General features: G+C 40.2%; 1 protein-coding gene across 3 annotated transcripts; it reads right to left on the reverse strand.

Moving 5' to 3' along the window:
* Positions 1–55,017: 55,017 nt before the first annotated feature.
* Positions 55,018–175,307, reverse strand: cpeb2 (cytoplasmic polyadenylation element binding protein 2). Of its 3 annotated transcripts, XM_060825396.1 has the most exons (12): positions 175,211–175,307; positions 173,756–174,712; positions 171,328–171,606; positions 137,792–137,882; positions 115,556–115,606; positions 98,673–98,696; positions 91,212–91,388; positions 91,025–91,114; positions 79,536–79,654; positions 74,103–74,217; positions 71,637–71,818; positions 55,018–56,187 (listed from the first exon to the last, which is right to left on the reverse strand). In XM_060825396.1, the coding sequence occupies exons 2-12, from the start codon at positions 174,695–174,697 to the stop codon at positions 55,960–55,962; spliced, it is 2,298 nt and encodes a 765-aa protein (XP_060681379.1). In that variant the 5' UTR covers positions 174,698–174,712; positions 175,211–175,307; the 3' UTR covers positions 55,018–55,959. The 3 variants fall into 3 exon arrangements, with proteins under 3 accessions (XP_060681379.1, XP_060681370.1, XP_060681387.1); XM_060825387.1 differs by having other exon boundaries at positions 173,756–175,307; XM_060825404.1 differs by lacking the exon at positions 98,673–98,696 and having other exon boundaries at positions 173,756–175,307.
* Positions 175,308–288,358: the final 113,051 nt, after the last annotated feature.

Raw genomic sequence — 288,358 nt, forward strand, 5'->3', positions numbered from 1 at the left:
AAAGTCCTGAAAAAAACATGATCCTAGACCCCTCGTAAATTAGGGCCTTTGTATCCTTCCCGTGGATTCTGGAAACCTCCATGACTCTCTCCTTATCCCGGTAATGATGGAACCGCACCAGGAAAGGACGAGGTTGTTGACCCAGACCCGACCTCCGTGCTGCGACCCGGTGAGCCCTCTCTATCTTCAATCCTCTCATGCCAGTCTCCAAGTCAAGGAGTTTCGGAAACCAATCTTCAACAAATTTCGCAGGCCGCTCACCTTCCTTACCCTCGGGCAGACCGATGATCCGAATGTTTTTTCTCCTGCCCCTGTTTTCAAGATCATCCACTTGGTCACGCAAATAATAAACCTGCGTCTTCAGGGCTGGGTCTCTTTCTTGAATGAACTGGCATCAGCTTCCACCACTGTGACCCTGTGCTCCACCTCATCCGTCCTCTTCTCCAGGTCTCCCAGCTGCTGCTCATGCTTCTACAGCATGAGAGAGACTGGAGCCAGCTTCTCTTCAATCTGTTTCCCCAACATCTCACGAGATTTCAAGAGCTGGTTCACCAGGTCCTGGAGAGTAATCGGCTCCGAGGCTGCTGCAGGCCGAGCTGCAGGCCCGGCCTCAGATGCTCCTCCTTCCTTTTTAGGCATTTCTGGACAGCTGAAAATACAGGTAAGTCAATTTTTAAATGTTTCTTGGGACTCCACAATCTTTCCAATGCTCCAAGAAATCCTGATGACCTGGGTTGGGCGGGTTAAAGGACCGTCCTGCTCCTGCTGTGATGCAAAGCTCTGCAGTGTGATCTTCTCAGATCGCCGCCATCTTAGATCCCCCTTGTTGACACCTTTCATCACTTTACAGATGATCATAAGTAGATTGATGGGGCGATAGTTGTCCAGGTTGGATTTGTGCTGTTTTTCATGTTTTTCACTTGATAGGGCAATGCTCTACATTTTTGGGTAGGTGCCAGTGTTGTCACTGTACTGGGACAGCTTGGCTAGGGGAGTGGCAGGTTCTGGAGCACAAGTCTTCAATTCTGTTGCCGGAATATTGTCAGGGCTCATATCCTTTTCAGGTATCCAGTGCCTCCAATCATTTCCTGATATTACATGGAATGATATGAATTGGCTGAAGACTGGTATCTGTAATGCTGGGAACCACTGGAGCAGGCTGAGATGAATCATCTACATGGCATTTCTGGCTGAAGATTATTGCAAATGCTTCAGTTTTATTCATTTGCATTGATATGTTGGGCTCTTCCATCATTGAGAATGGAGATATTTGTGAGTTGATTAATTGTCCACCACAATTCACTACTGGATGTGGCAGGACTGTAGAATTTAGACCTGATATATTGTTTGTGAGATCACTTAGCTCTGTCTATCACTTGCTACCCATGCTGTTTGGCATGCAAATAGTCCTGTTTGGTGGCTTCCGCAGGCTAACACTTTGTCTTCAGGTATGCCTGGTGCTGCTCCTGGCATGCCTTCCTGCACTCACCATTGAACCAGAGTTGATCCTCTCGCTTGACAGTAATGATTGAGTGGGGGATATGCCAGGCCATGAGGTTACAGATTGTGCTGGAGTACAGTTCTGTTGTTGTTATCCCACAGCGCCACGTGGATGCCCAATCTTGAGCTGCTAGATCTGTTTGTCCTATTTTGCATGGTGTTGCTGTTAAAACATTTTCTTTTGCACTTATCTGGACATATTCACAAGAATACCAAATTTCAGATGGAATAACAATTACAATTTCATGAGAAGACGGTGCTGATTATTAGTATGTGAACATGGAAAACATCGAGACACTGCTGCCGAGAATGCTTCAGGGAATAGTAACTCTGCACTTAACATCCATCGCAGTTTTTGTTTAAAACGTACGAATTATTTCACTACCAAGTGGCTGTTTGATTTCAGATTCACAATCTGCCACACTAGAATTTTTATACATGGGAAAGATTTTTACCTGTCAAGAGATGGGTTCAGGTGTGATCCAGAGCTAAAGCCCTGAAAGGTTGGAAACTCCACTTGACCCCACCCATTTCTGCGTTTAACCTGGGTGTATTTAGAGGTGAGTGGAAAGTCTGAATAAGCAATTTCAATATTTATATTGTGAATTGGTGTAAATTTATCCCAGGATTCTGTCTTCAGCAGGAACAGATTTTCTGAGGTTTATGAATTGTTCAGGATTAACAAGCCAAGAACACCATGAGGACCAAATTTTCATGAAATTGTTCAGCTGGAAAACAGCAAACCTGTTCACCTGCTGCCCTGCCCATGGGAAAGGTCTTTGCTAATGTTCCAGGAAAAAGATTTCCAACTCCTTTAAGTTATAGATTCATAGAGTCATACAGCACGGAAACAGACCCTTCAGTCCTATCAGTTCATGCCAACCATAATCCCAAATTAAACTAGTCCCACCTGCCTGTGCTATTACTCCAAACATTTCTTATTCATTAAATAAAACATCCTTTAAACATTGTATCTATAGTCATATCCACCAATTCCTCTGAAAGTGAATTCTGCACATGAGCCAAGCTCTGAGTAAAAAAAATTGTCTCATGTCTTTTTTAAATCTTCCTCCTCTCACCTTAAAAATATGCTCCCTCATCTTGAAAAAGAAGTGTGGAATTTGTGCATTCTTCTCATGTCTGTGTGGGTTTCCACTGGCTGCTCAACTCCCTCCCATTGTCCAAAGATGTGAAGGTTAGGTCGATTAGCTCTGATAGGTATGGTGTTATGAGGATAGGGTTGGGTATGGAGCGGGATAGGGCTGGCTCTGGGTAAGATGTTCTTTGGAGGTTGAGTGGACAGCTTGGAACTTATTTTACCTTGCACTTTACTCAGCTTGACCTGAGTTTCTCTGCTATCAACTTTCATTACAGTTTGGGAGCAGGTCCTGCTGCTCCATCTTAAACCGCTGAAGAGGAACAAGGGCACCACCAGCAGCAGCTGCCTTCTCCGCAGCCACGTAATATCACATAGGACAATGAGAATAGACATCACGGACCAGTTCAAAGATGGCAAAAAAAAACAGCTCAGGGTCTGAAGGTGGAGAATGAGCCCTCTCAATGTCTGTGAGTACCAATATCTCAGAAGTCAGAAGCTTTCCTGGCAGATAGTTGCTTAAGTCAGCGGCTTCCTGGAAAAAGACCACTTCTTAGCAGGAGGAACAGTTGAACACATACTGTCTGTCAAGGTATATGTCACATAGAGTCACTACAGTGTGGAAGCAGGCCGTTCAGCTCATCAAATCCATACCAAACTTCCAAAGAGCATCCCACCCAGATTCACCATCTACCCTGTAACCCTGCATTTCCCATCGCTAATCCCATCTTTGGACTCTGGGAGGAAACCAGAGCACCCGAAGGAAAGCCATGCAAACATGAGGAGAATGTGCAAACTCCACACAGTCACCCGAGGGTGGAATTGAACCCATGTCCCTGGTGCTGTGAGGCAGCAGTGCTAACCACTGAGCCACCGTGCCACCACTGTTGACCTGTAGGGCACTCAATCTCTCTTCCCAGCTCCAGGTTCCAGCTTCTTCCTGGAGATCTGAGTTCCCTTCTGTTGCCAGGAGAGAGTGAATGATTGAAGGAATTATGCTTGTGAAAAATGGAATGTGTGGAAAGTTTGTGAGGGACTGTGAGTCATGGGTGTCCAGATGATGTTAAGGATATGTTTGAGAATTTGCTGTTTAGATGTATATTAAAGGATGTGCTTAATCAGAAAGGAACAAGTCAAGCCACAAGTTAATCTGACCAGTGCTGTGCGTGAGAGTGTTGAAGAAGCCAGAGGTTTTGGAAAGGGCCGTGCCACTCACTTTTTGTCCTTACCGTATGTCATTGAACCTCTTGGAAAGTTGACTCTAGACTAGAGTGTGCACAATTCATTACTTACAACATTGGTCTCTTTTATCCATTTCTGCATTGCTTGAGATGTCAGCCCGAACGTCACATCCACAAGAACAGCAATTTATTTCAGACTCTCTCATCCTGCTGTGGCATTCAGGGGATAATCAGAGATTTAAGGGCCAGCTTTTTGACATCTACTCTATTATCCACAGACGCAGGTAGGATAATTTAATTCAGCCACTGTATTCCCTTCTTGGGTCTCTTCCAATGACAGTTCTAGTTGTTATCCCATCCACATTCTGTAAATGGTTGTGAAAACTGGAATAGAACAGCTGGATGAAAGGGCAATGACTAAGCAATGTACAAAAACAAACAGGTTCCTAGCATGTGACCAGACCAGCAGCAATGTAGCTAACTCTAAACAGCTCTCTGAAATAGTCTAGTAACCACTGAGTTGTATCAAACCTCTATGAAAGACATAAGAATCAAACCAGGCAAGCTGCCCACCATTGACTATTATCACTTTTGGGCATAGCAAAGGTAAGGCCAGTCCACACTGTGAAATTTTCCGACAAAAGTTCTGGAACATGGGACAAAATTGAGGTCATTATTCCACAGATTAGTCAAATAACAGCCAGGAATGAACTCAGTCACAGAATTGTATCTTATAGCCATCATCTCATTTTCCTCCAATATAATTCTGACAGATCCAGCAGAAGTGGTGGAAATTTGGGATGATGAATTAGACAGCAAGTTGAATATTAGAGTATGTTGGCTTTTGAGTATTTTGTTTTCCAATGGCGCGTTAATAAATAGGCCTGATGTTAACAGTGCTCTAGTCTCCCTGACCCCTTACTGACTTGTGTCACTGCATAACCATTTAAAAATTGAGTCAAATGTAATGGGGGGGGGGGGGGGGGGGCTGTGTTCCAATTATGTTATTTTTGTATTTGTGGATAATGATGACTACTCAAAACACTTTACATTTGACATCCCTGCACAGCTGACAGATGATTTTGTCAACATTCATGCAAGCTGTAGAAAGTAGAAGTATTTTTTATTGAACACAACTACCCATCAGAGCAACAAATTATAGGTTTGTGGAGGAAGGAAATTAATTCCAATTTAAGTGCCTCTTTCTCTAGTTGTTAATTAATACACAGTGAGCCAAAGAACTATAAATAGACCAATTACTGCATCCATTTCTGTAATTCCAGCAAATACTTAGTGTTTGTGATAAGAATTCCCAAAGCACAAAAAATGTCATGATGTGTTGTAGAATATCAAAATATTCGATAAGACTCGGGAGCCAGAAGGTATCACAAAAATTGATGTTTTCTTCCTTTAAATAATTGAACAATACTTTGATAAGTTATTAATTTACATCTTTTTACATGAATATGTTAAAAACACCAAGTGCCAACAGCTTCCTCATTTCCCCTCCCCCGACATTATTACAGTCCCAAGCTTCCAAATCAGCACTGCCCTTCTGACCTCTCCATCACTCCCCCCTCTGACCTATCACCTTCTCCCTCACCTTCCTCCACCTATTGCTTCCCCCCAACCCCACCCCTCCTTTTATCTCTCAGTCCCCAGCCCACAGCCTCATTCCTGATGAAGGGTTTATGCCTGAAGCATCGATTCTCCTGCTCCTCGGATGCTGCCTGACCTGCTGTGCTTTCTCAGCAACATACTCTTGGCACTGTAAAACGTAATGGATGAATTGCTTTATTTTAATCTAAGACATTTATCTATAGCAGGCCTTGTTCTAGCCCAACTTTACTGTCCCTTAACTTCAGTGCAGTTGAAAACTGGACAGTGGCATGGGGCCTGAATAGGTCCTGTTCTCTTCAGGTGCATGAACATAAAATTGCTCTTTCTTGATCAAAACGTACTTCTAAAATCTTTAGCTTCTGTTCCAATCCTTTTACTTTGAATATTTTGTTTGCGAGATACGGATAATGTTGGGAAAGGTAGGTTTGTCACCTATCCCTAGTTTCTCAAAGATGGTGCTGTCGGAGTTTGCTGATGACCCTTCCCAAAAATGATATTATGAAGGGAATCTAGATTCTTGGCCTGGTGGGAGTGAAAGAATATGTCCTATATACAGTATATGTGGTGCAGTGGCAGTGTCATTACACTGGTAGTCCAAGGGTACAGCCTAATAAGAAAGCAGTTGAATTATTCCAACTGGAATTAAAAGCTGGTCTTAGCAATGACACTCGTGAACCTATCATTAATTCTTGTTAAAAAAAACATCTGGTTTACTAACGTTTTGTCACAGAAATGTGCCAACCATACATGATCTGGTTACAAGTGAGTCAGACTCGCAGCATTGTGATTGTCTCGTAACTAACCTCTAAAATACAAAAGAAAGCCATTCAATTCAAGGGCAATTAATAGTGGGCAACAAGTCCAGCATCAGCTTAGTCAGCAATACCCACAATTAAATGAATAAAGAAAGATAGACAGTGAGGATCTCAAAAAAGAGGCTCAGTGGGGGTGTTACATCTCACTCAGGGAGGCCAAGTTGTTGTGAAAACATGCACACTCACATATACGTTGTAATCAGGGGCTGTGGAGAGTGATGATAGAGACTGCAATGTTCTTTCTGTTACACAGCTGACAAGGAACCTCTCCTGCTCACCAGTGGAGTGCATCAGAAGGATCTGCAAATTGATCACATTATGAACATGCCTTCCTTAGCCATCTAAGTTAGTCAGATAAATAAGATGCTGTACTAAAACATCAGGCTGCAATCACAATCCAAGAAAGTAGAACTAAGACAGCAACCTTACAGATACAAAACAAAGGCCTCCTGTCTGAACTACAAAATATTACTAAACTGGTTTCTACTGTTATGCCATTAGAATTGCACCTGGCCCTCTCTTATGGCCACTCATGAGTGTGTCATACCAAAGATACTCAGATATGTGTAACACAGTCGCCTGTGGGTATCTTGAACTCAGGTACAAGTGGCTATCTACAACTAAGTCTACATTTACTATAGCCTGTCTCTATGGTTAGATTTATGTCTGTATGCCTGCAAAGCAAGTACATATTCTGATTGATACTAAGTATAAGTAAGGTTAGAGGCCAGATCCTATGATACAGCATAAAAGTTGCAGACGCCATGCTCTCGTACTAATTCATTGTACAAGATATAAAGAGAATGCCAAGTCAGTCTTCTGGGGGTGGATAATAACATTGATAAGTGGCCTTGGAACATGGCATCAGTCCCACCAATGCAGTTAGTAGAGCTGCGTATGCAGATTATCAGGGGAATAGATAAAAATTAATTGGTAAACTTTCAAATAAAAGAATAAATATTAAAAATGAATAAGTCCAATAAGGAATCCAGCAAGATCTTCTTCACCCAGTGAATGTGGAGTTTACAGCCACATGGAGTCATTGGGATAAAAACTATAGAAGCGTTAAAGGAGAAGTTATTTAAGCTCATGATGGAGAATGGAATAGAAGGATGTGTTGCTGGGATTAGATGTGGAAGCCACAGAATGATAGATTTTTTTTACAGCACCGAAAAAGACAATTTGACTCTGTGTCCATACAGTCAACAAAATCCATCTTTTCTGTCACTGTTATCCAGCACTTGGTCCTTAGCCTTGTATGTTAGTGTATTTCCAGTGGTCATCTAAATTGTTTTAAATGTCTTTGAAGGATCTTACCTACCACATATTTAGGCAGTGAGTTTCAGATTCCTGCACCCTCTGGGTGAAAAAGAATTTTCCTCAAGTCCTCTCTAAATCTGTTGTGGTTCTGTTCGCCGAGCTGGGAATTTGTGTTGCAGACATTTCGTCCCCCGTCTAGGTGACATCATCAGTGTTTGGGAGGCTCCTGTGAAGCTTGCTTGTCATGAGTTCGACTGGGACAACGCTACTATTATAGGTCAAGCCAAACAGAGAACAGCCAGGGAATTCCTAGAGGCATGGCATTCATCCACAGATTCAATCAATAAGCACATCGATCTGGACCCAATATATCGGCCACTGCAGCGGACAGCTGGAACTGACAACCGGAAGTGGCAGATACAAATCACTATAAATGCCGGAGGAAACATCACAGAAGCGCTTCACAGGAGGCTCCCAAGCACTGATGATGTGACCTAGACAGGGGACGAAACGTCTGCAACACAAATTCCCAGCTCGGCGAACAGAACCACAGCAATGAGCACCCGAACTACAAATCTTCTCCCAAACTTTGAACCTCTCTAAATCTCTTGCTTATTATATGAAAACTACAAACTAATTAATTGACCCTTCTACTAAGAGGAATATTTTCTCCCTATTTGCCCTAATTATACTTCTCAGAACTTGGTATACCTAGCCAGATCTCCCATTAGCCTTCTCTGCTCTCAGGAAAACAGCCCCAGCCTATAGTGCATCACAGTGACTCAGTGGCTAATACTGCTGCCTCACAGCACAAGGACGTAGGTTCACTTCCACTCTCGACTGACTGTGTGGAGATTGCATGTTGTCTGTGTGGATTTCTGCAGGATGGTCTGGCTTCCTCCCACAGCCCAAAGTTGTTCAGAATAGGTGGATTGGCCATGTTAAATTTCCATGTAGTGTCCAGGGACGTTCAGGCTAAGTGGGTTAGACATGCTAAATTCAGGGTTATGGGGAGAGAGTGGAGGGCTAGGTCTGGAAAGGATGCTCTTTGGAGGTTCAGTGCAGACTGAATGGCCTTCTGCACTGTAGAGATTCTATGTAGTCTCTCTTCATCCTGGTGAACCTTCTCTAGATACATCCTTCCTGTATCAGAACTGCACTCTAGTGTGACCGAACTAACATTATATACAGCTCCATCATAACCTCTTTGGTCTTCTATTTAATGCCTTGACATAGAAAGGCAAGTATCCAATTTGCCCTGTTACCCACCTTATCTACCTGTCCTGATGCCTTCATGGTTCTATGGATTACACAGCACTGATCCTCTGGACTTCCTAGAGTTGTAATCAACTAGGTAAAAACAACGACTGCAGATGCTTGAAACCAGATTCTGGATCAGTGGTGCTGGAAGAGCACAGCAGTTCAGGCAGCATCCAACGAGCAGCGAAATCGACGTTTCGGGCAAAAGCCCTTAATTCCTGGGTTGTGCCTTTTCTCAGCATGTACCCCCTTGCTTTGTTATTCCTCCCGAAGTGCAACACCTCACCCTTTTCAGGATTAAATTTCATTTGCCATGATCTGCCACAGACCTCCTGTCTGTATCATCCCATAATCTAAAGTTTTCCTCTTCACTACTTACATCACCATCAATTTCCATGTCATCTGTGATGCAAGAGGTATGTGAGCAGGCCCATGATAATATAAACACCAGTATGGGGTGGTCAGGTTTGTTTCTGCACTGTAAACATTCAATAATTCTTTATAATAATACTTCTGTAACGTGATGGTTGTGTCCTTGTGAAACCCCACACGATAGTAAAATCACGGTTTAGAAACAGCATGGAAAGTATTGGTGATGTAATCGCGTTACAGCCAACATATGTTTAAAAGTTCACACTTTAGAAACAATATCCCAAATTTGTCAATCACGTTATAGTGAATTCACGTTGGCGGGATGTGTTTTATAGCAGAACAACCTGTAAACTCATTCCCACTGTCAAACCTCACCATGATAACCTCCCTCGGTGTAATTGTGCCAGATTTGAAATCAAGAAAAGACTTCTGGTTTAAAATCCAAATGAAATACAGAGGACCAGCAACAAGAATTCTTGTTTGCCAACATTAGGCAATCTGATTCATATTTCTTTTTGAAAAAGTAATTAGTAGTATTTCAAATTGATAGAATGGGGAAGGGAGAGGAGATTATGCAAACCAGAAGTGGTCCTTTTTCCACATGGCTCCAATACAAAATCATGAAATTTAGAACCAATAAAAACCCCCAAATAGGTTTCGCTTCAGAAAATTCCACAATATTATCATGAACGCTGAGCCATGTTAACATAAGTTGTAAGTTTATGTCATCGAAAGCCATTTGACCCAATTTTAAAAACATTACTTGCAAAATCTTAAATATGTCAATACATAATCCTGGCGGCCTTGTAATAATTAAGTTTTTTAAAAATGTCCTGTGGACATTATTAGGTAAAATATACAGTGCAAGTTGCTCTTCCAGTCACCTTGAACAGACACCTGTCTCACAGCCAGGTTTTTCTCAACCAACAGATTTGCAATTAAGAGAATACAGCCAGCTTGTTGGCAGTCAAAGCAAGTCACCATAGCAACAATGTCCTGACATCTGTGGAAAATGCTGGGTGCCACTATCAGAGGAAATCAGCCAGAGAATCCTCCCTCTGCTGTAGCTGGTTGGCTCGCCCTCTTTCTTTGACCTGTAATTCCATTGCCCTGATCATCCTTTCCCCCCCACCCCCCTTGGGGATGAGGGATGTGAATCATTGAAAAGGTATTACATATCACTGCATTCTTAGCCATCAACTCTTTATCCAGGCAAAGGTGAGGTGCTCATCATAGGACAATAGAGGCTTCAGGAATATATTGATGGGAAAATTGGTGAAGTGCAACATGCCATGATGTACCCTGCTCATCAGATTTCTTGGTGCACACTTAGGTTTTAATAAATGTTTGCCCACAAAGTTGCTGAAAGTAAAATTGGTAACAATAAAGGCAATTGCCATGGTGAATCAAGTTGTCTTTCCTGAATTAAAGAGATGAAAGGATTGAAAAATACACAGAGGGTAGACTCGTGAAAATACAAACAAGGAAGAAGAGTAGGCCACTTGGCCCTTCAAGCCTGCTCCGCCATTCGATAAGATTATGGCTGATCTGATTTTAACATTAAATCCAAAGATTCACACCCTCTGAGAGTCATAGAGATGTATAGCACAGAAACAGACCCTTCAGTCCAACTCATCCATGCCCACCAGATATTCCAACCTAATCTAGTCCCATTTGCCAGCACTTGGCCCATTTCCCTCTAAACCCTTCCTAATCATATACCCATCCACATGCCTTTTAAATGTTGTAATTGTACCAGCTTCCACCACTTCCTCTGGTAGCTCATACCATACATGCAGCACCTTCTGTGTGAAAAAGTTGCCTCTTAGGTCCCTTTTAAATTTTTCCCCTCTCACCCTAAACCTATGCCTTCTACATCTGGACTCCCCCACCCCAGGGAAATGACCATGTCTATTTACCTTATCCATGCCCCTCATGATTTTATAAACCTCTATAACCCCTCAACCTGCAATCCTCCAGGGAAAACAGCCCCAGCCTACTCAGCCTCTCCCTGAAGCTCAAAACCCTCCAACCTTGGCAACATCCTTGTAAATCTTTTCTGAACCCTTTCAAGTTTCACAACATCCTTCCTATAGGAGGGAGATCAGAACTGCACACAATATTGCGAAAGTGGTCTAACCAATGTCCTATACATCCACAACATGACCTCCCAACTCCCAGGCTCAATGCTCTAACAAATAAAGGAAAGCATACCAAATGCCTTCTTCAGTATCCTATCTACCTCTGACTCCACTTTCAAGGAAGATGGAAAATAATTGTGGCTGTATGAGCTGCTGCTTATTTGAGGCATTTTAGGTGTTGGGGAGCTGACTTCCTCAAATTCCAGGAGCAGTAATTACTATTTTATAAGCTGTTGCACTGTTTTGGAACTCTGAGCAAAAAAAGAACAGCACTATATAAAGGAGGAAGAAAGACAGAGGTGAAGGCCATATGGTCAGTGAATCGAATGAGAAGGAGAGAGAAAGTGTTTCCTCATCTCTAATTTAAATGGTTGCCCCTTTAATTTTAAGCAATGACCTATAATTCTAGAAGGAGGGTGAATTAAAAGGGGTGATGTAAAGTTATATATGATTCCGAAAGAGGAGAAGAGAGATTGGGCCAAGAGAGAGCAACAAGGACAACAGTGAGAAGAAAAATCTTAATATTTGATAATTTTAAACATTCCTAAACAGTATGGGGGAATGACACTTCAGGCAAGAGAGGTTTTTTGTCATTACCATATATCCCATTATGAAAAGGGATTTTTGCAATTAATTACATGACTTAATTTTCCATATTGAGTTAATTAATGTAAAAATGCAGTAATGTTCTTAATATCACAAAGCAATTAACTGTGAGTTGCCATTCACTTCGAAACTAATGGTGGTGCAGGACCTGTCAGCCAGCAACATTTGGCGAAGTCCAAATTATTGGATTCTGTTTCCTTGCTGCGCACAGCATTATTGAATAGAAAAGTCAAGCCCTTCATTCATGCCTTAATAGAGTCTGTTCACAGAAACAGGATCTTCAGGTTTGTACATTGTAACCAAGCAGCTGGCATAATGCATGTAACCCACAACAGTTTATAACGGTTGCCTTGCTATCAATACTGACAAAGAATACTTCAAGGTGTATAGCACTCTGGATTTCACCGTTGTGAAAGATCAATGACGAATCAGCTGACGATAGCCTGGCCCATCTGTTTTTGTGTCAGGTCTGACTGTAACGATATGAAGGTTTAACGTTTGACCTTCATTGACCTTGATGGCACAATCAGTCAAGTTCTGCTTTGGTGCTAAGGACAACGACTGTCGATCATTTGCAATTGGGTTCTCGCATTCACGTTTAGTGCCATAATCAGGTCTGAAGCCAAGTGCTTCTGATGTGACATCAAGTAGGTTATTGATGAGTGACTATCATTGGCACACCGTTGTAAGTTATTCTATCATTTTGCTGATGATCGGGAGTAAGTTAATTCAGGTTAGATTTGTCTTTTCAGCCAATAAGGTAAAATAGGCTAATGTCCCAACTTATTTAATAATGATCTAATTGTACTGGAGCAGCTGAGATAGTCACAAAGCTATCTCTCTTTTCAGCAACTAAGCTGGATGTTAATGGAACGCAGATCCTTTGTTATGTCCAATGTACTCAACCTCCTCATACCGTCACAAAGCATGAAGTGATATTTCTGGACATCGACTTCACTGCAAATGGGGAGCTCTAGATTAGGATCATTTAGATAATTTATTAGTTATTCTTAGCTGAAGTTATTTTGATAACACTCTAGTCTTGATTTTGGACCTGTCCCACTTTGCACCATGCTGCTGTATAGTTCATATTATATCATCAAAGCTCTCTCCATTGATAAAATTATACTGCATCTTCAATCCCATCAATGTTGTAAACACAACTATCTGGAATGAAAAGTTAGAAAGTGGACAGGGACTAAGTAAATTATTCTCTTGTGTTGATTCCCTTACCACTTGATATCTGGCAGCTATACATTTCAGGAATTAACCAATTACACCAACGTTTGGTATGGTATCATTGCAGTGAGATTGAACTTATGATTTCTGGGTTATTAATACGATAGTTGCTAGTTTATCAATGACTTGAGTTCCAAAGTTTAGGACAAAACATTCAGCCTACAAAATGTACATGGAAAAGTTTGTTTTGAAAACAATATTTGTGTAATAGTCAAATTCACTACGGGAGAAAGTACAGAAGGATTCAGGGTCATATAGGAGCATGCCAGGGAGGCAAAGGCTATGAAGTATTAGGAACCTCTACCTTCCGATGTAACCAGAGGAATAGGGATCTGACATTGAGTTAAGTTGTAGTACAGAACTTGAGTAATGTTTAAAAAAAACTTTTTCTCAAAGCTTTTCACCTTGCATCAGGATAGTTCACATCAATACCGAATTTAGGCAAAATATGATATTCATACTGTATGAAAAGGAAGTGCTCATTGGTTGACAAGTAAATTCTGACTGGAGGAGGCATTGCCTTTGAGAATGCACCTGATAATGATAATTGCTAATTAACTGCCAAGCATTGTTCACATTTTAAATCAGGTAAATTGACACTGAGTAGTTAAGGTATTGTCCTGAGAAATTCACCAGGGAAAGGTTATCACCGATTTTGTTAAGTGAAAACATGCACAATACATGGACATGTTCTTTTTCCTGCAAAGAACTTTCACTACATGCAGCTGTAATAATTTGCCCATCCAAGCAAAACTCTTAATTTGGTTGTCTGCATAGTTCTTTGAACACTCAAGAATATCCAAAAAGTGGTATCCAATTGTAAGATCATATCTAATGTTGGACACTGCATTATGGGTTTTGCAAGCTTGGGCTGCTTGTATATAGTCATTGTCTTGCTCATTATAAACAGCTAAAGGCATATGATTTTTAATACAACTATGTTTGTATCATTAGTAATCACAGGTGAGGTACAGGAAGATTGGAGGTTGACTAACATGGCTCTACTGTTTAAGAAAGGTGGTAAGGAAAAGTCAAGAAACTATAGACCAGTGAGCCTGACATTGGGCAAGTTCCAAGGGACAGGATTCACATGTGTTTGGAAAGGCAAGCACTGATTAGGGATAGTCAACATGGCTTTGGCCATGGGAACTCACGTCTCATGAACTTGGTTGAGTTTTTTGAAGAAATAACAAAAAAGATTGATGAGGACAGAGTGTTGGACATGATCTATATGGACTTCAGTAAGGCATTCGACAAGATTCCTCATGGTGGACTGGTTGGCAAGGATAGATCTCATGGAATACAAGGGGTACTGGCCATTTTGATACAGAAGTGGCGCAAAGGTAGAAGGCAGAGGGTGCTGCTGGAGGGATGTCTTTCAGGCTGGAGGTCTGTGACCAGTGGTGTGCCACAAGTATTGGTGCTCGGTCCATGTCATTTGTAAAAATGATTTGGATGTTGAACATAAGAGTTAAGTTTAGTAAGTTTGCAGATGACACCAAAATTGGAAGTGCAGTGGACAGCAAAGACACTTACCTCTGAGTACAACAGGATCTTGATCAGATGGGCCGATGGACTGAGGAGTGACAGATGGAGGTTAATTTCGATAAATGTGAGGTGCTGCATTTTGGAAAGGCAAATCAGAGCATGATTTAAGCACTTAATAATAAGGTTGTAGGAGAATGTTACTCAACAAAGAGACCTTGGAGCGCAGGTTCATAGCTCCTTGAAAGTGGAGTCGCAGGTAGACAGGATAGTGAAGAAGGCACTTGATATGCTTTCCTTTATTGGACAGAGCATTGAGAAGAGGAGTTAGGAGGTAATGCTGCAGCAATACAGAACATTGATTAGGCCACTTTTGGAATATTGTGTACAATTCTGGTCTCCCTCCTATAGAACGAATATTGTGAAACCTGAAAGAGTTTAGAAAAGATTTACAAGAATGTTGCCAGGAGTTGAAGGATTTGACCTTGAGGGAGAGGCTGAACAGGCTGAAACTGTTTCCCCGGAGCACTGAAGGCTGAGGACTGATCTAATAAAGGTTTATAAAATCATGTGTGGTACTGATAGGATAAATAGACAAGGCCTTTTCCCTTGGATGGGGGAATCCAAAAATGGAGGTCATAGGTTTAGAGTGAAAGGGGAAATATTTAAAAGGGAGCCAAGAGGCAACTTTTTCATGCAAAGGGTGGTGTGTGTATGGAATGAGCTGCCAGTGGAATTTGGTACAATTACAACATTTAAAAGGCATCTGGATGGGTATATGAATAAGAACAGTTTAGAGGTATATGGGCAAAGTGCTGGTAAATGGGACTAGATTAGGTTAGGATAGCTGGTCGGCATGAATGAGTTGGAGCAAAGGGTCTGTTTCCATGCTATATATCTCTATGACTAGTCATTTTTGTAACTAGCTGTTTTACACAGTTACCTTAAAGTAACAACTCAAGTGATATTTTCCACTGACAAGATGCTGTTGTCAAGTCAACAAAAAAATGAATAATATAGAATGTGAATGTTAGTGCTGATGTGATTCCAGGTATGAAGGCCTTAATTCTAAAAGACTGTAGTATTATGGGAAATTAATGTGTTAATGATCGTGATGTGCAGAATGTTACTCAGACATCAGCAAAGCCATGATTCAAATTTCAATAAAATAGCAAGCTATATTCAGTATAATGGATATAAAGTGTAAATAAAGAGTTTAGAAGACTTACTGAAAGTGAAGGAGAGTTGCTCTTAGGAAAAAATATAAGATAACAAGGCAGCAGCAGTTTAGTTCAACAGTGAAACCTGAAGTGTACAGCACAGACTGGTATCCACTCTTAGAGCCTGATCTGCAGCAAGAAGCAATATTCAATTGCCATAAGCAAGTAATGACTAAAGAAGTCATTCAGACCAGAAACTAACAGTTAACACCATGTCAAAAATTACAACAACTCTCTTTTGTGACATCAGGTTATACAGCAGCAGTGGCAGACAATTCAGTTCCATATGGTATTTTTCCATGTCGGTATTTCTATTTCTTACATCATTTGTAAGTGTGTACAAGAACCTTTTTTTTATTCAATATGTGGATGTACTTGTTAGAGAAGGGACAATACTTGACCTTCTCTTGGGAAATGAGACAGGGCAAGTGACTGAGGTATCGGTGGGGGAGTACTTTTGGACAAGTGATCATAATTATATTAGATTTCACAGATATGAAAAGGATAGAACTGATCAAAAAGTTAAAGTTCTAAATTGAATTAAGACCAATTTTGATGGTATTAGATAGGAACTTTCAAAAGTTGATTGGGCGAGGCTATTCACAGGTAAAGGGATAGTTGGGAAGACAGATGCTTTTAAAAATGAGACAACGAGAGTTCAGAGACAATATATTTCTGTTAGTGTGAAGGGCAAAGCTGGTAGGTGTAGGGAATGCTGGATGACAAGAGGAATTGAGGCTCTGGTCAAGAAAAAGGAGGCAGACTCAGATAAAGATGGCTGGGTTCAAGTGTATCCCTATTGGCATAAGGCAATAGGAGTATACTTATGAGGAACATCAGGAGGGCAGAAGGGGGATATGAGATAGCTTTGGCAAATAGAACATAGAACATAGAACATAGAAAAATACAGCGCAGTACAGGCCCTTTGGCCCTCGATGTTGCGCCGACCCAAGCCCACCTAACCTACACTAGCCCACTATCCTCCATATGTCTATCCAATGCCCATTTAAATGCCCATAAAGAGGGAGAATCCACCACTGCTACTGGCAGGACATTCCATGAACTCACGACTCGCTGAGTAAAGAATCTACCCCTAACATCTGTCCTATACCTACCTCCCCTTAATTTAAAGCTATGCCCCCTCATAATAGCTGACTCCATACGTGGAAAAAGGTTCTCATGGTCAACCCTATCTAAACCCCAAATCATCTTGTACACCTCTATCAAGTCACCCCTAAACCACCTTTTCTCCAGTTAAAAGTGCTCCAAGTGCCTCAGCCTTTCCTCATACGATCTTCCTACCATACCAGGCAACATCCTGGTAAACCTCCTCTGCACCCGTTCCAGTGCCTCCACATCCTTCCTATAGTATGGCAACCAAAACTGCACACAATACTCCAGATACGGCCGCACCAGAGTCATATACAACTGCAACATGACCTCAGGACTCCGGAATTCAATTCCTCTACCAATAAAAGCCAGTATGCCATATGCCTTCTTCACAGCACTATTTACCTGGGTGGCAACTTTCAGAGATCTGTGTACATGGACACCAAGATCCCTCTGCTCATCCACACTACCAAGCATCCGACCATTAGCCCGTACTCCATCTTCTTGTTACTCTTACCAAAGTGAATCACTTCACTCTTACCTACATTGAACTCCATTTGCCACCTTTCTGCCCAGCTCTGTGGCTTATCTATATCCCACTGTAACCTGCCACATCCTTCCTCACTGTCAACAACTCCACCGACTTTCGTACCATCCGTAAACTTGCTCACCCAACCTTCTAACCCTTCCTCTAGGTCATTTATAAAAATGACAAACAGCAATGGTCCCAAAACAGATCCTTGTGGAACACGGCTAGTAACTGCACTCCAAGATGAACCTTTTACCATCAACTACTACCCTCTGTCTTCTTCCAGCCAGCCAATTCCTAATCCAAACGTCTAACGCACCCTCAATGCCATACCTCCGTATTTTGTGCAGTAGCCTACCAAAAGAGAGTTAAAGAGAACGAAAAGAGATTCTATAAGTACATTAACAGCAAAAGAGTAACTAGAGAGAGAATTGTGTCCCTTAAATATCAGTGTGACCATCTATGTGTGGAATCACACGAGATGGCTGAGATAATAAATGTTTTATGTCAGTATTTACTGTGGAGAAGAATATGGAAGCTAGGATACTAGGGGAAATAAATAGTGAAGGCTTGAACAGAGTTCATATTACAAAAGAGAAGGTGCTGGATGAAATAAAGGTAGACAAATCCCTGGGATCAGATCAGGTGTTTCCCAGAACTGTGTGCGAAGCGAGGGAAGTGATTGCTGGGCCCCTTGCTGAGGTATTTGTATCGTAGATAGTCACAGGTGAGGTGCCAGAAGACTGGCCGTTGGCTAATAAGGTGCCATTATTTAAGAAAGGTTGTAAGGTAAAGCCAGTCAACTATAGGCTGGTGAGTTTTACGTCAATGGTAGGTCAGTTGTTGGAGGGGATTCTGAGGGACAGGATTAACATTTTGAAAGGCAAGGACTGATTGGAATAGAATAGCCTTTATTGTCACGTGCATTCCAATGAGTGCAGTGAAAAGTTTGTAATGTCGCCTCTCAGTGCCATCTTCGATACAGGGTACCTAGGTACAGATACTTTGAGTGTTGTCAGAGAAATGAAATAGTTAAAAAAGAGACTAGCATGGGCATACAGAGTTTAAAAGTCCATATTGAGAATGTGAACTGCCTACAAAGTACTCGAGGTCTAGTCCATTTCCAACGTGCATGCGTGTCCACCAGGCTTCGGAACATACACTTCAGATCATACACTTTGTTTAATATTAAATACAGTGAATCTTTGGCCTCTTTATATGAATCAGATGTTTGTATTGCTCTAATGTTGCCTCACAGTATGAGGCCTACTGAATCAACAGGGTGAATGTGCTTGCTATACTAATGTCACCTGATGAAGGAGCGGCGCTCCGAAAGCTGGTGTGCTTCCAATTGAAACCTGTTGGATTATAGCCTGGTGTTGTGTGATTTATAACTTTGTACACCCCAGTCCAACACCGGCATCTCCAAATAATGTTAGCTGAAGTGAACTCGAATTGTTAAAGGTCAGAGATGGAGGAGAAGGGACACAAATTTCCTGCAGTAGCCATTGTCTAATATTTTAGTGATGAGATAGCCAATGATCAAAGACTTTTGCCCTTTGTGAGCTGCATAAAGCTCTTTTAAGGTACAATTTAACCAAATTGCTCTGCCATCAAGGAGTTTCACCCACTGGGCTGTATATAGCATCAATATTTTCCCATAACATATTGCAGACCACCATCTCATTTTAGTCCTCCCTCATTTGAAACATATGTAACCAGTATTCCATTAATTTGTTCATAACTCATTATATGAACAACTATGAATTTATATCTTATTGCAATACTTGTAATAGAGCATGAGTAGACTACAAACACAAACATATTACCCAGCATCCTCAAAATATTGACCTTTCATTCAACTTTAATACAGTCATTGGAATGTGGATTTCCACAGTTCCTTTCTCCTGTTTCAGATTTTCAGTTTTTCTTCATTTGGCCTAATTATCTCAGTCAGATTGCCACTGAAAATGCTGCATTGTTGCAAATTAGGGAGAAATACAGATTGCAGAACTTACAATAGGTGGCAAGATAAAAGAGCAAAAGTGACAATGGCCATTTGAGAGAAAGTCGAAAGTTAAATGATTTCCAACAAAATTATGTAACAATGTTTTCATTTCTTTCTTAAATATCTTTGATGCTGGCAAGCCAGAAGGAAAGAGCAAATGAAAAAAAATGTTTAACTTCTCAAATTTTTGACATTGGCTGGCTAAAGGCCAATTCATTCATGCTCCAGAGTATGCAATTCTAGCTTTGATGTCACTAGGCTAGAGACCCAAAAGTCTAACTTAACACTTGTATCTCTGGTGTAAATTAAACTCAATTCATACATTTGGACTACAAAGCTACATTCAATAATGGGTGAGATCCTAAATCAGTACTTTGCATTGGTATTCACCCAGGGGAAGGATATGAAAGATAGTGAGATTAGTGTGGAACATGCTAATATGCTAGTGCATTTTGAGATCAAGAAAGAAGTTGTGTTGGACCTCTTGAAGAGTGTTAAAGTGGATAAGACCCCAGGTCCCAATGGTATCTACCTCCGGTTATTGAGAGAGGCAAGAGAAAAAATTGTTGGGGTCTCAACTAACACCTTTGTATCCTCGCTAGCCACTGGAGAGGTCCCAGTGCTGTTCTTCTGTTCAAGAACTAAAATAGGGTTAATTCAGGAGACTTTAGACTGACGAGTGGTGGTTGGGAAGCTATTGGAGAGAATCCTTAGGGATAAGACTAAAGGGCATTTGGAAAAGCATCAGCATTAGAGATAGTCAGCATGGCTTTGTGCAGAGCAGGCCTTGTCTTATTAACTTGACTGAATTCTTTGAGGAGATGACAAAGGTGATCGATGAGGGTCGTGCAGTGGATGTTGTTTACATGGATTTTAGTAAGGCTTTTGACATGGTCCCTTATGGCAGGCTCATCCAGACGATTAAGAGGCATGGCTACTTGGATTCAGAATTAGCTTGCCCATAGAAGGCAGAGGGTAGTGGTAAAATGTTGTTTTTCAGTCTGGAGGTCAATGACGAGTAGTGCTCTGCAGGATCCATACTGGGACCTCAACTGTTTGTGAAATATATAAATGACTTAGATGAAAATGTAGATGGATGGGTTATTAAGTTTGCAATTGACACAAAGATTGGTAGAGTTGTGGATAGTGTAAAGGGTTGTCAGAGGATACAGGGGAGAAAGATCTTTTGCAGATATATGTGAAGAAATGGCAGATGGAATTTAATTGGTGTAAGGGTGAGGTGCCATACTTTGGGAAATCTAATGTTAAGGAAAAGTATGCGGTTCATGGCAGGAGCTTGAACAGCACTAATGTACAGAGGGATCTTGAGGATCAATTCCATAGCTCCATGAAAGTGGCCACACAAGTAGATGGGTAGTAAAGAAGGTGTATGGCATACTTGCCTTCTTTGGTCAGGGAACTGAGTACAAGAGTCAGGATGTCATGTTGACGTTTTGTAAGATTTTGGTTAGGCTACCCTGAGAGGGTTGCATTCAATTCTGATTGTGAAATGATGTGGAGGCTTTGGAGAGGGTGCAGACGCGGTTTACCAGGGTGCTGCCTGGATTAGAGGGTATGGGCTATAAGGAGAGGCTAGAAAAACTTAGGTTGTTATCTATGAAGCAGCGAAGGCTGAGGGGAGACTTGATAGAAGTCTCTAAAGTTATGAGATGCATAGATAGGGTTGACGGTCAGAATCTTTCTCCCAGAATTGAAATGTCTAATACTGGGGGGTAAGTATTTAAGGTGAGAGGGGAAAGTTCAAAGGATACATGAGGAGCAAGTGTTTTACGCAAAGTGATAGGAGTCTGGAACATGCTGCCAGAAGTAGTGACGGAGGCAGATACGATAGGGGCATTTAAGGGACTGCTGGGACGCATAGGAATATGCAAAGAATGGAGTATATGGACCAAAGGCAGGCAAAAGGGACTAGTTTAATTTGGTGTCATGTTTGGCACAACATAGTGGGCTGAATGGCCCTTTCCTTTGCTGCATTGTTCTATGTTCTACTGGTGAATATGACAATCATTGGTTGTCATGAAAGCAGTTCAGTAAAATATTTGGAAGTTTTGAGACTTAGAATTTGTGAACGTATTCTGCTGTTGCCTACTGCTTAGTGGGAAGGAAATGCAATTTTATTGGGACGGACAAGACAAGACAAAGGAAAATGTAAATGAAAATCTTACATTTATTTACATGTTGATGATTAAAATTTCTACTTTGCATTTGGAAAAAGTTATTTTTAGTGACAGAGAATTTGCTTAATAATTATTAAGACTTAGCACGTCTTTAAAAATCTTGTTACTTTTAAATGGAGAGCAGGAACATTTTCTGATAAGTGTAATAGTTAATAATGCAACTCCACACCATTCTGTGGATTTTAGCACCAAATTGTGAGATGAGTTACTTGTAAAGTCTCCAGAGGAGTAGAACAACTTGCACAGAAACTTCATGAATTTCATAGTTTGTTGCTCATGTGCAGTTAGTGGAAGTGGTTTTCAGATTTCCATGCAACAATGAGGAGAGCATTAGTTTTATCATTAATTATGCCACAAAATCCAGTAAATATTTTTAATTCTTATTGCAAATCCATAATCATATACATGTAACTTTTGAAGGTTTTGTGAGAGGAGAAGTTGGATTGTCAATTGCTGTCTTGACATTTAACTATTTCTCACAATTTAGTGACATTGATACTTGTGCAGGGTTGGGGATGAAACTTATAATTGATTCTTGTTAATTAACTTGTAATCAAGATATAACATTCAGTCCCTACATACTATGGTTTGGGATAGGTGTTAGCACCACCATGAAATCATGCTGAACAATGTAAGGTGTTTGCAGGACTGCTTTATATTGCTGGCCTGAGATGAGCAGAATAAAATTGGGTTTTGCATAAGCTATTCACATACTAGTGTACTCTAAATGAGCATCACAATAAGTATGTAACCCTGGCATTCTGGCAAGAATATGGCTGCATTGTCTGCATTATTTTCAACCTCCTTTTTAGAGTCACAGAGTCATAGTGTTGTACAGCATAGAAACAGATTCTTTGGTCCAACTCATCCATGACAACCAGATATCCTAACCTCATCTACTCCCATTTGTCAGCACCCGACCCATATCCCTTTAAAACCTTCCTATTCATATACCCATCCAGATGCCTTTTAAATATTGTAATTGTACCAGCCTCCACCACTTCCTCTGTTAGCTCATTCCATACACGCACCACCCTCTGTGTGAAAAAGTTGCCCCTTCGGTCACTTTTATATATTCACCCTCTCAGCTTAAACCTATGCCCTCTACGTCTGGACTCCCCCAGCACAAGGAAAAGACTTTGTGTATTTATCCTATCCATGCCCGTCATGATTTTAGAAACCTCTATAAGGTCACACCTCAGTCTCTGGCGCTCCAGGGAAAACAGCCCAACCCTATTAAACCTCTCCTTATATCTCAAATCCTCCAACCCTGACAACATCCTTGTAAATCTTTTCTGAACCCTTTCAAGTTTCACAACATCCTTCCGATAGGAAGGAGACCAGAATCACAAACAATATTCCAAAAGTGGCCTAACTAATGTCCTGTATAGCTGCAACATGACTTCCCAACTCCTAAACTCAATGTTCTGTGCAATAATGGGAAGCATACCAAACACCTTCTTCACTGTCCTATCTACCTGCGACTCCACTTTCAAGGAGCTATGAATCTGCATTCCAAGGTCTCTTTGTTCAGCAACATTGCCATTAAGTGTTTAAGTCCAGCCCTGTTTTGCCTTTCCAAAATGTAGCACCTCATATTTATCTAAATTAACCTTCAACTGCGACTCGTCATCCCAGTGGCCCATTTGATCAAGATCCCATTGTACTCTGAGGTAACCTTCTTCACTGTCCACTACACCTCCAATTTTGGTGTTGTCTGCAAACGTAATAACTATACCTCCTATGTTCACATTCAAGTAATTTATATAAATGACAAAAAGCAATTGACCCAGCATCGATCCTTGTGGCACTCCACTAGTCACAGGCCTCCAGTCTGAAAGGCAACACTCCACCACCACCCTCTGTCTTCTACCTTTGAGCCAGTTCTGTATCCAAATGGCTAGTAGCCTTGCTAACCAGTCTCCCATGAGGAACCTTGTTGAATGCCTTACTGAAGTCCAAATAGATCGCATCTACTGCTCTTCCTTCATCAATCCTCTTTGTTACTTCTTCAAAAAACTCCTTCTTTTTCCTCCTCTTTAATCCTCCTTCTTTGTTTTATTTTCCCCCTACTTTTAGGGAATAGGCCAAAGAAACTCTGCTTTGTAGCTTTTCCCCCTCATGGTCCAAATCTCACTATTCAATGTTAGAGTGCAGTATATCATAATCATTCTGGAGTCCATTGTTGGAATGCAGTGAAGACATCGCCACACTTGTCCATGCATCTCATGGACATCTTCAGGCCAACAAATATTTACTTGAGAACTTATCTGTTGTTCATGTGTATTTTTGTCTCTATTTGGCCACAAATCTGAGAGGTGTCATCAACCACATTTTAATGGGTATGTTGTCTTCTTTTCAAGCAATAAGCCAGTAATTCTGCTCTAAGGTATGAAGGGATCAGTATGAGAAGATAGAGTTGGAAATGCATGTATTCATTGTTTAGGAAAACTGGATCTTTAGCATTTAGATGTTAATGGATTGTAAACCATTTATCATTTAATTATATGGAACCAGAAAATCAAAAAGGTGAAAGAAAACTATGAAATATTTATTGTTTGCAAAACATTAAATGACTTTGCAAAGCTGTGCATAGCAAAGTTTTTATTAAGATAGGTCAATGGAGTTTTATTGCTTTATTCATTGAACAAATAGATCTGGAGAATCTTGATGGATACCGCCTAGTAACAGCCGCTGGTAATCATAGAATCACATCGTAGAGAAGAGGTCCTTCCACCCATTGCCAAAAACAACTAAATTTATCGTAGTTCCACATTTCAGCATTTGGCTCATAGCCTTGAGTGTTATAGCACTTCAAATGCTCATCCAAGTATTTTTCAAAGGTTGTGAGGTTTCCCATCTTAACTACCTTCCCATACAACGCATTCCAGATTCCCAACAAACTCCACATGGAAATATTTTTCCTCAGATTCCATCTAAATTCCTGCTTTTCTCATTAAAATTATGTCCCCTTGTTAGCGACCCTTCAACTAACAGGGGCAGCCGCTTCCTATCCGCCCTGTCCATGCTCCTTATAATCTCATACCCCACAGTCAGATCCCCCTTTAACCTAAAGTTGTCATAGCTAAAACAATCCATCCCAGACAACACCCTGGTGAATTACCTCTGTTCCCCTTCCGGTGCAATTCCATCCTTCCTATAGTGCAGTGACTAGACTGCACACTGTACTCTAGCTGTTGCCTGACCAAAGTTTTGCACATCCCCGACATAACATAACGGGTATTATATTTTCAGTACAGACCTGGAAGCAGTGAGCAGTTTCTAGTAAGGTTTGCAAGGCCGAGCAGCACTATCTCTCTTACAGTCAGTAAAAGTCAGAGCTTGGAGCTGAAAGCAGCACCCTTAGATATCTCTCAGTGAAGTGGCTTGGGTAGCAACCTGACAAAGTCTCAAATACCAGGGTTTCCAACCTTCTTAGTTTAATCTGAAATCTAGTTTGAGAATTTTTCGTTATTCTGCAACCATCAGCAACTGATCTCATTGACAGAAATTCAAAAGAGCTGTGAGAAATCGACTTATTTTTGTCACCTGAATATGCCTAAAGAGATACCCAAGAGGGGTATGCTTCACTTCTTCCCCAACCAGAAAAGCTCTGCAGAGTTGTATATGTCTTTACCCTGTCTATGTACGAACATGTGTGTGTTTGTCTGTGACCACAACAACAGACCTTTACAGACTGAAAGCATCAAGTCGCTGTCTGTGCACTTTGCACTCACCTGCATAAAGACCTTTTTGTGATCATAACCCTGTCACAAATGGATTGGCTGACATTGACGTTACAGCAAGAGAAGCTCAGTGAGAAATTAAATTCACTGAGCTTCATGACTTAGTTCCTAGGCCTCAGCAAAATTGCTCTCTAACCTGAAAGAGACCTTCAGAAACAATAAAACAAGTGCACATTATTGGCTTTGGTCTTGAAATTTGTGATGAAAATTCAGAACATTCCAGACTTTAGAGGGTTTGAAAATCAAATGGATTGGATGACCTATGGATACCTTAATTGTGTGGTTAATCAAATCTGGGAAGTCAAAACTCAATGGCTTACTCATTGTGACTAGCATCATCACAGGCAAAGGCATATAATTGCCCATTCTGATAAATTATCGCCAGCAATGTATTTTTGAGCTATATTTCTGAGACCTTATGCATACCTTCAGTGAAAACTATCCAGGGACAAAGAAGTTGAAAGATGTGTTGACTTGCCATGCCACTGGTAAAGCACGACTGTCAGCTTAAGTTGGCAGCAGTTCCACTTCCAGCAAACTGCAGATGTCAGTCTCCAGAAACATTGGAGTGCAGGCACATGAGGAAGCTTTTCCTCTGCCTTAGACCCTGTGAACTGTGCTTGGCTTCCTGTAAGTTGTATCTTTCTGCTAATCCCATCTATCCTGCTGAGCCACATATAGCAGCTGATACTGCAGCTCCTGCTACAACTGGTCCTGCTACTGTAGGTTCCACTGTGAGCTGAGGTCCAAAATAACAGATTACAAATGGCACTCAGAGCTCCTCAAAGCAGGTTGGACTTCCAAGTATCTAAAGTGTAGGCGATTGGTTTAATATAGCGAACAGAAGACTTAGAGGAGATGTGAGGAAAGATTTTTCATGCAGTGAGTGGCAGGAATCTGGAACTCAGTGCTTGTAAGGGCGGTAGAAGCAGAAACCTTAAGTACATTTAAGAAGTATTTAGATGTGCACTTCTAATGGCAAAGCATATAAGGTGATGGATCACATTGGAAAACGGGATTAGAAAAGTTAGGTGATTGTTTTTGAATGGCACGGATGTAATGCATGACACCATTAAAATATATAAAGTTACATTCTGGCACAAGTACAGGAAACAAACCTTTTCTCTCAAGTCAATAAGAAAGTATTGTGAATACTGAATATTTATTGGTACATTTCCCTGTTGTGGCTGCAATGTCTTCAATTATTGAGTTCCCATCTTTCGCTGGTGAATTCTAGGGAATTGAGGAAACTTGTGGGGAGATAGATAATGTGAAGGATAATATGTCAAGATTGCTTTAATTGTGCAAATAATACTTTGACATTGGCAACCTGCCTCTTCCAAAGGGGCTTAAGAGGCTGGAGTTGAAATGCAGAAGACGTTAGAGCTCATTATACAGTGGAATACTTCCCTTACAGGTTTGTTAGAAAAACATCAAAGTGGAATACCATTAGAAACTATCTTGGGTGCTACAGTTTTAACGTAAGTTTTCAGATTTGCATTTAGAAGACTTGATTTTCAAACCCTCTAAAGTCTGGAATGTTCTGAATTTTCATCACAAATTTCAAGACAAAAGCCAATAATGTGCACTTGTTTTATTGTTTCTGAAGGTCTCTTTCAGGTTAGAGTGCAATTTTGCTGAGGCCTAGGAACTAAGTCATGAAGCTCAGTGAATTTAATTTCTCACTGAGCTTCTCTTGCTGTAACGTCAATGTTCGTGTCAAGTTTCTGTGGGCACAATTTTAACAAAGTCATTAAACTTCAGATTTTCTGTTTGTAGGCTTTCCAATTTTCTCTCTTCCTCTCCTGAAGGTGCCAATATTTGCTGTTATCGAGCTCCAGGGAACTCAGCTACACTCAGCTACTCACACAAATGGCTGCAGTTCATGTGTGAACCCAAAGGATACATGTTAGCATCTGTGTTATCAATAAGGCTCCCAGAAATCTGACTCCAATTCTCTAACTAATATGCTAAGAACATGGTACAGAGGAATTTCTACTACCAGGAAGTCTCCCACCTTCTTGTCTATGGCAAGACCTAACTGCTGGCTGTAACATATCCCAGTTTAGATCCTGAGATTAATTCCAGTCGACAATTCCTTGTGCATGTGAATATGAAATATTAGTGATTATTTGTTTATGCTCTTACATTCTGAAGTGAAAACAAAACACAAAGCAGTAAATTTTCTTGTTAAAACATAAAATCCACAGTTTTAAAGCAAGGCTTGCTATTCTGGGGATTCACAAGTCCTACACTGTACCATCTGTATTATTTTGGCTTGCTTCAAGGCTGTGAGAGTCCATTTTAATGACTTAATGAAAATCCCCAAGAAGGATATCGTGAAACTTCTAAAGGAACATAAAGGTACTGGAGCCAATCAAGATGTTATTTTAGTCAGAAGATTATTCTTGATCAACCTGCAATAATATATTCTTTGATATATTCTAAGACTGAGACCGGTCCATGTGTTGGACAACAACGGTAATGACCTGCGTTCTTAATATATTAAACTTGGAAAATATTCCAAGACATCTTACAGAGTAGTAAGGTATTTGGAAATCTTGAAATAAGCTATAGAGTTTAGGAGGGGCAGGTTAGAGATATGAGATAAAGAGATGTAATTTGAAGGTGATTTTGAAGCAAGGAGTGAGAGTGGGGAATTGTAAGAAGGGATTGCCACACAGTTAACCTGGCATGTTATTCTGCAGGAAAATGAGAAAAATAGAGCAAGAGCATGGTTGAGTATTCCAATTTTTAACAACACAATCTTCAGCAGGGGAGCTGCGAAGTTAAATCCCAGGCTCATACTCCTAATTGCAACTCCACAAATAATGATCTGTCTCATCTTCTGCATTCTCATATACATTTCTGGATTCATAAAGGCATTCAAAAGGGAAAGGAACAATATACCTGTTAATGCAGAGAAGACAGGACAGTGATTTTACATGGAATGTTCATTTGTAGAGCCATGATGGCTAAATGGCTTCCTTCTGTACTGTAACAATTCTGTGATTCTGTGACACATTGGATTTTGATGCACGCTAGCGACCCTGCAGTATTTCATTCGGGTGACGATTCCCTAGATATAAATCTAGGCAGTCAAAAGTATGTATTACCAGCATCACTTTTTCCAGAAGGAGCAAGAGCCAAGTACAAATCTTATCCCAGCCACTGTCCATATGCAGCTGCACCAGCTAGAAATTAGGAAATGGAGGCTGAGCTGATTTCTGCCTTCTGTAATTTGGTGCTAGGGGTTACCACAGCTGGTTTTCACACTGCTAACTGCAGTCAAACACAAGTAGCCTTTTTTCATGTCATTCTATATGGCTGCATTCCAGACAACAGATAGAGAAGCTATGGGATTTATGAGCAGAGAGGGCTATTGTGCTTGGACCCATTAAGTGTATTCAAGGCTGAGCTGGACAGATTTTTAATTCAGGAAGTGAATCGCAGATTATGGGTGAAGGGCAGGAGACTAGAGTTGAGGATTATCAGATCAACCATGACCTCATTGAATGGCAGAGTAAACTTTATGAGCTAAATTGTCTACTTGTGCTGCAATGTCTTATGGTTTTATGGCATCATCTGCCAGCATCAGTGATAGACTTACTCTATTGTCTCTCAATACCTTTAATGGTTACCATCTTGATTTGTAGCGTAAGAAAATATTTTCCTTTTTATGATAAAATACTCAGATCCTCATGTACTTTCTTCTTTTCAACATTGGAACAAGCATTCTCATGAATACCTTGAGCCATCTTTCCCATCTTAATACAATCTAAGAATACATGCACTTTCTGCATTACCACTGTTGCTTTAATACCTATTTCCTCTCCGGATGTCACTTTTATGAAGCTTCCTCGGACACTCCTAATACTGCAATGAGTTTCCCATTTAATTTCCAGCAATTGGAAGGGGAGAGGATGGCCTCCTCTGGTATTAAAACTAGAGCAGAGACCTAAGTAATATACTGGAGACTTGGATTTAAATTCTCCTGCAGATGGTGGAATTTGAATTCAATAAAAATCTCGAATTAAGAGTCTAATGTTGATTGTGAATCCATTGTTGATTTTTTTTTCCAGAAAAATCCATCTGGTTCACTAATGTTCTTTAGGGAAGGAAACTGCTATCCTTACCTGGTCTGGCCTACATGTGACTCCAGACCTGCAGCAATGTTGTTGTCTCTTAACTGCACACCGGGCAATTAGGGATTGGCAATAAATGCTAGTCTAGCCAGTGACGCTCTCATCCTGTGACTGAACAAAGAAGATTGGTTATGGTATGACCAGTCTTATTATGATGGAAGCATGTTAGATCATAGAACATAGAAACGTAGAGAACACAACAGGCCCTTTGGCCCACAATTTAGTGCTGAGGTTTAATCCCAATATAAAATATAGTAACTTAACCTAAGCATCCCTCAACTCACTGCTATCCATGTGCATGTCTTGCAGTCACTTAAATGTCCTCAATGACTCTGCTTCCACCACCACCGCTGGCAACGCATTCCATGCATTCACAACTCTCTGCGTAAAGAACCTACCTCTAATGTCCCCTTTATACCTTCCTCCTAATATCTTCCAACTAAGACTCTTTGTACCAGTCAATCCTGCCCTTCCACTCATTATTTTGTAAACATTGATCAGGTCTCCTCTCTTCCTCCTTCTCTCCAGAGAGAAAAATCTGAGCTTATTCAACCTTTCATCAAAAGGCAAGCCCTCCAGTCCAGGCAACATCCTGGTAAACCTTCTTTGCACCCACTCCAAAGCCTCTGTATCTTTCCTATAGTGGAGTGACCAGAACTGGACACAATATTCTAAGTGTGGTCTCACCATGGTTTTGTAGAGCTGCAGCAAAACCTTGCGGGTCTTAAATATGATCCCCCTGTTAATGAAAGCCAAAACACCATATGCTTTCTTAACAACCCTATCCACTTGGGTGGCAACTTTGAGGGATCTATGTACTTTCACACCCAGATCCTTTTGTTCCTCCACACTGCCAAGAATCCTGTCTTTAATCCTATATTCAGCATTCGAGTTCGACCTTCCAAAATGCATCACCTCGCATTTATCCAGGTTGAACTCCATCTACCAATTCTCAGTTCAACTCTGAATCCTGTCTATGTCACACTGCAGCCTGCAATAGCCCTAATTCTATCGATGACACCTCCAACGTTTGTGTCATCTGCAAATTTACTAACTCACCCCTCAACCTCCTCATCCAAGTCATTTATAAAAAACTACAAAGAGCAGAGGCCCAAGAACAGAACCCTGCAGGACCCCACTCAACACTGACCTCCAGGCAGAATACTTTCCATCTACAACCACTCTCTGCCTTCTGTCAGCCAGCCAATTCTGAATCCAGACAGCCAAATCCCCCTGTATCCCATAATTCCTGACTTTATGAATAAGCCTACCATGCAGAACCTTATCAAATGCCTTGCTGATGTCCATATACACAAACATTCACTGCTCGACCATCGTCGACCTATCTTGACACCTCCTCAAATAACTCAATAAGATTTGTGAGGCATGACCTGCCCCTCACAAAGCCATGCTGATTGCCTTTAATCACACTATGCTTTGCCAAATAGTCGTAAATCCTATCCCTCAGAATTCTTTCCAAAACTTTGCTGACCACAGACATGAGACTGACTGGTCTGTAATTGGCAGGGATTTCCCAATTCCCCTTCTTGAAAAGAGGAACAACATTCACCTCCTTCCAATCCTCCGGTACGACTCCAGTGGAGAGGGAGGAGGCACATATTCTCGCCAGCGGCTTAGTAAGCTCCTTTCTTGCTTCCTGGAGCAACCCAGGGTAAATCTGGTCTGGCCCAGGGGACTTATCAATCTTAATGTTTTCCAAATTTTCTAGCACATCAACTTCATCAATCTTGATTTAGTCAAGACTGTATCCTAGCTCCTCTAAGTTTTCATTTACAACAAGTTCCATTTCCTCAGTGAAAACCGAAGCAAAAAACTCATTTAGGGCTTCCCTTATCTGCTCAGACTCCACGCACAAGTTCCCTCCGTTATCCCTGATTGGCCCTACCTTCTCCCTGATCATTCTCTTATTCCTCATGTAAATGTCTTTGGGTTCTTCCTAATCCTTCTTGCTAAGCCTTTTTCATGCCCCCTCCTGGCTCTCCTCAGTCCATTTCTGAGCTGTTTTCTAGCAAGCCTGTAATCCTCTAAAGCTGTGCTAGATCCTTGCTTTCTCCACCTTACGTAAGCTGCCTTCTTCCTTTTGACGAGAAGTTCCTCTGCTCTTGTCATCCAAGGTTCCTTAATCTGACCCCTTCTTACCTGTCTCAGAGGAACAAATTCGTGCATCACTCGCAATAACTCCTTAAATAGTCTCCACATGTCTGCTGCGCCCTTTCTGTGGAACAATTGCTCTCAGTCTGTACTTCCCAACTCCCGTCTGATAGCTTCATAATTTTCTTTTCCCCAATTAAATATCTTCCCTTGGTAACTGCTCCTTTCCCACTCCAAGGCTATGCTAAATGTGAGGCAGTTGAGGTCATTGTCACCAAAATGCTCTCCCACCGTGAGATCTGACACCTATCCTGGCTCATTGCCGAGCACCAAATCCAAAATGGCCTCCCCCCTCGTTGGTCTGTCTACATATTGAGTAAGGAACCCCTCCCGAACACACCTGACAAAAATGGCTCCATCCAAACCACCTGTACTTCAGAGGTTCCAGTCGATATTGGGAAAGTTGAAATCACCCATAACAACAACAACTTCTGCACTTTTCCAGAATCTGCCTGCCTATGAGATCTTCAATCTCTCTACTGCTATTTGGTGGTCTATAGAAAGCCCCCAATGCGGTGGCTGTTCCCTTCCTGTTCCTAACTTCCACCTGTAGCTATGATGCTCTCTCTGATTAGCAAGCTGTGCCCTCTCATCTTTTTCCACCCTCCCCATTCTTTTTAAATATTCTAAACCCTGGAACATCAACCAACCATTCCTGCCCCTGTGGAACTCACGTCTCCATTATGGCCACAACATTGTAGCCCCAAGTACTGATCCATGCTCTAAGTTCATCACTCTTATTTCGGACATTCCTTGCATTAAAGCAGATACACTTTAACCGATCCCTTTGTTTCATCGCATGAGAAACCTTCCTGATAGATTCAATATATCCTGTCACTGCCCCGTCTGCAACTGACCCCTCCCCCCCTCAGACATGTGGCTCGGATTCCCATTCCCCTGCCAAACTAGTTTAAACCCTCCCGAATCAAACAAGCAAATCCCCCATCCAGGACATTTGTGGCCTTCCAGTTCAGGTGCAACCGGTCCTTCATGTACAGGTCCCACCTTCCTCTGAAGGTATGCCAATGGTCTAGGTATTTGAAGCCCTCCCTAACTGCACTAACCTCGCAGCCACGTGTTAAGCTGCATTCACTGACTGTTCATCATCTCACTATCTCATGGCACCAGTAGCAAACCTGAGAACACTACTCTACTCGTCCTGCTCTTCAGCTTCCAACCTAACTCTCTGTAGTCACTTTTCAGATTCTCAATCCCTTTCCTGGCTATATCATTGGTGCCAATATGTACCATGATTTCTGGCTGCTCACCTTCCCCCTTCAGAATCTTGTTTACCCGATCGGTGACATCCCAGACCCTGGCACCGGGGAGGCAACAAACCTTCCTGGAGTCCTGTTCTTGACCACAAAATCTCCTGTCAATCCGTCTAACTACTGAGTCCCCTACCACTAGCGCTTTTCTATTCCCCCCCCCCCACCCTTTCCTTCTGAGCTACAGTGCCAGGCTCAGTGCCAGAGACCTGACAACTATGGCTTTCCCCTGGTAGGTTGTCCCCATCAGCAGTATCCAAAATGGCATACTTATTGCTGAGGGGAACGGCCACAAGGGATCCCTTCTCTGACCATCGGTTCCCTTTCCTCCCCCTAACAGTAACCCAGCTGTCCTTATCCTGTGTCTGGGGAGTGACCACCTCCCTGTAAATCCTCTCAATTTCCCGGATGATTTGTAGTACATCCAGCTCAAGCTCCAGTTCCCTAACTCGGCTATCAAGGAGCTGGAGTTGGGTGCACTTCCTGCAGATGTAGTCGGCAGAGACATGTAAAGTGTCTCTCACCTGCCACCCATTTAAAACCTTCCCAGAAGTCCTTTGCTCCACCCTCGCACCTCTCGGCAAATGGAGGCCCCGACGCCTGAAGTAAGTGTTTTAAACGGTTAGACTCACCTTTCCTGATGTCCTTTGCTCCTCCCTTGCATCTCTTGGCAAATGTTAACTTCTTTATATCCCTTTTTGGTTCCAGATTTTCTCTTTTATTACTTTGACCCTCTTTTGTATGTCCTCTATAACTAGCACCTCTTCAATCTGAAGAATGCTCCAATTCCCCATTTGTAATTGCTTGTGCAAGGTACCTTCCAAACTTGCTTCTGTCTGATCTTTATTATCTGACACTGATCTAAACAAGCTTATTAGCTTGAGGGATCTAAACCTTTGATCCCATCACATTAATTTTTCAGTTGTAAATTCTACAAATGCCTGTTTAGGTTTCTTTCTTTGTCCAAAATTTTAAGAGATAATTTCCAGGGACAAATTCATAAAAATTGAATATTGGGATCCAAGATGGCGGCGACTCAGCAAGTCTGAGTTTACAGAGCTCTTCCCAAAACCTGGGTAAAGTGAGTTACTCACCCCCACCACACTTACCAAACCACCCAAAAAATTTTTCTAACCTTAATTAGCTGCTTACTATTATATTTAAGCAGTTTAATATCAAGTGGATAATGAGTAAACCAAAGGGATCCCGCAGCTCTCAGAAAACAAAGACCCCTCCCCCACCCTCCTCTCCTCCTCCGGCTGCAGCTGATGTAAAAACAGGCCTTGAAGAGATGATTGCCAGGCTGGAAACGACACTCGTCAATTTCATCGCAGAATCCAGACAGAGATGGAATGCATTCGAAGAAAAGCTACAAAAGCACAGCGAGGCTCTCGAGGAATTACAGGGCCGAGTGGAGGGGGCGGAGCTAAAGGCCACGACCTCCGAGGCTGCAGCACAAACAGCTGCAGAACAGGTGCGAGCTCTGGAGCAGAGTCCGGGCCTTTGAAATCTACATGGATGACCTGGATAATAGAAATCGGAGAAAGAATATCCGTCTTCTGGGCCTCCCTGAACAAGAAGGGAAAGGACAGTTAGCAGTATTTCTGGAGCGATGGCTGCCCCAGCTTTTAAACCTGGGGGCTGAAACTGACCGGGTAAGGGTGGAGTGGGCCTACCGGGTCGCAGTACGCGGATCTGGCCCAAACCAGCGCCCACGCCCGGTCCTGTTCCGGATGCAGAGTTATAGGGAGAGGCAGATACTCCTGGATGCCTCCAGAAATCTTGGAAAGGATCCTAAAGCCATGATCCATGAAGGATCCAAGATTATGTTATTTCAGGACTTCTCCCCGGCTTTGGCACGAAGGAGGAAGGCGTTTGATGAGGTGAAGAAATGTCTAAGGAACTTAAATATTCAATACACCTTACGCTACCCAGCGACGTTATGCTTTACCCACGAAGGATCCGAGTATAATTTTAGATCACCAGAAGAGGCTAAGGAACTTTTAGACTCGTTTAAATAAATCGTAAGAGACAATTTATGTTGGCTTGCCTCTTCCACACTCCGTGGGGAGAAATGGATACTTTACTCTACTTTACTTTTGCTTCTGGGAGCAGGGTTGTCTTCTCTTGCTATTTTATGTTATTATACTTAACTGTAATTTGTTGGAGTTGTAATTTTATAGTTATGTGTGTTTGTACGTGGCATTGATGCTATCAGATATACTCAGGTATGGGTGGGGAGGGGTGGGGGTGGGGCGCTCACTGTCAACTCTAGCTCGGTATTATATCTAAATCCTATTAAGGAGCGCCCGGGTTAAGGGTGGGACACTGTTTGGGAGAGGATATGGTGGACCTTTAGAAAGGAAGTAAGGCCCCCTGAGAACAAGGGGGAGGATCTCCATTCAAACATGTTTTATTTTTTTTGTTCTTATTGTTTGGAAATAGTTTTCTTTTTATTATACTGTTACGAGTGTATTAGAGAACATTTTCTCTTGTTTGAAGGATGTAAGTGACTCAACTATACACTCTGGATAATTGTGGATTAGATTAGTAGTTAACTGAGTTTCATTGTTTTTCTTTCTTCTTTAGTATCATTCCTTTGAATTTTGATGATTATATATTTAAGATCTATTTTTATATTAATGTTTGTGCTTGAAAGTTCTGTTTATTTTTGTAAATCTGTCAAAATATTAAATTTCTAATAAAAATATCTTTAAAAAAAAATTGAATATTGCCTTTTTGACAGCTTCACATTTTGCAGATTGTTTTTCTGATGAACCTTCGTACCTTGTCATAACTTACCTGTTAAATTACACTGTAGCTTTAACATCCAGAATTCATTTGGCCAATTCATCTGTCCAATTACCTTCTCAAATTAAAAATAAAAACCTTCTCTCTGAGTTTGATTCATCTTTATCTTTTAGTTTCTCAGCTTTGTAGCTCTTCTTTGTATCTGCAACTCTATTTTTATCCAAACAAAAATCCCCAAAGAAATGCAGACGCTGCAAATCTGAAACACAGGCAGAAATTTCTGGAAAAAAGTCAGCAGATCTGGCGGCATCTGTGGAGACAAAGCAGAGTCAATGTTTTGGATTCAGTGACCCTTCTCTGGAATGGTTCTTACTTCTGGTAAGATGGTGCTGGAATCAGGCTTCTGGGCCTAGTGCTCATCCACTGTGTCCGCCATTCTTTTTGTTTCTCTGACTTCTTTCCCATTTTATCATTTTCTTATTCTGCCTTTTGAAATTCACCTCTTGTTGAAGAGCTCAGTTGCGTTGATGGCAAGTAGGCCCAGTAGTGCCAACTCATGGCGGAGGTGAGTTCGGGCCCAGTATGAAAGCTGGTGACATCGGCAGCTGCATTGGTGATGTGAACCCAAAGCAGACTCATGGCAGCAGCAGAGTAATGAGTAATGTTTACTTTGGCAAGGCCCACCTTAACTCATAATAGTGAGGGCGTCGGTGACGCTGAAGAGTGGAGACTTCCATTGCAGCTGTGGCGGCATGACAATGGGGACTCGTGCCTGGCTTCCAGGCCCATGGCCCATGATGGAGCACTTAACAAGAAGGATTGTAATAGTTAGACACTTTTCCTTTATTTGGAAAATATTGGAATATTGAATGCAATTCTGTTCTCCATCCTAACAAAAAGATGTTGTGAAACTTAATGTCATAGTCATAGAGTAATTGAGATGTATAGCACGGAAACAGACCCTTCGGTCCAACAAGTCCCTGCCGACCAGATATCCCAGCCCAATCTAGTCCCACCTGCCAGCACCCAGCCCATATCCCTCCGAACTCTTCCTATTCATATACCCATCCAGATGCCTTTTTAATGTTGCAATTGTACCAGTCTCTACCACTTCCTCTGGCAGCTCATTCCATACACATACCATATAGGGAGCTATAGGGAGAGGCTGAACAGGCTGGGGCTGTTTTCCCTGGAGTGTCGGAGGCTGAGGAGTGACCTTATTGAGGTTTATAAAATCATGAGGGGCATGGATAGGATAAATAACTAAAATCTTTTCCCTAGGGTGGGGGAGTCCAGAACTAGAGGGCATAGGTTTAGGGTGAGAGGGAAAAGATATAAAAGAGATCCAAGGGGCAATTTTTTCACACAGAGGGTGGTACATGTATGGAATAAGCAGTCAGAGGAAGTGGTAGAGACTGGTACAATTGCAACATTTAAAAGGCAGTTGGATGGGTACAGGAATAGGAAGGGTTTGGAGGGATATGAGCCGGGTGCTGGGACTAGATTGGGTTGGGGTATCTGTTCGGCATGGACGGGTTGGACCGAAGAGCCTGTTTCTATGCTGTACATCTCTATGACTCTCTGACTCTATGATATTCTATGCTCTGGTTTATTTTTCTGTGCTTTCAGCTGGCACCAGAGAGTGACAACACCATGCTACACTTATCACTGTGTTTTTTAACAAGATACATGTGACAATAAATAAATCACATTAAATCAAATGTTTCTGTTCCCAAGAATGGTCAGTGGACCTGACTCATTAACTCAGCTTTCTCTCCATGGATGCTGTCAGGCCTGCTGAGTTTTTCCAGCAATTTCTGTTTTTGTTTCTATTTCTCATCTGCCAGATAAATGGCCTCTTCCTTCCTGTCAGCGTGATTTCCAGGTCAATGCTCCCAGCTCACATGGCCCAGTAAAGTATTATCTTTAAAGAAAATTATAAGTGATTACTTTATGATGAATATAAACTCATAAACATCCTTTCCAGAGTTCTTTAAAAAAATTAATAGATTTCATAGCCATTTTAAAGAAATTACAATTTCTTCTCAATATACTGTCCCTGTTTCAAGGGTCATTAACCAATGAACACTGAATGATGAGTAGGATTGATTGCTTTAAGTGTATATAACAAAAAAGTCAGTTCTTGTCACATGGTCACGGATTCATAGAGGGAGCTGTAAAACAAAATTTAATTTGAATTGTGATAGCTGCAGAGTACAATCGGGTAATTGAAGTTTCGGTTGGTGACAGTTTTTGTGCAAGGGAAGGAGAAAAGAAGGTCATCTTTGATGACTGATATCTTTGGCACCACTTTAATCATTACTAGTCATCAAGCATAAATGATTCATGACTCCATCCTCATTATCACTTATATTTTAGAGTGGTAGGACTTTAACTTGCCACATCAGTGTAAATCTGGCAATGCTTCACAGCCACTTATTACAGAAACCACCCAAATTTCATTTCAGCTGAATTACTCCTGAACAGCAAATTCAGTTTCCAGGCAGTGCTCCTTTTCCTTTTGTGAAAGGGTGCAGTCATATCAAAAACAAAAAAGGTCGCGTTTGCATTGCATTATATAAAACATACATGGCACAGAACCTGCCATTGTGTCCAACCCATATATGCCAGTGCTTAAGCTCAATGCAGGTTACTCTCCATCTTTCCTCACTTAATTCATTATTAATACCAAACAACCATAAACGATAATCACCACGTGATAACTGGTATTATAAAAGCCAAGTGTTTCTTTGTAGATTTGAAAAAGGAAAAGAGCTAACAAACTGAGGGCTGTCCTGCAGAAAGTGAGCATGGCCATTAATATTTGAAAATAAGGAGAGGAGAGATGAAAAGAAGAGGTATTCTGCATTGGACTCTATATTAGAGGATAAAGGCAATATTCTAGAAAGAGCTGTAAATCTAGAAAGGGAAGGGAGGAGGGAATTATAATCACCAGGAAATTGATACAGAGCAAAATGTTGGAACTAAAACAGAAGTTGCTGGAAAAGCTTGGTAGGTCTGACAGCATCTGTGGAGAGAAATCAGAGTTACCGTTTCTGGTCGAGTGACCCTTCCTCAGCACTGTTGGCTGACAAGTCCTTAGATCCTGGTAAACTTCATCCAGGGTCTGAAAGGAAGTGACTAATGAGATAGTTAAGATATTGGTTTTAATTTTTCCAAAATTCCCAGGCTTTGGGACAAGTTCCATTAGATTGGAAAATAGTGAACATAATATCTTTATTTAAAAAGAGACAGAAATAGAAACCAATAAACTACACACCAGTTAGATTATTGTTTGCCATAGGGAAAATGTTAGAAACTGTTTGCAAAGATTTTATAACAGGTTATTTATAACAGATCAATGGAGCAGCATGGTGGCTCAGTGGTTAGTATTACTGCCTCACAATGCCAAAAACCTGGTTCAGTTCCAGTCTCGGGCAACTGTTGTATGGAGGTGGCACATTCTCCCTGTGTCTGTATGGGTTTCATCCACGTGCACTGGTTTCCTCCCACAAGGATTGGCAGATTGGCCATGCTAAATTATCTATAGTTTCCAGGGTAGTGCAAGCCAGATGGATCAGCCATGAGAAATACGTATTTACGGGAATAGGATGGGATCCTCTTCAGTGGGCCATTACAGACTTGATGGGCTGAATGGTCTGTATCTCCACTGTCAGGATTGTATGAGTCCAACTGAAATTTAGAAAGATTCAAGGAAATTGGGCAGAGTCAACACCCTTTTGTGGAAGGAAACTCCACACAGCCACCTGAGGGTGGAATTGAAACTGGGTCCCTGGTGCTGTGAGGCAGCAGCACTAACCATTGAGCCCTTTGTCACCCCAGTCTCTCTTCGGCTGACAACATGATGACCAGATTTACATATGCAGTCTAACCAATGTTTAGCATAAGTTTAACACAATTTCTGTACTTTCAAATTCTTGAAATAAACACTAGTGCATACTTCTCAAAGTATTTTGTGGTTATGAACACCAAAGTAATGTTGGTCATTGTGGAGCTCTGATCATGTCCCACAAACTTCCTCTACTTCCAAGTCTTCACTCTGTGTCCCCTACTCTCCTAGGTATCCTCCCCCACTGCCCCTTCCCCACCAGATTCTCCATTTTCACTGACTAGTCGTGACAATTTTCAAGCCTTGAAATGGGGTCACAGTGGAAAAATGCTTGGGAAGTTCTGCCCTCGTGCTTGGTTTGCTATTTCATGTGAATGGTTTTATTAACTTGCATCACTTACTTCTAATGCTGTGTGAACTCCTATTCCCAGATCCCTTTGTTCCTCTCCCACATTTAGATTCTTATTTTCTGGGTCATTTGCAAAATCCTTATTTTGTTTACCAAAACATCGAAATGACCAAAACCTTACATTAAACTATGCTGAAATGGATGTGCCACGGTTAGTAACAAAGAAAATGAAACCCAGCACAAGATTCAGTCCAGTCAAGAGGACAACCCATTCTTCCAACCACAAGGGAAATTAGCAGATGATTGAATGCACATCCAATTATATTGTGAGCAATTGTTCTGGATGGAATTCTGTAACACCACAAACAGCAGCGTAATCATCACGAAGGGCAAACTGATTACTCAAGGGCATTATAAACCACAGAAGATGCAGATTATTAGTTTTTACCATATTTATACTCTGCAGAGTTACTTCAAATAGAAGCAGTTGTGTTGTGTTTGGCCCAGCTGCTGGTATTGGAATCAAACCTGTTTACATTGCTGAGCACCTGACTGCAATACAAAAACATCTCTGCATGGTCGGTCATTTAAAAGTTACAATAAATACTTGTGTTTTCTCATCCTGGTCCTCCCCAGTGGCCAAGAAAGTTTATCCAGTCCAGCAGCATGAAACTGACTCATTACACAGCGTGCCTGTGGACAGAGGACAAAACGCTGGCCTATGCGATCCAGTGCTATCAGCCACAATCTGTCTTTACCACTGAGGCTGCAGGAAAACGGATGTAACTTTTTACTGACTCATTTAGCTTAACAGCACTTTGGCTGTAATCAAGGCTTCTATCGTGATAATGCTGTAGGATGGAGTGAGTGGTATGGTGCCAAACTACAGTTACAATTTCATTGTAAAGCCACTTCAGATACAAAACGCAAAATCACTAAATAAGACCTGAGTCTATTGCATAACTGAAGAAGGGCTTATGCCCGAAATGTCGATTCTCCTGCTCCTTGGATGCTGCCTGACCTGCTGCGCTTTTCCAGCAACACATTTTCAGCTCTGATCTCCAGCATCTGCAGTCCTCACTTTCTCCCCTATTGCATAACTGCCATGCTTCAAACAATATACTTTAAAATGTTGTATGTTGGCACAGAAGCAAAAATGTTTTTGAAAAACAGTTCGTGAAAGAAAAAAGAAAGACAGTTACATCCAACTGTTTTGTTTTCCTCAAGAGAAATCCAGGATTTTCAAGCAATTGCTAATCACCCCCTAATTAACCTCAAAGTGTACCCAACAGAGGATTGCCCTAAGATAGGCATTAAACCTTAATGAGCAGACAAGTTAAACTCAGTTCTTCTGCTTTAGCAGTAAAATAATATTGTTATTTGATGTAGCTGCATGTTATTAAAAAATTATACAAGGTGGATTTATGCCTTGTCCTTTCAAAAATGTTGCAATGCGAAATTTGTTAGTTACTTGCATGCAATACTAATATACCGAGATTTATTTGAGGAGCGGGAAAGCATTTTTATGGAGACTTTATGAGGTGGTGGTAGCAAATCTTTCCTCTGAGTAGCTCTAAGCACTAATCTCAGAACTGTTTTGGCCATGGAAAGTATATTCATAACTTGGCCAAGATGGATGGTTATCAACCCATAAATTCTTCCAATATGCCTGATGGCAAAAGATAAAAGCATCATGGTCATCATGGCAGACCACTGCATCACTTTTCCTGTAAGTGTGCACCGATCCAATGCAACTCCATGGGCCCAACATTAGGAAACAAGAACTGGGGAAAAGACAGACAGAAAAAAGCATGATGAGGAATTCAAAGCAAATTTCTAGGTAGGTGGAGATGAGAAACCTGGAATCATTTAAGAAAAAAAAGAGGTGCTTTGGTGGAGGACTGGTAGTTTCTTTGTTGAGTGGGATACGAGTGATACCAGGAAGGTAGCTTTTACTGCTATTCTCCTGAGGATATTAAGAAACCATTGTCTGGTGTGGAATTGAAATATGATGATAGGTTACCTTCCTCAACAGACATTAGTCAAATCTTTCGATTTCTAATAATGATCTAGTCGTTTCCATGATTATTTTAATAAGTATCATTCTAGCAATGATCAGATTTATTCAATTTGCCAAGACAATTTTTCATGGTGGGATTTCAGCTTGACCTCTGGATTAGATTCTCACTCTTCCACTTGATGTGCACAAATGAACCCAACGCTGATTTTATAACTCTCATTTCAAAAGTCTTAGTGACCTTCTAGATCTTTTCTCCATGAATTAGTTTTATTCTATTGATACCAGGCATACATTAAGGGTCTTGGGAAGCACAGGCCCCGTCTAACACCAGCAACTTCCCTGAAGAAGGCAATGCGGAGAGTCAGAATACCTGATAGTGGGGCTGGGAGACAGTCCTGTACCAGGTAGCTGTCTCACTATGGGGAACTGCTGTACAGGTACTTGTGTGCGGGTAGCTGGATGCACCAAAGTGAGTGGGTTTGACCAGCAGAAAATGCAACTTCTCAGTATTTCACGCTACTATTGGAGTCGCAAAAGCAGCTGTGGCTTTCTTGCAACTGTAAATTCTTCTTCTACATGACCTCACTGTGTTTGGTGACCAATCGCCACCCTCCACATTTCTTCTGCGGGTCACTTGCAGCAGTCAAGCTGAAGAGGATGAAATGGAGCAGGAAGAAGGAGATGGGCTTGGTCACAGTGTGGGCAAAATTTGTCACCCTATGTTTGTGCTTTCCATTACATTTGTAAACCCAGAAACATTCAGGAATGACTGTGAGTATAAGTCCCTTACCAGGTGTGTGTCAGAGGGAGTCACCATAGTTTCATCCTAAATTCTGTTCGAATATGTGTGAAGTCAAGGGTTAATTGCACATTGACTTGAAAATTAACTACTGAGCATGTGCGTAAGGCACTATGTTACAGAAACATGAGGTAACGTGGAATTAGGACATGAGACTACTTATGCCACTCCCTATATTAGTGGGCGGCACAGTGGTTAGCACTGCTGCCTCACAGTGCCAGAGACCCGGGTTCAATTATCGCCTCAGGCGACTGACTGTGTGGAGTTTGCACCTTCGCCCCGTGTCTGTGTGGGTTTCCTCCGGGTGCTCCGCTTTCGTCCCACAGTCCAAAGATGTGCAGGTCAGGTGAATTGGCCATGCTAAATTGCCCATAGTGTTAGGTAGGGATATGGGTGGGTTGCGCTTCCTACATTTACCAAGTAAGGATGGATGATTTCCTTCCTCCAAGTACACTGTAAACCAAACGTGCTTTTATGAGACCCACAGTGGTATTGTCACCATTAAGCTAGCTTTTAATTTTTACTGAATTCAGATTTCAGCATTTGGTAGGATTCAAATCTATGTTTTGAGAATATTTACCTTGTGTTTTGGATTCCTAGTCCAGTACTTGATTTATTCTCTAGTATATTCCAGAAACCACCTAAGGTACATCACTCACAGCACCTTAGAACCTAACACATAGAAATCACCCCACTCAGTAAATCCTATAAATCCTCTTGCCTCCTCTGACCTCCAAAATTTAAAACCAGACTCTTTGTGTTCAAAGTTGCATTCAAAGCAATATTTTTCCAAGATGATCCAATTCTATCACAGTTGTCCCATCTGCATGTGTGCAAGGTCCGGAGGTAATCTTACCAGCCATTTTAACACTCAGAGTAATTACTCCGTTTTTAAAAAAAACCATAAAGAAGTGAGTGATATTGTGAATGGGAGCACTCTTATTATATTGTTTCCTTTTGTTGCATTTCTGAAAAAAAAAGTTATCTCCATTCATTTTAAAAAGGAAGTTGCCCAATAGTACAAAGCCCAGGTAAAAAAAAGCACCCTACTCTTCTGTTAAATATACACACACTTGGATATTGGAATGCATAGCAAAATTATGAAATTTTTCAATGGTATCAATCTTGGAATGACAATTGATTGCAACAGAAAATAGCCTGGCACAATATGCAGACAAGTAGCGAGTGGAATTTGATACAGAGAAATATGGGGTGATGCATTTTGGCAGAAAGGTTAGAAAGAGACAATAGACTAAATGCCCCAATTCTAAAGAGTGTATTGGCAAGGAGGGACCTTGGGGTGTGTAGAGGAGACTTGTCAGAATGGTTTCAGGAATGAGAGATTTTAGGTAGAAGCTTAGAATGGGGAAGCCACAGTCCCATATGACTCTTCTCTCAGAGACAGACAACTGGTGGTGGTTTGAACTGAGGGTCACCATGTCTCAGATGAGGGAAGAGATGGAGAAGGAGGGACCTTCATGGGAACCACAACCAGGGCAGGAATTAAACCTGACAAATTGGTCTTGATCTTCATTGCACACCAGCCATCCAGCCAACTGAGCTGCAGGGGTTCGTTCAGCTCACTGTCTTTGAAGATAGTGGAAGCATAGTTAATTCACAATTTCAAAAAGAATAAATGATTGGCATTTGAGGAGAAATAAGCCTTCAGGACTGAGACTAGAACTGGAATGGATCTGCCTGGATTTCTCCAGATAGAGTTATCAGGGATTTGAAGAACTGAATAGCCTCCACCTTGCCAAAATGCTTCTTAGAGCTATTGAATTCAAATTGTCATCATAATTAAAGCCATCTTTCTCCCAAAGTGACTGATTTTCAGAACAGAGTACTGGACATTGAGAATGATCCTGATACCAGTGAAGCATCTACCTGTATTTTAGATATAAAATGTATCTAGACATCATTGAAATATTGTTCACCACCTCTTGCCAGTACCAAATCTCTGACCATATGTTTTCAAAATCTTGAGGATCAGCTTCTGTGTTCTGTTCTCTGCTCTTTCTGGCTTCATCCTCAACAAATACAAATGTTGTCACAGCTCCAGTCCGGCAAAAACCCATTCACATTTATCATCTCACCTCAGTAGGGTCTGATGAGTCATCAGCTAAAACAAATTGATTTCAGGTCCTCATCACTGTTTTGAAATCGCTCCACTGTCTTGCAGCAGCCTATTTTAACAATCTCTAAAATCTATGCTGCTCTGATTCATCTCTGACAGTTGACTGTTGTTAGCTACTGGTTACTCTGTTGCATTACTGATTGTAGAATTCTCCCAAGATCTTGCTTCCCTTTATGCTTATACTTTAAAAAAAATTTTAAAAACTTGTTTTTAAATCTCTATTTTGCCTTGCAGCCTCTTTTAATGCTCTTTATCTCTGCTATATGTAAAAACACTCTGAGAAATAGATAAATGTAGGTTGTGATTAAATCATATGTAAGAAGACATCTGCTTTGCTTTCGTAGAGTGACTCCTTTTGTTAATTTATTCAGTAGATCACGAGTTCTTTTGTTATCTCCCTGAACATTCAGGGGTTCAAATCTTCAATAAAGTAATGGCAGATATTGGCTTCCTTTGTTGGGGTGAGACAGAATCCCTATCACTAGGAGGTATATTTGTTTGTAATCAAGGCAAAAAGCTTTGCTGAGCAGTAAGCACCTCTCTATTTTAAGTTATTCTTCCTAAAAGTGAGAAAAGCACCAACCTAATGTGACAGTTTCCCATTTTGTAAACATATCTTCATAAGTGAACATATTACAGTGAACATATTACTTGAATATAGCCTTATTAAATGCTTTATAACAAGTGTGGATATTGTGTGCATTTTATAGTCAGCCATTTTCTTTGTCCTGTCGCCAAAAATGAATGCCATTGTAATGAAGGATTTCTATTATGTTCTTACTTTTCAGATAAGTGATGCTGCCTAGCTATTTGGGTTCACCCCTTCATATAAATCTGGACTTATGCTATTGATGTGATGTGATCACTTACTGTTAATTGGTATGTGCAAAAAGCAGAAACGAGCAATTTTTGGATTGCACATTTTATTCCAAGGTCCCCCTTAAGGATTAATTACCATTTAATTATTGATGTGGGAGATTACAAAGTATCTATTTAGATTGACTTGGTTCTTAACTATTTTTCACTGATTTAAATTCCGGTAGTGCCAGGGCTCTTGAGGAGTTGGAACAGATGCTCCCTCAATGATTTCGTTCAATTGCTCCTTCAACATTGGACTTGTTTTAAAACTGCATATATTCAAGGGCATGAAGTACTCAGTTCTGAAATATAAATGTTAATTCTCCTGCTCCTCAGATACTGCCAGACCTGCTGTGCTTTTCCAGTGCCACACTTTCGACCAGGCTAATATTATCATGACACAGGCTTGAATGTCATGGCGAATGCCAATTAGTAAATCTTGAATCAAAAGGTGGCCCAATGTCAAAAGTTGTAAAAACTCATTTGGTTCACTATTGGGCAGAAGTGGGTACTGTAGATGCTGGAGATCAGAGTCAACATGAGATTGGTGCTGAGAAAGCACATCAGGTCAGGCAGCATCCGAGGTGCAGGAAAATCGATATTTTGGTCAAAAGTCCTTCATCAGGAATTCCTGACGAAGGGCTTTTACCCAAAACATCGCTTTTCCTGCTCCTCGGATTCTGCCTGACCTACTGTGCTTTTCCAGCACCACTCTAATCCCGGTTCACTATTGCCCAATTGGGAAGGAAAATCAATTATCCTCACCTGGTCTGACCTACATGTCACTCCAGATCTACAGCAATGTGGTTGATTCTCAACTGTCCTCTGAAATGGCATTGCAAGCTACTCAGTTGTACCTGACCACGAGAAAGCCTGAGAAAACAATAACATTAGACAAGACTGCACAACATCAACCAAGGCACCGGAGACAACAATGGGCTGTAGATTTCTAGATCTTGAAAAGTCCTTCTTACTAACATTTTAGGCTTATTCCAAAATTGGGAATCTGTTCCACAGACTGTTCAAACAACAGCCTGACACAGAACCATCCATAACAGACGAATCACTGTACCATCACCATCTTTGAGTATTCATCCACAATCTCATAGTATCAGGTCAAAAGTAGGCAGAGAAAGCTCTGATTATCAGACTACCATCCCTTTACTACCTTTAGCGGATGAATCCATTCTACTCAGTGTTGACCACACCTTGGAGGATGCACTGAGGATGAAAAGGGGACACCATATCACTGGGTAGGGAACTTCAATATTCACTACCAAAACTGGCAAAGTGGCACTACTTCTGACCAAGCTGGTCAAGTCCTAAAGAACACAAATGTTAGACTGGGTCTAGCAATGGTGGTGTGGGAACCAACAGGAGAGAAAATGTACTTGACCTCAGTGTAACCAATCTAGCTGCAGAAGACACATTTGTCAATCACAGTATTGGTAGGTGTGGCCACCGTGCAGTTTTTATGCTCACACTTGGGTCATTGGATTCAGCAATATCCTGTTTAATATGATATCATGGTCTTTATTTCAACAACTAGGGACTGGTTAACTTAATTGATTAGTGTATCATTCAGTGTAATATCAAAAGTGTAGGTCCAATTTCTGTACTGGCTGAGGGAGATTTGGGAACTATGATGACAATGGAAGACAAAAACAAACCTCCACTAACAGAAGCCACCAAGGAAAACAGCTTAGTATGAAGTACCAGCAGGCATTGAACCAAGGATCAGCCTTTGGGCTCACAGAGATGGAAACCTGAACCATACTAAGATAAAGCTTTTAAAGCCATAGCTTTTGAACCACAAGCTGGCAGCCTTCATGACCTCCCCGACATGCATAATGGGTTGAATTTCACCTGTAGTAACTTTGGCAGAGAATCTGTAAACACCCCAGAGAACAGTTTAAGTTTAAATGAAAATGCACCCATGGAAATGTAATCCCTATAAATCTGTAGATTATTTAGCTTCAACATTTTATTAAAGGAGGATATTATCTTTAGTTGCTGGCACAAACCTCTCTGTCCAGTTACTTCAAACATGCCACTTGTCTGAGGCAGAACCAGACAGCTCACAGCCTCGGTGTCATATTTGACTCTGAGATGATCTTCCAGCTTTAGATCTGCTTTATCACCAAGACACCCCCCCCCCCCCCCCCCCCCCACTTTTCTACTTTTACCATACTGAATTGGAGCTGTGGTAAACGATAAATAACCTACAGGTTTGTGGGGACTATATTTCCATGGGTGTAGTTTCATTTGTTGTTACTTAAGCTGTTCTCTGGGGTATTTATAGATTCTCTGCCAGAGTTACTAGAGGTGAAATCCAACCCATTATGCATATAGGGGAGGTCATCTTCAGCCTCGGCTCATTTGCTACTGGAGCCATTATCTCTAGATTTAACATTTCAATTCTCCGTAAACACTTTGCTACTCAAATACACATCATTCCATTCGCTTATTGCTCCTGTGGCCACAAATATAAATATCTGATGAAGTAATCATCATATTTTAATATTTTCTCATTTTCAAATACCTTACCATTCCCTGTTTGTTAACCTTGTCCAGCCTTGTGTTCTTCTAATGTACGCCTGAGCTTCACAGATTTTAATTGTTCCCAGTTTATTGTTGTGCTTTTAGCTACCCAAGTCCCTAAACTTCAGAATTCTCTCTTCAATGCTCTTCCTCACTTCACACCTTTTAATGTACTTTTTAAATCCTATCCTTCTGACCAAATATGGCTATCATGTTTTGTTCTGCAATATTCCTGCGAAGCACCTTGACTTGACATTGCTTGCCTCATTTTGATTGGTTTGGTTCAGGTTTTTGATATTTACATTGCAAGTTATTCTAAGTGTGACTGATCAATACCACTTAAGGGACCTGCCTTTCCACATCTAAGGAGTGGACAAATTGAACAAATGTGGCAAAGTGTTTAATTCAAATTATGCCTATTGTTGTCCCTCTGCTGAATTTTTGGTTAAGCAGCTCAGGTGAACCAATAGATATGATGGGATGGTTGATACCCAAAGATCAGGTTGAAAAATACCAATCAAACATTCTTTCTGAATCAATTACTCAATGCCACACTTCTCAACAGGACTTTTATAATTGACATGTATAATTTGAAATAAGACTGGAACTATATTCAGAAGTATAACCTGTAACTTCCATCATCCTAAAGATCCAATTCTATTTCCTCAAAATCCATGAAGTATTTCCAATTCTGGTGGATCTGTGCAAGTAGCACAGTTCAACATTCATCGTTCCCTTTTTTGAAAGTTGGCCCGTTCTTATCTTTTGCTTTCCTGTTAAACAGCACTTCAAATTAAGGAAAGAAACTCTTTAGACATTCAGAGACCTACCATTTGCTTGCCTTATCAGATGTTATACTTCGAGTTTCCAGGTAAGTGTTGAGCATGGAAGACATCTATTTCACAATTCATCATTATTCTAGACATTATTCTAATGGGCGGCATGGTGGCACAGTGGTTAGCACTGCTGTCTCACAGCACCTGAGACCCGGGTTCAATTCCCGACTCAGGCGACTGACTGTGTGGAGTTTGTACGTTCTCCCCGTGTCTGCGTGGGTTTCCTCCGGGTGCTCCGGTTTCCTCCCACGGTCCAAAGATGTGCGGGTTAGGCGAATTGGCCGTGCTAAATTGCCCGTAGTGTTAGGTAAGGGGTAAATGTAGGGGTACGGGTGGGTTGCGCTTCGGCAGGTCGGTGTGGACTTGTTGGGCTGAAGGGCCTGTTTCCACACTGTAGGTAATCTAATCTAATCTAATCTAGACCAGAGTTCAGTTGCACTGTATATTGTTATAGGAAAAGGACTTGTCCCAGTGATAATCTCAAGCACTGAAGTTATGCTCAACTTTTACAAAGCTCTAGTTGGGCCAGAGAGAATAGGTTCACAGTTCTTTATGAAAGAGGAGTCTCTTCGTGAAGACAATGTTTTTATCAAAACAGTTCTAGGAACAGGAGATTTTATCTCAAGGTTAGACTAGAGATAGTGTTTTGTTTGGAGCAAAGGAGATTTTACACAGCACACAGCATTATGACAGGTTTAGACAGAGAAAAGCTGCTTCAAATTGTGTGGGCTGAGAGAAATAACACAAATGGCAAAAATCTGAATTTCAGTGTCCACAAAGATGGCAAAAGTACAGATGATCAATCATTTCAAAAATTAGTTAGATTGGTACTTGAGAGAGCAGTTATAGTACTGACCAAATTGCTCTAAATGAAGTTGCTATGGAATGGCAGGCCGAATATGGACTTATTAGCAATACATAGCATAGCATGGCTTTACATAAGGTAGGTCATGTCTTTCAAGCTTGATTGAGTTTTTTGGAAGAAGTGACAAAAATGATTGATGAGAATAGGATGGTGGACGTTGCTGATGTGGACTTTAGCAAGGCCTTTGACAAGCTCCCTCATGTCAGGTTGATACAGGAGGTGAAATCACAGGTGATCAACTGTGAGCAAGAAAGATGAATACAGAACTGGCCTGAGCATAGAAAACAATAGTGGTGAGAAGGTGTTTTACTGCGACCAGTGATGCTGTGCAAAAGTCAGTACTGGGACAGCTTGTTTGTAATATATAATAAATAATGGAGGAGAACGTAGGTGGTCTGATTAGCAAATTTACTGAAGACATTAAGATTGGGAAAACTGTAGATAGTTAGGAAGATTCCCAAATGATACAGCTGGTTATAGATAAGCTGGAGACATGGGCAGAAAAATGACAGATGGAATTTAACCTAGGCGCATGCAAGGTGATGTATTTTGGAATGTTTATTGCAGGAGGAAAGTATACAGTAGATGGCAAAACCCTTAGAAGCTTTAACATACGGAAGGATTCAGGCATATAGGTCCACAGTTCCATGAAAGTGACTATACAATAGGATAAAGTGGCCATAGCAGCACATGGTATGCTTGCCTGGCTTCATTGGTTGGGTCACAGTATAAGAACTGACAAGTCATATTAGCTTTATAGAACTTTAGGCCACATTTGGAATATTCACCACACTATAAGGAGGTTGTGGAGCCTTTAGAGAGTACAGAAAAGGTTTACCAGAACATTGCCTTGTTCAGAGGATATTAACTACAGGGACAGATTGGATAAAACTGTTTTCACTTGAATGTTGATGGCCGATAGAAGTCTGTAAAATCATGAGGGACACAGATAATCTTTTTTGGCAGGGTAGAAATGTACCAGGGCACATAGCGGGGAAGAAGTTTAACAATGAGGAGTTTTTTTTTGTACTTAGTGGGCAGTAAGTGCCTGGAGTGCGCTGTCAGAGGGACTAGGAACAGATACAATAGCAACATTTAGAGACATCTTGACACACATGAATTAGCTGGAAAGAGGGGGTTATGGACCACATAGATGCAAAACATTTTTACTTTAGAAGTGTCATGTAGCAGAAAGGCCTGTTCCTGTGCTGTACTATCATTTTTATCAAAGGGTGTCATTGTGCCATATAGCCAATGGCATGGTCCCAAATGCGCTTATTACTGAGCCTCAAATTTTCATGAATCCTTGTACAGACTATCAATCACCACCCGGTTGTTCCGATAAGTTCCTGCCAGCTTAGTCTTGTCGCAGGTATTGATAGCACAAACTTATTATTGCTGTATCATTTTACTAATCTGCAGTGTAATGCTCATTAAGTTCTGTTTCTTGCAAACATCATTTAAATTGGAATAGATGTCCAAATATCTCTAATAGCCTATTAATTTGACAAATGTTCTGGAGTCCCAAGTTTAAATTCCACCACAACAGATAAGATTTTCATTCAATTTAAATTTGACGAGGGTAATCATGAAACCACAGTCGTTATCTAACAAAAAAAAAATCACCGATGTCCTTGAGGGAAGGAAATTGCGAACCTTACCTGGTCTGGCCTAAATGTGACTCAAGACCCACACCAATGTAGTTGATTCTGAACTGCTCCCTGGTCAATTAGGGATGGACAATAAATGCTGTCCATTAGCCAGTGATGCCCAAATCCAGTGAATAAATATTTTAGAAATCTGTCGTAAGTAATAAACAATGGAACAATTGTAGAACCAAACCCACCTTTCCTGAAGATGGGTCTTTTGAGTTTTAAATGTAAAGTTTTTCTCCCAGTACAAGCGCTGCCAAATCTGCTGGGTTTCTCCAGCATTTTCTGTTTTGTTTCAGAATACCCAGCATCTGTCGTAAATTGCTTTTAGTTGACTGCTCTTGTTACTAGTTTAGAGGTGGATGCGGCATGTTTATGTTAACGTTTGGTGAGCTGTCTATTAAATTGCTGAGTTTATCAGCAGTCACTAGATTCCATCAAGATAAATATGACAGCCTTAGTAGAAATTCTGCTGCAGCAGGTAATTGCAATATTAAAACTTTGGAATGTGAAGTTTCACAATCTAAGACACAAGTTTCAGTGCAACCTAAAACACTCCTTACTCAAGAGTCAGACACTAGAAAGAGGAGTTAAATTTTCCACTTTCAAATAGGACAGCTGACAGGTACTTTGTTTTTAGCATTGAGCAAACATGCAAATAGTTTAATGGTTTATTAATTCAGTCAACAGTTAATATTACAAATATTTAAAAATTACTTAATATAAATAGTGGCAGCAAACCATTCCAGTACAGAATTATCACCAGTACAACAGACAGACTGGAGGATTAGACATCAACAGAAATATGAAAACAAAGGAAGTAAAGAAGTTGAAAATGAAACTAAATCAAGCTTGAGGTGATCTTGTGTCCATAAAAGCATGGGTTCTCCTTTATTTAAAAATCAAAAGTACTAATCAACTTGCCCTATAAAGTACAAAAAATGAACAGAATTGGCAGAAATTGATGGCTGTCTAATTTGCATAACAAGAACCATTAGTTGCTAATTACAACCGAAACACTCCTGTAAACCACTGCTCTGAATCTATACACAAGCATTTAATTAGAATCTAGAGACTTTAACAATATTACAAAGATTTTAGCTCCAAAAATAAATCAACATAAAATAAATTTTAAGAATTAGCATCATAAAATTATGTTTTCACAAAAATACAAAATAATATTAATGACACTGGCTGAATAAGAAAATTATTCCAAGTATCATGCTACAGTTGAAAAAGTAGTCATATTTTTAAAGTAAAACAAAATAAGAACAAAATAGGCAAATATGCATGAAAAGTATCTCCTTTTTATCTTTTTTTAGCAAAACACTATCCAAAATAACTACAATCATTTACATCAGTACAAAGATCTCTGGATTTAAAAATATTAGCATGACAAAGGGGTAAAATTTCTGACAGTAAAAAAATGACTGTGGATAACTAGTTTGCAAATATGCAATGAAAAAAATAAATCTGCATTAAAAGGTTTACACTGTTATTCTTTTTCTTTTCTTACAAACATTAGAAACAGTATTGCACATCACAACACAGAGTCGAGGTTAGTCAGCCTTCCAAAATGTGTTATATTCAAGTCTTTCAGCATCTTTGAGGAAAGGCCTCATGGCCAGATGCAACAGGGGTTAAAATGTCAAGTGTTTCCCATAAAATATATTTGCTTATGTTTTTTTTTGCAAAAACACAGCGTGGTTTTAAAAAAATTAATTTCTCTGCAGAGCCCTGCACCTGGGCAGAAATACATACATTCGGGGAACACAGTATGTGAACAAGCTTATTAGAATATAAAAATAATACAATCAAAACAAAATAATTACATTTCTACAAAAATAGTGAAAATAAATATGATTTCTTTAAAAAAGATGCATTACAGTGTTTGCCATTTTCTCCATGGCAATGCTGAATAATTCAGGTGCTACAGTAATAAGGTTGTCTCAGGAAAGAAATGACAGCAGATGAAACAAAAATCATTCTACCACCACCCCACCCTTAAAAAGGGCTCATTTAAGATTTATATAAATCAAATTAATTTAAACTATCTTGGTGATTTTACGCCTTTAATTTTACTTAAGGAGTTGGGGACATTTCAAATTACTGCACTTAGGTTCTGCAGTTTTATGTGGAAGAGTCCTCCTAAAGTTACCATGTTAGTTTATAAATGTTTTGACCCTTCCAAATTTAGGAAGCAAAATGTATGGAAAAATAAAATTATCAATTTGTTAAATCATTTATTTGCTGAGTTAAATTATATATGCAGATCTTTCAATAATAAACATAGCAAAACTATCAATTTCTCTTCTAAATTCAGAAAATTGAGGTATTGCAAAGGAGATGCCATCAGTCAAAAAGTGTGCCCTAAAACAGCTGACTGTTGGAAAGAACTCTCACCAAGATACAAAAGTAGTGCATAACAAATGCCAATATGGGTGTCAGAAAATGGAACAAATTTGGCAGAGAACGAATGCTCCAAATAGCCTGGAGAACCATGGTAAGTAACAAATGGGGCATTAGCCAATAAATAAATTAGTAAAAAAGCTATTCTTCAAAACAGCATTGACTTCAAACATTTTAAAATGTGCATCACAATCACTATAAACAGCAGAGTTAGACATAAACTACATACACAAAAGCACATCAGGAGACCACCAAATGTTCAAGACCAACATCTTGCTTACATAAAAAGATTGTCCCTAAGGATTATATACAGTTGTTCTATACAGTAAATGCTTGTAATGGCATGATCACCTTTATTGAATAAATAATTGACACCCGCATAACTTTCAGCAGCTTACAATACATTTTTCATTCTAGTGTGGTTAAACTGCAGAGAAATTCAATGCTTTAATGTCAAACCAGGTTAATTTAACACCATAGTCATCTCCATTTTGACTTTAAAATGGCTAGTTTGCTAAATCATGTAACTTGTGTGATGTAATCAGTACCATTTTATAACATTTTTGGAGGGGCTTGGAGTTTGGTGATTGTTTAGCAGTGTGCTGGCCATCTTTGGTTTTTAGAGGAAGTCTGAGCCATTGTACCAAAGAGTTTTATGAAAGGGGCAATGAAATCAAAAGCTTTTTATCCCATTGTTTACCATATACTAGTTTGTTTTAGAATTCTATCTACTTTTTAAATTTATATTTAGGACAGCAACTTACAACACTAAACAAAAACACACATATTAACAAGATTGCACAAGGAATACGAGATTACATCCAGTCTGCAAAAATCAAACTCCACAACCCACCAGGTTACAATAGTGGCTGCACATCTACTCTAAAAGCTATTTTGCATAATGTACACAAAGTGTAGCAGTAGGACATTCTTGTTACAGGAGTCACATTAATACATGCAAGTTAGATTTTTTTTCCTCTTTTTATTTTAAGCTATTGTTGTACCTTTCATTCATGCGAACTAGTTTTTCTGAATGCTTGCCAAAAACTGACATCACATCCATTGCTGTGAAGGAACATGTATGAATATACTTTTAGTGCATGCATAAGGTGTACAAGTAAACATGCAATTGTTTAAATTCACATTCTAATCTGTGGCAGTCTAGGCCATTGCTGTCTGCATCTAATTCTTCCATAATGCAGCTGCTATAATTATGTTTCTGATCCCATTTTGTTACTGCATGTTCTGGCATTTAACATACCTATATAGCAGCAAAGCTTCTATTGTAGCTCAAGAATAATAAAAATGCTAAAATTGTTAAACCAGATCAGTCTCTTGAGGTATTATTTCTTGCAAGTCAAAATGGAGAGCAAAAACGTAACCCTACTTTTTTTTTAAATGTTTGTGTATAAATTGCAAATAGCAACATTAAAAAATAAAATTTTGTGTGGCAGAAATCACTCATCTATAGCTAAACTTGCCTCCTACTATTTGCTACCTTTGGTAAAATTACTAGGGACAGGTCTTGGAGATGAAACTGAGCTTCTGGAAATAAGTGCATGCTCCACCCATTAAAGATAGCAGCAAACTGTGCGCCCCTAAGTGGCAACATTCTCACTTCTAATTTTAAGTTTCTCTTATATAAAAAAATAACTTGAAAAAACTACAAAAAATCCTTTTTTCCAAAAACATGAAAGTACCTCAAAAAAGTTAGTAAAGCCTGAGATGCAGGGTTTTGGTGACAAACAGAGGCCTGTAGTGTATTAGCTGCTATATATGATGTATGCATCGAGAGCTGGGGTAGGAGGCAGAAGAATGCACTTATTTCTCCTAACTATTCATGGTTTCTTCAGCCTTTTTAAGCCTCATGCACTCTCCTCTTTTCATCTGTCATGATCCTTCAGGTGCCTGAATGTTATGTTCAGCTCCAGCGGAAGTGAACTTGTCGAGGGCGGTCAGCCCCCTCCTTCACCAGCGGTTTGTGGAACTCCCGGCCGGCACGAGAGTGGATGTTTGCCCAACAAAATTCACAGTAATACTGCAGACAAGTGACATTGGCACAGAAAAATGGAGCAAATTTTCCACCACATCGAGCACCCTGGCACTCATCACACATTTGATCATCTAGCACGTATGGCTTAACTTCCACCTGTTGGAAGAAAGTGGAATTTATGGTTAATATTTCTTTCTTTCCAGTCAGTACAAGAAATGAGGATCAAAAAGACTCATGGGCATATAAATTAGACTTAAAGTTTTCAAGTTACTAAAACTATGCTCATCACATTGGAATTATTTTGAAAGTGCAGAGTCACCACACTCCATGATCTATTTTCAAGAGATGAGACAAATAAATAAACTAAGTTCCCAACTCATGATACTAATCAATTATTTCATGTCTTATTTGCTGCTATGCAGGAAATTGCTGATTACACCAAAAAGCCCACAGGTGGAAGCACAAAAGTGATGCATAATTGAGAGTTTCTCTTTCTAAGAGATAAATTATATTTTAGCTACTGTTGGTAAAAACTCTACCAACTGGCAAAGCCCAGGAGACCGAACAAAAGGGGAGATGTCATAGAACATGGCATGTGGAAAAAGTAGTCCAAATACATCTCCATTCTTTAGCAAAAAAATGTTTTGCTAATATTAGCTTTATCTTTGTTAATGAGAGTCTCAAATCAAATCACGATAGGGACAAAAAAGTTTAGATTGACTGGAGTGGATCTGGGCTCACTAGATGCTAAAACAAAATACCACAAGCTGGAAAGATACATCCTACTGACCAAGTTGATTTAAATGGATAATCGAGTTCCAGGTTAACAATAAATGCACACTGTAAATGGGACAACAGCAATATGCAAATCATGTCAAGTTCACAAAAGTATCCTTTGCTGTGTTGCATAAGGATATGAGTGAGACCTATGCATGTGTATTAGTTATTAACTAATCACATTTTTTAGTCATTCGAGATGTGTGCTTATTGTTTTGAGCTGGTTTTCAATATTTTACAGTTACATCAACAATAAAATCTAAATTTTCTTTTCCTTGAAAAAGGCTTTTGGTCAATGAGTCTCATTTGTTCCCACTGGAATGGACCAAGTTGTTTATAGTGCCCTTGTACTCAGACAATGAATTCAGTATCAGTCAGGTTCACAGCATAACAAACCATCACAGGTAATGATTTAGAGATGCCAGTGTTGGACTGGGGTGTACAATGTTAAAAATCACAACACTAGATTATAGTGCAACGGGTTTAATTGATCGTCAACCACCTGATGGAGTGGCGCTCCAAAAGCTAGTGTGCTTCCAATTAAACCTGTTGGACTATAACTTGGTGTTGTGTTAATTTTAACATCACAGGTAAGATCTCTTTATCCTGGACTCCCTGGGAGCATTGCCATGACAGATCAAACAATACACTAATAAACCTGCTCAAATCAAAAATAAACTAAAACCAAAAAATTGAAATGGTTACTTTTATTTAAAAGTAATTTGTTCACCTCTTTCTCATTCTCTTTCTCATATGTAGACTGAAAAAGTCAATTGTCAAATTAACCTTAGATTAACAGATTAACTGTGGCTATAATCATACTTAGAAAACAGCATACTGGCAATCCAATCATGTTCCACTGAGCTAATTTAAGCAGTGTGAACAAGTTAAGAAACACAGTGATAGATGCAAACTAATGCAGTCATTCATCTCTCAAAAGTGATTAAGCATTCAAAATACTCAGTTTGTGTGTATATTCACAAAAATGAAAACAGAAGTATCTTGGGGGGCTCTGAGGGGCTGAAATAGATTAGAAATAGGGAGTGCCAAGCTATGGAGGAATTTGTAAACCAAGGTGACAATTTTAAAACTATGCTGGTGTTTGATTGGAACTCAACATAGGTCAGTAAACACAGGTGACTGAAACTTGTTGAGTTATTAAAATGGCAAAGTTTGGGATGAGCTCAAGTTAATGGAGGGAGTGGCCAGGAGTCTACATCTTGGAACATTCAAGACTACAGATCACAAAAGCATGAGTGAGGATTTCATAGGAGCAGTCAAGCTGAGAATGGCACAGATGTTAGAGGCGTAAAAGTAGATTATTTCAGTGATTTTACAGATGAGTTTGACTGTTCATTTTGGGATTGATTATGACTCCATGGTTGTAAACAGAACAGTGCAATCTCAGATTATTACTAGAGAAAAGAATTTGGAATGAGGATCAAAACCAATAGCTTCAGTTTTCCCAAACACAAATGCACGCACATTAATCCAATGTAATGGCACAGAAACCTTTCATTTACACTTTTGTTGTCAACGTCCTTTATTTATAAGAGACACCAAGAAACACAACAGCTCATAAAACAATGTTCAGTTTGTCAATTCCCCATCTGCAAAAAGACAATTTGAATTTAGCAGTGTAAGATTGTTCGGTTCAAGCTTATTTAAGCTTGATAACGCAATGACTAAGTACACAACTATTGCAAGTAAAATTAATATGCCAGCATGAAGTATGTGGAGGTTAATTTGAACAGCTGAAGAGTTTAATGTTAATTTATAGCCTCAGCCTCTTCACAAGAACAATGACACCATAAATATATGCTTCATTTAATCACATCTGCAGAAATTGCATATTAATAAATTATGCATGCATGGTGCTGCTGTTAATTAAAGTTATGGGACACATGTGAGAGCTTAGCTAACAAATTAATAAAAGGAACAAAACCTAGGATAGCAAAAATGCCAAATCATGGAAAATATATTAATTTTAAAATCAACAAAAATGGCAACTACAATAAATCACAGAATAAGTATTCTTTAGTTGGCTGGGTATCTGGCGCACACAAATTCAGCCTCACATTTAGATATTCAAATCATGTAGTTTCTGTTTGCCAAAAATTGTAATGCATGTACTCTCCTGGTTAAGAGGCAATGAACTTCAAAGAATTTAACAAATCATCAAGAGCTAACAGTCTCAAGTGTGTGCAAGGGTGCTGCATGATTCAAACTAGTTAATATGTAGCTCAACAGCAACAGCTCAGGCAGGTTAGTTTCCCACTGCCTAGCTCGCTAGAACCAAATTAATGGTTAGCATATTAACTTGCAGGAGTAATTGAAACTAGAGGCTGATAATTGGCAAGTCATACTCACGCCATAAAACGAGACCATAATATGAACGCTACATTTGAAAGTGAAGTTTCTCAATCTGAACCCAAGGTATTAAATATGATCAAAAGGAATTATAAATGAATGGGGGAAAATTAGCTGCGTTAGGAGTGGTAAAATACATGAAAAGATAGGATTATATATGTAATGAATAGTCTTTAAGAAATGGATGACATAGTATAGCAACTATACATTTCTTTGCATAAAATTCGCAACAAAGTCAGTCAACCAAGGCTAACAAAAGTTGTTAAACTTTGCATAAGGTTAAAAGATATTGGTCTATAAAGTTGCCAACGATACTAATAAAGCTGACGATTGAGGATTTTTAGAGGGGATAAAGGAAGATCAAGAAACTGAAATAAATGGAGAATAGAATAGCAATTAAGTGAGCAAAAGGCATTAAAATAGACTGTAAAAGCTTTTAAGTAGATATTGACTTGGTTCACTACTAGCAGAGTCTGGGGATTCTTCAAACAAAACTGTTACAGAAGCTAAATACAACAAACGTTTTATTAACCAACACCGATGGCTCCAGGAGTTTATGATTTGATCAAATATTCTGGATAATCGAGAGTTCCACATCATCAATAAAAATATACACATTAATTAATAAAAATCTAATGAAAGTGGCATATGCATCACTATAATATGAATCACTTAATAGTGCAACATTGCCTTAGATAAAGCTTACAGGCAGACAGTCTTCTCATTCACACCCTTAACTGACACCATGATAGATCACAGTATTTGATGAAAAATGGACTCAAAATTGAATGGACTCTTGATATTTCATGTGGCCATTCAATTGAACAAGTGCATTTATACTGAAATAAACCAAAGAACTATAATAATTGGACAGAATAAAGTCATATAGATGTACAGCATAGAAACAGACTCTTCATTCCAACTCGTCCATGCCGACCAGATATCCCAACCCAATCTAGTCCCAATTGCCAGCACCTGGCCAGAATCCCTCCAAACTCTTCCTATTCATATACTTATCTAGATGCCTTTTAAATGTTGCAATTTTACCAGCCTCTACCACTTTCCTGGCAGCTCATTCCATACACATACCACCTTCTGCGTGAAAAAATTGCCCTTTTGGTCTCTTTCATATCTTTCCCCTCTCACCCTAAATCTATGCCCTCTAGTTCTGGACTCCACCAGCCCAGGGAAAAGACTTTGTCTATTTGTCCTACCCACACTCATGATATTATAAATCTCTAAGGTCACCCCTCAGCCTCTGACGCTCCAGGGAAAACAGCCCCAGCCTGTTCAGTCTCTCCCTATAGCTCAAACTCTCCAACCCTGGCAATATCCTTGTAAATCTTTTCTGAACCCTTTCAAGTTTCACAACATCCTTCAGACAGGCAGGAGACCAGAACTGCACACAATATTCCAAAAGTGGCCTAACCAATGTTCTGTACAGCCACATAACCTCCAAATTCCTGTACTCAATACTCTGACCAATAAAGGAAAGCATACCAAACACCTTTTTCATTATCTTTATCTACCTGCGACTCCACTCTCAAGGAGCTATGAACCCGCACTCCAAAGTCTTTGTTCAGCAACACTCACTAGGACCTTAAATGTAGGAGTCCTGCTAAGATTTGCTTTCCCAAAATGCAGCATCTCCCATTTATTTAAATTAAACTCCATCTGCCACTTCGCAGCCCATTGGTCCATCTGATCAAGGTCCTGTTATAATCTGAGATAACTTTCTTTGCTGTCCACTACACCTCCAATTTTGATGTCATCTGCAAACTTACAACTATACCTCTTATGCTCACATCCACATCATTTATATAAATGAAACGTAGAGGGCCCAGCACTGATCCTTGTGGCACTCCACTGGTCACAGGCCTCTAGCCTGAAAAAAAAACCCTCCACCACAAGCCTTTCAGACTGTTCTGTATCCAAATGCTTAATTGTCCTTGAATTTCATGAAATCTAACTTGCTAACCAGCCTCTTGTGGGGAACCTTGTCAAACACCTCATTCAAAGTCCATATAGATTATGTCTACCGCTCTGCCCTCATCAATCCTCTTTGTTACTTCTTCAAAACACTCAATCAAGTTTGAGAGAGACTATTTCCCATGCACAAAGCCATGCTGTTTATCCCCAATCAGTCCTCGTCTTTTCAGACACATGTATATCCTGTCCCTCAGGATTCCTTCCAACAATGTGCCCACCACCGACATCAGGCTCACTGGTCTGTAGTTCCCTGGCTCATCCTTACCACTCTTCTTAAAACAGTGGCACATTAGCCAACACCCCCAGTGACTATCAATGATACAATCACTTCCCTAGCTTTCCATAGGGGTCTAGGGTACACCTGATCAGGTCCTGGGGATTTATCCACCTTCGTGTATTTCAAGACATCCAGCACTTCCTCCTCTGTAATACGGACATTTTTCAAGGTATTTCTCTACATTCCATGTCCTTTCCCACAGTAAATACTGATGCAAAATACTCATTTACTATGTCCCCCATCTCCTGTGGCTCCACACAAAGGTCGTCTGGCTGATCTTTGAGGGGCCCTATTCTCTCCCTAGTTACCCTTTCATCCTTAATGTATTTGTAAAAACCCTTTGGATTCTCCTTAATTCTATTTGCCAATGCTATCTCATGTCCCCTTTTTGCCCTCCTGATTTCCCTCTTAAGTAAACTCCTACTGCCTTTATATTCTAAGAATTCGTTTGATCTATCTTGTCTATACCTGAAACGTGCTTCCTTCTTTTCTTAACTAAACACACAATTTATTTTGTCATCCAGCATTCCCTACACCCACTGGCCTTTCCTTTCACCTTAACAGGAACATACAGTCTCTGCACTCTCACTACCTCATTTCTGAAGGCTTCCCATTTTCCAGCCAACCCTTTACTGGTGAACATCTGCCCCAAATCAGTTTTTGGAAGTTCTTGCCTAATAGCAAAATTAGCCTTCCTCCAATTTAGAACTTCAACTGTTAGATCTGGTCTTTTTCCATCACTATTTTAAATCTAATAAAATTAGGGTCGCTGGCCCCAAAGTGCTCCCCCACTGGCAACTCAGTCACCTGCCCTGTTTTATTTCCTAAGAGTAGGTCAAGTTTTGCATCTTCTTTAGTAGGTACAACCACATATTGAATCAGAAAATTTTCTTATGCACACTTAAATTCCTCTCCATCTAAACTGTTAACACTATGGCAGTCCTAGCCTATGTTTGAAAAATTAAAATCCCCTACCATAACCACCCTATCATTCTTACAGATAACAGAGATCTCCTTACAAATCTGTTTCTCAATTTCCTGCTGCCTATTAGGGGTCAACAATACACAATCTCAGTAAGGTGATCATCCCTTTATTTCTCAGTTCCACCCAAGTAACTTCCTGGATGTATTTCCGGGAATATCCTCCCTCAGCACAGCTGCAATGCTATCCCTTATCAAAAATGCCACTCCCCTCCTCTATTGCCTCCCTTTCTATCCTTCCTGTAGCATTTGTATCCTGGGACATTAAGCTGCCAGTCCTGCCCATCCCTAAGCCATGTTTCTGTAATAGCTATGATATCCCAGTCCCATGTCCCTAACCATGTACTGAGTTCATCTGCCTTCCCTGTTGGGCCTCTTGCACTGAAATAAATGCAGTTAGATTTCTCAGTCGTACCTCGTTCTCTGCTTTGTCCCTGCCTGCCCTGACTGTTTGGCTCACTTCTGTTCTCAACTGTACCAGTCTGATTGATCTCTTTCCTCACTATCTCCCTGGGTCTCACCCTCTACCTCACTAGTTTATATCCTCCTGAGCAGCATATTCTGGCAAACGTCACAGGACGAGGTATATCATTTTTGCTGGTTTAGTTTAAGGTGCAGGTTATATCAAAGTTTGCTACAGTTACTTTGTGTCCATTTTTGTGGAGGAAGATAAAAGATACCTCCCAGAGAGAGATTCAAGGAAGTAGGGAAATTGAGACATTAAAAAGGAAATTAAGTTTAGTAAGGTGGCAGTGTGGAGAAATTAGTGGAATTGTTAGTTATACAGCACAGAAACAGACCCTTCAGAGCAACTCTTCCATGCCAACCAGATATCCTAAATTGATCTAATCCCATTTGCCAGAATTTGGCCCATATCCCTTTAAACCCTTCCTAATCATATACCATCCAGATGCCTTTTAAAATGATGTAATTGTACCAGCCTCCACTACTTCATCTAGCAGATTATCCCATACACGCACCACACTCTGCATGAAAACGTTGCCCCTCACTTTAAACCTCCTCCCTCTAGTTTTGAACTCACCTACCCAGGGAAAAAAGACCTTGGTATTCACCCTATCCATGCCCTTCATGATTTTATAAACCTCCAGAAGGTCACCCCTCAGCCTCAAGCGCTGCAGGGAAAAAATGCCCCAGTTTATTCAGCCTCTCCCTCTAACTCAAATCCTCCAAACCCAGCAATATCCTTGTAGTCTTTTCTGAACTCCTTCAAGTTTAACATCTTTCTGGCAGACCAGAATCAAACAATTCTCAGAGTTCTACATTTCCAAAAGGGTGTAAGGTGTAGAAGCAAAAGCAGGCCATTTGGCTCAAAGTCTGCTCAGTCATTCAATGAGATCTTTGTTGATTCGATAATCCTCGATTCCACTTACCTGCCTTATCCCATTAAGCCCAATTCCTTAAATGATTAGAATCCCTGAACATGGAATATACAACATGGAAATAGCCCAGCATTACATCCGTTTACGGTAAAGGTTTGCACAAATTTGCCACCCAAGAGAAAAATCCCTTCTAATATCCATTTTAAATAGGTGACTCCACTACTGGAGATTATGTCTTCTGATCCGAGACACTCACATGAGAAATAACCTTTTCACATTGACGCTGTCAAGTCTCCGAAGAATCTTGTATGTTTTAATAAGGTCTCCTTTCATTTTCCTAAATGCCAATGAAAAGCAGTTGAATCTAGTCAGCCTCTCTTCTTGAGAAAATCCCTCCATATCAACCTTACGAATCTTCTCTGGGAAGCCTCCAATGCCAGCATGTCTTTTCTTAGTTAAGGGGTCCAAAATGTTTCACAGTATTCAAGGGGTGATCTGACCAGTGCCTTGTATTGTTTTGGTCAAGCTTCTAAATTTTTGTACTCCATTTCCTTTGAAATATAAGCTAATATTCCATTTGTTTTCCCCATTACCTGTTGAACTTGGATACTAGATTTTTGATTCAAACACTAGGACCCCTAAATCCCTCACTGCTGCTGCTTTGTGGAGTATTGTCCATTTAAATAATTTTCGGGTCTTCTATTTTTACTATCAAATTGCATAAACTCATATTTTGATACGTTACATTCTATTTGTTAGATTTTTGCTTAGTTGTTTAACCCATCTATATTCCCTTATAGATTCCCCATACCAGTCTCAATACCTGTCAAGGCATACAAGACCACAGGCCAACAGCTGGAAAATTGGAATAGAATGAGTGTTCGTTTTTGACCGGTGCAGACTTAATAGCCCATTGACCTTTTCCTGTGTCGTAGACCTCTGACTTACCCTCTACCAATCTTGTGCTAACTGCAAATTTGGCAAGAATATATTCACTTTTGTCATCCAAGTTGCTAATACGTGAGATAAATAATTGTGGACAGGCACTGATTCCTGTTGTACTCCATTAGTTACAGGTTGCTATCTTGAAAATGCCTCTTTATTGAACTCTTTGCCTTCTATTAATTAGTCAATCCTCTAGCCTTGCTTATACCCCAACATCATAAGCGCTTATTAGAATAGGAATATACTGTCACCTGTAATTTTCCAAAACAAGATTAAAACTTCTATAAGTTGCCATACCACAGCACCTAAATTAATTAGTCTTTTAGTCATTAAAGAGAAAAAAAAAGTAAAAGTTCATCACAGTTCAATTAATGATTCCTGGGCTCAGGGTACACTGAAAAACCGGGCCAAAAATCACCAAGCAGTGCCAGCCTGAGCCAAGACCACCGCGTTGAGATCTCCATGCTGGGCTCTTGGAATACTTGGATGCTGCTGGGACAGGGGAGGTCTGGGAGAGACAGACCACCCCACCAGGTTGTTGGAAGCACCTTGTCGCTAGGTCTTGGCCGGGAGAACACTCCTTCTGCATTTGTTAAAAGGTGAGGTACCATAATAAATAGAAAAATTTAAAAATCCTTCAAAAGAAATAAAAATAAAGTGGATGGAGTAGACGAGCGCCAGGCTCCTCGGCTGAGGAACCCACATGTTGTGTTATCACATTCACAAAAATCTACTCCCTCCATCACTGACGCTCAGTAGCAGTTTGTACTATCCACAAGATGCACCGCAGAAATTTGCCAAAGCTCCTTAGACAGCACCTTCAAATCCATTACCATGGTGACCTAGAAGGACAAGAGCAAGAGATACTTGGAAACACCAGCTGCAGGTTCCCCTCAAAGAGCTGCAATATATTTTTCAGATTTGACACCCCCTTCGTGAAGCCAAGTTGAAACTGCTGATTGATCATTTGTGATTCTAAATATCAGGTACTTAAGGAGACAGTGGATACAATGGCAATCATCTTCCAAAGATCTGTAGACTCTGGAACAGTTACTGCAATTTGGAAGGTAGCAAATATCACTAAGGATGGAGAAAGTAAACAGAACTGCAGCCTCATGTCACTAGTAAGGGAAAGTGCTACAATCTATGTAATAAAGAATGTGAGAAATGGACACTTGGATAATGATGATTTGATTTAACAATCAGCATGGATGTGTGAATAGAAAATCACATTTGACAAAATCTGTAAGAGTTTTCAGAATACATTATTAAAAAATTGATAAAGGCATACTGTGTCCACTAACTTTGCTTTATGTTCAGGATCATACCTTTGATCCATTACATAAGGTCAGTCACAAAAATGAAAACACACGGGCTACAAGTTATGTTCTGGCATGGATTAAGGACAAGAGGCAGAAAACAGTAAGATTAAATGGGTCATTCTCACTTTGGCAGATAATAGGATCAGCATTTGGATTCTAACTGATCACAACATATACAAATAATTTGGTTATAGGACCAAAAGTAATATCTATAAGTTCATGGATGACATAAAACTAGGTGCCATAAGGAAGATCCAAAATTGGCTTCAAGAGCATTTGGACGTACTTAGTGATTAGGTCAGAACATGGCAGATGGAATGTAATGTGGATATATATGTCATATGTGCAAAGCCACCTGGTTTCCTCACCAATATGTCAATGGCAGTCAACCATGCAATTAAGCTAATATTAGCCTTTATTGCAAAAGGATCAGAGTTCAAGAATAGCAATGTCTTGTTTCAGTTGTACAGAACCTCTCAATTTTTGCCCCCTCGCCCTTTGGAGGGGGGTGGGTGGTGGTGATATTACGATAGGAACACAGTGGAAAATTTACCAGACTTGTGCCTAGGATAGCAAGACTGCCCTATTAAGTGAGATTGGGCAAACTGAACCTGTACTCTCTAGAATTTCAAATAATGAGGGGTGATTTCATATAAACTTCAAAAATACTTAAAGGGATAAGCATGTTAGATGCAGCTAATTTAGAGGTCCAGAACCTGGGGATACAATTTTCAAATGGGGGTTGGGGGGAGGAGTCACTTTGGATCAAGAGGACGACAATGGTTTATTTAAACCAGAGGATTGTGAATCTGGGAATTCTCCAGCCTACAAGGTCACGGAAGGTCAGTCATTGAGCAAACTTAACATGCAGTATATGAAGCGTGCACGTGGAATGGGTGGCATCGACCAGGCATGAACCTGAATCACAGAAGGCTCACTGGGCTGGATTTCTTACTCCTGTTCCTTTGTTTCTGCATCCTACAAACAATGACAACCTTCATCACCTCGTGACATCCATGTTATTACTGAATTCCCCACTAACATCATTTTGAGGAATATTATTGACTAAGAAACAAATTGCAGCAGCATTATAAATAGTGACAACAGGTAAGAGCTTGTGAATTCTGAATGTAACTAATCTGCTGACTTTCCAAAGCCTGTTCACATCACAAGGTCACCCTGATCTAGAACAATAATTGCTGATCCTACATTGTTGAGAGGTTAATTCCTTTCCTAATAGTATTAAGCTACAAGGACTGCAGCTGTTCACAGCAGCAGCTAACCTCCACTTTCACCCATACAATCGGGAGTGGACAATAAAGGTTGGGCTTTTTGCATTCCATAAAAAAAATTAAAACATCCAGCCTTCTGTGATGGGTCTATCCCTCTAGTTCTCATTTCATTTGGCCAAGTCTAACACAAGGAAATATGAGGAGTAGGACATCTGGCCTATCGAGCCTGCTCTACCCTTCAACACCACCATGGCTGATCTTTTGGGGACTCAGCTCTATTTACTCACCCCTCACCACAACCCTAATTTCTTTACTGTTCAAAACACATTCAATGAGGTAGCCTCAACTGCTTCTCTGGGCAGGAAATTTCACAGATTCAACCACTTTTTGGATGAAATAGTTCCTCCTCAATTTAGTCCTAAATATGCTCCCCCTCATTTTGAGGCTCTGTCCCCTAGCTCTAGTTTCATCCACCAGTGGAAACTCCATCCCTGCTTCTATCCAATCAATTCCCTTCATAATTTTAGATGTTTCTATAAGATCACCCCTCATTCTACCAAATTCCATTCAGTCCAGTTCTGCTTTACTCAATTTCTCCTCATAAAATAACCTTCTCAACTCTGGAATCAACTTAGTGAACCTCCTCTGCACTCCCCTCCAGAGCCAATACATCTTTTCTCGAGTAAGGAGACCAAACTTGTGTACAGTACTCCAGGTGTGGCCTTTCTAGCACCCTCTACAGCTGCAGAATTCCTTCCTATTTTGTGTTATTCCTACCAAAATGGATGACTTCACATTTATCGACATTGTACTCCATCTGCCAGATCCTTGCCTGCTCACTTAACCTATCTATATCCCTCTGCAGACTTTGCATCCTCTGTACTCTTTGCTCTACCACTCAGTTTAGTGCCAAATGCAAACTTCAACATAGTATACTTGGTCCGGATTCTAAATAATCTATATAAATTGTAAACAATTGCGGTCCCAATACGGATTCCTGAGGGACACTACTAGCCTCTGATCAGCAAATAGAAAAGGACCCATTTATTCCCATTCTTTGCTTTGCCCGTCAACCAATCTTCTATCGACAGAGGAATCTTGATTATCCAATGAGATAGGTGGGCACTATTTCATTTGGATAATTGATTATTCGGTTAATTGATTTCCTCTGTGGCTCGGAGTTTTCTGTGAAGTCTGCTCCCATTCAGGAAACTAGGCAGCAGCACACTGCACATGAGCCCCCGCCGACAGTCTGATCCTGTCCGCAATATTGATATGCGATATTCTATTAACTCAGCTATTTTGGAGTCACCCGATTCCAAAATTTTTGGCTATTGCCTTTTCTATAATTGAATGTAAACAAGATTTTTGTTATTCAAATGTTGCAAAATGTTAAACAAGTATTATATTTAAGGCAGACCAGTAAGTTGAAGTAATTCTAAGTCTTGTGCTGTGACAAGTTCAGAATGTAAGAGTGAAAGTTGGGGTGCTGAACTGCAGATGCACTTACATGAATCCAAGTATTAAATTAAGTTTACAAGTTACTGCTACATATTTTGAATTATGATCAAGGACAACTAGCTACATTTTACACATAAGCATTGCGTGCACGTGCAAGTAAGTTTGTTATGAATTGTTAAGAAAGCCTTCAATTCAAATATCACAGAAGGTCAAAGCGCTCAGGACCATAGAGACATTTATCATGGGAATGACAGCTAATTACTGCAGCTGTTGTTAACCACTGAGCTGAAATGACTAATGTGCAGTTCTAATCTCCTCAGACCTAGGCATTTTACCTGACCCATCTGTCAATACAACTCATGATACCAATATTCTAGAATTAGAAAGTAAAGTATCTGTCAAGTAGTCAGTGTTAAATGTGGCAATTTACTATTAAATGTAACAGCCCCATTAGTAGAATACTCATTTGCAAAACCCTCTTAGTCAGAATGTATATTATTTCTAATTCTGGTAATGGGAAACTAGTGTAAAATCAACCTCAGTAAACTATTCGATAATATATTTTTCAAAAGGATTAGGAGAGCCTTGCAGAGCATGGGGTTTTGAAGCACTGAAATTGGAAATGTGAAGTCAAAACAAATTCCATTTACTTTTTTTATTGAAAAGGGGGAATGAAAGGGAAATAAACATCAAGGAGTGACTATATAGATCTTAGAAGTGGTTATTAATCTATTTCATATTAATACATACATTTCCTTTAGACTCCATCGGTCACAGAAAAACAACGTTTTTCACTGCATGTGATAAAATATCGAGTCAGTTGAAAATAGAATCATAACACCCTAGTAAAAGTGACCACTTTATAACAGATGTTCATATTTGGTACTTACATCATTTTACTTATTTAAGAAACTAAGCACGTTCAGTGGGGAACTAGCGAAATAGTTCAGCACTGCTGATGGAAGTTATGTTGGATAATAAAGTACTTGCGATGATCTGTTGTCAGTCACTGCAGTAGAAGACTACCTTCCAACTTTGTCCTGGAGAAGAAACTGGTCTGCTCTAAGCATTCATCAAACTCTGTTCCTGGCATATAATTTCTCCAATCATCAAAGCAAATGGCCAAAAAAAAATACAGTGTGCCCAAAATTCCAGTGTTTTTGGCATGCAAATCAGTCAGTAGTTCAAATTTACACAACTGACATCACTTTCAACTTCAAGGCATGTCCTGCTCAAATTGTATCCGTAAAATCAAGCACAGAGGAAGAGAAACATTTGAGCAAACTAGCTTGTGTTTTTTTAAATGGGATGTAAAGTATTACTAGCAAAGCTAGAGCATGTTGCTCATCCCTAACTGCCCTCAAGAAGTTGGTGTTGAGTGACTTACTTGGTCCAAGAAAAACAACCACAGTCTACCTAACCTCCCCTCATAAAACTCTCCACATCCTGGTCAATCTCTTCTGCAGCCTCTCCAGTACAATCATATTGCTCCTATAATATGGAATACAGTTCAGGAATCCACATTCTACCTGTTTACTAAAGTCTTGGCCAAAGCTGAATTTGGAAAATAATTGATGAAAGATAGGTAGCTTAGGTCTCATTAGGAAGAGGTACCATCAGTATAAGTAGTTTAGTTTAAAAGTTTGAGACCAGAAATGTTTGGCTAAAAGCCTGACGAGGTATGTGAAGCAGAGAATGTTTAAGCTTAGTTCATGAATGCTTCAAGAGACGGCAATCAGGATTTTCAGAGTGGGGGAATTGAACCATGGTAAAACTCAAGCCTCAAAATGTGAAGCAGAAGGGAATGACATCTGGAGTAAGTTGTTTAAAAGGACTGTTTTTGGTTTAAAAGGCATTGTACTGCACCGAGTATACCAAAATCTTTGAATTTGGATGCTCTCAAGTCAACATCATCAGTCTTAAAAATAGACCATTGCTCCTCAACACTGATGGGTTAAAATATTGCATCTCTAACAGCACAGAGGATGCATCTACACCAAATGGACAGAGGTTCAAGGTGGCACTGCACATCTTTTCCAAGACAATTAGGGCTGGATTCTGTGAATAAATGAAATAAAACTGAAAACTAAAAATATGAAAATTTAAACAAATGAAATGAAATAAATCCTGACCGCAGAATTTGGACTGCATGCATTTTTCTGTATCACTTCTAGGAGTTGGATTCTTTCCCCTTCTCCAGTAAACAGGTCTCTGTGTAATACGTAAAGTGCAGGCTTACAACAATATTATCTTATTCTCACATAGTGCCTTTAACATAATAAAACATCCCAAGACACTTTGCTGGACAGAGTTAAACAAAATATGACAGAGCACCAGATTGAATCAGATCACTGAAAGCTTGTTCACAAAGGCATATTTTAAGAAGTATTTTAAAAAAGGAAAGCATGGTAGAAAGCCAAGGTATGTGGGGCCTTTTCTAGAGATTAGGACCTCAACAACTTCAGTGCAATGCCTTGATAGTGCAATTAAAAGCAGGGATGCTCAGGAGACCAGAAACACACTGCTTTGAGCTGAAAGAGATTACAGGGGTGTGACTAGGGAGGGACTTGAAAATAAGGCTAACGAAAGCATGATAATTTTAAATGGCCTAAAATGAATTGTAAAAGAAATCATCACTTTGCATCCACAAAAATAGATGCTACAGCATTTCAATAAGTACTTCAACAGCATTGTTGTAAGGATTAGATTTTTCTACTTGACTGCTCCATACCAAGCAATGAATGGTTCAGTTGCTAAAGCAAAAAAAAACTGCACATACCGTGAACATAAACTATTGAAACATTTACACGTGTCTAACTAACTAGGTCACACAATTTAACAAGGTGAACTACTTTTTTGGAAGTTCATACAGGTCTTTCAAAATCCTCAGATCTACTAACATCACACTTACCCGTTTATCAATATCTCCATGCTGTAGCTGAACAAATCGAGCACTGATGGCAGCTATGTAGCTCTGCTGATTTGAGAAGGCTACACGACCTGCACCTTTCGGGTACTTCAGCTCTGGGTCAGTGTCAATCCCTGCGTAACATACCCCACCATAAAGACGATCCATAATCATTGCTAGCTCCACTGCAGAAGAAATATAAAGGCTTTCAAACATAAACTGAAGTGGATATGCCTTTTAAAAGAAGAACCGTGCACTTAAAAAACAAATCAAGCCGAAGTCTAGTCATGTTGGTGACCTATTGGTTAATGTACACTCAATTATTTCACATAACAGTTCCTTACGGAAGATTAAAGCTACCACAAATCAAATCCTATGATCCTACTTTCTATTTGTTTCACTTTCAGAATCTGCCAGTTAATTGACAAACTATTAAAACTGGCATAAAGCACAAAAACTGAGCATTTGTTTACTCTAAGAGTAAAATCCATATTGATAATGAATTGTAATGTTAACAAACAGCTGTAACAGTTCATTACTGTTCCAAAACAATATCATAAGCTTTGTAGATAAAACAAACGTATGCAGGTTCATTTAGATTACTTACAGTGTGGAAACAGGCCCTTCGGCCCAACAAGTCCACACCGACCCGCCGAAGCGCAACCCACCCATACCCCTACATATACCCCTTACCTAACACTACGGGCAATTTAGCATGGCCAATTCACCTGACCCGCACATCTTTGGACTGTGGGAGGAAACCGGAGCACCCGGAGGAAACCCACGCAGACACAGGGAGAACGTGCAAACTCCACACAGTCAGTCGCCTGAGGCGGGAATCGAACCCAGGTCCCTGGCGCTGTGAGGCAGCAGTGCTAACCACTGTGCCACCGTGCCGCCCGCCAAATATCATGCTTAATTTTGATTTATAGCTTTCACGTTAAAATTAACACCAGATTACATGCCCAACTCATCAGTTCATGTGACATCAGAAAGGAAAATAACTTATTTTAGAACTATTAATTTTCACTGATTTACAATGGCAACTGGTTAGATTTTGATGACGGTCACTGAAATCTGATGATGACATTTATAAAACACCTTTAAAAGTATTTGAAGATTTTTGAGAGTCTTGGGGAAAAACTGGCTGAAGGCAAAGGAAATGGTATGAGGTGAAATAGCCTGAAATTTTGGCCAAATGAAGGATTACAGCAGGTTTTTGAAGAGAATCCAAGTGGAGAGCAGGACATATTTTGAAAGGAATTCCAGAACATTGACTTTAAGTGGGTGAAGTCTCAGTGGTTAGGTGAAGAAAAAGGGAAAAAGTGTGCAAAACAGCAGAATGTAAAGCAGCTTTAGTTAAACTTCTGATGGGCTGATGTGTGCTCTCCACAAATATCTTCCATACTGATTTCACCGTCAGAACTTTGAGCCAGGTATGTGCTACATGCCCAGCACTTTATTGTTAAACTGTTTAATTTCTGTTGCAATTCAGCAATCACTCACCCATCTGCTTGCCTCCTTACCAATCAACTTCTATAACCTCTGTGGATGGATGCTATGAAGAATCATGGTTCTAGGACAGGAAGACCCCCAAGGCTGCAGAAAGTTTTTTTTTGCTGGGGGGGGGGGGGGGGGGGGGGGGTGTTATGTGCAGTCTTTAGCAATTTATCCATCACCTTTATATTGAAAACCTGCAGCAATGACCTCTGGTCTTTCCAAAGAAGCTGTTCTTATCAGAATGTTAGGTAAGCAATCTTGATAGTGGAAAGATCAAAGGACTTTGTTAACCAACAGCTTTGGCTATAACCAGCCATATTGGCAAGCTCGGTTATCTAGCGACAGCATTTAGATAGTGAAGGGACAAGTATATATGCAGGATTCACAAAGTGATTGAATGGTAAGCAATAATGGAAGATATTGATACAGATGTTTGGGGAACTTTATATTCTATGAAATTATAAACAAGGCAGTTCCAACATCCTGGACAAAGGAGAAGCATTTAAATAGGATGGTAAATCAATTATAGTAAAGGTTCCCAGAGGCCAAGGATGATAGGGAGAAAAATGTACTACATTCAAGATGACAGCATAAGTTTTTTTAAATAAAACGTTTATGGTGCTCTGGTCATACAGCAGCAAGCCACAGACAGATTGAGATAAAGTTGTAGGATAAGCAATAGGCATTCAGAGACTTGAGGGGATAGTTGAAACTCCAGTTTATTGGAAACGGATTAAACAAATAGCAATCAATCACGTCTCATGACTGCGATGAAACCAGACTCAAAAGCATATAGTTGCCTATTACAGATTGGCATGGTATTGTATATGGCAACATTTATTCAGCGTAATGAAGCATTGAAGGTTAAGATATGTAAAAAATAAAAGATCATTTGATAGGTGCAAAGTAATTAACATTTTTAAACAATATTCCAGATAGATTTTTATAATAGTTTGTTCTTTTTCTTACCAGCTCTCAGAGGGCGAGGAACCCCTCCTACAAAAATGGTTTTGCGTGGATCAAGAGGCTGTGAACCATCCATTACAAAGTCACTGTCACTTAGATTCCATGGTCGGATCTGAACCTAGTCAAAAATCATATTAATCATGACTATTCCTAAACAAAAACAGTGGCACCATAATAAGCATGTTGTTGAGCTTACACAAGACACTTGCTTGACCTCAGCTGACGCATTGTGTAGAGTTCTGGGTACCACATTATAGGATGGATGTAAACACACAGGAGAAAGTGCAGGAATGGTTTACAAGAATGGCTCCAGGGATGACGAACTTCAGTCATGAGGACAGAATTGAAGAGGTTGGGATGTATATCGTTCATATAAATCAGAATAAGCAAAGGTTCCAACACTGATCGCTGGGGAACACTATTTTCAACTCAACTCCAATCTGAGAAATGCCCATCTATACCCGTCTGTTGCCTTTCTTGTAGCCAACTTCTAATGCATACTGTCAAGGACCCATCGATCCCAATCATTTCTGGATTTGCTAGCCACATGACATTGTGTCAAAATACTTTCCCTAAGTCCAAATATTCATCAACAGCATTACTTTCATCCATGGCCTATATCATTGTCAAAGAACTCAGGTGAGTTTGTCAGATATGACTTGCCCTTGACAAAACCATGTTGATGTTCTTAACTTATTTTTCACTAAACATATTTACCTTATCCCATATTATGGCTTCCATCAGTTTTCCCATGATCAATGTCAAGCTAACAGGTCTGTAGTTTTCTGGGCTATCCTTTGACCCTTACTTAAACAATGGGGTCACATTTGCAATCCTGCAGTCCCAATTAACCCTGCAATTAGAGCAGTCTGGAAAATTTGTCAACTCCTCTGCAATTTGCTTCCTTAACTCTGTCAGCAATCCAGGATGCATCCCATCCCAGCCTGGCAACTACTTTACCTGGCACCCTGCCAGCCTTTTTAGTACCTCTTCTTAATCACTATATTGTTCAGTTGCTCAACACCCATGTTTTCAACTAGGTTACTGTCATCATCATCAATTTGGTAAAGACAGAAGCAAAATATTTACTTCTTACCTCTCCTTCAGTGAGCAACTTACCTGGTTTGTTCCTCATGGGTCCTACTCTACCTGTCACTAACCTTCCATTATTAATATTTTTGAAGAACAGTTTACTAATTGCTTTAGTAAAGCCTGGATCCTTTCTTCTTAATCTTCCTAATTTTAACCTTAGCCTCTCTCTTGCATTTGAAAAACACTTCTTGATTTCTGCTATTATTATTCCAGTATGCATCAAATGCCTCCTTTGTTTTCCTTATATGCTTAAAGTTACCAGAGATCCTTTACAAACCTATGCACTAGTTTTGGACTCCCCCACCCTAGGAAAAAGACCTATCCATGCCCCTCATGATTTTGCAAACATCAAAAGGTCACCCATCAGCGTATAACACTCCAGGGAAAAGCGCCCTGGCCTAATCAGCCTCTCCCGATAACTCAAATCCTCCAGTCACAGCAACAACCTTGTAAACTTTTCTGCACTCTCAAGCTGAACATCTTTCCAGCACCCACAAAGATCACATTTTATTTTGTCCTGAACCAGGAGAAACCTATGAAGTATGGCTGATATAATATGTTGCAGTGATTTAGTGGCTCAGGTGTTACTGCTTTTCTTTTTGAACAGTTTATAAAATGCATTTGAGTTCGAGATTAGATTATAACTTGAATATCACTTTAAGAATTGTATTTTTCTTTTCTGCCAGATCAGCTACGGCTCAGTTGGTAGCACGGCTGTTGAATCACAGGGTTATGGGCTGAAATCCTACTCAAGTTCCTGAACACAAATGTTCTCTAATGTAGTCTCAAAGTTGCACTTGAAGATGATATCTTTCCAATAAATGTTAGACCAAAACTTCTGTCTGCTCTCTGAGATGGATATAAAAACATTACTTGCCACTATTTCAAAAGTGGAGCAGAGAAGCTACACCCAATGTCCTGGCTCGCGACCAATAATTGTCCTCATCATCACATTGCTGTTTCTCGGAACTTTGCAGGTACAAACTGGCTGCCATTTTTCCTATATTAGAAGGGTGACTGCACTTCAAAAGTGCTTTATTGGTTATTATAAAGCTACAGCTAAATAAATGCAGTTTTCATTTGACCAAGACTTCCACCTGCATGACTGAATGTACAAAGGTGCTTTGAGGGACAGTTACTTTATTTTCACATGTATTGGGCAAGGTGGCAAAGTTAAGCATCGCCCCCTGAAAAGCAGTATCACAAAGGGACAGGAACTTGGTGTATGTGGTTTATGGGCAAACAACAGTTTTAATCAATGGTCTCATTCAGCAATATGATTATGAAACAATTTGAATGTTCATGTACGATTAAACAAATCACCCATACTGAAAGCACAGAGATTTGTAGATTTTAACTTTGTGTGATATGATGATGTCAGTGTAGGATTATAATGCAAAACACATGGCAACTGGGTTGTAACATACATGACATAGCAGGTTTTGGTTCAGACAGCATTGTTTTGGATGTATGGCAATGGCAATAAATTGGAGACAAATAATTATGGGACTGTATTAGCGCAAATTAAGAAATCAATTATATTTACACAGCTAGTGTAAATTTACATAGCTAGTGTAAATAAACAGCAGCTAATATTTACACTTCACTGAAGTGTTCCACTGACTAGTTGATGTTTTGTTACTAGGAAGCTGAAAAAAGTTTCAATCTCATTTAAGAGCTAATTCATATCCTACATAATGTGTTCGGAAAAACAGCTCCATTTGACTTCTGAAACAAATTGCACTGTAGCAATGAAAAAAATGCAACATTCCAGCAAAAACAAACAATACTCTGACTCAAGCAACCAGTAATATTACACTAAAAGTCAATTCACCTATTTTGCAATGTTAGTAGGTCCACTAAGAAATCCCACAAGCAGGATCCACGCCACCCAAATCTAAACAGCTGTTCTTTGGGTCAGACCTGTGGACCAAGTTTTAATGAAATCCACCTATTTTATCCAGATATTGTTTACACACAAATAGGCTAACAGAGTTAAAAACGTTAGGTCTACTCACTTACAGTAGAAGGGAATAAGCTGCAGTCCTTTGTCAACAACTATTATGTCTCGATACAGCATAATACTCTTAATGAAATGATTTATGATCATAAACAGCTCATGCAATTTGAGCTATGAAATCAAGAAAGTCCTGACAATATTTAATTAGATATTTGAATTACCAATTAACAAATTAGATTAGATTCCCTACAGTGGGAGAATAGGCACTCCGGCCCAACAAGTCCACACCAACCCTCCAAAGAGTAACCCACCCAGACCAATTTCTTTCTGACTAATGCACCCAACACTATGGGCAGTTTAGCATGGCCAATTCACCTGACGTGTACATCTTTGGACTGAGAGAGGAACCCCAACCACCCAGAGGAAACCCACACAGACATGGGGAGCATGTGTAAACTCCACACAGACAGTTGCCCAAGGCTGGAATCAAACCCAGGTCACTGGCTCTGTGAGGCAGCAGTGCTAACCACTGAGCCACCATGCCAAGCTGGCATGCACTACTGAATGCACTATAGTTTCTGAACATGGCTATTCAATTTTAGCATTTCACTGTACCAATTGGTAGAATCCTTATACTTTCATGCAGTTAGTAACAGGAATATTTGAAAAAATGTAAACTTTAGCAGAGGTTTTTCAGTTACAGGACCAAGTGCAGAAATGCCTGACAAATTATATCTATTGTGCTTTTTAAAATTTCCAATCTAAACAAGTTTAATGAACCAAATGCCATATCTTCAAATGCACGCATACCTAAATTTTCCACTGTAAATTGTTCATACCTATGCTGACCTTGTTCTAAACCATTTGTTTTACAGGTTTTTGTACAGCAAAACATATCCTTAATAACCAGTATATACATAAAATATTTACATATAAAATAGATGAAGTTAGCTGCACAAGTGATCAGCGACCATTTCTATGGGGCTTTTACAGACTCACATTTGGATATTTCAATCAACCAAGTTATCCCTACTTTGAATGAAAGCCAAAGCTGTACTGCTGGATAACACATGCAACAATAATTCTTCAAGGTTATCTATTTCCATTCTACTAGAAATAATAGGACCAATGCAAATCATTGACAGAAATATCAAAAGTAAGAAAAGCCTATAATTACTAGTGAAAATTAGATTACTAGAAATAAAACATGCCCAAACTGTATTAAAAAGGTATTCGAATTCTAAATATTTCTAAAATTGGAACTAGACTTGTGCTTGTTCCTTCACAAAAGGATACACGTCTGGCTTCCCAATATCTGCCAAGTTCTGAATATTTGTGGCTAAGTGTTAAAATGTGTACTTTTATCCATGCCTCTGCTATTTACACTTACAATAGCTAATTGTTTTCATAGTCAGTCACATTCAATGGCTGCGAGAAGGCAGCGTTGCTCTGGAATATTGAGCCTGGCCTTGGCAGGAGGCAGTGCCAGCAGGACCACTGGGACCAAGAGATGCATGGATATCGTGAGATTAAAAAATCATATTGGGGTGAGCACAGGAAGCCTACTCTGTAGTGACTGCAAAATGTCATGCTTCCCCCGGAACCCCAATTCGGAATGGTACATGTGCTGGATCTCAAGAAAACAGGACTCAAAGTCCAGGTGGACAGTGTGAATTTCTGAGGATTGCCGTTTTGTGTCGATTGTCAGTGTGTGTGATGCATTTGTTGAACGAAGAGAATGATGTGGATTGAATAAACTTATTGCGACAGTGTCAGACTATCTAAATTGAGGGGAGTTCGTTGATGATCTAGCCACAGATGAACAATTTATCACGTTTTTGTGGGGACAGAAGGTATCGCTTAGACAGGAGATTCCAATTTGCAGGAACCTACTCCATATGCTAGGGTCAGAATCAGAACTGCTCGCCTAGGGTTTCAGGTGCATCTGTGGTGACTTTCACTGATCTAATACCCCACATAAATGAAGATAATTCCTAAAACAAGAAAAAAAAGGATGGTCATAGAACTGGAGGCTAGTGAGTGCGAATTCTAAATCTTGTGACAAATGATAATGCAACAGTTCCAGTTCGGAAATAAAAATCACCTCTTGCTGTTTTTTTTTAGAAGAAAAAAAAGGTAAGAACCTTATTCAAAAAAAAATTAATTTGTAAAGTAAATTGCTTGCCACTCAGATTTCAGAAGTGAATTTCGATATTAACCTACAAAAATATGCAGAAGCCATTTGATTCATGCTCCAACTGCTTAACCTCGAGTACACATCTTTATAATTAGACCCTACATATTCATGTGCTTCAAGGACTGCAGCTGGAGTGATGAATAATGGTTGTTGCCTACACTTTGAAATGCATTTTACATAAACTTACTGGCTTGTCCTTGATAGTGGGACTTGAAACACAAAGGTAGAGTTTGCCATCTTCTTCAATACAAGCATCAATCAGAGCCTGGACAGAACTCTCCTCCTGAAACAGAAGAAACGCATAACCTGCAACAACAAAAAAAAAAGCAGTAAATATAGAGATCCATTTAATCTCTAACTGATAGGAATGCCCAAAAATATAAATATTTGTTTGCAATTGGTCTAAAATGTTATTTTTATTTGAAGCTGATAATGTGCAACTGAGGAGAAAAGCAGATCAAAATAGCCTCGAGGCTTTCAACATACATCTGCTGGGGTCTGGTGCAGAATGGAAAAAGAGGGTGCTACCACGATCACTCAGTGATTTACAATTAAGAAAATTAAAGGGGACTTTTATTATGCATTTTTTTTTGCCAAAATCTAGGTCACCGTTCATGGACTTTAGAACATATCTTGAATTTTTAGAATACAAGGGTAGGTTTTAAAAAGGCCGTAATAGAAGACTTATAGAACAGCTGACTGGTTTACTACAGAAACATGGCTCAGGGATGGGCAGGACTGGCAGCTTAATGTCCCAGGATACAAATGCTACAGGAAGATAGAAAGGGAGGTAAGAGAGGAGGGAGTGGCATTTTTGATAAGGGATAGCATTACAGCTGTGCTGAGGGAGGATATTCTTGGAAATACATCCAGGGATGTTACTTGGGTGGAACTGAGAAATAAGAAAGGGATGATCACCTTATTGGGATTGTATTATAGACCCCCCAAAACTCAGGAGGGAAATTGAGAAACAAACTTGTAAGGAGATCTCAGCATCTGCAATAATATAATAGGATAGTTATGGTAGGGGATTTTAACTTTCTAAACATCGACTGGGACTGCCATAGTGTTAAAGGTTTAGATGGAGAGGAATTTGTTAAGAGTGTACAAGACAATTTTCTGATTCAGTATGTGGATGTACTTACTAAAGAAGGTGCAAAACTTGACCTACCCTTGGAAAATAAAGCAGGGTAGATGACTGAGATGTCAGTGGGGGAGCACTTTGGGGCCAGCAACCATAATTCTATTAATTTTAAAATGGTGATGGAAAAGGATAGACCAAATCTAAAAGTTGAAGTTCTAAATTGGAGAAAGACCAATTTTGATGGTATTAGGCAAGAACTTTTGAAAGCTAATTGGAGGCAGATGTTCGCAGGTAAAATGACGGCTGGAAAAATGGGAAGCCTTAAAAAATGAGATGACAAGAATCCAGAGAAAGTATATACCTGTCAGGGTTAAAGGGAAGGCTGGTAGGTATAGGGAATGCTCGACTAAAGAAATTGAGGGTTTGGTTAAGAAAAAAAAAGCATATGTCAGGTAGAGACAGGATAGATCCAGTGATTCCTTAGAAGAGTATAAAGAAAGTAGGAGGGCAAATCAGGAGGGCAAAATGGAGACATGAAATAGCTTTGGCAAATAGAAGGAGAATCCAAAAGGGATTTTAAAATGATATTAAGGACAAAAAAGGGTAACTAGGGAGTGAATAGGGCCCCACAAAGATCAGCAAGGCAGCTTTTGTGTGGAGCCACAGAAAATGGGGGAGATACTAAATGAATATTTTGCATCAGTTTTTACTGTGGAAAAGGATGTGTAAGATATAGGCTGAAGGGAAACAGATGGTGACATCTTGCAAAATGTCCATATTACAGAGGAAGTAGTGCTGGATGTCTTGAAACTTAAAAGGTGGATAAATCCCCAGGAGCTGATCAGGTGTACCCGTGAACTCTGTGGGAAGCTCGAGAAGTGATTGCTGGGACTCTTGCTGAGATATTTGTATCATCGATAGTCACAGGTGAGGTGCCGGAAGACTGGGGGTTGGCAAATGTGGTCCCACTGTTTGAAAAGGGCATTAAAGACAAGCCAGGGAACTATAGACCGATGAGCCTGACCTCGGTGGTGGGCAAGTTCTTGGAGAGAATCCTGAGGGACAAGATGTACATGCACTCGGAAAGGCAAGGACTGATTCGGGATAGTCAACATGGCTTTGTTGCGTGGGAAATCATGTCTCACAAACTTGACTGAGTTTTTTGAGGAAATAACAAAGAAGATTGAGGAGGGCAGAGCAGTAGATGTGATCTATATGGACTTCAGTAAGGCGTTCGACAAGGTTCCCCTTGGGAGACTGATTAACAAGATTAGATCTCATGGAATACAGGAAGAACTAGCCATTTGGATACAGAACTGGCTCAAAAGGTAGAAGACAGAGGGTGGTTGTGGAGGGTTGTTTTTCAGACTGGAGGCCTGTGACCAGTGGAATGCCACAAGGATCGGTGCTGGGCCCTCTACTTTTTGTCATTTACATAAGTGATTTGGATGAGAGCATAAGGAGGTACAATTAGTAAGTTTGCAGATGACACCAAAATTGGAGGTGTAGTGGACAGCGGAGGGTTACCTCAGATTACAACAGGATCTGGACCCAATCGGCCAATGGGCTGAGAAGTGGCAGATGGAGTTTAATTCAGATAAATGCAAGGTGCTGCATTTTGGGAAAGCAAATCTCAACAGAACTTATACACTTCATGCTGACAATGTGTTGCTGGAAAAGCGCACGTCAGGCAGCATCCAAGGAGCAGGAGAATCGACATTTTGGGCCTGAGCCCTTTTTCAGCTCTGATCTCCAGCATCTGTAGTCCTCACTTTCTCCTTATACACTTAATGGTAAGGTCCTAGGGAGTGTTGCTGAAAAAAGAGACCTTGAAGTGCAGGTTCATAGCTCCTTGAAAGTGGAGTCGCAGGTAGATAGGATAGTGAAGGCAGCATTTGGTATGCTTTCCTTTATTGGTCAGAGTATTGAGTACAGGAGTTGGAAGGTCATGTTGCAACTGTACAGGACATTGGTTAGGTCACTGTTGGAATATTGCGTGCAATTCTGGTCTCCTTTCTATCGGAAAGATGTTGTGAAACTTGAAAGGGTTCAGAAAAGATTTACAAGGATGCTGCTAGGGTCGGAGGATCTGAGCTACAGGGAGGGGCCATACAGGCTGGGGCAGTTTTCCCTGGAGCAGATGCTGAGGGGTGACCTTATAGAGGTTTACAAAACTATGAGGAGCATGGATAGGATAAATAGACAAAATCTTTTCCCTGGGGTCAGGGAGTCCAGAACTAGAGGGCATAGGTTCAGGGTGAGGGGGGAAAGATACAAGAGAGACCTAAGGGGCAACTTTTTCACGCAGAGGGTGGTATGTGTATGGAATGAGCTGCCAGAGACTGTGGAGGAGGCTGGTACAATTGCAACATTTAAGGGGCATTTGGATGGGTATATGAATAGGAAGGGTTTGGAGGGATATGGGCAGGGTGCTGGCAGGTGGGACTAGATTGGGTTGGGCTATTTGGTCGGCATGGACGGGTTGGACCGAAGGGTCTGTTTCCATGCTGTACATCTCTATGACTTAGTCACAGGACTGAAAATGTGGCAGCTACACTATTAGCAAAGTCCAGTTTAGAGAGATGCTTGTCCTTCAGAATGTAGAGAGCTGTCAGATTAAACAACAAATTGTAATAGACAAAAATTAAGTTGAAAGGTCAGTTTGAGGATCGTTCACAACAAGCTGTGCTGTCATTGAAAGATGGAGATTAGGAAGGCTTCAACTGCTCCTATGACAAGCCCTTCATCCTCAGGATCATTCTTGTAAATCTACTCTGGACTCCCTCCAATGCCAGCACATCTTTCCTCAGATATGGGGCCCAAAACTGTTCATAATATTCCAAATGTGATTTGACCAGAGCATTATACAGCCTCAACAGTAAAGCTCTTCTCTTGTATTCTCGCTCGCTTGAAATGAACTTTAGCAAAGTATTGACAAGATTCCACATCGCAGACTGGTTAGTAAGGTTAGTAAAAATTGGCTTGAAGCTAGGAGACAGAGGGTGGTGGTAGAGGGCTGCTTTTCGGACTGCAGACCCGTGGTGGGTCACAAGAATCGGTGCTGGGTCCACTGCACTATATCATTTATAGAAATGACATGGATGTGAATTTAGGAAGTATGGTTAGCAAGTTTTCACTGACACCAGAATAAGTAGTGGTAGTAGACTTCGAAGGAGGTTACCTCAGAGTACAGGCAATCTGACAGCTCTCTACCTTCTATAGGACAAGCATCTCTCTAAACTGGACTTTGCTAATAGTGTAGCTGCCACATTTCCAGTCCTTGATCATTGGGCTGAGGAGTGACACATGGGAGTTTAATTCAGATCAATGTATTGCATTTTGGTAAGGCAAATCAGGCCAGGACTTACAGTTAATGGCAGGGCCCTGGGGAGAGTTGGCAAACAAAGAGACCTGGGGGTGCAGATATATAGTTCCTCAAAAACAGAGTCACAGGTAGACAGCATTTGGTACATTTGCTTTCATTGGTCAGAATATTGATCATAGGAGTTGGGATGGGATGTACAGGACATTGGAGAGGCCACCTTTAGAATACTGTGTACAATTCTGGTTGTCCTTCGATAGGAAGGATATTGTTAAACTTGAGAGTGCAGAAAAGATTTACAAGCGTGTTGCCAGTACCAGTGGGTTTGAGTTATAGGGAGAGGTTGAGGAGAAGTAAGGAGAATTTTTTTTTGAGGGTTGAGACACTTTCGAGCATTTTGCTTCAGTAGACAGTGGAGGTGGAATCATAGATTTCTGTTAGGCAACAAAATCAAACTCTGTCTTAAATATTCAAAGGTCACCAAGAGTAAATAGAAATGTGGAATTTGAAACAACATGTCAGCCTATTGTGTGGTGCAGCAGGCTTATAAACCTAATGGAAGAAAGTGAGGACTGCAGATGCTGGAAATCAGAGCTTAAAAACGTGTTGGTGGAAAAGCACAGCAAATCAGGCAGCATCCAAGGAACAGGAGAATCGACGTTTTGGGCATAAGCCCTTCTTCAGGAATGCCTGAATTCCTGAAGAAGGGCTTATGCCCGAAACGTCAATTCTCCTGTTCCTTGGATGCTGCCTGACCTGCTGCACTTTTTCAGCAATACATTTTTAAGCTTATAAACCCAACGGCCAACACCAGTGCTTAATCTGTAGTTTTACAGAGAAGTTCATGAAAATTTTATATTTTGTATAACTTAAATAATTTTACTAAACTATGATGTAAGGTTGCTACTTAGGATGCAGCAGTAGTTCCTTCCAAATTTTAGTTCATACTTTCATCAAAAAGAGGTAGTTCTCAAAACGTTCCCCCCCATTCCTCCATTTTGGTACCATGCATCACTGGGGAAGTAGGAAATCAAATGTAACTTTGCTGCATAGCTGAGTTCATCCCATGGAGTGTTTTGAGACGACAAAATCTTCCAATTACATTTCAGGTTCTGCAATTTGCAGTCACCAGTGTAGAATGAACTTATACAAACAGATATTAAATAAAAACAACAACAAACAGGATAGGAGTAGGCCATTCAGCTCCATGAGCTTGCTCTACCAAACAACAGGATCACTTTCCTCCATTTACTATATAATCCTCAACTCTCCTATTCATCAAGCATCTCTCTAAGAAATATACAAGGACTCAGCCCAGCAAACAGGCAAAGAGTCCCAAAGCATCTCAACCCTCAGAAGAAATTCCTCCTCATCCCAGTCTTAAATTCATACTCCTTTACAGGAGACTCTGTCCTCTGGTCTTAGACTCTCCCGAGGGGAAACATCCTCTCAGCATTTACCTTGTCAAGAATCTGAGATATTTCAATGAGATCACGTATTCTTCTAAACTGCACCAAGTTGAGTTCCAATCTGTTTAGCCTTTGATCTTAAGACAATCCTCCAGATCAAGGATCAACCTCAAGAACCTTCAAGTAAATGATATCCTTCTTTAAAAGGGGAACCATAACTGCTCCCAGTACTCTAGATGCAGTTTACCAGTACTTTGTACAGTTGCAGTAAGACCTCCTTATTTCTGTACCCCAACCACTTTGAAATAAGGGCCAGCATTCCATTAACCTCCCTGATTACCTGCTGCAGTTTTCCGTGTTTTGTGCAAAACGTATACTCAAATCCCTCTGCGTTGCAGCTTTCTGCAGTTTCTCCTCCACCTAAATATTTTTTCTCCCTTCCAAAACAAACATGGCATTTTCCCATATTGTATTCTATTTGCCAACATTTTGCCCACTTAATCTAATCAAGCAGAGGCAGCTTGAAAGTATGATTTTCCAAATGTTCTGCTTTTACTTCCTTAATAATAGATTTAATGCATTTCCAAAAAGGGAGTTAGGCTAATCAGCCTATAATTAGCCCCCTTTTTGCCTCCCTTCTTTCTGATTGGGGGTGTTACGTTAGCAGTTTTCAATCTGGTACTTCTCCAAAATCCAAAGATTTCTGGAAATTTTCAGCCGATGTAGCCACTACCTCTTAGCTACCTATTTTAGGATCCTGGAGTGCAAGAAACCAGGCCAGGTGACATATCTGCCTTATTTCCCTTTAGTTGGTCGAATATTAATTCTCTCGTGACGGTTATGGTACTTAATTCCTCCCTAGTATGCTCCAGTATTATTGTAATGCCTGAATTATCTTCTATCAAAGACTGATGCAAAATATCTGATTAACTCCTCTGTCATTTCCTTGTTCTCTAAAATCAGATTCTCCCCAGATTCATTTCCTGAGAGGCTTATGTTCACTTTACCTCTTTCCTTTTTATACATTTGAAGTACTTCATCAGTTTTTATATTCCACACTAGTTTGCCCTCAGTTTTTATTTTATTAAAGTTTTCATTTTCTTAATTTATCCCTGTGCTATCACTAACTTTAGTCTCCTTATCGGATTTTCCTTTCAACTTTGTACTACCATTAACTTCCTTGCTTAGCCATGAATGGTTTATCCCTCTCAGAAACTTCTTACTGGGATGAATTCTTAGAGTTATGATTTACCTCTATCACTGCCTGCTTACTGTCATTCTTGCTAATCCAGCTATCCAGTTCACTTTAGCTAATTGTCTCATTTCACTGGAACAAAGATTACAATTCATTTCTTGCCTGCTAAAATGTTAATTTGAAAGCATAAATAAAACAAAAAATCCTTACATGCTATATATTTAAAATAAACTTGATTTTAAACAAGTTCCTTTTAATACAAACTTTCTGATCCATGATCACTCTAATCTTATTACAAACTTAAGTGAAGTACTGCAAATATTGTGCAATTCCTAGATTGGATGATTGGTGTGAATGCTATTTGGTTGAATCTGAATCAAGTGTCTCAGGTTGTATATTCTAAATAAAGTACCTTAAATGGAAACTAAGTCAGAAAACACCTTTTGTCATTTGTATGGCTGGATAGGAAATTATAGTTGAAGGTGACGATTACTAATCCATTCAATGGCTTCAGCTGGTATAATGTGAATGGTTGAGATGTCATCAGGAATGGATCTCAGGATAACAACTCTGTTTCATCAGTCTAAATTTGTACTGTTCATCGAACATTTTAAAAAGGTTTGACTGTGGGACATGATTGCTACTGGTTCAACCAGCATTTATTGCCCATTCCCAAGTTCTCTTCAGAAGTGATAGTGATTGGTCTTCTGGAGCCACTTTAGTTTACGTGGTACGAGTACACCCACATGCTATTAGGGAAGGAGTGCTAGCATTTTGATGCAGCAATGTGAAAAACAGTGATACAAGTCCAATTCAAAATGATGTGTGACTTGAACAGGAACTTGCAGATGGCGGTGTTCTCATTTTCTTCTTAATGGCAGTTGTATGGGTTCGAAGGATGGAACAAGGAGCCTTTTTTTTGGCCAGTGTCAGCAGCTGATCAAACCTTCCACAAAAAATGTGGATAATAAAGTTCAGACTTTGCTACTCTTGTGAGTTATTAAGTTATGGATCATGACATTTGCAGTCAATTAGACACCAGTAATTAGTTTGCAGATTATGAAGTCCATTCTAGTAGAGGTTTTGGGATTTCAGAGGAGTGCACAGGGGATTTCCTTAGAGTTGCTGTGTCAGTGAAAATGCTTGAATCACTGAAATGTGTACAACGGTACTTCCACGTGGCTCAAAGTTTTAGCATTTTGACCCAGTGACAGTGACAAAGAAAGAATGGTGATATATTCCCAATTAAAGATGAGACACAAAGGTAGTGATGTTTCAATGCACCTTTTACTCTTGCACAAATAGTGGAAATGTTTATTTTGAGAGGAGTTTTCGAGAAAGTCTTAAATTACTGAGGTATACTTTGTAGATCGAAATATGTACCTAGATGTATGCAGATTTGAGAGAGGTGTACCGTTACTATGATGAACAGGGTGTAAAACAAGTGAGTGATAGTGTTGCAGCTACACCCACCCAGCGCATGTGTAGAACATCACCCCATTTGTCTTACAAGTAGCAAAAAGGCTATGAGAATTAAGAAGCGAGTCCCTTGCCACAAATTACAGCCTCCAAACTCCTCCAGCGATTACAATATGTGCGCGCCAAGGAATTTACATTCAAGCTTCACAAAAATACTGATTTAGCATCAATTCACCTTCATTTATTGCAGAAAGAAGTTTCTTTACATGTCATTATTGCTCTTCCTGCCAATTATGAAGCTATTCAGAGTTCACGATACTTTGGACATTGGAAACAATTTCTCCCCATTCTTCATCTCCCCTCAAAATTTTGAGTACTGAGTAAATTCCTCAAACTTTCTTTACCAAAAAGAGAACAGTCTAAACTTCTCCAGTCTTTTCAGTATACTCATTTCTTAATTCTTAGAACTATTCTTATAAATCTTTTCTGTGCCTTCTGCAATACTTTTATATCCTGAAGTATGGTGCTTGGAAATGGATACAATATTCTATGAAACCCATTGGTTTGGTCTCAACCAAAGGTTAACAATTTCGTTGATTTTGTGCTCTATCCTTATCAATAAAGCACAGAATGCCACATGTTTTATTAACCACTCTCAGCATGTCCACTCTCCTTAAATAATTTATGCACATACATGGCCATGTACTTTGCTCCTGCACTCCCTAATGAATTGTACTTTTATATTGGCTCTTGCATTCTTTTGACCAAAAGTAATCAATCATTTCACAATTCTTTGCATTCAATTTTATCTAACATTCCTCTAACCTATGTCCTTTTCAGTTTCTACACAATTCTCATGTTTTATAAATGATCCCAAGTTTTGCACCAGCCCTAAATTGTGAATTGTTAATATAAAGTGATATTCTAAATACTGATCCTTGGGCAGTATACGATAAACATTCCTCCAGTCTGCAAGACAACTGTTAACCATTACATTGTTTCAGTTCATTCAGACCGTTTCAAATCAAAATTGCTACTGTCCAGTTATTCCACCAGCTCTAACATTGCTCAAAACTTTGTGTGGCACTTTATCAAACAGCTTTTGGAAGTTCATATATAGTGCTGCCCCTTATTAAGCCTCTCTCACCATCAAAACATCATGTTCATTAGACATAATTTGTTCTTATTATTCCAAGCTTGCTTTCCTTAATTATCCCACATTTGCAGACATGACTTAATATTTAGCCTAAAGGATCATTCCTAAAAGCTTTATCACTAGGGTTAAACTGACTGATCTGTAGGGACCTAGCTTGCCTTTGCAACCTTTTTGAAGGAAGCTTTATCAACTGCAATTCTCCAGACCTTTGGTACACCTGAGTCTAAGGATGATTGGAAAATTATGGATAATGCTATTACAATTTCTACTCACCTCCTACTTTCTCATGCCTTTTAAACTTAAGTATAGGCAGCCTGTCCTACTTACCAATTTTAAATAAAGTATCTGAATTACATGCTCTTTCATAACGACTCGGCAACATCACGTTCATTGGTAAAACATTCATTTCATTCTCACCCATGTCCTCTATCTTCTTTTTGGTCTCTGACCCCATTCCTCACCTCACTACACTTTTATGACTACCGAAGACTTTTAATTACCTTCCATGTTAGTGACCAACCTTCTATCATATTCTTTTCTTTTATACGACCACCGCCCCTGGGCCATCTGAGCAGACTTAATTTTGTGTTATCAACCCTAAGTACACTTCTCTGCTTCTTATCCCCAGGTCTTACATCATCGCGGGAGCTCCAAATTTGTTCGCCCTTCCTCCTTGCTTAATAGAAACCTAACTTGAAACTATTTTTTTTAAGCTGAACAATGAGCTTTCTTTAACATCTCGTCTGTTAACCTTCGATTCCAATTTATGACACAGATTAATTCTTATCCAAAGTTTTTCTTCCCGCTTCAGTTAATTATTTTTACTCTGGAATGTTCTTTATCCTTCACTTGATCCAACCAATTTTTTGTGACACAATGATTACTGTCCCCTAAGTGAAGCCCAGACATTTATTCCACTTGGCCCACCTCACTCCCAAGAATGGAGTCCTGGAATTGCTCCTTTCTCATTGTACGGAAACAAACTGCTGGAGAACATTCTCGTGAACTTATCTTTGGTTTGCTCACCTGGCCTTTACACAAGTACTTTCTATTCTATAGTCGAGAGTGTACTGCTGGAAAAGCACAGCAGGTCAGATAGCATCCGATCATTCTTTCCTTTCCTCCTCAAATTTGTTTCTTTGCATCTTTCCCATTAGCGTAAAGCCGATAGACAACACTAGGAAACGTAACTGTATTTTTACTTTTGTCTCTTTGGTCTAGAGAAAGAACCTTTGCTCTGAACAATTCTAAACAAAACTCACTATATTTGAAAATACCTGGACATGCACTTAAAACCCTGCAAGGTTACAGACCTTCAGATGGTATTTAGCAGTTGGCACATACACAACGTACCAAATTACTACCTCCTGTGCCACAGATCTTCTAGTCTCCTAAAATTTAACAGATCGCTGCAGTGATCACCTAGGGCCAAAAGTTCATGACTTTCAACAACAGCCCGTGTTAGGGATGACTCCGGCCAGTGGAGCTTTCTCTTACCGAGATAACAAAGCTAAGAACTGAATTTTTTTTAAAAAAGTCGCTATATTCCTACAAAGGAGCAATCAGGGAGGTCAAGAAAGGGAATCCTTCATGGTAACCTCAGGCAGTGCAGGAATTGAATCATTTCATTGACATTACTTTGCATTACAAACCAGCTGTCCAACCAACTTAACTAATTATAACAATTAAATGACAATCACATCATTTATGAATACAGATCAAGAGTAGGCCATTTAGTCCCTTGGACCTGAGCAACTTGCGATTTAAATTCCGTAATAATTTTCATTTGAAACAAAGCATAAAGTTGTAGATTAAAAAAGTAGTACAATAGTATTAAACCTCATCCAGTTCTGAATATGAATCGCTCCACTTCTCCAAAACAAACTTATGGATTACTTGTTTTAAAAAGTGCTGGTAGCTAATTTTGAGTGTACATCAAGAAAGAAAGCAGAAACAATATGCCAATTTTCAGAACTGAGTTAGCACCTATATACTAATAGTTTACGGATTTTATTTCATGGATAAAATTTCAAATTGTCTCTAGTTGGTTACAAAATATCTGAAACAGTCACATTAAATAAACTGCCTTACCTTTTGGTGGAAAATAAGATTTGCTTTCAGCTTTATGAGGCCAATCAACCACCAAAGGTCCAAAACGACGAAAACTGGCAGTAATTTCATCTGTAAAAGAAGAATTTTGTAATGCATACAAACTCGACAAATAAATAATAGTTAGAGTGAAAATAAAACTCCTGATCTATATCACAGTTGGCAATACCTTCATCGATATCTGGGGGAAGGCCACCAACAAATACTTTACGTGAGTATCGTTCAATTCGTTCCCCATTCTGGTGAGAAGAGCAGCAATTAACAGAATTCAGAACCCCAGGGACTCCCTGATCACCATGTCCATCATCAAGAAAACCATCTTCTATGGGGAACAATGAGGAACGGCCTGCAAAAAAATGATTAATTGAAATTTCAGAAAGTCAGCTGTATCACTAAGGACCAAGGTCTTGAAATTATTCAACTAGCTAATGCATTTAAATGAAACTCCTTTTAATGCAAAATCAAGACAAATTTAAAGCTTAATGAGCAGTATTACAGGCATATAAAAAGCTGAAATGTCAAATACTAGGGAGCAAGCACTTAAGGTTAGGAGGGAGAAGTTCAAAGGAGACATGAGGAGCAATTCCTTTTTTTAATACAGAGTGATAGGAGCATGAAACGCAGTGCCAGGGGTGGTGGTGGGAGGCAGATACAATAGGGGCATTTAAGAGAGACTTTTAGAAAAGCGCATGAATATGCAAGGAATTGAGGGATATGGACCAAGGGTAGGCAGAGGGATTAGTTTCATTTGGTGTCATGCTCAGCATAACATCATGATCCAAAAAGGGCCTATGCCTGTGCTTTACAGTTCTATGTTCTAAAACTGTTACTAACTTCAACAAAGCAGGATTTTAATTTCAAACCCTGCAATTAAAAATTCTGCAGAGATGTAAAATAGCTTGCACCATTGTACATGACAGAATAACTGGACGGCATTCGTTGATAAGCCAGAAAATAAGATGCTCATGGCGATTTTGCTATTGAGTATTTGAACAAAATGATTCAACATTCTGTATGAATGAAATGCAGGTCCATTCAATTTAAATTTTCGACATTAACATATCTACATTGTGAACTATTTCATAAACTAGTCATCAACAATGCCTTAAAAGCCACAGAATCTGCAATGTATTGTATGTACAATGTTGCATCAAATTTATTTTTGACCAATGGATACTGCATTTTTTTATTTAAACAAACAGGATGTAACTCAATTGCAATATGAGCATTTAATATGTAAACTTAAAGTTCAAAGTAGTCTAGAAACTACACAATCACTGTTGGACATCAAACTCAATTACAAACAAATAGTTTATTATTGTCAAATGGGTGCCAGTCTAATTCATTTGCCTTTCAGATCACAGCCAAGAGTTCACGTTTTACAGACACATAGGATGATTAGTAGTACAATAAATAGCAAAGCGCCATGGGTATTGAAAATAAAAAAAATTGCTAGAGAAACTCAACAGGTCTGGCAGCATCTGTGGAGAAAAATATCGTTGAAGAAAAGGTCTACTTATTCTCCAGATGCTGCTAGATCTGCTGAATTTCTTTAGCAATTTATTTTTGTTCACAGTTCTTTGTTGTATGTTTATACCATTGGTGTCTAGTTGCCCGAGAGCAAGAAATGCACATAAAAGATGGCCTCAGCGATGTTGATTCAAGCCAAGATACTGTAAAACCTGGAATCAAATTGTTGCTTTTCTAAGTCTCAAGTTATTCATTAGGCTAGTTCCAGCAGTTTAAGTTACAAATTATAATTCAGAACTAAATCACTTATTTTTCTGGAATGCAATTTATATTCGTCTTAAGTAAGAAAATGCACATTATAGTTGAACTATAAATAAGCTTATTTCACAGCAATAAAAACTTGAAGACAAAACAATATATATTTGACAAAAGGAGACTAAATCACTAAAAACAGATGTGACAGAAAAAGGGGACAAATGCACAAGTCTTGTACAGCTAAACTGTGATGATTACATCTCCGTCCTATATCAAAAACGGACTTAAAACAAAATACAAACATTCACAGAATGGAGGCAATACTAAGTATGCCAGTATTTATTCCCCATTCCTAATTTTCAGAATGCAGTTAATACTTAACTACATTGTTGTGGGTATGGAGTCATATATAGGTCAGATGAAACAGGGATAGAATATTCCCTTCATTAAAAAGGATATTAACGAACCAGTTGGACTTTTATGATAATCGACAGTGTTATTGCTATATTTTTTATTGTATCGAGGTGAGGTTTGAACTAAATGTCCCCAGAACACCACTGTAGAGGTCTGGATTCTTAGTCCATAACATTACAATTTTACCACGATCTCCTCTCCACTGTTTACTCTATAGGATGCACATCTATTCCTACCAGAGGACAACAGATCATTCAACGGACTGCAAGGAGGAAACTGTAAACAGTTTATTGTGTTCAAAGTTGAACGTGAGTTATTGTAATATTCAAACAGAATTCAAACAGAATTTATGGGTGGCACAGTGGCGAGCACTGCTGCCTCACAGCGCCAGAGACCCAGGTTCAATTCCCACCTCAGGCAACTGTGTGGAGTTTGCCCATTCTCCCAGTGTCTGCGTGGGTTTCCTCCGGGTGCTCCGGTTTCCTCCCACAACCCAAAAATGTGCAGGTTAGGTGAACTGGCCATGCTAAATTGCCCGCAGTGTTAGGTGAAGGGGTAAATATAAGGGAATGGGTCTGGGTGGATTGCGCTTCAGCGGGTCGGTGTGGACTTGTTGGGCCGAAGGGCCTGTTTCCACATTAAGTAATCTAATCTAAATCTTTCTCAAAAGCACTAACACTTTGCTATGTGCTTTGCTATTTCAGAATCTCAGTAAAACAAATCAAAGCCAGTGAAATGGTCCTCAAATCTCCAGCTAGCAATATTAGCTGATGCTGGCATTTCATTTGAAGAATCTCTATGAATTATATCAGTTTTTATTCAGCAGAAAGAAATAAAGAAACCAGGAAAAGACAGAAGCATGGACTCTGAAATTTCAAGTACAAATGTAGAATGTATTAATTTCAGTTTAAGCTGATTATATGCTCAGGGTGAGATACAAATACAGCTGCACAAAAGCAACTGAAGCATCTACAAGCTATTTTACAACTGATATCAATGCATTTTGTTTTAGTCTGAAAAAAGTTCTCTAAGTCAAAATACTACAGATGCTGGAACTCTAAAATAAGAAATGTTGAAAATATTCAGGTCACGAACTTTTTTCACTCTACATAAAACCTGCAGCCTACGTCAATGATGTTTACACAGGACTGGTAGAAGATAACACATTTTAAAGAAGCCACTGTTAACATCTCCTCGAAACTAAGGATGACATCTGCCAGTCTTCATAGTCCCTAATGATGACTCAACAGTCCAATTCTGAATCAGTAGGCCAGTTAGCCTGAGAGAAGGCAGCTCAACAGCTAAGGTTTAGTGTTCTCTCACTCTCCAGTCACTGCTTCTCTACAGTAGTTTAAACAATTAGTTCCTGATTGTATCGCGGCTTGTTGGAAGAGGTGTGGCAACATGATATCGGTTTTAGAAATCCTGCCACTAATAACCACCTGATCTGGGATATTTGATGGCAAGGAAAAAGTTCCAAGTTACAGCAAGATACGGACAGGTAAGTCAGATAGACTTAATTCCTGAAAAGTGTCAGGTGATGCAGTCTGGAAGTAACAAGACAAGAGAGTACTCAATAAATGACAGGACAAGGAAATTCAAAGGAACAGAATGATTGTCTCCACAGATCCCTCAGGCAGCAGGACAGGTCAACAGGTTTAAGGAGGCATATAGATACTTGCCTTTATCAGTTGTGGCACAGATAATAAGAGCAGGGAGGTTATGTTGGCATTGTACAGAACTTTGGTTAGGCAGCAGCTAGAGTACGGTGCATAGATTGGGTCACTGTATTACAGTCAGGACGCAATTTTATGAGAAAGGACGCTCAGGAGATTCATTAGGATGTTACTTGGGATGAAGTATTTCAGCTATGAAGACGGGCTGGATAAGCTCAGGTTGTTATAAGTAGAGCAGAGAAGGCTAAAAAGGGGGACCTGATAGAGGCATACCCAACTCTGAGGAGCAGGGACAGGGTGGAGATGAGGAGGCAGTCCCCCTTAGTTGGAAGTCAATTAGAAGGGGTATAACATTAAAAGATGATGGGCAGGAGGTTTAAAGAGGATTTGAAGATATTTTTTACCCAGATGACGACAACAATCTGGAACATCTTGTCTGGTGAAGGTAGTAGAGACCCCTCTCAACTTTTAAAACTTAGATCAACATATGAAATATAATATTCAAAGCCAGGGGCCAAGTGTTGGAAAGTTGCATTTAGTGCAGATATGTTATTGCAGATGTGATGGGCTGAAGTGCCACTTCTCTGCTGCATGACTCTAAACAGAGACAACAAAAGGGGAAAGGGGATTAAAGATTAAAATGGGAAACCTGTGATGGGTGGAAGACATTTAAAAAAATGAAGAAAATGACAGTGCATGGACCAAGAAAGGAAGCAAAAGATGGATGTGAAGGCAGATATGAATAATTACCCATGGCTGTCTGAAAGACTGTAGCAGCAAACATTTCAAAATTTTGAACTTTGAGAAATCTTTATTATGATCAACATTTTCAACTGAAATATTAACAACGTTTCTCTACATAAATGTTGGCCAAACTGTTGAGGATTTTCAGCATACATTTTAGATTCATTTAACTTGTGCTGCCAAGTGAATATCATTCAGGAGTGTTCAGGCTGCCTTATACAGAATTCTGCTGCAGAATCATTCATGGTTTTGGCAAATTTAAGAGGACACAACTACACTTAACTCCACAAAATTAAACTCTATCCTGGTTTTACAAACATAGGTGGAAAATATGCATTTAGGCTGTGAATATTCCGAACATTATGTAACAGAGCAATGACAGTGCAAAAACCAACCTGGGACAAAATTATCCACACAGGTTGCATTACACTATCAAATTCCACTTAGGCACTATTTCAGTGAAACTGGGTGACTAAACTGCTACGCTGTAGGCTACAAGAAATTACTGGACATGTGCATCAAATGAACCTCGTCAAGGGTAAAAACAACTGAAGGAATATATTTTCCAACTGACAATTTCAATTGTATTATATCTTTCTTAGTGTTACCTAAACCAGATATTATAGTTCAGGTAGTCAGAGAACCAAAGCCACATTAGAGTCATAATAGTTACAATACCATTTCCTCCAGTAGGTCTCACACCACTGCTTTCCAGAATAGTGGTCCCAATTTTGAAGTAATTCTATCCCTTTAGAATTGATACAAAGCAAAAGTCACTTCATAGTTCTTCTAGGATTGCGGTGGAAAACACCTAAGACAGTATTCTTAATCTTATTTTATTTATTTGGATTTTAGAATGTTATAGTGAAACATATTATTGAAGTAGTTCAAGTTCATCTTGGGGGAAAGAGGGTGGTCCACTAAAAATTCAGAAGATCATTGGGTGGTGGATGCTGTGGCGAGCAACATATTTTCCAACCCCACCAAGCCATTTGATGGCTTACCATCCACAAAACAGATCAGGAGCGCATTGGAATATTCACCACTTTCCTGGATGAGTGCAGCTCCATTGACATTGAAAAAGCTTGAATGCCGTCCCACAGTAAGCAACCTACTTGATCAGGACTTTTCACTGTTTAAAATGTTCACTCCCCTTAACTAGTGACACAGTAGATGAAGTGTACCATGAACAAGGTGCATTTCAGCAACTCAACATCCTCCTTCAAACAGCACCTTCCAAACCTGTAACGTGTCATCTAGAAGGACAAGGAAAGCAGACACATGACAACACCATAATTTGCAAATTGCTCTCCAAGTCACAGATCATTCTGACTTGGAACTATACAACTGAATTCATTGTTACTAGGTCTAAATCATGGAATTCTCTCTCAAAAAGCACAGTGCATCCATACTGTAAAGTACAGCAACTCATGGCAGCAACTCAACACTACCTCAAGGATAATTAAGGGTATGAAACAAATGCTTACAATCCAATGAAATGAAAATAATTCTGGATTTGCCATTAGGCAAATAAACATGCAGAGAAAACCTGCATGAATTACGAGACTACAAGGCAAAGTAGTAACAGCTGGATTACTCCCATTTTCTTTTCCTCCTCCTTTCAAATAGTGTAAAACCCACATTCTGACCTTGCTTTAGTCCTGAAGTCACATGATCATGTTCCTTCTCTCTTCAGAAGGACTGCTGGACTTGAGTACTGCCAGCACCTTCTGTTTTTACTTTACATTGTAAAGGAGAACGTTGCACACAAAATTAAGATTTTGAGCCAGGATACTACTGAATTCATCACATGACTTTTGTATCGTGCCAACAGTTAGCTTTATTAAACTCATCGGTAAGAACGAAACCAATCACCTGCACGATTGACATTTGTCAATCAGGTGGATAAATTATCCAGAGCTGTAAAATATCACTATTAATTTCTAATATTCTTATGTCCACACTGGGCAAAAGCACTGCCTAGTATGGTATGGAATCCCAAAAGCGTTTCCAGGTTCAATTCCTGGACTACGCAGTTAACTGACCAACATGCACAGTAGTTGGGCTACAGAATATCTTTCATTGTATTTTACCTCACTGACTTGAGGGTACATCTTTCTAAAAATAAAAAAAAAGTCATGGTCCTAGTGGCCCTTGCAGAAAGCAGGAATGGATATTGGGAGAGAATGAGATGGAGTCCGTTGTGATACCATCATATATTGATTGTATTCAAATCATTCCCTCTGTGGAATGGCCAAATCAGCAAGACATTTATAGTTGTCAGTACCTATGACACAACATTCCTCCAGCAAGAGTTACTTCAGAAATTACGGGGAGGCAAAAGGAAACTAATTTTAACTCACCCTTTGATAATATTAATATTTATATTCAATGGAAAGGAAATACAATTATAATTGGGGCAATGAATAGATTTGCTGAGTAATTTCCAACAATCCAGTTCACTGGTTACCAATGCGTTGTTACTAGACTATTCAAACAATCAGCAAGTTGTCATTTCAAATTCTGAGTTCTGCAGTTTTCAGCTAGACAACCAGTTTCATTTGTATGACATTAAGTCTTGGAAAAGAAAGAAATGGGGCAGATCAGTCCTGCTCTGAATAACTTTTCATGCTTGCCAACAGAACACTGCAACATTGGCCACGCAATGTCAGCATCTTAACCGGAAGCAGGAGCGGTTGCCAAATCAGGCCCTCTGAGCAAAAAGTTTTAAAAGCCACCAAATGGAAAGAACACCCCAGGTAGGAAAACTCAACTTGAGCAAAAAGTACTCATATAGACAACTGAATAGATTGTAATACTGTTTTGTACTATACCAGGGTAATCATGCAAATTTAGAGCTCCAACTCTTTCTTGAAAGGCTTTATAAAAACATAATCCACAAGTATAACTACTTTTCTGAAGCATCAAGTGCAGCTTTAAGATCATGCAGATATTTTCTGTACATGCAGACCTAATGAGAAATCAGTATTTAAATCAACACAAGTAACTAGTGATTGGTTATCGAGTCACATGATTCATTTACAAGCCAGCACTAAAAACCAAATGTTTACCTCGTCTTCGCCCATAACTTCTTGCTGCATGCAAACAAAGAAGGATAAATAGGATTCATCAGTGTGCACTTAAATTTCACAAATTCTATGGTAAGCAAACTAAAATTGAATCTTTACAACAGAAAAAGTGATTGGTTTTATGAATCCACTCAGATCTAAGGGCACAACTGAATTTTGTTCAGCTGTAATTCTACAAGACTGAGTTTTAAGAAGTCATCAACGAAAATGGCAAAGTGAGATTAAGTTATCAATATTTGCTTATGTTAACTAAATCTTTAGATCAAACCCTGTATTAATTGCAGAATTCTTCGAAATGGTTTTAGTATCCACCACTGCAGAACAAGTAACAAACATAAATGTGAGTGATTAGTAACTAATTGGCAAAGTATATTTCAGAATTACTATTTTCCTTGACAATATAGTATTTTGGGAGTACAAATTTCTCTGGTGAATGAAGGGGTTTCAAGGCACCCAGAATCTGTATAAATTTCACTAGACAACAAAAAGAGCAGCCTTGAACAGAAAGGAGGTTACTACTCCATACATAAAACACTTTTGGAAGGAGGAAAACAAGAAAACCTTGTATAACCAGAAAGACGACAGTTATGGCAGAGCCCTCGCCCACAAATTTGGAAGTCCAGTTGTACTATCATAGCAAGCCTAATCATTTTCTTCTCTGACTTGTATACTTAAAACTAGTGATGTTGTTCAATTGTTTTCCCCCCAGATTAACTAATAAATGTTATTGAACATGGTTAGACTGAACAGTTGCTAACAACCAAATGCTTTTCAACATAATGCAAATAGTGGAGGTCACTGTGTTAGCAGAGTTTCAGAAGGCAATACTAAAATGCTTTGCCATAGTTCGTGTCAATGAATCTAGAATGACAATAAATGTGAAAACCAGGGAGCATGAATATATACTACTGAGAAGTCTTGCTAGGTAACTAGCCATACTTCAAACAAAATTGTTCATGTACAGCTACAACACTGGTATTTACCTGGCAACGTGGAAAATTGTCCAATATGTCCTACCCTCAAAATAAAAAAAGGCGCAAGCATAATCCAATCACCATTAGCCTATTCCCAAATCATTAGCAAGTGATGGAAATCTGTTGGTGATCATGTAGCATTTACTAACCAATAACTACTTAAATGCTACTCAAATGGATACTTTTTGACCAAAACAGTCACATCCCTAAAGTGTAAAGCCTATGACAAAATAAATAAATTCATGAATCAAAGGAAAAGGGACCGCCATTGACATTAAAAAAAACAAGGAACACCAATAAAACTGAAGGCAATGTAGGTCAGACAAAAACCTACCCACTGGCTGGTGCCTTATCTAGAAGAAAAATGGCCTACAGAGACTAACCATTTCAATTCCAGGACATCCGAGTAACACGTGCACACAATGTTGTGTTCAGGATCTACCATCTTCAACCAGTTTAAAGATCTTCCTTCCATGATAGGGTCAAACATAGGATGCTTGATGATTGCATGGTATTACGCTTTATTCACAACCCCTCAGATAATGAAAGTCCAGATACACAGAATAAAGATACTGCAAGTGCTACACCAGATTAAAATTTCAACAATCTGGTCAAAACAATGCGCATTTCCTAAAGAGAACACTCATAACATTTCAGATTTAGTGATTAGTGTGGCACTGACGTCCTCTTGCCTAACATGAAATGCATCTTGGCCAGTTTACAGTGCTATGCCATCAAACAGGTGAAGCAATCGACTTCTCAAACAACAAACTAGGATTTACAAACTGCTGCTCAAGCTTTACTTTTAAATTGTTTCACAAAGTGAAAAAAGATGACTGCGGCACATGTGGAATTACGATAGAATACCAAATTTTAAAAATATTGCAAAAATCTATGGAAGTTTATCCTAGTGGGAACGTTTGACATTCTATTAAACATTTATTTTTTACATTTAACTGCCCATATGTGAATACTAGCATTGCCGTCAATTTCACGATTATAATGACAGCAATTACTGGGCTTCACCTTATTACAATTCCGTCTTGGCTCTTACACATGTTGCAAATTAATATTTTAGTTTAACAATGACTTCATTCAACAAACATCTTAACTAAAGCAGGGACTGTGCTTCAAAGGGTTCATTAACTAGATAAAATATATGTGGAGCATCCAAGGAATGAGAAATCTTTTATACAAGGTAGTTTCTCTTTCTAGTTTAAGTTGATCAATGCCAAAGCATGCTATCATTATAGGAGACCCATATGATTCTGTACTGGCCTAAATACTGTTAAGTCTGGAATTTCTTTATTTGCTTCTAACACAACCTATGCTGTATTAGGAATAGACAAATTATATGCAAAACAAACTGCATTTAGAAGAGATGATTGGAGTTTTTTTGGTTGATGGTGGGAGAAGAAAGGAGAAGAGAATCAAGTCAAGTGCTTAACGCACATGAAAGTCAATCAGCATGTTTCAGCATATCCAAGCAAATTTGAAAAAAAATGTCAATTTGATTTTCTGCTTGCCCAAAGAACGCAATTTGTTCCAACGCAAATCATACTCCAATTAGCTGAATCCAGAGAGCTTCCTACAGTCTGGCAACAAAGATTAATTTTTCTTTGTGCACTATTGACTAGATCGAACTGTTATCAGCTGGGACAATATCTTGCAAAGTTACTATAAACTGTAAGAAAAGAATCTTTGACCTCAAATAGCTCCCACTACTTGAATTATGCTGGTTGGATAACCAACAATAATACCTTTAGCATTCATTAAGCATTGATGCCTTTGACCTCCTTGGCTCTGATGGCTATGGGACCTTGTGGTGCACTAATCAGCTGCCATGTTTCTTTATGTGAAACAGCAATTAAATGTCTAAAGTATCATCTTGGCTACGAAGTGCTTAAAAATGCCCCAACATTATGGAAAACATTTCTTTAGATGCAGCATATTCTTTTGTTTCATTAAAGAGAAAAGTGACAAGAATTTTTCACAAGGCATATTCAATTTTGTGATGTGTTGGCATGGTTTTGTCACATCTACAAAAACAAGTGTGAATGTTTGGTTATTGCAGCACAATTTAATAGAAAGCATATTTTCTAGATCACAGTAGGAAAGTCCATTTAACACCTGATTGTTTTACAAGTTTGAACAAGATGTGAATTCAAAGAACTGGAGGCAAGACAAGAATAAATATTTTTCTTCCAGAGAAACAACTTTTTCAAATCACCGAGTGCAAAAGGGAAGTACCACAGCCAGATTATTACTGGAGCTCCAAACACAGCAGCTACTTTGGAATTCAACTAAGGAGCAGAAAGAAACAGTTTAGGAACTCTAGATTAAGTTAGGACTCACATTAAACAGCCATGGGATTGTTCAATAAATTTTTTTTTCATATTTCTAGTATCTGCATGAATTTTCTCAAGTATTTATCCAACATCAAATATAAAAGGAGTTACCAAAACTGTTAGAGCCACGTAGATCACCATTTTATACAAATATTTAGGAAGGAAATTGCATTGATACAACATTTTTCACTTCACAAAGGAACAGGAGTCAGATTTCATCTTAAATCTAATCCACCATTCATTCAATGTCCTGCCCTGGTTCCATAACTCTCAACAATCTTGTTGATGTTTTTTAAAATCAATCTTAAATTTTGACAAGTTCAGAATTCACAGTTATGTAGAGAATTGTTTCCATTCTCTTTGTGCTTTCCTAACTTGCTTGCTATTCTTCATCTATCAGGGAAAGGAAAAATTCTGCCCAAATGTCACTTTTTAACTGAAGATCCACTTAACCCTGCTGTTGGCAAAAAACGGGTCTGGTTATGTTTCCATTGAGCACTATTCAGTTGGACCATACCAAATCACCCTATCCTACATGGAAAATTTTGAAAGAAAACACATTCGATCACGTGTCTACATGTTCCCTGGACAGATGCACCACTGCTATAACTTACAAATGAGCACGAGGATGCACTTTGACTGCTCGGAAGAAAGATTCTCAAAGTTTGGGAGAAGATTTGTAACTCGGATGCTCGTTGTTGTGGTTCTGTTCACCAAGCTGGGAATTTGTGTTGCAGGTGTTTTGTCACTGTTTAGGTGACATCCTCAGTGCTTGGGAGCCTCCTGTGAAGCGCTTCTGTGATGTTTCCTCCGGCATTTAGTGATTTGTATCTGCCGCTTCCAGTTGTCAGTTCCACCTGGCTGCTGCAGTGGCCAGTCTATCGGGTCCTGGTCGATGTGCTTATTGATTGAATCTGTGGATGAGTGCCATGCCTCTAGGAATTTCCTGGCTGTTCTCGGTTTGACTTGTCCTATAATAGTTGTGTTGTCCCAGTCAAACTCCTGTTGCTTGTCATCCGAGTGTGTGGCTTCTAAGGATAGCTGGTCATGTCGTTTTGTGACTAGTTGGTGTTCATGGATGCGAATCGTTAGCTGTCTTGTTGCTGTGGTTCTGTTCGCCGAGCTGGAAGTTTTTGTTGCAAACGTTTCGTCCCCTGGCTAGGTGACATCATCAGTGCTTTGGAGCCTCCTGCGAAGCGCTTCTTTGATGTTTCTTCCGGTATTTATAGTGGTCTGTCCTTGCCGCTTCCGGGTGTCAGTTTCAGCTGTCCGCTGTAGTGGTTGGTATGTTGGGTCCAGGTCGATGTGTTTGTTGATGGAGTTTGTGGATGAATGCCATGCCTCTAGGAATTCCCTGGCTGTTCTCTGTCTGGCTTGCCCTATGATAGTAGTGTTTTCCCAGTCGAATTCATGTGGCTTGTTGTCTGCGTGTGTGGCTACCAGGGATAGCTGGTCGTGTCGTTTCGTGGCTAGTTGATGTTCATGTATGCGGATTGTTAGCAGTCTTCCTGTTTGTCCTATATAGTGTTTTGTGCAGTCCTTGCATGGTATTTTGTAAACTACATTAGTTTTGCTCACGTTGGGTATCGGGTCCTTTGTTCTAGTGAGTTGTTGTCTGAGCGTGGCTGTTGGTTTGTGTGCCGTTATGAGTCCTAAGGGTCGCAGTAGTCTGGCTGTCAGTTCTGAAACGCTCCTGATGTATGGTAGCGTGGCTAGTCCTTTTGGTTGTGGCATGTCCTCGTTCCGTGGTCTGTCTCTTAGGCATCTGTTGATAAAGTTGCGCGGGTATCCGTTTCTGGTGAATACCTTGTATAGGTGTTCCTCTTCCTCTTTTTGCAGTTCTGGCGTGCTGCAGTGTGTTGCAGCCCTTTTGAACAGTGCCTCGATGCAACAACTTGTGTGTGTGTTGGGGTGGTTACTTTCTTAGTTTAGGACTTGATCTGTGTGTGGCTTTCCTGTATACCTTTGTGCTGAATTCTCCATTCAGTGTTCTCTGTACCATCACGTCCAGGAATGGGAGTTGATTGTCCTTTGCTTCCTCTCTAGTGAATCGGATTCCTGCGAGTGTGGAGTTGATGATCCAGCGTGTGGTTCTCTATTTCTGCATTTTTAATGATTACAAAGGTAATCATCTACATATCTGACCCAGAGTTTGGATTGAATTTGCGATAAGACTGTTTGTTCTAACCTTTGCATTGCCGCTTCTGCTATGAGTCCAGAGATGGGTGAGCCCATGGGTGCGCCGTTGATTTGTTCATATATTTGGTTGTTGAATGCGAAGTATGATGTGAGGCACAGGTCCAGTAGCTTGAGTGTGCAGTCTTTGTTGATAGGTTCCCCGTCTTGTCATCTGTTCTGAATGTCCAGCAGTTTGGCTACTGTTTCTCTGGCTAGGGTTTTGTTGATAGAGGTGAACAGTGCCGTTACATTGAATTAGAAAGATTCTCCCTACTCACTCAAGTCTCATCGATTCCACACAATGCCCTTCTGGACCTGTGGTGGAAGAGAGACTGTTGCCCAAATAGGTCTTTCCAAAATGGGTCTGGAAAGAAATGTAGTGGTTTTTATTGTTAAGGTTCACCCTGATCAGTCCTGCAACACAAGATTCAGTGCTGACTAGATTGTTTACAGGGGTGGACATTGGAAAAAATATTAAGTGCTGCTGGAAGATTATCTACTTTTATGAAAGATGTTTGATCTGACTAAAACCTGCAGATCTTCCAATGCACAGAATCAAGAACAGCTGACTGACAACTGTTGCCAACAGACAAGCTTCAAGGTTGTGGACTAAGTGCCATGGCACTTGAGGAAACCAACGGCAAGGCTCAAATTGGGAAAGCCCACTGTCTACTCAGGGCTAGAAATGATATAAAACCTCTCAGCTTATATGCCAAAGAGAATGTTTGACGTGAAACTTAATGGATACTGTGAAACAAATATGTAATACAAGTGTAGTGAGGCATCTTGGGTAAGGAATAAATCTGTACTACACTTTACATAAAGTCAAATTTGACATTATATAATGTACAATAATAAACTTTATAAGTTTGTACTTTGGTTCCACGTCAAGTTAAAAAGGAAAAGAAATTTCTACGACTTGCTTAAATGACCAACTTGCTACAGTCAGAAGCAGACATTTTAGAACAGAATATTGCAAACTATTCAACATTACCAGTGAATCCTCCCACTTCCTCCAGACTAAAGGGGTAGCCATGGGCACATGTATGGGCCCCAGCTATGCCTGTCTCTTTGTTGGCTACATAGAACAGTCGACCTTCCGTAATTACACCGGCACCACTCCCTACCTCTTCCTCCGCTACATTGATGACTGCATTGGCGCCACCTTGTGCTTCCGTGAGGAATTTAAGCAATTCATTAACTTCACCAACACATTCCACCCTGACCATCTGACACCTCCCTCCCCTTCCTGGACACCTCCATCTCCATTAATAACGACCGACTTGACACTGACATTTTTTACAAACCCACCGACTCCCACAGCTACCTGGATTACACCTCTTCCCATCCTATCTCTTGCAAAAATGCCATCCTGTATTCCCAATTCCTCCGCCTCCATCGTACCTGTTCCCAGAACACACCAGATGGCCTCCTTCTTTAGAGACCGCAATTTCCCGTCCCACATGGTTAAAGATGCCCTCCAACAGATCTCGTCCACATCCTGCACCTCCACCCTCAGACCCCACCCCTTCAACTGTAACAAGGACAGAATGCCCCTGGTGCTCACATTCCACCCTACCAACCTTCGCACAACCAAATCATCCGCCGACATTTCTGTCACCTCCAAACAGACCCCACCACCAGGGATATTTCCCTCCCCACCCCTTTCCGCCTCCGTGACTACCTGGTCAGGTCCAGGCCCCCCTACAAACCACCCTCCCATCCTGGCACCTTCCCCTGCCACTGCAGAAATTGCAAAACCTGCACCCACACCACCTCCCTCACCTCCATCCAAGGCCCTAAAAGAGCCTTCCACATCCAAAGTTTTACCTGCACATCCACCAATATCATTTATTGTATCCATTGCTCCCGATGCGGTCTCCTCTACATTGGGGAGACTGGATGCCTCCTCACAGTGCTTCAGGGAACATCTCTGGGACACCCGCACCAATCAACCACACCACCCTGTGGCCCAACATTTCAACTCCCCCCTCCTACTCTGCCAAGGACATGGAGGTCCTGGGCCTCCTACACCGCCGCTCCCTCACCACCTGATGCCTGGAGGAAGAACACCTCATCTTCCGCCTCGGAACACTTCAACCCCAGGGCATCAATGTGGACTTCAACAGTTTCCTCGTTTCCCCTTCCTCCACCTCACCCTAGTCCCAAACTTCCAGCTTAGCCCTGTCCCCATGACTTGTCCTACCTGCCAATCATCTTTTCCACCTATCCACTCCACCCTCCTCCCCCACTCACCTATTGTACTCTATGCTACTTTCTCTCCACCCCCACCCTCCTCCAGCTTCTCTCTCCACCCTTCAGGCTCTCTGCCTTTATACCCGAAGGGCTTTTGCTCGAAACGTCCATTTTACTGCTCCTCGAATGCTGCCTGAACTGCTGTGCTCTTCCAGCATCACTAATCCAGATAACCAGTGTGGTGCACATTCGTCCACTACAGGGCTATTCTCTTCTTAACCTCCAAACGTTGAAAGGTGAAAGGATATTCAGATGTCATCATTTCCATATGCAGAAGACTTCGGCAGAGAAGTTTTATCTAGCTTGCACCAATTTACACTTGAAATCAAAACCATATTTTCAAGCAAAGAAATAGTGCAAATATTGAGAAGTTTCTTTTTGTGCTTCTTGTGCCGCTTCCCTTTCTTCACCAATCCAGCAACTAAGAATGTGACCAATTTCCAGTATTTCCCCAATTCAGACTAGAAGAGACAAAGTAACTGTCAAACTTTATTTTTCCTCACTTTTCCGATTAATATGATTGCTGCGGCTTGATTTTCCCTGTTCAACAAGGCCGAAATGAGAAACTCAAACTATGATGATTCTTGGCCTATGATTATGATAACAACTACTGGACTCACTTCCATCATATCACCAGTATATCACAACATATCCTTTGACAACCCATTTTTAAATAAACCGAGTCCATCACAGATTCAATATTCCAAATGCGTTATTCCAGTAGAGTCAATTAAATTGTGCTGTCTGTCATTACAAGTTGGTATTTTTCAGTTAATAATGACATTTCATTGGCAAAACAGAGTCTCAGTTTGAAAATCCTTATTTTCAATTAAAATGCTCATTATGTCACATCCCGTAAATTGTGATAACTGGTTTAAATCTCTTATGACCAGGAGATGAACCCCTCTGTTAACTAACCCAAACACCCAGAAAAGCTCAACTCACCTCAATCTGATAAAATGAATGACAGAAAACTCAAATTCCACTATTTAAAGAAAATATTAAATTTTTTTTAAACATTAAACAACAATTCACAATTCTAAGCCTCCCTTTCCCTTATCTGCTTATTATCTGCCTCCAACTAGAGAACAATATGCTGTTCCAATAAAATACTTGTTAAAATTACAACAACTTAATTTCAAAATCTCACAGCTGCTATTGCCTTATTTTTTCTTCCAGTCAAGGATTTCCGCTAGGTTATCATCTTTCTTCTTATTTTAAGTATGTTTCATATGGAAAAGGTACCTTTGATAGAGAGCGTTTCCTAATTTCTTGGAGAGCAAGATGTTAGCTCTCCATGCATTTCTGTCTCAATGGCAGTTGCTCGCTGACCAAGTTTCAAATGCCCACATTTTATACCTCCTATCATCAGAACGTCTCTTGGTTCAATACTGGCAAAACAAATTCAAACTTGATTGGGTTTTAGTATCCTGGGGTATAAATTTAAACTGGTTAAATTTGAATTGTCCTTAACCAAAACTCAGGTATCCATTTCACAGCCAAATGTTACATATTTTCGATTTTCCAGTACGTTCTGGCACTGCCATCTAGTCATATACACAGGTGCTTGTAAACTTAGTTCAGAACAGCATTCACTCTCTCAAAAAGGTACAGTAATGCCTTCAACTTCATAACACCTGCCTCTTGCTCATCTTTTCCTAAAATATGTTTCAGCATAATATTTGAAAACATCACATGCCATCCTTCCAATTTACTTCGTAACAGTTCTACTTATTAGAATGGCAGGGCTGCCAATACAACAGAGATAACAAAATAGAACTTGAGAACTCAGTTGTACTTATGAGGATAAGCACCAGGGTGTCTCATTTACAAGTAGTCCTGAAACCATATGATTTAGGAGAATAAGTAGACCGTTTGGCCAATAAGTCTACTTCACCATTCAATGTGATCATGGCTGATCTGATAACCGTTAACTACACTTTCCTGCCTTCTCCCCCCATAAATCTATGTCCTGACTGAATAAATCTGTCTCAGCCTTGAATATACATAATGATCCAACCTCTATGCTGTCTGTGGTAAAGAATTTCTAAATTCACAACCTGGAGAGAATTTTCACTAGAAATTTGCACCTGCCTTCAATGGGCAACCCCTTAACTGTGATATTATGTCCTCCGGTTCTACACTGTCCCATAAGGGGAAACAATTTCTCCATCTACCTCAAACATCTGCCATGCCAAGACCCCTAGGAATCTTATATTTTCAATGAAGTCTCCTCTCCTCCGTCTAAACTCCAACCTATTCAATCTCTCCTCATAAGAAACTCCATCCATAACTGGGATTAACTTAGTGAACCTTCTCTGGATTATCTCAAATACCAGTGTCTTTCCTTAGATAATGGGACCAAAACTGTTCACAGTATTCTAGGTATGATCTGATAGGTATCTTGCAGAGTTTTAGTAAAGTTTGCCTATTCCAATAAACCATTCCTTTTGAAATTAAATCCAATATCTATTTGTGCTCTCTACGATCCACTGAACTTGGATGCTGCCTTTTTGAGAGTCATGCGCAAGGACCCCTATACACTGCAGCTACAACTTTCTGCAGTCTTTTTCCTTTTAAACAATATTTTGTTTAAAACTTCTTTTCTTCCTGCCAAAGTACACAACCTTACATTTCCCAAAATATTTTTCATCTGGTCACTCATTTTTTTTCCCTTCTACATATACAACACCAATATATTAATATAACATCCTACATAGAAAATCAGAACAATATAACCGGGTTCATATCTTCAATAGGGACAGGGTGCACAGGACAGAAGACATTCACTTCAACAAACTGATTTAATGAATCACAGAGAAAGAAATTTTGAAACAACAGTGAACAATCAACCAGATTAAAAATAGAATACTCCCAGATGCGTGAAGAGTAAACTCCATGTGACATTTTGATGTGAGTTTTTCTTCCTTGTGTGGCACATTCTTTTAACATCTATATGACTGACCTTTCTTGGGAATGATATGATGCAGTGAGTCATAGTTTCTGCAGCACATTATACAGGAATTTTGAGAATCAGCCAGTTGCTTGCTTCAGCAAACTGTCATACTCTAGAATTACCTACCATATAAAATAGATGTACAGAAGAAACCTTCAATAATATTTGGTCACATGTATATTTACAATATTTTCTCATTAAAAAGTCACCTCACTGCTTGTCAATGCACATATACGTATCAAATATCAAACCCTGAGATATGCTTATTGCAGTGAAATAAGATCAACCACCTATATTTTTTTTAAAAGTTAATATGCGACTAGATGCCTTCACATTTATTAATGCAACAAATTTAGAAGTCTGCATTAGACTACACTCCTCTGCTGTGTTTTTGCTCCTTTAACACAACTGCAAACTCGTTCATGGAATCTAACACTTTCCTTGCTTCACATTTGCTTTCTATAATAAATGGTAAACATGGGTTAAAAAAATTTAATTTTCGTGATTCTTCATCCTTAAGGTCTCCACAAATAAATTCTAAAGCAATTTTTATAAAGAACAAATATTGACCTAAAATGGCTGTCATGATGACCTGATAAAAATTTAGGTAAGTCCAAGAAATACATACAGAATACTTTGACTGCACTGAAATGATCATTTCATCCAAGGAAAGTGAAACCAGACATCCCATTTGACTGATACTTGCACAAATTCTCATATTTGGAGACAAAAGACTATCTGCAGGGTCTTCAATTGACAAGGACAATGAAACAGGCTGAAATATACAAAATGGATCTATATTAACAGCTAAGTTGAATAACAAAGAAATATAAACTGATAACAGCAAGAATACTGCAAGCCTGATCTGTCTAGGTCTCTCTCAAACTTAGTCAGTGCCCACTGAAAAAGCAACTTGCACAACAACCAGTCATCAAAAACTCAAGATCAACAACTTCACTGCTCCAGAATGGGAGTTAACACTGAAATAACTGGCTTTGGTTTTAAAGCTTACAGCTCAAAGATTTATGATTAGATTCCCTGCAGCGTGGAAACAGGCCCTTCGGCCAAATAAGTGCACACCGACCCTCCGGAGAGTAACCCACCCAGACCCATTTCCCTCTAGCTAATGCACCTAGCACTACGGGCATTTTAGCATGGCCAATTCACCTGACCTGTACATCTTTGGACTGTGGGAGGAAACCAGAGCACCCGGAGGAAACTCATGCAGACAGAAGAATGTGCAAACTCCATACAGTCACTCAAGGCTGGAATCGAACCTGGGTGCCTGGCATTGTGAGGCAACAGTGCTAACCGCTGAGCCACCCATAACCTCTTTAAAATAAAATGTTACCCCATGCTTCCTGTCTGTACCAGTATGTGCTTGATATAGTCTCCCCCCAACATTGAGGGCATAGGTCTGGAACTCACTGCACAAGGATGTTGGAGCAAGATAGCCTCACTACATTTCAAACATACTTCAATGCTTGCTATAGTGCTACAAAGAGCTGACAAATCTGAGGCTAAACAATACATGCAGAGAAAGGACCAGAGCTAATGTTCTGATGGCAGATCACAGAACTGTTAACTCAGCTCTTCAGCATTTAGTTTTATTTATAATACATAGTTATTTGGCATGTGATCTCAATACTTTTCACACCACAAATTAATGCAAGTTCCCATCTGATGTTACCATTGGTCAAGTCTTATCCCAGTTAGAAATCTGGCTTGAATGTGTTTTGGATAATTTAATAAGTTGATTTTTCACTGAAATACAAGCACACAGTGCTGCCATTTTGACTTTAACAATAAAACAGAAATTAATTTTCATATCACGGATAATAAAATGAAAGAAAAAAACTACTTGCATATAATGCAATTCGTAAGATTTCAAAACAACCCCACTTTCTTAACACTACTCAAACATCAGAGCGAATTCCCATCACCACTTCCACTGGTTTGACTTGCCAGCTTTTCAATTGCCGACCTTCAGTGTTCGATCCCTTCTTTCTTCGGTAATCACACATCTGAGCCTCGACTTTCTCACTTTCCAATAACCTCTTCAATGTTCTAACCAAACGTTTATGGGCTTGAAATTTTTAAGCAAAATCTTATGGTGAGGTAACCTATTCCCCAACATTTTTGAGTTATTTCCTTCACCCCCCCCACCCCTCACCCAAGATGAACTGTATGTTCCATCTAACGTCATTTGCCTGAAATGTCGATTCTCCTGCTCCCTGGATACAGTCTGACCTGCTGTGCTTTTCCAGCACCACACACCCAGCATCTGCAGTCCTCACTTTCACCTAAAAGAGATTCCTGATTTCACCCAAAAGCAAGAGATCTTCGCCGTTGATTTCTGTCCGCTTGTAAAGCCCTCCTAATGCAAGTAAATTTCCATCACCTCAGGACCTCTCACACAATGATTAAAAGGAAATGGTGTCGCTGGAAATACAAGTTAATTATTAAACATCCTCATACACAGACCAAACCCCCATGCCAAGAGTTCAAAACACAAACTTTAAATTAACAAGCACATACCTTCCATCTCACTAATATTTTTGCACTTCCATTTTTAAAATAGCATATGGCAAACAGAACAAGTAAATGTTTTTGATCATCGTGTGCACTTAATGGAAGTCCATCAAAATAGTGCGAAACGCCACCCGACTGAAGAACATGAAACTAGTAGCAACTTTGGCCAGAAGAGAGGTGTGTCACAATGTTTAGCCCAACAAATCATAACCATTTTCAGCTGGCAGAGAGCAAGCTAACAACTAATAAGCATGACCAACCGATATTGCAAAGAACCCTTTTCTGAATGGACAGCAGGAAGAGATCTCGTGTTGCTCAGTCCGAATCAGTATCTTTAACTTCACTAGGGAATTTTAAAGTACCAGTCATAACCGCTGGTCAAAAATGTACAAGTGCAATTTCAAATGTTTTTGGAAGACAAAGGCAATAAACTGTCACAGTGAATGGCAGTAAATGTTAGTTAATTAAACATACACAAATATCTGTGTTTGTGGAAAGTATTTTCAGCCTAAATCAGGGAATGTGCCTAAAATGATAACATTACAGCCATGATTTCACTGACCTAAAATACAAAATGTTAGGGAAAATGGTAGATGCTATTGTTAAAGATATGTTAACAGGTTACTTGGATAAGTTCAAGGTAATCAGGCAGAGTCAACTTTGTTTTGTCAAAAGTGAAATCATGTTTAAACATTTATTGGGATAGTAACTTGTGCTACAGATAAAAGGGGAACAAATTGATGTATTGTACTTAGATTTCCAGGAGGCATTTGATAAGGTGCAACAACAAAGATTATTGCAAAATAAAAAGTTCATGGCATTGGGGGTAACAAGCAGCAAAGGAAAAAATGGATCTTTTTCAAACTGGCAGGATGTCACAAATAGTGTGGCATACAGGTCGGTGCTGGGGCCTTAACTTCCAACAATTTATAATAAGTGATTTGGCTGGAGACCCCGTAGATACAGAAGTTAAATTTGGACATGACACAAGGCAGGTAGGAAAAAGGTGTATGAAGAGCACATAAAGGATTCTCCAAAGGGATATAGGTAAACTGTATGGGGAACAATTTGGCAAATGGAGTACAGTGTTGAAAGTGTGCAATTGTCCACTTTGACATAAAAGTTTTAAGAGGCATGTTATTTAAATAGCTCACCATTTAGATTGCAAAGGTTGGAGATGCAGAGAAATTTGGCAGTCCTATTACATTAATTGTAGGAGATGTGTGTGCAGGTACAGCAAATGAGGAAAGCCTAACAGAATGTTCTGTTTTATTGCAAGTGAAATTGAATGCATAAGTAGGGAGGTTATGCATCAATTATATAAATCAGTGAGACTGCATTTTTAGTACTGTGGACAGTATTGATTACTGTGCTCATGAAAGGATGTTAATTCATTAAAAGCACTTCAGAGGTTTACTCGACTAATACCTGGAATGGGCTGGTTGCTTATGAGGAAAGGCTAGACAGGCTAAGGCTGCCGCCTGTGGAGTTTAGGAGAGTCAGAGGTGATTTATTTGAAATATACAAGATCCTGAGGAGACTTGAGGTAGGTTTGAAAGGATGATTCCTCGAGAGAAATCTAGAACCAGTGGTCAGAGTTGAAAAATAAGGGGTCATCCATTTAAGACAGAAATGAGGAAGCATTTTCGCTCAAAGAGTTCAGTGCCTTTGGAAGTCCCTTCTTCAAAAGGCAGAAGATGCAGAATTTTAAAATATTTTTAATGCAGATGCAGATTTTTGATTACCAGGGGGTGAAAGACGATTGGTGGTAGTCAGGAATGTCAAATGACCATGATCAGCCGTCTTATCAAATGGCAGAGGCTGCTTGAAGGGCTGAGTGGTCCTTGCTTTGCTGTATACACAAACATCTCCTGCGATGTTTCCAATATGATGCTGTATGTCCTGGCATGAAGTGACGCTTTAGATTAACAGTCATATATCATTTATAAAACTTAAAATTCTTACAGCATGCGGCCGTGCAGATGTGGATAAGATGCTTCCCCTGGTTGAGGGGATTGAACCAGGTGATACAGTACCAGAATAAGAGTAGCTGGTTCTGCTATAACACTGGTGTGTTTCTTGTATTTGAATTGGCTTTAACACGATTCAAGAATTTAAAAGATTAGTATTTGTAGAACGCAAGCTTTCCTTGGCTAAACAAGATTCTGGCCTCATTAGTTTAAATGGTGCAGTTATTGTGCAATTTTTTTTATAATGAAACACCGTACGAGAACAGGACTATCTTGTTATACCAGAACTGACTGTAGGCCATTTAAAACCGAAACAAGCAGGAATTTCTTGATTTGAATTTTTGGAATTTTCAACCTCAGTGGCCCGTAGAAGTTCAATCGCTGAACATACTCGACAAAAAAAATTGCTGGATGCCATTACTAAACATCTAGGGATAGGGATGAATAATGGTATAGAGATTGACGATCTGCAATAATGTTTTTTTGCATGATGGACCAGGCTTGACAGGCTGAATGGCCTAATCCTGCTCAGGAATGTAGATACATGTTCAGGGGCAAGGGAAGTGGACAATACCCAGAGAGGAAACATTTTGTAATTTCAAAACTACAAATGCAAAAACATTTGAACATGGATGATCAAACTATTAAAAATTTTCAGATACAGCCCAACACTTTTGGCTGGGTTTTCATATTGAACTGCTATAATAACAAGGCCAAATACCTTTTATATTAAACATAAAATGGCACAGGCTCATCTGATAATATGTCAGTCATTACTTTTTGAAGCATAATACATTTCAAGGTTTTTAGATCAAAGACATTAAAGAATTTCAAAGATTTGAAAAAAAATTATTCCACAGTAAAGGAGTTTGTTCTGACGTAGCTACATAAAGCAAAAAATAAATATCTGTGTCGACGTGTACTGCAAAGGTAAGGGGATATACTTCCCAACTTGAGTTTGTTGCTGATTTACAAAATGGACATCATGGTTTATTTCTATTTGCACAAAATATATTAGAATAAACCATATTCTGTGTACTAACTTGCAAAATGAGCAAGAACAAATTTAACAAATAAGCTTAAAATTGCACCTAGACAAGATCACATTTTAATTTATTCTTAGACTACTGGCAAAAACAGTGGAAGGCATGCTCCAAAATGCATAACATAACATGGCTACAATAGGCAAAGTCATAAATTGCTGTACTGATTGAGTTTGTGCACAAACCCAACTAAAATGTAAGCAGGATTAAAATTACTTCTAGGATTATATGAAATGAAAGAATGCAATTGTATCCACATAAGAAGATTGCAATCATAATCAGACCTCAAAATCTCAACAATGGCTAAGCTGGTCAGTGATGCAATATCAAACACCGCTTACTGTATTCAATACTTCGCACAATACTTGGTATTATTATTACCGCACATGCTACTAAATGAAGGTGAAATCAGATGTAAGAAGGATATATAATAATGAATAACAAAATTCAACCAGTTGTCAGTTTGATATTAAAATTAGGCCATTATTTTATACAATATTTACTAACTGTAAATTCCATCTCAAGTCTGACATTCTACCATTGATGCAACTCAACTGAAATATTTTGATAATAGCAGTGGAAGTAGCATTACTCATTTAAAAACTTACCATTAATCATTAGAAAATTGTCAGTTCCTGGATGTGGATATCCTAGACGACCTGAAACGATAGGATGAAAAAAAATATAGATTTCGGAACGTAAGACCATTGCTAAAATTGTAAACGAATGCCAGCATTGAAACATTAACTTTTAAAGAAAGCCAAGAAAATTTCTTACTTTATGAAGTCCCTTTCATAACCTCAGTCACCCAAAGTGATTCCCAGTACATTATGCCTTCAGAATTCTAATAAAACTAAACTATCACACGCACGGTTGTCATCCAGCTGAGTGGCTCTGAACTTGACTGTTTCATCACTGTTTTTCAAATATTAGCAACAAAACCTCATTCAATGGCTTCTGTTCTTTTCATTCATTCATGGGATATAGGCGCTGCCAATTGGAGAGTAAATGCAGGCTCATCCCTAATTTAATCGCTGGTGAACTGCGTTCTTGAACCACTGATGTTTGTATTCTACGGGTAGACCCCACAGAATCATTAGGGAGGGATTCCAGGATTTTAGCCGAGACAGTAGTTCACTAATGCCCCTGAGGGAAGGAAGTCTGTTGACCTTACCTGATCTGGCCCACATATATGTCTTTAAACCCACAGTAAAGTGGCTGATTCTTACCTACTTCTGAAACGATTGCCAGTTGGTGCAAGGGCAATAAATGCTGGCTAGCCATTCCACATTCCATGAACAAACAAAAAAATGTTGTAGTATTAAAGTGCAACATTTATTTCAAACAAGATTTCCAGTTTCAGCTTATAAATCTGATGAGGAATGGCAAATTAATCTTGTTGGTGGAATGAGGTGGACAAGTCGTTCAAGGAGAAAGTAAAACTTTGCTCAATACATTGTAAAATGCCTGTCAGTTTCATTTATACTTTGAGCCAGTACTTGATAATTCAGCACTGGATATCCAACACAATACCAGAGTCCTTGAGGACATTCGGCAACATTCAAGTATTGCAGCCAGTAATTTGTCACTTTCCTTCCCATTGTATCCCTACTATATTCAACTCTGTATGACAGGATGGAGTAGAGATCTGCTCCAAATGCCCCTGTCATTGCCACCAGCAGCTTGTCAAATGAAAGCTTTTAATAGAAAAAATGTTTCAAAACATTTTAACAAAGATGTAATTTTTTTTAAAAAAAGGATACCAAGGTAAAGAAGATACCAGACTGAGTAGCCTAAAGCTTAATGAGGAGGAGGATGGCGATTTTATTTTGCGCTACTGGGTAGCCTGGAGGCAATTCAAATTGTTGCAACTTTGGATGAGACCAGTAACTTTCATTTTCAGAAAATGAAAACCAAAACCCCAGATATTTACTAAAAGATTGAAGCCACAAGATTCCTCGGTTTAAAGCAAAAGAATTGCTCCAAGTCCAGTCAGCAAAGTCTTTCAAAACTTTGCCTCAATGGAGAATTTAAACTCCTACCCTAGCAGTTATTCAACAACAGCGCAGAGCCAAACTAAGTTACACAGGCACAGTTTTACTAAGAATGGTGCATTTCTACAGAATGTCATCTTGATCTAGATGACATGAATCCACTGACGATGCTTTCAAGTTGACAAAGTAGCTGCAGCCACTATACAATTGCTTAGTCTCAACTTCTGCATCTAGGTCTGGTTTTCAGTTTGCTTGTTTTGTCCCACTAGACTTATTGATTTCTGTGGAGCTCAGATTGATCAGTGTAATTTTATGTTTAATGTAAACACAGTTTCTGTCCTCCCGAAGGTTTGGAATTCCAATTTCTATTATTTATTTTTCATTTTCTTTGAAACTGGGACGGTGAGAGAGATTTTTTTTTCCCCGAAGTCTCCTTTTTCCAGATAGGGGCTATCAAAGAAGTAGCCTCAAAACAATAGATTCTACCACCACTGCTGAGCAAAGTAATGGCAATGACTGAGACACACCAATGCTAATTGGATGGCAGCAGCATGGTTTTGGACTAACATTTACAGTTGGAATGTCCGATCAGAACAGTCGGATCTATTTTGGACAAAAAGTACAAATGAGGAAGATTTAGCAGCATTGGTAATACCACAAGTGGTTGTAGTAAGCAGTCTTCATTATGGTGAGGATTCAGGAGAGTTGCAGGGATACACACTCCTCCTTTCTGGAATGTCACCTTTTACTTCAATCTCATTCACTTCAAACTTGTAGTTACAGAACACTGATGACGACTATGATCAAATTAATTATTAATTTAGGATTTACTCAATATTTGAAACGAAGTAACATTATCTGAAGGGCATTTTTATGACAGCAATAAAGATATTTCTATTCAGGTATTCAAACAATCTGTGCAACTGAACTTTTGCACAAGTTTTATTAAAATAAAAAGGTTAAAATATTTACCAGCTAAATGACTGAAAAAGGAAATGCAGTTTCCAAAAAAAAACCCCATGCGTTTCTATTAGAAAAATATAGAGCATAAACTTCATTTGGAAATAAATTAGCATGTCTCAGAACATGGTGAGAACATTTGATAAATGGAGTGTTAAAGTGAAGTTGAGAATGTATTAATAAGGAACTAACAATCATGAATGCGATGCCCTTGACCTACGCAATTAAAAAAAACACACAGATCAGCTTTTTAATCTCAATTCCTTGGTCATAAGTTCAGTTGCATAAAGCTCTTGAAAGCTGTTACAATAGAATAAAACTTTTTTTGTTCCATTTACCCACAATTCCATCCCCTTTCACAGTGATAGTAATTTTGAATTAATACATTTCAGAACATTAAGCACAAAATGTTCTCACTTGCTTTTTTAATATTAACTAAACAACAATTTTGACCTCATTTACAACTATTTCAAACTAATGTATTTTTTAAACTAACAATTTATTTTAAAGAACTAAAACATCTTCCAACTAATTGTGATCTGCTTCATTGAAGCCAGATCAATTAGGGATGGCCAAATGATAAGTTACATAACGCCAGAAAATAGCCAGTACCCAGTCACCAAGTCACCCGTTATTGCATGGAAAGAGCCCTTGACACTGATCCGGCACCCTCAGAGCCAAGAGGATGTGAGACATTCCTTTTTTTTCTTGATGGATTCAGTGAAGACACCATTCATGAAAACAATTTTATTTAATACTTAAACCCCCAGGAAAAACACCTATGCGGTCAGGCAACCAGTAACAAGCTATGCCCAATAGGGGTAATATTTATGTGAAAAAATGTAGTGAAGGGAGGGGATAGGGGTTAAACCTAAATAGAGTTGGAGGGAAACATTCATGTTCTATTCTGTCAGCTGGGGCTCCCTGATTGAATTGGATTAACAGCCCCAATCATGGAATGCATTCTATGAGGTCCACCTGAGTAACCTCACTACATCCTTCGGAGTCCAAGGACATAGTCTGGTTCTTTTTGTTGTAGCTCCTCCTGCAGTGTTTTAGCACCAGGCCAGATTCTCCCAAGTCTGCCTCTAATACAGGCAGCACATAACACAGCAGCTCGCCTCATGTGTCTGGAGGATCTCTGAAGGAATTCATTCCCTTCTTCAGTCAGCAAAGGCATCGAGGTGGCTACATCTGCCATGTCCATCTCAGATTCAGGGGTATCGTCAACGTTTGGAGAGGAAAGACCCATTGGTTCTGGAACAGTCAAAGGCTGTTGAGGAGTCAGGCACATTTTGCTTCCACAGTTTGAGTGTTTGCGGCTTTCATATGGTCCACTTGCTCATTTAGAACGGTTCCACCTACCTGAACTTCATAAGTCACTGGACTTGACCTCACATCAACCATGCCTCTTCCAGGAGGTGGGCCATCTCTATGGTTCCTACACCAAACTTTGCCCCCTTAAGTAAACTGTTTCGCTTGGAGTCGCATGCGTGAAATTAGCCTACACCAGGCCTGACCAGGTTCAGGAGGATCAGATTTAACTTGGTGTGGAGTCTTTGTTCCATTAGCAACTCTGCAGGAGTTTTCCCTGTAATTACACTAGGGGTGGCCCTATAAGCAAATAGGAACCAGGACAGTTTGGTATCCAGTTTGATAAGCCTGACTTCAAAGTTTGGACTGCTTTTTCTGCCAGACCATTGGGTGATGGACAGTATGGAGCTGTCCTTATTTGACAAATACCACTTGACTTTAGGAAATACTCAAACTTCCTGTTGGCAAACGATTGCCTGTTATCAGTGACTTACGCTTCCAGAAATTCACATATTCTACAAGACGCATGCAGTTTTTCTATCGTCATCCCACTCTATGACAAATGAACTATATACATGTCCAGCTGCATTGAATGGGCAATATATTAACCAAGAGCATTCAGCCCATGAAGAGACCTATACAGAGGCCATGTAACTGAGCCCAAGGTTTACATACAGTCATTCCCATGAATGTGGAGCTGCTGGCAATAATTTTTGTCCTTGTTGGCAAGATGGAAACTGTCCCAGCACAACATGGCTATGTCAGCATCCAATCCTGGCACAAGACAATTTCTCACCAATGTCTTCATTTTGGAAACTCCTGGATGACACTGGTGGAATTGAGCCAGCACCTGACAACAACCTTTGCTTGATACAATCACTCTTGCTCCCAAAAATATTATGATATCTTCAACGGTGATCTAGTCTCTCTGGGTCCAAAAAGGCTTCGATTCTGGTTAAGACTGCCCTTGGTTTCCTCTATCAAAGCCAACTGTTTTAGTTTCACCAAAACCAAGAATTTTCTGCATCCAAAACCTTATATTGCCAGTTGTGACTGGAAGTGTCCAGAAAACTTAAAACTATTATCATTCTTCCAGTGGCAGAACACCAGAGGGGTGTATCTACCAGTGAGAGGTGGCTCGATACATCTGCATTTGCTACTTGGCATCTCAGATGATGTTCCAACTTATAATTATACACACTTAGTATTAGAGTACACTGCTAAATTCTGCCTTAAGCTCTGGGCAGCAGTGCCATGTCCTCTTTAAGTAGACCTAGCTGGGGTTTATGGTCTGTTATTACAAATGTTTACCCGTAAAAGGTACTGGTGGAACTTCCTGACTCCAAATATGAATGCAAAACCTTTTTCTTCTCTTCCTGGACATATTTATGCTCTGCAATAGCCTATGCTGTTGGGTGTTCCTCTCCATTGAGCTGCCCATAATTTAATACTACCCTGAATACTAAGAGAGTACATTGCACGTCTATACCTGATCTTCTTTGGGATCATTGTGTCAACTACTTATAGAATGACAGCCATTTCTTCACTTCCCTCAAGGCTATGGCTTGGCTACGTGACCATTGCAAAGGCTTAAGGGTTGATGCAAAGGTGCCAGGATGGAGGCCAGATGATGTGTGAACTTGTCTGATAATTCATCAGCCCAAAGAAAGACCTAAACTCCAGCACAGATACCTTTGATTGCCCTCAATTTATCTTCTAATATGTAACCTGGTCTTATCGATTCTGTAGACCAAATAGGTTACCTGGAGCACATATTTCCCTAAGCGGTACACCCACCTGGGAGAAAAGTTTAAGGACTATACCCAAGTTCTCCAAGTGTTCTTTATTTGTCTTCCCTGTTAGTAGCATGTCATCTAAATAAGTGCAACCTGAGGTAGACTTTGTAAAATGTTCTCCATTGAAAAATTGCACAGGCTGACAATAACCCAAATGGCAGTTTCATATTGGCATAAACCCTTCTGGGTATTAATTGTAGCATACTTCTTGGAATTGTGGTTAGATGACGATTCCCAGTACACATGGTTCATGCCCAGCTTTGTGAAGGATAGCCCTCCCTGCCTATTTTGCGCATAAATTCTCTGAGGGATTGGGTATTTATCCAGCTGTGAAATATGGCTTACCCCCATTGTTTAAAGCCCCCACAAAGGTTAAGTGACCCTCTGGGCTTCATAAATTGGCACAAATGCTGCCCATTTCACAAACTGGATTGGTTTGATTTGATGATTCCTTTGCTGTTCAGACATCTGATTCCCACCACTACTTTTGCATACAAGCCAAATGGCACTGGGCAAGTCTTGCAGAATTGCTTCCTGCTCAACATGCAAGGTAGTTTTATCTCCCATGATAGTCCCTAGACCTTCCTGAAAACCTTCTCCGTATTAATTAAGACTTCAATCAGGCAGCCATTTTCTAATCAAAAAATGTTGAGCCAATTTAGGTGAATCTTTCTCAACCAATTTTGCTCCATCAGGTTTGGGCATGACCTTTTTACTGCAAATCAATGGTAACTAAACCAGCCACTTCTCATAAGGATGTAACTTTGGTTCCAGTCTCTTAACTAGAAACCTTTACATATGAAAGATTCTCAGTTTAGACAAGGTCTTGCACAAACTTAAGGTTGGAGCCCAGGGCAAATTTTGTGAAAGACTAGTTCTCCTATTGCTCAAATGGTCACCCTGGTATCAACCTCCATTAGAAGCAGGGTGACCATTTAACTAGACATTTATTTTGATTGGTTCTAATGTGAAGGTTGCTAAGCAATTTAACTGTTGCAAACTAGATGTAGGTGGATTTTCCAGGGTGTGCACTCTTATGGATACCAGCCTATGAGTTCTTATTCAATTTAGGTCTAGTGAGAGTCTTTTGCTGTCTTTAGTCTGCATACTAGCAGCAACTACAATGGCTTGGATCCTAAAGAAAACGTTAACCCTTCAGCTGAGGCTTGGCTTTGTTCTGGTGGTTTTGCTATGGGCCGACCTAGAGTCCGTCTGTTCAGGCTATGTCCTGAGTGAGGCTATGCAGTTGCCTTCACTCAGGTGGTGTTCCACAAGCTCAGTTGGACTGGTGAAGGTGTCCACTTCCTTTCGAATACCCTACAACTCATATGCTCCACTTACCACATTTTCCAATGATAAAGACAATTGTGTGCCTGTTTAAAGTCCAGCTAGACTTCCACTAATTGGCACTTTTGCATGGTTACATCATTAATTCCATATACCAAATGGTGTCTCAGCATCTCATGAAAGGATAAACAAAAGTCACATGCCTCTCCTAGTCCAAAATCCCAACACAGATTCCCCTGGTCCTCCAATTGTCAAGTAAAACCGATAGCATCTCAGAATTAGAGGCAACTTCAAATTGCAATATTCTTTAACTAAATCTCAGTTCTTGAAAGGCTTTATCATCTGGTGCCTCAGGCAAAGTCAGACTCCCAATAACCAAAATACCTGTGGGTTCACAAGGTATGAGAATTACTCCTGGCTTTTCATCTGCCAAAATGTCATTTACCCAGAAAAAGTAATGCAGTCTTCCCACATACTGGGCCCAATTTTTCAACAGCAGGATTGAACAAGCCAAGCTTCCCAATTCACGCTGAGTCCCAGAAACGCTTACCCCAATTCAATGACAACTGTTGAGGAAATTTCTTCAGGAGTGTGCTTTTCTTTTAATGCCACTGAAATAACTCCAGAGGCTAGTATCCCATCAGCAAGTCACCCTTTTACATGTGGAGTCCTTCACACTTATCCAGCTCGCTCAGAACCAAGAGGATGGGTGACACTCCTGTTCTTATCAGTCATCCAGGGCTCCTTGATCAGATCTGATTAACAACAATCAGGGAACTCAATGAGGTCCACCTAGTTGACCTCATTAAAAACACTAAAGTCAAAAACAATACATTGAATTAAAGCAAATGGGATTATGACTCATTTAGATTTGGTTTCCAGCTTCTATCACATTTTACAGATAATAAAATTCCAACGTACCCGCTTCATTACTGAAAATACCTCAATTTTTGTTTGGAATCAGCAAGTTAAAAGGAACATTTACAGAATCAGTTTTTAAAATTCTTGCCAAATCTTCAGGTTGTTGAAGATCAAAACAAGGTTTCCCAATGCGATAAATAGTTAAGCAGTGCTGGGTATTTTGTTTAATATAAAATTTGATGATTGTGACAAGTTTTGCAAAATACACGAACCTTCACTTATTTCAATTTATCCACCTTCCATCTTACACAATTGAATTTTAACAGGGTAAAGCCTTGCTTAAGATGTTGTCTCATTGGTACTGAGACTGTACTCAATCTCAACTTAACCTCAGCCAAACAAAGAGCATATTTAACATTGATAGTTATTCCATATTTCAAAAATGTGTTAGTCATCATTCCCTTATCTATAGTAGAGAAACATCAAGATGATATTTGGGAAGAAAATTTCCATTATCAAGTTTAATACAGGTTCCACAGCATGCACATATCCCTATGAAAATGCATATCTACGTACAAAATTGGAACAGAAGTTGATCGTTTAATCCCTCCAGTCTGTTCTACCATTCAAAAAGATCACAACTGAACGGTTGTGCTTCCAGTTTCCACATTCTCATTTACCCCCAAGAATCTTTGATTCCTTGGCCTAACAAGCATCAATTTACCACTGCCTTAAAACTGTCGAATGATAGTTCAACTGTTCCACCATATTCCAAGATGGAGTTTCAAAGTTTCACAACATTTTTCTTAAAAAACAACTTCTGCCCTAAAAAGGGCAATTCCCAATTTTAAAACAATACCCCTAGTCTTGGACACTCCAGGAAAAGTCCTTTCCATGTTCACTTACACAATTAAAGTTACTCTTCATTTTTCAAACCCTCATTAGGAGCAAGTCCTGCCTGCCCAATCTATCCCCCAAAAATAACCCTCTCATTCCATTCATTTCTGCCAACAAGCCAACCTTCTATCCATGTTAATATGCTATTCCCTACACCATGAGCTTTTATTTTCAGCAACACTGTTTGACAGAGTACTCTATCAGATGCCTTCAGGAATCCAAGTAGTGACAGGCTCACCTTTATCTCCAGCACATGTTACTTCTCCAACAAACTCACAAGTTTGTTAAACTTGATGCACACTTAATGAAACTATGAAGAGAATGCTATCTCTCTTCATCACTAAGGTTTTCTAGTTGCCAGCTATAATCTCTTCAATGACCGCTTCTAATACCTCCCCCACAAAAATGCCAATTTAACTGGTCTATAGTGTCCTGTTTTCTGCCTTTTCTACACCTCAACTCTTGAATAGAGGAATATTAGGAATGTGAATAATAAAATGTTTCAGCAAACTGAAGATCACATTTCACAATACATTATTGATTAAACAGTTTAATGTTGCAATAGAGTGTTGCTGGTAGTTGCACTTCCCAATATCTTTACTGTCATTAGCTAGGACAGACATACAATATATTAAGGAGCAATTAACATTAAAAAATCAAAGGAGCCTCAACTTTGGATACATATTTTTCACAGAATTTGCAAATAACATGTAGTTGGTTTCAGTTAACCAGATATTTGACCCCATCCTTTCCTCAAGTATTTCCGCAACTGCTTTCATATAGATTGTTTTGTATATTACATATTTTAGATGCTCATAAACAGCACAAATGAGAGTGTCGAATCCAAAGTGGTTCATCACAATGAAACACTAAGTGGCCAAAAGAATACAGACTCAACATTCCAAAGGATTTTGCTCTCAACCACGTTACACAAAAAACAAGATGCTCTGTCTCCATTTGTCTCAACTTTCTACTTGAAGATTAACTTGTAAACAAATTCTTATTGGAAGACTAAGAGCATTATATGCTTTGTCAGTGACTTCTGACAAGGAAAGCAAAAGTCTGAAATACTAACCTTACTGCCACTTTATCACCAGGAAACTGAAGAATGGGCCTTACTTCATTTTCTTTCATGAGAGGAGTGTCACTAGCAAGACCAGAATTCATTGCCCATTCCTCGTTGCTGTCAAGCCGATGGTGAACATGGTGAGGTGTACTGACAGTACAACAGGGATGGGTTTGCCATTTTAATATTTGTAGCAATTGAGTATAACTGCATGATTTGCTAGGCTGTTAAAGTCAACGTCTTAAATTACATATAGGTCAAGCTAAGCAGATCTCTGGCTCTAACGGAGAAAATACTAGGTTACTCCTCAAATTTGAAACCAAAACATATGTAAATTGGAGTAGGTCATATGGCTCCTCAAGCTTGTTCAGTTGCTTTCTGTCACATCATTGGTTTTAACCTCAATTTCACTTACCTGCCCTCATCTCTCTTGATTCAAGTCCAAGAACCTCAATCTTGAATACATTCAAGGCATCTTTAACCCTCTGGGATAGAGAATTTCAAGGAATCACAAAAAGCTAGCACCCGATTTCAAATGAACGAATAGAAATAGGGAAAGCAAACTGAATGCTGGCCTTTAGTCAAAAATTGACTAAAAATAAAGAGATCCTGCTAAAGCTATACACTAGTCAGATCACACCTCAAAAACTGAAGAGTTTTGGTGCCCGTAGGAATGATACTGGCCATGAAGACATACCAGAAAAGATTCACTAGGTTGATCCGAGGTGTGGAGGGATTTTCTTAGGTTGCGCTTGTACTCAGTTTAGAAGAATGAGATGAGACCTTACTGAAACATGTTAGAGATCTTTCTGTGGCCTCAACGGAAGATGCTGAGAGATTGCTTCCTTTTGTGGGAGAGTCTAGGAACAGAGGGAATAGTCTCAGAGTAAGGAGTCACCCATTTAAAACAAAGAAGAATTTTTTCTGAGGGCGATGAAACTATGGAATTCTTTTTAAATGCAGAGGGCTATCAAGACTGAATTGTAAATTTAGGCAAGGCTAAAATAAGCAGGCTTGCAATCATTAAAAGAATGCAGGTTGAGAGAGATAAGGCATGAAAATGGAGTTGAGAATTATCAGACTCAAATGGAGCAACTGGCCTATTTCTATTAATATGCCTTATGGAATCATTATTATTTCAATAAAGAAATTTCTTATTTCTTTCCTAAATAATCAACCTCTATTGTGACACTGTCATCCCAGTTTTAAAGAACTGGATATTCTCAGTATCCCTGAAAAGGTCAACCTGTTGACTTGTGGAATACCTTATATTGACTAACCAAAGATCAGAGGCTCATTTGGGAAGCACCACCAAGAGATTTCCTCAGGTTCATATGGAGTAGTAGTCAAGGTGTTACAAAGAGCACATAAACCTCCAAACAACCATCTAGTTAATCTTTCAAGCACCACCTGCCCCATGAGGCATTGTGTGCAGATTATGCATCAGTCTTGGCCATCTCAGAACCATCAGACATGAGTGTAAACAAGTCATCCTTGATCCCAAGATACTAAGATAAGAAAAAACACCATTAAAAAAATCAAAACAAAATGGGTATGTTTTTAGAAGAATGAAACTGATACACAAGTTATTTACCACTTCAAGCTGTGGTAGACATTGACAGGAACTAATCAGCAACTAACCCTTGTTTTCTAAAAGAAAGTTACATTTTAAATGAAAAGACAATATCTTTTATTGCTTGCATTTTTGAAGTCCAATTTTTTTTGCAAATATATCCCCATAAATCCGATAGTTCCTGACAAAATCTCCACACATTAAATATACATTAACTGAAATGTACAAGTACATTTCCTCCTTTTTGTACTTCAAAATCAAATTGCTATCGGTTATAGTATCGCTGGTCTCCCCATCTTCTTAACTTCACTCAAACAGTCAACCAAACACCGACTTCTGCAATGCTTTCTTTACCTCGTCAAATGTCTTCAAGTTTATTTTTTTTTAAAAAAGCCAATTACTGTGCACCTCTAGATTCACTTCATCCACAAGTCTTCAGTCTGGATTTTTCTTAAACCTTGGTTTTGCAACACCTCCCTCACCTTAAAAAGTATCCTCAAAATCTATTTCATTAACAAAACTTTAGGTCACCACCTTAAATTCTATTAGTTAACTGAGGACTTTCACACTTCCCCCAATTCAAACATGCACTGAAAATCTGTTACAAAACAGACACTATGGGCAGACTTTCACCAGAACTTTACAAGCAGGCTGGGTGCTGAAGGCACCAGTACATTTCTTTCCATAATGAATATTGAACATTATAGATTCCCTCTGGGTTGTTTCCCAACATTGTGAATGAATGCAGTTGGCTTGGTCCAAGGAGGCAAGCAATCAATCTGCATAAGTAAAGATTCTACATGCTATTTTAGAAACCTACTGGTATTTTTCTCAAGACACTGAACTTCATGTTAGCAGACAACTGGCTTAATTGGCTCTCCCTTCAAAAGGCTAGTTTTGAGTAGCAGCAGCCAAGTCCAGAGAAATAGGCGCAGACAAGGATGACAGTAATATGGCCCCCTACCCTATCACCAGAGGGGTTTCCATTCTAACTTCCAACTCAGTGAATGTATAATTTTCTTTGCCTCTAAATTTCTTGCCTGCCTTATAGACATCCCTACCCTAGATACCTAGCTGATGTTTCAGAGATTCAAGCGGTCTGGTGGGTTGGTAGCATTAGAAGCTGGCCTTAACTGCACACCAGGTCTGCAAGTGACCAGTTAGGAAACTGCTTGCAGTAAAAATCAAACTGGTCCTGCTTCTGGAGTGCAGGCTCAGAGTCCATTTTCCACCCTCAAAGGATGACCAAGCCAGAGGCAAAACTCAGGCCGGAAAACAATTTATACAGGGATAAAAATACAAAACATAGGCCCTGATAGTGAGGGACTTGGGGAGGGAAAAAAAAAAGTAAGTGAGCCCCCTTACTATCCTCGTCCAATTTGTGAATCTTTCCATTTTACTTAAGGGCACTTGTCGCACAGTGATTGTGCCCCACCTTCAAGCCAGGGGGCCTGGGTTCAAATCCTACTTGCTCCAGAGATGTACCATAACATCTCTAAACAGACTGAATAGGAAATACCTAGAAAGGGACCACTCGAAGCAAGGCCCTTGTTGATACAGATTTACGGTCAACTACATAAGTAAAACAGGTCTTCATGATGTTTTAATGGCTCCAAGCTAAGGAGAAAAAGGTCTTGCAGGCACCAAACTAGCAGAAAATGTTTTTTTCTTAAACTCTAAAAGAAACCAGTGGAACCAATTACTTCATTTGTACCTGCTTTAGCAATTTTCCCTTTCCATTAACAATGCCTGTTGTAAACAAAAACAGATATTCTCTTTGGCTCAGCCATATCGTTCCTTTATCAAGCACACCAAAGGGGATAAAAATTTAAAGTAATGTTAAAGACAATTTAGCTTTTATTGCACAGGATAATTATTGGTATTTTGGGACTTAATTCTATTTGACCTTACAAAATACAAATAATCAAATCCATCACTAATGGCACCCTGAACTGAAAACATTTCAACTGGTCAGAAATACTTAGATTTAATTAACAAAGCACTCCTAAAATGACAAGGTTACAGTAACTAATTAATGGTGACGGCTAAACACCAGCTCATAATGCATTCTATACTAATATTGTATGTCAATTATTATGCATTAACATCGATGAACATAGGCGATCTTCATTTTTAGAACATAAAAGAGCAGCACAAGGTGACCAAGTAGTTAGCAGATTGCACAATAATTTTTAGAAGAAAATGATCCATTTTCAGCAGACAAAGAGCTATACAAAAACTGTCCAAAGCTGCACACAAAGTGATACCTGATCACTAAAACTGGTTAAATTAAAAACACAAGAATTCATATTTTCCAATGATTTACAAAAAAAGGGACCCATTTTCCATAGTGACAAAGAACCAGCTTGAGATTTCATGGAATCTTCAATCATCTAGGCCAACTTTAACCTTCCAACATGCCAGTCAACGTCTTTCTCAAATCTTTTTAAGTGTAATTAACCTGTTCACAGATGTTATGACATACCTCTGGAGGAGACAGGACTTGAACACAGACCTCCTGGTTCAGAGTAGGAACACTACACCTATGCCACAATAGCCCTCCCAAATCTAATTTTTAAAAATTTAACCTGTTTTTTCTAAGCAACTTGTTCAATGTTGTTACACACCAGAACTGTACCCAGGCTCCCGGGCATGGAGTAGGGACCCTACCACTGCACCCCAAGGAGCCACCCCATCAAAATCATTTTTATACAAGCTAGTCAACACAATCTCCTGCCTTTGATACGGTTTATTCCACACATTCATCATGCTGCTGATAATGGATCAGGATGTACAGAACCAAACAATACAAAGTAATTAGGCAACTGCTTTAATATTTCTAAGTTTTGCATTGTATTCACTGGAAATATCCTCTAATGAATAAGCAAATCTAATTAATCAAAACTTCTCAAAACTTAGAACTCAAGTTCTTTCTGCAAAGCTTCAAAACATTTGATTTGCCAAATTTATGCACAATACTTCAACTGTAGCCTGATCATGAAATATAAAATTAGAAATAGCTTATTTGATCAAAAGCCAGGTGCACCCAGTACTGTTATATTAGTCAATGCTTTTAGTTGAATGATCAATAATCACACATAATCCTTTGCACCAACACAAATCTATCCTCATTCTGCACAGGTTTCCTGCACGATTGCACATTTAATAATAATAAAGCCATAACAAAATTCTGTAGCCCATTTAGTTTAGTCAGACTCCTGTTGATTTCTACTAACTACCAGTATATGCTGCCATTTAGCTCTGACCCACCAACACATTTTTGGTAATTAGCAAGAATTTCTTGTAGCAGTATACTACACTATTACTGTAATCCAGAACCCCATATTAATGCTCTGTGGACATGCGTTTCAATCCCAACATGGCAGCTGGTGGAATTTATTAAAAAGCTGCAACACAAAAGTCAGGACGCTCTGAAGGGTCACGGGACCCAAACTTTTAATACGGCATTCTCTCCACAGATACTACCTCACTAGTTTGAGTTTTTCTAGCGATTTGAGCTGGTGGAATTTGACCAATTCAATAAAAATCTGTATACAAAGCTAATCTGCAGTGTCATATGGCTGACTAGAGTGCATCTGATTTAGATGTTAGGTAAAAGTGCTTTTGTGGCACAGTGGTAGTGTTAAGCTCCAACTGTGCCCAAAATCTGCCACAAACAGATTTAAGCAAAATACTTACAAAGTAATCTAATACCAACTATGCAACCACTGCTGATTGGCATAAATACCCATCTTGTTCACTTATGTTCATCCTTTAGGGAAGGAAATCTGCCATTCTTACCTGGTCTGGCCTACATGCGACTTCAGACAGACAGCAATGTAGTTGACTTTTACCTGCCCTCTGGCTAATTAGGGAGGAGTAAAAAATTGCAGTTCTAACCAAGTGCCACCGACATTCCATGAACAAAAATAAATGTCAACAGGAAACTTTTTGGCTAATCAGAGACAGCATCATAGTTTGTTGCACAAACTAAAAAAATCCAGATTTAACTTACTTTATGCTGATTGAGGCCAAGAGATCACAAGGATAGACAATTGGCCAATGTCACCAAAGTGGAGAATGACAAGGAAAAAAAAAAATCAGTTGCCTGATTACTATCAAGAGACCATACCATCCTATAAAGTATAAACAAGGTTCAGTGGAGATTGTCAAACACATCATAGGTTTGTGTACAATTAAGTGCTGCCTGATGAAGAGCTCTGGCCCGAAACGTCAAATTTCCTGTTCCTTGGATGCTGCCTAACCTGCTGTGCTTTAACCAGCAACACATTTTCAGCTACAATTAAGTGCTGGCAAGGCAGTCCTGGAAAGTTATCAGTAATGGGGAACTATTAAGCATCAGCAAGTACATTGTATGAATGGAAGAAAAAGTTGTGGAGGTGAAAAGAAACAAAGAGGAAATCACATAGGAGATAGGCAACACAAATTTCATAGATTGTAACGTTCCTGGATAAATGGGATTTCCCATGAAATTGACACCATAGAGTACAGAACATAGAACAGTACAGCACAGAACAGGCCCTTCAGCCCATAATGTTGTGCTGACCATTGATCCTCATGTAAGGTAAACCTAATGTACGAACCCTCAAATTTCTGTGACCATATGCAGTCTCTTCAATATCCCAGTGACCTCACTTCCACAACTGATGCTGGAAACGCATTCCATACTCTCTCAACACCCTGCATAAAGAACCCGCCTGACATCCCTCTGTACTTTCCACCAAACAGCTTAAAATTATGATCCCTCTTGTTAACAATTTCTGCCCTGGGAAAAAGTCTCTGGCTATCAACTCTATCTATGCCTCTCATTATCTTGCACACCTCAATTAGGTCCCCTCTCTTCCTCCTTTTCTCCAATGGAAAAAGTCCAAGCTCAGTCACCCTCTCTTCATAAGATAAGTCCTCCATTCCAGGCAACATCCTGGTAAACCTCCTCTCTGCCCTCTCCAAAGCATCCACATTTTTCCTATAATAGGGCAACCAGAACGGGACACAGTATTCCAAGTGTGGTCTAAAGTTTTATTGAGCTGCAACAAGATCTCATGGCTCTTGACCTCAATCCCCCTGTTAATGAAAGCCAAAACACCATATACTTTCTTAACAACCCTGTTAACTTGGGTGGCAATTTTAAGGTATCTATATATCTGCACACCAAGATCCTGCTGTTCCTCCATACTGCCAAGAATCCTGTTTTTAATCTGTACTCAACTTTCAAGTTCGACCTTCCAAAATGCATTGCTTCGCATCATCCAGGTTGATCTCCATCTGCCACCTCTCAGCCCATCTCTGCATCCTGTCAATGTCACGCTGCAGCCTACAACAGCCCTCTATACTGTCAATGACACTTCCAACCGTTGTCGTCTGCAAACTTGCTAACCCATTCTTCAATCACCTCATCCAAGGCATTAATAAATATTACAAAGAGCAGAGACCCAAGAACAGCGCCCTGTGGAACACCACTCACCACCGACTTCCAGGCAGAATACTTTCCTTCCACTACCACTCGCTGTCTTGTCGACCAGCCCATTCTGTATCCAGACAGCTAAATTTCCCTGTATCCCATTCCTCCTGACCTTCTGAACGAGCCTACCATGGGGAACCTTATCAAATGTCTTGCTGAAGTCCAAATACACCACATCTACTGCTCAACCCTCATCAACTTGTCTAGTAACATCCTCTCAGAACTCAATAGGATTTGAGGCATGACCTGCCCCACACAAAGCTGTGCTGACTGCATTTAATCAAGCCATGCTCTTCCAGATGGTCATAAATCCTATCCCTCAGAATCCTTTCTAACATCTTGCAGACGACAGACGCGAGACTGACTGGTCTGTAATTGCCGGGGTTTTCCCCATTTCCTTTCTTGGAGAGGAATTACATTTGGCTCCTTCCAGTCCTCAGGTACGACTCCAGTGGAGATTGAGGATGCAAAGATCTTCGCAAGCGCGAAGCAATCTAATTTCTCGCTTCCCAAAGCGGCCGAGGACAAATCTGGTCTGTCCTTGGCAACTTGTCAATCTTAATGTTTGTCAAAATTTTCAGCACATCAGCTCCCTCAATCTCTATCCGTTCCAGCATGCTAACCTGCTCCTCAATGGTTTCATTCACTACAAGGTCCTTTTCTTTACTAAAGACAGAAGCAAAAAACTCATTTAGGGCTTCCCCTACCTCCTCAGATTCTATACACAAGTTCCCTATGCTATCCCTGATCGGCCCTACTCTTTTTTTGATTCTCACATACGTGTAAAATGCTTTTGGATTCTCCCTAATCCTTCCTGCCAAGCCTTTTTCGTGCCCCCTCCTGGCTCTCCTCAGACCATTTTTGAGCTCCTTCCTCACCTGCCTGTAATCCTCTAGAGCTGAGCAAGACCCTTGCTTCCTCCACCTTATGTAAGCTGCCTTTTCTTTTGAAGAGAAGCTCCTCCACTCTCGTCATCCAAGGTTCCTTTATCTTACCCCTTCTTGCCTGTCTCAGAGGAACACATTTATGCATCACTCGCAACAACTGTTCCTTAAACAGTCTCCACATGTCTATAGTGCCCTTGCCATGGAATAATTGCTCCCAGTCCATGCCTCCCAACTCACGTCTGATAGCATAATAGTTTCCTTTTCCACAATTAAATATCCTCCCATTGTGCCTGCTTCTCTCCTTCCCATAGCTATGTAGAATGTGAGGCAGTTGTGGTCACTATCACCAAAATGCTCTCCCACTGCAAGATCTAACACCTGCCCTGGCTCATTGCCAAGCACCAAATCCAAAATGGCCTCTCCCCTTGTCAGCCTGCCAACATACTGAGTTAGGAAACCCTTCTGAACACCTTACAAAAACAGCTCCTTCCAAATCATCTGCTTGAAGGAGATTCCAATCAATATTGGGAAAGTTAAAGTCACCCATTACAACAACTCTACTACATTCACACTTTTCCAAAATCTGCCGACCTATGCTTTCTTCAATCTCCCTGCTGCTATTAGGGGGGGCCTGTAGTAAACCCCTAATGAGGTGACTGCTCCCTTAGTGTTCCTAATTTCCACCCATACTGACTCAGTAGCAAACCCTCCTCTGCAATGGTAACTTCTGTAACTGTGATACTCTCTCTGATTAGCAGTGCTACACCACCTCCTCTTTCCCCCCCCCCCCACTCCCTATTCGCTTTAAATGTTCTAAACCCTGGAACATCCAGCAACCATTCCTGTCTCTGTTATGGCTACATCATCATCATAGCACCAGGTACTGATCCATGCTCTAAGCTCATCACTTTTATTCCTGATACTCCTTGCATTAAAACAAACACACTTTGACCGATCCCTTGGTTCTTTTCCAGGAAATTCCTTCCCACTGGTTGTGCTACTTCTTGCTATTGCCTGATCTCCATCAACTCTCACCACCGGTACATAGCTCCGGTTCCCACCCCCTAGCCATACTAGTTTAAACCCTCCTGAACCACTCGAGCAAGGCTTCCACCCAGGACGTTGGTCCCCTTCCAGTTCAGGTGCAACCCGTCCTTCTTGTACAGGTCCCCCTTTCCCCAGAAGGCATCCCAATTATCTACATATCTGAAGCCCTCCCTCCTACACCAGCTGCGCAGCCACGAGTTAAGCTGTGCCCGCTCCCTGTTCCTCGCCTCGCTATCTCGTGGCACCGGTAGTAAACCCAAGAACACTATTCTGGTCGTCCTGCTCTGCAGCTTCAACTCCAAGTCCCTGAAATCACTTTTTATATCCTCGATTCTTTTCCTGGCTATATCATTGGTGCCAATATGTAACACGATCTCCGGCTGTTCGTCCTCCCCTTTCAGAATCTTATACACCCGATTGGAGATGTGCCGGATCCTGGCACCAGGGAGGCAATATACCTTCCGGGAATCCCGATCCTGACCACAAAATCTCCTGTCAATTCTCCTACCGCTTTTCTATTCTGCCCCATCCCTTCTGGGCCAGTGTCAGAGAACTGACCACTATGGTTTTCCTCTGGTAGGTCATCTGAGTGAAAGCACCATCATTGAAGTTAAGAGTTCAAAAGGACTGATTGGAGAAATACCTCAAGAACAGTTTCCAATACAGTGTAAAGTGGAAGTATAAATAAAAGCACTTGTTATTTATACATAAATAAGGGGGTCCTTTTCATTCCTGCACCCTTTCAAAAAATCTAAGAATAATTTACATGAACTGCTTCTGGAATCCAAGAGCTGTTATCTACATGTTGTCAATTACTTTTTCAAACACTGGTCAACAGATTAATGATGAATAACTTCAAGAGTTCTTAAACAGTGTCACAATGTTTTGGATTCACATTATGTAAAGTGTGAAATTGCATTTTCCTCTTGACTTAGCCAATTATTTCTTCTTTTTTGGGTAATTACATTAACTGAGCCTCATTGATAAAATTTCTACTTTTGGCTAGGAGGCACCTTATAATGCAATTTATAACTTATTAAAACATAGATTCACCATTCAATTAAGGTGAACGTGGAATTTATTTTTCCTGCTGGATATTGGATAAAAGATAAGATAGGAACTGGGCTACAGCGTATTATGGTCTCCTAGACTTGCGTCATTGCCCGGGGAAATGTGAAATCTACAATTTCATATCCCTGTTATTGGTTTAGGGAGTCTGTCTCCCAAGAGAGATGATACGGAGTCAGATGCACAGCATGGAACCAGACCGTTGGCTCTAACTCGCCCATGCCAACCAGACCTCCAAAATTAATCTAATTCCAGTTCCCTGCACTTGGGTCATATTCCTGTAAACCCTTCCTATTCGGATACCTTTGAAATGTTGTAATTGTACTAGCCTCCATCACTTTCTCTGGCAGCTCATTTCATACATGCACTACCCCCCGCATGAAAGCATCACCCCCTAGACATGACTACTGCTGAATGGCGTGGGCACCAGGACAATGGTGGTCATGAATCTAAGCTGGTTTTTATTTTTATTCACTCATGGGATGTGGGCATCGCTGGCTGGTCAGCATCTATTGCCCATCTGTAGCTGCATGAGAAGGTGGTGCTGAGCTGCTCTCAAACTGCTGCAATCCAAATGCCACAGATTGACACAATGCACTTCAGGAATTCCAGGACTGCAGATCTTGCTGCATTTGAACATGACTGCTCCAGAATCCAAGGAGCCACAAATGGTGATGAGATATTGTGCAATCATTGAAAATCCCCACTTCTGACCTGTATTAGTAGATGATTTTTTTAAATCATTTTGACGAGAATGCAAATAAGGCAGACTAAATTTGGTCATTTATCTTGAGAGATGGAATATAAAAGCAGCACAGTGCTTTGGAGACTTTATAACGTCTCTAGTTAGCCCCATTTAGAATAACTGTGTCCAGTTTGGGGCCCCACACCTCAGGAAGGACATACTGGCACTGGAGCATATTCAGTAGAGATTCACACGGATGCTCCCTGGAATGGTAGGCCTAACAAATGATGAATGGTTGAGGATCTTGGGATTTTATTCATTAGAGTTTACAAGGTTGAGGGGATATTGAGGGGAGATCTAATAGAAACTTAGAAGATAATACATGGCTTAGAAAGGGTGGATACTGGGAAGTTCTTTCCGTTAGGCAGGAAGACTAGGACCCGTAGGCACAGCCTTAGAATTAGAGTGGGTCAATTTAGAATAGAAATGAGGAGACATCTCTTCAGCCAGAGTGTGGTGAGCCTGTGGAATTCACTGCCATGGAATGCAGGGAAGCCAGGATGTTAAATGCCTTCAAGACGGAGATTGATAAATCCTTGATCTTGCAAGGAATTAAGGGCTACAGGGAGAGTGCGGGTAAGTGGAGCTGAAATGCCCAGCCATTATTAAACGGCAGAGCGGACTCGATGGGTCGAATGGCCTTACTTCCATGCCTATGTCTTATGGACAAAATAATTTAATATCTTTATATTACATCTTTATATCTTGATATTTATGAGAGGGAGTGTTATGCTATAATATCACTGGAAAAGAAACCCAGAAGCCATGCCTAACATGTTGGGGACATGGGTCTGAATGCCACCATTGCAGATAGTAAAACTGGATTTCAATTAAAACAATTCAAAGTTACATGGCCGTCATAACTGCTGCTAATTTTCACAGATTCACTAAATGTTCTGTAGGGAAGGAAATTAGTTATTCTGACCTACACATGACTCCAGACCCACATCAATGTGATTGTACTGTAACAGCTCTAAAAGGGCCTCCGCTCAGGAATAATTAGGGACTGGCAATAAATGCACACACTCCTAAACAATTATTTAAAAAACTGATCTAGAATATATACCAGCTTACTCTACCTCTTTGAACCTTTCTGACTTTCAGTATTCCATTTATTTAGTTTAAGGCACCAAGAGGGATTAAAACATTTTTTAAACTATTAACAACCTTTCATTTAATTTTCAATAAGATAACCAATCTACTTTATTTAAAAGAAATTTCTAGCATAATCCCTCCCCAATGGCATAAATACCTATAGGAGGCCTCTAATTTACTCCCACCAATATTTTCTGACCGTTTTACTTAACTTCCATCCACATTGACTCTACTTAATCTTATGAGTCAAAATGTTTTTATGGGAATGTTGAATAAGTATCTGAAGGAGAAAGGAATTGGAAAATAAATTGAGTGGGATCACATGCAGAATAAGACACTGACTTAGACAGACTAGATCAACTGGCCTTGCTCGATGTTGCAAGCTTCCATGTAATTCAACTTATTTTTCATCTCTTGCCAATCCACTAATCCCAGTCTGATCTTGCTTTATGCTCTTCATACCAAAGAAGAGCAATCACATTGCACACACTTTTTCCTCATTAAGTGAAATAATTTTTTAAATTCTGAACTGGTTTTGTTATTGCTTTCCTAGACACTAAGTCATTCTTTCTGTTTCCGATTGTCCAAAATCATACTTTTGCACAGTTGCACATGTGCATCATTTTACTTTTAATTTTCCTAATATTAGGTTCAAATTAGTATATGAATGCTAGGAAAACAAAGTGTTAGATCTTTTGTTATAAGGATGAATGAATATGTTGTAAAAATCTTATGTCTCTTTGCATTATAAGAATGAACAGTTAATACTTACCTTTCAGTGGATCATGTTCAGCCCTCATTATGTCAATAAGCGAGTTTTCAAGTGAATGCATGTTTAGGGAGTCATATAAACGAGTGCGATCCTGTAAACAAAAAAATTACATTAAACAAACTACTGCTACATTATTTAGAAGCCAAGTTAACAACGTAGGATAACAATATACACTAGGACACCAAAAAAAGGACATAAATTGTTTGACAGTAGTCATACAATATTAGTAATTCATTCTGAACTACAAGATATAGCCTTTAACACAAATCTAATTCAGGCGTCAAATGTCTAAGTTATATTGACCATTAGTTAGAGAAAAAAATAAGTCTCTAAGACAAAGAGAGCGCATCAAACTGTCAATTGACAAAAATCAGAAAGCCAAAGTGTCAGACCTCAGATCAGATGGCCTAAGGAAAGCTCAGGCGTCAACAGTCCTAGCAGGATAAAATGTCTGAAAGGTGGGGGGGGGGTGGAGAAGAAAAGTATCTACTGGGGCAGCTCTGGACAGGTTATGCAGTTGCAACTGCAATGGGCCCAATGCTCCCAATGCTTTTGGTTGGCTGTCAGAAAAAAAAATCACCAACTTAATGTTCTAAAATAGGATCTCTGTCCTGATGACCACAGTCTGCCCATCTTCATTGCAGTGATTGGAGAGGGGCACATTCAAGACTTGAAAGCTTTATCAACCTGGGATTGCTCCAAATGATCATTGAGCAGGTGGAAGAGGGGAATGGACATTCCCACCCTATTTGGATTACTGCCCTTGCCTGGGCATATGACAAGCATGGGAAGTCCAAGGTAATTTCTTGACAAGACAATGGAGACTCCTACTACTTGTATTTGGCACCAGTCCATTCCCTGGTCGTTAATCAGCAAAATGGCTCATGGCATATGTATTGATGAACATTAAATCAATTGAAATGCTTGTCAACAATTATCTAGTTTGGTTTTTTAAATCTATGATGATACATATTATGAATTTGTCCTTTACTATATTTTGTTCAATTAGAATAATGTGCTAAAATTGAAGGATCATTCTCCAGATATTTGATGGTGTCTCCATATTTAACAGAAAATCTAGACTAACATTTTCAAAGAATGATCAAACAATTACACCAAATTGTCTCAACATTAAATCTATTTACAGTATGTAGACTGCACACCAGCATTGCCAAGTTACATTTTTCACTTTTCAGCTAACAAATTTCACAGGATCTTAAAATCTACATTCAACAAAATGTTAAATGCAAAACTGCAATTCTCTTTTTATTTCATAGACTATTAGACTGGATGGGAGTAGTGGCAGGTAAGGTGTGTTTGGGTTCCTGTACACTCGTTCCTGCTCACCTGGCTGGTCACATTCTTCTTTGTTATTTTTGTTTTATTTCGGCATTTCTCTTTTGTATCAAACTTTACCTTTCTTTCCTTCTGCTATGAGGGAGGAAGGCAGTTGCAAGGGCCTGCTGTGGCAGCAGCATGGTGGATCTGGATTTCGGTTCCTTGTGGCCACAGCTATATTGTTGGCCGGTTTGGTCCATTCCTCCTGGCGGCAGTGTGGTGGTTTTAGCAGTGGCAGTATGGTGCTTCTGGTTCATTCCCAGTTTCCTCATGGCTACAAACAGCAATCTGGCAGTGACTGAAGTGGCAATGGTTTGAGTTACAACTTCAGCGCAGGCAACTTGGTTGGTCCAATGTGTCCCTCCTTGTTATGGCAGCAATGTAGTGGTTTCAGTATTGGCTTTAGCAGAGGAAGCGTGGTGGGTCCAGTCTGGAAATCCTTGCTTTGCTGGCATCAGGGGCAGCTTTTAGCAGCAGCATCCTGTAATTCCTTCAGAAACCCAGGAGCAGTGGAGGGAACAGAAGATGAACTTAGGCCTAACTTTGCCTCAAATATATTTCTTATAATTAAAATGGCAAATTGTGGAGACTTATACAGATCTCACTGTATTTTCCTAAATACAAGTGACAATAATCTGCTATTCTATTCTAAATTTGTAAGTAAACCCTTTCAAATACTTAGTCAACTGCTTACTTTAACATTTCACCAGTTTTAATTAAGTTTGGAACAATTTATTCCTATCGAAAATGACTTAGATCAGATTATTTCGATTAAGTTTCTTTTCAGTTGTTACTCAATATATTAGCTGTTACAAAATTTTCCAAACAATGCAACAGCAAGGTCAAAGCCTTATTTTCCTGTGCTTGTTATGTATACACACTGTGCTCGTCAGTTGTTTTAAAGCAAGAACCCTATTACCAGTCAATAACCACAATCAGTAAAAATGTAATTGCACATTTATAACACCAACTGGAAGTAGTTCTCTTGCTATTCATTTTCAACTGCATTTACACGATCAGAAAATAAGCTAAAATAACAGAGGTCAGAGTTTGGGAGTAGAAAGGAAAGCGAGCTGTAACATTGTAAACATGTTCTTAGGAATGCATTTACAATGCTGCTACACAATAATCAGAATAATTCTTCCTCCATTAATCTCAAAGCTGAAAGAATTCAACTGATAAAGTATGCCAGTTTTACACCAAGAATACCTTGGAAAATATTTTGTTTCATTCTTCAAATTGCCTTTAAAAAAGGTTGCAGTCGATAGAAGCAGACAAGTTAAAATTTTCAGTTGGGGTGAAAGAGGCAAATCTTGTATAAAAATGTTAAAACATTACAAGTGTGTATAACAGATCAAAATTGTTCAAATGAAGTGATCTTGATAGGGATTGTTGAGCTGGAGGAGTTTTCATTGATGGAGAGGTGCAAGACCATAATGGGTATTGAAACAGTGATATAACTGTTAAAAATTAAAGCTTTACGGGACCTGAAGCCTAAATAGGTCAATAACCGCAGGGTTCATGGGGCAGAGAATCTAGGCAGAGATAGGACATTGACAACAGGATGTTGATGAGGCTCAGGTTTACAAGTGTGCAACTCAGGGAACTTACTTAGGACAGGTTTTGGAGCAAAATGAGCCTTTATGCAATCATTTTCCTTGTTCAATAGTTTTACTGTGTCAATGTGTTAGCTGGGAAGGGTTTTTTTCTCCCTTTTGTTTGTTTCTCAATGATCAAACCCAATCAGGGCATCAATTTCTATGTATTATGTACACAAGTTAATGGAATCACAATTAATCTTGCTTTAGTGCACACTGTCGAGACCAAGACAATGCTTATAGTCAGATGTACAGCATGCTAGCTTACAAAATACATAAAATTGGCGAGTAATCCACTGTAAAATGTCTAGTAATTCACTGTATTTTTGCAAAACTCATTAACACTATCCCTAATCTTTTAAGTGCCATAAACATATACACGGACTTCTAATATAAGCATGCAAGAACTCAAATCCAAACAGGATAAAGCTACTCAGTTTGCAATTTCCTGTTAAATCAACAATGGAATAGGCAAGACAATTGATTGGGACTCGAGGGAGTCAGAAGTCGCAATTTTTACTCTTGCAGATCATATTACCCTATAAATATAATTACATGGATGTTGAGGTTTGTACTTTGGTAAATCAATGTAAAAGAAGAATGGAGAAATTCTGTTTTTGTTTTACAGCAAGGAAAGGAGCCATAACAGCCATGGTCATCAAGCATTTATCTAGTTTAATTCCATTTTCCAGTACTTGGCCATAGCCAAGTCAATATTAGTCAATATTCTCATCTTGGGTTCAGATAACCGTAAACATTGGCAAGATATGTTTACTTAATTGCAATTAGCTTACTGAGCATTCATGGAACAGGCTGTTCTGCATGCTTACAGTGAGAAAAGGAGCTAATCTGTTAAAACATTGCAATTTATAATCTAATCCAACGTACACTTGCACTTAAAGCAATTCTACTCACTTGCATAACATTATGCATTCACTCTCTATGTAAGGCAAAGATGATTGCAATGTATATCAAACTTTTTTAGCAGCTGTACCACTGCACTTTTGGCAGTTATTGGATGTTTTATTTAACAAAACATTTTTAAACATCAATCTATTTTGCAGATTTTCAGCAAGGAGACATTAAAAAAACCCTGTACTACATCAAATGAGTACTGAGAACGTCACATGCAGGAGCATTTACTGAATCATTTATCCAGTTATTTTACTGTACCAACTAAAAAAAAAACCATCTGATCTTGGGTGTATATAACTATTTAAAAATAAAAACATTTCAGGTACTAAATATGAATTTGCAAACAATTCCAACTGTGCCTCATCAACATACTGGGGACAGAAGTGTGAATAATTCAAACCATGCACATGGAGAGTTGATGTATTCAGCTCTTAAGCAGAAAGGGAAGGACTAGTCAAGGAGATCAGCAAAGACAAAAAAGGATATAGCTTTAAATATTGAACGGAAGCACATTTTGACTGGTTAAAAGTTGAGAGATTATTACATTTACTTCATTATTTAAATGAGTTACATCTTCTGCCAAAGGCATCCAATATTTTGCCATCATTTTGGCAGGAAGTTTATTCCCTTCACTAGACGAAATTCACTAGAATAAATCTGCTGAGATTAAGTTACACCAAGCTTGGTAGGACGCAGGCTCGACTCCTAAACAAAAATAAGTATTATAGTGCTAATGAAAACAACTTGACTAGTTCAGATTACTATACATTTACTTTTCAAGTTTGGCATCTGTGGAAAATGATTTGGGACAAAAACTGAAACCTTTAGTGGTGCCTTACGGCAAATTATGCTTAAAAGGATGCTTTCTGACTGGTTGAGCAAATGTAGCATTCCCATTACTATCCTTACAGGAATCCAGTAACGAGGCATAGGACTAAGATTTAAACTTCATATATTCAACATCTTTATTGCTCAACATTACGTTATATGAAGTTCTCAGACCTGGATTACAGCTGGATCACAAGAATAAACTATTTGACTAAACTGAAGGAGCACACACTGCTGTCCACACTGCAGCATGTGGAGTCAGAGGATTGGGGTTTAAATTTTAGTAATTCTCGGCAGATTTTGAACTAAGCACTGGCCAATTCAAATTAACAAAATTAAACAATCCTACAGCTTCCATCAACAATCAGATCAGCATAATAAAAGTGAGATTGTTGCGCTTATCTATTTGTTGAAATCCGACTACAATACTGAAATTCAAGCACAGTATACTCCAGTTGTTTTTCAAATACAGAAAGGGAGTACAGAAAATCGAGTGCAGCTTTGCTGTGGCTCATCTTATAATCAGACAACACCTACTATTATACACTATTGAAACTCTTATATACCACACCCTTTCACACTGTGAAGGCTGAAGAAGAAATGAGTAATAACCAGGGAGAGAGAGAGAAACAAATCAAGTCGACCAAGCACAAACATGAGCAATAGGTTCAAGCAATTTTGCCATTGTGATGGAAGTGGGTCACTTACAAATTGTTTCAAATGTTCTTTACATGTTTGATTCAAAAAAGTAACAAAAATTTTTCCTGTCAAACTGATTTGCCTACTCAGGCACACCAACTATGTGGCAATCTTGCCTGAATTAGAAAGTTGTTGGTATAAATTTCACAAAAAAGGCCCTGGAGCCACTCCCTCAGAACTGTGCTCAACTGTCAAAGATGCTATTCTTAGGCACAGCTTTCGAATGGAGGCACCATCATCTTTCCTGCAACGATGTAAAAGAACCTACTGCACTATTCCAAGAGCAGATGAGCTTTCTTAGTGGCTTGGTCAATATATACACAAGGAATAAACAGAAAAAAAATACATTATCTGGCTAGCTATGACATTGCACACAGCAAGATCAAACAAATAAATTGGTTGCCATGTCTATTACAATGACAGCACATCAAAAGTGTTACTCAGCTGTTAATAAACACAACTTGTTTCTTTTCAAAAAAAGAGTTTTAGTAAAGCTCAAACTAGAATTAAATGGTGCAGAGACTTAGTAAGCTTTTACTGAAGATAAAATCCAAAGATGCAAGTTTCCACTGTTGGGAATTATCATAATTATCCCTGGCATAAAGGCAACTCTTGACCAACTGGTCTAAGCCTTAACTTCATTGAAGTAATTAGGCAAGTGGAAACTTTCCACAGGCTGGATTATAATAAGCAGAAAGGCAGACAGTTGTGGTTATTCAATGCAAATCAGTTTCAGAACTAAAGAATACACAGGAATCTTGATTATCCGGCATTCAACTAACCAAATTTCGGATGATCTGAACAAGATCACATGGTCACGATGAGTGGCTAACTATGCTATCCGACATTCGATTATCTGAATGAAATATTGCCTATTATCCTTCAGCTAAATCGAGGATCATCCGTAAATGTGGCCACAACTTCACATTCTTGCTTAGCCAGACAGATTCTCAATTTAACAAGGGAATCTAAGGTTATTTACTTCTGCCTTTAAAAATACTAAATAAGTCTGACTTCACAACTCTAGGAAAGAAAATGATAAGAACTCGTAACACAAGAGTTCTCATCTCCATCTTAAATAGAAAGTCCCTCTTTTTAAACGGTCTTTCTTAGTACTAATCTCTCCAACAAGGGCAGACAAGTCCACCGTTTAAGTTTCCCTGTGATCTTGTATGTATTACTGAGATCACTTCTCATTTTTCTGAATGCTAGAGGTCTAGACTGTCTATCTTCGTCATTAGATAACATCTCACATCCCACGTATCAGTTCAGCATGCTTTCTGAATTGCGTAACAAGCATATTATCTAAATAAGGAGATCAAAACTGCAAATAGTACTCCAGATAGGGTCTCACCATGGCCTCTAACTTTCATCTTTCCTTCCCCTTGCAATAAACATTTGACCCATTTATCCTCCCAATTACTTTGTATTTGTTTTTAAACTTTGATTCATATCAAAACACCTTAGATTCCTTTTAAATTCAGAGTTCGGCAATCTCTCACCACTTCAATAATATACTGGTTTTCCAGTTTTCTTGAAAAAGTTAGTTTACATTTTCCAGGTTGTAATTCACATGCTAATATTTTGCTCATTCAATTAACTAATTCATATCAATACAGGAACCCATTTGGCATAGCCTTGGTTCAACACCTCCAGTTGTTTATATGACTTTCAATCGACAAGTTTGGAAGTTGGGACATTCGCTGTTAATTGCAGCAGTCAATATTTATAACCCTCAATTAATGAAACAGTTTGTGCTAGCACGTAACAAGACATGAATGTCATTCAAGCTTGGGTTGATAATGGCAAGTAACATTTGCATCTTTAAATTAACTGCCATTGACCATCTCCAACGTCTCATGAAATTTAACATTATATAATCAACCACTATCCAGAAGCTTAACTGAGCCAGTCATATAAACACTGTGGTTGCAAAAGCAGGACAATTCTCTCCAGTAACTGACTGACCATCTGATTCCCCAAAGCCTCTTCCATTATGCAAAACAAATTAGGAACACAATAGATTACACTACATGAGTGCAGCTTCAACACTAAAGCAAATCATCTAGGATGTGGAGGACATGTCAGAAAGGAAAACACTGAAGAGTGCTGCTAGCATCACCCATTAGGATTATGCCATACGGACTTGTAATCAGAACAGATTTGGATCTTGAAGGAGAGAGAACTGATGCTGTATCTGATTCTCCTCAAAGTCTCCAACAATGTCCATCATGCCAGTGTAACTTGTAACTAGATGCTAAAGTGTAATAAACTATATCTTAACTACAGGATACTCCTAGTGAAGGTTTAGTCAAACTAGACCAAGCATGCCCTGTCATGGCCCAAAGGCCATGACGTGGAGGTGCCGGTGTTGGACTGGGGTGGACAATGTTAAAAATCAATACCCAGTTATAGTCCAACAGGTTCATTTGAAAACGCAAGCTTTCAGAGCACTGCTCCTTTGTTAGGTACCTAGTCACTAGCTACATGATGAAGGAGCAGCACAAAAAAAAGTTAGTACTTTTAAATAAACCTGTTGGGCTTATAACCTGGTGTTGTGATTTATAACATGGCACAAAAGGAACAGGATGGTATCAGACACCTTTTGCGTGAATTGCAGCTAATAGTGTGGTCACTGGCATGCAAGTGCACAAGTAGTCCACTTGATCAGTTGCCCCATACATCAAACACATTCTGCATTCAACATTGCTATGCACCATCTAAAGATGCACTGCAGCAACTCATCAAGGCTTTCCAATAGTACCTTCCAAGTACACAACATTTCCATCTAGAAAGGCAAAGGTATCAGGAGTTTGGGTATAACATTATTTCCAAGACACGCATCATCCTAATTTGGAACTAACTGCATAAGAAGAGTGTGGGAGCACAGTCACATGTAGTGCAGCAGTTCAGGAAGGTAGCTTAATACCATCTTCTCAAGGGTACTTGAGGACTGATGATACATACACATCTGACTTGCCAACAACACCTATATTCTGAAAAGGAAAACACATTTCTCAATTGAACTTCTAGCATTTATGGGCCTACAGCAATCTTCCTTTTGAGACATTTAGTTGGGGGCTAGAAAATCTGATTGGCATGGGAGAATGACAAAAACATTACACCCTCATCTGGTATAAATGTTTATAAGTTGGGCTGAGGTAAATCTGGAATTAAAAAAAACTTTACTTTGGATCTAATGTTGTTAAATCTGATCCAACAGTAGTTGTTGCAGACACAAGGAGTGCCCAAAACAGTAAATGTTCCTTACCACATGTACATCACTGAACAAAACAACAAATATTACTTGTTACATACTTTAAACAGTGTATTCTTAGCTTTCTGCTTCTTCAAAGTTGAGTAGGTGCATGCAGTTTTAAATTTCCAATTTATGAGTAGAAGATTACATGTCTATATGTTCATTCAGGTGTGCAGTTTTAAATGTTACTCAAGACAATGACTTTATCTTAGTTTTGTGATATATACGAAACTATTTGAAGGATGCTTCTGGAATGAAAATCGTGGCCACATTAGGATTTATTACAACAGCAGTAGTAGGTTGCAAATTTATAGCATTCCATGCTAAGATGCTTAAAACTAGTCCCCTGTTCACAAGCAAAATCCATATTTCCCAACGAGTCTGAAGGAGGGATTTAGGAGGGATGGACCAACCACTGGTGCTTTCCACAAAGCATGTCAGCTGTACTACTCCAAAACAGGACAATATTGAAGTGCTCACAGAAACTGCTTGTGGCACACTGGTAATGCTCCTATCTCAGAGACAGAAGAACCAGATTCAAACACTAACTACCCTGAAGATGTGACATAACATTTCTGAACATATTAATCAAGACCATAAGAAATAGGAATAGGCTGTTTGACCCCTCAAATGGCATTAAGGTTTATCCAACACATGTCCACTTGCCTGCCTATTTTCTGTAACCATTGATTCCCTATTGATCAAGAATCCCTCTCAGCTTTAAATATACACAAGGGCTCTGCCCCACATCTGTGTGTGGCAAAGAATTTCAAAGACTCACCAGTCAGTCAGAAGAAATTCCTCATCTCAGTCTTAAATTGGCACCCCTTTGTTCTGAGAACATGTCCTCCAGTCCTAGATATTCCCATAAGAGGAATCATCCTCTCATCATTTACCCTGTCAAACCCCAGAATCTAATGTGCTTCAAGACCACCTCTCATTCTGCTAAACTTCAGTGATTAGATTAGATTACTTACAGTGTGGAAACAGGCCCTTCTGCCCAACAAGTCCACATCGACCCGCCGAAACGCAACCCACCCATACCCCTACATTAACCCCTTACCTAACACTACGGGCAATTTAGCATGGCCAATTCACCTGACCCGCACATCTTTGGACTGTGGGAGGAAACCGGAGCACCCGGAGGAAACCCACGCAGACACGGGGAGAACAGCCAGTCACCTGAGTCAGGAATTGAACCCGGGTCTCAGGCGCTGTGAGGCAGCAGTGCTAACCACTGTGCCACCGTGCCGCCCACTACGGTTATAAGTAGAGTCCACACCTCTAACCTTTGCTCATAAGACAATCTGTTCATACCAGGGATCATCCAAGTCAACTTTTTCTGAACTACCTCCAATGAAACAGTATCTTTCCCTAAACAAGAGAAACGAAACTGCTCATAGTACTCCAGATGCAGTCTCACCAGCACCTTGTAAAGTTACAGTAAGACTTCCCTACTCTTAGGCTCCAACCAAGCCAAAGAACCCACCTAAAATACGAGCCAGCAGTCTTTAAAGGGGAAAGAGAGAATGGTTACCGAACTAGCAATCCAGAACTCCTGGCCAATATTCTGGGGACATGGGTTTGAATTCCATGAAACCTGAATTCAACTTTAAAGAACCTAGAACAGAGCTGTTTTAATGGCCACCATATAACCACTGTTTATAGTAAAATAAAAACTCATCTGGTATACACCAGTGCAGTGCAGAGAAGGAAACCTGCCATCTTTACCTGGTCTGGCCTATGTGATTCTATACCTACAGCAATGCGGCTGATCCTTAATCTTCTAGGCAATTAGGAATTTTAAATAAATACGGTCTAGGCAGCGATGTCCACGTTTTGTGAACAACTTTATTAGAAAAGCTATAAAAAAAACTTGAACTCTTGTTCAAAACTTAACCTCTGAGTGCCTTAGCATTAGTTTATGTTAATCTCTTTAAAACTTGTATTTGCTGAAACAATGATGTATTTTTTTCTCACACTGGATAAATTTAAAACCTCAAATGAGAACTCTCAATTTTGGCATTAATTAGCTTATTACAATGATGCAAAGTATTTTCATTGGTCAGGCTGTAATGATCAACAAAATCCAACCTTCCAGAGATATGCCAACTCTATGGGATTCTGTGATAAAATCACAGTTAAATGAAACATGCCAACACGTGTGTGTTATGCAACACTTTATCCCTTATGTCCTAGGCATATGGGTCATTTTGAACAGGCTACTGAATCTTAGCGATATAACAAAAGCTACCCAGGCTTAGCAATCTCAACTTACTTAAATTTGAAAAGAGCATACATTCGATGTGCAACAAGCAGGTTACAACATCAGTTCTCCATGCAGTAAATTCTACACTAACATGACAATAAATTGTACTTCTTGGGCGTTCTTTTGCCCCAATGAGATTGCTCTTTGGTATACATCTTAAATCCAAACTTAAAAACTAAACCGTATTCAATCTGCTCCCATTATCCAAAGGTTTCAATTAGGAGCTGGTTCACCACAGTCTATTGGGAGAAAGTGAGACCTGCAGATGCCGGAGATCAGAGTCAAGACTGTGGTGCTGGAAAAGCATAGCAGGTCAGGCAGCATCCTAGAAGCAGGAAAACAACATTTTGAGCATAAGCCCTTCATCAGGAACGAGGCTTGTTCTCAATATAGTAAAGGAGGAGAGGAATTAAGAAAAACAATTAAGAAGTGAACTTGGAGAATATTGTACCCTCAATCTTGAAGCACGAATTCAATTCAGACAGCTGCAGAAAACTTTGGGAAAGTAAATGATGCAGTATAGAACATTATATTGCAAATAATCAGAACATTTTGAAATTCTAAACTTAAAAATTGACTTGTGAATACGAATTAAAATAGAAATCAATTTTTATACCACTTTTAACTTGAAAAACCTGAAGTTCCAGAGGTATAATCAAAGAAGTCAAAAGAAGAAATAATAGGCAACTCTGGTTAAAGTAGTGAGATATGAGGAGAGTTTCAGTAGAGGCGAAGGAAGGAGGTAGTTCCAAACGTTTCGCACAACTTATGGTATTGATGCAGAAATTAAAGCCTGAAACAGTCAATTGCCATCTGATCTCAGGTGGTACAGAAGAAATATAGGGTCCTTCTTACAGATACCAGTCCACACTGATCTAGTTTGGCAGGCAGAAATGACAATCCAACACACTGTAACAAGTCTCCATTCCATACCACAGTATGACTGCTTGCAGTTGCTCACTGCACTCAATTTTTGAGATGACATCTAGAAATACTCATTTGATAGGTTACTAGCTTTTGAGGTATTCAACATTTCTCATACTGCCAAGAACATCTATTCATGTCTCTTAGAATTGATCTATTGAAATAAGTCACTCAGTAGAATGAACATCAAAGCAAATTAAATATTTGCTAATTCTGTTTATTTGATATTAAATTCACTGACGGACACAGTCAGTTTACATTCAGATCTGAAAAACTCCTTTGGCAGGTTCATTCAACAGAAAAGTCCCACATAGTACCACAGAAACAGAATTTACAGAACAGAGGCAATTTTATGATGCCTAAAAAGAGAGATAATGAGCCTAATCTCATTTTTCAGCTGCTGGTCTCCAACCTTGCAAATAATGACACTTCAAGTATACATCCAAGTATTTCTACTTCTAGCATAGAGGTTCAGATTTTCAACACTCCCTAAAAATTCTCACTTTCCCTCTAAATCCGCTTTCAATTACTTTTGGTTAACTTCTAATTCTTGATTTTCTGCCAGTGGAAATTGCCCCTTTCAATCTACTTAAATTGCTGCAAGTTGTAACTTTACACAACTCAACTTTCCATAGCCACCTCTGTTGCAGAAAAACACTGGCCTATCAAAATCTCTCAATTCACAGAATTACAGATTTACTATAGCGCAGGTGGTGGCCATTCGGCCCATCATGCCTGCAGTGGTTTTATTACTTAGTGTCTACCTTTGTTTCTTCAAAATCTTTCATCCAGCACTACACCCTTGTGAACTTTAAGTGCTAACAATTAAAACTCATTTTTGGAAACCAACTTGCAAATCTCAACATCATATATAGCTCGACCACAGTTTCACTGTGGTGTAGTACATATAAATCTGGTCACTACATTATCTGTGATTTCACTAGCATTGTATAACATGCAAGAATAATTTCCCAGGTCTCCTACTCTATACAGGTTCAGGTCAAAAGGAAGAAGACAGTTTACATAAGGTGGAGGAAGCAAAGATCTAACAGTTGTAGAGGATTACAGACTTAGGAAAAAAGCAGCTCAGAAATGGACTGAGGAGAGGCAGGAGGGGGCACGAAGGAGGTTTGGCAAGAAGATTAGGGAGAACCCATAGGCATTTTACTCATGTGAGGAATAAAGGAATGATCAGGGAGAAGGTAGGGCCAGTCAGGGATAGCGTAGGGAATGCATGGAGTCTGAGCAGATAGGGGAAGCCCTAAATAGGTTTTTTTTCGCTTTGGTTTTCACTAAGGAAAGGGACCTTGTTGTGAATGAGAAATTTGAGGAGATGGGAAACAGACTTGAACAGATCAAGATTGATGAAGTTGACGTGCTGGAAATAGGTTGCTCCAGGAACCGAGAAAGGAGTTGGCTATGCCACTGGTAAAAACCTTTACTTCCTTGCTCTCCACGCAAGTTGTACCGGAGGATTGGAGGGAAGTAAATGTTGTTCCACTTTTCAGTAAGGGGGAAAATAGGAAAATCCCAGGCAATTACAGACCAGTCGGTCTTAAGTCTGTGGTCAGCAAGGTTTTGGAAAGAATTCTGAGGGATAGGATTTATGACTGTTTGGAAAACCATAGAGTGATTAAAGGCAGTCAGCATGGCTTTGAGAGGGGTAGGTCATGCCTCACAAATCTTATTGAGTTTTTGAGGAGGTGACGAGACAGTCAGTCAACGAAGATCAAGCGGTGGATGTGGTGTATGTGGACTTCAACAAGGCATTTGATAAAGTTCTCCATGGTAGGCTCATTCAGTAAGTCAAGAGGTTCAGAATTAGTTGGCTGACAGAAGACAAAGTGGTTGTAGATGGAAAGTAAAGTATTTTGCCTGGAGGTCAGTGGTGTGTAGTACTCCGCAGGACTCTGTTCTTGGGCCTCTGCTCTTTGTAGTTTTTATAAACATCTTGGATGAGGAGGTTGAGGGGCGAGTTAGTAAATTTGCCAATGACACAAAAGGTTGGAGGTGCCATTGATAGTATCGAGGTCTATTGCAGCTCTACAAAACCCTGGTGAGACCACACTTGGAATATTGTGCCCAGTTCTAGTCGCCCTATTATAGGAAAGATATGGAGGCTCTGGAGAGGGTGCAAAGGTTTACCAGGATGTTGCCTGTACCGGAGGGCTTATCTTATGAAAAGGGTTGACTAAGCTTGGACCTTTCGTGACAGAGCCCGATTGAGGTATACAAGACAATGAGAGGGGAATAGAGTCTATAGCCAGAGACTTTCCCCCAGGGCAGAATTGACTGGGACTAGGGCACAGTTTTAAAGCTGTTAGGAGGAAGGTATAGAGACAACGTCAGAGGTAGATTCTTTAAACAGTTTTGTGAATGCATGAAATGCATTGCTTTCACCACCACCACTGGCAGAGTCATTAGGGACATTTAAGTGACTGCTGAACATGCACTTGGACAGCAGTGAATTGAGGGGTGTGTAGATTAGGTTATTTTATTTTACATTAGGAATAATCCTCAACACATCATGGGCAGAAAGGCCTGTTCTGTGCTGTATTTTTCAATGATCTATGTTTGTCCAGCATCCATTAAAGGATGAAAAGAAGTTTCCTCCACAGTATTACAAAGACTGAATAATCACCTTCAGTCCAGCAGCAAACTCCACTCTGTAGCCACCCAACTCAATCCACGCCCTTGGTAATTGTTTAACATTTAACCAGATTGCTTGCAAAAAGTATCATTTTGGATTGTGAAACAAGAAATCAACATATTCACTCAATTACTAAGAATGCCTATTCCAAACGCTGATAGTGTACAATTTCCATTTGCATTAGCTCTTGTGACTGAAACCCTCATCCACAGATTAAGAGTTATCTTTCACCCAAGGTCTATCAAAAGCCTTGATAAATTCCACGTGATAACCAACATAAAGGACATTATCCGCAACAACCTGCCATTAAAAAGATTCACATTAGTCAGTCTGAGACCACATTCCCTTAATTTGATGGAAAGATCATTGACCTGAAAAATTAACTCTTGTGTCTCGCTTCACAGATACTTTTCATCCTGTTGAGTAGTTTTTGCTTTCACATACACAAATAAATCCATTCTAACATTGATGCCCTTCTAAAAAGCAAGAAATGCACTGCTCAGAGCTTCATTTCCCAAATACCCGCCACAAGGTTAAGCTGACTGGCCTGTAATTACTTCTCGATCTCCTTCATCCTGTTAAGTAATAGCACAGCCATTAGGAGAATAACATTTGTAGCCAAGGACTGGAAAATGATGCACAGAGCATCCATTATTCCCTCCCTTGTTCTCTTAGCTTGGAATAACTCATCAAGGCTGGATATACTTATCTTAAAAGAAATGCAAAACTATCAATATTGCCTCTTATATCCTGATAATTATATACTTTTCCTTAACTACAATGTCTACATCTTCACCATCTTTTGTAAAAAAAAATGGAAATTATTTGCTAAGAACCAGATTTATGCAAAGACTTCATCTTTTTCGTTTTAAATAGATCCTAATCTTTCCTGGTTAATCCTGTTTATAGAACGTATGCATTATCCTTGATATTACTTATCCATACTTTTTCATGCCCTGTTTTCTAAACTTCATTCTAAAATTTTCCTTGACATTTGAGCAAATAAAGATTTCAGAGATCCACCCTCTTTCTTTGAGAATCTCCATTGCTTCCTGAGTTGACACTGATTTTCAAGAACTTCTGTTCAATTGTACCAAATCACACTGCAGTAAAATTGATCTTTCTCTAATTGAGAACTTGTCTGCCTGGGTCGCTTTTTCATTTTCTGGAACCAAATAAAGATAACAATATGACTTACCACTATCGATGCTAAAGACACGCTAAAAACCATTAGCATCAATTGCAGTGAAGGACAAAATATAACTTGAATACAGTCTGCATATTTTGGTTTCATCATTTAGAATGTGCGCTTCGCTAGCTGGGCCAGAATTTATTGCCTGCCCATCGTAGTCCTTGAAGGTAGTGGCAAGTTTCCTTCTTGAATGAAGACCATTTAGTGTAGATGTACCCTAAGTGATGTTAGGGAGTTCCAGAATTTTGACTCGGCAAGTGTCAAGGAATCGGGGGATACATTTCAAAGTCAGGATGGCGAGCAGTTGGAAGGTGTGGGGCATTTCCATGTGGACTCAACTCCATGTGCAATGGAGATGAGAGACTCATGAGACTTCCTCAGCAATAATTTGCTGCCAATATCTCTCTTGCTATTCTTCACACACTGAATTAAGTCACAAGACGTACATGGCAAAATTAATAGTAGGTGGAAGTGTTATGAAAACTTTACTGATGTTATCATTTGCTATCAAGTATCTATGTACTTGTAGAGAAATCAAACTGGATTTATTCACGGCAAACAACTATGCATTTGGATTATTTTGAAAAAGATGATCCCACTGTCCTAGTATTTCAAACTAAGTGCCTTTACTAGGCAGCATGACACTCAACCCAATTCCCTCAAGCTGGCAGATGATCAATCATGACCCATCAGAAGCAGTTTAAGCATACCATACCAGGATATTCAATATAGTACACAGCAAAAGTCATTATGTTCCTGCTTCAGCTTAAGGAAGCAAGCTGTCATGGTTAAGATTATGACTCCAAAATACAATTTCCCAGCATCATACCTAAACAGTCTAGACAGTTAGATGCTGCCCGGTTAATCAATCAATCAGGTATGGGCACAACACACTCATCCTATCCTTAGTAAAGGCTAGAATGTTGTTTAGACATGTTTCCAGTGCACTGAGCAACTTTATGACATACATAATGAACTGAATTGGCTGAAGACCAGTACCTGGCAAGAACCTCAAGAGGGAGAAATGAAGTATCATCCACTTCATACATTTGGCCTAGGAATTTTGCAAACACTTTAGTATTGTCTTTGGTACTCAGGTGCTAGACTCTGCCACCAGAGAAGATGGGGAAATTTATTGAGCCACCATTTCTAGTTAATCAATCAATAGAGCTGCATAAAGCTCCAGGTTCAAGACCTACCTGCTCCAGAGATGTGTAAATGCACAAGAACACAGATTAAAAACAAATCCAGGTTCTAATGGACTTCATGCCTAGGGTCGAGTCCAATAAGGGAGGAGATGCGTTGGTGATAATTTTCCAAAATTCGTTAAGATTATAAAAAGGTCACATCAGAATGGAAAATAGCAAATGTACTGCTTTATTCAATAAGCTTGAGGTGCAGAAAACAATACACTAGTCAGCTGGATATCTTTGAGGAAGGTGTCAAATTACATCATTAAAGAAATTATGACTGGGGACTTAGAAAAGCTCAAGGTGAACTAGGGAAGAGTCACCACGGCTTTGAGAAAGCAAAACTGTGTTTAACCAATTTATTGGAATTATTCGAAGGAGTAACATGTGCTGTGGATAAAGGAGAACCTGATGCACTGTACTTAGATTTCAAAGGGATTTGACATTGTTTCACATAGGAGGTTGTGTAGGGGATAACACACAAGACTGTTTTCTGTCAGCCACTCAAATGGATCTTTTATAAAATTTACAGGATTGGATGTGTGGGGTGCTGGAAAAGTCACTGGGGCCCCTCGATTTTACAATTTACATCAATGGTGTGAATATCAATGATATGCTGTGAAGGAATAACAAGGATGCACATTGATATATTTGTTGTTAGTGGGCAACAACCTAGCAGACAGAGTATATCTCAGGAAAGTGTGAATTTGCTCACTTTGGCAGGAAGGAGGAAGCAGAGCTTTATTTAAATGGATAACGACTGCACGCGTGCAAGGTGCAGAATGATTTAAGTGTTTTAGTACATAATTCACAAAATTAATGTGCAGGTTTAGCAAATGATGAAGGCATCTAAAAGAATGCTAGCCTTTACTACAACAGGAATTGAATGCTTTGCTTCAGTTCAATGCTTCAATGCCAAGACTACAACACAAATACTACGCTCAATTTGGTCTGATCATTTCAGCTAAAATATACAGGCACTGGAGACAAATGTTTACTGGACTAATACATGGAATGGATGGGTTAAAGCTAGGTTGGAGAGGCTGAGCTCATTTCCACTAGAGGTTAGAAACTTCCATTTGATATTTTCTGTTTCTTTAAGAATACATATATTACTGACAAAGAAAATCTGCTAACAGAGCCGAAAATAACTTCGAGCAATGAGAGAAATGTCCAACTGTACATCAGTACAAACGTTTGCAATATCTTATAGCAGGCCGCTTTACATCAAAAAAGTTAAACTGTAGGTAATATTGCCCTTCAAACAGACTACAGAACAACCTTGGCTACACGAACGTCAATTTTTTGAAGTTCAGATTATCTGAACAAGATCTCAAGGTCCCATAAAAACGTTATCCAAACAGTCCTTTACCCGAACAAAATACTTCCCACCCCTCTCGTTCGGATAACTGAGGTTGTTCTGTACTGGAACTAGAGTTAAAACTTTCCAAGATCATGTCATTGTATGATATGAATATACAAATTTCCAGACAATCAGGATAGCAAACATCCATACTATGCATCGGATTCAAATGCAAACTTCAAAACCCAATAGGAGTTATACCACAGCACCACCACTAAGCCCCATTACTGTCCAATAGCTCAACAGTTGAAAACTGAGTAAGACCAAATGCAGAAATCACAAATAGTACAGAACATTAACATGAGTTATGAACTGACCAGAATCTTCCTCCGGAAATCATTAACTGGACCACATGTAGTTACAGTACAAGAACAGGTCAGGGCTGGAAATTCTGGGATTTCTTCCTCTGGTCTTAAAAGTGACTGTAGAGATACTAGATGAATTAGTTTTAATATTCCAAATTTAACTTGATCCTGGAAATGTTTCATCAAGCTGTGAAATAGCAAGTGTAACTTTTCTATTCAAGGAAGGAAAGCATTGAGTCTAATATCTCTGATAGTAATAGTTTCCAGCATTTTTTCTAAGGTGGTTACAGAAAGATTACTTAGAAAATCTTAACACAACTAGGCCATGTCAAATTGATTCAAAAAAAAAGGGAACTCCTGATTGTTTAATTTAGGAGCTTTTTTGAGAAATGAACTCAATTTAAATAAAGGGGAACATTTAGACATGGTATACTTGGATTGCCAAAAGGCGTTTAACAGGATGTCACGTCAAAGATTGCCGAATAAAATAAGAGTGCATGGCATGTGGAAAATATCAGAGCAGTGCTTAACTAATAGGAAGCAAATAGCAGGGACAAATGGGCTATTTTCAGGTCATTAAGCTGTAACAGGAATTAGTGCTGGGGTCTTAACGATATAAAAGACATGGATAAGGATCTCCAATGTACGGTTGCTAAATATACTGATAACAAAGATAGGTAGGAAAACAAATTGAGAGGTGGGCCTATATAAAAGGAACATGGAAAGTTTAAGTACATACTGGGCAAAAATGGCCAGAGACAATATAATACCAGAAAATGTGAATTTGTATAGAGAAAATGCAAAAACATTTACTGAAATAGAGGAAAATAACCAAAGCTCTGGTGCAGAGAGATATGCATGCCCTGGTACACTTATCTCAAAGCATTAGCACGAAGGTACAGCAAATAATTATGACGACAAATGGAATGTCGTAGTTTATTGCAAGAAAAATGGAATATAAAAGTTGAGAAGCTTTACCACAATCCCATAGGGTGTTGAAGAGACTGCAACTGGAGAACTGTGAACAACTTTAGTCTCCTTGAGAAAAAAATGCAATATCAAAAACAATTCTGTGTGTTCATTTGACTAATTCCTAAAAGGGCTTATTTCATGAACAAATGCTTAACTAGTTCTACCTCTACACATTGGAGAAAAATGAGATGCGATCTTATCCAGATATTGCATGACTGCAAGGACTACTTGACAAAGTGAACAAGTGTCAGGTCCATGCCCCCCATGACCCACCCTCCCATCATGGCACTTTCCCCTGCCACCACAGGAACTGTAAAACCTGTGCCCACACCTCCTCCCTCACCTCTATCCAAGGCCCTAAAGGAGCCTTCCACATCCAAAGTTATACCTGCACATCCACTAATATCATTTATTGTATCCGTTGCTCCCGATGCGGTCTCCTCTACATTGGGGAGACTGAGCGCCTCCTAGCAGAGCGCTTTAGGGAACATCTCCGAGACACCGACACCAATCAACCACACCGCCCCTTGGCCCAACATTTCAACTCCCCCTCCCACTCTGCCGAGGACATGGAGGTTCTGGGCCTCCTTCACCGCCGCTCCCTCACCACCAGACGCCTGGAGAAAGAACACCTCATCTTCTGCCTCGGAACACTTCAACCCCAGGGCATCAATGTGGACTTCAACAGCTTCCTCATTTCCCCTTCTCCCACCTCATCCTAGTTTCAAACTTCTAGCTCAGCACTGTCCCCAGGACTTATCCGACCTGCCTAGCTCTTTTCCACATATCCACTCCACCCTCTTCGCCCTGACCTATCACCTTCATCTCCGCCCCCACTCACCAATTGTACTCTACGCTACTCTCTCCCCACCCCACCCTCCCCTAGCTTATCTCTCCACGCTTTCAGGCTCACTGCCTTTATTCCTGATAAAGGGTTTTTGCCCGAAATGTCGATTTTGCTGCTCCTTGGATGCTGCCTGAACTGCTGTGCTCTTCCAGCACCACTGATCCAGAAAGTGAACAAGAGGTGGTTTCTCCTTGTGGAAGAGGCTAAAACTAGGGACATTTTAAAATTGACTCCCCCTACAATTAAAAGAGAAATTAAAGTTTGTAGATCTTTGGAATTCCCTTTACCACAAAGCAATGGATTCAGTCTCATTGCCCATTTCCAAAGGTTGAAGAACCATGCTCTTGATGAAGACAACAAATCATTTTTTTGGGGGAGGGGGTGTGGAAGAAGGGATGAGAGGGAAAGTGAAGTTGAGAACACAATCTGATCAGACATAATTTCAAATGATGGAGCAGGCTGAAGGGGCCAATAAAGGTCTACGCCTGCTCTTTTGTCTCATATTTATGTTCAAAAGAATGTGAACGCCACTACTATGCTCCCCTCCAAGTCCCACACATAGATCATAGTTCCTTCGTGGCAAGAGGCACAAAATTCCCCTTAACAGAATACGGACTGCAGTGGTTCACCACCACAATTTGCTAAGGAGAAATTCTGAATTTCAATAATGGCTGGCCTTTTTAGGAATGTTCACATTCTAAGAACTATCAGCAATAAATAAATTGCAGCTATCCTGCCTTAATTGTTCAATTCACATGTTCCATATCCCAAGAACAACTTCCATTTGCTACTAGTCCTATAACAAATATTAAGCTAAATCCATAGATCAAAGAACTAAAACTGTATCAAATCTTATGATCAAAATTACTGAATCTGAATATTAAAAAGATTGCCTAACATGTACGAACATCAGTACATGCTACCAAATTTAGGACCCCTGCCCAAAGTCAAAGATAAACAAGAAAAAAGTATTTAACTGGCTATAAAGGGTCTATTATAGAAATAAAGTTTAATGTTTTCAAGTCAGTTCCCAATGGAATAGGGTTTACAACACAAAACAGCCCATGATTCAATATTAAATTTGCAATGCCAGCAAAAAGGGCCATTAAAATGTCAGGAGAGAAAGAAAATCACACTAAGACAATGAAGTACTTAGCTGCTATAGAGTTAAGGATTACTTTGCATCTAGCTTGTTATTGGAGATAAAAATTCTATCCAACGAATGCCCTTGACGATTTTCAGGATGCTATAAAGTAGGTAATGACATTTATATTGAACTACCCAAAACCTTTGCACAGTTGTGTGTCAAAGACTTCTGATAGATTTACTTTTCTGTCATGCCATTTAAGTTTACTAAGTAGGGTGCAGAGCATTACCAAGAATTCTGTTGGGTTAGAAGGAATATGTCAATTAGATTTCTGTAGTGGCCAGCACGGAGATCACAATTTATCTTTACTACAAATACGGCATTGAATGGACAATATTTATTGTTGAAAATGTGTTGCTGGTTAAAGCACAGCAGGTCAGGCAGCATCCAAGGAATAGGAAATTCGACATTTCGGGCATAAGCCCTTCATCAGGAATCAGAAAATATTTATTGTGAACACTGGAACTAAAATCCATATATTACAACTGTAAGCTTGTCCAATTTGCTGACATTAAGGAAGTGGAAGAGAGAAAGAGGAAGCAGCTAAAAGTTTGAAGGTAAAGACCAGTTGTGCAATTGGGTAGACAAATAAAATGACAGATGTAAAAATCACATGTTGGAACCAAATGTGACTCATTACACAATAGAACAAAATCAGAACTTTAGAACAAGACTCACAAATAAGAGTGCTCATGGTCACGATATGATAAAGCAATTTCCAAACTAATAAAATGCTGCATAATGCCAAATAGCATCCTGCTGCACCAAAACAATGATTCTGTGATCAATCAGAACAATATAAAACCCCAAGAGTGTACAACCAACCTGTGTGTCTTTTGTTTGTTAGCTCAATTTAAAAGAAATGAAGCTAAACAATTTCACAATCAAGGTGCCAGATCGAAGCTCTATAGTCCTGCCACATCCAGCTGTGAATGGTGATCAATTTAACTCACTGGAGGCAGCTCCACAAGTATTCTCATCTTCAATGATAGGAAGGCCCAGCACAGCAGTACAAAAGAGAAAAGGCTGAAACATTTGCAACTTTCAGCCAGTAGTACCGAATGGACGACCCATCTCTGCCTCCTCCAAAGGTCTCCAGCATCATACATGCTAGTCTTCAGCCAATTCAATTCATGCGCTTAAAGTGATATCAACAAACAGCTTGCGGCTGGATACTGCAAAGGCTATGGGCCCCAACAACATTCCAACAGTAATGAAGGCTTGTACTCCAGAACTTGCAGTACACATCTAACCAAGCTGTTCCAGAACATCTGCGGCATTAGCATTTCTCCAAACAATGTGGAAAATTGCCCACATCATATCCAAAAAAAGGACATATCCAACCCAGCCAATTACTGCCCCAATCTATAATCGATCAGTAAAACGATGAAAGGTATTAACAACACTACCATCAAGCAGCACCTATTCAGTGATGCCCAGTTTGGTTTCCACCATGGCCATTCAGCTCCTGACCTCATTACAGCCTTGGTTCAAACATGGACAAACACCTGAATTTAAAGAGATAAAGTGAGATATCAAGGCCTCACTTGAGCATCAAGGAACCCTAGTAAAATTGGAATCAATGGGAATCAGGAGAAACTCTCCATTGGTTGGAGTCATGCATGGCACATCGGAAGATGGTTGTGCTTGTTGGAAGTCTGTTACCTCAGCACAAGTTCCTCAGCAGCTCCAATGATCTTTTCACTGTTAATTAGGGATGTTCACTGATTATTGCACAATGTTCATCACCATTCTTGACTCCTCAGATACTGAAGCAGTCCATGTGCAAATGCAACAAGCTTGAGCTGATAAATGGCAAGTAACAAATGCCAGGCAATGACCATCCTTGATGAGATACAACACTATTGCCCCTTGACATTTAATAGCATTACATTCACTGAATTACCCACTCCAACATCTTGGAGATTAACAGTGAACAGAAACAGAACTGAAAAGCCATATAAAATGGTTACAGGAGACTAGAATACTGTAGTGAGTAACACATGCCCTGATTATCCAAAGCCCATCGATGATTGACAAGGCACAAGTCAGGACAGTGAGGGAATACTCCCTACTTGCCTGGAACCCAGCTTCAGCAACCCAAGAAATCTTGACACCATCCAGAGCAAAGCAAACTGCTTGATTGTTTGTGAATGTAGTGCCAGTCACTCCACTACTACTCAGTAGTAGTGTACACCATCTACAAGCTGCACTGCTCAAAATTCAAAGAGGCTTAGACAAACTCAGACTTCGACTCAAAGACAAGAGCAACAAATATATGGGGCCAGTACAACCTGCAAGTTCCCCTCCAAGCCACTTACTATCCTGACTTGGAAATATCACCTCCAATCTTATTGGGCGAATCCTGGAATTCCCTCCTTGTGGGTCTACCTACAAAGTCCGAGTAGTCCAGGAAGGCAGCTCACAACCACAATCTCAAAGACAACTAGCGACAGGCTTTAAAAGCTGGCCCAGCCAGCAAGGCACACGTTCTACGAGTAAATCGTACATATTTTAAATTCTAGGGTCCAGAATTTACAGCCAATGAATCTCAGCACTCACCTCAAAGAAATTTGCTGACAAAGATTTGGTGGTTTTGCAGCATAGATGCCACAATTCCCCCAACAAATCTGACATTCAGTCAAGAGGTTCTTCAGACATCTAGCAACAGTGATGACATTATGCTGATAAGCACACAGCCCCACTGAAGAATCTTCAGACACAGTCAACCAGCAAGTAAAAAAAGCACTCATTGATATCAGTTTGAGAAAAATCAATATTGGAATGTAGGCATGGGATTAAGATAGGAGCTGATATAAACAAATTAAAAATGTGGGAATATCTCATATGGGAAAATGAGAAATTCCAGAAATAAATTTCTCTGGATGAGCAGGGTACAAAATTATAAAATGTACAAAATTATCAATTTTGTACACCATTAAAATGCCTACTGTATCACATTCACCAATTTGCAACTGTCTTAAGGATGCATATAGTGAGACTAAAGGCAAAGTTTGATCAACTCAGCAATCTTCAGTTCAAAAAGTGCAACTTGCGGAGAAGCATAGAATCACTAACAGCAACATTATTCTGCACTAGAAGTTGCAGTCAATATCAAAAAAGTAATAATGATGAATATTGACAGTTTCACTGCTTTTACTGCAGCATATTCTGGCCAGTATCATGTGCATTTTCCAAACCATTGTGCATTTTTTCCTCAGTTTACTAATTTTACCTTTTAAATGACACAATAGCCCCTTTTATAATTACATTTTGTGGTAGGACAACTCTCCACAGAAAGATGTTTCTCACATCTTCACCATGCAGTGTCAATAGTTTACTGTATTGGATGCATACCTCAGTACTGATTCACCAATCATTGAAAGGCCTTGCTCTATTAACCTTTTCAAAACAAGTCAAAATTCTAAAACCACTATCATTCCTATTAAGTATACCCTCCTCAAATGAAAATAGCTTCAGTGTCTAAAGTCATTCCTTGTAACCACAGCCAGACCTAGAATGGTGAGCGCTAACTGGAATTATACAATGTTGAGGTGTCCACACCATGTGATGAGGCCAATTATGACTATGGGCACCCTCCACAACCCTACACCCTCCACTCCAGCCCCATTAACATTATGGTTGCGCTGAGTGATAATGTTCCCACCATGATACAAACACCCAGCTCTATTCAAATCTCTGCCACAGTTGACTTAATCTTGCAAAAGTAAGCATTATGTTGGCCTATGCCTTTTAGCTAACCATCTATTGGAGCTCCAAGGTTTCCTCTCCCTGTATTTCATCTTTGATCCTTGGAGTCAATAATTCCATTATTTATTTTATTCCTAAAAATGCATTATCTCAGCCCTCCTGTATAACATGCTCTTAGTTCCCTCATATTCCTTATTTCCCAGTTTAAAGTTACTTTCCGTTCAGCATAAAAATATTTCTAATCTCCATTTTATGCATGTTTAGAATTATTTATTAGATTTCTTTCTGGCTAACAAATATAGACAGGCATCATAATTCAGTTGATATGCTGTGGGTTTTTTCCTATTACACAACAGCAACTTTTATGATAAGCTGGCCTCAAAAGAACATTAAAATTTCAATTAGGATTTTTTTTTAATTAGCAGATATGGATATCATTACAGTTTTAAACCAGACTTTTATGTCACTAATTGGAGTTTGAAAGATGTGGGTTTTTTTTATACAAGTTATTGTGGTGAATCATTTAGGTAGTGCACAAGCTCAGTTGTTGATTATTCTCACCTCTCCAGTGCCTTTTCCTTCTTTCAGGATCCTGCTTCAGTGTTGAGCGAAGGCGGAACAGTCAGAATAAACCGAAATCACACTACTCCATTTTGATGCCACTGTGTGACCATAATATGTTTTATTGTAAAATTGCTTATGTGCTTATTCAGCTTTGGTTGTGAAATTGGTTTTTAGCAATTTCACTGTTAATAACGTGGAGATGCCGATATTGGATTGGGGTGGACAAAGTTAAAAATCGCACAACGCCAAGTTATAGTCCAACATGTTTATTTGGAAGTACTGCTTCTTCACCAGGTAGCTAATGGGGCAGGATCATAGGACACAATTTATAGCAAAAGATTAGTGTCATAAAACGGATGCAATCTACTGAACAAACCTAGTTTGCTATTAAGTCTTTCAGAATGGGTTGCAGGTTTTGATTCATTAATACACAAGTTCCAGAGCTTCTTTCAAGTCACATTCCTGAGATAACAAAATTTTACACAAAAAAGTGACCTCTCAGCTCAGACAATGTATTAAAAGATGAGTTGAGAGTGTGTATGCATTCCAATCTTGAGTCAGACTGGTTCTTCTTTGAAAGTAGGGATTGAGAAAATGTCACATGGATTGACTGCCAACAAATGGTGTGCTTTTTCAACAAAACAGCATATATCTGCTCCACTAGCTACCTGAAGGAACAACTCTCCAAAAGTTTGTACTCCCAAATAAATCTGTTGGACTATAACCTGATGTTGTGATTTTTTTTTAAACAATGTTAATGATGGCAACCAATTCTAGTTACCCAACAGTTGTTACATCAATAAACTGCAAACCAAACTACAATTTCACATCTACAAAATAATCAGTAGATTGATAACGAAACCTCAACGAGAAATAATTGCTCTATAAAACAGAATTGGCAACATTATCAAGTGACTTTTATTTCAAAACTTAAACAAGATTGCAAGGCACCATGCTGCAGTTATCAAGAGCATGAAAATACAGCCCTGTTGTAAAAACTCAAATTGCATTAAAAAAGTTGTCCATTGCTATAGAATTCTATATTTTCTCCTCAACTTCTCAGTTTTATTACTTCTCCCTGCAACATTTGTACTCAACCTGACAAAACAAATAAGCCACATGTAACATGCAATTGATAGAATTGGTCAGTTCCCAGGGTTGCCATTTTAAAACTGCCTGAAAACACAAACTTTTCCCATCTTTGAGTTTTAGTTAGACTTCCACTTGGAGACGGCTACCAATATCACTAAGCCATTCCTAGACAGAAGTATATGCTCCCTCCATGAAACAAATGGACTCCCTCAGCTGATGTAGAGTCTAGAATATCTTGCAACTTTAACTCCTTGCCAGGATAAGGAGGATGGGTCAAGTCGATGCAATTTCTAACCAACAAAGCTGACAACCAAGTTGCTCACTAAGCATTCAGACTAATCCAAGGCCTGGAAAAGAGCTGGTGACAGTAGAAAAGATGGCAATAATTAGAATAAATAGCAAGAAGAAATTGCCAATCAGGCCACATAGGGAAACATTAGTGCAAAGGTTTGGCCTAAGAATCTTTTAAGGAGCGCATTAAAGGAAAAAAGGTCAACCGGCAGAGAGATTAAAAGGAGCAAATTCTAGAGTTTATGATCTAGACAATTGAAGGCAGAACCACTAATGGTGGAACAGTTAGACTGCGATACATTAAGGATCATGTTTAAACGAATGCAGATACCTTGAGATTTATGAGACTGGAGGAGATTAATCAATTAAGAACTGCAAGAGTATGAAGGGATCTGGAAACTGAATGGATTTTTTCCCCCCGCAAAATCAAAATGCTGCTTAGCTAGGAGCTAGCGTCGGTGATTAAGCACAGTGCTAATTGACAAATGGGATTTAGTTCAAGTTAGCACACATGCTGGGTTTTGGGAGATACCACAGTTATATGGTGGGTAATGTCCTGAAAGCTTAACGAGGAGTGCCTTCAAATAATTAAGTTGCAAGGTGACAAAGAAATTGGTTAGGGTTTTGGAAGAAGAGATAGCACTGTTTCAGAGGTAGAAATATTGTATCAGTGATGTGGACAGAAGTTTATACCATTCTGAAATACAACACTAAAATTTTGAATGCCTGGTTCAGCCCGAGATGAGAATGGAAAGGACCAAGGCAATGACTAGAGAGCAGGACTTGTGGTAATAGATATTGGTTTTGGTATCTCACAGAGGTTAAGAGGAAATTTCTGCTCATTCATTGAGTTGGAAAAGCATTCTGACAATATAAAATCAGAAGCAGTATCAAGAGAGGTGGCACAGTCACTGTTGTAACTTGTATGTTGATATATTTGAAATGTTGGGTGAAGGGAAAACATGCATATGAGAAAAAAGGTAGGAGCTGGCAAGGACAGATCAAATCACTGGAAAAACAATACAAGCAAAAGATTTGTAAAACATCCCATCAATAGAAGGTTACATGCTCTGAATAGGACAAATAACTAAACCGGGAAGCTTTTAATAAGAAAAGCAAAGTCATACTGTGACATGCAATCTGTACATTAAAACCAAAGAATGTTACATCAGCTGAATATAGGCCCAAAAACATTTCATACAAGATTGTATCTCAGCTACTGCTGCTATTCAAGGGTGTATTCAAGCTTAGGTAACAGTAGGTAACTTACAAATCAAACAGAGTTTTAAACATCTGAACCTAACTTAAATTCATTTGCCTGGCTGAAGGTATTTGCAACCTTACACCTATTTCCTCTCCAATATATTGTTCATTGAGTCTAGAGGAACAAAGCACAATTTTCAGCTGCCAAATATTTTGCTGTGCCCATTTGCAACAAACTACCTTAGTGGGCTTCAACGGATTCAACGTCAAGATAACCAATTCATTCCTCATTACAATGCAACTAATAGACAAAGCCAGCTATCTGTACAAGAATTAATTTAATGGAAACTAACATCAGAAAATGCTTTCAAAAAACTAGCAATAAAATTGTTTTGTTTCTTTGTACCACTTAAATCAGTTATGTCGCTTAATAATGAGCCAAATGCTACATTACCACCATTGCTCCTCACAGCAAGTCTAAAGAAAACATGTTAGATTTGTTGAGGCTAGCTGCTAGAAAGATTCAATAACAAAAACCATGTTTTCTTAAGTTGGATTTTTTCAGAGGTCAACCACAACAAAATGTTAAATTTTATGCTGTAACCAGTTTTGCTATTAGGAGGTGGCAGCACAAATAGGGGTTTGTCAATTGTAAATCAAGCTGTTCTACTTCTATACGGAAGAGTTCCCAGTCTAGACAGGGAAACAGGGATGAGAGAGGTGGTAGCCATTATACATTCTTTATCTCCGCAGAATTGTAGAGTTAGATTTCATGCCTGTACAATTATTATTTTAGGTTTTTGTGTTGATCAGAGATTGAACTGCAAGGAAGCTGTTACCTGTACACAGAACTAATTCTGTGCTCTGGATTTCATATGAAGTGTTGCTGAGAAAATTGAAACTGCCCATCCTGCAATTTTCTGTCTAATGGGCAGAACATCACAAACTGATAACAACTTAGAGATGTTGCCAGGCTCATTTCTTTATACTGTATAACCATTCTGTTTGACACTGATTCTTCAGCTACTTAACAATTTCTAATTATCACTCTGTAAATGAGGTTGCATTTTTATGCAAACAAGACAGATTTTACTCAAGCAAACAAAAGAAAAGGCATAAAAATTACTGAACGTAAAATGCAAACTTGACATATAGGATAGTTCATTCTAATATGGTTGCATTTACAACTCAATTTATAGTTTATGTATTGTAAAAATCAAGGAATGCTTTATTTCATATCAATGCTGAACAATTTTACATCATAAGGGAGATTATAAACAATAGTTGAATTGGTGTTTCCTTGAATTTGATAGTCCAACTTTCCTGCTACAATTGTGACTGATGTTCAACGCAATTATCTAGTCCAAGTATATGCTCACAAGAACACCATCAGTTTCCCCTCGTATTCACGTATTTGCTTAAGTAACGATATTCATTTTAGTAATTAGGTCACTAAACATTAATCTTAATATATTTAGGAATGCTCTAGTACCTGCAACAACCCTTGGCAACATTGAGAACATGCATTTTCTTTTAGAGCAATAGGTATGGTCATTTAAGGGGGAAGCAATTACAAACAGGTTCACTGATGCGCTTAGAAAATGGAGAACGGGATGTTATGAGATACGCATTATCAGTTACCATTCAATATAAAAATGGTTTTCTAAATTTACAACTTAACAATGCTTGTTTTGTTTATAACAAGCTATTTTAAAATCTAATGTAATGCTAGAATTTATTTTAATGCATTTAGATTGTGTTTTGCTCAATGTGTAAGATTGGATTTAAAGTAGCATCCCAATTTTATACATTACCATTAAATGGCACTCCGACTGGAACTCTAACAACAAACATTTTGATTTGGACCCCATCTACCACCCTCTGAAAAAAGAACTGGAAATGACATCACCAACTCAAGGAAATCTAAACACAAATAGAAAGCAGGACATAACACCAGCGCTCCACCAGAGGCTCACTGATGTTAATTTAAACAATGACAAAACATCTGAAAACAAACCTTCCAGCTCAGCGAGCAAATTTACATCCATTACCAATAAAGTTCAATATTTGACTAAACTATTAGCTTAGAAAATGAGTAATTTTTGCAGATTAACAACAAAACATTTCCTAAGAGGAAAACTGCAGAAATGTCAAAATTGCTGAATCCCTACAACTATTTGCTCAATTTCGAACATGCACGTAGTTGCCCATTTGGAGGCTTTCCCCTTGTACCCTTCTTCACAAGTACCTACTTCACTGACAGTACAATGGACTGCAGGCTATTCTATGTTATAATTTTTGAAACGTGATCTTTTGATTCATATTCTCCTCTTGGCATAGAAAGGATGAGGAAAAACTCAAGTCATGGGAAAGTCATCAAAGACTGTGACTGAACAATCAGACAGCTATGAACTGATTGGAGGGAACTGCTATGAACTCAAAAAGTCATGCCCAATGAAAACTGCTGAACATTTGAGGTCAATTTGAAAGATAAAGGAATGGCTTCTAATGCTATTTAGATTAACTTTCAGAAGCGGTAATTAATGTTCCACATTGCTTTTGTTTCATTAATAACCTATAAAATGTGGGTCAACATTGATTAGGAAGTAGCAGGTAGGGATTTTGGATTATGGATTCTAATTTGGAGGATGCGACAAGCAGAGTGCCCAAAGAATTGGCATTGAGACATTAGTGTTTCCACTGTACAGCTGTGAGGAGTGACTCAGATAGCACTTTTGCCTTTGTATGATGTTGAAGGTTGAAACTCTACTCTAGGTGTGGGCAGTGTTAGAGGATTGAAATGCTGGAGGTGCCATGTTTTGAATAAGACATTAAACCAAAGACCAATTTGCTTTCCCAGTTGATGTAAATGATCTACAAGCAATATTGACTATTCTGCCAACATTCTTAAAACAAAATGTTAGTCAAAATCTGATCTGATTAGATTTCCAGCTTGAACAAACTTTATGTTAAAACTATAAGGATATCCAGAGGAGAATATACTGTTAAATATATTCTCCAAAATGGTATTAAGCTAACTGCTTTAATCTGACTGGCTGAAACATTAGGACCTGTGCTGCAGCTTCACTAAGAAGCCAAATATCAGCCTGCATAAAAACCATGAGCAAATACAACACTAAGTTAGGTATTTTATGTGAAATCCCTTTTTAATACAAGTTATTTAACATTCTATACATGGACAAGAATAGAAAATGCATTCAAGACCATTAAGATCTCAACAGCTATTATACTAAAATGCTTTGTCTGTCTTAATTTAACATTGGTGCTTAAGTTATTTTAAAATATTTTATTCTAGAAATATGTTATACAGTTGAATACATTTCTGATCAAGAACATCACTTCTGATCCACATAATATTGGCTCTTGGATTTAATCCCTCACTCCCAAAGTGAGTATACCTAATGTAATTTTATGTAACTGTTCTTCTAATTGATATACATCATTCAAAAAGACAAAAGCAGCAAACATCCAACATTGCAATTTTATTAAATCTGTGTGTTAACAGTACAACACTGATTAACTGCAAGTGAACCCATCATGCCCATCATTGTACTAACTGAATGAGACAAGGATTAAATAAAAGCTATAGAGTTACAGAATCAGTTTCGAATTCACAACTTTGAAACTTCCCTTACATGACTATAAATTTTGATGTTACATATATATTCTCAATGAAATACATAAAACTTCTCATTGAAGCATGTTTGACTATGAGGCAGTATTTTCAAGTACAGGGCTGAGTGTCCTGAAAGAGACAGACACAAATAGTCTCCTTGCTGGTCGCAGATTTGTGGAAATCTAAGTCTAAATAATTCAAAAAAAAATTTGAATTGTTTCACTTGGTTGCCTATCTTAAATTTCTTGCCTGCTTCCCTGAAGCCATTGAGCCAAACAACGGTGCAGCTACGTAGGGCCCATCACATTCATGATGCGCCACTTTAGATGATGAGCATTCTAACATTACAACTGATTTTACCTTCACAAAGTATATGTGGGAACACAAACGGCAACACATTTCTTAATCCAGAATGGCTGAACAAACTTCCAGTTTTCCTCATTGGAATAAAATCCCTAAATTAATTGTTGTAATAATTCATGGTATATGTTCACACACATCTAGGGTTTGTGATATTGCAGTGCAGTTCCTAATGTTTCAGCTAGTCAGATTAAAGCAAGTAGCTCAAAAAACCCCACCATTTTGAAGAATATATTTAAAAATGGACACTCCTCTGGGTGCCCTCAAGGTATTTTAACATAGGTAATGCATTTGTCCAGTTCATCATTAGCAGAGTTCTGCTAGCTTTAACTATCGATGCATACCTGTACTAACAGTCTGACAGGGAGTCGGAAGCAACTTGAAGTGAGCACAAAAAATGCATAAAGATGCCTTGAATCATAATAGCACTGAAATTATTTTTAAAAAATAATTGTACTTCTAACTTTATACAGAACATTGATGAGACTACATCTGGAGCATATTGTACAACACTGGTAATCTTTATTTAAAAGAGATAAAAATGCATTGCAAGCAGTTCAGAGAAAAATTACTAATAATGAGAATGGGAAAATTGTTTATGGGTTTGCAGCTTTAATTTAGAAGAGGAGGATGCAACTTGATAGAATTGAAGGGATCTCAAAGGGGTCTGGACAGGAAGCATGTGGAGAGGATATTTAATCTCAGATTCTAGAATTAGGGGTCACAAACTAAAAAACATTGGAACAGAATTTTCTTTGCTTAAAAGTCAGAAATTCTTTTCCTCATATTGTAATAGAAGCAACATTTTTAGGGCCAAGGTGGATGGATGCTTGATAGAAAAAAAAAGGTTAAAGATTATCAGGGGTGAGCAGAAATGAGTAGTCAAGTCAGCCATTACCTTATTGAATATTGAAGAAAACACAAGCGGCTGATTGGCCTCCTCCTGCTTTTAATACCTGTGTTAGCATTTCATTTTAATTCAATCCTTCATCCGACTCAATAAATCTCAGGAAATTATTCAAGAATGAAACTGGCATACAATGTCAAAACAAATGAGGTAGTTAATAGAGAAGATAGAATGAAATAGTAAAATTATCATTTGTCAAATTTAAAACGGTTTCTGGTGAATCTTCAGGGAAATTAAAATTATTTATGTCAAAAAAAAGCTCGTCCTGTTCTTACCTGTAAAGGTAACAGAGTGTTGCTATTGTTGTCCGTCCTGAAAACATTGTCTTCAATCCAAGATTTTGGTGGCAGTGTTGGAGCTGACCGAGGAAATTTGGGTGGTGCTATAATATTACTGGAAAAAGGTTTCTTCAGTGGAGAGATTTGGTTCATGGTTGTTGGCATTCCTACACCTCCAGATCTGCGGTGATCCCTTGTCTGCATGCCTCCCCAGGACACTCCTGCACTCCAGCCACTGCTCTGGTGGCTGTTCCATGGAGACTGTTTCATTATGGGCTGATAATATTAAATCATAAGTTATAAATACATAAACATATAAACAGAAGTGTACAAATACATAATTTAGCACGAAGACATTTTTATTTTTAAGGGCTGGAGTATCACAATGCAAGTTGGGGAAGGCTCAGTTTGCCTCCATGGTTAAAACCTTCAATAATTAGTGCACAGGCAGTACTTTTGTTAATACATTTATTAAAACCTTGATATTTAGCCTAAGGAAAATCTACCAACTACTATAACAAAATACTAAGAGATTTTACAAGGGAAGTTTTATTTTTAAAGATATCCAGGATAGTCAACAAACATCACTGATCTGACAGTTGAGAGAAAAGTAATATAGCCAAATCCCCTCTAAGACTGTCATGATTTTTATTTTAATAGTTCAAGACAGACACTAAGTGTACAGTAGGTAATAGAAATAGAGTATAAAATCAGTAATATTAAAAAGCATACAAAAATATTTCACATTTTACCAATATATTTCCTAATCAAATCACTGCAGAAACATATTAGGCAGATTAAAAATGCAACTTCCAATCTATCCAGCTTAAATTTAAATACTCTTGTCAATATGAAATACAGATAGACCTGTGGGATTCCAGATTTGCCTAGATGATATTCCATAACAATGTAACGATGGAAGCATATTCGAACATTATGGAAAAGGTCCAAGCCTAAACCAAAAGGCTTACCCAATACATACAGTCCTACTGCATTTATTAGCAGCCTAGTAGAGTTTTGTTTTGGCTGTTGTGCAATAGAATTTTTCCAATCCCCATTGTCTGGCTCTCTCATTCGGTGTAACATACGTTGCATTTGCAGTTATCCAGTGTCGTTGAAAACATAGTGCACTATTTCAACTTCAACAAGCATGATTTTATGTAAATCAGTCAAATTATGTTTGAATCATATTTAATTATTTGAACAAATAATATGCAACGTTGGCAAAGAACCTTGCTCCCTATTTTAAAGGGCCAGGCAGAACTGAAAACAACCTTCTTGCTGTACATGGAATAAACTGCACAGTAATTTTCCACTGCTACTACATCCCTACATCATGCCCCTTCTGTTCATATCCAATACGCTGTCGTGTTAGGCTGAATACTGCACCTATATTTTTAAAGAAATTTAGGTGATATTTGTTTCATTGGTAATGGAGAATAAATTATTTTCCCTGCTTCGGATAATTACCAAGCTTTAGCTAACTATCTTTATAAAAAGGTAAAACCGGCGACGTGAAAATAACATTCAAACGAATTCATGAATTGCACACAATAAGTAGTATTTCGCAAATATATTTAGGTAATTGTAAATCAGATCATTTAATTTCAACTAAGGTGTGGCTGCAGAACGTCAGAGAGATCCGAAGGTTTCTTTTCGTAATCTTCTCCAGGCGTTGACACCTCATACTATGCACCAATTTAAAATAAAACAGAAAAATGTATCCAGACCCCTGGGATTCCCCACTGCTCCCCAGCAGGTTACAGGGAAGGAATCCTGTACATTGGCAGTTAATGTTCAACCTGCCGTCGGAGGCAACTCGGCAACTGCGACAAACGGTGTTAGGGGCATATCAAAAAGAGACAGATTTAAACCGAAAATGCAAATCCGTACGAATCAAGTTTAGGAGATGAAAGACCGAGCGTGTGCATTGACCAGCACTGTCATGCTCGCCGAGCCCGCCGGGGGCATTAACATAGGGAGCCGGTCAGTGTTAGCGCAGAGGGCGGACTCTCCCCATGCCCTTACCCGGTGGTGGTGGTGGTGGTGGGCGATTGGCGGGGGGGGGGAAGAAATGGAGCTAACTCAACAGGCTCGAATTAGAAATGGGATGCAAAACTGTATCAACTGACTGTGGCTGAGTTCAATCCCTCCACAGGCTGAGGCAGCGTTTTAGAATAAAATTTTACAAAAAAAGTGTCGGAGAAACCTGGCAGATCCGTGGTTAAGGGCAGCGTTTAGATTCGGATACGACTCGTTGGGCAGTCGGTGTGGGAGGCTCGGGTCTGCCTACCCCAACCGGGATGTCAGGGCGTAAAGTATCTCCAGCAAGCCGGAGACAGGGACATTACCAGGGAGACACACACAGAGACAGAGACAGGGATAAAGTCTGCTTTACACTGATGACTTGATCCAAAAGCGGTACCTGATGGTGGTTGTAGGTGCTCCTCTGGTGAGGGAAAGCGGCCTGGTGTTGGGGGTGATGGTGATGGTGAAGGCCGACAGGAGATCGCCGGCTCTGCTGCTGCTGCTGAGGTAAAGGGGAGAAGTTGGTGCCTCCTCCTCCTCCCCCTCCGTAACCCTGGCTCATCCCGGCGAAGCTCTGGAAGAGGACCGTGCCGTTAATGGAGGGGATGCCGTGGAAAAAGCTGTCTTCAGCGGAGTTCGGCACCGGGCAGGTTCCGGGGCCGGCGGCCGACAGTGCCGGGGTATTGGCGGCGGCGGCGGCAGACGGAGTGCTGACTTGGGCGGCGGGAGCCGGCGACCAGGCGGTGCCGAAGCCGGTGAGAGCGGCGACCGGGGAGGGCGAGGAGCCGTTACTGCTGCTGCTGCCTCCGCTGCTGCTGCTACTGCTGCCGGCGCCTCCGCCGGCGGATACTCCTCCTCCGCTGCTGCTGCCGCCGTCCGGGTGATGGTGGAGCTGCTGCTGAAAGCCGGCGCCGAGTCCCGGTAACATCCCGATGCCGCCGCCGCCATTAGCCGCCGTCATGTTACCGGGAGACTCCATCAGCCTGTGGCCGCCGCGGTGCTGCTGGCTGCTCTCCGCAAACTTCAGAGCGGCATCGGTGGAGGAGAGTCTGTCCGTGTCCCCGCCTCCCTCCTCCTCCTCCTCCTCCCCGGGGCTGGGAGGCAGGGGGCGGCCTCGGAGCTGAGAAACAGGAGGAGGAGGAGGATGACTCGGTATGGTCAGGATGTCCGGACACTGGGTGATGGTGATGTCTCCCCCCACCTCCTCTTCCTCCTCCTCCTGCTGCTGCCGCCGCTGGCGACTGAAACCACGGGCTGGCGGAGCGGAGACCGGGCGGCCGGAGGAGGTCGGAGCTGGGCGAGTCGCGCTGAGGCTGATGTCTGTCGTCCTGTCCGGCATCAGAAGGTCGTCATCCTGCATAACAAGGAGGGGTCTGGCAGTTTGTGGAGCCGGAGGGAGGGAGGGAGACACTGACAGAGAGTGTGGAAAAAAAATACACACACACACACAAAAGAGGCGGAGGAAGAGGAGGCGGCGCCCGGGAGGATTAGAGGAGTTAAACAGGGGCCGCCGCCACTAACACCGCTTTAGGACATTGGGTAAAGAGCCCATCTCCCGCCGCCCATTAACGACAATGAGTGTGATGGGCCGAGTGCCGGTTTAACTCCACCAGGGGGGGACCATTGCGGTTTACACCTGGCGCCGCGTGTGCTTTACGGTTTATTTCCTACCGGGGCCCCCTCCTCCTCTATGATATGACGGACAGTTTGAGAGTGTGCCTCTCCCGCCCCATTGCCCCCTTTTTTTGTTTTGTTTTCTCCTCTCTCTCTGCCGACTCCGCTCTTTTCGGTCCCAACCTGCGTCCGCACCCAGTCACCCACCCCGCCCGAACGGACGGACGAACGCGCACACCGGCTGTTTCCAGGCTCCCCCACCCCCGGTAGGTGTTTGGCGTATCGCGCGCGTTTCTCCCGCACGTCGCACAGTTTCGAGACGCCCCGAGGTCGTTTTGGCACACCGGCGTCACCGTCACGTGGGGGAGCGCGCGCGCCGCGCCGTGGGAAAACAAACCACCGCGAGGTTTAACCGTCACTGTGCCGGTGGGCGACCGGCGGCGGTGCACGCAGAGGTTAAAGATGGGCAGTGACTCTATTGTTTAATCCTTAGCTGTGCCAGCGCTAAAAGTCGCCGCACGTTGTTTAATCTGACTCAGACATGATGTGCTCCTCAGCAAGTCTCTCACTGGACTCGTTAATAACTCAGCAGGCCTGGCGGCGTCTGCGGAGAGAAAGCAGAGAGTTAACGCTTCGGGTGTAACAGTCCTTCTTCAGAAGGTATTTAGATGAGGTCTTGTGGCGCTTCCCATGACCACCATTGCAAGCTCATCCCAGATTGAAGCTTTGGTTTGATAATCGAGTGATAAGCTTTCAGGCTTTGTTACTAACTCAACTCATTTGTGACTGTCTAAATATGGTGTGGCTTTCCACTTCAAGTGAGCTCCTCAGTGTTTGGACTAAAACCTTGGCCACAAGATAGGGAACAGGTGGGTACGTTACTTGCATTTTATTTGTGCTGGTCATAAAGCTAAAGTTGTCACATATATTGGAGAACATCTACCATTCTATTTTGAATGCACAGCTCAGAGCTGACATTGGTGCAGAGTCATTGGCAAACAGGGAAATTGCAATGCATATCCTTGGAGACCTCTCTAGAGGTTAGAACAGGCCCTTAGGCCCAACAAGCCCCCACCAACCCTCTGAAGAAGAACCCAACCAGACCCATTTCCCTCTGACCAATTCAGCTAGCAGAATGGGCAATTTAGCCTGGCCAATTCACCTGACCTGCACATCTTTGGACTGTGGGAGGAAATCAGAGCACCCGGAGGAAACCCATGCAGACACGGGGAGAATGTGCAAACTCCACACAGACAGTCGCCCAAGGCTGGAATCAAACCTGGGACCCTGGTGCTGTGAGGCAGCAGTGCTACCCACTGAGCCACCATGAGGTGTCTCAGATTTTCTGATTTTCTATGCTGGAATTTCCATTATGGAAGGCATCAAAGTGGGTAGTAGTAAAAGGTCTGTTAAAGAGAATTGGCACAAGCTTGCAGCTCCAGTCCATGTTCAATGAGAATAGGCTAGAGCCATGCCATTACCCAGGAATCATGTCCGGTGTAAGAAACTACAATGAGTTATTCAGACCAATCTTCCATCTATATTTTTTTTGCTGCCTTGGGAAGGCCATCAATATAATCAAAGACCCCTCCCATCCCAGTTATAAATTCTAAAATCAGGCAGAAGATACAAAAGCTTAAACACATATACCAGCAAGATCAAGAACTCCTGCTCCCCCACTGTTATCATACTTCCAAATGGACCTCAAATTTTCAAGTGTTGATGTTGCTTTATGTGCACCTTCTCTGCAGTTATTACATATTCTTTGGTCTGTTCTGTTATTCTAATGTACTTTGTATGATACTTGCCTGTGCTGCACAAAACAAAACTTTTCATTGTACCTAGGAATGTGTGAAAATAATAAATCAAATCAAATCAAAAACTGTTGGACCAAAGTGGAATTTCTCATGGAAGCTGAATTTCTTAATTACCCAAAGGTTGTTGTTCTAACTATGTCAACAAATATATAGAGATCCATGCTCTGTTCTAGCTGTGTTATTCCCCCTATGTGGATCAGGTCAAAACTCTGCAGTCCTGCCACATAAAGAATGGATAAATAAACAATAAGCCAGAGGAGGAGGCTCTACAAATAGTTTCACCCTTAATATTGGCAGAACACAGGTCATTTGCAGGTCACTGAAAAAGATGAACCTGAAGAATTTGCATTTATATTGTCAGGAGTAAATGATCAACTTAACCTTCGAATGAAATCCCCAACATTGTAGGTCCGCAACTTCAAACAATTTGATTCAGTTTATTTCAGGTGTAGACATTGGACGCTTTTAAAGCGGTGGGACCTGACAACACTCCAGCTCTAGCACTGAAGATTTGTGCTTCTGAACTATTTGCATACCTAGCCAAGCTGTTCCAATCCATGTTCAACACTGGTATCTAACCTGCAATGTGGAAAATATAAATCCAGTCTGACCAGTTACCTCCCAAGAGTCTATATTCAATCATCAAAGTGATTGAGATGTCCTTGATAGTGCTGTCGGTGGCACTTAATAAGCAATAACTTGCTCAGTGATGATCAGTTTAGGTATTATCAGACTCTAAACTCAATATGGCCTTGGACTAAATGTGGACCAAAAAGCTGAATTCCAAAGGTTAGGTACAAGTGACTGCTTTTGACGTCAAGGCAGCATTTGACTGAATGTTGCGTCAAGGAGACCTTGCAAAATTGAATTCATTGGGAATCAGTGGAAACTGCCCACTAGTTTATTATATCCAGCACAAAAGAAGATGAGTTTGACTGCAGCAGACTGATCAACTCAGTTCAAGGACAAGCTGCAAGAATTTTTCGGGGTGGTATCCTTGGCCCAATCATCTTCATTTGCTTCATCAATACTTTTCCCTCTAACACAAGATCAGAGGTGATGAACAATGTTCAGTACTATTCACAGCTCCTCAGATACTGAAGCAGTTCACGCCAACATGGAAACATTTAGGCTAACATTCAAATGCTTTTCATCATTTATATAAATAATTTGGATCTGAGCATAGCGATGGTTAGTAAGTTTGCAGATGACGCCAAAATTGGAGGTGTAGTAGACAGTAAAGAAGGTTACCCCAAAGTAACTGGGATCTAGATCAGATGAGCCAAGGAATGGCAGATGGAGTTTTATTTAGATAGATGTGAGGTACTGTATTTTGGAAAGGCAAATCAAGGCAGGACTTATACATTTCATGGTAAGGTCCTGGGGAGTGTTGTTAAACAAAGAGACCTTGGAGTGCAGTTTCATAGTTCCGTGAAAGTGGAGTTGAAGGTAGATAGGATAGTGAAGACAACGTTTGGTTTGCTTGCCTTTATTGGTCAACGTATTCTGGATAGGAGTTGGGAGGTCGTTGCGGCTGTTCAAGATATTTATTTGGTCACTTTTGGAATACTGCGTGCAACTCTGGTTTCTGCTATACGAAGGATGTTGTGAAACCTGAAAGAGTTCAGAAAAGGTTTACAATGATGTTTTCTAGGTCGGAGAGTTCTAGCTATAGGGAGAGGCTGAATAGGCTGGGGCTGTTTTCCCTGGAGCATCAGAGGCTGAGGAGTGGTCTAATAGAGGTTTTAAAAAAAATCAGGTGGAGCATAGATAGCATAAATATACATGGTCTTTTCGCCGGCGTAGGGGAATCAAAACTAGAAGGCAAAGCTTTAAGGTCGGAGGGGAAAGATTTAAAAGGGACCTAAGCGGCAATGTTTTCATGCAGAGGGTGGTGCATGTGTGGAATGAGCTGCCAGAGGAATTGGTGGAGCCTGGTACAATTGCAACATTCAAAAGACATGTGAATGGGTACATAAATAGGAAAGTTTTAGAGGGATATGGGCCAAATGCTGACAAGTGGGATTAGATTTAATTAGAATATCTGGTCGGCAAGAACGAGTTGGACCATAGGGTCTGTTTATGTGCTGTACATCTCTATAACTCTATGTCTCAAACATGCCCAATAATGACCATTTTCCATGAAAAACCAAACCATCTTTCCTAGACATTCATCGTGATAGGAATTTGATTCTAATGATGACAGTCACCATCACTGGTTAGAGAACTTGGTGGGAGCTCTGTGTCACTTCCTTTGACGACCTAATACTATTTAATTTCCTTCAGGCACTTAACGGGTTAGCATTCGGGCTTTCACATATTGATGCCTCCAAGAGTTGCCAACCAATCAGAATCTGTCAATTTTCATTGTCAGCAACATCAACAAGAGTAGTAGCTGCTACTGGCAATGACCCAAGGCCCAACCAGAGGATGTCTATGTGTATTTAACTACGGTGGGACAGGGAGGTGGCTGCTGGAGATGGAGTCGTGGATTTGGAGTCAAGGACGGGGTTGCTTTCAAATGACTCCTGCTCATTTGATTTGGTAATGTGCTTGTCAGGGAATCTTTACCATATGTGTCAAGAAAATCTTTGCTGGGCAGTTTTCAGGCACAACAGAGGAATCATACAAGTCCCGCTATATTGCTGAGTTATCATGTTTTTGGTCATCAGAAAGTGAGGGAGAGAAGAAGGGGATTAAATCAAAAATGAAGTTGGTGGAAATCAAGCACTCTATCCCCATGGTGCCCACGTCTCCCTCGAGGCATTGAGAGCATTGATGGACACTGCATGCTCTCTCGCTGAGCTATCATTAAACTCTTGGGATAATTGGTATCAAGTGGCTTATTAATGAACCCTGACTGGCAATTCTGTAGGTTAGTCATTTATTGATGTTCCAAAACCTGTTAATAGGCTCTTGTGACACAGTAGTAGTGCCCCATCTCTGAACCAGGAGTCAATTCCTACATACTGCAATAGAAAATTAACAGACTCTGTCTTGTTGGCAGTACTTGGGGCATGTTTATACAAAAGTCCCAATGCTGGCTAGTTAAGTGCCTGAAAGCAATTAAATTGCATTAGGCTTTTGTGTAATAACATCTTTGAACATGCTGAATAAAAATATCTCGTGAACGTGTTAATATGCTCTTGTAACACGGTGATAGTGGCCCTATCTCTGAGACAGGAGGCTTGAGTTCAAATGCCACCTGATCTTGAGGTGTGTTGTTACATCTCTGAATAGATTAGAAAATCCAAAGCCTGTTAATCTGTAAGGCTCAAGTCAGAAACGTGGTAAAGTATTCTCTACTTGCCTCAGTTTAATACAGCTCCAATGGCATTCAAGAAATTCAACACCATCATGAAAAAAAGCAGCCTGTTGGATCAGTGCCTCATCCATTTCTTAAATGTTCACTTCCTCCAGTACCAGCACAATGTGCCAGCAATATGCACCCACTATCTACAAGATGTGCTGCATCAATTCTGGTGAGTCTGGCAGCAATATCCAAAGCCTACAAAATAATTTTAAAAATGAATCATTTGAATAGGGACATGTGCCACACTGTAGGAGGCAACACAAAGCATTGATGGAAGCCTAGGCACAAGCAACTCACATTTTGGCTCAAGGTTCAGTTGATAGCTTGTAACACAACTTCAAATTGAAGATGAATGTCATTGATTTCAGGTTAACACCTTCAGTACAAACAAAGCTAAGTTTTAATATTAAAATACCTGTCAAACCAATGATTGTCATTCTCAACTGTATTGCTTCGCTGATTTTTTGTTTTCCCTCTGACTGAACGTGTTAATATGCTCTTGTAACACGGTGTAACACGCGACCAGGCTCAGATTGGTGCTGTCACTTGTTTTTCTTATTCCTGTGATTAGATTCCTTACAGTGTGGAAACAGGCCCTTCGGCCCAACAAGTCCACACTGACCCTCCGAATAACCCACCCAGACCCATTTCTCTCTGGCGAATGCACCTAGCACTATGGGCAATTTAGCATGGCCAGTTCACCTGGCCTGTGGGAGGAAACCCACAGAGAATATGCAAACTCCACATAGACAGTCACCCAAGGCTGGAATCGAACCTGGATCCCTAATGCTGCGAGGTAACAGTGCTAACCGCTGAGCCACCGTGCCACTGTAGCCCATGCTTAACATTTAGTTTAAAGAGGTCGTGGGCGGCACGGTGGCTCAGTGGTTAGCACTGTTGCCTCACAGCGCCGGGGACTTTGATATGCTCCCATATGAATGCTTGATTCTAAAGATTTGCCTGAATTGGTAATTCACAGGTAAGGAAATTACTTCTGGAATAAATTTCTCTCCATATACGGCAACATGTCATGGAACTCTTGGATTACCTCCATAGGGAAATAAAACCTTCATACACAACTCCTAAGTCAGGTTCCAACAGCTGCGATGCAGTCAGTAACTTATGATATCCAAGTGCAGATGGATAGGGAACAGATACATGTAGTACAGCTGGACCTTTCTTCCTCTGTTGCTGCTCCTCTTCATTCTGCAAGTATTGATGAACTCTCTAGGAAATGCCATGTTTGGAATGATCAGCTGTAGACATTGGTAATGGAGAACACAAATGTTTTCTTCCAGCCAAATGGCAGTACTCTGCAACTCAAGTGTTGTGGTTGGAGAATGGTGATGATAAAGAATAGCTATTTTATACAAAAGCAGAAGTTGCTGGACAATCTCAGCAGTTCTGGCAGCATCTGCAAAGAGAAATCAAAGTTAACATTACGATCCTGAGGAAGGGTCACTGGACCCAAAATGTTAACTTGATTCCACAGATGCTACCAGACATGCTGAGATTTTCCAGCAACTTCTCTTTTTGTTTTTGATTGACAACATCCACAATTCTTTTGGTTTTTATTTAGTTATTTCATACAGTCATCTCCCTGTTCAAACACACATTGCTACCAAACTGAAGAAGAAGTGATATGAAATGTCATAATACTGTTTGCCTGCAATTTAAGTATTTGCAAACTGCTAATTTCCCTGTGGGTATGATTCCTTAAGTATGAGTGAGCAGTGGATTTCTTCTAATTCGTAGGTTTCCCTCGATCTAAAGGTTTTACCAACAGAATTCATATTACCATTCTGGTTTTCTTTAATAGTGCAGGATATTGCGTAACTTGCAACAAGATCCATTTTCCTGACCTTACACATATTTACAAACACCTTAGCCACATATTGTATGTGAACCAAATGCCACTTGTTGCCAGTAAGGTGCAACTTTCATAATGAGATAGTCAGACTTAACTAGCATAAAATAATGAGGCACTACATACTTATTTCATCCGTGATGGATGACATCTGTCCTCTCAGAGGGAGCCCTCCTGAAGAATGCATTATCCAGGTCGTTGGAATGACAAAGGTCGTTATTGAGCATAGCATAAGCGTGCTGTTGCTGTTTCAAATGCCTTGACAATATCAGGTGGGACCCTGACATACATTGCGATGTGTCTCTCTCACATTGTGGTACTCCTCTATGAACTACATAATTTATCCTTAGTCCAAGGTGTCCAAATACAGCAGTCAGTAGCAACCAGATACTCTGGGAAATCACAGAAGAGGCAATGAAATAGCTGACTTGTACCTGAAACCTCAGAAACATCAGGATAGTGAGCAGATTACCAGGAACAGGAGAAGGCTCCTGATCTTACATGAGACTGCTGGCTACCCCAGATACTTATTCATAGGGTCATAAGGCCCTCTTCCAAAGGCAATAATATGGCATAATGAACTGCAGCTGTGTGGGGGTCTAGTGCCTCCTCCCATTCTCACCTTCATCCCTCATCAAAATTAAACATTGTAAGTTTCTGTCAAATAAGTCAATTTTAAATTAGTTTGTTCTCATTTTCTTTGGATTCAAATTTTACCCATTAGCCTCTCTACCTCTGGTAATTGATGGTCTGATGTGCCTGCCTCAATTAAGCATATTACAATGTTATGCTGGTCCAACTAAGAATCAGGGCATGGAACACACGAGCTTTGAGAGCCAATGAAAGCTGAACTGCGATAATTATCTTTTCACCATTTTTACCAATGGAGTAAAAGAAGTAACAACAAAATATGGAGGGACAAAATTAGTAGTATAATTAGCAGATACCATATACTGATTGTTTTGCAGTGTTTGAGGATGCCTATTCTGTAAATGTCTTACTAGCATTTTCTTGACAGTTTCATTCTTAGCTAAACTATTTAAACATGCAAGAAGAGTTGCTTCAAGAGTGCAGAGGGGTCAGAGGCCGGGTATGTTGCAAGTCTTTACACAATTAAAGTCTTCCACAGCAGTCACACCACAACAATGATCAGACACAGCTTTCATTAACTTCAAACACTGTTCTATTACAAGATGTTTCATACTCTCAGCAAGTAAACTTTAATTACGAATTATAATAGAAATGTTTCTGAAAGACTAAATGTTAACCTAGACATTTGAACAGATACAGGTTACAGCAAGTTTAGTAAAGCTTAACTAAATCCTAAGAAATGTAGTTTAATTACAAACAGTTATTATGATGATGTTACGATCCATTTGGAAATTTGAATAGCAATTTACAACGAGAAACCTTTACTAAAAATTACATGAAATAATCTTAGGAATCAAAGGAAATGCAAATTATACTTACATGTACTTTAGGAAATGTTATAACCTTTGCAAAGTTTGACATTAAATAAAGATTTTATTTGATAGCAACTAACAGTTTAAAGTCAAGGTATTATTTGAATCAGCAGTACATTGCAATGGCAATCACAATTTCCTACCCACACAACTTCATCAAACCTAAAATAGTGGAGGTAGTAAAGACATGAATTAAAATTCCAGCTAGTTGCACACTTTCGACAAATCTTTCAGCTAGTTGTTCTATTGTGTCATATTTCCGAAGTATCAGCCCTGCAAAGGTTGAGTGTCGTCACCTTGTGTGCAGTCTATGCTCTAAGAGGTGCTGCTTTTGGCTGGGTGCCAGAAGGAGAATCCAGTGCTCCCTTCGACAGTCAGGACCCAAGCTGGTATTCCCATCCAGAGATATGGTTTCAGCATGGTCTTAGACTGCACCTATAACCTTTTCAGGACAGCACAGACCTGCAATCTAATCAATAGTTTGGTGACTTGCATTATGGCTGCTGCCAGCTTTTGCAAAGCTCCAATAAGAAAAAGGAAAACACAACTTAGAGTATTGTATTGTCTCTTGCCCAAAGTCCTGAGCAGAAGTTTGAACTTTAATCAATGTTCGCCTCAACTGTTGAAGTCCCAAATGCAGCTGCTGCCTGCTGCATTGCTTTGTGTGGCTTGAGCATTGTCTCTGTCGTATGGCTAATCAGCTGACTCATGGGTCAATCCATGAGAATTGTTTGGATGAAACTTGTAGTCCTCAGGTTTCTTTGACACACCACCAACAGCATATCTTCAGTGTTAGAGCCATCAAGTGAGGTGGCTTTATACTAAGAGGTGATGATAGCACCCTCCAACTTCTCAAGTACCTCCCTTAACCATGAACCTGTTTTGGAGAAATCATTTGTATTTGTTAGTTCTGGAGCTCACTCTTGTTTGATGATCTAAAGGTGGACTTACCTTGTTTTCCATTGCCCCATTTGTTAGAACCTCTTTGAAGACAAGTTATACAACAAAAATAAATTTACTATTCTTTAGCTTCTCTGGATGCTGCTTTATAGAATCAGAGAATCCCTACAGTGCTGAAAGAAGCTACTCGTCCCATTGAACCTGTATCAGCCCTCAGAGAACAGTCACAGTAATCCTTGGTTTGACTAAGGGACGGACATTGATACCGTGTCTGTACAGAGGACACTCGAGCTGATACCCGGTCTGATTGGAAACTCACACCAAATTTGGGTCGGAACAGAGGGCATCTGGTCTGACACCTGGTCTGAAAAGAGGACCCTTATACTGATCCTGAGTCTAAGTAGAGGACACTTAGGCTGATACCAGTATGATTCAACACTCACATTGTGTTTTTACAGAGGATCCTCATATCAGTACTGGATCAGATTCCTTTCCTTCTTGCATACTTCTCCTTATTTCCCTTTCCCCATAGTAACTGCATTTAATGACTTGTGGGGAAAAAAATTAGAAGTTTACCTTTATCAATGCCAGGCTGTCTTGTGAAATTGGTTGGGGCACCCAGTACTTAAAAATATGTCACTTCTTTATGAGGGAACAAGACACAACATGACATAGACAAGAAGACTTACAGAAATTAAAATGAAATATGAAGTTTTTTTCAATTTATCAAATATAGGGGAAGTATCAGGCACTTGAAGAAAATTAAATATAATTCAGTGAGTCAAAAATTGTTAGCTTGACATCTATGGTTGGAGAGTATGTTATAAATAAGAACTCACTAATAATGAGACTAAACATGAAATTTTTAACTTTCTATTGCTCTTTGTTCAATTTTACTGGGCAATAATATAAAAGAAGAGATATTTCTTTAATCATGATGCTGCCAGTTTTGCTTTTTTGCTTCAGGTGCATGAACTTAGTGGTGATTTGATCAAAATTTATGACATGATCAGGAGAATCTGTTTCAATGGGCAGTTTATTCATTGGCAGTTCATTCAACTAAATGAGCTTTTTTAAATTCGCTCATGGGATGTGGGTGTTGCTGGCTGACCAGCATTTATTGCCATCCCTAGTTGCCTTTGAACTGAGTGACTTACTAGGCCATTTCAGAGGGCAGTTAAGAGTCAACCACGTTGCTGTGAATTTGGAGTCAGATCTCAGCCAGACAAGGTGAGAATGGGAGATTTTCTTCCCTGACAAACATTAGTGAACCAGATTGGGTTTTTTTTTGCAACAATCACCAGTGCTTTCATGGCCATTAGTAGATTCTTAATTCTAGATTTTTAAAAATTGAATTTAAATTTCATCAACTACTGTGGTCCCCAGAACATTAGCTACTTTCTGGATTAATAATCCAGCAATAATATTACTAGGCCATTGCTTATGGAATACATGGGTCACAATTTCAAGTTTTATAAAGATTGAACTAGGGTAGATGTCAGAAAGTTTTTTTTTCCAGAACTTAACAGATCTTATGATATTATGTTTTTCAGAACATGAAGACCTTATTAGACCTATTAAGTCCTCTCAGCAGGACTTATACATTTAATGGTAAGATCCAAGGAAGTGTTGCTGAACAAAGAGACCTTGGAGTGTGATTCACAGCTCCTTGAAAGTAGAGTTGCAAGTAGATAGGATAGTGAAGAAGGCGTTTGGTATGCTTTCCTTTATTGGTCAGAGTATTGAGTACAGGAGTTGGGAGGTCATGTTGTGTCTGACCAGGACATTGGTTAGGCCACTTTTGGAATATTGCGTGCAATTCTGGTCTCCTTCAGAAAAGATTTACAAGGATTTTCCCAGGGTTGGAGGATTTGAGCTGTAGGTAGAGGCTGAATAGGGTGGGGCTGTTTTCCCTGGAGCGTCGGAGGCTGAGGGGTGACCTTATAGAGGTTTCTAAAATCATGAGGGGCATGGATAGGATAAATAGACAAAGTATTTTCCCTGTGGTAGGGGAGTTCAGAACTAAAGGACATAGATTTAGGGTGAGAGGGGAAAAATATAAAAGAGACCTACGGGGCAACTTTTTTAAAAAGAGGGTGGTGCATGTATGGAATGAGTTGCCAGAAGAAGTGATGTAGGTTGGTTCAATTGCAACATTTAAAAGACAACTGGATGGGTATATGAATAGGAAGGGTTTAGAGGGATATGGGCCAAGTGCTGGCAAATGGGACAAGATTAGATTGTGTTATCTGGTCAGCATGGATGAGTTGGACCAAAGGGTCTATTTCCATGCTGTCAATCTTTATGACTCTATGTGGTGGAAGCCGATTCACTGAATACTGCTCATTCAGAGCTGGACATATTTCTTGCTTAGATAAAGATCACCTTATACAAAAAGTAAGTTATACTTACTCAGGGCAATTGTAATTTTCTGAATTAGTTTGTTTGATTGTAGGCTTCTCAGAGGTGTTTTTCTTATTTTCTTCCCGAAATAGATCCAGTGACATGCATCTCCCAAGAAAGCATATGGGATATAGAATCTATTTATAGTAATACTGAAGGAACATGGAAACAGAACAATAAGGAACATTTGTTTTAAATGTCTATAAAATGTATGATTGACTTAAAAAATGTTTGAAGTCATGACAAAATCAGCCAGGTGGACATTATAGAATATGAGTTCCCTGATTGGACCTGTTAATCTGGTCTAATCAGGGAGCCCTGGCTGACAGATTAAAAAAAGTGTCAGACACCCTGATACTCTGGGAATTAACTGATGAGGCTACACCAAAGTCACGGACTTTCCACATGGAAATGAAGTGTGACTGGGTGATGGGATGTTGCCGTCTGAGGAGTTATTTCAGTGTAGAACACTGAACAGACATTACAGTTCTACAGTTTTACTTCAGTTTTGCCTGACAGATCAGATGGTTTAATGAGATTTGTTAAAGGAGCTTGATAAGGGATTCTGTACCAATTTGTGTCAGAAAACTAAGAGATCCTACATTCCAGAGGCTATGATGGAAAGGCAGTGAGTTTTCACAATGCCATATTTTGTGGAAATTGATGTTAAAACTTGTAATCTAGTGAGAGAATGTTTGTTGTATCTGCTGTTCCATGGAATAGATTTTATGGTCCATGACTTGGTTCTTCTTCATTGAGTAGCACATGCAATATGGCATGTAGCTAGCCTGCTGTGTACCAGCAGCAACCCTCCCAAGATGAATACCCTGCCTTCTAGAATTCACTCCCAGTCCCCTAAACCACTCCCTTGGCTCCTAAAATTTTCATTTTCAAAATCCTAGACTTATCTGTGTTCAGATGCTATGACTGTCTTAATCCTGGAACCTACATGCAATCTCAGCAAGATCCTACTCAGGTGTGGCACTGTTGAGACTGCTAGAGCTAATGGTCCAACCAGATTAGTCAGCAGCCCTTAAGAATAGGATTTCCTCCCACTATGGGACAAATGTCCCACTCTCTGTTTGTTTACCTGCCAACAGCATGTCAGCACTATGGGGCTTGCCTGCATTTTAGGGGAAGAGGGTGGAGCAGACAGTGCAATCCTCAAGAAACCCACTAATTTATTGAACTTACTGATTATAATTTTCTTGTTAATTCATGTTTACATGGATTCTGATTCATGTTCAAAGAAAAACTCCAGCAAGTTGGGTATAGTTGGTAATTTCCTAATTTGGACATCATTTGTTAACTTTGGTTATTCTGGTTTATTGTTCCAAAGAAAGATTGTAACAACTGTCTGACATAGAAAGTCTTAGTGATAGCAAAAATGTATAGTCAAAAACTTCTTTGAGGATTGTATGTTACACTGAAGTTATGAACAAATAGCACCAATCCAGATTGGTCCAGAATCCCAATATAAGGCCATAAGCTATAAGAGCAGAAGTTAGGCCTTTCAGCCCTTCGAGTTTACTCCGCCATTCAATCATGACTGATAAATTTCTCAACCCATTCTCTTGCCTTCTTCCCGTAACCCTTGATCCTCTTGATACTCAGTCTTAAATATTCTCAATGATCTGGCTCCACAGCCTTCATCTTTTATATCTCCTGCTGTATCTTGCACCCGAGCTCCTGATTATTATTTGGAAGCCTGTACATAGCTCCAACTATTCCTGATGAAGGGCTTTTGACCAAAACATCGATTTTCCTGCTCCTTGGATGCTGCCTGACCTGCTGTGCTTTTGCAGCACCAATCTAATCATAATTAAGGGCTACGGGGAGAACGCTGGTAAGTGGAGTTGAAATGCCCATCAGCCATGATTGAATGGCGGCGTGGACTCGATGGGCCGAATGGCCTTACTTCCACTCCTATGTCTTATGGTCTTAATTTCCACTGGTTTTTTTACCTTTGCTTTTCCTCAATTCTACCCATACAGATTCTACACCATCTGACCTTATTTTATTTCTTGTGTTGATTTAATTTCATTTCTTGCTAATAAGGCAACCCGACCTCCCCTGCCCACTTGCCTATCTTTTCAATAGAATGCATATCCTTAAATATTCAGCTCCTAATCTTAATCCCCTTGCAGCTACATTTCTGTAATGCCCCATCATATTATACCAGCCAGTTTAGATCTACGCCACAAGCTTATTTACCTAATTCCTTTGACTGCATGCATTCAGATATAACACCTTCAGCGCTTTATTAACTGTCCCTCTTATCATTGTCTTTCATTTGTCCAGTGTGCTTGAAGTTTGATTGCTAACCCTTTCCAAACACTCTGTCCTACTTGTGTCTCTGCTGGAAAATTTAATAACCTCTCCTGAGTTCTGCACTCTTACCTCCTCCTTTAATTCAGGTTTTTTAATTTCCCCTATAACTGACGCACCCCCCCAGTTTAAAACCCTGTCTACAGCCCTAGTTATGCAATTCGCTAGAAGTCTGATCTCAGCATGGTTCGGATGAAGACCTTTCCATTGGAACACAACCCTTCTTCCCCAGTACTGGTGCCAGTGTCCCATGAATTCAAACCTATTTCTCCCACACCATTCTTAGCCACTATTTACCTGCTTAATCTTATTGACCTTTTGTCAATTAGCTCTTGGCTGAGGTAGTAATCCAGAGATTGTTATCTTTTTAGTTCTGCTTTTCAATTTAGCTCCAAGATTTCATACTGCCTTAGTAGGACCTCTGCCCTAATTTTATCTATGTTGCTGGTATTTACGTGGGCCACATCCACTGGATCTTTACCCTCCCAGATGAGATATCCCGAACCCAAACACAAGTGCAGGCAACACAATCTTTGGGACTCTCGATCCTGGTCACAGAGAACAGTGCCTGTGCCTTTAACTATACTATCCCCAATTACAACAACATTTCTGTTTTCTGCCCCCATTTGAACGGCTCCCTGCACCATAGTGCTGCAGTCAGTTAGCTCATCCTCCCTGCTGTCCCCATTTCCGTCCACACAGGGAGCAAAGCTGTTGAACCTGTTGGACAAGGACAGGAGCTATGGCACCTGAAACTCTACCTCCTGGGTCACTCGACCTGCCTCACTCATAGCCACATCCTCCTGTCCCTGATCACTGGGTAAATTAGAGTTAGTTAATCTAAGGGGTGTGACTGTCTCCTGAAACACAGCTTCCACCCAGCTCTCCCCCTCCCTGATGTGTCACAATGTTTGAAGCTCAGACTCCAGTTTATTGACTCTGAGCCGGAGTTCTTCCAGCGACCAACATTTACGACAGACACAGTTACAGGAAACCACAATGGGGTCCAACAGTTTCCATATCATGCAGAAACAACACATCACCTGATCCTCCATCCTTATTTTATTTAACTGGTTTTGAATTTTTTTTTAACTGTTTTTGGCCCAGATTTTGTAGTTAGAATTGAAGTGATAGCACTTGCTGCTCATCTTGAAGATATCTGACCTCAAAGGTCTAATAATCTCTAGACTGAGTTTTCACTCTCCTGAACTTAATCCAGTTCAGGAGAATGCTACATGTTGTGTTTTATTTGCTATGGACTTGAAAGTAGCCAAATGGTGGCTTATAGATCCATCCCACAGAATAGCAAATTTAACAAATGCTACCTCATGACAGGTATTGAATTGCCCTTCAGTTCTTAATCAGTTTACAGAGATAACAAAATACAGGTTAGGAAATATGTGTGCAATAAAGGGTAGACACTCGTACATACATGTATTTTAAATGAATGTGTGTTATATTAAAACCTGTGTATTGTGTATAATAAAGAAATTTGACATTTCTTAAATATAAAACTCATTTCTCAAAGCCAAGGAAGTTGTTTTGCCATAATTATGAACATAGTACATTATTTGAAAACTCAGTTATTCCTCAATCACTAAAGTATAAACTTTTCATGAGATTTTACAATGAGGCTAGTGTAAAACTGGCAGGTTCACATCAATTCATGTGATTTAAGAAGATTTCCATTTACAGCAAATTCAACAGCAAAACTTGTAAAGTAGCTGTGAATTATCAACATACAAACTGGCAGCAGGAGTAGGCCCTCAAGTGTGCACTGCCATTCAATAGGATCAGGGTTAATGTGAGTATCCCACATACACACTGATTTACAATTACGTTTCATCTCCTTGCTTAACAAGAATCTATCTGTCTTTGCCTTAGAAATATTGAAAGACTCTGCCTTTACTGCCTTTTGAGGACGAGAGTTCCAAAGACTTGTGTCACTGCAATAAACAATTTCTCCTCATTTCTGTCTTAACTGGCTGACCCCTTATTTTTAAAAGTGACCCTAGTTCTCAATTCACTCACAAACAGAAACATCCTTTCCACACAGTCAAGATCAGTATTGGGGTAGAAGGAAGTTGCTCTGGACGGATGGGCTTCACTTGAGTTGTGGTAGGATCAACATCACGGTGAATCAAGAAACTGGACCTGTAGAGATGGCTTTAAACCATATGTATGGGGACAGTTCTGGAGAAGGGATACATAGGCTTATGACGCAAAAGGATACAGCAATATTGCAGAGCAACTATTTAGGTACAGATATCCAGAGTGGAAGAGAGTATACAAACATTTTTTTAAAATGGAAAATTTGGTCAAAGGTGGAAAAATGGTATAAAGTAAAAATTAATGGCTCTTCACTTCAATGTGTGTAGCAATCAGAAGGAAATAAATGAATTAATGACACAAATAGAGGTTATGTGAATGATCTTCTAGCCAATCCAAAGATATGATTATAAAGAGATCAAAGCTGGAAAATGAGCTTGTGGATGACCCAAAAATAGATTGGAAGGCACATTGTGAGGATGACACAAAGAATCTGCAAATAGTTACAGACAGGTTAAGCGAGTGAACAAAAATTTGGCAACTAGAATGTAATGTAGGAAATAAGAGGTTATGCACTTTGGCAGGAATAATGGAGGAAGTGAATATTATTTAAATAGAGAAATATTGCAGAAAGCAGCAGCACAGAGAGACTTGGATGTCTTCATGCATAAATTACTAAAAGTTTCAATGAGTAATAGGAAAGGCAAATGGTATATTAGTCTTTATTTCAAAGGCGATGGTGTATAAAATAGGGAAGTCTTATTAAAACTATACAAAGCAATAGTCAGCCGAAACCTAGAATATTGACAACAGAGTATCTACTCGGCCCCTTATCTAATGAAAGAAATGTGGGCATTGGAAGTAGTCCAAAGATGGTTCACTAAGTTGATCCTGGGCATAATAGGAGTTTCTTATTAGGGGACATAGGCATGCATTCATTGGAGTTTGGACAAATGAGACGTGATGTTGTTGAAACATACAAGATTCTTAGGGGAAAACAAAACTAAAGAACTGCTGACGTTGAAAATCAGAAACAGAATCATTAATTGGAGGAAAAACCCAGCAGGTTTGGTAGCATCTGTGGAGAGAAAGAAGAGTTAACATTTCAGGTCCATGACCCTTCTTCAGAATAGAAGTTCTAGGGTTTTGAAGAAGGGCCACAGGACCTGAAATGTTAACTCTGATTTCCCTTCACACATGCTGCCTGATCCGCTGAACTTTTCTAACAATTTCTGATTAAGAAATCTCTTCGGGGGCTTGACAGGGAAGATACTGAGCAATTGTTTCACTTTGTAGAAGATTCTAGAATCAGAAGGCACAATCTCAGAATAAAAGTTTGCATATTTAAGAGAGAGATAAGGGTTTTTTTTACCCCACAGAGGGTAATGAATATATATGGAATTCTTTACTGCAGAAGGCTGTCAATGTTCAGCTTTTAAATAGATTCAAAGCTGAGATAGATAGGTTTTTAATCAGTAAGAGTTATAGAGAAAAGACAGGAAGTCGTATTGAGGATTATCAGATCTGCCATGATCTCATTGGATGATAGAGCAGACTTGATAGGGTGAATGGCCTACTTCTCCTGTATCTTATGGTCCTAGAGTCTATCAGATGCTAGAGCTTAGACCAGTAATGTATGCCTAAAGTCTTGAAGTGACCTTTTTGGTGATGGACAATAGCAATCAATATTCATTGCAGTTTTCAACTCCATGTTTTCTGATCAAGGCCTTCCATATTGGCTGCCACTGGCAGAATTTCCTCACAGTCAATGGCACACTCCCTTCTGTGTACAGTTGAATTTGGTTATTCGAGGGTAATCAGTTAACAAGATTAAAATGTGGAGGCTGTGAAATCATGTGGAGGAGTGGGAACCGGATGGTGGTCCTGATAGCCAGGAAAGTAGTGACACCATTTTTAAAAAGCAGCCTTCTTTACTTGGACAGGTTAAGTCCCCTCTCATTGCTTCACTGACAACTGAGTAGTGAAGAACATGAGAATTTCACAGCAGTACAAGTTAGCCCTGAGAAGGTCATCTTTAAGTGTGGATTTGAACATTGCACTAGAACACCACAGTCTCTAAACATTTCAGAGTTCTGCCAACATTGTGTGATTAAGGAATATTCTGTTTGTTTATTCTTCCTGCCAAAATGAATAATTTTACACGTTTCTATATTACACTCTATCTGCCATATTTTTGCCTGTTCAGTCAACCTTTTCAAAGCTGTCTGCAACCTCCTTCCTGATATGTCCATTTTCCAACTGGTTTTCCTATATACTAGTTATCTGCATCTGAGTACCAGGGTCTCTAAGTCTCATGGAACTGGAAGTGTGAGTGAGGAACAACTATAAAAGGTTATCATTGACCTATGGGAGCACAAATGAAACTGTGTCCACCTGTAATGCTCCTCAAATTCACCTGTTTATCTACAGGAGAAAAGGAACAACAACTACCAATAAAGTGCAATGTTGGGATAAGGAATGCCAATTATTTCAATCATGAATCCCCAGTAAGCTGAAAGCTGTTGAACTGGCTGGAGATCAGAGCAGCTGTTCCAATTCCATGCAAAATTGGGAGTGATGAACATTGAAAATGAGCCCTAAAGAGTTATCGATACCTCTGGGCAGAAAGGAAGCAATGTACCCAGAAGGATTGGAATAGGTTTTTGGTGAGCAGAAGAGTTGATTGATTTTATTCTCCGTCATAGATGCATGTGCTCAGGGAGGGATATGGTGAAGCTACCATTGGAGCAAATTCAATCTCCACTGAGGAAGAGAGTGACCATGCTTCAGAGGATGCTTCCTCCACACCATCCGCCAATGAAGAAACAATTATCTGGATGAGTGGAGTGCTTTTGAGTTATCTCTGGAGTTATAACTAGGTGAACACCTTATTGAAACATAGGGATAACTGATGGAGGCTGTGAAAGACCAGAGCCCTCACACTTGATGGACTGTTGGGTGTCAGGTTCATACTGCCCTTCAAAATTGATAATAGGCCTCTGATGTTAGTCATAATCAATTTTTTAAAACAATATTCTTTTCATGGAATTTGGCCTTTGCTGAAATTTCCTGCCCAATCTTAAATGTCTTTGAGAAGATATTGGTTGTTAGATAAGGTAATAGGTTAAAGACATTAATGTTTGTGATCATTGGCTCAACCCATTCTGCTGATTTGACACAGTCTGTGGGTGGAAACAAGGAATTCTACTGCTCTCAGAGAAGTAAAAGTACCTAGCCTAGCTCTTCAAGATTCCCAGTTCCTCCAAATTAGTAGTTGTGCCTGACCAAAGGCAATTGTCCTATTGTTATCATACAGTAATCCTTTTTGTTATCTGAGAATAATGCCTCTTCTGTAGATGCTATATGGTGCTGTATCAACTATACTAATCATTAGATGGGCCCAAGATAAAGTAGGTAAAGTGGGTATTAGTGGCAGTGAACTTTTACTCAAGCAACCTTTACTCAGTTCTACGTTCTGGCCAAGGTGGCAAAAACATCAGGGTATCAGCCTTGCTCATGTGGGAATAAAACCACCATGTTGAGCCACCTTTTAGAATTGCTGCTATCCACGGGTGTATGTATACTTGTAGTGCTGTTGGGAAGGGAGTTCCATAATTTTGACCGAGCAACAGTGAAAGAACGGCAAGTCAGGATGTTTTGTGGTTTCGAAGGGTCTTGGTGATGTTCTCAAACATTTGTTACAAGTGGTCGAGTTTGTGGGTTTATGAAAAACAAGATATAGCCATTGTCAATGACAATGTTTATTCATTAGTAATTCTGGTCTTGAATGGATTTTTATAATTTTAATTTACATTTCATTTGTTGAAAAGCAAGTCTATCCGATTTTCTTATTTATAAAACTACATGTTTTGCAACCATTTAATTTAAATTTCTGGATTGAGTTCAACACTGATAGATTTTGCAAGGATTTTAGCAGTGATTGAAGAACAATTTGTTGAAAGATTTGTGATTGTTTCGGTATTTTACAAATAAGAGGGTGAATGTATTATAAATTTAAAAACTTAAGTGTTTTGAGGAAGTTTATTTGTCTTTTGGATGTAAACACTCAAAAGGCCTTAAAGCATTATAAACATAACTTTAAATCTGCTTTTAATGATGCTTTTTATGGGTTACTCTTCAGAATGAATTTGGCATTGCAAATCTCTCTTTGCTCTGGCCAGGAATTTTCATTGCAGTGCCACTGTAGTGTTATAATTGGTATCTAGTATGATAACGTATTTTGTTTAGCCCCAGGTCATTTTGTTTTCTGTGTGTGTGGATTTAAAAGAAATTCTAGATATTTGTTGTAAAATCTAAGAAATTTGAAAGATTAAAGTTATTTAACCTTTTATTAATATTATGAATAATAGTGTTATTGTATTAGGCCATCAGCCTTTAGTTAGACTTGTGCTTGTACATTTAGGGTTTTCTGTTCTGTGCATGACACACTGCTGAAGGTTTGAGTTGATCAGCTAGGGATACAGGGAATCTTTCACATATATTTGTCCTTAACCAGTCAAACTAAAGAATTGTGAAATTAACAGAGGAGGAAGAAGGATACGCAAGTTTGGATGGGTAAGCTCAGTGTAGGGAAAGAAAGACAAAAATAAAAGTTTAACAGAAATTTTGTGTTTCTTTAAAATATTTCACAATAATTAAACTTGCTTTGTTACATTTCAGTTAGCAATAATTGTTTCTCGTCACATTGTTAATAAATATTTGGAATTGGAATGGCTTGACCAAACATTTTGTAGTGAGTTTAGTTCACATCTACAATGCAATTCAGCAGATTCTTGCAATTCCAGTACATTTCACTGATGAGGCAGACAGCAATATGTTAGAGTAATTGGCAAAAAAATTAAAGAGCTGTTTCTAAGTCATTTTTACACAGGCACTTTGATTGTGAATGCTAGCATGTGGAACAATGATTGTGTATGTGCAGGAGCACATTTAATAGGCAGCTGATGTCACAGGCCTCCTCTGCACCTTGACTAGTGGTTATTTTGGCATCTGGACAGGAGTAGGTCACTCCTTCTATAGCAATGGCAAAGATGGGGTGGGGCGGGGTTGGGCAACAGATGCAGCTACCATCCCAGGTATGGCCTCCCAACTCTGGGAAGAGCCCCTTCCCTCATGCCCTCATGAAGCCATGGCTAGAAATGGTTGGGCAGTGGCAGAGTGAGGGTAGTAGCCAAGGAGAAGTTCTCCACAGAAACCACGGGAAAGGAAACTCCACTTCAAGCCCAATCTTCCCAGCCCACTTATTCCAATCTTGTGATGTCAGTGGTGCATGCACACACAGACTCTTTCTATGGCTTGTCACAACCAGCAGATTTCACTTAAGCCGCATCTGCGCATGCTTTATGTTTAGGCTTTATGGATAATCACTTTGTCTTTTCACCCAGAATTTGGTGAGAGTCTGGAATGCCCTGACTTGAAAGACCTGACTTGAACGCCCTGACAATTGAGAAGAAATCCACATTATGTTTCCAAAGCAATTGGTAGGATCAGATGGTATAAAGTCTGTGTGGATAGAATTGAAGAACTGCACAGGTAAAAAAAAACATAGTTGGAGTTATATACAGGTCTCCAAATAGTAGTCAGAAGCTGGACCGCAAGAAACATCAGGAGTTAGAAAAGATGTGTAGAAAAGGCAAAGTTACAGTAATCATGGGGGATTTCAATATGCAGGTGGACTGGGAAAATCAGGTTGGTAGCCCAAGAAAAAGAATTTGTGGAATGTCTACAAGATGGCTTTTTGCAGCAGACGAAGTGAACAGGCAATACTGGATTTAGTGTTGTGCAATGAGGCAGACTTCATAAGGGAGCTTCAGGTGAAGGAACCATTAGGAGACAGTGATCATAACATGATTGAATTTACTCTGCAATCTGAGAAGGAAAAGATAGAATCAGAGGTAATGGTATTATAGTGAATAAAGGCAATTACAGAGGCATGAGGAAGAAGCTGAGCAGGAAAGACAGTGGAACAGCAATGGCTGATTAGGGAAGTTAGGTATAGCATAAAAGCAAGAGAAAGCATATAATGTGGCCAAGAGCAGTGGGAAAGCAGAGGACTGGGAAGCGTACAAAGACCAACAGAGGACAACAAAAAAGGAATTAAGGAGGGAGAAGACTAAATATGTGGGTAAGCTAGCCAGTATTATAAAGGAAGACTGTAAGAGTTTCTTTAGATATATATAAAGGGCAAAAGAGAGGCATTAGGCTGTTGGAAAATGACACTGGAGAGATAGTGGGGAATAAGGAAATAGCTAAGAAACTGAATGGAAGACACAAGTAATATCCCAAAAATTCAAGAGGGGAGCAGGCAGAGCTGAGTATGGTGGCCATCATCGTGGAGAGGATGCCAGAAAAACTAAGTTGGCCTGAAGGTGGATAACTCACCTGGACCAGATAGTCTACACTCCAGAGTTCTAAGGGAGATAGCTGAAGAGATAATGGAGGTATTAGTGGTGATCTTTCAGGAAACGCGAGAATCCAGGAAGTCCCAGAGGACAGGAAAATCACTAACATGACATTCTGGTTTAAATGGGAGTAAAGTAAAGGATGGAAAATTGTAGACTGATTTGCCTAACCTCAGTTGTGGGTAAGATCCTGGAATCCATGGAATCCATTGTGAAAGATGAGATTTCTGAATACTTGGAAATGTATGGTAAAATAAGGCAAAGTCAAGTGGAAGTCATGTCTGACAAATCTGCTAGAATTCTTTGAGGAAGTAACAAGCAGGATAGTCCAAGGAGAGCCAATGGATGCTATCTACCTGGACTTCAGGAAGGCCTTTGACAAGGTGCCGCAGAGGAGGCTACTGAGTAAAATCAAGACCCATGGTGTCAGAGGCAAGGTGCTAGAATAGATAGAAGCTTGACTCTCTGGCTGAAAGCAGGGAGTGGAGATAAGAGGGTCCTTCTCAGGATGGAAGTTGGTGCCAAGTAGTTTGCGAAGTTCAGTGTTGGGAATATAACTTTTCACTTTATACATTAACAATCTAGGTGAAGGAACTGAGGACATAGTTTGCAAATGATACAAAGATAGGTAGAGGAACAGGTAGCACTGAGGAGGCAGGGAGACTGCAGAAGGATTTGGACAGGTTAGGAGAATGGGCAAAGAAGTGGCAGATAGAGTACAATGTGGGAAAGTGTGAGGTCATGCACTTTTCTATGAAGAATAGAGGCCTGGACTATTTTCTAAATGGTGAGAAAGTTCAGAAGCCTGAAATGCAAAGAGACTTGAGTTCTAATCCTGAATTCTTTCAAGGTAAACTTGCAGGTTGAGTCAGTAGTTAGGAAGGCAAATGCAATGAGGGTATTTATTTTGAGAGGATTTGAATATAAAAACAGGTCTGTACTTCTGAGGCTCTGGTCAGAACACATGTGGAGTATTATGTGCAGTTTTGGGCCCCATATCTCAGGAAGGATGTACTGGCCCTGGAGCGTGTTCAGATGAGGTTTATGAAAATAGTCCCAGAAATGAAAAGCTTATCATATAAGGAATGTTTGAAGACTCTGGATCTATACTTGATGGAGTTTAAAAGGATGACAGGGGATCTAATTGAAACATACATAATATTGAATGGCCTGGACAGAGTAGATGTTGGGAAGATGTTTCCATTGGTAGGAGGACTAGGACCCGATGGCATACCCTTGGAGTAAAGAGAAGACCTGTTAAAACGGAGATAAGGAGAAACTTCTTCAGCAGAGAGTGGTGAATCTATGGAATTCACTGCCACAGAAAACTGTCGAGGCCAGGTCATTGAGTATGTTTAAGCCTGAGATAGATATGTTCTTGATTGTCAAGGGGATCAAGGATTACGGGGAGAAAGTGGGAGAATGGAGTCGAGAAACTTAAGCATGATTGAATGGCAGAGAAAACTTAATGGGCTGAATGGCCTAATTTCTGCTTCTACGTCTTGTCATCTTACAGTCTTATGGAAGTGCATTTAAAGTGCTGGAGGTTGCTGTGGAGCAAACACTTGAAAGTGGGATTAATCTGTAGAGCTCTCACTGGTATAGTTATAATGGGCCAGCCACCCTCTTTCTATGCTGTAATTCTTTCTATGTTTCCCATGTTTCTGTGATGTTATTTTCACTTCATGGTGCAAATTAGACAACAATCTTTGTATTTCCATGTGGAACCTTGCATATGTTCCTTGACTGAAATTTTTGAACTATTATTAGGAACATGCAAACTTAAATTGGAAAGAGGAGTTTTCAAATGCTGAATAAACTGTTTTATTCTTTGAGATATAAAATACACTGTGGATCATATAAATACTAATAAATAAAGACATATAAATGCTGATCCAATGATCAGCAACTTTTGGTGATATAGTTGATGGGGAGCAGTGGTTAGGAAATTTATAACTTTGAAACTCCTGATTTTCTATTGTACAGAAATAAAAAAGTAAGCAGTAATATTAGTGTCTGTGTTACCTTGTTATCCAGAATGGTCCTATCCAGATACTGTCAGCTGTCTGGTTTCTAAACACACATTCACATCCTATTAAGGGCTATTTGCCCCTCTCTGTGACCCACTGCCAGATCTGTCCCTTGGCCATGTGGCACAGATGGAATAAATATGTCAGACTGAGGCAGGTGATGGTGCTCTTCAGTGCTGAGTAATCAGTGCCAGTAATTAACTAGACAGGACCAGACAAAGATAATGGGCTTTCAGCCAGCTGGGGCTTTTAGTGAAGTTTGAGTGGTGTTTCCTTTTCAAAAAAAACCTATTCTTTATTTTCCCAAAGGAAATGTTTTGGTAATACAATAGATTTGGAAAAAAGATTGGACTTCCTAAAATATGTTCTTTTTAAAAAATGGAATATATTTAAAGAAAATATGATACCAATAGTTCCTAACAGTTTTAATGTCATTGACAACTTTCCAAATGATAAAACATCTGTAGGTTTGTATCAACAGAATATTGATTATAATGTAATTTTGTCATATAATTCTGATATAAAATCCTAAATACCATTTTTAATTAATACAATTTTAAGAAGTTGTGCTTAGATGATACAACATAATGTTAAATGTGAGTTTAAACTGAGATCAAAGCTGTCCAATGGGACTGACATTGCACATAAAGGAGCTTTATGGTGATGTCACTGTGAGTATCATTGCTTCAGTTCTTTGCCAAGTGATCACTTCAAGGCTGCAAACAGCTTTAAAAATTGATTCCCATGGGAGGTGCACTTAATAGTTATAAACTTGTACTGAACTTTCCTTCTTTATTTGTAGTTATTCTAAAAATATTCTGTTTTATATTAATGTTTATAGGAAATCTGACCAATGTAATTTTAAAAATATGTTTATAAATTTAAATATTTTTCAGGACTATTTTCATCAGTGATTGGTAATATCGTCAGTGACTTTCTTTTCATAAAATGCTTTTACTTTGTTGTACCAAAATGTTGCACTCTAGTTATTACTAGTATAAGACCTTGGATTGAAATAGAACTGCAGCTGTTAGTGTGACTATTGTGAAGTCCTTCTTCTGTAATCTGTACTTTTCTTTGTTTGGTTGATTATAATATTTAGGCCTGGGGTGAAGGAGCTAGTGATAATGATAACATTAGGAATAATTGAAAGCTGCTGGGATCAGTCCTCAGCTGTAGTGCTTGTTGCTGCAGTGTCCAGTTTGTAGAATCAGGTCTTTCTTTTCCCTTCACTGCTGATTCAGCACAACCTGATGGCTCTGAATGTGCCACTTTTGGTGCTGTCAGCTGGACTATGCACAGACACACAAGCCTGAGTCAACAGATGGTCTAAGAGTGATTGGGTTTTACCGTATCACTGTCTGCCTGATTGTGCACATTTTTGTAATTTTGTAATTTGGACTGACAAAGGTCTTTAATTTATTGTTTAATTGTTCCATAAATTATGCAATTTGATATAAGGCAAGGAATTTAAATATGATGTGTACAGAACAGCATTGTAAAACTTCTCTTTCAAATTTTACTTAACAGCATAGTAAAACAAGATACAATGTTGAGAAAGAACCTCAGCATGCTAACATCATAAATCTCATTCAAGTTCCCTAGAAAGCATAGGAGCATTCAATATACTATCAGAAATATATTTGTGAACTAAATTGGGATATTTTATAAAAATATTAATCATTATACTACTTGCAAAAATGTTTGGATGGGTAAGTATGAATGCAAAGACTTTCATTGATGAAAATTATGATGAACAAAAAGCTCTCATTTCTTTTTTGTCTTAGAAATAGGTCAGTCACTGTTTCGACTTGTTATTTTCACTCTGCATGCACTTTGAATCTCGTGCCAGCAGGACAATTAAGAAATGCTTCGTGTGCATTTATTTTGCAGCTGTGGATGCTAATTCAAGACAAAGAATTGTATTCAGCCTAAAAAGATTGCTAGTGGTTGTTTGACAAAAACCTATCCTTGTATGGTGACTATTTATTACTATAAATAGAAAATGTAACTAAGAGTTATGTGGTCTTAAATGTTAATTTTGTACCATGAGTCTTTGAAAACACGAAAAGAAAAGTCTTTCAATACTTCATAGTAAAATGATTTTATTGATCATTGAAGTGAATAATATGTATATTTTTGAATTTGCTATTTGTTAGGCTTATAACTTATAAGTTACCATTTGTTATCATTACACATCTACCATAGTGACACCTACCATTGTGGGCGGCACGGTGGCACAGTGGTTAGCACTGCTGCCTCACAGCACCTGAGACCCGGGTTCAATTCCCGATTCAGGCGACCGACTGTGTGGAGTTTGCACGTTCTCCCCGTGTCTGCGTGGGTTTCATCCGGGTGCTCCGGTTTCCTCCCACAGTCCAAAGATGTGCGGGTCAGGTGAATTGGCCATGCTAAAAAAATTGCCCGTAGTGTTAGGTAAGCGTTAAATGTAGGGGTATGGGTGGGTTGCGCTTCGGCGGGTCGGTGTGGACTTGTTGGGCCGAAGGGCCTGCTTCCACACTGTAAGTAATCTAATAATGTCCATTTTGTTTCTCGGGACAGTTTTTAAGTTGTGATGGTTATTGGCACATTTTAGAGAGAATCAAATATAAGTTTGCTGCAGGTATCCAAATTTTCTAGTTCATTTCACAGCAAAATATCACTTTTTTTTTGTATTTATTCTCTAAAGTTTTTAGGGTATGGATCAAAGGCAGATATTTGTAGTTATTTTGCGAATCTTCGTATGGGAGAACAATGAGGGGTAAAGTGGTCTATTCTGATTTTCCTATATTTTTCCTCAGTAAGTTTCAAAAATAAATGGATTATTTCTAATGGGAGCAAAATATATATAGGTGAAATATAAAGAGATTAAAATAATATAAACTATTAAATGTGCAGGTAACATTTTACTCTACGCCCAAGCCAGAGAGAAAATTTATGGGTTCTTGTGCTTCTCAAGTTTCTGGGTCTCTTTTCCTTGAACTTCCACTTTATCTTACAAGTCAAGAATTCTTGACAACTAGGTTGTTAGGTGCATTTAAAATTTTGAGTATTAGTGAGTTTTTTTTTAATGCCATTAATAAAATGTGTTTAGTAAGCTATTACTTCTTATTTGGCAACTCATTGCTGTCTAGTGAGAAACTTGTCATTTGGCAAAAGCATAAAAAACGCAACGAAATGCTGACATTATGATAGGCCATGCTGGATCCTCATTCAATTCTGCCTCAGGTCTTTCCATAGCTCAAGTTACTCGTATCCCTATAGGATTTCACCCTAAGTATCTATTTATAAGGCCCATCAAAAGTTTTTAAATATAATAGATTTTAGAGCCATGGTGTTGTCAATTAAACACAACTTAGTCATTCATGTTAGGCAACCAACACCATTTCTTTGGCCCTAGGCCCATGTAATATCTAGGCAGCATCATTCAAAACATTTAAACTTGAGAACAATTCAATATGCAAATAATACTTAAATTAAAAGTGACATATTTTATTTGAACATGACTCTTGTTTTTATTTAAATTTAAGAATACTAAACCTTTCAGTAAATTACTATTAACCAATTCACCTAAAGGATATTTCTTCTATTCCACACAAGAGGCATTGTTAGCAGAAAAATGATACTTTACAATGAGCGCTAAATATTTTCTTATTTTAAATTAAAACTAGCCACATTTAAAAATGCCCAGCTAGAAAAGCAAAGAATTACAGATAATAGAAATTTGAAATATAAACAGAAGATGCTAGAAATACTCGGCGGACCGGGCAGTATCTGTGGGCAAAGAAACAAGGTCAAACACTTTCGGACCATAATCTGCATTAGTTTTTAACAAAGGGATTCTGACTTCTGCTTTTCTCTGCACAGATGCCACTAGATATGCTGAGCATTTTCAGCAGTTCCTGTATTTATTAGAGGAAAAAAGCCCTGTTGCCAATCTTTCTCAGGTAACCAGACTTCTCGTGAGGCTCTTGTTCCCATTCAGCAAGAAATTCAGTAGCAGCTGCCTGAGATCTAGTTTGATATAGCTTTTACTTTTGAAATTCATTTTTAAAGTTAAGGTATGAAGAAGATAAAAATACTTGCCAAACAAAAAACTAAATTGTCCAAATAATGTGTGGATTCTTTAAGTAAAAATGACAAATATAGAATTTGTACAGTGTGGAAACAGGCCTTCAGCCCAAAAAGTCCACACCGACCCTCAGAAGAGTAACCCACTCAAACCATTCCCCTACCCAATATTTACCCTGACTAATGCACCTAATCTACACATCGCTAACACCATGGGCAATTTAGAATGGGCAAATCACCTAACCTGCACATCTTTGGATTGTGGAAGGAAACCGGAGCACCCAGAAGGAACCAACGTAAACACTTAACCAGAGTGGTGTGATAAAGGGTCTGCTGCTGGGACCTCAACTGTATAATTTAGGTATGTGACATAGATGAAGGGATAGAGATATAGTTGCTAAATTTGCTGATGACACAGTGTAACTAGGAAGGCTATTTGTGAAGAGAGTACAGCAGGTTGCTAAAAGGTAATAATTGGTAAGTGAATGGGCAAGAGTGTGTCAAATGGAGTATAATGTGATGTTGTCCATTTTGGCACGAAGTATAAAGAAAACTATATCATCTGAATGGTGAGAGATTGCAGAGCTCTGAGATTCAGAGTGATCTGAGTGATCCAATGCCTGAATGGTATAAGATTAATGTGAAGGTATAGCAGTAAAAATTAAGGCTAATTGAATTATCATGAGAGAGGAATTAATGCAAAGTCTGGAGGTTATGCTTCAATTTGCAGGGCACTGTTAAGACCACATCTTGAGTACTGTGCACAGTATTGCTCACCATATTTAAGGAAGAATATAAATTTGTTGGAGGCAATTCAAAGAAGATTTACTCGGCTAATACCTGGTATGAACAGGGGAGAATACGTTGGACAGACAATGTTTGAATCTACTGAAGTTCAGAAGAATAAGAGGCAATTTGATTAAAATATGTGAAGTCCTGATAGGGTACATAGAACATTACAATGCAGAACAGGCCCTTCAGCCCTCGATGGTTTCACAGATCGGCGCAACAATCTGAAGCCCATCTAACCTACATTATTCCATTTTCATCCATAGGGTTTATCCAATGACCATTTAAATGTCCTTAAAGTTGGTGAGTCTACTACTGTTGCAGGCAATGCGTTCCATGACCCTATTACTCTCTGAGTAAAGAAACTACCTCTGACATCTGTCCTATATCTATCACCTATCAATTTAAAGCTATGACCCCTCATGCTAGCCATCACCAGCCAATGAAAAAAGCTCTCACTATCCATTCTATCGAACTCTCTGATTATCTTATAGGTCTCAATTAAGTCACCTCTCAAACTTCTTCTCTCTAATGAAATAGAGGAGAGAATGTTTCTTTTTATGGGAGAATTTAGGGCTGGGGTCATTGTTTAAAAAAAAGAGGTCACTTGTTTAAAACAGGGAAAGTTTTATTCTGTGAGGATTGTGAGTCTTTGGAACTGTCTTCCTGAAAAGGTGGAGGAAGCAGAGTCTTTTATTAATTTTAATGTAGAAGTAGATAGAGTCTGCTGAAGCAAAGGATTAAAAGGTAACCTGCGTAGGCAGGAATATATGACTATAAGATAAAGGAGCAGATTTAGGTGACTCATCTCATTTATTCTGCTCCATCATTCAATCATGGCGGATGAGTTTCCCAAACCCATTCTCCTGCCTTCTCCCTGTAATGCTTGATCCTGTTATAATCAAGAACGTATCTATCTCTATCTTGAATACCTTAAGTAACTAGACCTCAACAGCCCTCTGCGGCAATGAGTTCCACATATTAACCACCCTCTGGCTGAAGAATGTAGATTTGACGTTACAATCAAAGCGAAGAACAAAGAAAGTACAGCACAGGAACATGCCTTTTGGCCCATCAAGTACTGACATATGATGCCTTTCTAAACCTAAAAACTTGTGCCACTGTGTGGTCCTCATCCCTCTATTCCCTGCCTGTTCATATGTCTGACAAAATGCCTCTTAAACATTGCTATTGTATCCACCTCCACCACTTCCTTGGCAGCGCATGCCAGGAATTTACCACCTTCTGTGTAAAAAAAACTTGCCTCTCACATCTCCTTTAAACTTACCCCATTTTAATTGATATTTCTACAGGGGCAGAAAGACTCGATCTATTCAATCCATGCCTCTCATAGAATTGTAAATTTCTATAAGGTTGCCCCTTCTCCTTACACATTCAAGTGAAAACACACTAACTTTGTCCAATCTCTCCTCATAGCTAAGATCCTCCAGAGTAGGCAACATTGGTACTGTCTCCAAAGCCTTCACATCCTTCTGGTAGTGTGGCAACCAAAACTGTATGCAATATTTCAAATGTGGCCTAACTAAAGTTCTAAATCAGCCATGATATTATTAAATCGCAGAGTTGGTTTGACGGGCTAATAACCTACTCCTGTTCCTAAATCATATGTTCATGTGTTTATTTCTGGAAGAGAAACGGAAGTGAATTGACTTCCAGCACTGCCCCCGCACCACATGCCCCTGCATTACCTCTTCACCCTCCTGACTATACATAGCCCCATGTAAGATCTTAATTATTCAATTGAAAACTGAACACTGCTCCAAACATAGTTTAATTGGAGCATGTACCAAGAAACAGCACCTACTTCCTTCAGTATTGCTGCTGATGCCTTATGCTTTCACCTCCTGCCTCCCAAATTACTCTTTCATTAACATTCTATATTTATTTGTCTCTATAATTCAGTAGTTGTTATCTTTGAATTTTGTGTTTTAATTTCTAGTTCTGTCATTCTTTATTTTGGCAGGAAGAATAGTTTTGAAAATTTAACCTTTTGTAAACTTTAATAGGAAACTGAAAGGATTAATATTCTGGAAAGAATAAACCAAAGCACTTTCTCTTAATTATCCAAGGCTAAGTTGTGAACAAGAATTCACCAAATTTCAAATATTCAATTGTTCCTTAATAGTTAGCTCATAACTAAGTTTTTGATCTTTTGTGCTACTCCTGACATAGTGAGCTACTTCTCCACTATCCACTATATGATGTCCAAGATTTTCCTCCTATTAAATACTGGGAAAACTGAAGTCATTGTCTTCTTCCTTGGTACTAAATCTCTATATAGCCTCCAATCCAAACCTCCCCCTGCCTGCCACTCTCTGAAGATTCTTCAGAAAGTCTGCAACTTTAGAATCCAATCTGACCCTGAGTTGAACTTGTGACCCTTTAACCTCTGAGTGACCAAGTCAGTCACTGCTCTTGTTTCAGTTTTCCTGCTACTGAAAATCCCTGAAGCGTGGATTTTGTTAATTTTAAGCTAGATGCATATTTCAGTCCTTCCCTGGGCTAGCATTCCATCTTGAAATCTCCTTACAACTGAGTTTGACCAACACTCTAAATTTCAAATGTAATTCTAATCAAAAACAGGATGGGTAGATTGCCAGGTTGGTAGGATGGCTATTGGTTAGGGAATTAGGAAATAAAGTGGAGGTGCCGGTGTTGGCCTGGGGTGGACAATATCAAAAATCATATTTGAAAGCTGTTTCAAATAAACTTGTTAGTTTATAACTGGTGTCATGTGATGTTTGATTTTGATTTTTAGGATATAAAGTGGCAAGGGAGTCAGGTAAGTAATAGGTGTTGGGACCAGGGATGCAGTTGAAGGAGAAGTCAGAATCAGGCTGCTAGTCTAGGATAGTGAGTGGAGTGAATGGGTAGGGGTGCAGTGCAGATCGGATCCAGAAAGCAGTGGGGTAGGTGGAGGGGGTGCCCATTCTCAACAGATGCAGAAATGATCCAGAGCAGGGGAAGAGATAACAGCAGTTCAAGGAAAGATGGGGAGGGGTAGGAGAAAGTGAGGACTGCAGATGTTGGAGATCAGAAAAGCACAGCAGGTCAGGCAGCATCCAAGGAGCAGGGGAATTGACATTTCGGGCATAAGCCGTTCATCAGGAATGAGGCTAGTAGGCCGGGGGGGCTGAGAGATAAATGGTTTGGGCCTGGGGGATGGTAGCTGGGAATGTGATAGCTAGATGAAGATAGGGGTGCAAGTGATAGGTCGGAGAGGAGGGTGGAACGTATAGGTGAAAAGAAAGATGGACAGGTCAAGAGGGCGGTGCCGAGTTGGAGGTTTGGGACTAGGATAAGTTGAGGGGAGGGGAAATGAGGAAACTAGTGAAATTCACATTGATCCCATGCGGTTGCAGGGTCCTAAGGCAGAAGATGAGGCGTTCTTCCTTCAGGCGTTGGGTGGTTAGGGATTGGCAATGGAGGATACCCAGGGCCTGCATGTCTTTGGTGGAATGGAAAGGGGAGTTAGCGTTCAGCTCGGAGCGGTGGGGTTGGTTGGTCTGGATGTCCCAGAGATGTTCTCTGAAGTGATCCGCAAGTTGGCATCCTGTCTCCCCGATGTAGAGAAGACCACATCGGGTGCAACAGATACAGTAGATGATGTGTGTGGAAGTACGGTAAATTTCTGCCGGATGTGGAAGGATCTTTTAGGGCCTTGGATGGAGCTGAGGGGGGAGGTATTGGTGCAAGTTTTGCACTTCTTGCATTGGCAGGGGAAGGTGCTGGAAGTGGTGTGCGGGTGAGCGGGGAGCATGGACCTGATAATGGAATTGCAGAGGGAATGGTCTTTCCAATATGCAGATAGGGATGGGGAGGGAAATATATCCCTAGTGGTGGGATCTGTTTGTAGGTGGTGGAAGTGACGGAGGATAATGCAATGTATCCAGAGGTTGGTGAGGTGGAAGGTGAGGACCAGGGGGTTCTGTCCTTGTTGCAATTGGAGGGGTGGGTTCAAGAGTGGAGATGCGCTGGAGGGCATTGTCGACCATGGGGGAGGGGAAATTGCGATCTTTGAAGAAGGAGGCCATCTGGAATATTCTATGTTGGAATTGGTTGTCCTGGGAGCAGATGTAGCGGAGGTGAAAAAATTGGGAATAAGGGATAGCACTTTTACAGGAGGCAGGGTGGGAGCATGTGTAGTCCAGGAAGCTGTGGGACTTGGTGGGTTTGTAGTAGATGTCTATGGTTAGTCGCCAGAGATGGAGATGGAGAGATCCAAGAAGGGGAGGGATGTCCGCAAAGGTCCAGGTGAATTTGAGGTTGCAGTGCAAGGTGTTGATGAATTTGATGAACTGTTCAACCTCCTTGTGGATGTTGAGCCAGTAAATTCATCAGTGTAGTGGAGGAAAAGATGGGGAATGATTCCAATGTAGCTTTGGAAGATGGACTGTTCCACGTACCCGACAAGGAGGCAGGCATAGCTGGGGTCCATGCGGGTGCCCATGGATACCCCTTTGGTTTGGACGAAGTGGAAGGATTGGAAGAAGAGGTTGTTGAGGGTGAGGACCAGTTGAGCCAGGCAAATGAGTGTGTAAGTGGAAGGGTACTGGTTAGGTCAGCATGAGAGGAAGAAATGGAGGGCTTGGAGGCCATCATTGTAGTGGATAGATGCATACAAGGACTGGATGTCCACAGTGAAGGTAAGGCTTTAGGGGCCAGGGAAATGAAAGTCTTGGAGGAGGTGAAGGGCATGAGTGGTTTCCTGAACATGGTCGGGGAGTTCCTGGACTAAAGGGGACAGGACAGTGTCATGGTATGCAGCGATCACTTCAGTGGGGCAGGAGCAGGCTGAGACAATGGGTCGAGCTGGGGGAGGTGGCGGGGGGAGGGGTGGGACATGTGTGGCGGGTGTGCATGCTAGCTCCAGAGTTGGTAAGCAAAAGTGGAAGGACAGATTGGAGGGATGAAAGTGATTGGATCTAGAGCACAGGAAAGTGAGTGTCAAGTCTGGATCAGCAATAGGTGTTTGTTTAAGGTCTGGGAGTGTATTAGCTCAGCATGGGGTCTGTTGAACAGTTACTCAGGACTTGGAGTATGAACTGAGGAATGGCAGCCTCAGTTACTCCAGCTCTTTTATTTACAAAAGAAGGGAGCTCCATATTTCTGACAGTAGATTCTGATCAGGTGTCCTTCATAAGTGCAGAGCCGTACTTGCATTCTGACAGTTCTTTCCTTGCACTGAACTATCTGGGGAAGACAAGTCATACATTGCAAGTCTGACACTGGGGATGAGGTTTCAGATAGGCTCCAGTAGCATGAAACTACTTGACTCAATCTATAGACCTTGACCCAACAACCATCCTTGCTCCAGACCTGACGGGCCTTTCTCCCGCTTTAGATCGCCAGTCCTGGTTGGCAGGGAAAGGGAGTGCTGTGGGATTGTGGGAGGCAGGATGGTCAGGTAGGTCTGGTGGTTGTAAGTGGTCTGGGGAGATGTAATTGTGGGTGAATGAGTTACGTTTAATAGATACTTAGAAATGATGTATTTGGCCCGAAACGTCGAATTTCCTGTTCCTTGGATGCTGCCTAACCTGCTGTGCTTTAACCAGCAACACATTTTCAGCTCTTAATTCTTCCTGAATAACCGTTCTACTTAATTTTGTCGGGACCTTCTGAAGTCTCTGATTTAAATGGACACAGTTGGAGGGTTCCAAGTATACAGGGAATTGCCCAGCAGAAAATTTAATTTCCTGGGCAGTTGCTTTTGGAGAGTATTACATTTGTGGATCCTACAAGGTCCTCCTGTGCAACTCCTACCTACACCATGATAACATTTGTTGACCATGGGAAAATCTGTGCCACTGTTTCTTGATATTTGGTTCTCTGTGCTCTATAATTATACTGGTATAAATTTAAAAATTTAAGATTTGACAAGCTTCAAATGCTATTTTCTACTTGTAAGAACATGAGAATATATGGTCTGCTCAAATAGGTGTGTGTATGTGTTTGTATATATTCCAGTTCCTGTTTTTTAAATTGACTTTATTCTATCTGTTCTCAATTAAGATCATTCACTAATATATTTTAATGGCCTCTAAATGGTCAAAAAATTGGTAACATTGCCCTTCAGAATTTGACAAAATGGCCTACACCCGACTGCTACTGCTTGGAGGAGTTATCTTATTCAGCAGCAGTAGTAGCTAGATCACAACCAGATAGTTTAACGTATCTGCAAGACAGCAAGGACTAAATCTGTAAATATGACACAAAAAAAACAGCATAACCTTAGTTACATTGATTTCTAAATGCTGGTTGAAAAGTGAAAGGAGCAGCAGTTTTTAAATTGTAATTAAATTGTAGCCTAATAAGGAAAACTTACTTTATTGTCTGAACATCTGCTTTGTTTGATATGTATTTTCTTTCTTTAATCTTTTATGGAATGTGAGCAACAATGGCAAGGCCAGCATTTATTATTCATCCCTATTTGTGCTTGAGCTGCATGACTCAGCTATTTCCGAGGGCAGTTAAGAGTCAACCACACTGCTGTGGGTCTACAGACACATGTAAGCTAGACTGGGTAAGGATGACAGATTTTCTTCTCCAAAGTAAACCAGGTGGGCTTTTACAACAATTGATGGTAGTTTTATAGTCATCATTATAAAAACTATCTTTCAATTCCTGATTTCATTAATTGAATTTAAATTTTACCAGCTGCAAATGTGGGATTTAAACTGGTGTCCCACGGCATTAACTTGGGCCTCTGGATTATCAATCCAGTGACATCATGATTATGTTACCTGTTCCCTGTATTTGTAGATTGTTTATATTAGATTAGATTCCCTATAGTGTGTAAACAGGCCATTTGGCCCAACAGGTCCACACCAACCCTCCAGAGTGTAAACTACCCAGACCCATTTCCCTCTGACTAATGCGCCTAACATTATGGGCACTTTAGCATGGTCAATTCACCTGATCTTCACATCTTTGGACTGAGAGGAAACCGGAACACCCTGAGGAACCCCACACAGAAATAGGGAGAATGTGCAAATTCCATACAGACAGTCGCCCGAGGCTGGAATCGATCCTGGGATCCTGGTGCTGTGAGGCTGCAGTGCTAACCACCAAAATGTCAAATTTAGCATTTATAATTTAGCATTTAGTTCAGTGGCAAAATTCTAAAACATGTTAACTGATGGTAATAACCTTAATGGTAAACCTATCACTCATATTTCTGAAAAGACTAGCTAAAGCAGCTTCTTAACTATAAGCATTGTTTGCCATATAGTCACGGGTATCTATTCTCAGGTAATCCTTGGTGTTGCCAATGATCTTGGAATCAATACTATAATAAATACTCAAGTTGTGGAGACCAGCCTTTAAAGATTTCTCTCTCTGTTGCTTCTCTCTTTCACATCACTGTGCTCTGTCCCTCTCTTACTTCCCAGTATACTCTCCTTTATTCTCTATATATCACACAGTGGGTAGTGTTTCTAAGCTAATGTATAAAATTACAAAAACAGCTCTGCAAAAATCATAGCAACAATTTTTGACTGCTGCTTCTGTTTCTCACATGAAAAATGGGTGATGAGCAGAGGACAATTAGGTGAATAACGTGGGACTCCTCTTCATTGCCAAGGCAATAACACTTGTACAATATCTGAGGACACCACTGAGCATAGATATGTGGGGTATGCACTCATTAAAATAACTATTGAAAACTCTATTGAAACATTGAAGCGATTTTCCAGTGTTTGAGTTGCGGGGTTTTCAATAATAAGATCATCAAGAAAAGCAGGAATAACTTACAGGCTGACAGTTGGAACATAATACTGATTGTGAAAATCTTTTCAGCCTCTGAAATAATGCAGTCTACAACTTGTCATATATCACAGACTATTTCTTTACTAGTAGAATCTCAATTCTTCCACACATTTTACACATACCCCATTCTTATCACCAAATGAAACATAAATTACACTGCATGGACAACCTCAGTTTAACTAAATTTTTAATATCAAACTATTTGCATATGAATGTCAGTTGTTTTCTTTTATGGAACTTCATGACAGTATGAGATTAATATGCAGATAAATCTAGCCTTTTTCTAGATGTTACTTTAGTGTTATTTCAGTCTCCTCCATTCCTTTTGTGAGAATTTACACTGTGCTGTACAATTTGACTCTGCACCACCTCTGACAGTTTCGGTGTGAAGAATGAAGTGAAACAGGATTGTATCCTAGCCCTCACTTGGTTTGGTATTTTCTTTTCCTTGCTGATGATGTTTGGCTTATTTGGAGATATATGAAGACAATTTACCTACATTCAAGTTAGATGGCTAGCTCTAAAATCTGTAATATATCTTTGAAGAAAATGTTTTCTACGAGTGACTCAACTATGGCAATTCATATATTGGCTCTTCCAAGGCTGTAACTTGTTCTCCCTTAGTGTAAACATCAAGAAACCATATTTTTATGGGATAGGGTGTCACATCTTTGATTGCGTAAACTAACACAAGTGGTTGGCAAATTCTGCACCTTCTGACAATTTGTCTCTTAATGTAAAACTCAATCCATTAGTAACAAAATTACCTTTGGCAGACTTATGAAATATGCTTGAAATAGAATGAAACTGAATCTTAGAACCAAGATGCTAATTTAAGAGGCATATGTCCCCAATACTTTGTTGTATGACTGCGTGACATTGATGATTTGAAGCTATCAAGAAAGGAACCTTAGTTATTTTTATATTTCTTGCTTGTGGCTGTTTTGAGCATCTCATGGAACGAGAAAATCATGCAGGTGGTAGTGCTCTCAAAGGCAAGTCTCCCAGGTATATTGACACTTATCAAGCAGTGGCAACTTAGCTTCCTTGGGCACTTTCACAGAATGAAAGACAGTGGCACACCCAAGAATTTTTTTTGTTGGCAAGATAGCCAGAGAGTCATGTCCACCCAAAGTTCCACTTCAAGGATGCTTGCAAACTCAACATGAACATTATTTTCGCACCTAGGAAATATGAACGAATGAGACAGGAAAATTTTAACATCATTTGTGAGTCACCCTGTGACAACATGACATTTGCTGCCTGTAGTAGCTGAGTCCAATACTGAATACAAAGTAGTTTGGTAGCTGACTCCAATGCTGAATACAACAGCCCAGAACAATACCTAATAGCTGCTTCATTTGCAGCACTTGCAGCAGAAGCCGCATCTCGCAGATCTTTCTCTTTAGCCAACAGCAAAACTGCACAAAATGCAGCTACCCTAATTCAACGGTTATGATTTAGTGTATGTTCATCATCTTGTGTAAGTGGAAGGATACTGACAGCAATCTCAGTGGCAGGTGTACATGAAGTGCCTGGCTCTTGTGCATGCAGTGTCTTTTTAGAGCAGGTCAAGATGACCCTCTCTTTCCAATAGCTCAGACTTGACATGGATGTACTCTAGGCTATGGTACTTGGACAGAACTTATTTCCTGCTGTTCGCAGACATTGGAGGGTATGGCAGGAGGATCTGGAAGTATTGCCTCTTTAAGGTATAACAGTATAATTTGTGAATTGCTAATTATTCATCTACTGTTGAGCTCTGCCTCAGTAGTCACTGCAACATGATCACAGTCCTAATGTATCCCATAAAGTCCAGATAACTATGGTAGGATGCAAGCTGGTCTAGTTCCTCCTCCTTTAATCACCAGCAGCAGTTAATGCCACATCTGTCACTCAGTTTACACTCGCTCCTGGTTTACAGTCTAAATTCCCTGAGGTGGATGTGCATGAGTTGGTGCTTGCAAGGGATTCAGTGATTGATGATGAGTTGTCTTAAACATTTGTAAGCTTTTATAATGGATCCTGGCTCTATTTTCTGTAGCAAAACTGAGGAAAAAAAAGATTGGCTACAGAGCTGCCCTTTTGCAGAGCTTTCACTTATAACAGAACTGTAAATCCAGAAGCAGCCTGTGAATTCCTTTCACTCAGGCAAACTTCTAATTATAAGTGTCCCCCATATCTGTAACTTGCCTACATTCATCATATGCTGCTGACACTGGCAATTCACATGGACGTCTCTGCCAACATTGATCATTTCGAGTCTGACTCATGCTTGATTGGAAAATCTAAGTGACTGTGTCTACCATGTACTGATTGTATACACAAATTTATTTTATGTTACATTTTTGGAAAAATGTTTAAAGAATGAATTAATTCCAAACATAGACAATAACAAGAATTATTGACCTACGAGAATCTCTTTACCCTCTTACCTAAGTAATCACATCTCAAAAAAAATTGGATCACAGACGTTGTGAGCTAAAGAGCCTTTCTCTAGGCTATATGTCTCTGTGACCTAGATCTCTCTGGGCCTGATTTTAACTTATTTAAAAATAGTTGAGGTTGAAAAGTGGAGTTTTGATATCCTGTCTAATATTTTTATGACCTCTAGATTGTACGTTGGTTGGATGTTACAAACATTCCTGACCAGACAAACTTTGATTTGTACTTCTGTTTACTTAATAATTAAGCTTAGGGGCTTTAAGTCTATTTTAGCAAAAGAGTTACACATAATTTTTATTATTAAATATGCCACAAGAGATCTACAAATATTAAATTAAAATTGAAGAATATGCAGAAAAACTTTGAAAAATGCTGGAAACATTCCGTTTCTAAGACCAGAATCTTTGCACATTTTGAAATGAAGAAAACTACCATGTAGTGGTAAATTTGTTTTTTGCAGAATGTCAACTATTTCTTTTTCAGTTTAAAAAATAAGCAACAAATATTATTCCATTGATACTACTCAGATCCATTCTTGAACATCGCCGGTCAGGCAGCATCCGAAGAGCAGGAAAATCGATGTTTTGAATATAAGCTCTTCATCATCCTGAAACATCAATTCTCCTGCTTCTTGGATGCTGCCTGACCAGCTGTGCTTTTCCCGCTCCACACGATTCTGATCTCCAGCATCTGCAGTCCTCACTTGCTTCCAATTTTGAACATGTTTATTCTTAATACCATTTAGCTTCAACGAGCATTGCTATCTCAATGATTGTAAGAACAGAGCTTGTTTAAATTATCTTCAGTTTTGACGAGAATGCAGATTACTTGTTAGCATCAGCATTCTGAGTTGATGCACTATTTCCCATGTCTAATAAATTACATTTAATTCAAGTCATTGCTGACTGAAGGATTATGCTTTAAATTAAACAGGGCTGCATCAATAAAAACAAAGTGCTGGAAAAATTCAACAAGCTAGCAGCATCAATGGAAACAGAAACAAAGTTAACATCTCGAATTGGGTATAATGCTTCTTTGAACTGAAAGGAGCTGGAAAATGCAGTTTTTCTATGCTGCAGAGAGAGAAAAGACAAATGGGGCAGATTGGGGGGGGGGGGAGGGGTGGGCGGCGCAGAGAAAAAGATAAAACAGTGATAATGGTGGCAAAGGAGATATGTAAAATAGGTGAAAGTGTGGAAAGGAGAAAATGGGTCTACTCTGCTGAGAGCAAAACTAAGAAGACACAATGCATTTTGTCCTTATTTTCATGAAGGGAGTTGAGACAGAGGTGTCAAGTGATCTACTAGAAGCCAATAAGCAAACAGTCTGTGGGACCTTGTTTTTTTTTAAATGTTGGAACAGTGGAAGCAGCCTGAATGGGAAGTTTGCACAGAACCTGGATTTTTAATTTAACTTTCAATAGAAGTTGCTGGGGTCTTGAAACTGGATGTGGAAATTAATTTTTCTCTCTCTGTTAAAGCTAAAACTGGGGATCTCTTCCTACTGCTAGAATTGAATGTGAGACAATCTATTTTACTGACTTAGTTTTTGTCAAGGATGTGTTCATGGGATGTTACCGTAGTGGAACAGTTAATGAGTAGTTAATTAAGTATTTTGTTTGAGTTCCAGTTAAGCCAATTCTTTTATTTTTATTTTGTCTGCTTTTTAACTAGACTGTATGAATAAAGTGTGTTTTGCTTCAAGTCTGATAGTTTGACCAATTGAATCACATCTGCAGCTCAATGCCTGGCACTTGCCTTTAAAATAAGGAAAAGTTAGGATCTAGTCTATTTCCTTCATATGTTTGGAGGGTGCTTGGTCTGATTCATAACAAAATGGGGGGTGTTGTCATTTAAAATCTCTAATTCCAGGTTGGATTTAAAATTCTTGGATTCAAAGGAGAGTGGTTTTTTTTTAATTTTGTCTATTGCCTTTGTTTATTTTAAACAGGGTGTGCCTTGTGTAATAATGGCTGTTTGAGTTGCTCAGAATTTCCTGGGTGGGAGAAGTCACTTTGAGAGTTTTACAAAAAGTGAGCAAGGCCAGGAATTGGCAATCAAGTTGAAGATTGGAGTTCCCTATGTCTGTGAGGAAAGACAGTAGCTCCACATTTACAATTACCTGGAATGCAATCAAAATTATTGGAGATTTCTAAAATTCAAGTGCAAAAGAAGCAGCTTGGGTTAGAGGCAATGGCAAGGGAAAAAGAAAATAACCCTGCAGAACAAAAATAAAGAGAAAAGGGAATAAAACAGTTACAATTAAAGCTGGAGGAAAAGAAAAGGAAAGGATGACCCTAGCAGAATAATATGAGAAAGAGAGTTTTTGAACTTTGGAGGTTGGAACTAAAAACCAAAGTTGACTAAAAATAATGGAGGTAGAGTAGTGATGAGGACAGTGACAGAGAGCAATCTAATCATAGCCAGAGGCCTAGTGGGGATCTGTTTTAATATGTCTAAGTGTTGCCAAAGTTCAGTGAGAAGGATATAAAAGCCTTTCTCATTTCATTTGAGGAAGTAGCTAAACAGTAGCTAGTGACCATGTGGGTATTGTTGATCCAAACGGAATTGGTACGTAGACCTAGTGAGGTATTTACATCACTATAACTGGAGGTATCTTGGGAGTATGAGGTGTAAAAAGCAGTCTTGAGTGCATATGAGCTAGTGTCAGAAGTCTGCAGACAATGTTTTAGGAATCTGAGGGAACCCGGTCAAACATACATAGAGTTTGAAAGGATCAAACAAAGTAATTTTGAGAGAGGGATAAAGGCATTAAAAATAGATCAAACATGTGATGCTTTTAGAGAACGATTTTGGAGGAGTTCAAAAATTCACTTCCTGAAGGAGTGAGAACTCATGTGGAACAGCAAAGAGTTAAGATTGCAAGATTAGCAGTGGAAATGGCAAATGATTGAGTTCATAAATCAAAGTTTGGCTCCTGACATTAGTTTCAATCTGTGAGGGGAAAAGAGGTCTTGTTGAAGATAGTTTATCACAGAATAAAAATAAGGCCCATGAGGGGGAAAGAAAATTTAAAAGACCAGGTGTTTTCACTGAAATAAAATAGGCCAAATGAAGTCGAAGTGTTGGTGGTTTAGAAAAAGCATTGGGAAGGTGGATATGGGAGAACAGGATAAGCCAGTGAGTTTTGTTGAAGTGGTGAAGGAAAGCAGAGTGGAAGCTCAAAAGCTGCAAAATAATGTACAACCTGATCGGGAGTTGGTTGAGAAGAAAGTACCAGATCTCTTTAAAGAATTTATTTGCATGAATAAGGTTGACTTCTGCATACCAGGAGGAGTTGATAAGAAAATGAATATTTTAAGAGATACGAGATCAAGTCATATTTGGTGGTGAGAGATGAGGAAATATGTAATTCAGAAGGAATATTGCGAGAAAAAGTCATAATATGTGGAATTCGTGGTGAGAAGAGCAGTGTTCCATTATATAAATTGGGGTTAGAGAGTCCAGTGTAAAGTGGTGAAGTAGTGATAGAAGTCATAGAGAAATTCTTGGGTTCTGGAAATGCAATTTATCCTTGGTAATGAAATAGATGGGAGTGATGCCTACTGTGGTTGAAAAACCAATGGAAAATCAGGCAACTGAGATGCTACATGAAATAAACCCTGGGATTTTTCCTGACTGTGTAGTAACAAGGTAACAAAGCCATAGGTGGAAACAGGAGGAGAAATCAAAGAATAAAGATAAGGAAGTTCAAGATCAATTATCAAAAACTATACTTGATCAAATGGTTGAGAAAAAAGCAAGAACAGTGTGGATAGTTTTAGTTCAGAGAAATTGTTGAATTACAACAGAAAGATGAAAAACTAAAGAACTAGTTCTAAAGAAGGGTCACTGGACCCAGAATATTAACGGCGATTTCACTCCACAGGTACTGCCAAACCTAAGCTTTTCCAGCAATTTCTGTTTTTGCTTCTGATTTCTAGCATCCAAATATTTACACTTCTACAAAAAATATTTTTATTGGCCTAGACTGCATAGGTATATGATTGATTTTTGCTGGACATAGGCAGCGATAAAACCAGTACCCTTAATACCCATTCCCGCCTTTGAGGAACCTTTTATAAGAGTCTTAATTGATTGTATAGGACCCTACCTAAAATATAAAGTGGAAATCATGATTTGTTGGCACAGTGACAGTGTTAGCACTGCTGCCTCATAGCGCCAGGGACCTGAGTTCGATTCTGGCCTCGGGCAACTGTCTGTGTGGAGTTTGCACATTCTCCCTCTGTCTGCATGGGTTTCCTCCGGGTGCTCTGGTTTCCTTCCACAATTCAAAGATTAGGTGCATTAGCCATGCTAAATTGCCAGTAGTGTTCAGGGAAGTGTAGGTTAGACATTAGCCGGGGTAAATGTAGAGTAATGGGGAAAGGCTTTGGGTGGGATACTCTTTGCAGGGCTGGTGTGGACTTATTGGTCCGAAGGGCCTGTTTCCACACTGTAAGGATTCCATGAATAAGAGATACTGGACATATCTACTGGATTTCCAGAGATCATTCTCTTACACAGTATCATGGCTAAAGAGGTTGCAGAAGAGTCACTCAAATGTTTTGCTGGATAAGCATTACCCACGGAAATATAAATCAAGGGTCAAATTTTGCATCAAAGTTCTTCAAGCAAGTTATGGATAACTTCGGAATAAAACAATTCAAATCCACTGCGTACCATCCATTTGTACTTTTTGTAATTAGGGATATACTTAATGAATCAACTAAATTCAGTCCATTTGAATTAGTTTTTGGGCATGAGATGTGAGTACCACTGAAATTAATTAAGGAGAAATTAGTACATCAGAGCTCAGAGACCAGACATTTGGATGATGTGTCAAATTTTAGGGTGATATTAAATCAAGCGGGTGAGTTGGCTAGACAGCATTTGAAAGTAGCACAGCATGTGATGAAACAGGAAGTAGGCAAGAAATCAAAAATTTGTAATTTTGCTAGAGGATATGGTGTTAATGTTACTCCTAGTGGTAGGTCAATCTTTAAAGGCAAGATTTAGTGGACCTTATCAAATAGAAAGGAAATTGGGTGAGGTGAATCATTTGTTAAGAACGCAGGTAGAAAGAAATCTTACAAATGTGTCATGGAATATGCTTAAAAGGTATTTTGATAGGGAAGGAAAGCAAAAGGAGAATGTGTTACTGCTTACAGCACAGAGTGAAGAATCAAGTTCAGATGATTCTGAATTGGGCATTCTTCAAACTAAATTAGATATGAGAAAGTTCTAAAAAAAGGGAGAAATTATTGACTTACTTTTCTGAGGAAAATTGCAATGATTTGAGACCGTTATTATGTTTACATGGAAAGATAAGTGGGAATAAGTTGGGAAATACTAATCTAATTATGCATGATGTAGATATAGGAAATGCTGTTCCAATTAAGCAATATCCTTATGGACTTAACTCTCTAAAGTTGGCACAGGTTCAAAAAGAGATTAAAAGATTACTCAAAGACATTCTAATTGAAGTGAGTTGTAGCAAATGGAGCTCACCTATAATAATGGTGGCAAAACCAGATGGTGCCCAAAGATCATGTGTGGATTATCATAAAGTCTATGCAGTCACAAAATCTAATTCATATCTTGTTGGAAGACTGTATTGAGAAGGTGGAACAAGCAACTTATATTTCACAATTGGAATTAATCAGAGGATATGGGTAGGTACCTTTTATCCGAAAGAGCAAAGGAAAGTTCGGCTTACACATGACATCGAGTAGACTGTACCACTTTAAAGTTATGCCATTTGACACCAGCAGTATTTCAAAAACTAGCTGATAAAGTCAATTTGAGATTATCTAATTGTATGGTGTACATTGATGATCTAGTGATTTTTATTCAGACAACTAAGGAACATTTTGAGGATCTATCAGAATTGTTCAATTGACTTGGGTCTGTTTCCGTGCTGTACATCTCTATGACTCTATGACTTCAGAAGGCGGGCTTGGTGATAAACCTGGGACATGTTATTGGATGTAGACAAATAGTCCCATGTAACATGAAAACAAAGGTTATTGGGGAGTTTCACATACCGTTGACAAAAAGGGAAGTACTACGATTCTTGGCTTTGAGTGGTTTTTATCAGAAGTTGTTCATACTGAATTTTAGCAATGTTCCTGCTTCACTGACTGACTTACTGAGATAGAGCAGAAAATTTCAGTGAATAGAGGAATGTCAGAAGGCATTTGACAGCCTGAAAGCTGTGTTAACCGCTACCCCAGTTTAGCCACACCTAATTACTTAAGATTCAAATTGGTTATCGATGCGACTGATCTGTGTGTCCATGTTGTACTCTTGCAAGATGACGACGAGACGATAGAAAGATCAATTGGGCATTCTTTCAGAAAACTGAATAATCATCAAAAGAAATCTTCCACAATTGAGAAGGAGACCATGAGTTTGGTGTTGACGATGCATCATTTCAACATTTATATTGCCAGTAATGTGTCTGAGATAATTGTTTTGGAAACATTTAAGGATAAAAATACCAGACTGTTTTAGATAGAGCTTATTATTGCAACCATTTAATTAGAAAATTGTATGTGTGGCAGGATGAGCAAACGTAACTGCCAATGCATTGTCTAACTTTGATGAAGGAATTCGGAGGCATTTGGTGGTAGGAAAGAAATGTGTTGAAATGGACTATAGAAGTAAATATTTGCACGCTTAGAATCAACGTAATGTATGTGTACTATAGCATCAGACTCAAGGTTTTTAAAAATGAAGTCACCTTATTATATTGATGGTGTGATGATGCTATGGTTTTAAGAGCTGCCTTTTTCTTCTGTGAAAAGAGGTTGTAACAGAGATTCCAAGTGTTCTGCTCAAAGCTAATAAAGTAAGCAGCTTATGATTTTTTGTTTTAACATTGGAACCACAGAAGCAGCCTGAATGGAAATCAAACTCCCACAGAGTCTGGATTTTTTGTTTAGCTTTCAGCAGCAGTTGGTGGGGTCTTAAAGCTGGAGGTGGAAACTCTTTTTCCTCTCTCTGTTACAGCTAAAAGCTGGGGTTCTCTTCCTGCTGCTAGAACTAAATGTGAGATCATCATATTTACTGAATCTGCCTTTGGTGTACTTACAGGATTGTACTTTACTGTAGCCATTAATGGGTAGTTTATTATTTTGATAGAGTTACAGTTAAGGCAATCCTTTTATTTTCTTATTTTGTCTGCATTTGAAGATTAGATTGGATTCCGTACAGTGTGGAAACAGGACCTTTGGGCCAACCAGTCCACACCAACCCTCCGAAGAGTAACCCACTCAAACCCATTTCCCTCTGAATGATGTACTTAACACTACAGGCAATTTAACATGGCCAATTCACCTGACCTGCACATCTTTGGACTGCGGGAGGAAACCGGAGCACCCGGAGGAAACCCACGCAGACACGAGGTGAATGTGCAAACTCCACACAGAAAGTCACCCAAGGCTGGATTTGAACCTGGGACCTTGGCGCTGTGAGTTAGCAGTGCTAACCACTGTGCCATCGTGCCACCCCACTTTGAATAAAGAATGTTTTGCTTCAAGCCTGATAGTTTAACCAATCAAATTGCATCCAGAATGTAATGCCTGCCACTTGCCTTTAAAATAAGAAAAAGTTAGGGTCTAGGCTATCTCCATAACATGTTTTGACAGAATTTATTCTAGTCCATAACAGAGATCACACTCCTACATTGTGGAACTCAGTGTTGAGTCGTGGAAGCTATGAGGTGTCTAAGTCAAAAACAAAGTAGTGTTCTTGCTTGTGTTGAGTTTTGCTGGAATGTTAAACAGACCAAGGATGGAAATTATGCATGGGAATAAGGTAGTTTATTTGAATTGGAAGCAACTGGAAGGCTGGGGTCATTCCTACAGACAGAGAAGAGTGTTCCACAAAACAGTCATTCAATCAGTTTCGCCATGGTAAAGGAGACCATATGGTGAGCATTGAATAGAGTGGACTAGATTTATTGAAGGGAGGAGACAGGAGGATCTTTGCATGGCACACTGACATGTCAATTTAACAATTCTGTGTGGCATATACACTCCAAGTATTCAACCAAATGGCTGTGTTGGAAATTGGGTTCAGGCTAGTTGTCTCTCCAATGAAGGGATGATCACTGTCTATTGCGGTCCTGGTACCATCAGTCATGGATAGAGACAGCACACAGTCCAGGGCCACTACTTGTCATTGGCTTGGCCATTCATGGTTGGGCATTCTGTCTCACTATGTACACTGAATACACTTTACAGTCTGGGATGGGACAGGTTAGTCGTGTTGGGCCATCACAAGCAGTCATGGAAATCACACAGGGTACATCGGAGAATTGAGAAACAGTGGTCAGGGGTCTGATCAGTTATGTCTAGGGACTGCTTCCTGAAGGCGGGCAGAGACTGTGGTTTCCTGGTTGGTACATCCAATGTTAATTATTTTTTTAAAGTGAAGCCTACCCGGGCAGTGGGAAAATCAGTGCCAAATTGGTTGGGAGGGTTAAGGCTGGGGGAAGAACAAGGTTGGCGAAATAACAATGGACAGCAGGAAATTACACAGGAGTTGAAAAATTAATTTGCATCAGTCTGCATGGCAGAGAACACTAATAACATTCTAAAATTGATTAATGATAAAGGGGCTATAGGTGAGGCGGACATAAATATAGTAGCTATCACTGCAGTGGTAGTGAATGCACTGGTTGCAATTCTCCAGGAATCCTTAGATTCTGGAAAAGTGTTCTAAGACTGGAAAACTGTCAATACAACACCTTTACTCAAAAAAAGAGAGAGACAGAAAAATTAACTGTAGGCCAGTTAGCTTAACAGCTGCCATTGGGGAAATGTTAGAGAGCATTATAGCAGTAGCATATTTATAGATAGAGAATATAGTCAAGCAGTGTTGACATGGCTTCATGAAGGGGAAATCAAACCTGAAAAATGTATTGGAATTCTATGAGGAGATAACAAGCAGGATAGATAAAGTGTATATTTTTCAGAACTAGTTCTGAGGAAGTGTCACAACCCGAAGCATTAACTCTGCTTTCTCTCCACAGATGCTGCCAGCAATTTCTTATTTTGTGACTTAATTCAATAAAAGGACAAAGTAGCAAAATCTTACAACAACATCTAGAACAAAGTCAATCTCGTTCGGTGCATGCCTCTTGTATATAATCAGTTTTCTGAAGGTGTGTATTTCTCCATTGGGTCAGAACCTAAATGGAATGGGGCAGTTAATTCAGTATCTTTTAATGAGGTATAAGTACATGCAAATAGGCTTCTTGACACCAGCAACTGAGGAGCTAAACATCCTTTGTTGTGGTTTTTAAAAACACGCTTGCTCGGACAGTGCTGTTTCCTATTTGGGAAATACATTGTCAAGATATTTGGGTTGCATTTTTTCTGTCTCTTTAAATAAGATATCCTCTTTTAATTTTACTATGCTAGAACTATGCCGTGGGCGGCACGGTGGCACAGTGGTTAGCACTGCTGCCTCACAGCGCCTGTAGACCCGCGTTCAATTCCCGACTCAGGCGACTGACTGTGTGGAGTTTGCACGTTCTCCCCGTGTCTGCGTGGGTTTCCTCCGGGTGCTCCGGTTTCCTCCCACAGTCCAAAGATGTGCGGGTCAGGTGAATTGGCCATGCTAAATTGCCCGTAGTGTTAGGTAAGGGGTATATGTAGGGGTATGGGTGGGTTGCGCTTCGGCGGGTCGGTGTGGACTTGTTGGGCTGAAGGGCCTGTTTCCACACTGTAAGTAATCTAAAAAAAAGTGTTATCGCTTACATGGTCAAACTGTATAGAAAGCACAGTCTTTGTATTAATAGCGTGTAATTGTACGTACATGACACAACACACTTCCAAATCCTTGGGATCTTCGAGGTAAACAGGTTTAAGGGCCTTGACTCAAGCAAATCCATATTTTACATGCTGTCTAACCTCAGCTTAGTTGCTCACATTCCAACCTGACACTTATTTCAAACTGGGTACTTTGCTTTGCGGAGAGTTTTGCAAGACAGCCATTGAATATATAAAAGAGAAAAAGGAACAAGATTAGGCCAGTGGACCCTGGAACATGCTCCACAGTTCTCCTACATAATGGCTGATGTAACTCATTGTCCTATTCCCAAATGAAAATCGGGATGGCCAACCAATGCTGGCCCTGCCAATCCCCAAAATCCCATGAAAAAGTAAATAATTTTTTAAAAGCTTCAAAGGTGTGGGAGGTGTATTTGGCATTGGATGTAAGGTGCGAATATGACTATGTCAGCAATTGTTGCTTGACAGTCTGCAGTACAGCTTTCCCACTTTGGAATTTAAGGCTTGGCTCCATGTTAGTCAGCATGAAAATATCGAATTGTTGTTTAAAAAAAATCTATATTAGTAATATCTTTTAGGAAATCTACTATCTTTACGTATTCTGCCCTGTATTTTGCTTCAGGTGCATTGCAATGTAGTTAACTGCCATTTGAAAAAGCTAGCAACTAATCTGTGCCAAGCTGCTAAACAAAAATTAGAAAGTAATAAAACAGTAATGGGCCAACTGACTTTGACCTAGGCAATAAAAATGGCAATGGCAAATTTTGCCCAAGAAGTTCTGTAATGTTCTTATGAATGTCTGGTCATTTGTGCCAAATTGCTTTTGAACTGAATAGCTTGCTAGGCCATTTCAGAGGACAGTTAAACGCCAATCAGATTGATGAAGGGCTTATGCCTGAAAAGTCGATACCCCTGCTCCTTGGATGTTGCCCGACCTGCTGTGCTTTTCCAGCAAGGCACTCTTGCCTCTGATCTCCAGCATCTGCTGTCCTCACTTTCTCCACATTGATGTGAGTCTGGACTCGCACTTAGGCCAAAGCAAGAAAGGATGTCTGATTTCCTTTGTCAAAGGACAATAAACCAGAATGTTTTTTGACAATTGATAGTCTCATGATCTCCATTACTGAGACAAGTTTCCAATTCCAGAATAATTAATTAACTGAATTTTATGGGACTTGACCACTAGTACCCAGCGCCTTAACATAGAAACAGAGAAACATAGGACTTAGAAAGATAAGTTGTTTTGTTGAATGGCAAAGCAGACTTCAATGACAATAAAGGCTGATCTGGTTGAGCTTTCAATCCAACTTCTCTGTCTGCCCCCATTGCCCTTGACCCACTTGCTTATCAAAAATCTATTTAATTCTGCCTTAATTAGGTACAATGACATAGCCTCTTTGCTTTCCAAGGAAGATAATTCAATAGATTAATAACCCTTTAAATGAAAACACTTCTCCCATTTCCGTGTAAAAGTGGAAACCTTTTATTCTTAAACTGTGTGCCCTAGTTCTCATCACCGGTACAAGAGGAAACATTTTCCTGGTGTTCACCATGTCAGTTCCTCTAAAGACCCTGCATGTTTCAATATGATCACCCCTCATTCTTCTTCCAATAGGTACAGGTCAAGTCTGTTCACCCTTTCTTAATATGATAATCTCATTTCAGGAATGAGCCAAGTTAGCCTTTCCTGATCTAATAAAATTATATTCCTTTTCAAATTAGGAGACCAAATTTGTACACAGTAATCCAAATATGATTTCACCAAGTCCTGTTCAGCTGCAGTAAAGCTTTCCTACTTTTAATTCCATTCCCCTTGCAGTGAATACCAACATTCCAGAAACTTGAATTCCTGGATTACTAGTCCCGTGACATTACCGCTTATGTCACCATTTTCCTCCCCACCCCACCACCCCGAGTTATGAAATGACATGCACAGATCCTGACTTCATTACGGCTTTGGAAAGAAGAGCTGAAGGTAATACAAACGGTGAAAGATAATGTTCTTTGACGTTAAGGGCATATGACTGCAAGTGACATTCGGGAGCTCTGGGGGAAACTCTCCACTGCTTGAAATTCTAACTGGTGCAATGGAAAATGGTTTTAGTTGTAGGAGGCCAATCATTTCACCATCATGAGTTCCTCAGGATCCAACCTATTCCAACCACCTTGGCTGCTTTGTCACTGACATTCCCTCCAGCGTCAGGCTGGAAATGGTGTTTATTGAAGATTGTAGTCTTCAGCACCGTTCACAACATCTCAAATAATGAAATAGTTCAGGACCACATTTTTAGAAAATTGATGGATGTGGATGTGGCAACTAGGCCAGCAATTGCTTCACATCTGTAATTGCCCAGAGGGCAGTTAAAAGTCAACCACACTGCTGTGGGTTTGGATTTTCATATAGGGCAGACCAGGTGAAGATGGCAGACTTCTTTTCCTACAGGATGTTATTGATCTAGATGGATTTTTACAACAATTGACAGTTGTAACATGGTTGCCAAGAATGTTAATCTGGTGCTCTGGATTGCCTGGACAACAGACAACACTCAGTTGCTCAGTGATTAGCATTGCTGTCTCACAGTGCCAGAGGTCAGGTTCAATTCCATCCTCGGATGATTGTCTGCATATTTTCCTCGTTCGTGAGTTTCCTCCAGGTGCTCCATTTTCCTCCCACAGTCTAAAGACATGCAGGTTAGGTGGATTGGCCATGCCAAATTGACTACCGTGTCCAGGGGTGTGCAGGCTAGGTGGGTTAGCCGTGGGAACTGCAGGGTTACAGGGATAGGGTAGGGGTGTGGATTTGGATGGGATGTTCTTCGGTGGGTCAGTGTGGACTTGATGGGCTGAATAGCTTGCTTCCACACTGTAGGTATCTATGATTTCAAGAACTAATTTACAAAAAGAAAGTTTTCTTTGCACTAAAAATCTGCATTGCTCTTGGGAAAAATCAAATAAAAATTAAACAAAGTCATAGAAAATCATCACTATTTGTGTGCACAATTGCATATCACCTGTACAGAAATCCTGAAGGGGTTTATCAATGCAGAGGTGGAACCAAGTGACCTTTCCTCAGTTCTGAGGAAGTGTCATTCCACCCGAAAGGTCAACTCCGATTTCTCTCCATAGATACTGCCAGACCTGCTGAGCTGTTCCAGCAATTTCTGTTAATGTTTTTCACGTCTGTTTCTAGACTGCAGCCAGACAGATTTAGAGGCTAGTGTGGCTCTGTGATTGGAATGGGGACGGGCTAGACATTTAGCACTAGCTTGTAGGGGAGAGCAGCAAATTGGCTAGGATGGAGTGGGGAAAATCTAAAGTGCTTCAGGGGAGACTGAAGGATTGGGGTGGGTAGAGGAGATTTCTGATTGTGAAGGATAGGTAAACTAGATCCTGAGGTATGTGAAAGACAGATGGCTTAAATTTAAATTGCTGGTTAATCTGGCAACATTCAGCCAAATTATAATATTTTAATGACCAATCTGCTTTCTTGCAGTGAGTTGGTTGCTGCTTCCTGTCCCACCTCTGTTAGTACCAGCAATAGGTAGATTGGGATATGTTTTAAAGATTTTACTGCTACCTAAGCCAAACCTATCTATTATTTGATGTCAAAATTCTTCCATTACCTCCTACTCTATGTTACAATTTGACTCACCATTTTAAATTCATGTCAGCATTGAAAACAAAACTCCTTTATTACTGAACACCAAAGCATCAGGTAAAAAAGAAATGCATAAATAATAGTTTTTGGTCTGATTCTTGTAGACTCTCACACAAAACATTCCTACTTAATGACATTCTATGCCTTGTAATCTTATACAAAAATTGAAATATATCTACTAGGTTCTTGAAGTTATTTTAAAAAGTGCTTGTGAACAAGCATTGTTAAAATATGCCACAGGTACAGTCGATTTAATGGGAATGAGTATCCTGAAAATGAGAAACACTGTAAATGTTCAAATAGCACAATCCAATTTCAATTCAGAGTTACAGTTCTGAGCAAAAATATTAAATACATGCCCAGGCTTTTACTAGAGGCCAAAGTACTCAGTAAGAAATTTTAAATAAGTAAATCAAGATGTAAATGTGTGTAAATTTAACATGTGGTGGAACACTGATGTTTTTATTTTATTCCTTATATTGGTTACTAGAACATGAGACTAAGAAAAAAATAATATCTGAAAAATACATTTGCGAGTATTTTGAGAGATGTGGTGCGTAGTGGCTCTACTGTTGTCTTTGAATTACAAAATAGTGGCTGCTGTGCCATGCAAGTCGTGTCTGGAAATCATGACAGCTAGAATTTGATAAGTCCTGTCACACCACCACCTTCGGTACCAAACATATTGCTGTTACATATGAGCTATTCAATGAACTGTGTTGCCTGGTTATTGAATTCATTATGTAAATAAGCCTGTGTGAATAATGTAATGCAATATGGATGTTTGATTTAATTTTATGGAGGGTTTGTACAGTGCTACATAATATAATTAAACATGTTTAACCTTTTCCATGCTGAGTAGAAGATTGCATGTTTTGAATATGAGTTGTGTCTTAAGGCAAGAAGTTAGGGAATAGAACCAAAGATACTGCAAGTGCTGGAAATCTGAAACAAACACAGGGAATGCCTAAGAAACTCAGCATGTCTGCCAGCATCTGTGTAGAGAGAAGTGCAGTTAAGGTTTTACTGTCTGGTATTATACTTCTTGGGAATTTCTTATTGAAGTTAGTGTTTGATTGAAAGATTTGCTGTTATTTAAGTGGTTGGTGCCATGTTGAAATTTCTTATGAGAGTGCGAAAGTGAGAGGTTGGCAACAATAGTGAAAGGAACACTGTGGATATAGAGCAATGATAGAAATTAGTTTGGTGGGATATTCATTTCAATGGATACATACTTAAAAAAAACTAAACACAACAGCCAGAATTGGAAAACAACAGGAACAAGGCTAGAAGAAAAAGATACCAGGGCAGAGCAATTAAAATGGAAATCTGGATGATAGAGTTGCGGGTTGGTGGACTGAAATGAAATAAGAGAGCTCAACTTACGAAAGAGATATTATAGGAGGAATATGATTGCAGTGGAGAGGGTGCAAAGGAGATTTACTGTAATGTTGCCTGGGCTGGAGAGTTTCAGTAATGGAGAGATTAGACAGACTGGGGTGTGTATTCCTTTGAGCAGAGGAAATTGAGAGGAAATATGATTGGGATATACATAAAAAAAAGTCCACACTGACCCTCCAAAGAGCAACCTACCCAGACCCATTTCCCCCTGACTAATACACCTAATACTATGGTTGAAAATGTGTTGCTGGTTAAAGCACAACAGGTTAGGCAGCATCCAAGGAACAGGAAATTCGACGTTTCGGGCATAAGCCCTTCATCAGGAATGAGGAGAGGGTGCCAGGCAGGCTAAGATAAAAGGTAGGGAGGAGGGACTTGGGGGAGGGGTGATGGAGATGTGATAGGTGGAAGGAGGTCAAGGTGAGGGTGATAGGCCGGAGTGGGGTGGGGGCGGAGAGGTTAGGAAGAAGATTGCAGGTTAGGAGGGCGGTGCTGAGTTGAGGGAACCGACTGAGACAAGGTGGGGGGAGGGGAAATGAGGAAACTGGAGAAATCTGAGTTCATCCCTTGTGGTTGGAGGGTTCCCAGGTGGAAGATGAGGCGTTCTTCCTCCAACCGTCGTGTTGTTATGTTTTGCCGGTGGAGGAGTCCAAGGACCTGCATGTCCTCGGTGGAGTGGGTGGGAGAGTTAAAGTGTTGAGCCACGGGGTGGTTGGGTTGGTTGGTCCGGGCGTCCCTGAGATGTTCTCTGAAGCGTTCCGCAAGTAAGCGGCCCGTCTCCCCAATGTAGAGGAGGCCACATCGGGTGAACTTGTGGCGGATATGGAAGGATCCCTTGGGGCCTTGGAGGGAAGTGAGGGAGGAGGTGTGGGCGCAAGTTTTGCATTGCCTTGGAGGGGAGACGGGCCGCTTACTTGCGGAACGCTTCAGAGAACACCTCAGGGACGCCCGGACCAACCAGCAACACATTTTCAACTGTGATCTCCAGCATCTGCAGACCTCACTTTTTACACCTAATACTATGGGCAATTTGGTATGGCCAATTCACCTAGCATGCACATCTTTAGACTGTGGGAGGAAACTGGAGCACCTGGAGGAAATCCACGCAGACACGGGGAGAATGTGCAAACTCCACACAGACAGTTGTCTGAGGCAGGAATTGAACCCTGGTCTCTGACGCTGTGAGGCAGCAGTGCTAACCACTGTGCCACCGTGCTGCCCATGGAAGGAGAGAATTGGAATCGGGGGTGTGGAGAGGATTAGAAAGAAGTTGTGTTTTTCTATTGTTGTTGGTAAGTGACAAATTAAATATTGTTCATTCAGTTTACTTGAAAATTTCAGATAGGTTTATTCAACCGCTTGAACTCCAACTTGCAGTTTTGGCTAATTATGCATGTATATCCTCCTTTTCATCCTCCTGGACTGCACACAGCAGTTGGTCATGTGTTAACTGTTAAGTCAGATTTGGAGATTGTGTTAAGACCAACAAATATCAAGATGAAGGAAAGGAAGTAAGCCATCGGGTTAACTCCATCATTCTTTGGCTGATCTGATAATCCTCAAACCTACTTCCTGCATTTTCCCCTTGATTAAAATCTGTCTATCCCAGTCTTGAATAGTTAATAGTGAGAACCCAGTCTCTATCCATAGCCATCTGATTCCACAGATTCACTATTTATGAGAGAAGAAATTTCTCACCTTTGTCTAAAATGGGTGACCCCTTCCTCTGAAATTATGTCCCCTAGTCCCAGACTCTCCCACAAAGGGGAAACAACCTTGTAGGATCTATCTTGTTAAGGCCCCTAAGAATATTACACGTTTCAATAAGGTCTTTTTCTCATTCTTTTTGAAATACAGTGAGTACAAGTCATCCTGCTCAACTACTCCTCTCTTCAAGCTCCACAATGGATTTCAGCATCTGACAGTCAATGTTATGCTCAGAAATGGTTAAACTATGCTATCTTTTGAATGATACATTGAACTGCGATTTCAATCCTTAACTATATATTTTGAAAAAGAGTACAAGTTTCCCTGTATTTATAACATTTTTTATTGACTAATACCACCAACAACAGGTGAACTGGGCATTTGTTAATTTGCTACCTGTGCATTTTGCAGTGTGGAAAAATAGTTGTTGTATTTACTTGAATAAATATGACAAACAGATTGAAAAATAATTCATCATTTTGTAAGATGTCTAAGAAATAATAAGAGGCATGTTCAACCATGGATAATTAATGTATACGTCAATAAGTATATTTGATTTGATAAGAAAATTGATTATCTGACAAAGCTTGTATCAGAAACCTGATGAAACAAACACACAGATACTGTGCTCAAACTTGCTTACTTCATATTGATCTGGTATCAAGCCTATACCTGTTCAGGATCATTCTTTTTAACCATTTCATGTGTCCGTACTGAATGAAGAAGATATTTAATAATGCTGTTATGCTGTCTCTGGCATTTCACACAAGGTACAAAGTGTTACCTACTTAAAATAGCTGACTAATAACTAAAATATAGCTTTGAAGTTCTTTATTTTATGAATGTGGTGATGATGTATTTCACTGTAAGCACAGTGAGATTTTGACAAATGATAATTTCAACATTTGATCAATTGTAGGAAAAATAGATAAGGTACACAGAAGCGAAGGTTGCAGTACAGTATAGAAATCACTGAGAGGGGATCTAAGTGACAAAGATATGGCAATTATACTATATTGACATGCACGTAATGCACTTCTGACTCTTGTCAGAAATATGCCATTGTTTTTCCCAGTCAGCCCTGTAACTTTGGCAGAATGCTGATCTACATATGCAAGAAACCATGAGGAAATTCTGGTATTTTAAATTGCGTATTTTGTATCATTTTGAAACCTTACCTAATGCTGTAAGTACATTATGTAAAAGTTGTTTAGGAACTTCAATGGACCATTTTATGAAAAAGTTAAAATAAATTGGTTGATCCCTGCCTTTAAAATGATGACTAGAAAAAGGTCCCCTGAATACCTTAAGCGTACATTGATTGTCATCACTGACAATAATATCTAACCTACAAAGCTCATCCGCTTCTACTAAAAACAAAATTCATTCTGGAAACAAAAAATAATTCACATTGCAATATTTTTAAAAATGTAAAGTAGATAAAAGTGATGGTTTCCTGAAATAGCTATCAGAAGGTGAACTTCCTGACTGTCTCTGGTCTAAAGATAGAGTAAAAAATGAGGTCTGCAGATGCTGGAGATCACAGCTGCAAATGTGTTGCTGGTCAAAGCACAGCAGGTTAGGCAGCATCTCAGGAATAGAGAATTCGACGTTTCGAGCATAAGCCCTTCATCAGGAATAAGAGAGAGAGAGCCAAGCCGGCTGAGATAAAAGGTAGGGAGGAGGGACTAGGGGGAGGGGCGATGGAGGTGGGATAGGTGGAAGGAGGTCAAGGTGAGGGTGATAGGCCGGAGTGGGGTGGGGGCGGAGAGGTCAGGAAGAGGATTGCAGGTTAGGAGGGCGGTGCTGAGTTGAGGGAACCGACTGAGACAAGGTGGGGGGAGGGGAAATGAGGAAGCTGGAGAAATCTGAATTCATACCTTGTGGTTGGAGGGTTCCCAGGCGGAAGATGAGGCGCTCCTCCTCCAGCCGTCGTGTAGTTGTGTTCTGCCGGTGGAGGAGTCCAAGGACCTGCATGTCCTCGGTGGAGTGGGAGGGGGAGTTAAAGTGTTGAGCCACGGGGTGATTGGGTTGGTTGGTTCGGGCGGCCCAGAGGTGTTCTCTGAAGCGTTCCGCAAGTAAGCGGCCTGTCTCACCAATATAGAGGAGGCCACATCGGGTGCAGCGGATGCAATAGATGATGTGTGTGGAGGTACAGGTGAACTTGTGGCGGATATGGAAGGATCCCTTGGGGCCTTGGAGGGAAGTGAGTGTGGAGGTGTGGGCGCAAGTTTTACATGTGTGGAGGTGTGGAGGTCTGGTCTAAAGATTGCAATATATTAAACCCTTATTAATTATTAATATTGCTGTTCATGTTTTCTCATGGAACCTAACTGCAACTAATGTAAATGATGTAGATTTTGTCCTGAGTTATTACATGATAATAGAAGGAATTCATTCATGTGGATGTAAACTGAGAACTGCTAAGTTATCAAACCTAATCAGGCACTGTGATTCATAGACAGACTGAAGACTGTGGTACTTTGCAGTGAAGTCCTAAGTATGATAATTTCAATGTAGTTTGTTTAAACTTGGTAAAATTCATCATCACTATTGATTTCTAAATCTTGGTGTTTTCACATGCGAAATGATAGATGATGATTTATGTGTTCACATCAAGGAGCATGCTCTTTATCTCAAGAAAGCACCTGCAATAAGATTAATGAAAATAAAGCTCCATCTTAGACAATCATTGGATGTATCTTCAAAAATGTCTTTGAAGAAATGGAAAAGTGAGCTGCATTTTATCAGCCTTTCTGACAAAGCAACAATCTGTCTTAATCCGTAGAAGGATTCCGACATATTTTGGGTTGGGCTGACTGGCAGCAGATAACTTTATCTTGGTCGATGCTTAGAATAGCAAGAGCTGTATTTATCATCTATCCATATTTACAATTGAAAAAGTGATAATGAGCCACTTTCTTGAATTGCTAATCTATGTGGTGAAGGTGTATCCAGAGTAGGAGGGAGTTTCAGGATTGTAATCCAGTAACAAAGATGAAACAGTGAGTGACATGTGCGCGTGTTGGGATAGTGTGAACCTGAAGGTGATGGTATTCCAAACTATTCCAAAAAGTGAAGGTTCAACACGTTCCCTTGACTTTCCACTGTATCCCCATTAATGTTACCATTGACCAGAAAGAAACTTTACTGGGTCAATGCGTGGTAAAAAAAATAGGAATGCCCTGATCTGTCAATGTTTCACTATTAAGTACAAGACTTAAGTCAGAAATATGACTGAGTAGCTCACCACTCAAATGGATGGGTGAAATCTCTATAATAGTTAATAAACTTTATGGCACAAAGGCCAAAGCAGTCCAATTGATTGACTCGCTTGTCATGGAACTCAATATGTACTCCCCCACCAATGGGGCATTGCTATGCCTTATGCGCTATCTGCATTATATTCCATTCATTCATTATATTAATTAATATTCCGTTGACAGCAGCTTCCACTCCCTTGACTCATATTACAAAGGAGGATTAGGACAGGAATGCCATCATCTCCAAGTCACACACCTTCATGAATCTTATCAATCCATCAGCATTGCTGCTACATAAAAGATAGGGGCTTGAAGGAGAAAGCTACTTATCACCTCTTCAGAGAAATTTGGAATAGGCAATAAATATGGTACTGCCAGCATCATCCAGTGCCTGAGAACTTTGTTTCTAAGTAAAGAATATTTTATTTGTACATCTTTGGGAGCAGCACTAAGTTAAAGAAAAATGTGTATTAACAACTCTCAGAAAGCATCATCTCAGCTTAAATATCTGCAACCAACACTCGAGAAATAAAACAGTTCCAGTGGTCAGAATGCAGCAGTTCCTTCTAAAAGTCAGCAGAATTCCTATGATGCCACTAGAATGCCTGAATTGATTGTTTCAGTGTGAGCCAGAGTTGAAAAGTGTGGCACTGGAAAAAGCACAGCAGATCAGGTAGCATCCAAGCAGCAGGATGAAGGGCTTATGCCCAAAACATCGACTCTCCTGCTCCTTGGATGCTGCCTGACTTGCTGTGCCTTTTCCAGCACCACACGTTTCAATTCTGACTCTCCAGCATCTGCAGTCCTCACTTTCTCAAATTTATACAAGCCCAATGATCATATGTAGTGGCTTTCTGGAGGTGCTTTGTGACACAGTGGTTGTGTTCCTGCCTCTAAGCAAATAACTTTGAGTTTGAGTCCCTCGGGCTCGATGTCCAAGGAAAGTGCATTCGTTACATGACCAAACAGCTTATATCAGTTTGTAAATGCTCCCAACAGACCCCAATACCAGGCTGAGTGGGAGAGATTCCTAATCAGCAATGTGATGGAAAGAAATTTCCACAGCAACTTGAACTACTAGTGTGGGTGCTGGTGGACCCAATCAGTGTTAACGGTGTGGAGTTTGAATCTATTTGGCTGGGTTGGATTTGGGACATGTTTCATTTCATTAGGTGTGGTGGAGTTTGCATTGTTAACAATTGGTGCTGCCTTCAGGGGATACAGACAGACTGCTTGTCTATAGGGATCTGTCCTTCATGGGAACACACCAAGTCATCAATGTAACTCCTGCAGCTGGCTTGGTGGCAAACACACTGCAAAGTAGTCAGCTGAATGATGGAAATGATTGCAGATGTATCTTCTGATGAAGAAGGAGAGGGGCATTGTTGGTCAGAAGCTGTCGGTCACAGGCACAGTATGCACACAGTCCAGGGCTTCACCACAATCTGTTATCTGCTTGGGATGTTCACAGATAGGGATCTGTCTCAGTGTACTATGGGGATGTTCTGCACTCGTTCTGTCGACCAGCACTACCAGTTAGGGGAACTGCATCTAGTCAGCTGGGGAGCTGAAAATACTGTGTTCTGCTGTCTGATTAGTCATGTCTAGGGGATGCCTGTTGAAGTTTTTTAGAATTGGAATTAGATTACCTACAGTGTGGAAACAAGCCCTTCGGCCCAACAATTCCACACTGACCCTCTGAAGGGTAACCCATTCAGACCCATTCCCCTCCCCTATATTTACCCCTGACTAATGTACCCAGCCTCCACATTCCTGAACACTGTGGGCAATTTAGTATGGCCAATTAACATAACCTGCACATCTTTGGACTATGGGAGGAAACCGGAACACCCAGAGGAAACCCACGCAGACACGGGGAGAATGTGCAAACACCACATAGACATTTGCCTGAGGCTGGAATTGAACCTGGGTCCTGACGCTGTAAGGCTAACCACTGAGTCACCTTGCCACCTGAAATTGCTCACAGGTATGGGGCAAGTACAGTCGTGTGAGTCTATTTGTCTGTCATTAAGGAAATTTAAGGAGGGGTACTAGGGGAGAACCACTGCCATAGGGGGTGGAGGAGCCTAAGCAGAGGGATTGTGGAGGTGGAGACAAGGACAGTAATGGGGGAGCATGTGGGGTAGCATTGCAGGACATGGAAGGCTAAGGAAATGGGGGTTAGCGGGGCCTCCACTGGCAGAGTGTAGAAGAGCAGGGTGAGTATCAATAAGCTGTAATATTGCATTTGGGAGCTAGAAAAAGTAGCTGTAGGTGAACTCCAATGTTGTAGGTCTCCACATTGGGGGCATGGGTGGAAAGGAGCTGTGCGGGTATTGTGAAGTAAAAAAGGTCATGGAGCCTGGGGAATAGGGTAAGGATTAGGGTTAGTTACTAATCAGGCAGAGTTTGGTGCTCACAGAGTCTGTACAAAGCTGTGCTCCCTGCCATCACCCCTTCTCTAGATGGGAACTGCTACTAAAAAATGATGGGACAACATCTTGTGTGGACTGAGTTTCATTTTGATGTCAAAGTGCAAGATTTACATTTACTGGATACCATGACATTAAAGTTTGGGCGGCACGGTGACACAGTGGTTAGCACTGCTGTCTCACAACGCCTGAGACCTGGGTTCAGTTCCCGACTCAGGCGACTGACTGTGTGGAGTTTGCATGTTCTCCCCGTGTCTCCGTGGGTTTCCTCCGGGTGCTCCGGTTTCCTCCCACAGTCCAATTCACGGGTCAGGTGAATTGGCTATGCTAAATTGCCCGTAGTGTTAGGTAAGGGGTAAATGTAGGGGTATGGGTGGGTTGTGCTTCGGCGGGTCGGTGTGGACTTGTTGGGCCAAAGGGCCTGTTTCCACACTGTAAGTAATCTAATCTAATTTAATCTAAAAGCAGCAATACATGAAGCAGCTATTTGCAGAGTGCAGCAATATTTAATTAGCAATAGCTTCATCACCCACTTGCAATGCCAGCAGAGCTTAGGGGTCAGATGCTGGCCAAAATCAATTTGTGACATGCCACTTGTACCTGCAAATTGAACGTCATCATCTCAATAATGCGGAAGTGTGCAGCTATTTAGAAAAGGCTGATGGGGTGTCAATATTCATACAATTTCCAAAGGTCCTTTATGAGCCATATTTGTCATTACTCCCTTATCTATCATATGAGTTCTGAAGTTCTGTACTGATGCAGTGAGATGTTTAGTGTTTGATGTGGATCTGCAGGTACTCCCTTTTCGAGAGTATGTGGTGATCACTCAGCCAGCACAGCAACTTGACCAAGTTGTTACACATTCTGAACCTGAACGTGAATGTGTAATGGAAACATATCACCTGTTGTCCAAAAGCAGCATTTCTCACGGGGTGGAGAGGTGTGCGTCACCATCATCTGAAGGCTATGCAAACAATGAATATTCTGAGATCAAAGAAACTCTTTCACTTCTTCTGATTCCTATGACAGTCCTTTCCATTGAAGACATGCTCTGTACTGTAGCTACCTACATAAGAAAGCAGATGTATGCAGGAGGATCAGGGCTGACAGCAAGTCCAGCAATAGGCCACTCAGCACAGGCAGGGGTCACCGCTGAGGGTCACCTCAGGATATGTGGGCTACGTAGTCCCAAATCCACAATAATGGGAGAGTATGCGGAGTGGCATTGCAGGACATGGAAGGCTAAGGAAAGGGGGTGACCGCCATCATGGTCTCCATTGGCAGAGTGTAAAAGAGCACGTGGAGCATCAATAAGCTGTAATATTGGGTTTTGGGGACAGAAAAAATAGTTGTAGGTGAACTTCAATGTTGTAGCTCTCCACATTGGGGGCATAAGTGGAAGGGGGTTGAGGAGCACCCAGCGTAGGCAGGGGTCCCTGCTAGGGACACCTCAGGGTTAGTGGGCTACACAGTCCCAACACCAGTTCCTGGCCATGAGTGAGTTGTTGGATGCTGGAATGGGAGGCCATCATATCCCAGTGGCTGGGAATGTCACTGTGACACAAATATTGATGCAACTGGCTCCTTCCAGGGTGTGAGGCGTAACCTGTGTGGGATCTCTGCTGTACCCTGTAAATATATCAGGATAGTGACAATGCCATCAGTGCAAGATCACACCAGTTCATTTTATTTCCCAATGACACAGCCTGAATTAAGAAACATAACTGGCTTCCTCCAGGTGCAGGATACATTGAATGCAAACTTGTGGTATTGAGAGGCAATGTGCTTGGAATTCATCTACAGGAAGGGATTCCATTTGAACAATAATCAGGTGATCTGTGATCACTATTACTTCTTCCTTGAGGTATCTGCCCACTGCCCTGGCAGCTGCCACAAATCCTACACCCTGGAACATTCTCATGCGTGGTGCATTTGAGAGTCCAGGTGCCTTATAAAGCTGGTTACAGGGGGACAAAGGCAACTCACTGCGACCATGGTTTATGACACCATTGTGTACTTTCTGACTGAAACAGAATGGGTATTTCTTTCAGAAACTAAACTTCTTGTGAAGTCAAAGGTGAAGGACAATGGTGGGCACACCTCTGAACAAATTTTGGTGTCATTATTTTATATAGACATTTATAACATCACTACATGATGTGAATATTTTTCCCTCCATTAAATTCAGCACCTGAACCAAATACATGTCGTTAAACTAACATTGCGTAAATACTTTAGGATTAGCTCTGGTATTTACACATCGGGCTGAATCTTATGTTTTTTTAAGCTAAATTTGAGTTAGGTCAAATTTTATGAATGGAGTTTTTCCTCAGGCAGAGTGAGATTTCTTGCACCATCCTACCAAACCTGCCTCATTAATTACCCACCAACTCCCTATGGTATCTCCACCCCACCTTATCACGTGCTGTCCCCACAACAAGTCACTGCACAGTGGATATCCGCTGAAATTCTGGCATCCATTATACTCATGCCCTCTTTACTCATGCAGCATTCCTAAGCTGCCCTGTTCAATCAAGGATGAGGAGGAATTTGCCTCTAGCAAGAGGACCTTCAGCATGTCAGATCCATTTAGGTTCAAGGAACCAGGAGTTGTACCACTAAATGTCCAAGGCCACCAGGCTACATGTCTGAGTAGGCTCCTTCCATCCCAGCCTCAGAATCAGGGAGTGCAAAGAGTTATAATGGGAGGGGGAAAAAAAGAAATGAGGGCATGCTGGTGGCAAGGTTAGAAAAGGGCTTGTACATTCCTTTCATCTTACACATAAATACTCCTGATTTTAACTTTTGTGGTTTCACTAATATTGATGTGACTGGCTCCTTCCAGGGAGTGATGTGTAACCTGTGTGGGATTTCGGCTATGCCCCACAAATACATGAGGATAGTGAGCCTTTTGGCAGCACCTCTTAACCACAGATAAGGCTCCATGATGGGAAGTTTGGCCCAAGAGCCGACTGCACCATCTGGAAGCAAGCAAACAATGCATAAGCATGATATTGGGTCATGATGATACTTTTCATTCAACATCCCTTATGTTTGGCTCCTTTTGCGCACAAAGGTGTAGCTGTTAAAGACTTGCCCAGCAGTAGCTGTATCAAAGAAGTGCAACTACAGAAAGGGTAACATAGAATAGCCAATGAATAGGCAGCCATCAGGCCTGTATGCTATAAAGGTAAAGAGAACCATTAGGGCTTCTCTGTCATTCTAGAGGGATAGCCAGTAGTGAGTTTAACCTCAGGGGCATTACATCTTGGGAGAGGGGTGGGGGAGAGCACTTCCATGGTAAATTCTGCCAGTATGGGATCTGAACCCACACTATTGACACCACTTTGAATCGTAAACCAGCCATCCAGCCAAGTGAGCTAACTGGAGAAAGGGATAAGCTCAATTCAACAGGTAATTCTCAACTTTCCTTGTCAAACTGTTTTTCTCTTACTAACTTGTTTGTTAAGATGGGAGGTTGAATATTAATTAATAGAGTTGTAGCATTAACAAGGCATTTAACAAGTGTTAATCCCCATCAGTTGGAATTGTCCTGCTGCCGAGTGAAAATCTTGCTTTGCTCCTTGTGAAAAGCATAAAAATTAAATGAGATCTCATCTCATCGTCCTATCTCTTCAACCTTGTCTGGTTGATCTGGTATAACAAAGCTATTGGACTCTCTGAGGGTTGTGTGGTGTGGGCTGGGAATCCTGGAGCAGAACTCTGGTGGCAGCATGGCATGGGCTGGGATGCCTGGAGTGAGACTCTGGAGACAGCATGGTGTTGGATGGGAAGCCCAGAGAGAGAGTTTGGTGACGGCATGGTGTGGGACGGGAAGCTCAGAGCAGGATTCTGGTGGTGGCATGGCTTGGCTGGTGCAGCCCAGACCAGGGCTGTAGCAGTGAAGAAGGAAAAGTTGGACTCTGTTGAAGTTATCTTGGTTTTTTAAAAATTATATTTTAAGTCAATGTGAATGGCACCTGTGCATGACGATGGTACACACTTGTTGCTGTATTTTTAAAATGTATTCATTTTGTGGGTGTCACTGGCTGGCTGGCTAGCATTTATTGCCTACCCCTACTTACTCTTGAGAAGGTGGTGGTGAGCTGCCTTCTTGAACTGCTGCAGTCCACCTGCTGTGTGTTGGTGCACAATGCCATTAGGGAGGGAATTCCAGGATTTTGCCCCAGCGACAGTGAAAGAATGCTGATATGTTTCCAAGTCAGAATGTGAGTAGTTTGGAGGGGAACTTAAAGGTGGTATTCCTATGTATCTGCTCCCTTGCGCTTTTAGATGGAAGTGATTATGAGTTGAGAAGGTGCTGTCCAAGGATACTTAGAACTTAGAATCCCTCCAGTGTAGAAACAGGCCCTTCGGCCCAGCAAGCCTGCACCGATCCTCCGGAGAGAAACCCACGCTGACCCATTCCCTTTTTTCTCTACATTTCCCCTTAATAATGCACCTAACATTGCGGCCAATTTAGCACGGCCAATCCACAATGTGCACATCCTGGATTGTGGGAGGAAACCAGAGTACCAGGAGGAAACCCACGCAGACCCAGGGAGAATGTGCAAACTCCACACAGACAGTTGCCCAAGGCTGGAATCGAATCTGGGTCCCTGGTGCTGTGAGGCAGCAGTGCTAACCACTGAGCCACCGTGCTGTCCCTTTAGTGAATTTCTGCTGTGCATCTTGTACATAATACACACCGCTGTTACTGAGTGTCGGTGATAGCGGCAGGGATGCTTGTGGATGCAGTACCAATCAAGCGGACTGTTTTGTCCTGGATGGAGTCAAGCTTCTTGAGTGTTATTGGGATTACACTCATCCAGACAAATGGGGAGAATTCCAACACACTCCTGACTTGTGTCTTGTGGATGGTGGACAGGCTTTTGTAAGTCAGGTGGAGAATTGTTCACCACAGTATTCCTAGTCTCTGATCTGCTCTTGTAGCTATGTGGTGAGTACAGTTGAGTTTCTGATCAATGATAACTCCCAGGATGATAATAACATCATGTAACACCATTGAATGTCAAGAGGTGTTGTCTCTTATTGGTGATGGTCATAGCCTGGCATTTGTGTGGCGCGAATGTTACTTGCCACTTGACAGCTCAAATCTGGATATTGTCCAGAACTTGTTGCATTTGGACATGGACTGCTTCAGTGTCTGAAGAGTCATGAATGGAGCTGAACATGGTGCAATCAACGGTGAATATCCCCACTTTTAACCTTATGATGGAGGGAAAATCATTGATGGAGTAGCTGAAGATGCTTGGACCCAGGACACTATCCTGAGGAACTCCTGCAGAGATGTCCTGGAGTTGAGATAACTGATCTCCCAACAACCATAACCATCTTCCTATATGTCTAGTATGACTCTAACCACCGAATAAAAAGTGAGGTCTGCAGATGCTGGAGATCAGAGCTGAAAATGTGTTGCTGGTTAAAGCACAGCAGGTTAGGCAGCATCCAAGGAACAGGAAATTCGACGTTTCGGGCCAAAGCCCTTCATCAGGAATGACATTCCTGATGAAGGGCTCTGGCCCGAAACGTCGAATTTCCTGTTCCTTGCATGCTGCCTAACCTGCTGTGCTTTAACCAGCAACACATTTTCAGCTCTGACTCTAACCACCACAGAGTTTTCCCCTGATCCCCATTGATTCCAGTTTTGCTCGGGCTCCTTGATGCTACACTTGATTGAATGCAACCTTGATGTCAAAGGATGTCACCTTCACCTCATTTCTGGAAATCAGTTCTTTTGTCCATGTTTGAACCAAGAGTGTAATGAGATCAGGAGCTGAGTGGCCCTGGTGGAATCCAAACTGGGCGTCACTGAGCAGGTTATTGCTGAGCAGGGGCTGCTTGATAGCATTGTTGATGACACCTTCCATCACCTTACTGATGATCGATAGTAGACTGATGAGGCAGTAATTGGCCTGGTTGGATTTGTCCTTTTTTTTTATTTACAGGACATAGCTAAGCAATTTTCCACATTGTTGGGTAGATGCCAGTGTTGTAACTGTACTGGAACAGCTTGGCTAGAGGAGTGACAAGTTCTGGAGCACAAGTCTTCAGGACTATTGCCAGAATGTTATCAGAGCGCTTAGCCTTTGCAGTATTCGATGTCTTGATATCACGTGGAGTGAATCAAATTGGCTGAAGACCGGTATTTATAATGTTTGGGACCATAGGAGGTGGATGGATCATCCACTCTGCACTTCTGGCTGAAGGTTGCTACCAAAGCTTCAGCCTTATCTTTTGCACTGGGATCTTCCATCATTAAGGATGGGGATATTTGTAGAGCCTCCTCCTCCAGTGAGTTATTTAATCATCCACCACAACTGGATGTGGCAGGACTGCAGAGCTTGGATCTGATCTGTTGATTTTGAGATTGCTTAGCTCTGTCTATCACTTGCTGCTTATGCTGTTTAGCATGCAAGGAGTCACGTTGGTAGCTTCACCAGGCTGACACTTCATCTTCAGCTATGCCTGGTGCTGCTCTTGGCATGTCCCTCTGTACTCTATTGAGTTGAAACCCTGGTAATGGTTGAGTAGGGGTATACCAAACTATAAGGTTAAAGATTGTGCTGGAGTACAACTCTGCTGCTGTTGATGGCCCAAAATGCCTCATGGATGCCCATAGATGTCTTGTTGCTAGATCTGTTTGAAGTCATATTTCGAATAAATGTGACAATAAATGATTCAATCAGACATGATCTCTATGCTGAGATGGACCTCCCTGGACTTGTCATTGATTCTGACATACATCTCAACATAGCCCACATCATTCAGACCCTTATAAGATTCTGCTCCTTGTCTTCATGAAATAGCACTGGTATTCAGTCTCTGGTCAGAATGGCATCCTGCTCATTGTGTGCATTGAAATTGATCTTGATTTATAATGAAACATAAATGTTGATGTCAATGTTAAATTAGACCCCCTGAGTTGTTTGTATCCTTTTTAGATTTCATGAGACCAATTGGACGTTCATTAACTTAGAATGTAGTCTTGTTACTGAACTTAACACAGCTCCTAAGGAGATTATTGAAATCCAATTCCAGTTAAGATGTCAGGAAACCTCAGCTTGAATCATAGAACTAAATTAATGTTCCAGCCACTGAGAAATGACAGTTCCAGTTTGACTATATTTGTTTAATGGAGGAGTTGGATTATTTTTATGGAATGTGGGTTTTGCTGACTAGGCCAGTGTGTATTGCCTGACTGTGATCTGCCTTGAATTGCTGCAGTCTTTGAGTGTAGGGACCCCAGAGTGCTGTTGGGAAAGAAGTTCCAGGATATCGACTCAGTTACAGTGAAGGAATGGCAATATAGTTCTAAGCAGAATAGTATGTGACTTAGAGGGGAACTTCATGCTAAAACCTATGGATTTGGAAATACTAAAATGTTTTTTCAATTCTTGAGTGGTAAAGGTGATTTTTCCTAACAGTTGGCAAATGGTGGATTTCTCAAAGCATTCTGACTGGTAGAAGAAATACAATACTATTTATGACTTGCACTCTGCAGTTTGCAGAGGCTTCTTCTGATGCATCTGACATTATTGGTAGGTAAGCACAGTGAAATTTGAGGGCCATTTTGTATTACTATTTGTTTGGTTGTTGCACAAGTAAAATGTATAGTAACTTAATTCCAATTACTAATCTAGCTCTGGAAAAGGGACATTAGACTGAAAATGTTAACTCTGATTTCTCTCCACAGATCTGTTGAGTTACTCCAGCAATTTCTATATTTGCTTGTGAAAAATATAATGTAATTGTGAGCATGACATTTATCAGTTTCTGCATGGAAATATATGCACATTATTATTTTAGCCTCTCTTTGGAAAATATATTTAGATATTCCTTTCATCTTGGGGGTTGGGTATATGGGTGGGTGGGTGTATGTGTGTGTGGTCAGCTAGTCTTGTAATGTTTCACTGGTATCACATGCTGGACATCAAGGTTCATTATTCCCAAACTTAAACATTTTAACATAGTATGCAAAAAACCCTAATTTAGAGATTGATAGACCAGGCTAACAAAAAGTTGAAAAATGTGGTGCTGGAAAAACACAGCTGGCCAGGCAGCGTCCGAGGAGCAGGAGAATTGATGTTTCAAGCATAAGCCCTTCTTCAGAAATGAGGATGGTGTGCCAAGCGGGCTGAGATAAAGGGTAGGGGGGAGGGAATTTGGGGGAGGAGCGCTGGGAATACGATAGGTGGAAGAAGGTGAGGGTGAGGGTGATAGGCCGAGAGGTGTGGGGGCAGAGAGGTCGGGAAGAAGATTGCAGGTCAGGAGAGTGGTGCTGAATCTGGGGGTTGGGACTGAGATAAGGTGGGTGGAGAGGAAATGAGCAAGCTGGAGAATTCTACATTCATCCCGTGTGGTTGGAGTGTTCCTAGGCTAACAAAAAGCAAAACTGCTTTCTGTACTTGACGAGAATTACTATTTATTCCAAATTCAGGTATATAGATTCTAACCACAGTCAATAATGACAAAATATTGGCATACACACACAGACATTGGTGTTCGGGTGGAGGGACAAAAAACTGTCCAGTCCAAATAGCTCACTGAGAGCTCTTCAACCTCTTTTCTCTAGGTTTTTTTTCACTTCTCTGCAGCAGGCAAATTTGATTGATAAATTAACTTCGTATATGATTAAAGGCCATAGCTCAAGTAACTGGTGATAGAAAATAAACTGGCTTTCTTTCAGCTTCTGAAACTTTACTGGAGAGAAAGGCACATGATCTGCCCTTTGCAGCATTCCAAAGGCTTTGCCAGTATTGTGCACACCCACGGGCTGTTCAGCTACACAGGATAGTTCTTGTGAGGCTGATGACCTTTGTCATCCCCAACTGAACACAACTTCAGAAACAAATTAGCAACGTGCTGCTGGCCCAATTGCCCTTTGTACACACCCCTAGTTCCAGCCTGTCTACATGGAGCCTCCCCACTGCTTGAACTAAGCAGCAATGTAAATGTGACTTACAATGAGTTTCAATAACTTGCTTTTTAAAAGTGCAGCAATTATTTCCACAATCCTTGATTCTGAATCAGCCACAATCCACAACGCTGAAAATTAAAAAGACAGTCTCTAACCACAGCAGCCTGAGCATTAGTGTACGGCCACCGATGGGACTGCAGCCCATCCCCCAGGAGGAGCAACTTGGAAGTAGATGCCACTGTGTAGGGTGGTTTCACTAGCTGTCAGGAAGGCCCCTGCAAATGGAATTGGTGGGTAATGGATGGAGCAAGCCAATGTGGTAATCACTATTGGGTAAAATAGAGTGGCAGTGGGTGGAAGCCGTTATGCAGTGGTTAATTTGTTTTAATAAGGATGTGCTAACAGGCCACTTAGAAAATACCGATGGTATTTTGTTATTGCACAAAGTCGTCATGGATTTTTGAAAGAAAAATTGTGATTGACAAACCTACTGGTGTTTTTCTGAGAAAGTAACAAGTAGAATAAATGAGGGACAAACAGTGATGTGTTTAGATTTTCACAGAGCTTTTGATGAAATCCCATTTAAGATGCTATTGAGCAAATCCCAACCACATGTACTGGTATGGATTGAGACTGGCTTACTAAGCAGGAAACAGTAGGTATCAGAGTAATCGAGACTCGAAATGTCTCCCTCTCGCTCCATGGATTCTGCCTGACCCACTGTGATTTCCAGCATTTTTATTTGTTTTCAGTAGGGATAATTCAGTTGTTTTTGGAGCGGAAGCCATGGCAAGTGGGGTATCACAGGCCTCAATGCTTGGGCCTGAGCTATTCACAATATGTATCAACAATTGTTAAGTGAAGATATCAAATATAATATTTTTAAATTTGCTGTGATTAAAACATGAGGTAGGAGTGTGAAGGTAAGAAGGAGGAAAAGGAACTTCAGGGTAACTGACACAAGTTGAGTGAATGGAAGATGTAGTGTAACATAGACCAGTAATCTGCACATGGTCAGGAAGGACAGATCACATTTGAATGAGTCATGAACCGAGTAAATATATAGTTCAGGGAAACTGGGAATTTATTGGAGAGGACAACAGGTGCCTTTGCTTGCTTTTGGCTCATAGTTTGTGAGAACATTTTAAATGGGATAAATTAAAACCTCTGATCAGGGGCCCAACACTACAGAAACAGTGACTTCACAGGAAAATTGTAAGTTCATTGGTTTGTAATAACAACTAATTTGACTATCTATCATAGATACTGTCAAATTGAAGGTAAATAAGGGAAATATTTATAGTTTACAAGCTAAAAGACTGTTGAAACTTACAGAATACTGAGAGGCCTGGATAGAGTGGACATGGAGAAAATGTTTCCACTTGCAGGAGAGACTAGGACCCAAAAGCACGGTCTGAGAGGGAAGGGACAATCCTATACAGTCATAGGATATACAGCACGGAAACAGATCCTTCGGTCCAACTTGTCCATGCTGACCAGATATCCCAACCCAATCTAGTCCTACCTGCCATCACCCAGCCCATATCCTTCCAAACCTATCCAAATGCCTCTTAAATGTTGCAATTGTACTAGCCTCCACCATTTCCTCTGGCAGCTCATTCCATACATGTACCACCCTTTGTGTGAAAAAGTTGCCCCTTAGGTCTGTGTATATCTTTCCCCTCTCACCCTAAACCTATGCCCTCTGGTTCTGGACTCCCCCCGCCCCAGAGAAAAAACTTTGTCTACATAAAACTGAGATGAGGAGGAATTTTTACAGCCAGAGGGTGATGATTCTGTGGAACCCGTTGCCGCAAAAGGCTGTAGAGGCCAAGTCTGTGAGTATATTTAAGACAGAGATAGGTCGGTTTTTGATTAGGAAGGGGATTAAGGGTTATGGGAAAAGACAGGAGAATGGTGTTGAAAAATTTATCAACCATGATTGAAATTAGAGATGACTCATTTGGTTGAATGACCTAATTCTGCTCTAATAAATCTGATGGTCTAATAAATCTGAATTTGAACATGGAATAACTCCACAGAGGCCGGTATCCCATCACCAAGTCACCCTTTATTTACACGTAGACCATCCTTGACACTAGTCCAGCTCCCTCAGAGCCTGTTGTCAGGACAAGTAGAACCTCTGACTCTCCTGTTTATATTTTTTTCTTAGTTTCTTTTTACAGTGAAAGATAACAGATGTATAAATCTTTAGTCAATTTCCACCACCAGGAGGAAAGGAAACACCAGGGTGGCCGGTGACAAGTAATGCCCTTCTTGTAGGGTAATACTGCATGATCAAAATAGGGTTGGAGGGGGCAATAAAGCACTCCACTCCCTGCTGTGCCCACATCTCCCTGTACAGCTCAAGGGTGTTGGTAGATACTGTGTGCTCCTTCTCCAGGAACACCTGGGCTTGGACATGGCCGCAGAAGAGGGGCACAAAATTGGCCATAACGACCCCCTCCATGGCCTGCTACCTGGACCTCTTTGTGGCCAGTTTGGCCGGGCTCAGGAGTAGACCAATGAGGAGATCCTCTGACCTACTCTTCCCCCTCCCCACAGGGTGTCCAAAGATCAGGAGCATGGGACTGAAGTGCAACCAGAAACAGAGAAGAAAATTTTTATGAAAATCAAAAAGGGTGTGCAAATGCCCACACCCCATATATACATGGCCCACAGACTCCACAACACCACAGAACAAGCTGTTGGACTGGGAGTCCTGAACGACCACAATCTGCGGTTATAGGGGACTGCCGCATGCAGCACACTCCACCCCAGATCCCCGAGAGAAAAGGGGAGGATTCCTGCATAGAGAGCCCTCCATTGGGAGTCTCCACTGCCTGGTGACGAATGAGCACGCCAAGGCATGCTCGGGTGGTGGGTGAGGGAGAAGAGGTGGATGGTGTGCAGCAGCAGTCTGTACAGGGCCTGTCGTGATACGTCCCCGAAGAGGCCAAAACTAAAGTTCCAGAAGCGGCTCAGGTGGTGGGGCACAGGTTCCTGTGGGAAGTACGGGATCTTGGGGCCAATGTGAAATTCTGTCTGGGCAGGGGTAAGCGCAGATGGGATTCCACCACAGACACTCCTGTTTTATTTCTCTCCTTTTACCCCCCACTATTGCATAACCGTGGTATTGCTTATATTTTCCCCAGCACTTGTGTGTGTGCAGGTGCAGACACAGCGAAAGACAAGGTATACAAATCTTTATTCAATTTTCACCACCAGGAAGAAAGAAAACATCCAAGTGGCCAGCGAGAAGCAGTGCCCTTCTCAGAGGGCATTGCTGCAGACACTCCTGTTTATATCTGTCAGCCAGGGCTCCCTGATTGGACCAGAACAACAACCTCAATAAAGGAACTCATATTCTATGATGTCCACACGGCTGACCTTGTTACAAATAGGCCAGGACAAAGAGAAAGAAATTTAAAAGGTGATAGATTGGGAATAGGTGATATATAAAAGGATCTAGATGTACTTGTGCACCATTCATTGAAAGCAAACCTGCAGGTGCCACAAGGAATTAGGAAGACAAGTGGCATGTTGGCTTTCATTGCTTGGGGTTTGAGTGCAGGAGCAAGGAAGTCTTACTGCACCTGCACAGGGCCTTGCTGACACTATACCTAGAGTGTTGTGTGCAGTTTTGGCCTATTTACCTGAGAAATTATAAAGACAGGGCAGCAAAGGCTCACCAGGCTGACTCTTGGAATGGCAGCTTTGTCACATGAGGAGAGATTAGATTAGATTCCCTACAGTGTGGAAACAGGCCCTTTGGCCCCACAAGTTCACAACCCTCCGAAGAGTAACCCACACAGACCCATTCTCCATATTTACCCCTGACTAATGCACCTAACACTATGGACAATTTAGCATGGCCAATTCACCTAACCTGCACATCTTTGGACTATGGGAGGAAACTGGAGCACCTGTAGGAAACTCATGCAGACACCGGGAGAATGTGCAAACTCCACTCAGTCGCCCAAGGCTGTAATCAAGCCCAGCTCCCTTGCGCTGTGAGGCAGCAGTGCTAACCACTGAGCTACCATGCCGCTTCTATTTGGAGAGATTGGGTCAACTGCACCTGTATTCAATGGAGGTTAGAGGAAGGAAAAGGAGTTTGAATGAAACTTTGACACTTCTGACAGAGCTGGAGTGACTGGATGCAGCAATAATCTTCCCCCTAGCCAGCTGTCCAGAACAAGGGTGTCACCGTCTCAGGATAGGAGGTAGGCAATTTTGAGATTGAGATGAGAGATTTCTTCACTCAGAGAGTGGTGCACCTGTAAAATTCTCTACCATTTAGTTGTGGCAGTGATGTTACTGAATTAGAAAGATTTCTAGAAATTAAATATGTCAAGAATTATGTTGTGTTAGTTGAAGGGTGTTGAGAGATGATTCTCCCATTATCATGTTGAATGTGGGAGATGGCTTGATGGTCCAAATGGCTGCCTTCTGCTCCAATTTTTTACATTTCTCCAATTTTCTATGTTTCTATGTTACTTAAGGGCCTGAACTGATCCAATGGTCCACACAATCTCTTGACAGCCTCCACCTGTCAGTATTTTCCTAGTGGGGGTGTGGGGAGTGCATGGTGTAAAATGCTACCCTCAGAAATATGACCTGAGGCAATTTTACATTCTGTAATTGGGAATCATGGCTTTTCTAATGCCCATGAAGTCAACTCATACTACAATGTGAATCTAGGATCTTCCTAATCTGAAAGTGTAATTATTACATTGACATATTTACTAAGCTAGAGAGGAAATTATTGAGTCTTCTTCAATCATGAAATGTATTCATTTAATCATTTTATGTTCTCTGTTGCTTATTTTGTCAATGCACACAAATACATTGTTGATGAAAATATTTGCTGTCACCTCAGAGACAGCAGAAGTGCTGGAGGATTGAAAGGAATGAAGATAGTGCTACTACTTATAAAAATATGTTTCAGCCTAACAAACCTGTAGAGAGAACAATATCAATCTTTTCATAAATGTGATTCTAATTTTTGGCAATATTATTTGAATTATTTCTCATTGACTCTTGTCTCTGTTGGTTTTCTAATTCTCTAAATGCCGTGTTCTGTGTAATATTCCTCTTCCTGCATCTGAACTATGTTGCAATCAAGATTTGTTGTGTAGTTTCCCAATTTAAAGTCTTCTGTTACTTAAGAAATAGGAATTTCCTTATTGTTTCCGTCTTTCCATCCTCCAAAGGCTTTAAAATCTGCATCTGTATTCATCTCATCACTCTTATTCCTTACAGCCCCTTAATTTTATCTATCTATCCAATTATTTTAAATGTTTACAGTTTTTTGGCTCAGCTATTAAACATTAAATGTCACAACTTACGATTTTCTGTCTACAAAATTTGGCCTCTCTTAAAAATCTTTCAAAATTAATCTATGACTCCTTATTCAAAAAGGGATAAGGGGCAATATTTTTTACACAGAGTGGTTTGTGTGTGGAATGAACTTCCAGGGGAAGTGGTGATTGCAGATACAGTTACAATGTTTAGAAGACATTTGGATAAGTATATGAATAAAAAACCTTTAGAGGGATATGGACCAGAGCAGGCACGTGGGACTAGTTCAGTTTGGAATTATGGTGATATGGACTGGTTGGACCGATTCTGTGCTGTATGACTCTCTAACTCTACCAACCCAACTCTTAACAATTGAAGACAACAAAGTTGACTTGCTCATGGTTTCCTGCACATTTCCATGTTTAGAACAGTGATGCTATGGTCAACATTGTGACATAACTACTGGTTTAAAAAACACATTGGCAAATTATTATTAGTGGCTCCACCATCCTTCAAATATTGTCAGTATTCTCTCTTGAAGCTCCATCTCTAAGTGATAATGTCCTTGATTAGTTTGAATTTTGTATTTAGAAAAATGCTTATTTTGCTTTTGTGTTGACCATCAACCTTCTTTCAATTTCCTCATCTCAACTTTCAGTTCCCTTGCTTTTAATGGACGCCCAGGCTGAAGCCAAATTTCTATCAAAGCTATAATATTCATGTCCCTCCTTGATGAAGTTTGTCTTCAACAGAGTGTTTTACCAGAGTGATTCAGCAATGCTTATGTACTCCCCTGTAAAATAAACTGGCTTGAGATTGACAAAAGTACTGAATTCCAGAGGTGAGGTGAGAGAGCCCTTGATATCAAGGCTGCATTCGACCAAGTGTGGCATCAAGGAGCCCCATCAAAACTAGAATAATTGAGAATCAGGGGAAAACCCTCCAGTGTTTGGAGTCATACTTAGCACATAGGAAGATGGTTATGGTTGTTGGAGGTCAGTCATCTCAGCTCCAGGACACCTCTGAGAAGTTCCACAGACTAATATCCTAGGTCCAACCATCTTCAGCTCCTGCATCAATGACCTTCCCTCTATCAAAAGGTCAGAAGTGGAAATGTTCACCAATGTTTGCACAATGTTCAGCAGCATTCACAACAACTCAGATACTGAAGCCATCCATGTTTAAATACAATAAAATCTATGTTTGGGCTGACCGTCCAATTGACAGCCAATCTAATGACCGCCCATTGACAGTCAATGGCATTACCATCATTGAATTTATCACGATCAACATTTGTGGGATTACCACTCACCAGAAACCCATACAATCATGGTGGCTACAAGAGCAGGTCAGAGGCTAGGAATACCATGGCGAATAACTCATTTCCTGACTTCCAAAGCTGTCCACCATCTACAAGGCGCAAGTCAGGAATGTGATGGAATCCTCCCCAGTTGCTCCTGTAGGCGTGGCTGACTGCTTTGGGATTTCCCCACGCAGGTTCAAGTCCTGCTGACTCCGTTTCCTTCGCTGGCGATTTTAAATAACTTTCTGTTTGTTGCATTATTGCTCAAACTTCACAAATCCTGTCTCAATAAACCCACATTTTTAAGGGTGGCACGGTGGCTCAGTGGTTAGTACTTTAGCTCACAGTGCCAGGGACCCAGGTTTAATTCCAGCCTCAGGCCACTGTCTATGTGGAACTTGCACATTCTCCCCATGTCTGTGTGGGTTTCCTCCGGGTGCTCTGATTTCCTCCCACAATCTAAAGATGCGCATGTCAGGTGGATTAGCCAAGCTAGTCAAAGGGAGATGGATTTGGGTGGGTTGCTCTTTGGAGGGTCAGTGTGGACTTGTTGGACCAAAGAGTCTGTTTCCACACTCTCAGGAATCTATTATAATCTTGCCTGGATGGGTGCAGCTCCAACAACACTCAAGAAGCTTGACACCATCCAGGACAAAGCAGCTGCTTTATTGGCACCACAGCCACAAACATTCACTGACACTCAACAGCAGCTGTGTATACGATCTATAAGATGGACTGCAGAAATTCACTGAAGATCTTTAGACTTTCCAAACACAGAACCACTTCTATGTAGAAGGACAGGGGCAGCAGATAATAGGAACAACACCACCTCCAAGTTTCCCTCCAAGTCACTCACCATCCTGAGTCAAAATCCTGGAATTCCTTCCCTAAGGGCATTGTGGGTCAATTTCCAGCAGATAGACTGCAGCGGTTCAAGAAGTTTCCAAGAACCACCTTCTCAAGGGCAACAAGGAATGGATAATTAATGCTGGTCAGCTGAACCAAGCCCCACAAGTGAATAGTAATTAAAAACAGTTGGAAAATCTGACAAAAATGTATTAAAACTAAATATTATGCATAAACATGACATTCCTCTGGCATGGATTTGTCTGAGCTAGTTTAAGTGATTTGCAATGGAGGAGCATGCTTCCAGCTGAATGTCATGGTTGAAGTAATACAAGGTAAGAAGGAGAATGTGATTTTTGTACTCAGGTCACATGCTATGATGCTGCAATGATATTTTGATCATGTGCCTTATTGATTGTGAGACACAACAAAGCTTCTGCCTTTTTCCAAAGATCAAACCTTTTCCCATAGTTGTGTATCGTTAAACATTATCAAATCAATAATTATCCATACAAACTAGAGTTTACAAGACTAACTTAGGAAACTTTAATTAATTCTGTGGAGGTTTGACTACTTGTCCTGGTCTGGTGATCTTATACCTATCTGGAGATGTATGCACTGTTCTCTGTTGTGCCTGTTTGACAATTTAGTTGTCTTGCTGCAACATCAATCAACATCACTGCAAAATCTTTATCTTCAAAATGATTTTCTTTACTCTGTCTGTACATACTTGAAGTACCTTATATTGGGCTGAGCTGGCTTTTGTTCTTTTGCAATGTAGCACCATGATCAGTAATGACTTTGTATAATCTGGTCTAGTTACATATTTTAGAAACCTTCTGACTCACACTCTCTGACCAATATTCAGTTTTGGTAGATCTCTAACTGGTAACTTGACATGTATCTCTTTCATTCTTGAACAATATCGTGTGTCTCAGAATGGTTAGACTATTGGTGGCCAGAAAGGTTGTTCACATTTGTCTTTCAAGCATAAATTGTCCTGGAGATGGTAATCCCTTCTCTATTCATGTTGCACAAAAATGCAGGAATTCTGTACAAAAAGCTTGCACTCTGTTACTTGTCACTTAATGGCCATTGATTTGATAGTCAATATTGTATGCTGTTTATGCTTGGGAAAATGGGTGATGATGTTATATGCATCACTCCCCACTTAGTACACATTCTGGAAATGATTTGCTGGTGAACTGTGGTCAATTGTCAGACACTATTGAATCCAGGATACTGAATAAATGGAAAATAGCTCTCATCACTTTAACAACAACCTTGCTTAATGCATTGCTAAGTCATTAAACAATGGAAAATTTAGAGTATTAATCCATCACCAAGAAGTAATCTTTCCTGTTCACTGTGAAGAGATTTGTTGTTACTTTCATCCAAAGAGTTGATTGAACAGAATGTGGATATAACACTTCCTCCGCTGATACATTTGAAATACCTCATTTGCAATCATGAGTTGAACATCCTGATTCATCCCTGGCCAGGACACAGAGTTATGTGTGCTTGCTGTCTTGTTCATTCAATATCCATGTCTCCCTGGACGTACTGTCTTGGGCTAATATTTTGATCATTTGCCTTTCTTGCACTTAAAAATGGCTTGTCGTTATATACCATATGATGATGCTGCTCCTTTTACAAGGTCATGTCGTCCTTTTTTTTAACAGGGTTATACGAGGCAGAGTTGCCAATATGTCTGGGTTTACCTACTTGAAGAAGCATGTAAGTTTAAAAACTATATATGTACAATAAAATGGGGGGTGTCCGGTTCTTCCAGCTCAGTTTTACCCTGTTTTGTTTTGGTTTGAGCTGTCTAGATGTTCAGGAGCTGCTGGTCAGTTTAAGCTGGGGAAGGAGGTTCCATGCCAAATCTCTCTGCCATTTATCCTGTACAAACCTGCGTCTGATTTCACCTTTTTTGCCAAGGGTGTTTATGGGGAGTGTTGCAGGCATTTGAAACAGTATCATTAAGTTGGGATAATCCATTGGGTTTTCAGATAGGTTAAATTATTCTGTATTCTGTACCCTTTGGTTGTGTTTCATTTGGTAGTCTGTAAATAAATTCTGTTTTGTTTAAAACTTAGGGGTTTTGAGCAACTGCATCACTCCTGGAATATCCACTTCACAACTGCTTAAAATAACTACCTCTGACATCTGTCCTATATCTAACATCCCTCAAGTTAAAGTTAGGCATCGCCATCTGAGGAAAAAGGCTCTCACTATCCAACCTATCTAACCCTCTGATTATTTTATATGTCTCAATTAAGTCACCTCTCAACCTTCTTCTCTCTATCAAAAAGAGCCTCAAGTCCCTCAGCCTTTCCTCATAAGACCTTCCCTCCATATCAAGCAACATCTTCGTAAATCTCCTCTGAGCCCTTTCCAAAACTTCCACATCCTTCCTATAATGCGGTGACCAGAACTGCACGCAATACTCCAAATGTGGCTGCAGCAGAGTTTTGTACATAGAGTCATAGAGATGTACAGCATGAAATAGACCCTTCAATCCAACCCATCCATACCGACCAAAAATGCCAACCCAATCTAGTCCCACCTGCCAGCACCCAGCCCATATCCCTCCAAACCCTTCCTATTCATATACCCATCCAAATGCTTTTTAATGTTGCAATCGTACCAGCCTCCACCACATCCTCTGGCAGCTCATTCCATACATGTACCACCCTCTGCATGAAAAAGTTGCCCCTTAGGTCCCTTTTATATCTTTCCCCTCTCACCCTAAACCTATGCCCTCTAGTTCTGGACTCTCCCATCCCAGGGAAAAGACTTTGTCTATTTATCCTATCCATGCCCCTCATAATTTTGTAAACCTCTATAAGGTCACCCTCAGCCTCCGACACTCAAGGGAAAACAGCTCCAGCTTGTTCAGCCTCTCCCCATAGCTCAAATCGTCCAACCCTGGCAACATTCTTGTAAATCTTTTCTAACCCCTTAAAATTTCACAACATCTTTCCGATAGGAAGGAGACCAGAATTGCATGCAATATTCCAACAGTGGCCTAACTAATGTCCTGTACAGCCACAGCATGATGTCCCAACTCCTGTACTCAATACTCTGACCAATAAAGGAAAGCATACCAAAAGCCTTCTTCACTATCCTATCTACCTGCGACTCCACTTTCAAGGAGCTATGAACCTGCACTCCAAGGTCTCTTTGTTCAGCAACACACTCTAGGACCTTATCATTAAGTGTATACGTCCTGCTAAGATTTGCTTTCCCAAAATGCAGCACCTCGCATTTATCTGAATTAAACTCCATCTGCCATGTCTCAGCCCATTGGCCCATCTGGTTAAGGTCCTATTGTAATATGTCTGCAGCATGATCTCATGGTTCCGAAACTCAATCCCTTTACCAACTATAGCTAATACACAGTATGCCTCCTTAACAACCCTATCAACCTGGGTGGCAATTTTCAGAGATCTATGTACCTGGACACCGAGATCTCTCGCTCATCTACACTACCAAGAATCTTGCCATTAGCCAAGTACTCTTTATTCCTGTTCCACCTTCCAAAGTGAATCACCTCATACTTTTCCACATTAAACTCCATTTGCCATCTCTCAGCCCAGCTCTGCAGCTTATCTACAGTGACATCCCTCGTCATTATCCACACCTCTACTGCTCTTGATGTCATCCACAAATTTACTAACCCATCCTCCAATTCCCTCATCCATGTCATTTATAAAAAATGACAAACAGTAATGGACCCAAAACAGATCCTTTGGAACACCACTAATAACTGAACTCCTGGATGAATATTTCCCATCAATCACTACCCTCTGTCTTCTTTCAGCTAGTTAATTTCTGATTCAAACAGATAAATCACCCTCACTCCCATGCCTCCCTATTTTGCGCAATAGCCTACCATGGGAAACCTTATCAGAAACCTTACTGAAATCTATAGACAACACATTGACTGCTTTACCCTCATCCGCTGTTTGATCACCTTCTTAAAGAGCTCAACAAGTTTTGTGAGGCACAAAACTGTGTTGACTATTCCTACTCAACTTATTTCTTTCTAGATGATTATAAATCCTGTCTCTTATAACCCTTTCCAAAACTTTACCCTCAATTGAAGAAAGGCTCACAGGTCTGTAATTTCCAGTGTTGCCTCTACTCCCCTTCTTGAACAAGGGAACAACATTTGCTATCCTCCAGTTTTCTGTCACTATTCCTGTGGAGAATGACAACATAAAGATCAAAGCCAAAGGCTCGGCAATCTCCTCCCTGGCTTTCCAGGGAATCCTAGGATAAATAAGGTCCAGGGGACTTATCTATTTTAACTCTTTCCACAATTGCTAACATCTCCTCCTTATGCACCTCAATCCCATCTCGTCTAGTAACCTAGACGAGATGGGATTGAGGTGTTGAGTATTCTCCTCGACCATATTGTCTTTTTCTAGCATGAATACTGATGTAAAGTATTCATTTATCATTTCCCCTTTCACCTCTGATTCCAAGCACAAATTCCCACTACTATGCTTGATTCGCTCGAATCTTACTCTAGTCATTTTTTTATTCCTGATATACCTAACAAACAGTTCTTCCTAGCCCTATCAGAGATTAAAGACAGTAAGTACCAAAAACTTTCATGTACTTACCCCCACACTCGTGGCCCCTCAACTATTCCAGAATCTTCCACAGGCCTGTCGGACGCCATTACACATGTGGCCTCCACAGCGCCCGCGGCACCAAAGGCCGCCGCCGACCGTGACGTCACTTCCGCCCCCACCGACCTCGGAGCCCCCGCGATCGCCGCCCCTACAACTGCCCCGGTGACCACCACACACACAACCGCTTCCACGATCGCCGACGGACCCGCGACCCACGCGGCCACCGAGAATGACCACCACTCCTCCGTCGCCGCAACCATTTCCGCCCCTCCGGTTGCCGTCGACGCAGCCACTTCCGCCCCCACTGACATCACTAACCTGCAGGAGCACACATCCTCAGGTTTCCCCGCCCCCACGCCGTGTTTCGTCACTACGCATAACCCCACCCCCACGCCATCTCCCGTCGCTTCACGTAACCCCGCCCCCACGCTTAATTCCGTCACGACGCATGACCCCGCCCCCACGTCGAGCAACGTCACCACGTCTAACTCCGCCCCTACTTCGATCTCTGTCCCCGCCCCTAACCCCGCCCCCAGCTCCAGCTCCAGTCCCACACCAGGTCCTAGCTCCCAGCCTTGCCGGATTTTCACCATCCCTCCAGATCTCCCCCTCTCTGAGGATGAAAGATCAGTCCTCAGCAGGGGCCTCACCTTCATTCCCCTACGCCCTCGGATTAATGAGTTCAACACAAGGCGAGATATTGAACAATTCTTCCGCCGCCTTCGCCTCCGTGCCTACTTTCACAACCAAGACACCCGCCCACCCTCTGACGACCCCTTCTCCCGCCTCCAACACACCCCATCCACCTGGACACCCCGTGCAGGCCTCCTACCCGCCCTCGACCTCTTTATAGCCAACTGCCGCCGTGACATCAACCGACTCAACCTGTCCACCCCTCTCACCCACTCCAACCTCTCACCCTCAGAACGTGCAGCCCTCCACTCCCTCCGCTCCAATCCCAACCTCACCATCAAACCTGCAGACAAGGGAGGCGCGGTGGTAGTTTGGCGCACTGACCTGTACACCGCTGAAGCCAAACGCCAGCTCGCGGACGCCTCCTCTTATCGCCCCCTTGACCACGACCCCACCTCCCACCACCAAACCATCATCTCCCAGACCATCCAGGACCTCATCACCTCAGGGGATCTCCCATCCACCGCCTCCAACCTCATAGTCCCACAACCCCGCACCGCCCGTTTCTACCTCCTGCCCAAAATCCACAAACCTGCCTGCCCCGGCCGACCCATTGTCTCAGCCTGCTCCTGCCCCACCGAACTCATCTCCCAATACCTCGACACGGTCCTGTCCCCTTTAGTCCAAGAACTCCCCACCTACGTTCGGGACACCACCCACGCCCTCCACCTCCTCCAGGATTTTCGCTTCCCCGGTCCCCAACGCCTTATTTTCACTATGGACATCCAGTCCCTGTACACCTCCATCCCCCATCACGAAGGACTCAAAGCCCTCCGCTTCTTCCTTTCCCGCCGCACCAACCAGTACCCTTCCACTGACACCCTCCTTCGACTGACTGAACTGGTCCTCACCCTGAATAACTTCTCTTTTCAATCCTCCCACTTCCTCCAAACTAAAGGAGTTGCCATGGGCACCCGCATGGGCCCCAGCTATGCCTGCCTCTTCGTAGGATATGTGGAACAGTCCATCTTCCGCAACTACACTGGCACCACCCCCCACCTTTTCCTCCGCTACATCGATGACTGTATCGGCGCTGCCTCGTGCTCCCACGAGGAGGTTGAACAGTTCATCAACTTTACTAACACCTTCCATCCCGACCTGAAATTCACCTGGACTGTCTCAGACTCCTCCCTCCCCTTCCTAGACCTTTCCATTTCTATCTCGGGCGACCGACTCAACACAGACATCTATTATAAACCGACTGACTCCCACAGCTACCTGGACTACACCTCCTCCCACCCTGCCCCCTGTAAAAACGCCATCCCATATTCCCAATTCCTTCGTCTCCGCCGTATCTGCTCCCAGGAGGACCAATTCCAACACCGCACAGCCCAGATGGCCTCCTTCTTCAAGGACCGCAGATTCCCCCCAGACGTGATCGACGATGCCCTCCACCGCATCTCCTCCACTTCCCGCTCCTCCGCCCTTGAGCCCCGCTCCTCCAACCGCCACCAAGACAGAACCCCACTGGTTCTCACCTACCACCCCACCAACCTGCGCATACAACGTATTATCCGCCGCCATTTCCGCCACCTCCAAACGGACCCCACCACCAAGGATATATTTCCCTCCCCTCCCCTATCAGCGTTCCGCAAGGACCACTCCCTTCGTGACTCCCTTGTCAGATCCACACCCCCCACCAACCCAACCTCCACCCCCGGCACCTTCCCCTGCAACCGCAGGAAATGTAAAACTTGCGCCCACACCTCCACACTCACTTCCCTCCAAGGCCCCAAGGGATCCTTCCATATCCGCCACAAGTTCACCTGTACCTCCACACACATCATCTATTGCATCCGCTGCACCCGATGTGGCCTCCTCTATATTGGTGAGACAGGCCGCTTACTTGCGGAACGCTTCAGAGAACACCTCTGGGCCGCCCGAACCAACCAACCCAATCACCCCGTGGCTCAACACTTTAACTCCCCCTCCCACTCCACCGAGGACATGCAGGTCCTTGGACTCCTCCACCGGCAGAACACAACTACACGACGGCTGGAGGAGGAGCGCCTCATCTTCCGCCTGGGAACCCTCCAACCACAAGGTATGAATTCAGATTTCTCCAGCTTCCTCATTTCCCCTCCCCCCACCTTGTCTCAGTCGGTTCCCTCAACTCAGCACCGCCCTCCTAACCTGCAATCCTCTTCCTGACCTCTCCGCCCCCACCCCACTCCGGCCTATCACCCTCACCTTGACCTCCTTCCACCTATCCCACCTCCATCGCCCCTCCCCCTAGTCCCTCCTCCCTACCTTTTATCTCAGCCTGCTTGGCTCTCTCTCTTATTCCTGATGAAGGGCTTATGCTCGAAACGTCGAATTCTCTATTCCTGAGATGCTGCCTAACCTGCTGTGCTTTGACCAGCAACACATTTGCAGCATACCTATAGGGTATATCAGGAATAAAAAATAGCCTTAGGGTTTTCCTTGATCCTATCCACCAACAACTTCTCATGTCCCCTCCTGTCTCTTCTTAGCTCTCTTTTTAGGTCTTTCCTGGCTAACTTGTAATTCTCAAGTGCCCTAACTGAGCCTTCACATCTCATCCTAACATATGCCTTCTTCTTCCTCTTCATAAGATACTCAACTTCCTTAGCAAACCATGGCGCCTGTGTTTGACAACTTCCTCCCTGCCTGACCGGTACATACTTATCAAGGACCCACAGTAGCTGAATAAGCTCCACATTTCAACTGTGCCCATCCCCTGCAGTTTCCTTCCCCATCCTATGCATCCTAAATCTTGCCTTATCGCATCATAATTGCCTTTACCTCAGCTATAACCTCTGCCCTGCAGTATACACCTATCCTATATCAAATTGAATGCCAGATAATCGAGGTTCCTCTGGATATGTAAAACTGTATGATGTTGAATACCACAGCTAATATCTAACATTCTATACAATCTATTCTTATATAATGTGATAGTTCCGTTTGTGTGTGATCCTGCATTATAAGAAGATTGTGTAATCGCAGCACTGTTTAAATCAATGGGACCAGAAATACAGTTATAGTCAATACAGATAAGGAAAGTTCGCGTTCTGCAAATATGGTTGAAATTCTTCAATCGCTAAAGAAACATGCATTCTAGCAAAACTGAGTGTATTAGAATAGTTGGCTTGAGCGGATGACAAACCATCTTACAAGGGACACATACCTCGCAATACATCCACGACAAGAATCATGAGTTTCCTTAGGTTATAGTATTGCAGTAGGCAAGGGGTTGACAGAACCTGTTTGAAAGAATCAAAAACATATTAGTGGTCATCTTGCCACATAGAAGTGGATGTCTTTCTTGAGCAAATCGCTCAATAGAGATACCTTGTCCATACAGGAAGAGAAGTCTAAGATATCGTTGCAGATCCTCTTTATCCTGGAGGATCATCATGTTTGTTAAATCATTCTCGATTCAACCTGGACCAGAATGGTTCCTTGCGCACAGGAAATGGACTTGAAGTTTATCTGACTGACATTGGCCTGACACCTCTGCTGTTAAATCCTAACCCTTATCATTGTGCTGTCCCTGTCAACAAATGAAAGCTGTGGTCATGCTCTGCCTTTGTCTTACTCATGACAGCAATATCAACACAATGCATATACAAGCGGATACATTCTGAATAATCCTGTTCTTATAGTTGTGAAATAATTCTTGGCAAACTGGTAGCCTAGATGGTAACCATTGGAAACAGCATCATCCAAATGGCATCCGAAATGTTGTGAGCCTTTGGCATATTTTTGCTGGAAGAACAGGTAAGTATCGATGTATTGCATCTAGCTTGGAAAATAATCTTGCTCTAGAAATGCAATTTTGAATTCTTCCAGCATTGGTCTTTTGTGTAGACACATTTTAAATGAAAGTTTGAGGTATCTTGGATTTGGGAAAATTTTTATGGTGCTATCTTTCTTTAAGATGCATGTGATGAAGCTACATGCAAGTTATCTGGTGGTCCACCTGATGAATTATATCATTTTGCTGCATCTCATCCGGTTCTAATTAAAACATTTCCTAAATGTGCAAGATATTGTCCTTGGAGGAGCAATAAATGGGGTTGCTTCATCCTTAAGATGCAATACTGCATCACCCTTAGAATTGCCAACTGAATTAAATCCATTTGCTTACAGGTGTTTGAAACCATTGACTGAATTGATAGCATCAAGCGTCGTCAGTTCCGCTGGAGTGTGTGTGGCTTGAATCTCATGAACTGTGACAATATCAAGATCAGTATTGGTATGCATGAGGTAGAGGATTTTTGGAAACCAAGCTGAGCTTGGTTTTGGCACTGCAATGTACATAATTGATAATTTGTTATATGTTGTGGAAGATTCTCTCATAGGCTGTATAATGGAGTGCATTTGTTGAAGTACAAGTCAAGGTTGTGTAATGGTAACATGTTGCTATTGGTTCCCAAGTGAATTTAAGCCTTTAGTGTCTGCCCTCACACTTTTTCCCAATGTATGATACTAATAGTTGTAAAAACTTTTGATCATGATATACCATCAACATGGTGCACAAGACAAATAATATAGAAAGCTTGATCTCCTATTCAAATTTGCCTTTGGTTGATTCTGAACCTCATTGATGTCCTTCTGGAAAAGTCACACTCATACCCTTTGCTGTGTCATCTTCTGACAAACTGATTACTTAGGGTTGTTTTCTGTATGATAAAACTCGGAGTTTATTATATTTTGAAGTTAATTCTTACCTTGAGTGATCTTTGAGAACTTTCCATATTAAAAAAAATCTTATTTTCCATGGAAAGATGAAATATGTTAACTCTGTGAAACTATTTCTTGCCAATAGGAAGCATGATTTTCAGCAGTGTCTTTTCAGCATCATCTACTGCTTGATTTATGACATAGAACTGATACATCTTTTGAAAGATGTTACTGGGTGCCCAATCCATAATGAGGATCCTGCTGTCTACGATTCTGCCTTAAAAATGGGTGGATTATACAATTTTAAATCATGTATGTTTCCTGACTGTGTCAGTGTAAATTTAAAGTTTTTCCTTCTTTGAAACCAAAGTCCCTGAAGCTGCTGTTATCAAAACATTTTACTTATGTATTAACTGTCAGAAACAGACAATTATTCCAGCTTCAGCATTGCACTGCACTGGTTTTGCTTTGCAGCTGAAAAGTTTGCTGCAGCCTTTTACTTTCTTTCTTTTAATTAAGGCAATATTAGAAAGGTATTTTGTCTCAAAAAAATGTATGCTAGTCAAAATTAAATTAACTCTGCTGTCTTGGTGGTTAATGCCCTACTTACAGATGTGTACATTTGGCTGAACTAATCGAAACTGGTGCTGCTCAAAGATGAGAAATTTGTCCAAATTCTCCATTGTCCAAAGCTATTGTCCAAGTGGTCCTTCAATAGATTTCCAAGTATCTGGTACAAAGATATTTTACAGATGACCACTGCTGCTAACTTGGTGTAAGCTTGCTTCCAATGGGGACTTTCAAATGGTAAGGCAATGCTTATGTTAATTCTCGAATCACAAGAAACCATGGAATTGAAGAATCCCAGAGGCATTTATTTCAATTATTTTATACAAATATTACATTCCACATGTACAGCGTCATATACACAGGAGTAGACCTGTCAGCCCAACTCGTCCATGCCAACCAGCTTTCCTAAACTGAACTAAATCTAATTGCCTGCATTTGGCCCAAATACATCCATACCCTTCCTATGCATGCACCCATCCAAACGTCTTTTAAATGCTGTAATTGTACATGCCTCTACCACTTCCTCTGGCAGTTCTTTCCTTATATGCACCACCCTCTGTGTGGAAAGGTTGCCCCTCGGGTCCCTTTTAAATATTACTCCTTTCACCTTAAACCTATGCCCTTCAGTTTTGGACTCCCCTACTCTTGGAAAAACACTTGGCTATTCACCTTATTTATGCCCCTCATGATTTTATAGACCACTATACGGTCACCCCTCAGCCTCCTACCCTCTTGGAGGAAAAGACGCATCCTATTCAGCCTTTCTTTATAATTCAAACCATCCAGTCTCATTAACATCCTGGTAATCATTTTACAATATGGGAGTATACTTCATGATCAATGTAAAGTTTCAAGTGATTTTACATGTGATGGAGTATGAGATCTTTTTGGTCAAATGCTCACACGCAGTGATGATATCACAAGCATATCTCTTACAGGTATACTGACATAATGACCCCCCCTCCCCCATGCCTAACAAAGAATCCTCCCTTCTAATTACTGCTTCTAGTTTTCTGTGTTTCTAATGCTTTGCACATTGGCATATTAACTGTGTAATCCTACTTCATATATCCCCCTAATAGGCTTTCTCTTGTATTGTAAAAATACAATATTGCAGATGTTGGAAATCTGTATTAAAAAAAAACAAATTACTGCAGAAACTCAGCAGGTCTGGCAGCATCTATGGAAGGAGAAACAAAACCAATGTGTTGAGTTGATATCACTCTTCTTCAGAGCAGACTCAAAACATTAACTCTGTTTTCTCTCCTAAGAGGCTGCCTGACGTGCAGAATATCTCCAGCAATTTTTTCCAGCTATTTTTATCCCTGTTTTTTCTGGTTGCCTGTACTTTCACTCTTTCTCTGCCTTTCCTCTCTCATTTTTGCCCTAAGATATGTCACTGTCAGCCAATTTCTACAGGAGTTCTCCTGCTTTCCTGTATTACATATATTACAGGAACCAAGAAAATAACATAAAAATATAGTTTTCATGAATTAGCAGGTGAACCTATGCAAAAATCAAAACCCTTTACATTTCCAACCCTCACCTTTAACTCATATTCTTATACTTCATGCTTTGAGTTGATTTCTACATTAAGAACGTTAGATAATGGAAAATTGCTGATGTGTGTATCTTGCAATAACTTGTATTTCCTGTGTAAACAGGCTACAGAAATAATGCAGTTATGAAATTCACAATGTTATTCACAGCAATGCAGAAAATCAAAATTGAAAGCATTTATAAATTTTCCTCACTGAATGCTAAAGTAAAATCTGCATACCAGCACCATTGACATTCTTCAAAAAAAATTTAAATGTCAATACTGAACTGCTTTTGTTCTGTGTGGAGAATTTGTTCATATAGTCATGCTCCAAGGTGACTAGGTACATGGGATGATGTTGCAGCATACATAAGCGAGGAAGCATAAATTCCAGGCAGAATCTGACCTGCGAGCAATGCAGCATATTTGCATTCATTTACTCTGATATGGTGCTGAGGTTAATGAAGTTCGAAGTGATATGGATGCAGCTTCTATATGAGGCAGTAAATCACCACCGCTTTATGGGAAGTGAATGATAGTAAATCTCAGTGTCAGGGTCTTCTTTTACCTTCCAGTACTGTGCTAATCCTGTAATTAAATGTTGCTCTATTAATATGATAATATGTCCAAGGTTTGTAAATGCCAGGAGCTCCTAGATTCGAGTTTTAATGTTGCTTGAGGATTATTTTTATGTTGCAGGAATATTCTAAACATTAAACAAATGTTTAATGGAGAGCTTCTATATTTTAGTCCATAGAATTATTGAAGTCACATTTTAAAATTTCCAAATTGATTCTAAGTCTTAAAACATGGAATGGATTTGTATATTTTTCTCAATGTTTACACTGTAAAGAAGAAAAAATGTCTTACAAAGGTTTAGTAGGCAGAATCCATGGAAGGTGGAATTCTATAGGGGTCTGAGAGAGGTTGACTACGTTGAGATGCAAGGCAGAATCAGATGAGAAATCCAGAGAGGCCCATCTTGACATTGGATGAGCTGACTTTTATGCACTTAACAAACAATGTGGTGTGTTTGTCACCAGGCAGCAGTAAGTTACCAATGAAAGAGGACTTTTGCTTGTGAAATATCTTGTCAACAACATGACTCACCTCATTAATATTTAGATTTATCTTATCAAACTTGTCAAACAAATTGGACGTTGAGAAACTGTGATATGAAAACTAGAGGAAAATGTGGCATATTCAGCTCTTCACTTGTTTTGAGGGACCTCTGTATTGCATACAACTAAACTACAAAGATTCATCAGGTAGAGACCCTTCAATCTATCATGCTTGTGCCAGTCATCCAGTACCTATTTGAAATAACTCCACAAAGGCAGGTCCCATCACCAAGTCACCCTGCATTTGTACGTGGCGAGAACATGACACTGATCCAGATCCCTTAGAGTCAGCTCTCAGAGTGAACAGGATGTCTAACACTCCTGATCTTATCTGTCAGCCAGGGATCTCTGATTGGACCAAGTTACAGGCCCAGTCAGGGAACTTATATTCTATGAGGTCCACCTGGCTGACCTCGGTAAAATCACAACACTATTTAATCTTGACCCATTTTCCAGCACTTGACCATTCGTATTTATGCTATGGCACTTCAAGTGCTCATTTGAATATTCTTGCATGTTGTGATGGCTCTTCCCTCTATCAACATATCAGGTGGTGAGTTCTAGACACCCACCATCATCTGGGTCAAACTTTTTTCCTTAAAATCCCTCAACAGTCCCTGCCATTTGCATTAAATCTGTAAGTCCATAGGACATAGGAGCAGAATTAGGCCACTTAGCCCATTAGGTCTGTTCCACCATTTAAGGAAATCATAGCTATCTGATGATCCTCAACTCCACTTTCTTGCCTTTTCCCTGTAACCCTTACAGATTACATAAATCTGTTTATCTCAGCCTTGAATATACTTAATTATGCAGCCTATACAATGATAGAATCCCTACAGTGTGGAATCAGACCATTCTGCCTATCAAGTCCACATCGACCCTCTGAAGAGCATCCCACAAAAAAACCCACCCGCCCTCCCCACCCTTTAACCTTGCATTTTCCATGGCTAATCCATCTAGGCCACCCATCCTTGAACACTGTGGGCAAATCAGCATGGCCAATCTACCTAACCAACACATCTTTGGACAGTGGGAGGAAACTGGAACACCTGGAGGAAACCCATGCAGACATGGGGACAATGTGCAAATTCCACACAGACAGTCGTCTCAGGCTGGAATCGAACCCTGGTCCCTGGCGCTGTGAGGTAACAGTGTTAACCACTGAGCCACTGTGCTATCCTTAAAGAATCCCTCAGATTGGCAACGCTCTGGGAGAAGAAATTCCATCTTAGCTCTGTCTTAAATGTGCAACTCCTTTTTCTGAGATTATGCCTGTCAGTCCAAGATTAATTTACTTGGGAAATAACCTTTCCGCATCTTCCCTGTCAAGTCCTCTGTTAATCTTGTATGTTTCAATACAATCACCTCTCATTCTTATAAATTCTAATGGGCTTAGGCTCAACCTCTTTTCAGAGTCAATCCCTCTATACTTGATATTAGCCGGAAAGACCCCTAGTTATTGATCCATCTACTGGGGGAAATGTTTCTCCCTGTCTATTGTGTCAATGCCAATAATAATTTTCCATACCCAATAAATACCTCACTTAGCCTTCTCTGCTGTAAGGAAAGCAAACAAGCCTAAGTATTCTCTCTTCATTGGTAAAACACCCAGGCAACATTCTGGTGAATCTCCTCTGCATCCAACCTGCATTCAGGACATGATCCATGGGTACCCCTCATAAATGGACATTGGCATTCAACATTGCCAATCTATCTTGACTATCATGACACCTCTCTGAAATACTTGCAGTTCACTCGTGAAGCACAGTCTTATTAAGCTGGGTGTATCAGTAGTATACATTGAAAGGGAAATTTTGTGTGGACAGATAGTCACTTAGCTCAAGGGTTAGACCAGGCTGCATCTCAAGGCTATTCATTTGCTCACTACCCATTTGCTTATTAGGTGCCTCGCTCCATGATTATAGTATCCATGCCTTGCCTGTAAGTGTATTGCTGTTTCAGCCAGAGCCACAGGCTGTCATTGTGGCCATTTTGAGGTGCTATCTTGTATTGACACGCAGAATGTTGCTTTTCATACTTGTCAGTCGGGATCTTTCTGAGTTAGTGAGGGCAGGCGTTAGTGGAAGGCACACAACTAACATCTACTGCTGTCAGTTGACTGCAACAAAAGCACAGCTGTTCAATTAACAAAATGGCTATGTGGAAAGTGAGCTTGTTCTCAGCCCAGCCAGTAGAGATGGGGACCATAATTTAAGGAGTCCTGGTGCTGTCAGTCAGGGGAACAATACATACACAATCCAGGGGCTTCACTGTGGTCAGTTATCCACTTGAGGCACTCATGGTCAAAGGATTTTTTCCAGTATAATTCAGGAGTGGTTGGGGTTGTTCGGCTGAAAGCCCTGTAGAAACAACACTAGTATCAGGGGAATTGCATATTGTCAGTCTATAAATACACCAGTAAAGGGTTTGGACAAATATATCTAGGGACTGCTTGTCGAAGTCGGCTGGAATTCTCTGGGTCCAACAATCATTCAGGAGTATTCAGTCAGGGCCTGTAGAAGCAGCAGAGGATTGCTGCTAGATACAGTGGGGGAGTCAAGGCCAGGTGGAAGACAGGAGGCATACGTAATGATGGCAGCAAGAATAGTGATGGGGGGGAGGAGGAGGATTCAAGGTGAATGGGGATAAGTAGAACAGCCAACAGAGAACATGGTAAACTATGAAGAGCTACAACTGATGAACACCATCATGGCCTCCACAGAGAGAGTAGAGAGGAGCAGGAGGGCATCATGCATGACAGGGTACCAAGGGCAGGGAGGATAGTTGTAGATGAAGATCACCATGATGGGTCTTCGCATGAAGGTGATAGGTAGACGTCAACTCTTGGTGTATGCAATGTAAAAAGGGCATGGAGCTCTGCTGATACCTAGTGACCAGGTGGAGCCTTGGGCAGATGGTGTCTACCATGAACTGTGTTCCTGGCCATCACGTCCCCTTGGTGTAGAGGGATTTGAGCCAAACACAGGAAAATGGGACTGGGTTAGTTTAGGAACATGGTTGGCATGGATTGGTTGGACTGATGCTATATGACTCTGTGACTATCACTGTATGAAAAGATCACCACCCAAGCAGCCACAGGATCAAGTAGCGTGAAGAGGGTTTGGGAAAATAAGGATGGATGGGCGAAGTTAAACAAGTAAGTGAGGTGCAAGGATTTGCTGTGAGGCATTGTGGAACACAAGGAAACCAGACATTAGATATATGAACTTACTTTTTGGTCCTCTTCAGGCTCACAATCAACTTACTAGTAGATCTAGCCTGATGGGGAATCCATCACTGTCCACCCATCTAAACATCCAACAAATATTGAAAGAAGATCCCTCCAGTTTGGGAAAGATTGTCATGTGAGCACTCCTTGTTCTAACTGGATTTACAGTGCCTACTTGTTCTGAAGTGGTAGAAGAGAACTAATGGGAGAATCACTAGGCAGTCAAATGAGAAGAGGCCCTTCTTTTAAATAAGATGTAGTTTATTGCATTGTAGCATGTTATAGACATTGTAACTAGGATAGTTCGGAGATCTATGAAAGTACTGATTGTGTTTTATGTAGACTGTACGTCCAACCATGGGAATTTTGTGTGCTAGACATAGTATTTCTTCTCTAGGCAGTACCACTACCTGGCGGATCATTGGTGTCTTCACGTTTGCAGGTCTTCGAGGGGAGGTGTGCCAGGTCTTCATTTCCTCATTAGCAGCTAATTTCTAATATAGTAGCATTCAGTGGTTGCTTTTGCTTCAGCTTCAGTTCGAACAGTCTAAGCTATTGTTTTAACAACATATTAACTTGTTGGGTCTTTTATTTCATTAGAGGTTTCAGATTCTGAGAAAATGTTTCAGATAACTGGACTGCTTGCAATGTACTTCATATTCCATGGACTGAGCTTGTCTGGTCATAGAATGTATGAATACACAGAGAAAACACCAAGCACTTACTCCCGCAAATGTTTGGTCTCCTTGACGTTAATCAGCTTCTCAGAGATGACTGGGAATGTTATTATCTTTGATCCCATTGGGTCATTGCTGTTCAAAATCAAACTGAGGTTGATCCTATGCTCCCTAGCCTTGATGCTAGGTCACACTCCAGATGTACCCTGTTTAAAAATTGTACCATTCTTATTTTTCTACATTTTGACTTTGACTGAAATTAGAAAATAATTGGTTTAAAAGCTAATGATTGTAGAATGATTAATACACATTTTTAAAAGCATGTTACCAGGTTCTTATTATAAGTGCTGTTTACACAGCTGTAGGTTCAAGTAGTACGGAAAACGTAGTTAGAGACGAGTGGGAGCCGCAAATGGATATTGGGCTGGCATCATGTAGCTGATTGGTTGTTATCCATGACAAGGAATTCCTGCAGGGAAAACAGGTCTTTGCACTTTGAAGTCTCAGGATGGTTGAAATCTGCCATTCCACATCCAGGTTCTGATGACATCCTCAGATTGGGTGAAACTTGATGTATCCTTTAGCATCAACTTTATCAGAACCATTATCTTACACAGCACATGTTTATATTAAATTTTGCAAGAACCAGGCAGGCAAGTTAAAATCACAGCCACTGTCCTGCAGCAGTCTATAGAAAGTAGAAAAATGAAATGTTCCAACTAGGATATGCATTAATCTGGTTTTACACTACACAATCATGTTTCAGGTGCTGTGATCCTTGTCCAAAACTTGAATTTAACCATATTGTTTTATTGTCCATCTTTCTTGAGCTTCCAGCCCTAAAGATACATTTAAAATTGAAATTATTGCTCCTACCAATGCTTGACTCATGGACACCATAGTGACCTCATAATGTATTCTTTTGTTGCCTCTTTGCTATGACAGTTGCATTGTGATTAACATATGAACAAGGAACAAGAATAGGCCACTCCACCCTTCAAGCCTGCTCTGCCATTTAATAAGATTATGGTTGATCTGATTTTAACCTCAACACTACATTCCTATAAAATCTTTCATCCCCTTTTAAATCAATAATCTATCCACTACTGCATTAAAAATACTTAAAGGTTCTGCATCCACTGTCTTTTGATGTGGGGAATTCCAAAGACACACAACACTCAGAAAAAAAACTAAACATATCTTGTTTAAGTGGACACCCCATTATTTTTAAACTATGACCCCTTGTTCTAGATTCTCCCATAAGAAATAATATCTTTTCAACATCCACCTGGTCAATTCCCCTCAGGATATTACATGTTTCAATTAAGTCACCTCTGGCTCTTCGGACATGGACATGGAGCCACATTGATTCACACTGCTTCTGAGAAGCTACTGTGAGGAGAGGCACAGCAGTGCATTAAAATTCTGTATGTTGTCTGTGACTTGCATTTCATCCCTACCTGAATATTACAGCCAATAAAATAGATCAGATTACTGGGTAGTCTCAACCCTCATATACAATTCTTGATTTAAAAACATCATTCAATTTTATTTTAACTGAAGCCAAATATTTTTCTTACTGACTTTAACACATCCAAAGCTCATTATTAGCAGGAAATGTTCAAACTCCCCAAGTTTAGCTCACTCTGAGACACTGGGTTCATAATGGAAAGAGTTCTCATTGTTTGAGAAAAAGGCCTGAATCAATAGATATTTTTATTTATTTAATTAAATTAAAGATGTGCACAAATGCCTATGGTATGTGGGGTTGGCACGGGAGTTTCGTATTCTTGAAGTCAGTCCTTGCCTCGTTCTAACCAATGTTCTCATTTATGCGTTCTGTTCTTAAATCAAAAGTAACGTGCATAAAACTCATTGTGAAATATATAACTTCTGTAAGGATGATTCATTTGTTGGATGTTATAGTGTGTTTGCTGTGCTCAAATTAAATAGATGTTAAACCTCAATAAAATGGGTATGAGAAATAACACAAAATCAATCACTTTACTTTAGTGCCAAGAAATGAAGATCATTTGTCAAATTTGGTGCTCAGCAAGCCCAGTTTGTGTTCTAAATTATTGTACATGTTTTATTTATCAGGATAATGGTTTTATTCTGTTTTATTTGATATGAAATCCTAGTCATCAGCATATATCATTCTAAAACATAGCTGCTTAATAAAGGAAGGAGATGCAATTTTGATCGTAAAACTAAATGATAAGTAGGACCATTTTCGTCGGAGCATAAGAAAGTCTCTTCAAATTTGAGATAGATTAAGAATAGAAAGACAGTTTATGAATGCATCCACGTGTTCAAGCAAGATGAAAACCTAGAGAACTAGCAGAGAAAAATTACATATTCATTGTAAAATAATTTTAAAGATCCAAGGGGTAAATTGATTTGAAATATGAAATGAAATATGAGTATTAGCATAGGAACTGGATTAATCAGTCTTGACACTAAGAAAATAAATGGGAACAAAAGAAGCACTATAATACATAAAGTGACAATATGAGCATACCATCTTCAGTTTTATATAAATTGATAACAAAAGAATAGATCTCAGTTCAGAATTTGTAAGGTAAATATAAATTGGCATCACTGCAAGATTGCAGTTATCCACAAGCTGTAGTTGTTAATGGAGACTGCTTTTGGACTTGGTAGATGATTAGAATGGTTTGGGGATTGCAATTGCACTCATGTACTTTAGCAAGCAAGGACACATCTGCCACACCACTTGTGCAATGGGCTTTTGGTGAAGTAATGGAGTGTGCAATCACTGCTCATTGCATTTTCTTCTCAGAACCGTACAGCACGTTCTGTCAGGTGGTACGAGGGTTATTGCTAACCCTAGAGAATCAGCTCAAAATAGGTGTTGATTTTGCACAGGGCAGTAAGGAAAGTAGCAGATCTAATTAGTATGGCTGCATCTGTTTCAGGAACTCTTGGGATTGTTGTTGAACCAAGCTGAGATTAATGCAGTGAAGACATTTATTTTGTTATTGAGATAGAGTCATCTGATGATGTGACAAACCATTTTAAACTTTAACTGCAGCAGAGAGGCTTAGACTAAAGGAGTACAAGACTAGAACTGTTAAGATCATATTTTGAAAATGTTAACATAAATTGTGATTTAACATAAAGCCAAAAGCAATAAGTTTCAAAAGGAAATCACCACCATAATTGAATCAAGTTATAACAGTTAAAAGGGAATGAGCCAAAAGGTGAGACATGATTTTAATTTGAAAAGGCTCAGTGGATCAGCAAATTATATATAAGATAATCTAAAAGTGCCAGCTCATTTTTAGGTAGCAGATAATCTGTGGTAACTGGAGGGTGGGTTTGACAAATTTTATCTCCTTGAATGGGACTTCATGTAACAGAACTCACATCAAGAGTTTAGGCAGGATTTTCACCAGGATTTTCAGACTATTAATTTTATAGTGGGAGCTGACCTCATAAATTTGTAAAATATATGTATGTTATATACATGTAAATGTATTTTATGTAGTCCATCATGATAAATATCTCTATGCAAAAGCTTAGACATATTGTGCAGATGAAATGTTCCACAATTTACAGGATGCCAATTGAGAAAATGTCTAGCTGAATAATTTAACTGGAGGAAGAATTTGACTTAGCTAATCAGTTATGACTTAAAATTCCCAACAAATTATGTTCATCAGATGCTGAGCAATTTGTCCAACTGAAATTAACTGATGACAAATCTAAGCAGAGTACTTCTATATTTGGCCATAAGAAAAGTATGTTGATCCTACATTCAAGTCCTTTTTTTTGGAAATCTCTGAAATCTACAGCAAACACACCTTTTTATCCATTTAACCCTAATGAGATTGCATTCAGTTTGGATCGGGATGACCCTAATTCAATGCAATTTCCCCTGAGGTTTATCATGGGGCTAGGAAATTTATGCACGTTATGTCTTGACAATTGATTATCACTTTAAACTCACAGGAGAATTCCAGATGGTCTCTATACTACTCTGAAGAGATTGCCTAACTCTTCAAAGCATGGAAGACCTTCCCTTTTCCTTTTTTAAGAGGTGCTAGCCAGAAAATTTGGTAAAAAAATGTGTGATTAAAGTGTTGTTCCTCATGTGGGTAGTGTGTTAACTTTATGCTACCTGTTCATTACCATGTTTATAACCTGGAAGCAGCATTGTTGAATAGATACGTGTCTCAACAGAACACATAAAATTGTGAGAGGTTTGCACAAATGAACTTTAATCTGCACTATGTAAATTCAGACCGTCCTTAATGGGAGGTGCATTCTGGCCTAGAGAGTACTAGAAATGGCTGAGAAAGGTACCTGAGCAGAAAGAATGTTAGAAATGAACATTTGGGCCAACAATATACTCCAAGATGCACTGACATGGTATTGGAAGCAGGAGGTGGAGATGAGATGCAGTATCCATATGAGACCAGAAGATCCTCTGTACAAAATATTTGCTCAAATTCTACAGTGAATAATTCATTTCTTGATATCTCAAAATTTTTCCACTAACTGCAAGGTGCAAGTCAGAAATGTGATCATAGAGTACTCTCTACGTGCTTGGAGTGCAGCTCCGGCACTCAAGAAATGTGATTCTATCGGAGACAAAGCAGCCTGCTTGATCAGCATTTCACCCACCATCTTCAATATTCATTCCTTCCACCAACAGCACAGTGTAGCTGCAGTGTGCACTACCTTCAAGATGCATTGCAGCAACTGAACAAATCTCTCAATATCACTTCCAAACCTGTGGCCGCTGCAATCTAGATGAACAAGGGGCACCGGCATATGGGAATGCCACCTGTTATATTATAAAATTGTTTGTAAAGAGTTAGAAACTTAATATTATTATGTCCCAGGGTATTACATTCACAGTTATACTGTAGTCACATGCTGGGTAACAATGTTTCAGTCTATCAGTGTACCAACCACATGGACAGCAACAATGAATAAACAGCATTTGAGTTTAAAGTGTTATTATTTCTAACTTACGGGAACTAGAAGTGAAAACATGCAGGCAGCAGGTGTCTGTGAGTCAACAATTCTCATGCACTTTAAATGAAATTAGATATAAAAAAATTCAAATCAGTCCCAAAAGGTGAGTGAAACTTTGAAAAAAAAAACAATAAGTGGATGCCACCACAACAGTGGGCACATGGATCCAGCCCATATTGAATTTGATTGTTTTGTGATTTTTGTTAAAGGACTCAAACCTCTGCAGAACATTGACTACACCCTGGTGCCTGCTGTTGAGAAGTTTAAACAAAAGTGCAGACTTGTGTTTAGTAACTTTCTAAAAGGAACAATTGAAGAGGAAAGGGTCAGTGACATCCTTATGTGGGCAGGAGAGAAAATGGTCAATGTGTTTAACAGCTGGCGGTTAAGTGAAGCCAACAACAGAATTCAACAAGGTTTTTGGAGAAATCAAATATACATTGCCAGCCAAAGTCAAGTCACAGTCTTCATATATACTGTATTTCCAAATTCATTGCTACCCCCTTCAGTTACACGAGAGCACACACAAGGATACAAACTTAGGAGTAACAGTAGGCCATTTGGCCCCTTCAGCCTGCTCCACCATTCATGGCTGATCTGATTGTGGCCTCCACTCCTTTTTCATTTCTGCTTAGCATTATCCTTGACTCCTCTGGTGATAAGAAATCTATCAACCTGAGTGTATTCAATGACACAACCTCTAATGATCAGTAAAAAAATGAACTTGACAATTCAATTCATATTTTTATAACTTAATTAATCTGCAAGTCAAAGATAAAAAAAACTCTTCCGGTATTGTAAACCTGCTGTGCCTGATTTTCAGCTCATTATGTTGTAAGCCAGAAAGAAGATGGCTGATGTGTGTAAGTTGTTAAGGTTAAACTAGAATACATCTTTCAGTGCCACAAAGTGCTGAATCATTTTGGAAGAAGCAAGATTTACAGTGTCTGTAATCTCAGTTAATTCAAATATTGGCCATGGCCACATTGCAATGGCAATTTTTAATCACTCTAATCCCTCAGAGAGTATCTTTCTCCAAAAAAGAATGAAGGTTAGGGCTGGATTAAAATAATGAACATTCGAACTGAGGAAAAATGACAGAAATGTAAAACAGGACCAACTATGACATGAGAGAAAATGAACAAATGAAACATTGTGACCTTAAGTCAAACGTTACCAGACTAGCTGAAATCTTACTGTGCAGGCTTGTTTACAGCTATGTTATATGCCCTACTGAAGTGCCTCAGTTATTTTTCTCTCAGGAAATTCATTTGCATTTTAATGATTAGGAATAATTATAAAAAGCGAAGTGCTGTGGAGTTTGAAATTAGTTATTGGCTACGTACAACAGTGTCATTAATAATGTCATTTTGAAGATCTTTGGTGTCTCCAAATTTATTCAAATTAAATTCTGTCAATACACAACATATTCTAGATTATGTGATTGTCATGAGCTTTAACGCAGGGGGAAATAAAATGATTTACATTTTGATAATGCCCTTACAGAACTTAGTTTACCGTGCCAAAGAGTTTTGCAAATACCTCTGCCATTTGCAGATTAATAAAGTCATGAAAAAACATAGCTGAAATTAACATTGTTCAGTAAGATTTTATATTTTATTCGAGTGTAAATACGGATATATAATAAAATCAGAAATTGTTGGATAAACTCAGCAAGTCTGGCAGCATCTATGGAGAGAGTAACATTTCAAGTCCAATATGACTTTTTAAAAAATGTGTTGGAGAAGTGATGGCTATTATGCTGTTGAAAAATAGGACCTGGGGGAGAATGGGGGTGATGCGGGTGGTAGGCAAGCAAAACAAATGTGAAGATCCAAGAAATACAAGAGGATGTGGGGGACTAGTAGACAGAACAAAAGGTAAAAAGATGTGGTAATGGTTGTAGAGGAATGATAAATTTTGGATCTAGAATAGATGTTAAAAGCACAGTATAAGTCACCTTTACTGAAAGTAAAGCCATGTAAACAAAACACTGGGGAAATATATGTAATAAAATGGACGTTAAACTTAATGATGAGTCCAGAAAGCTGCGAATTGCCTCAGCATAGGTCTGTGTACTCTAACTTGTGTTGGCCTTCCTAGGAAATCCACAGCAGACCTAGGACACAAATGTTAGCGTGTCAGCAAAAATGGTGTATTGAAGAGGAAAGTGAGAACATGCTTAGGGGTCGTACTTGCAGACAGAGCAGAGATATTCTGCAAATTGGTTACCCAGCCTGCAACTGGTCGCTCCAGTACAGAGAATTGAATTGAATTTGTTGTCATGTGTACCTAGACACAGTGAAAAGCTTTGTCTTCTGAACAATACAGGCAGATCACAGAGTTAAGTAGCATAGATAAGTAAATAATAGATTATCAGTGGCAAAAACAAAGACACAGATACAGGCGAATGTTAAGAGTTTGAGAGTCCATTCAGTATTCTAACAACAGTAGGGTAGTAACTGTTTCGAAACCGGCTGGTGTGTGTGTACAGGCTTCTGTACCTTCTCCCCGATGGTAGAGGTTATAGAAAAACATTGCCAGGGTGGGATGGATCTTTGAGGATGCTGGCGGCCTTTTCTTGACAGATGGTAGATGGATTCTATAGATGGGAGGTTGGTCTTTGTGATTGTCCGTGCCAAATTCACCACTTTCTGTAACTGTCCGTGATCTTGAATGGTACAGTGGAGATGGTGAAACTGGGAGAATGGAATGGAATCTTACAGAAAGCAGAGTGTGAACAAGTAAAGTTGAGGACGATGTGGAAATTAGTGGGTTTGTAATGATATTAGTAAACAGCAATGAAGACAGAGAAGTTGAAGCAGGGAAGGAAAAAAGTCAGAGGTGGGGCAGGTGAAGATGAGAGTAGGATTAAATTTGGAAGCAAAATCAATTTCTCTTCCCAGTTCCAGACAAAAGCAGGACAAATTCTGTCATTGATGTAGTCGACAAAGAATTGAAGGAGGGTCTCAAGCAGGACTGAAACAAGCAATGTTCAATATACCCAACAAAAAGGAGAAAGTGAGATCAGAGTCGAGAGTCCGGTGCTGGAAAAGCATAGCAAGTCAGGCAGCATCTGAGGAGCAGGAGAGTTGACATTTCAGGCAAAAGCCCTTTATCAGGAATGGGGCTTGTGAGCCAAATGGGTGGTGAGACAAATGGGAGGGGGAGGGGGGGGGAAGCGGGGGAAGATAGCTGAGAGTGCAATAGGTAGATGAAGATGGGGTAATGGTGGTAGGTCGGAGAGGAGGGTGAAGCGAATAGGTGGGAAGGAAGATGGACAAGCAGGATTGACAGGACAGGTCCTACCTGTCCATCCTCCTTCCCAACTGTTCGCTGGAACCTCCTCTCCAACGTATCACCATTACCCCCACCTTCATCCACCTATCACACTCCCAGCTACCTTCCCCTAAGCCCCACCCCTCTCCCATTTATCTCTCCACCCCCTTGGCTCAAAAGCCTCATTCCTGATGAAGCGCTTTTGCCGAAAACGTCGACTCTCCTGGTCCTCAGATGCTGCCTGACCTGCTGTGCTTTTCCAGCACCACACTCGCATCCCACACAAAAGGTCAGGCATAACCAAGGTCCAGTGCTATGATTTTTATTTGGCACAAGTGAAACAAGTTAGGGGAGAAATTTTTCAATGAGCGAACAAGCTCAATCAGGCTTCTGTTCAAAGTAGAAGTGAACAGCCCCCATACCATCCTGGTGGGTGACTGAGGTGTTGACAGATTGGACATCTGCAATATGATGAATATACGAGCATATAAATACATGAATTAGGAGCAAGAATAAGCCTCTCAACACCTCAAGTCTGCTCTGCCTTTCAATAATATCATGGCTGATTAGTCAACATTCCTGCCTACACCTGATAACCTTTCACCCTCTCGCCGCATTGCTTATTCAAAATCTGTCTAGCACCGCCTTCAAATTATTGCCTTCAGTTATTCCATTGCCTTCTGAAGAAAAGAAGTTCAAAAAAATTCACAGGCAGAGGGATTTAGGAGAGATCTCACATGCCATGGGCGGCACGGTGGCACAGTGGTTAGCACTGCTGCCTCACAGCGCCTGAGACCCGGGTTCAATTCCTCAGGCGACTGACTGTGTGGAGTTTGCATGTTCTCCCCGTGTCTGCGTGGGTTTCCTCCGGGTGCTCCGGTTTCCTCCCACAGTCCAAAAATGTGCAGGTTAAGTGAACTGGCCATGTTAAATTGCCCGTGGTGTTAGGTGTAGGGGAATGGGTCTGAGTGGGTTGGTCTTCGGAGGGTCGGTGTGGACTTGTTGGGCCGAAGGGCCTGTTTCCACAGTGTAAGTAATCTAATCTAAACTGAAATATGTTCCGTGTTATGAAGAGTTTGACAGGGTTGATTAGGTGAAACTGTGCACAGTTGTCAATGATTCAGTAATGAGCGGTCATAGATTTAAAGCAACTAATAGAAGATCCAGAGTGAGTACGTGGAGGGAGAAATTATTTTATATATCGAGGTGGAACCCAATACTTGATAGGAAAGTGGAGACACATTCACTGGCAACTTTCCATAAAGAATAAGATAAATATTTAAAGAGAAAAGGTTTGATTGGGTTATGGGAAAAGAATAGGCAGGACTCAGCCATTCGAAAGTTTTCTCTTTGACCCTCCTTTACCTTGAAATATTGTTTTTATCACCTTATTTGATTGAAGCTGACTAAAAACTAAGGAGGGCCGCTCTCACCTATCTTCTGTTGTTTAACTACTGTCCATGTTTGCATCAAGAGTATGGTAACACTGCAGCCATGTTCCTTGATGAACTGAACTGAGCATTGATAGGTAAGTTATTGGTGAGCAACACTGATGAGTCCTTCCAGCACTTTAATGAGATGACATTTCCACATAACATAAGAACATAGGAAACAGAAGCAGCAAGAGGCCATTTGGCCCTACATTTAGCCGGCCCCAGTATTCAACAAAGTTTTGTCTGAACTAGCCCAGGTCTCAACTTGTCTTTCATGTCAGCTCAGCCCATTCCATGATTCCCTGATATTTCAAAAATGCATTGATAATGACTGCAGTGATTTAGCCTCCATATCTCTCTGAGAGTAGAGAATTCCAAGTGCATACCAAATTCTGGGCAAAGAAATTTCTTCACATCTCAGTTTTAAATAAATGTTTCCTAGCTACGTTCCCCAACTTGAGATTCTCCAACTAATGGAAGCATATTATCAAAATCTACCCTATAAACCCCCCTCAGGATATTATATGTTTCAATCACTTCTCATTCTTCCGAAGTCTATTGACTAAGGACTTATTTTTTTTTAACTGTTCTTGATAAGTCAACCACTCCATGCCAGAAATCTGCCCAGCAAATCTCTTTTGAACAGCCTCCAATATTAATATGTCCTTTTGTAAATGTAGGGACTAAAACTTTACATGGTAATTTGAAGCCTCCCTGACAGCCTGGAGAGCTCTAACAAGACTTCAGTACTTTTAAATGCCTTTCAATAAAGGCGAAAAATTCAATTTGCCTTTTTAATAATTTGCTGTATCTGCATATTAATTCCATGTTTTCATGCACAATAACATCCAAATTTTTCAATGCTGTACTTTTTCAAGTCTTTCACCATTGACATAATAATCTGCCTTTTGATTCCCCCAACAAAGTGTACATGCTCACACTTGCTTACGTTAAACTTCATCTGCTGAATTTTCTGCCTACTCACTCAACCTATCTATATCCTCTTGCAAAATCTTATGTCCACAACACAACATGCCTTTCCATCTGTTTTTATATTGTCAGCAAATTTGGATACATGACACTCTGTCCTGTCTTCCAGGTCACTATTATAGTTGGTAAGAAATTGAGGTGACAATGTGTTGCTGGAAAAGCGCAGCAGGTCAGGCAGCATCCAAGGAACAGGAGATTCGACGTTTCGGGCATAAGCCCTTCTTCAGGAATGCACACAATATTCCAAAAGCAGCCTAACCAATGTCCAAATAGCCATAATGTAACGCTCTGACCAATAAAGGAAAGCATACCAAATGCCTTATTCACTATCCTATCTATCTGCAACTCCACTTTCAAGGAACATTGAACCTGCACTCCAAGGTCTCTTTGTTCAGCCACACTCTCCAGGATCTGTCCATTATGTGTTTAAGTCCTGCTCTGATTTGCCTTTCTAAAATGCAACACCTCGCATCTATCTAAATTAAACTCCATCTGCCACTCCTCAGACCATTGGCCCATCTGATCAAGATCCTGTTGTAATCTGAGGTAACCTTTTTCATTACCACTATATGTCCAATTTTGGAGTCATTTGTAAACTTGCTAACTATACGTCCTATGTGCACATCCAAATCATTTATATAAATGACGAAATGCAGTGGACCCAGCACCCATCCTTGTGGCACTCCACTGGTCACAGGCCTCCAATTTGAAAAGCAATCCTCCATCACCACCCTCTGTCTTCTACCTTCAAACCAGTTTTGTATCCAAATGACAGTTATAAGGAACAGTCCTTGGGCCTCAATTACTATCCTGTCAAGTATTGGGTTCCAAATGATTACTTCTCCCTGTATTCCCTGTGCTCTTACCTTGCGAACCAGTCTACCCTGAGAAACCTTGCTGAATGCCTTACTGAAGTCCATATAGATCACACCTACTGTTCTGCCCTTATGCATCCTCTTCGTTACTTCTTTAAAAAATTCAATCAAGTTAGTGAGACATGATTTCCCACACACAAAGCCATATTGACTATCCATAATCAGTCTTTGCCTTTCCAAATACATGTACATCCTGTCTCTCAGGATTCCCTGGCTTTTTCTTTCCACTTTTCTTAAATAGTGGCACCATGTGAGCCAACCTCCAGTCTCCCACCTCTTCTGTGACTATCAATGATCCAGTATCTCAGCAAGAGGCTCAGCAATCACCTTTCTAGCTTCCCATGGAGTTCTAAGCTACACCTGATCAGGTCCTGGAGATTTATCCACTTTTATGCATTTTAAGACAACCAGCAGCTCCTCCTCTAGACATTTTTCAAGGTATCACCATATATTTCCCCACATTCTATATCTTCTCTGTCCTTCTCCTCAGTAAACACTGATACAAAATGCTTGTTTAGTATTTTCCCTATCTCCTGTGATTCCTCACATAGGCTGCCTTGTTGATCTTTGAGGGGCCCTATTCTGTCCCTAGTTACCTTTTTGTCCTTTATGTATTTATAAAATCCCTTTGGATTCTCCTTAACCCTATTTGCCAAAGCTATCTCATATCCCCATTTTGCCCTCTTGATTTCCCTCTTAAGTATACACCTACTGCCTTTCAACTGTTCTGAGGATTCACTCGATCCCTACTGTCTACACCTGACATTTGCTTCCTTCTTTTTCTTAACCAAAACCTACATTTCTCTAGTTAACCAGCATTCCCTACCCCTACCAGCCATGCCTTTCACCCTAACAGGAACATACTGTCTCTGGACTCTCATTATCTCATTTCTGAAGGCTTCTCATTTTCTTGCCTTCCCTTTACCTGTGAATATTCTTCCCCAAACAACTTTTGAAAGTTGTCTAATACCTTCAAAATTGGCCTTCCACCAATTTAGAACTTTAACTTTTAGATCCAATCTAACCTTTCCATCACTATTTTAAAACAAGTAGACTTATGGTCGCTGGCCCCAAAGTGCTCCCCCACTGACACCTCAGTCACCTGCCCTGCCTTATTTCCAAAGAGTAGGTCAAATGTTGCACCTTCTCTAGAGGTACATCCACATACTGAATCAGAGTGTTTTTTATCATCCACACTAAACAGATTCCTCTCCATCCAAACCCTTAACTCTATGGCTGTCCCAGTCTACGTTTGGAAAGTTAAAATCCCCTTACATTAACCACCCTTTTTTCTTACCGATAACTGACATCTCCTTACAGACTTATTTCTCAATTTCCCGCTGACCTTTGGGAATCTATGGTCCCTTTCTTATTTCTCAATTCCACTCAAGTAATTCCCTGCAAGTATTCCCAGGAATATCCTTCCTGAGTACAGCTGTAACATTATCACTTGTCAAAAATGCCACACCCGTCCTCTCTTGCCATCCTTCCTCTCTTGCCACCCTTCCTATAGCATTCATGGAAGATTAAGCTGCCAGTCCTGTCTATACCTGAGCTACGTCCATGTAATTGCTATGATATCCCAGTCCCATGGTCCTAACCATGCCCTGAATTCATCTGCCTTCCCTATTAGGCCCCTTGCATTGAAATAAATGCAGTTTAATTTATCAGTCTTACCTCGTTCTCTGCTTTGTTCCTGCCTGCCCTGACTGTGCTCCTTTGACTTACTCCTTTTTCCAACTGTACCAGTTTCAGACTGATCCCTTTCCTCACTTTCTCCCTGGGTCCACTCCTACCTTACTGGTTTAAATCCTGTCAAGCACCTCGAGCAAATCTCCCTGCCAGTATATTAGTCCTCTTCCAATTCAGGTGGAAACCTTCCTTCTGATACAGGTCAATTCTACCCCAGAAGAGATTCCAAAGATCCAAAAATGTAACATGTATTCAGATTAAGAGCCAAAAACTTTAAATTTTCTTATCATTATTACTCTCTCTTCTAATTTCTGCTGCACTCTTTTGCATATAATTTCTGCCCCTTCCTATCGTGCTTTGATTATCATTCATCTCTTCACTATGCTGTCCCTCTGTTTTATCATTTTGTTTTATTTAATTTAATTTCAACTGAAGGCCCCACCACCATTCTCAATAATTGGTTTAAAAGTCTATCTAAAATTCTCATTATACAATGCACCAGAACACTGGCCCAGCATCGTTAACATTAAGCCATCCCAATAGTACAGCTCCCTTTTTATCCAATACAAGTTTGCTAAAGTTCAAGTAATAGTCCAGAGGTTATTACTTTTGTGGGTTTTTTTTTAATTTAGGCCTGAGCTGCTCATAATCCCTCAGCAGAATCTCATTCCCAATCCTGTTGATGTTGTTGGAGCGTGGACCATGACAACTGGATCTTTTCTCTCCCATTTTGAGTTTCAGTGTGGTCCAGAAGAGATTATCCTATCTTTGGTACCATGTAGGCAACACAGCCATCAGGACTGTCTGTATTTGCTACACAGAACAGGATCTATTCCCCTAACAATGCTGTTCAGTATTACTAGTAAAAAGTGAGGTCTGCAGATGCTGGAGATCAGAGCTGAAAATACTATACATTTCTCTTTTCTCCCTTCACTTAAATGGTTATCCCAGTCACCGTGCTTCCCGAGCATGGAGTCTGTACTTTTGTACACACTCAGAATAACCCCAGATCTATTCGGCAAGAGCAATGACTGATCCTACTCCAAATCTGAAATCTGAATTCCTCATCTACCTCATGTTATAGTCACACCCACCCGTCCATAAACATGGGCCAATTTTGATGTAATTAGTCTCAAGGTACGACTACCTCCTGAAACAGTCTACAGATTGGACAACTCATCAACTCTGAGCCAAACTTCATTCAGCAGCCAAGACTTGCTGTAGATGTTGTCACCGTGGATCACACTGACAACCACCAATTCCCACATACTACAGACGTAGCACATCACCTGCTCAGATATTCCTCTTCTATTTAATGGTTTAATTTGAATGTCAAATGCTTTTAAAATTAATTTCTTAATTGCACGCTTCAGCTAAAGTACTGTCTCCTGATATAAACTACTTGGCCAATCAAAAGAAATCACCTGCTTGTTTTCCTATGTCACCGCATTTCAACTCTGACAGTCAGAAAAGGTAGAAGGGGCTCTCTGTCACTTGTTATTATCTCCCACCACTGCTGCCCTTCACTCTTCCCTGTGTGAAGCTACTACTCCATGCTCTGTTGAGATGTTTTAGAAGTGTAGTGTTCTATTCTCTCTGGCTTTTTTGGGTGCTAGCGACTGCCTTTGGATTCTATCTTTCTTAACCTTGATTGCCAGCTTGAGTAATATGGATAAAGTTCATTTGTACCTGATGTTTATGTTGGAAATCCTCTATTTTTACTTTTATTTGTTATTGATGAACTTACATATAGTTCATGTAGAATGGTATCCATCTAGAAAGGAAAAGTAATGAAGAAAGCATGAAATGAAGGAGAGCAGGAGCTGGGAAGGTATAGAAACTAATGGGGTGACATGCCTTAGAAACATGCAGGCTTGAAATAGCAAAATGTTGTCATGACTGCACACTCACAGGCCTTAACAATTTGCTATGACCTCAACTCTTTGTTTTTCTCATTTCAACTCCTTGTTAAATGTGCACAGGTTCCCAGCAACATTTGTCCCATTTATTGGGAACCAGTTTTTGAGAAAGAGAGAATTTCAGTGCTATGCAGGATTGAGTGACTGCAATGACAGGTAACATAGAGTATCACTGCCCTCTGAATATTAAGAATATACAGAAGATCCAATCTGCTTGATGCTGAAACCCTAGCATAAGAAAGTTCAGTGTAAGTTTTTATCACGGAGATCAAAAATGGACAAGATGATCTATTTGAGATTAGAAAACACATAAATGAGAATTTTAATTTATCCTTTATTTCTCTGTTCTTATTATGTTGAAACAATATTAAAAATTGTGACAGTTTATGCTAACTCCCAGCAATTCAATCTATTTCCTAGTCAACAGAAAACTCCTCCTGGTTAGATTTATTTCCTGGTAGATTCCTATTCTGCAGTTTTGACATAAATCTTTTCCACACACAATCTTGCCAAAAGCAGAACCAATGTCAGGGGAATAATAAAGTCCAGGATGATGCCATCCTTGTACTTACAGAGTCAGGCTGCCTTATGTGGCTGCATCCTCCATAAGTGTTCACACAAAAGGAATGGGACAGACAATTTCATCTGATCATGATGGTTAACTTGTTTACTTGAATTATTAGTTTACAATTTAAATTTCCATAGGGCATGCAAATACACTGATGATGGAACATAAAATCCCTTGCTTACCCTAGTATCCTTAATTTAGTTTCATTATTTGACTCAAAGAACTACAACAATCTGCTAAAGAAGTGCAAAGACCTCTTCAATCTGAACTGAAGAAATAAACCTTCTCAAAAAAAAATCCCTGTGGGAGTATTAAGTATTAAAACGTAAAACAAATAATGATTTATTAATAATGAGTAAAGGAGATTGGATTCGTCTTGAGAAAACTATATCATTCACTTTGGAAATACCACTAAAATCAAATTGTCCAGCTTCTGGTAATTCTATCTCTCATGCTATCTGCCAATTAGACTTCCAACCTGAATCACTCCCTTCCCAGACTATCTTGATTCTGATGGATGTAATTTTCAATTAGTGGTCCCTGGATAAACAGCCTGGCAAGTAACAGGTCAGGAAGATGTTGACAGCTTCAGCATTTTTGCTCCTACTCTTTTAAATGATTCATGGTATTTTCACTTGCCCCTGCCATTCACAAGCATTCAGGAAATGTGGATACAATGAAAAGAAAGATTTCTAAGTAAAAAGACCCTGTGTTGGGTCATAATGGCAGACTTTTATATGGATTTTAAGGTTGCAGCAAATACAAGAATGGAGAGAGGATCTGGGATGGTTGCTGCCTGGTTTTCTCACTCTTAACCAGGAGGTTCTGCTGTGGTATCTGAGACAATATATTGAATCAATTTTACCAAAGGATGAGAAGAAGAGGCAACCATTTCAACCAAGCAGGTGTAGATGGAAGTGACCAAGGAAGTCAGCAGTATGTACCCTCCAACCTGGAGACAGTGCATCAACAGGATCCCGGAGCTCAGGAGGATGGGAAAGGTGAGTGACAAAACGTTTTCAGGTGATAATTCCTCACATTCTGACTTAGCATTCTCTGTACAACACACTTCAGAAAAATACACCTTGAAGCTCCACTCTTTCCTGTCTCTCTCTCTCTCTCTCTCTCTCTCTCTCTGTGTGTGGGGCACCCCACAGTTCCATCAGAATAGCTAACACTTCCACTTAGTCTCAGTCTATTAGCTTCCGGATAATTGGAATTTATACTACCTTTATCCTTTACTCTGTCTTACTATTTGTGGATCCCAATTGTAAGTTATCTTCTAATATGTGTTTTGCATCATTATTGGAGCTGAGGCTGAGAGTACTCTTCATTCCTGGCTTCCTGTTCTTTTTGTTGTTGCTGTCTCACCCCTAACTGACCAGGTTGCAATTCTTGGAGAAATGAAAGAAGAAAAGGACAACAGTTCTGTGTTAGTAAGGGAATCAGAGGAAAATAGGAGGTACATGACTATCTCCAGGTATACATGAAAAGATTTTGAGATGAGGGGATGGTGGTGATGACGAGGGTTAGGCAGAGGACATGATTTCCTTCATTAATCTTAGCAAAGCTACCAGTCGCAATGTTGGTCACTTTACAATCTCCTCCACCTGGGTTGCAGTATGCAGCTGTGCCCATCCCTGATATTTATATCTTGCTGGCTTCAGTTATGCATCACTTTGCTCTCTACTCGATTCTCTTCTAGATGCTAAACATTGCATAGTTTTCATAATGAAAAACCTGTCAATACAACAGAGTGACCACAAGGATGAATAGATACTCTCCCACCTCAAAATAAACGAAAACTTAGGGGTGACCCCCTCAGACAAGGCCCTCAGAAACCTCTTCCCAGGTCACAGAGATGTTCTAAATCACTGCCATCCCCACTACCCACACACAAGGAGATGAATTTACATCTGACCAGGAGAAGTTTGAGAAGATCAGTATCCTCTACAGCAAAAGGCACCTGGTAGTAACCATCCTGCTCTTCCAAGTTAATACCAGGCTCCCTCCATCCAGGTTTACACCTAGACATAGTGAGAGGAAGAGGAAGAAGAGGACATGTAGGTGGCACATCATTGTAAATATCCAATCACTTTTCTTAATATATTTTCACTTGTTACAATTCCTGCTGTAATGTTACTTATGG

The sequence above is a fragment of the Hemiscyllium ocellatum genome, chromosome 1, assembly GCF_020745735.1.
Source record: "Hemiscyllium ocellatum isolate sHemOce1 chromosome 1, sHemOce1.pat.X.cur, whole genome shotgun sequence".
Classification (NCBI taxonomy): domain Eukaryota; kingdom Metazoa; phylum Chordata; class Chondrichthyes; order Orectolobiformes; family Hemiscylliidae; genus Hemiscyllium; species Hemiscyllium ocellatum.

What these genes read in the sequence shown, in the direction of transcription:
- cpeb2 (XM_060825387.1), bottom strand. Translation starts at nt 174,718, where the DNA reads ATGCAGGATGACGACCTTCTGATGCCGGACAGGACGACAGACATCAGC. An exon ending in ACACTCTGTTACCTTTACAG is followed by an intron (nt 137,883 to 171,327) that starts GTAAGAACAGGA and finishes TTTTGTTTACAG; the next exon opens with GATCGCACTCGTTTATATGA. An exon ending in CCACTATCAAGGACAAGCCA is followed by an intron (nt 74,218 to 79,535) that starts GTAAGTTTATGT and finishes ATTTTTGACTAG; the next exon opens with GTTCAGATCCGACCATGGAA.